This window comes from Stegostoma tigrinum, chromosome 45 (genome assembly GCF_030684315.1).
Source record: "Stegostoma tigrinum isolate sSteTig4 chromosome 45, sSteTig4.hap1, whole genome shotgun sequence".
Classification (NCBI taxonomy): Eukaryota; Metazoa; Chordata; class Chondrichthyes; order Orectolobiformes; family Stegostomatidae; genus Stegostoma; species Stegostoma tigrinum.
In genome coordinates this window covers 7,813,826-8,061,977 of record NC_081398.1, presented here as the reverse complement: position 1 = coordinate 8,061,977, position 248,152 = coordinate 7,813,826, and the positions used below count along the sequence as shown (strand labels likewise).

Below are 248,152 nucleotides of genomic sequence, written 5' to 3'. Positions count from 1 at the left end.
TCTTGCCAATCGTCAAACTATTCCACGCTCGGGAAGATTTGGGAATCAGTAGATTGGTTTTACAGGTGAGGTTTAGCTAAGTTTGGAACAGATTGGCTTTTAAACTCGCTCCAGGACTGTCGGGGGAAATTGATGCTCCCCAGGCCCCGACTGTGGGTTGCCTTCTTATAGGCCTCAGGATGGCATCAGGGTTACCGACTGTCCAGCCCTGCCATGGAGGCTATGATTCAAAGCCAAAACTAACGAAAAAAGGGGACACCGAGCAGGTATTTATTTCGAAAAACAAAAAAAAAGGGTCTCAAAGACGCTGGCACATCCTGGTCAGAGAAGAGGGAGAAGCAGACAACCATGAGGGGGGGGGGGGGGGGGGGGGGGGGGGGTGGTCTGTCAGATGGGCACCTCCGAAAGGATACAGTAGGCACCCCCTCCCTTCACCGCACCGTTGGTGGAAATGGCACACACGGACAATACCGTCAGACTGATGATGACATAGGCCACCATGAGCATCAGCAGGGACTGAAGGAAGCCAGACTGCCCCACAACAAAACCTAAAAGAGGGTCAGGAGGGTTGGGTTGGGGGTGGGGGGGGGGCAGAGAGAAGGGGGGGCAGGGTGCAGTCAGGGAAGGGGAAAGTCAAAGACAAAAAAAAAGCACTTTAGTAACCTGGGGAATGACAACTGTTCTCAGCACGTGGTCTGGATTGTTCCAGCTCCCCCAACAAAAGCGAAAGCATTCCACATTAGCTTTCTGGCTAGTAAACAGCTTTATCTAGCCCCAGTGCCAGCCCTGTGCCCACCAGGGCTCTCCCCCAGTTTTATTCCAATACCCTCGTTAATTGATCTTGACCAACTGGGTCAATGGGCTGGAGAGGGGCAGACGGACCTCAAATTTGGAGAAATGACAGGTTTATATTTTGGGGGAAAAAACAAACAGGGCAAGACATTTACAACTAGAAAGTAGGGCCTTGGGCAGTTCTCTTTATTCGGTCATTTACAGGATGAGATGGGTCTCTGGCCAGGCCAGCATTTAGTGCCCAGACAACAGTTTAAGAGTCTACCACATTGCTGTGGGTCTGGAGTCACATGTAGGCCAGATGAGGTAAGGATGGCCGTTTCCTTCCCTTAAGGGTATTAGTGAACAGAGGTATTTAGGGGTCAGGTCCGTGGTTCTTGGACGTTTTCACCACAGGTAAACAGGGGTGTTAAGATGGTTTTTAGCACACTTGCCTTCATTGCTCAGATCTTAGAGTACAGGAGTTGGGACGTCATGTTGATGTTACACAAAACGTTGTTGAGGCCTCTTCTGGAGCCCTGTGTCCAGCTCTGGTTTCCCTGCTATCAGGAGATTATTATTAAACTGGAGAGGCGCAGGAGAGATTTGCTGGGAATGGAGGGTTATGTAGGAAAAGCTGGACTTTTTTCGTCAGCGTATAGGAGGTTGAGGGGTGACCTTAGAGTTATAAAATCACGAACAGCATAGATAAAGCTGAATGGCAGTCTTTCCCCTCGGCTGGGGGATTTCAATACTGGGGGGGGCATATTTTTAAAGTGTGGAGAAAGATTTAAAAAGAAAAAGATGACACGAGGCAACTTTTCACCCCCCCCCCCTCAAGAGTGGCTCGTGTGTGGAATGAGCTTCCAGAGAAAGTGGGAGATGTGGGTACAGTTATGTTTAAAAAGACATTTGGATAAGTTCACAAATAGGAATGATTTGTAGGCACATAGGCCAGGAGCAGGTAGGTGGGGCTAGTTTAACTCGGGATGATGGTTGGGCCGAAGGGTCTGTTTCTGTGCTGTGTGATGGTGACTCTGCCCCCACCAGGCTGCTGTAGGTAACAGCGCTGTGTGGCGTGTGGTCAGGGCACATTTAGAAAGCAGGACTGTCTGAGATGGCTGGGCTGGGCGAGGCAACAGCAAGCCATTGGGAAGGGCAGCGAACGTAACAGTGTAAGGAGTACGTTTACAGGAGAGGCTGGCTGGCTGAAGAGTCTCAGACACAGTCGAGCAAGGTTAACACTGCAATCAAAGTGGTCGCAGAAGTTTGTAGTCTTTCAGAAACAGCGACTGGATTTGGGGTCTATTGTTAATTTTAAACCTGAAGAGGGAAGAGATGTGGAACATGTCGGGTACACAGGATCGTTGGCTGGTCACTATTCAAGGAGGGAGTCTTAAACTCCTGGGACAGGTCTCCGCACAAGTCAAGAGGCCAATTCTACACACACACACCTTTTGGGGAACAGCCAGGAAGGAGGTTGGCACCCAGAACAGGATTTGCTTCTTTTCCACTGAAAGCATTTCAAAAGGCATCTATTACTGGCTGCATAAAACCAGTAGTGTCTCTGATCTGCCAGGAGTCTCAATGGGATAGCACAATGGGGGTGGAGGGCCTGAATGGCCTGCTCTCATGCCCACTCTAACCAAAAGGGGGTTGAAAACAGCCAGAAACTTGCCCTGTCAGCAGGAGCAGTGCCAACCCCAAAGTGATTTCAGCTGCAAAATTTAGTCCTTCCCCAGTCTGAAAAGGCAATTAAAAATGAGTGACTTCCTGCTGTTTAAAACAGACAAAAAAGGATCAAAAAAATGTTAGAGTGAAAGAAAGCTATTTACAGAAACAATCACAAAAGGACCACTCGCTATCATTCAGGTGCCAAAAGAGATTGTCTCAAAAGCCTTGCAAGATCTGCAGAACCTTCAAATGTTTAGCTAAATTATTAAAACAGGTTCTAAAATGGAGCACCATCAGCTCAGAGATTGAGGAGTTTTAAAAAAATGCGAGAGAGAGAGAGAGACACACACACACATCACAGCCCGAATCCCTGACCCTGATGTTGGGAGGCCATTGGTTCAAATCCCAAAGAAATTAAGTTTAAAGATAGAGAAAATTAAATTAGTTGTCAAGGACATTAAGTGATGATCAGTCGCACTGAAATCAGATCAGTCACCCCTCCACTTTTAAGATTGTTTTATTTAGCCTATTTCTCTAAATGTGCCATAATTCGGGAACGAGTGAGATTCGAACCAGTGCCTGCTGTTACACTTACTGCAGACAGAAAAAGGAGAGGGAGGGGAATTGCAGCTTCACAGAGGATGAGGAGTGGGCTGGTGTCCCTGTGGAAAGCTGGTGAGGGGTGTGGAAATTCTGTATTGTATCTGGGAGGCCACAGACTCTGAAACACACTCCCCCACAGCTTGTTACAACACAAGCTGCTTTCAGCACGGCCAGCCAACTTTCGCCTCTAATAGCGAAGGTTTTTCTTTTAAAAACACACCTCTCCTCCTTCCCAACCCCTGCCCCAATTAGGGGAGACCGAAACTACAGGTTTGAGAAGAGAAGTGAAAGACAGGCCTAAAGAGTCGACCTTTTCGCAGAGGGTGGTGCGTTTATAGGACGAGCTGGCACAACATTTAAAAAGGCATCTGGATGGGCACATGAACAGGATGGGTTAGCTGGGCAGCTGCAGCATGATGGTAGGAGCAGGGGTCCAACTCCCGTCGCCAGCTGGGTTACCATCAAGGACTTTCCTTCAGTTCCTCCCCTTGCTGGTGGCATGGTGACCCCCCCCAGGATAAACCCTCACCGGTCATCTCTCATGTTCTCTCTCTGCCCTATGGTCTGGCAAGACAATGGACAACTTTGCAATTGCTGATCAGACGGACTCTAAAGGTCCTGCGGTATAATGGTAAGGGCTCCAGTTTTGGGTGGAGGGCAGCCTGGCTCAAAATCCCAAACTAGTCAATTGAAAAACAGCTGGACAGTTGTGGTTGATATGTTACAGTCCCATCTAACAAAATAGAGGGGTGAGCTGTTGTTTGACGAATAAATAAAGGGTCAGTCACTTCCTGAATACAAAACTTTGCAGCCCCAGATTAGTCATTGAGACTTGACTCAGGTTTTACAGGGCTGTAAAAGGCCACTCCTGTTTAGCTTTGGATCAAACAGCTCAAAGAACACAGACCTAGGAGTAATTGTTTGAAGTTTGCATAGGCAGCGTTTCCCACAATTGCCTTCATTGCTCAGGCTTCTCATTGTCGGAGTTGGGGACGTCATGCAGAGGTGTTATAGGACGTCACTGAGGCCTCTTCTGGGAGTACCGGGTGCAGTCCTGGTCACCCTGTTATGGAAAGGTGTTATTAAGCTGGAGAGAGGGCTCAGAAGAGATTTACCAGAAATGGAGGGTTTGAGTTATGAAGAGGGGCTGAGACTTTTCTCACTGGAGTGTAGGAGGTTGAGGGGTATAGAGGTTTATAAAACCATGAAGGAGCACAGATAAAGTGAATGACAAAAGGTGTTTCACCCCCACAGTGTTCAAAATTAGGGGGCTTTTTTTTAAAAGGTGCAAGATGACCAAAGACATGAGGGAAATTCTTTTAAAAAAGAATGCAGAGTGGTTTGTGCGTGGAATGAAATGCCAGAGGAAGTGGTGTGGGCAGGTACAGATATAGGAAAGATTTGGAGGGATAGGTGCCAGGAGCAGGCAGGACTAATTTAGTTGGGGATTATGGTCAGCATGAACTGCTTGGACTGAAGGGTCTGTTTCCATGCTGTATGACTAGGAGTGATTAAGGCCTGGTGATCTTGCTACTTCCAGGAAGTGAGGATTTAATTGTTCTAACATTTAATACCTTCCTCAGCCTACCAGCTTCTGTACTTTATAGAACCCTCTTTCTGCACGCTCCCCCCCCAACCCCCAAACAAAAATCCACCACTACTGACTGAAACAGTCAGCAACTTCAGGTGTTACCTACAATAAACTTGAAGACATAGGAGCGGATGTAGGGCATTTGGCCCATCGGGTCCGTCCCTGCCCGTCAGGAGCTGTTTTAAAAGGGAACCTAAAAACTGCTGGAAGAGAGAGCGAGCGCGAAAAAAGAGAGAGAGAGAGAGAGAGAGAGAGAGAAAATCAGGCCAGAAACAGTCAGGGTTTCAGGTCCAGTGATTCCAATTGATGTGCTTTCCACCTCAGAGGGCAACTAGGGGTGGGCAAGAAATACTGGGCCGAGCCAGCAACACCCACATACCGCAAGTGATTAGAAATGAAAGCTTCCTGATTGAACACTGAACAGTACAGCACAGGAACAGGCCCTTCGGCCCACCATATCGGCACCAACCCGTTCTGAACTAACCCCGTTTGTCTGCATCCTTCAGTGCCCCAACAACTTGCATTGATACAGTATTACCTCGTTCTCAGTCCCCCATAGCCCAAGGTGAGCTGGTAATTCACCATTTCCTGGTCACACCGTTACTGTCTCAATACAGGGGAAGCTAACCTGCATTTAACTAGCACCCAACCACAAGAGCTGTACGACTGATTCAGTACTCGTAAACGAAAGTACTCTACTGTTGTCATAGAGGAAACTTTGCAGAGAGCTCTCTACACAAGCTCCCACTAAACAGCCATGTACAGTTGTTGCCAAAACTGTTCTCTTTGCAAGATCAGGCAGGGGTGGGGGAAAAGGGGTTTACAATACTGGGCCAGGACACCCGACTCAAGTGCTGTCTGTAGGATCTTTTCCACCTCAGTTTAAAAATTTCACCTCACTATCAGGTTCTGGGAGCATCAAAACAGGATTCAAGCCTCCAGGACAGAGGCTTGAAATGACAGCTTTCTGACCCCAAGGGCAAGCACATAAGTTGCTAATCAGAGTCAGGTCAGCAAGAGACAGGACAGACACCTCTCTCTCTCTCTCTCTCAAAAAAAGTGGCCTGCAGCTGACAGCTGCGTTGGGAACAAGTGAGGAATGTGTCATTGTACAATGTCAAATATTTGCTCTCATTTGTCATATTGGATTCTCAAGTAACAGCCTCTGGTACTTGAGGGCGGTTCATTGCTGTCAATTCTCCTCCCGTACTTTTTAAAACGCAGGTTGACCAACACCAGAAGAGGCTACAGGCTTAACGACAGAGGAAACATCGCTTCCACAAGTGGGGTTTGCTTTATTGAAGCTAGAGTTTAATTATGCAAGATTGCAAATGATGTTAATTGTGCCCAAAGTTAGTCATCAGAAACTGGTGATGTCACATCCGTCTCTAATGCGGCTTCAGGCAAGATTGACTCCTTCACCACCCAGACTGGTCCGCATCAGGCTGCTGATCTATTGTCAACATTAACACTGTCACAGGAATTACACTGCGCAACACCTGTGCCAGTGGTCCCAGTGGGGAATGTGACAGTACCGCAGCTTTTAGGAGGAGTGTTTTGTGCCGAGTTTGTTGAAGAGAGGTTTTAAAGACAGAGGTCTGAGCTATCTATTTGAATGCACTAAAGTAAGCAACTTGAGGCACCTTGGAGTCTCTCTCTCCCCCCCCCCCCCCCCCCCAACCCCCAAATAAAATGTGAGAACAATAGCAGCTGCCTGATTGGGTGCAGACAAGTTCCAGCAGGATTTTGAGTTTTAAATGTTTCAGTAGCAGTTCCTGGGGTCTTAAAGCGGAGTTTGGAGGCTGCAGTACATCCCTCCCTGCACGTGTCACTCCCTCCTCCTGGGCTGGAGAACTGCCTGAGAGACTAGTTTACCAAATTTGCCTTTGCAAAAGGTATATTCATGGGACTCTATTGGAAAAAGGTCACTGTTTGGAAGTTAAATAAATTTAAGTTTTTCCAATAGAGTTAAGAAAGAAGTTGAAGTAACTTTTGAATTTTAACTATAGGGTACGAATAAAGTGCGCTTCACTTCAAGCCTGGTAGTTAGACCAAATCCAATTGCATCGCCTTTAAAATTAAAGTTCGGGCCTAGGCTCTGTTCTGAATTTGTTTTTGGGGGTTGAGAGCACCATTGGCCAGACCATAGTAGGAAGGAAGATAGATTAGCCAAATGAAGGAGTTTCACAAACACACTAACTACACGAAAACCACATCCACCTCGACTGATAACAGCTCAAACCGTTTGACCGTGACCACGGCTCGTGGCTCAAGGAGGGTATCACCGGCTCCTCGGGGGACAGAGGCCTGGACACTGGCCATATCTGCTGATGCCCTACTGTAATACCAAAGGCACTGCTGCTAAACTGATGCCCCAGTTGCCTGTCTAGGGGGATGCAAACGATTTAAGGACAAAGACCCGTGAGGGGCTGTGGTACAGGTTCAGCTAGCATCTCGTTAAAATTTCAACATTTAAACAAAAAAAAAGAAAACACATTAACTTGCTTTTTAATCATGGTGGGAGCTTACTGTAGACAAGCTGGTCACAGTTTCCTGGCAGACAGTGACTACACTTTTTTTTGAATTTTTTTTCTAAATAAAGGGGCTGTAAAAACACGAGATATTACATTGAGAAGCATTTTGGAAAAGAATGTCTGGATCTTTAGGTCCAGGGAAAGATGGACTCAGTGCATGAGCAGGCCACTTGGCTTATCAAACCCACACTGACCCTCTTAAAGAGCACCCCCACTTTTCCACCACCTACCCCCCCCCTCCCCCCCTCTCCCTCCCCCCCTCCCCACCACCCCCGCCCTCCCCAATGGCTAACCCAGCAAGCCTGCACATTCCTGGGCACTATGGGGCAATTTAGCACAGCCAATCCACCCTGAGCTGTGCATCTTTGGGAGGAAACGGGAGCACCTGGAAGAAACCCACACAGACACGGGAGAACGTGCAAACTCCACAAAGAGTCACCCCAGAGGATAGAATCAAACCCAAGTCCGTGGCACTGTGAGGCAGCAGTGCTAGCCACTGAGCCGCCCCTATTGAGGGGAGTCATTCTGTGCTCCTTAGTTACACACCCACTGATCAGAAAGAAGCATATCCCTCTGTTGCGGAGTGTTTTGGGAGAGGATGATGATCAGTTTTGACCTTTTCAGTTGACCCCCAGCTCCTGCTATCGCACACCTCCCAGAATTCCAAGCCAGGAGCACACAGCACAAAGTGTAAATATCACTGGCAGAAGGTCAATTTGGAAAAAAACTTGAATGCAGAAAGAGTTGATGTAATTTAGACAGATCTGAGCAAGCAATCTCTTTCTCAACAAGCTCAGAAATCCCAATGCCCTTCACTGAAGGCAGAGAGACAGAGAGCCATCAACTCAACCCCAGCATTCCAGAGCTCTGGAAACATTCCAGAAACAGCACCAAATCCCAGAATTAGACAAGGGGTGAGGGGCTGAGTGGCTACTAACTCTCATCTTGCACCCCTACTTTCCCCAAGCTTGGGTTAGGGTCAAAGTGCCCTTGCCTTCTGAAGGGTGTGCCATTAGATAAATCTCAGTAATGCCCATGGCCACCACCTTCTGGGGCAATTAGAGATGGACAATAAGTGTCTAAATCTCTGAACGAACAGTTTGATTGGGGGGGGGGGGGGGGAGACACGGAGAGAACCATACCTAATCCACAGACACTGCACACCTTTCAAAAGCTCTCAGGATGAGGTGGCGTTGCTGGTTGGGTCAACATTTATTGAGTATCCCTAATTGCCCTCTGAGAATCTGTCCAGCCCCCTTAGGATCAGGGTAACATTGCTGGAAAGGGAACTGCAGTGACAGCGAAGGAACAACAACATTTTTTCCAAGTCACGATGGGGAGGGAGCTCAGGGGAGAACTTGCAGGAGGCGGTGTTCCCATGTATCTGCTGCCCTCGTCCTCCAGGATGGAGGTGGGCATGGGTTCAGAAGGTGCCGTTTAAGGATCTTTGGTGAATTCCTGCCGTCTATCTTGTAGGTAGTACACACTGCTGCTACTGAATGGACTTGGGAGAAACCTTGTAAAATGAATTAGAAAAATAGCACATGGGGCAGCAGGGAATCAAGGCAGCTAATGGAATGTTGGTCCTTGTTTCAAGGGAGTTGGTGAGAAAGAGTAAGGAAGTCTTACTGTGACTGTACAAGGTGCTGGCGAGACCACATCTAGAGTACTGAGAGCAGTTTTGGTCCCCTTATTTATGGAAAGATATTGTTTCAAAAGGAGGCTGCTCAGAGAAGGCTCAATAGGATGATCCCCGGGATGGAGGGATTGTCTTCGATAAAGGCTAGACAGGTTGGTGCTCTACTCACTGGAGTTAGAAGAACGAGAGGGGATCTCATTGGATTCCTAAGGGGCTGGACCAGGTCAATACCTCCCCTCATGGGAGAGTCAGGCATCAGAGGGCACAGTCTCAGAATAAAGGGGTGCCAATTTTAGACGGGGGGGGGGGGAAGAGGAGGAGGAGGAATTTCTTGAGGATTGAGTGTCTTTGGATCTCCTTTCCACAAAGGGCTGTGGGGGCAGCATGCTTTCGCAAGGCAGAGAGATACTTGTTAAGCTAAGGAATTAAGGGTTACAAGGAAAGGGTAGGAGAGTGGATGCGAGGACTGACAGATCAGCCACGACCCTATAAAATGGTGGGGCAGGCTCAAGGGACCACGAGATAAAGTGTGGAGCTGGACAAACACAGCAGGCCAAGCAGCATCTGTGTTCATCCAGCCCCACACTGTTACCTTGGAATCTCCAGCATCTGCAGTTCCCATTATCTCTCAAGGGGCCACGTGGCCTGCTCCTGTTTCTCATCTTAACTTCACCCATCTTGTTGGAGCGGTGCTCATCCAGGCAAGTGGGGAGTATTCTGCGTGTGCCAGAGTCAGGCCACCAGACAGACAGAAAACCCTTCCCTCAGCAGCTTCTCCACTCTCGTCTTTTGCTCGAGGTGGGGGTCATGCTGTTGGGACGTGTCAAGGTTTAAGTTCGAATCCTAGTCCAGAAAACCGAGCCCAAAAATTGAGGTGAGCACTCCCAGCAGCCCTTGAATTGAGCAGCTAAGAATCCATACCAACGCTGTAGGCCTGGAAGTATAAGAACATAGCAGCGCAGGAACAGGCCCTTCGGCCCTCCGAGCCAGTGCTGCCACATTTATGCTCTTCCATACTGTCTTCTATTCCCTTCCTACTCAGGTACTCATCCAGGTGCCTCAAATACAGACCATTCTATAGGTCAGACAGTCCTCACATCCACTTTCCTACCCTATAACCTTTAATTCCACAACTTATCAAATTCATCCACTTCCACCGCCTCCACTTGCAGTGTATTCCAGGCACAACTGCCTCTTTTGTGTCAGGTGGGGGAAGAGAAAACAACTTACCACACATCTGAAAACTTCCCCAGCCCCTACCTTGCACCCATGTCCCCTAGCAACTGACCCCTCCCCACCGGGGGAAAGCCTCATTACTTCCTGCTCTATTCTGTGCCGCTCAGAAATCGATTTCTATCAGATTGCCCCCTTAACCGTGTGCATTGAGAAAACAAGCCCTGTCTATCCAACTTTTCTTCATAGCTAAATGCACCCCCACCTCACCCCCCCCAGCCCAGACCAAACAACATCCTGGTAAACCTGGGTTTACCAGCCCTGTGACATGATCACATGGCCACCATATCCTACACGGTCTCCTGTAGACCTGTATTAAGTAGAAACCTTGGCTACAGTTACACAGGTCTCTTATCTCGTTGAGAAAGAGATTGGCATTCACACTGATCCTGACAGCTCTCCCCTCAATCTATTTATTATCCTCACATTCTGGCCCTTTAAAATGGCAAGGTTGACCGACATGGAATTAAAAGCCCAATTGAGCCAATTCATACCAGGTCACGAGGCAAAGTACGAGGAAGGGTCACTCTACCCAAACATGAACTGATTTCTTGACTCAGTCTTCATCCACCATCCCTTTCCACATCCACTCCCCACCAGGAGGGAGTTAGGGATCTCCGCTTCTTCCTTGAGCAAAGGCCTGAACCATCCCCACCACCACCTTCCTCCACTTGGCTCAGCTTGTCCTCACCCTCAACAACTTCTCTTTCAACTCCTCTCATTTTAAGGTAGGAGGGGTTGCCATGGATACCCACATAGGCCCTAGTTACACTGGTCTCTTCAGAGGGTATGGGAACATTACTTATTCTAGTCCTATTCTGGCCCCCACCCACAACTTTCTCCAACACAATGATATCATCGGCGCTGCTTCCCTCTCTCATCTAGAATTGAGAAACTTGAATTTTGGCTCCAATTTCCACCTGGTCTATCTCTGACTCCTCTCCAAGATTTCTGGGGATAGACTGGCCACTCATATCCATTACAAAACACACCTACTCCCACAGCTACCTAGACTATACATCCTCACACCCCACTTCTTGTAAAAAGACTCCATCCCATTCTCTCAGTTCCTCCGTCTCTGTCGCATATGTTCAGATGAGGCCAACTTCAAGGGAGCCTCCGAAATGTCCACTTTCTTCAAGTGAAGATTCCCCAAATCCGTTGTGAACAGGGCCCTCAACGAGGTCGGATCCATCTCCTGCACTTCGCCCTCACACTAGCGTCCCCTTTATCCACACAGACGATCCCACCAGCATCCACATCCAGAGATCATCAGTTGCCATTTCCACCACCAGACATATTCCCCTCCCCTCCCTTGTCCGCCTTCTGCAGGGACCGTTCCCTCTGGGATACCCTGGTCCACACTTCCTTCAACCCCAATACCTCCCCACAGCCCTGCGGCACCTTCCCCTGTAACCAGCGAATATGTAACACCTGCCCATTTACCTCCTCCCTCCCCAGTATCCAAGGGCCCAAACATACCTTCCACGTGAAGCAACACTTCACCTGCACTTCCCAGAATCCAGTTTACTGCATTTGCTGCTCACAATGTGGCCTCCTCTACAATGGGGAAACGAAGCATAGACTTGGCGACTGCTTTGCAGAACATCTACGTTCTGTTCACAAAAAGACCCTGAGCTACCTGTTGCCTGCCACTTTAATGCACCACCCTGCTCCCTGGCCAATATCTCTGTCTCTGGCTTGCTACAGTGTTCCTGTGAAGCGCAACACAAGCTGGAGGAACAACACCTCATTTTCTGCTCGGGGACCCTACAGCCCTCCAGACTCAATATTGAGTTCAATAATTTTACAGCCTAAACTCTCCCATGTCCCAGCCCCCCCACCCCACACACCAGGCCTTGTTACCACAGCCTGCCATTACACAGCCCCTGTTGTTAGTCACTAACAGTCCCCATTAGCAACTATTCACTCTTCCAGCCTGATCGTTAGCAACTCCTTTGTCAGTCCAACTGTCTTTCTCTCGCTTTGGGCTCTATCCTATATTTACTCCCTACCCCACCCACATCCTTATTTTATGCATATAAACTGACGTTTTCCCAGCCACCATCAGTTCTGAGGAAGGGTCACTGGACCCGAAATGTTAACTCTGTTTTCTCCTTCACAGATGCTGCCAGACCTGCTGAGCTTTTCCAGCAACTTTGGTTTAGTTTCCAATTTCTGGGGTCCACATTTCTTCCAGTTTTCATAACAGGCCATGACTGCCCAAAACAAAAATAAAAAAAGACTTTTCCAGACACTGATGGGTCTGTTTTCATTAGTTATTCTAAAGCCACTTTCTCTGGCTAATAAGCCTCAGATAGAGGAAACAAAGTCAAACTATCAAAAATCAAAATCATTTCAAGCTCCTTGATTAAATCTCCTCGCAGCATTCACTGCCCCAAGAGTTGAAGCTGTACAGCATAGAAACAGACCCTTTGGCCCAACTCACCCATGCCAACCAGATGTTCCAAGTTAATCCAGTCCCATTTGCCAATATTTGGCCCACATCCATCTAAACCCATCCTACTCATGGTCCCACCCAGATACCTTTTAAATGCTGTAACTGTACCAGCCCCCACCACTTCCTCTGGCAGCTCATTTCATACACGCACCACCGTCTGAAAAAGAAGTTGCCCCTCAGGTCCCTTTTAAATCTTTCCCCTCCCACCTTAATCTGTCTAGTTTGGACTCAACCTACCCTGGGGCGAAGAGACTGTGGCCATTCATTCTATCCATGCCCCAAATAATTTTAAAAGCCTCTATAAAAGGTCCCCCCCTCAGCCTCTGACACTAGCAAAGATAGCCCCAGTCTACTCAGCCTCTCGCTGTAGCTCAAAGCCTCCAACCCTGGCAACATCTTTGTAAATCTTTTGTGAAGCTTGAAGTTTCACATCATCTTTCCCATCGCAGGGAGGCCAAAACTGAATGCAGTACTCCAAACAAGAAATGGCCTCAGCCTCCTGTACAACAGCAATGTGTCATCCCAACTCCTACACCCAATGCACTGGCCAGTGACCGCAAGTGTGCCAAACGCCTTCCGAGAACAGACCCTAGCTTTACCGAACATCACTGGGACCATTGCAGTGTCTCGTGCTCTGCATTCAGATGGGGACTGCCAGGCAGCAAACACAATGCAGCTTTGTGCCAGGGAGACAGACAGAGAGAGAGGGAGCGTTAAGGAAAGTGGTTTCTTCAATCCCACACACACCATCCTCTGGCTACTGACTCTTTGCAGCAGGCAGTATTTGGAACACAGTTAAAACATCCAACTTTGTCCCTTAACCATTGCAAAAAAAATTATTAAAAAAGCCAAATGAGCAGCACCAAGTGTTGCCAGGGATAAAGGATGGAAAAAGGACCGAGTCAGTGTAACAGTTACCAGAGAGCACCCCAATGGCCCACGACCCAAGCAGGTTACTCAGTTGTTACAGAGGGCAGTTATTATTTGCTGTGGGTCTGGAGTCAGATGGGCCAGACCAGGTAAGAATGACCAATTTCCCCTCCTCTCCCAGAAGGACCCAGGTGGGTTTCCACTCCCCCTCCCTGCCGCAACTCTACATGGCCTTGTCCCAAGTAAGATTTTAACATGTCCCCAGTGCCATTGCCATTCCCCACCGACCCAACCTCTTTAGATAAATGCTAGAAATGCGACTGGGCCTCTTGGCCTGTTGAGATTGTACCAGCCCCCACAACTTCCTCTGGCAGCTCATTCCATACATGCACCACCCTCTGAAAAAAAGTTGCCCCTCAGGTCCCTTTTAAATCTTTCTTAATCTGTCTCCTTTGGACTCCCCCTATATCCTGGGGCAAAGAGACCATGGCCATTCATTCTATTCATGCCCCAAGTGATTTTATAAGCCTCTATAAGGTCACCCCCTATAAGGTCACACTATTGTACCTGACCCTCAGGTTTCAGCAAGTTATCCTGGACATTGGTGGAGCATCCGCAGATTTCTCAGGGTGGGAATTCAAAGTTTTACCCAACCTCCAAGGGAAGACTTTTCTCATCTCAATGACCAGCCCCTCATCTTAACACTTGTCCCTTTCTGCCCATTCTCCCTGGCAGAGTCTACAGATTGGACATGTTGGCTATTGATCTAGCGAGCAGGCATGTCACCCAGGACCTGGGGGTTGGGGCGAGGGGTGGGGGGGGGGGGGGGGGGGGGGGGGGGCGGTAAGTGGGACATTTGGACAGAAGTTTAGGAACCATGCTGGGGAGGGGCTTCCTAACAAAGTAACCAGGCACTGTCAGTTCAAGTGGTCAGCTTTCAGATCAAAACCGCACCACATACCAGGTCTCAAAAACAAAAAGAAAATGGACAGAGTAACAGCTTTCAGAGCTTTTTGTTAATCAAGTATGGATATTATTAAATTAAAGGGATTCAGGAAAGATTGAGGATGTTGTTGGAGATGGAGGTTTTAAAGTTTTAAAACAAGCTGGGACCGTTTTCACTGGAGCACAGGAGATTGAGGGCTGATCTTTTAGACATTTATGAGGTCATGTTAGGCATAAGTGAGTGGCAGGTGTCTTTACCCTGGTGTGGGGTATTTCAAGACCAGGGGGCATATTTTTAAAGGTGAGAGGAAAAAGATTAAGGGCATAAGGAGCAACTTTTTTTGAAAGACAACAGTGGACTGAACTTCCAGAGGAAACAGTGGACGCAGGTTCAGTTACAACATTCAAAAAGGCATCTGGGTAGGCGCACAAATAGGAAATGTTGAGAGAGATATGGGCCAAGCACAGGCTATGGGACTAGTTTAGTTTGAGATAACAGACTGGTCGGGCTGAGCGGTCTGTTTCCAGCTGAATGACTAGCTCAGTGAGATTAGCAGCAAATAATAGTGTGCCTTTATATTTAGCACAGTTTAAAAAAGACATCTAAAAACAAAAGATTAGAAGTGAAACAGAGCTGGAAATACTCAGGTCAGGCAGCGTCAGAAGAGAGAACACACTAACATCATAGCCATTTCCAGCAGCTTGCACAGTAGGAAGGATTTTTAAAAACACAGAACTGAAGTCAGTGGTGAAAGAGACACATGGAAAGCAAGAGGAACACAGAGAATCTAATGGAAATGAGAGGTTACAGAAACAGGTAACTAGAAAAACTGCAGTTTAACTTCAGAAAGGTCACTGGATTCAAAACATTAACTGTTTCTCTCCCATCTGACACCAGAGAAGTGTCTCCAGCAATTTCATGGTTTCAAAACTGCAGAGGTCTTTCCTGGAAAAACAGAAGCTTAACATCGCACAGACCACTCCCCTCCCAACCTTTTCCAACAAAGTGTGGGGAGGAGGGGGAAGGAGGAGAAAAATAGAACAGTGCAGTGGTTTGCATAAGACTACAAACAGAAAGCGTAAGTTACCATGAGGTGGGTTATTGGCAGAGGGCAGCTCTAACCCTATAATCCCCTAGAACTCCAGGAATATACCCAATGCAGCAAAAGAGGTGAGAGAAAGGTCACTAGAATAAACAGAGACCACACTGCAGCAGCTTCCATTACAAAGTACAGACCTTGCATTCTTTAACAAAAAGAAAATGCTATGCTTAAAAAAACAACAGGTTTTGAAATATAATTTTTTTTAAAAAGTCAACGTTTAAAAAAAAGACAAAACATTGCAGGGAGGGTAGAGACGAGGAGTCAGACAAAGGTGAAGGGAGGTCAGGGTGAATGTGAAAAGGCAGTATTTACCCACTCGCATGAAGATCACGATGCTGAACATGGAGAGGACGGTGGGGACCACCACCCCGAAGAAAGTAGACAGCTTCCTGGGGTCATCGGGCTGGGAACCGGTGCTGGAGACGGCCACTTCGTCTTCCTGCGGGCCCCCACCCCCGCAGCTCTCGGCAAAGCCACCGGCCACATTATAGAGCCGGTAGTTGAGAAGGGGAGAGGTCTCACTGGACATGTTGTGTGTGTGTGATAGAGAGATAGAGACAGGAGAGGGATTCCTCACTCGCTCCAGAAATTGCAACAACGTAACGAAGCAGTTTCACCGCGTGTCCATTTCAAAGGAGCCGCAAACGGATACAATACAATCAGCTGATCCCAGTATCACTACCAGGGCCACATCTCCGTCTCTCTCCCTGCATCTAAACCTGCAATTTAGGATGACAACCCATGTGACTCCCCTCTCGCTGTGATTGGTCCCTTTTTTTCTGGTTAACTCCCCATCGCAAAAGCTCATTTGCTCATCCCCATTGGGACCACGCCCTGCCCCACCTCTTCCCATCCTCATTCACACCGGGTGGGTTTGGCCCTTATTCCACTGTCTCTTTCCCATTTCCCTCACACCCCCACTTTCTTCTGACCTCTGCCCTCTGCCCGTGTGCCTCTATCGGGCACTCCTGGCCTCTTTGTACCCGACACGGTGCTGTAAGGGGCAACTTGTAAACTTTTCACTAAAAAGCTAATTGTAATTTTGATGTTTGGGGTGAGAGCGCAGGACGAGGACTTTCGGCCCATCGTGTCTTCAGCTGCCGCCACCCCAGCATTTCATCTGATGAAGGGGCAGCGCTAGGAAAGCTTGTGATTTCAAATAAACCTGTTGGGTTGTAACCTGGTGCTATGTGATTTCTTACTTTGTCCGCCCCAGTCCAACACCAGGACCCCCTCCCCCCAAACAGCAATTCCCCTACTTACCCACTCTTACACCCCCACCCCAGTACTTCTTCTTCCTTCTCACATGATGATCCAATCCCCTCTTCACCCTGCCTCTAGAGGTTTATAAAATCATGAGGGGCATGGAGAGGGTGAATAGCCAAGGTCTATCCCCCCAGGGTAGGGGAGTCCAATACTAGAGGGGCATAGCTTTAGGAGAAATATTTCATAGGGATTTAAGGAGCAACTATTTCACACAGTGGGTGGTGCGTGCGTGGAATGAGCTGCCAGAGGAGGTGGTGGGGGCTGGTACAGTTACAGCATTAAAAAGGTATTCGGATAAGTATATGAATAAGAAATGTTTGGAAGGATATGGGTCAAATGTAGGCAAATGGGACTAAATTAGTTTGGGGAACTTGGTCAGTGCGGACAAGTTGGGCTGAAGGATCTGCTTCCACGATGTATGACTCTGTGACTCACTGAATGGTGGAGTGGACCGAACTGGCCAAATGGACTAATTCTGATCTCATGTCTTGTTGTCATTGTTCCGTACACATCGAACCTCGGTCTGAGTACAAACATTTCTCCTCACATCACCACTGCTGCTTTCCAAAATGATCTTCAATCAGTCCCCTCTGACTCTTGATCTTTCCTCTCATGGGAACAGTTTTTCCACATTTCTTTTGTCCCGACCCTTCAGGGTTTGTAACACTTGGGCCAAATCCCCTCCCGAACGTCCCCAAGGAGAACTGTCCCGAATTCTCCATGTCTCTGGAGTTGAGTTGGAGACTCTTATGATATTCAAGCCCTCACTGGCATTGCAGTACCTCTTATGGAAGATGGGGGGTTAGTGTAGTCAGGTGTTTGTTGACTAGCACGGAGATTCTGGGCTTGAACTGCTGTGAAGTCCCTCATCCCCACAGCCATTCTGCTGAACCTTTTCTGCCCTGTCTCCACGACTTCCCTAAAGTATATTGTCCAGAGCTGAAGACACTAACCCAGTCCAGGCCTCGATATAAGGACCCCTCCAGAGAGACTGGGATGAAATAAACAACACACAATGCTATCCCCCTTGTGCGATCATGCAGTGGTGGAGATTTAGTAGTGCTGGCTTGCTGAGACAAGAAATTTGTTTGTATCTCACCTGTCACACTCGCAGGATATCCCTTTTGTAGCCACTGAAGGGTTTTCAAAGTGTTACTATCTTCTAAAAGAGGCAACCTGCACCCAATTTGTACAGAGTATGCTCCCATTAAAGGGAAAGTGAGAATGACCCGAGAATGTTTTGTTTTTATCGATCTTAATTGACCACTGAAGAACAGCGAGATATCCCCTACACCACCACCATTTCCAAAGCTCTACCCTGGATTTGATATTTTAAAAAAATTTAATCTTGTCACATCTACCATGATACAGTGAAAGGTTTTGCTTTACATGTGCGATGATGACGAAGTTATTTTGTCCTGGTTTAGTTTAGAGACAGATTGGGTGTCAGGCAATGAGCAGTCTACGAGAAGATAAACAGCTTGTGAAGTCTTTGGAGTTTTTTTAAAGTTGGAAGTAGCCTGATTAGGTGGGGTCAAGCTCTCACAGATCCAGTATTTTTAATTTTAGTTTTTTCAGCAGCAGCTGCTTTCGGAGTCTGGAAGAAGTGGAAGTTATTTCTCCGGCTCTCGATTACAGCTGAAAGCTGGGGGCTGTCTTCCTAGGCTGCTGGACTGCATGTGAGACAAGATCTGTTTTCTGAGTTTGCCAAAGGATGTGTTCATGGGCTGTTAATATATTGAAACCGCTAATTAGTAATAGTTACTGCATCTATTATTCTGTTACATTTTCCAATAGTTCCTCTTTCTTTTGTTGTATTTTAACTGTAGTGTTTGAATAAATTGTGTTTTGCTCAATGTCGAGTAGTTTAATGAATTGCATTGCATCTGAAACATGTCACTTTACATTTACCTTCAAAATAAGATAAAGAGATGGTCTACCTTCTTAATATATTTTGACAGGGTCTGGTCTTGTCCATAACACGTTCTGTCCAGACAAACCATAAGTACATCAGGGTAACAGAACAGAAGACAGAATATCGTGTTACAGCTACACAGAGAAAGACCAACTCTAATGTATGACAGGGTCTGTTCGTAAGTCTGAAAATAGCAGGGAAGAAGCTGTTCTTCCTGAGACAAGAAATTTGTGTGTTAGTATGTGTTTTTAAACTTATGTATCTCTGCCCAATGGAAGAAGGTGAGCGAGTATAACAGGGTTGGGGAGAGATGGGGCCTTTGATTACGTTGGCTGCTTTCCTGAGGCAGTGGGAAGTGTAGATTGGAGCCAATGGAAGGAAGGCTGGTTTGCGTGATGGGACGGGGCTGTGTTCACAATTCTCTGTAAATTTTTGTGGTCCTGGACAGAGCAGTTGTTGTACCAAGCTGTGATGCATCCAGACAGAATACTTTTTGTGGTGCATCTGTGAAAATTGGTAAGAGTTCTTGTCGAATGTGTTGAATTTCCTTAGCATTTTGAGCTCTTGGAAGCATTAGCTGTTAGTTTATTTTCCTTGGGTCACTGGGCATCTCATCTGAAGGACAGTACCTCCAACTTGGTTGCATTCCCCTGCTTTAAACTTCTGTCGATATGGAATCCGAAACTAAAACTGGTTGAAATCAAAAACACTCTCTGATGGAGGCAGTCTGAGATCTCAGAGGGTTACAAAGAGTTACAAATTACAAAGTGATCTTGATCAATTGGGTTAATGGGCTGAGAAGTGGCCAATGGAGATTAATTTGGATAAGTGCGAGGTGTTGCATTTTGGTAAACCAAACAGGGGCAGGACTTATACAGTTAACGCCAGGTACCGGGTTGATGTTGTCGGACAGAGACAGACCTGGGGGTTCAGGTACACAATTCTTTGAAATTTGCACCACAGTGGGGTTAAGAAGATGTTAAACACGCCTGCCTTTGTTGCTCAGACCTTTGAGTATAGGAGTTCCGACGTCATGTTGAGGATGTACAGGATTTGGTGAGGCCTCTTCTGGAGCACTGTGTCCATTTCTGATCTCCCTGCTACAGGAAGGTTATTATTAAATTGGAGAGGGTTCAGAAATTATTTACCAGGATGTTGCCAGGAATGGAGCATTTTATTTAAACAAAACGGGCTGAACAGGCTGACATTTCTTTTGGTAGAGCATAGGAGGTTGAGGGGTCACCTTATTGAAGTTTATAAAATCGTGAACAGCATAGATGAGGTGAAGGTGAATGACATGGGCCTTTTCTCTAGGGTGGGAGAATTCAAAGCTAGGAGGCATAGTTTTAAGGTGCGAGGAGAAAGATCTAAAAAAATGTGAGGAGCAACATTTTTCCACAGAGTGGTTTGTGTGTGGTGAACTATCAGGAGAAGTGGTGGCTGAAATTAAAGGACATTTGGAGGGATATGGGCCAAGCACAGGCAGGTGTGAATAGTTTAGTCTGAAATTACGGACAGGTTGGACTGAAGGGTCTGTATCTGTGCTGTGTGACTCTGTGGCTCAATGGCACACCCTTCGAAACACCCTGTTTGGTGTCAAAGTCTAACAATGTATCGCAAACACACCCTGGGAACTATTCGGAGTTTAACTGCTGTATGGTGAGGACAGCTTAGAGATTGGCGAGGCTTTAGAATATTTTTATGTTAACAGTTTCTGTGGGGATTACTGAGCTTCAGAAATGCATTGCTGTTTGTGCTGACTTCCCCACCTTAAAGACGTGTCAACAGGATCTAGTTCAGTTGGCTGGACAGCTAGTTTACAATTTAGAAGGGATGGGTTTAATCCTCGTTCTACCTGAAGTCATTATGAACGTGGCTCAGTGGTTAGCACGGCTGCCTCACAGCACCAGGGACCCAGGTTCAATTCCAGCCTTGGGCGACTGTCTGTGTGGAGTTTGCACATTCTCCCCCTGTTTGCATGGGTTTCTTCTGGGTGCTCCGGTTTCCTCCCACAGCCCAGGATAGGGTGGCTTGGCCATGTTAAGTCATCCTGTAATATTCAGGAATGTGCAGTTTACAAGCTTCTGGCAGCTCATTGCATGCACACACCACCCTCAGAGTGAAACACTTAACCCTGGGTCCTTTTCAAATCTCTCCCCTCTCACTGTAAACCTATGCCCTCAAGCTTTGGATTTCCCCACCCTGGGGAAAAGACCTTCCCTATCCATGCCCCTCATGATTTTATAAACCTCCATAAAATCATCCCTCAGCCTCTGACACTTGAGGGAAAAATGTCCCAGCCTATCCCCAGAACACTCACTCTCCAGTCCCAGTAACATCCTGGTAAATCTTTACTGCATCCTTTCAAGTGTAATACCCTTCCTACAAGAGGGTGACCAGTGGTCTCACCGATATAAGTGCAACATGATGTCCCACCCCCTATACCAACGCACCGACCAACAAACATCACAGAAACAAGATTTCTGTCTCCTCGCAGTTTTGTCTTCTGGATCACGGCCCTGATCGGAGTCAGGAAGTCTGTTCAGGTAGATGCCACACATCATGGAGCATTCTCATGTGGGATTCCCAGCTCTGCGCCTCCATCAAATTCTTCTAAATGGGTGTAAACAAAATTATTAGCTCAGCCACTCCGCATCACTCAATTCCTCACCACTTTCTGCTGCTCCCCACCATACTCTGGACTTGCAATGATTTTCGAGTATGGGTGTGGGGCATGTCTTTGGGAAATACCATCACAGATCGACAGCCACAGAGTCATACCACACAGAAACAGACCCTTCGGTCCAACCAGTCCACGCTGACCGCGTACCCAAACTAAACAAGAACCACCTGCCTGCAGTTGGCCCATATCCCTCCAAACGTTACTTATTCATGTACTTATCCAAATGTCTTTTGAATGTTACAACTGTATTTGCATTCATCACTTCCTCTGGAAGGTTCATTCCACACACAAACAGCTCTCTGTGTAAAATAGTTGCCCCTTTCGAGGGAGAAGACACCTGCCATTCACCTTATCTATACCCCTCATGATTTTATAAACCTCGAGAAGGTCACCTCATGTAGTTTTCCTCATAGAATCCCGACACTGTGGAAATTCTTTGGCCCAACTGACCCATCCCCATAGCCCACCAAATCAACACATCCCTGAACACTGCGGCCAATTTAGCACGGCCAAACCACCCTAACCTGCGCGTCTTTGAACTGTGGGAGAAAACTGGGGTGCCCGGAGGAAACCCACACAGACACGGGGAGAAAGTGCAAACTCCACCCAGGCAGTTACCTGAGGTAGAATTGAACCTGGGTCCCTGGTGCTGTGAGGCAGCAGTGCTAACCATGGAGCCAATGTGCCACCTCCCAACCTCTGCATTCCAGGAAAAAGTCCCAGCATTTCCTTATAACTTAAAACCCCCATTCCCGACAACATCCTGGTAAACCTTTCTTGAACCTTCTCCAGTTTAATATCCTTCCACTTACTGGGCAACTAGTTAGACACAGTACTCCAGAAGAGGCCTCACTAATGTACTTTATACCCTGAATGGCCAACATTTCATTAGACTGCTGGACTATTTTGGTTGGACAATATTTGGCTAGATTTCCTTATTTGGGGGGAAGGTGATTGCAAAATGACAGGAAGTGGTATTTTCTTCTTTACTCATTCGCAGGATGAGGGCGTTGCTGACCAAGCAGCATTTATTGCCCATCCCTAATTGCCCAGACGGCAGTTAAGAGTCAACCACACTGCTGTGGGTCTGGAGTCACATGTAGGCCAGACCAGGTAAGGATGGCAGTTTCCCTCCCTAAAAGACAGTAGTGAACCAGATGGGTTTTTCCTGACAATCGACAACGGATTCACAGATTCAACGGATTCTTAATTCCAGATATTTATTGAATTCAGATTCCAGCATCTGCCACGGTGGGATTCAAACCCGGGTCCCCAGAACATTATCTGGGTCTCCGGATTAACAGTCCAGCGATAATACTACTAGGCCATTGCCTCCCCTGACGTGGATGTCATAAGGTGTATCGCAGACTCAGTAAGTCGAGTGGTCTTCAAAATTTTGGGATGTTCACGCTTATTTCGGTGTGCAATCGTAGTGGTCGTATCTCACTTACATAGGACACAGGATTTCATCAGTACCTTGTACAATTGCGGCAAATATTCCAATCACATTACCGACATTTCCTGCAGGAATGTCGGAAAAACAGACCCCTAGGTCAGTTAGAGTCAATTACGATGCAGTAGGTTCAATTTCCACTGAAGTTCCCATTCTCTTTCTCCATATCTCCCCTTGTGCGATGACCCTCAGCTTAAACCTCCTCCAGTTCGCCCTCTCTCTATTTTTAATGAGAGAATAGCCCTGTGGTCCACTCAGACTACGGAGACTTTAGTCACTAATTATGGCTAATGATGACTAATGCTTTAAAACCTTCTTGAGGGCATAAAAAAAAACAGGGGACACTGCTTGGCCTGCTGTGTTCATCCAGCTGTACACCTTGTTGTCTCAATGAACTGTTTACGTCCCTTTCTCTTTTAGATTGACCACTGGTGATTTGTTGGGTGTTACACCTGCCATGTGACACAGTATTTATTAAATGTTACAGAAACAGCTAGATCGGGGAAGAGTGAAGAACATTTTGTGCAGCCCGGTAAATCTATTTACCTTTTAATAAAAAAAATTCATTTCTGAGAAGTGATAATGGGAACTGCAGATGCTGGAGAATCCAGGATAACAAAGTGTGGAGCTGGACGAACACATTTCTGAGAAGTGTCGCTGGCAAGGCCCGCTGTGACTCCATTCTACTTGAAGCCACCAAGCAATCTACGTCCTCTGGGCCATCAGGGAACACACAATTGGAAGGCCTTGTCACAGGAACCTTTTCTACATAGCGCACATTACCGCTGTGTCGGTGGTGGGGGGAGTGAACTCTTATGGTGCCAGTCAAGTTGGCTCTTTTCTCCTGGAAGTCTCCAGCTTCCTAAGCATCATTGGAGCTGCATTCATTCAGGCAAGTGGGGAGTATTCCATCACATTGCAGACTCGTGCCTTATAGGTGGTGGGCCTGAGTCACTTGTTGCTGGATTCTGTGTCTGAACTGTCCTTGATAGTCACAGTATTTAGGTAGATAGAGTCACTGGGCATGGAAACAGACCCTTCGGTCCATTTTGTCTATGCTGACCAGGTTTCCAAAACTAGTCTCATATCCCTCTTAACCTTTTCAATCCATACACCTGTCCAAATGTCTTCAACATTGTAACAGCACCTGCACCCACCACTTCATCTGGCAGTTCATGTACACACCACTCTGTGTGAGCAAGTTGCCTGTCAGGTCCTTTAAATTTTTCCCCTCTCACCTTAAACATATGTGATGTAGTTCTGAACTCCCCTACCATAGGAAAAAGACCCTTGCTATTTACCTGATCCCTGGCACTCATGATTTTATAGACCACAATTAGCTCACCTTTCAGCCTCCTATGTTCCACTGACTAAAGTTCCAGCCTATCTAGTCTCTCCTTATAACTCAAGTCCTCCAGTTCTCAATACAGTTCAGTTTTTGGTTACTATTGACCTCAGTACGGTGATGGTGGAGGATTTAGTGAATGTTGCTTTCACTCAATGAGCTATAATTCTCGATAGTAATAGCTGCTGATGCTAAAGTCTGAGATAACAGTCTGGAGCTGGAGGAACACAGCAGGCCAGGCAGCATCAGAGGAGCAGGAACGCTGACATTTTGGGTCAGGACCCAAGGGTAGCTTTCCTGCTCCTCTGACGCTGCCTGGCCTGCTGTGATCATTCAGCTCCACACTGTGTTATCTGAGGTCTAATTCTACTTGAATCGTAAAGCAGTTAAATCCTGGCAGCGGGGAACAGACAAAGTCCACCAGCTCCAACCATCTCACTGTGGTGCGAGAATATCCTAGTGCAATTTCACTATTTAGCCCTGTCCAATTTCTTGAATAAATATAAAACTAAATAATGGATCAGGTGTTGAATCTTATTGAATGGGGGAGGGGGAAGCATACACAAGAGGCCAAGCTTCCTACTCAAGGTGACATCAAGGGTTAAGGGAACCGTGTGGGCAAATGGTGTTGAGGTAGATGATTGGCTGTGGTTTAGAATGGCAGAGTAGACTCAAGAAGCTGAAAGGCCCCCATCTATCCAAGATGGTCCCATTGTGAGCTTCACCACCGCACCCCCCCCCCACCCCGCAAAGGGACTCAGGGAGACTTTGGACCAGGAAAATATGCAACACTCGACACTACCACCTTTAAGGCCAATTGTAGAGAACACCATCGATGAATTCACATGGTAAACCAGAGGGAGAAAGGAAGAAGAGGGTAGGTTGATAGTGAGAGACGGAGAAAGGGTAGGATGAGATTCACGTGTGATGTAAACACTGACAGTAATATGTTACACAAGATGAAACAGGGACAGGAGTAGGACACTCTACCCTTGTGCCTTCTTCACTACCCACTCAGGTAGTGGCTGATCTTCTACAATCCGACTCCATACTCTTCCGTTTGTAATGCCATCTATAATACGGAAACAGACCCTTCGCTCCAGCTCGTCCATGCCTTGCAAATTTCCCAAAACTAATCTAGTCCTATTTGCCTGCATTTGGCCCATATCCCTCTAAACCTTTCCTGTTCATCTATCTGTCCAAATGTCTTTTAAATGTGGTAACTGTATCTGCATCTACCTCATGGAATACGGACCTCACTGCGCAAGGCCAGCATTGGTTGCCTGTCCTTAATTGCCCCTTGAACTGAGTGGCTTGCTCGGCCATTTCAGCAGGCAGCGTATATTGGCTGTGGGTCTGGAGTCACGTGTAGGTCAGACCAGGTAAAGACAGCGGATTTCCTTCCCGTAAAAGGATGTTGGTGAACCAGATGATGTTTTTACAGCAATCAATAACGTTCTTTGTGATCAACATCACTGAGCCCAGCTTTCAGCTCCAGATGTATTGATAAATTGGAATCAAATCCTACTAGCTGCTTTGGGCGAGATTCAAACCCATGCACCAATCCCCCCACCCTCCTGAGTAACTAATCTAGTGATGTTACCATCATGTTGCCATCTCCACTTATTCTCTTAGTTGGTCCGACTGGCCTGTTTCTGGCCTCCTGTAATTGAGTACATGTCAACAAAACCCAACTCTTCATTCTTTTTAATCAAACAGTTGGCCAAGGCACTCTTTGGTCTGCAAGGTTGAAGCAGGAATGGTGGTTTCTCAGCAAGGCTCATCAAAGCAGGTAAACAGAAACACATTCAAACTTTTCCTGACGAGAAAAGCTCTTAGAACTAGATTTATTGAACCTAGGCAAACATTGAGGTTGTAGACATGTTCGCCAACCAGTGGGCCTGGTTGCCAGCGTTTCATTCCCCCCACTAGGTAACATGGTCAGTGCACCTACAGTGAAGCGTCAGTGTTCAGTCCTGCTTGTTATTTACTGATGTTATTATTTACATGCCTCGGTTTGCTGGGCTATTAATTGCGGTTCTGTTTCTCAGTGGTTTGTACACAGGGTCTAATTCAATGTGTTTGTTGATGGAGTTCCGGTTGGAACGCCGGGCCTCCGGGAATTCCCTGGCATGTCTCTGATGGATTGTACGATTATGGATGTGTTGTCCCAGTCGAATTTGTGTTGCTCGTCGTCCACGTGTAGCGAGAGGAGTGAGAAATGTTTGTGTCTCTTGGTGGCTAGTTGGCGTTCATGTATGTGTGTGGTCAGTTTTCTTCCAGTTGGGCCTTTGTAATGTTTCTCACAGTCCTTGTGTGGTATTTTGTACATTACACCGGTTTTGCTATTTTGAGTACGGGATCCTTAATGCTCATAACAAGCAGGACAGAACACTGATGCTTCACCGGAGCGCACAGATGATGCTATCCAGCAGGGTGACAAACATGTCTAAAACCTCACCCAAAGCCAGCAAAACCTGTGCAATATATAAAATACCACACAAGGACTACATAAGCCAAACCGGAAGAAAACTGAGCATACAGATACACAAATGCCTAGCCATCAAGAGACACGCCCAATTCTCACTTGTCTCACTACACATGGACAATGAGGGACACAAATTCGACTGGGACAACACACCCATAATCACACAATCAAAACAGAGACACGCCAGGGAATTCCTGGAGGCCTGGTATTCCAACAAACACACTGAATTACACGCCATGTACAAACCACTGCGAAACCGAACCGCAGGCAATACCCCGGCAAACTGAGGTATATAAATAACAAGCCGAACAGAACGCCAGCGTTTCACTGGAGGGGCACTGACCGTGTCACCTAACAGGAGAACAAAACATTCGCAATCACCAGCCACTGGCTCGGTGAGCAAGTCTACAATCTCAGCCACAGCCCAAGCTACAAATCTTCTCGAAAACTCTAATTCCGAGTTCTTTCCATGCTAAAACATTGTGGTTGAGAAGAAAATGAAAATTAAAACATGTCTGAGTCTAATGGCTAATTAGGTGCATAAATTGAAAGCACACCCACTGGAAGGTAATAGATTTTTGACGGTTATGTTCACTTCAAATAAAAACAAGAGTCGCAAAATACAATAAATTACTGTGCAAACATCCGCCTCAACTTATACTTTCAAACCATGAATAAGACTGAAGCCAAATACAGCAAGCACTGGAAATTCAAAAGAAAAACAGAAGCAATTGCTCAGCACAGCAGGCACTGTCTGCTGATAAAGCGTGTTAACATTTTAAGCCAGTGACCTTTCACAGATGCTGCCAGACCCGCTGAGCATTCCGAGAATCCTGTTTTTCTCTTCAATTTGGAGGATGCATTGTCACTCAATCGGCCTTCTGAACAGACAGCACTGACTCCCTTTACTGTGTATGGGTCCCTCGGGTTTGTAGGTTATGGTCCACTTTTGAGCCCAGATCATATGACAGTCAACTTTAATCTTGCCTGTATTGGGATTGTAGGGAAGAGCGATGAAAAACATTAACGTCCAACAAGCCCCCTTCTCAGGGCAGCACAATCAGGAATAGTAGAGCCCCCTTCCTCACTGGTGCGGGGGGGGGGGGGGGGGGGGGGGGGGGGGGGTCCCTGGTTCAGGGTGTGGCAGAATAGGTTCGCCAGTCAGTTAACGTGGACTCGGTACATGCAACTGATGAGGACAGAACAGAAGTTCCATAGCATCTCACATTCTCTCCAGCCCACGGGAAATCCAACAGATTATCAACAGCCAAATTACAGCCAGCGATGATAACCATTTTTGAAACTTGAATTCAGTATATAGAAGAAAACTAATAGCGTCCAGGTAACTACTGTTCATGATTTTTTTTCATTCATACGTACGATGAGGGCGTTGCTGGCCAGGCCAGTATTTACTGCCCTTCCCTAATTCCCCAGAGGGCAGTTAGGGGTCAACCACATTGCTGTGCATCTGGAGTCACATGTAGGCCAGAACAGATAAGGATGGCAGTTTCCCTCCCTAAAGGGCATTAGTGAACCGGATGGGATTTTCCAACAATCAGCAATGGTTTTGTGGCCATTGTTAGATTCTTAATTCAAGAGTTTTTTTTAAAATTGAATTCAAATACCACCATCTATTGTGGCAGAATTTGAAGCCAGGCCCCCCAGAACCTTACCTGGGTCTCTGTATTAACAGTCCCCTGATAATACCAACAGGCCATTGCCTCCCCAAAAAGGAAAAAAAAAGCCACAATCTATTTCATTTCAGGGGAATGAAATCTGCAATCTTATCCAGTCTAGCTGACATGCAACTCCAGGCCCACAGTCTGCCTTGTGGCCAAGAAATCCCAGGCTAAACAGTGGCATCTGCATCCCCTGAATGTAGAATCCAAACAAAAAGTTAAAATCACCACTGGTCCTTTTTATTTAGTTACTGACAGAGATTAAAACTGAAATCGACAGGGACCGAGTAAAAGCACACTGTCTGGCTAGATCCGAAAGAAACTAAGTAAAAGTTGAAAGAACTGCGGATGCTGGAAATCAGAAACTAAAACAGGAATTTCCAGAAAAGCTCAGCGATCTGGGCAGTGAAATCAGAATTTCGGGTCCAGTGACCCTTCCTCAGAATTTCTGAGGCTCAGGCCGGCTGAGCTTTTCCAGCAATTTCTGCCTTCATCGTTCCTTACAACACTAGCCAAACCCTGGTTCGACGCTGTCATCTGCTGCTCCCTAATGGTCAGTGTAAGACATAGCAATATAGTAAAGCTTAAGGGCTGACTGGGACAACACTGGAATTGAGTAGGGCAAATTCGGGACACAGGGAAATCTTAACAGGAAAATAAAAATAACTGGGAACAAACTAAACTACTAGCAGGTACAGATGAACAATCTCAGGTTACATCTTGATATAAAATACAAGCAGTCTTGGGGAAGAGAAAAAATTCAGGCTGTCAAAACAGTTGGATGCAAAAGCCAAAAATCTCGGGCCAAATCAATAGAATGCAACATTGGGCTTTGGAGACAGATAGCAGAACATTTTGTTTGCTTGCTGGCTTTTCCTGTAGGTCCGGGATCCTGTGGGATCTGGGTTCACCTGTAATATAGAGAAGGGACAGAGCAGAAGTGTGAGTTATGGTATTTAAAATCATGTTCAATACAGACGGACTGGCTGGTTCAGAGATAATGGGAACTGCAGATGCTGGAGAATTCCAAGATAATAAAATGTGAGGCTGGATGAACACAGCAGGCCAAGCAGCATCTCAGGAGCACCCTTCTGATGAAGGGTCTAGGCCCGAAACGTCAGCTTTTGTGCTCCTGAGATGCTGCTTGGCCTGCTGTGTTCATCCAGCTTCACATTTTATTATCTTGGACTGGCTGGTTCGCCAGGTTCTCTCAAAAGGCCACAATGCTGGTCCAGCCCTTTGTAATCTACTTTGACCCAGTTTTGAATGCTTCGGATGTGCTGTAAACTCTCAGCGAGAATGGAGAGAGAGTGGCAGGATGTTGGTCAGGCTAGCGGGTGTGGGCAGGGGGACGTGGGACAGTATAGCACAGGAACAGGTTCCTTGGCCCACCGTGAGAGAAACCCCTGCGACAGCGGGAGCTGTTATAAGTCAGTCGGGGCAGTGGCAGCTTGGAGTCTGTGGCCCTGGAGTCCCCCACTTTGTGTGGGAGACTCGTGTCAGCACACATCTCGCTGTGGAGCCTACCTCCACCCCTTCCTTGCCTCAATCACTTCCTGGGTGACCAGTTCCACATTCTCACCACTTCCTGGCGGAGGACCTTATTTCTGCCTTCCTTCTGGGTAACGATTAAGAGTTTATGTTTCCTAGTTCCAACGCGCCCATGCCCAACCCAGGGCTGTCCATTTTAATTCAGAGCAGAACAGGCTGCGCCTCGTGCACGCTCCTGCCTGGAGCTCATCAGCTCCATCTGCTTGCACTTTTCTTTTCTACCTTCACTGCTACTTTTAATCGATTTACCTGCTGTGGAGAGTGGGTTTGTGCAGCATGGACGAGGTCGAGCCCATGTGGGAACCATGAGGCCAGTACGGCCAAGCACTTAGAGAAGGACTGCAATGTTGAACAAGATTTTGTACTTAGGTACTCTTCTCCTGTACTGGAGTACACGAGACCAAAGAAAAAACTAATTCTAATTTGCATTTACACAATTCTTCTCATCTTTTCTTTTGATTTATTCTTTCAATGGGCATGTGGGCATCATGCGTTTCCCATCCCTGGTTATACTGGAGGAGAGCTCAGTGTTGGCACTGATTGTTTAGTAGTTTATGTCAAACAAGTGAAAGAAGTCATGGTGATTTGGTGGTGGGAAAGACGCTCAGTCACGCGTAAAAGCGACTGGGCGTTAAAAACAATGAGAGCAGCTCAGAGACAACTTGCTTTCTGCGGGTCTGGAGTCCCATGTCGGCCAGACCTGGTAAGGAGGGGCTGGTTTCCGTTAATAAAGGACTTTAGTGAGTGAACTATATGGGCACAATCAACAATGGTTCCAGGGCCAGTTTTGACTCTCTGGATTGGGTTTGATTGGAAAATTGAACGTAAATTCTACTAGATGCCCTGGTGGGATCTGAACCCAGCTCACTGACCTAGGCCTCTGGATTACACGCCCCAGCAACATTACCGCTACGCCACCATATCTCTGGTGCATACCATCGGTGACCGGGTCACGCGTGGCCTCTTCCCCTCACTGTGTGGAGTTGGTGAAGTATAGCTTTATTTGCCTGCCGTCTATCTCCACGTCCTGAAACTCTGCTCTTGCTCTCCGAGCTGCCTCTGCCGTCTTAAAGTCCACAAACGCAAACCTACAGAACAAAAAGGCCGGGAGGTCGGGGGGGCAGTGGTTAACACTTTGGAAACACATCCCGACGCCTTCTCACCTATTAAAAATAAAACTTGCTTTCCAAGTAAGTCACCCACAGTATTGCACCCACCCCTGCTCCCACTCGCTTGCGAGACAAGGCTGTATCTAACAGACAAGGTTATGGTAACAGTCAGGAAATACAGTGATCACTTGCGTTCTTTTCTGCTCTGATCCTGCTTGGCAAGCATACCAGCAATCCCACCCCCCCAAAAACAAGCAGGCCGACACCGTTCACCTGTGAGCAGAGGAGGAAGCCCGTCAGCAAACTGTTCAACCTCAAAATGCGTCAAGCCAAGTCACAACGTGATTGGTCAGCCATCAGGGATCAGAAACCTGGTTAATTCCTCCAGTCAACAGCACAGCTGTGGTAGGGAACATTTCCAACACAGCAAGGAAACAGCTACAAGAAATAAGCTCCTCGATAACATGGCATTTACCCTGCTTTTGAATGTTTAATATTCATTACTTTACAGGAAGGTATACAGCACCTTTCACAACTTTGTTTTTTTAAATTTGCTCGTGGGATTTGGCCAGGAGGGCATTTCTTGCCCATCCCTAATTGCCCAGAGGGTGGCTCAAGAGTCAATCATGTTGCTGTGGGCCTGGAGTCACATGTAGGCCAGACCAGGTAAGGATGGCAGTTTCCTTCCCTAAAGGATGTTAGTGAACCTGACAGGGTTTTCCAACAATCAACAATGGATTCACGGTCATCATTAAGACTCTCAATTCCAGACTTCTTTTCTTTAAAATCTGAATGCAACTTCTACTATCTGCCGTGGTGGGATTTGGACCTGGGTCCCCAAGGTCCTGAAGAAGGGTCTAAGCCCGAAACGTCAGCCTTCCTGCTCCTCTGATGCAGCTTGGCCTGCTGTGTTCATCCAGCTCCACACCATGTTATCCCCAAGACATTACCTGGGTCTCCGGGTTAACAGCCTAATGATAATATCTCCGAGCTGTCACACTCCCCATCACCTTCAGATCACGCCAAAGCAATTCATAATCGAAGGCTCGCATTTTGAAATGTAGTTACTATGTGCTGTAAGAAAGCTGGCTGCCACTTTGTACACAGTCACCTCCTACAAATGGTGATAACAACCAGATAATGTGTTTTGCTTTTGATAATGGCAGTTGCTCAGGCTGGGGTAAATAAATCTTTGACAAGACGCAGGGAGAGCTCCCCAAATTCCCTATGGAATGGTGATCACGGGGATTGGTCTGTATTCTCTCTAAGTCAACCAACGCTCACCTCTTTCCCGTTTTCCGTGGTATCCTGGCATCCACGGCCTCCTTGAAGGTTGATTTCAGCGTTTCGACTGTTGTTTGGTTTGACAGACCCCAGATAAACAGGGATCTGGTGGAATCTGAAAGGAGAGAAAGCAGGTCAGCGCAGTCCTTAAAAAAACTCTCGATCTTCAGTTCGGTCAGAACTTGGGCCGAAGAGGCAACCTTGTCACCAGGAAGACCAGGAGAGGAGGCATCGGCGTATTGCTGTTAAAAAGAAACATGGTTTTGATGATTTCCATCTTGCACTCTAGATGCAAGAACACCAAATTAAAAAAAATTGCCCTTTCTCTCCATTTTCAGAAAAGACACTGTTAAGAAAAAATTATTACTGATTAGCTGGGGCAACGTGAAACCCTGTGAGCTGCAGCAGCAAGGGAATAACATTGAAGGGGAGCATTGCCACCTTACAGAGTTCTGGATTTTACATGGTGATCCTACCCATGGAGTTTCCTGGGATTCCCATTAGGCCCAATGATGGGGTGTCCATCTCCATCAAGATCGAGATTGAGATCCTGCTTCCCAAGAGCTGCCAACCACTCAAGAGACCTGGCAGCTTTTCTGGCCCAACAGCGCCACTGAGCGTAGTTATAGAATTATAGAACATTACAGCACAGTACAGGCCCTTTGGCCCTCGATGTTGTGCCGACCTGTCATACCGATCTGAAGCCCATCTAACCTACACTATTTCATGTACATCCATATGCTTGTCCAATGATGACTTAAATGTACTTAAAGTTGGCGAATCTTCTACCGTTGCAGGCAAAGCATTCCATTCCCTTACTACTCTCTGAGAAAAGAAACTACCTCTGACATCTGTCCTATATCTTTCACCCCTCAATTTAAAGCTATGCCCCCTCGTGCTTGCCGTCACCATCCTAGGAAAAAGGCTCTCCCTATCCACCCTATCTAACCCTCTGATTATTTTATATGTCTCAATTAAGTCACCTCTCAACCTTCTTCTCTCTAATGAAAACAGCCTCAAGTCCCTCAGCCTTTCCTCGTAAGACCTTCCCTCCATACCAGGCAACATCCTAGTAAATTCTCCTCTGCACTCTTTCCAAAGCTTCCACTTCCTTCTTATAATGCGGTGACCAGAACTGTACACAATACTCCAAGTGCGGCTGTACCAGAGTTTTGTACAGCTGCAGCTTAACCTCTTGGTTCCGGAACTCGATCCCTCTATTAATAAAAGCTAAAACACTGTATGCCTTCTTAACAGCCCTGTCAACCTGGGTGGCAACTTTCAGGGATCTGTGTACATGGACACCGAGATCTCTCTGCTCATCTACACTACTAAGAATCTTACCATTAGCCCTGTACTTTGCCTTCTGGTTACTCCTACCAAAGTGCATCACCTCACACTTGTCCGCATTAAACACCATTTGCCACCTCTCAGCCCAGTTCTGCAGCTTAACTATGTCTCTCTGCAACCTACAGCATCCTTCGTCACTCTCCACAACTCCACCGACCTTAGTGTCGTCTGCAAATTTACTAACCCATCCTTCTACGCCCTCATCCAGGTCATTTATAAAAAATGACAAACAGCAGTGGACCCAACACCGACCCTTGCGGTACACCACTAGTAACTGGTCTCCAGGATGAACATTTCCTATCAACTACCACCCTCTGTCTTCTTTCAGCAAGCCAATTTCCGATCCAAACTGCTATATCTCCCACAATCCCATTCCTCCGCATTTTGTACAATAGCCTATTGTGGGGAACCTTATTGAACGCCTTGCTGAAATCCATATACGCCACATCAACCGGTTTACTCTCATCTACCTGTTTGGTCACCTTCTCAAAGAACTCAATAAGGTTTCTGAGGCACGACCTTCCCTTCACAAAACCGTGCTGACTATCCCTAATCAATTTATTCTTTTCTAGATGATTATAAATCCTATCTCTTATAACCTTTTCCAACACTTTACCAACAACTGAGGTAAGGCTCACTGGTCTATAATTACCAAGGTTGTCTCTACTCCCCTTCGTGAACAGGGGAACCACATTTGCTATCCTCCAGTTGTCTGGCACTATTCCTGTAGACAATGACGAGTTAAAGATCAATGCCAAAGGCTCGGCAATCTCATCCCTGGCTTCCCAGAGGATCCGAGGATAAATCCCATCCGGCCCAGGGGACTTATCTATCTTCACCCTCTGTAGGATTTCTAATACCTCTTCCTTGTGAACCTCAATCCCAGCTAGTCTAGTATCCTGTATCTCAGTATTCTCCTCGACAACATTATCATTTTCTAGAGTGAATACTTTTGAAAAATATTCATTTAGTGCTTCCCCTATCTCCTCTGACTCCACACACAACTTCCCACTACTATCCTTGACTGGGCCTAATCTTACTTTTGTCATTGTTTTATTCCTTAAATACCTATAGAAAGCCTTAGGGTTTACCCTGATCCTATCCGCCAACAACTTCTCATGTCTCCTCCTGGCTCCTCTGAGCTCTCTCTTTAGGTCTTTCCTGGCTACCTCGTGGCCCTCAAGCGCCCTAACTGAGCCTTCACCTCTCATCCTAACATGAGCCTTCTTCTTCCTCTTGACCAGAGATTCCACTTCCTTCGTAAACCACAGCTCCCGTGCTCTACAGCTTCCTCCCTGTCTGACAGGTACATACTTATCTAGGACACACAGGAGCTTTTCCTTGAATAGGCTCCACATTTCTAATGTGCCCATCCCCTGCAGTTTCCTTCCCCATCCTATGCTCCCTAAATCTTGCCTAATCTCATTGTAATTGCCTTTCCCCCAGCTATAACTCTTGCCCAGTGGTATACACCTATCCCTTTCCATCACTAAAGTAAACATAACAGAATTGTGATTGCTAACACCAAAGTGCTCACCTACTTCCAAATCTAACACCTGGCCAGGCTCATTACCCAGTACCAAATCTAACGTGGCTTTGCCCCTTGTTGGTCTATCTACATACTGTGTCAGGAAGCCCTCCTGCACACACTGGACGAAAACTGACCCATCTGTAGTACTCGAACTATAGTGTTCCCACTCAATATTCGGAAAGTTGAAGTCCCCTATGACAACTACCCTGTCGCTCTCACTCCTATCGAGAATCACCTTTGCTATCCTTTCCTCTACATCTCTGGAACTATTCGGAGGCCTATAGAAAACTCCCAACAGGGTGACCTCTCCTTTCCTGTTTCTAACCTCAGCCCATACTACCTCAGTTGACGAGTCCCCAAACATCCTTTCTGCAACTGTAATACTGTTCTTGACCAACAATACCACACCTCCACCCCGTTTACCATCTTCTCTGTTCTTACTGAAACATCTAAATCCCGGAACCTGCAACAACCATTCCTGTCCCTGCTCTATCCATGTCCACTACTATCACCGCAACCACTCAGAGGGCAGCTCTGATGCCAATCGTGTCCCATGAGTCCTTTGGCCGGGGAGCGTCAGGAAGACCCAGGATGGGGGTCGGTTCGGTAGAGGACGGCCCTCCGTGCACTGCACAGTGACTGAATCAGGAATCTCCCCCCTGACCCCGTGTCTGAGGTTAAGCAGACCATTTCCACATGTGGCAAGAGACAATTCACTGCCCGCTTGAGAGCTTCAACTGGTCCATGGGCTGGAGTGCTTCTGTGTGTAATGCCAGTGGGAAGCCTGATGACATGCTCATCCCTCCCTGACTAACCACTGATTTACTTTTTACACCTGGTCACATCTGCACTCGAGATCATACGAATCCTGATCAATTAATACTTTCGATGGGATGTGAGGGTGTAGCTGGGCACAGCCAGCATTTGTAGCCCATCCCTAACACCCACCATGAGCTAAACGGCTTGTTTGCCTGGTTCAGAGAGCAGTTATAGAATCATAGAGATGTACAGCATGGAAACAGACTCTTCGGCCCAAAGTGTCCACGCCAACTGGGTATCCTAAACTGAACTAGTCCCATTTGCCTGTGTCTGGCCCATATCCCTCTGATCCTCTCCTATTCATGTGCTTGTCCAAAAGTCTTTTCAATGTTGTAATTGTACCCACCTCTATCACTTCCCCTGGCAGCTCATTCCATACATGCACCACCCTCTGTGTGAAAAAGTTGCCCCTTTTAAATTTTACCCCTCTCACCTTAAACCTATGCCCTCTAGTTTTAGTCTCCCCCTACCCTTGGGAAAAAGACCTCAGCTATTCACCCATGATCTTATAACCTTCTGAGGTCACCCCTCAGCCTCCTTCAGAGAGAAATGTAACAGCCTATCCAGCGTCTCATCACTCAAATCCACCAGTCTCCGTAACATCAGGAACGACACAGTGAGTCTGGGGTGACACCCGTGTTACATCATCTCCAGAGTCTAAGGCCACAATTCAGCTGGTAGGAAGAGAAAATGCCGGCAGCGGTGGTAGCTCCCATGTCAGAAAGCAGTGCATGGCGAGATGGTTCAAACTGCACTAATTTCCAGCAGGGATAACATGAACTGCAGATGCTGGAGAATTCAAGATAACAAAGTGTGGAGCTGGATGAACACAGCAGGCCAAGCAGCATCTCAGGAGCACAAAAGCTGACGTTTCAGGCCTCTGATGAAGGGTCTAGGCCCGAAACGTCAGCTTTTGTGCTCCTGAGATGCTGCTTGGCCTGCTGTGTTCATCCAGCTTCACACTTTGTTATCTAATCTCCAGCAGGTTTGCATTTGGGAAATGGACCGCATGCACTGGTACGTACCAGAACCGTCCGACTGGCATCCTGGGCTCTCTTGCCCTTCCTCTATCAAAGAGACTCGAACTGCCTGGCCTGGAACACCTCTGCTTCGGAAGTCCTTCAGTGCTGTTTTGGCTTGTTTCGCCGTCTTGTACTCCACGTAGGCAGTTCTGCAACGTCAGTGACAAGTTTTAAAACACAGCAAACCGCCCTTTCCCTGTTTCACACGTGAACTTTCCAGATCTCTCACAACATCCTGCGTGTGAGCAGTTTGGCCTACCGGGCCGGTGCTGGCCCCCTTCATAGAAAGCGAGTTTATCAATCTCTTTCCTCATTGCTCTGTACGTTTCTTCCCTCCAAGTGACTCTCTGGTTCATTCTTTCACGGGAAGCGGGTATTGCTGTGGCAAGGCCGGCGTTTGTTGCCCATCCCTAACTGCCCTTTGAACCGATTGGCTTGCTAGGCCGTTTCAGAGGGCAGCCGCGGGTCAGTCCTGTCGCAGTGGGTCGGCAATCACTTTTAGGCCAGAACGGGTAAAGACGGCACATTCCCTTCCCTGAAGAGCATCGATGAAAGTAGCCGTGGTCAGCATTAGGGGGAAGTGATGGTCTAGTGGTATGATCACTGGACAGTTAATCCAAAGACCCAGGTAAGTTTGAGTGTAGGAGTCAGGGCGTTACGTGGAGGTTGTACAGGATGTGGGTGAGGCCTCTTCTGGAGTGTTCAGTTCTGGAAACCCCGTTGTAACAAGGATATTATTAAACTGGAGGAGTTCTCAGAAAAGATTTACCAGGATGTTGCCAGGTATGGAGGGTTTGAGTTATAAGGAGAGGCTGGATAAACTGGGAATTTTTTCAATGGAGCATTGGAGGTGGAGAGGTGACTTTACAGAGGTTTATAAAATAATGAGGGGTATGGATAAGGTAAATAACAAGGGCTTTTTCCCTCGGGTGGGGCATTTCAAGACCGGGGCGCATGTGTATAAGGTGAGAGCAGAAACATGCAAAAGAAGGGGCGATTTTTTTTATTACAGAGAGTGGTTCACGTGTGGAATGAACTTCCTGAGGAAGTGGTAGATGCAGGTACAATTACAATGTTTAAAAGGCATTTAGATTAAGTACATGAATAAGAAAGGTTTGGAGAGATATGGACCAAGCACAGGCAGATGGGACTAGTTTAGTTTGGGAATATGGTCGACATGGATTGGTTGGACCGAAGAGTCTGTTTCCATGGTGTATTACTTACACGTTCTGGGAACCTGAGTTCGAATCCCATCAGAGCAGATGGTGGAATGTGAATTCAAAAAATATCAGGAATTAAGAGTCTACTGATGACCATGAATCCATTGTCAATTGTTGGAAAAACACATCTGTTTCACTAATATCCTTTAGGGAAGGAAATTGCCATCCTTACCTGGTCTAGCCTACATGTGACTCCAGGCAAAGCAATGAAATTGACTCTTAATTGCCCTCTGGGCAAACAGGGGCAGGCAAATGGAGGCCCAGCCAGTGACACCCTCATCCCATGAATGAATAAAAAGTAATTACTGAGACTAGCTTCATTTTCCAAATTTTAGTCATCAAATTGAACTCACCCCGCAATTACCATGGTAGGAACTGAACCTCTATCCTCAGAGAATTCATCTGGTCTTCTGGATTAGAAGCTCAGTGACACTACTACGCAACTCCTCCCTTAGTTTTTCCAATTCATCATTCGGAGCTCTGTTGAGAACCCTACCATCTACTTCCTTTAAAATTAATAGGATTTCAGGTCATTTACTTGAGACAGCCAGCTATCTGTTGCCCACATCAACACACACACCACGTCCATGCTAATCCGTCAGCTGCCACAGCTTCCAGTCTGTCACAAACCCTCGATGTCAACTTCTCAAACAGAAGCAAAAATACTGCGAATGCTGAAAATCTGAAACAAACACAGAGGAGCTCAGCAAGGTCTGTGGAGGGAGAGAGACAGAAAGAGTTCATGTTTTGAGTCCAGTGTGCCACATCTTCAGAACTGTTCTGAAGAGTCATACAGGACATGAAATGTTAACTCAGTTTCTCTCTCTCCACAGATACTGCTAGACCTTGCTGAGTTTCTCCAACGTCCTATGTGTCTGTCCCGCTTTTAACTTTTTCATCTTCTGTTTTCAAAACACGCTGGGATTTTGCTTTCACTTAAACTCTGTTGCCTCCTATCAGTTCTTCCCAATAAGTGGGGATCTCAGTGTCCCACCAGTCACTGCCCTTCCCAAACACTGATCTCCTTCACCACCAGTGACTGTCTCTTCAGCTGCCTAGGCACTAAGCTCTAGAACTCTACCCCTAAATACATCCCCTTTTGAAAATGACAATGTCAACCAAGCTTTTGACACCCCCCCTCCATTATTTCACAAAGCTCAGTGTCAAATCTCGCTTAATAGCATACCTCTGAAATGCCTCGAGATAGGTTACTAGGGAAAGGTGCTATATGAATGCAATTTATTGCTCATGGGCCAAGTTTTACTCACCCTTGTGACTGGCTGCCTTTCGACATGTGGACATCCTCGGCATCATTAAATATAGATTTTAGATACTTTTTACTGATTGGGTAAGGCAGATTTTTCACCATGAGAATTTTCCTTTTCTCTGCAGAAATAACAGTTGGCATTTCAGTGCATTGTAAGCTGCATTTCACAGTCCTGGCTAAGGACACTCAAATAAATATATACCCAACGTGACTGCCTTGTCTCACTGACATCACTACCAGGACAGGGACAGCACGGGATTAGATACAGAGTAAACTCCCTCAACACTATTCTGATCAGACAGTCCCGACACTGGGATAGGACAGGGTTAAATACAGAGTAAAGCTGCCTTTAGTCCTTTAAACTGGAATTAAATGCTTCCTCCACACTGTCCCATTAACCATTCACAGGACTGCATACAGTTCTGGCCGCCACACTACAGGAAGGATGTGGACGTTTTGGAGAGGGATTAACTATGAGGAGAGATTGGACAAACTTGATCTGTTTTTCACTTGAAGATCGAAGGATGTGGGGTGATCTTTTAGAAGTTTACAAAATTTTGAAAGGCATGGATGGAATGGATAATCGGAGTATTTTTCCCAGGGTGGAACTGTCAATTACTGGGGGCACAAGATTAAGCTAAGGGGGCGAGGATCTTTAAAGGAGATGCGAGAGACAAGTTTTCCTTAAACAGAGGATGGTAAGTGCTTGCAATGTAAGGAGGTGGCAGAAGCAGATAAAACAGCAATGTTTAAGAGGCATCTTGACAGATACAAGAATAGGCAGGGAACAGAATGACACAGGCTGCTGAAGAGGCAAAAGGTTTTCAGTTTAGAAAAGCGTCACGTGTTAGCACCAGCTTGGCGGGCAGAAAGGTGTGTTCCTGCGCTGTACTGTTATTTGTTCTTTGACAGGGGCAGCAGAAGGTTAGATACAGAGTAAAGCTCCCCTGACTCTTTTAAAGTGAAAGTAAAGCTCCCTCCACACTGTCTCCATCAAGTACACCCAGGAGAGGAGTAGAAACAGAGTAAATCCCTCTGCTAGGCTGGGCAATAAGCACAGGTCATGCCAGCCATGTCATATCCCACAAATGAAGTGATGTGCTGAATCTGACAATGACAGCTCTGTCCAGTTCTCTGAGCACAAGGCAGGCAATTCAGGCACTGGACACAATGCACAGAAAAGCCACATTGGCTGACTGCCGGGTCGTCAAATTCTTGGTTCTGAGGGTTGAGTGGAGAAACCCAAGCGTGCATTCTGTGTACGTTGAGTTAAACTGGTGGAAGGTAATACAGGTCTTAATTAACAAACAACTAATGGGGGTTGAAACCAGGGACAGATTCACATGGAGTATCAAACACATGGCATGGGGTCAGTGATGAAGGAAACTGCTGTGGGCACCTTTAGTGGAAATGATCTGGTGGGTTGATTGTTGAGAGGATGTTACTAAACTAGAAAGAGTGCAGAAAAGATTTACCAGGGTGCCACCTGGACTGCAAGGCTTGAGTTATAAGCAGAGGTTACATAGGCTGGGACTCTTTTCACTAGAAAGTAGCAGTCTGATCAGGTCAATAAAATCATGAGAGGCATTGATAAGGTAGATGATAGCCAACAGCTTGTCCCTATAGTAGGAGAGTCTAAAACCTTAGGATTTAAGGTGAGAGAGGGGATAGATACAAAAGAGTCCAGAAGGGCTATTTGTTTCACACAGAGGGTGCCAGAGGTATTGGGGCAAGTGAATGCAATTTTGTCACTTAAGAGACATTTAGACAGGGAGATGGGTGGGATGGGTATGGGGGGGGGATATTGACCAAACACAGGCAAATGGGATTAGTTTAATTGTGAAAACTGAGCAGCATGAACAAGTTGGGCCGAAGGGCCTGTTTCCACGCCATAGACTTCTTTGACTATATGACTGGACCACACGTTTATTAAAGGACTTACTTTGTTTCGTCAGACATGCACGCTGTAGTCGGAGTAGGTTTCCTCTGCATTCTATTTCACCGCTACTTAGCGCATTCGCTGAGTCTTCTTCTGTCTCAAACACGACAAATGCAAACCTGGCCAAAAACAACAAGACAATGATGGACTCAGTTACATTTTAACACATTATATTGGTGGATCTTCTGTGCCATTGCTCACAGTTTTAAAAATAATCTGAAGCTTTCCTGCTCCTTTGATGCTGCTTGGCCTGCTATGTTCATCCAGGTCTACACGTTGTTATCTCAGATTCTCCAGCACCTGCAGTTCCTGCTATCTCCTTCCAATGAAGATGTTTTTGCGGAGGGGTTCTGCATAGCTGAGATATGAATTACACAATGGCTATTCGGCCCACCTTACTCATACTCTCTCCAGAGGAATCCCATTAACCCGCTCTCTTTATTTGTTTCTGTATGATTCTTTCAATCGATATCTTTTCAAAAATCTATCCAATTCTTTTCAAAAAGGAATTACCACTCATTTGCCACTCGTTCAGACCATGTGTTTCAAATCCAACCACGAGCTGATTCGGTACCTTTTATCAACGTTCTGACATATCCACACACCAGCGACTCTCTCAAATAAACGTTTAAGGTCTTTTGCGCAGACTTCACTTGGAAGGGTTTTCACATGGAGTGTCCTAGTATCAATTCCTACAAAGCAAACACACATGATGAAATCCATCTGGTTCACTAATCAGATTCAGCGAAGGAAATCTGTCATCTTTACCCAGTCTGGCCTCTGTGAGACTCCAGACCCACAAAAAGCCACTTTAATTTGCGTGAATATCTGTCCTTTTCAGCCTGCTCCCGTTCTTCTTCCATATTTGTCTTCTTCGTCAACATCTCCCCAGCTTTCCTTTCAGCTATGCATATTTGAAGAGCACCTTTCATGTAGTCAAACTTCCCAAAATGCCTCACAAGGCAGTGTTTGGCGTGTTTACCTTCATTGGTCAGAGCAGTGAGTACAGGAGTTGGGAATGTCATGTTCTGGCTGCACAGGATATTGGTGAGGCCGAATATGGTGAGGTCGAATATGGTGTGCAATTCTGGTTGCCCTGCTATAGGAAGGATGTTATTAAACTGGAAAGGGCGCAAAAAAGATTCACAAGGACGCTACCAAGATTGGAGGGTTTGAGTTATAAAGAAAGGCCGAGACATTTTCCCCTGGAGCATAGGAAGCTGAGGGGTGACCTCTGGGAGGTTTATACAATAGGGAGGGGTATAGATAGGGTGAATAGTCAAGGTCTTTCCTCCAGGTTAGCGGCGTCCAAAACCCGAGGGGATAGGTTTAAGGTGAGAGTGAAAAGATTTAAGAGGGAGCTAGGGAGCAACTTTTTCCACACAGAGGCTGTCGTGTGCATGGTACGAGCTGCTGAAGGAAGTGTTAGAGGCTGGAACAACTACAGCATTTAAAAGGGATCTGATGGGTACATGAAAAGGAAGGGTTTAGAGGGATATGGGTCAAATGCTGGCAAATGAGGCTTGTTCAGTTTAGGAAACCTGGCCAGTATGGATGAGTTGGCCTAAAAGGGTCTGTTCCCACGCTGCATTTTTTTTTGAGAAGAAAAAAAAACTGATATGAAACCACATTGAGACAGCAGAGTCACAAAACGGTTCCAGCATGGTTCGAGGCCATTTGGCTGACCATGTCTGCACTGGCTTTCCAAAAGAGATACAAGTAACATCCTCCCCGTAATCCTGCATATTTCCACGAAGTTCCTGGTTCCGAGTCACCCTCCTGTTCACCAATAGTTTCATTTCACTGTAAATGATAGGAATAGATTTACAACAGTGGAGATTTACCCGCCCTCTGGTAGTGCAGGACGTGATCCCACTTGATTGACACCCATCCAGCACCTAAAACATTCGCTCCTTCCCCTTCTGACACTCCGTGACAGCAGTGTGTACAATCTAAGAGATGCTCTGTAGCAACCTTATGCAGGTTTATAAAATCATGAGGGGCACAGATAAGGTGAGTAGCCAAGGTCTTTTCCCCAAAACTTGCAGTGACAAAATTGCAAGCTCCCTTCCAAGCTACGCATCATCCTGACTTGGAAATATATCGCTGTTCCTTCACAGTCGCTGCTTCAGAATCCTGGAATTCCTTCCCCTTACAGCAACAGGATTCCAAAGGATATTCCCCAATTGCATCCTCCAGGAGTCTCACGCTCACTTTAGCTACTCAAACAGGGCAAAAAATTGCAACCTTAACGTTACTGTTTTTTTCACATTCACTCTTGGGAGGATTGACAAAGACAGTACTTGTTGCCCTGTGGAAGTACATTCTTGAAGCACTGCAGTCTGCGTGATGTGGTTACACCCACACTGCTTTTCTACCTGACGTGGTCTGATACAATTCAGTGGCTCATTAGACCATTCCTGAGGCAGTTCAGGGTCAACCATATTGCAACAGGTCTGGAGTCACCCACAGGCAAGACCAGGTAAGGAAGACAGGTATCCCTCGCAAAGGACACAAACAAGGAGAGGTGATGGCCTAGTGCTATTATTGCTAGACTATTAACCCGGAGACCTGGTTTCCAAAATGCCATGGTAGACGGTGGAATTTGAATTCAATAAAAATCTGGAATTAAGAGTCCAGTGATGACCATGAATCCATGATGGATTGTTAGAAAAATCCATCTGACTCACTAATGTCCTTTACGGAATGAAACTGCTCCCCTTACCTGGTCTAGCCTACATGTGACTACGGACCCACAGCAATGTGGTTGACTCTTAACTGCCCTCTGGGCAATTAGGGATGGGCAATAAATGCTGGCCTGGCCAGTGATGCCCACTATTATGTGAATCTTCTCACAAACATTTCTGCGACAATCCTGAAGTTTCACGATCAGTCCTTGATAACCAAGAGGTTGGATGCCTTGGTGTCATGGTGGGATGTGAACTTATGACCACAGCGCTAGTTGAGGTCTCCGATTTACTATTCCAACAAAATTACCGCAACGGAACTGCCCCTTGTGATCAGATAAAGTCCATTGAGTCATACAGCACGGAAACAGACCCTTTGGTCCAACTTGTTCATGCTGACCAGATATCCTAAAGTAAGCTAGTCCCATTGCCAGCATTTGGTCCATATCCCCGTGAATGCTTGTTATTCATCTGTCCATCCAGATGCGTTTTAAATGTTGTCATTGTATCAGCCTCCACCATTTCCTCTAAGCAGTTCTGCATGAAAATGTTGACCCACTCTCTGCGTTAAATAGTTTCCCCTTAGGCCCCTTTAAATCTTTCCATTCTCACCTTAAACCTGTGTCCTCTAGTTTTGGACTCCCCCACCCTAGGAAAAAGACCTTGGCTATTCACCCTATCCATGCCCCTCATGACTTCACCAACCTCCATAAGGCCAGCCCTCAGCCTCCAATATTCCAGTGAAAATAGCTCCAGCCTATTAAGCTTCTCCCTATTGCTCAAACCTGGTGACATCCTTGACGCAGAAAAGATTTACAAGTTTAACAACATCTTTCTTAAAGCAGGGAGACCAGAACTGAACACAGTGTTCTAAAAATGGAAGTACAAGTGTCCTGCACAGCCACATCACAACATTCCAACTCCTATACTCAATGCACTGATCCATAAAGACAAGTGTATCAAATGCCTTCTTTCACAGTTCCCTAGAAATGAGGCAAACTCTCTGGCTGGAAAACCTTTACATGTTGATAAAGGAAGGGATCTGGAGCTCTATTGTAGGATCCCTGTTACTCAGCATTGCAACATTGTTCAGGCTCAGCATGGAGCCTGGTTCCTTTGTTGATATCTGAATGCCCACTCCCCTCTGAAATTCCTACACCAGGATGAATTGATGCCTTTCAGAGTATCGAGAGCCGAAGGAACTGCAAAAAAAGAGACAGACTCACTGCCGTCCAGAGCTCCCAGTTTCTCCACCTTGCTTAACTTTGCCGTTTGTCCGAGAATTTTGCAAGTGTCGAGCCGCACAGCTTCATTCAGGTCCCCCTCACGGTTCAGTTCAACACGAGCGGAGCAGCTAGAAGTGGGCCAGGCAACGAATCGGTCAAATTTCGTCAATAAATCTGACTTTTAAACAAGTACACAGTTCTCTCAAAATAGTGGCACAGGTTACGGTGGGTCTAAGAAAGCAAAGCATTGGGCTTCATTTCTAAAGGAATCGAAAAACAGAGAAACCATGTTAAACTGCACAGATGCTTTAACTATGAACATTCTGGTGTGCATAATTTACAAATCAATGTAGAGGTGCTGGAGAAGATGCAAAAATATTTAGTGCATTAAGAAAGACCTGAGCGGTGGTACCTATCAAGGAAGAATTCTGGGTGGCAAAATTGTCTCCTTTCCTATTGTGGGCTTCGATACATGAATCTACACTTATGGCACTGTCATGACAGTCCCATCTGAAGGGCCCTTCCAAGGGATGTGTGTTATCGGCAGTCTTGCTCCTGGTGAGGATATTGTGTGCTCCAACCCCACACAACAATCCAGACCGAGTACTGAAGGAGCTCTGCAGCACTGAAGATAGCAATCTGTCGGGTGAGACATTTAAACCCAGGTCCTGAGTGCCATTTCCACTGGGTCAGGTGGATGCTGAAGACTCCTTTTCTCCTGCCAATGTTTCTCTATCATGTGTAACATCATCCCCTCCCCTCCACTCGAATGTTTATGGGATCTTTCAGTGCACACAATGACCACTGCAGTTCCAGACATCGTAACATCTGCTCTTCATAAGGTAATTCACCACAATCTTACAACAAGATTCAGAGAAGCTACTGCGGGCTTACTGTTGGATTGTGGCAAGACGTTAGGGAAATTAACTGCATCGCTTTCCACAACGGACCTGATTTGAGATGATTTGATACTGCAGTGAAAAGCAGCTTCACTTTGTACATTGCCCTTGGGGTGTTTGATGGAGACAGTGTGGAGAGAGCTTTACTCTGTACCCAACCACGTGCTCTATTTATCCTGGGGATATTTAATGGGGATGTGTAACCCTGCGCTGTCCTTGTCCTGGGAGTGTTTAATGGGGACAGTGCAGAAGAAGCTTTACTCTATACCTAACCGAGTGCTGTCCCTGTCCTGGATGTGTTTGATGGCAACAATTTTCGAAAGGGAGCTTTACTCTGCATCTAACCTGCAGTCTATGTAGTCTTGGAGTTTTGCTGCTGACACTGAGTGTCTAGAGTTGGGCAAGAAAAAGCACATCATTCCCCAGAATTGACACAATGTCCTGGCTGGACATAAAGGTTACTGTCAAAGGAGAAACTCAAGCCCATACCTGTCAGGATCCAGTTGAATCTCTTTAAAGGGGACCGACCTCTCGCTTAGAAAATCACCAATGGCCGTCTTCAGCTCATATGGTGTATTCTGGGACCTCAACTTCTGGATGTAGAGACACCAGGAAGCTGTGAGAACAGAGATTAGTGAAGGACCTCACGTTTTCGATTCCCGATTGCTCAAAGAAAGTTGGTTTCTTTCTAACCCAATAGAGCTCTTTATCATTCTAAACACAGTTAAACCCTGGGGCTTTGCAAACACCAGAGGAATTTTTTTGGGAGCCGGCGGGGTGGGGAGGAGTGGAGTCCTGAAGATTGAGTGACTTCTGGGTTCGGTATTGCTGGATAGTACACCATCTCACACACACACAGACTCTGCCAGTTATTTCACTTGGGGTGGAAGGTGCTCCAAACAGGTCAGATCATTACAAATTTGAGATAGCACAAGTCAAGCTGTCCCCCCGTACCCATTATTCCTGCTGAAGTCAATATTGGCACTAGGGAGTTGCAGGGATCTACAACTTGTTATGGAAGGCCAGGCTGGACAACATGAGAGATGAAAACACAAGCCCAAATTCCCTGATATGGCCCTTGGGAGTATAGAACAAGACAGTATTCCATCTAGGGCATTTTTTGTTTATACGGGTGGTTTTGCAAACAAAACCAGAAGCAACATGAGAAACGGTTTTATCCTTTTTAATGTTGTGGGTTTTTGTGATCTGAAAAGTGCTTGTTTTCAGTTACTCAACATGCTTTCAGGGGAAAGCATTTAAGGAGCTATGGGGAAAGAACAAGGGGAAAGGGAAGTGGGAGCTGTTTGAGAACTCCTTCGAAGTGGTCACCCAAGAATGAGGGGCTGAATGACCTTCCATGCTGGAGCATGGAGTCGTTTATAGACGAGGCAGTGATATTTCGGCCCATTCAGTCCATGCCAGCTCCCTGTGGAGCAATCTGGTCAGTCCCATTCTCCTGATCAATACCTGTAACCCTGAAAGTTTATTTCCTTTGAGTGCCCATCTAATTTCCCTTTGGAATCACTGATGCTCTCTGCTTCTAACATCCTCATGGGTAACACGTCCTAAGTTCTTACCACTTACTGCTTAAAACATCTTTATCTTGGCATTCCTAAATCTCTAGTCTGAAACGTTAAATCTGTTCCCCTTATCCTGATATCATCAGTTACAGAGTCTTGTAGCATGAAAACAGACCCTTCGTCCAACCAGTCGGTGCTGACCATGTTCCCAAACTAAACTGGTCCCACCTGCCTGCTCCTGGCCTGTATCCCGCCAAACCTTTCCCATTCATGAACTTATTCAAATATCTTTTAAATGTTGTAGCTGCTAATACATCCACCACTTCATCTGGAAATTTATTCCACACTTCCACTCGTGAAAAAGTTGCCCCTCGTACCTTTTTTAAAAACCTTTTCCTCTCACCTTAGATATAAATGCCCCCTAGTTTTGAATTCCCCCAAACTGGGGAAAAGACCATTGCTAATCACCTTATCTACGGCCCTCATTATTTTATAAACTTCTGTAAAGTGACCTCTCAACCTCCTACGCTCTGGTGCAGAAAGTCCCAGACTGTGTTTACGACTCAGGCCCTTACTGGGGAGACTTGCCCCTTCCAAGTCTGTTATCATGGCATCACACAAGCCAATCTTCCATCCATTGACTCCAGCTATACTTCCCGTTGCCTTGGGAAAGCAACCAAGATCAAAGACCCTCGGTTATAATCTCTTCACACCTCTTCCATCAGGCAGATATAAAAGTTTGTATCCACTTACAAATAGATTCAAGAACAGCCTTTCCCCTGAAGTTATTGCATTTCTGAATGGACCTCTCAAATTTTAAATTTAATGCTGACCTCACTCTTTGTGCGCCTTCTGTGCACTGTATTCCTGGTTCTGTTCTATTACCCTAATGCAATTGGTAATATATGGTCTGCCTGTACTGCACACAAAACAAAAATTTTCACTGTACCTAGGTACATATGACAATAATAAATCAAATATAACCTTGTACACCACCTTTGCTCCAAGGTGAGCAACGCACTGTATGACTAAGTGTTTCCGTGTACAGCAGCCAAAAGAGGTAGAAAAACAATTTCGAAATGCAATAAACAGAAATCGCCGGAGAGATTCAGCAGTTCTGGCTGTGGCTGTGGCGAGCATGTTCTGAAGAAGCGTCACTGGACTCAAAAGGTTAACTCTGCGCTCTCTTCACAGATGCTGCCAGATTAGCTGAGTTGCTCCTGCAATTTGTTTTTGTTTCAGATCTTCAGCATCTGCATTTCTTTGTCTTGTGTTAACTTTAATAATGTCTTATTTTACGTACTTTTCTCTTGGGTCTTTTTACGTTTCGTCTTCTCTGCACAGGCAGCGTGCTCCTCCACCATCGGTTTCTCACTTAAAGCCACTTTGAGAAAGAAAAGAAGAATGTAATAACGTAGAAACATAATATTAGGCAACCAGGCTGAACAATGTAGCATGGCAGAGAAGTACAGTGGTAGAGTCTAGGAACCCTGTACTTGATGGTCTCCTTGCCAATGGGACAGGTCACGGCATCAGACAGAACGAGGACAAACGTTGTTAGAAAATGTTTAATCCACTTACGTTTTTCATTACTTTTCTTCTTTTTCTTTTGCAGCACAGAGGCAACCTTCTCCTCCTCCTCCTTTTCCCCCTCTGCTTGCTTGTCACTTAAGAAAACTTCTGAAGGAGACCAAACAAATGTTTTGTGGCAACAGACCGACAAGCCTTTCTTTATAAACATACTAGTGCATTGCTCATGGTATTTTAGGGGTGGCTGCGACACCATAGTGACATTATGGTGGTGAGCGGCTCAGAGGGAAACTTGCAGGGGATGGTATCTGCTGCCATGTATCTTCTAGATGGAAGTGGTCATGGGTTTGGGAGGTTCTATCTCAGGATCTTTGGTGAATTTCTGCAGCACATCCTGTAAATGGCACACACTGCTGCTACTGAGCGTTGGTGGTCGAGGGAGTGGATGCCTGTGGATGTAGAGCCAATTAAGTAGGCTGTTTTGGCCTGGACAGCATTGGAGCTGCACCCATCCAAGCAAGTGGGGAGCATTCCATCACAATTTCGGCTTGTGCCTTGTAGATAGGCTTCGGGGAGGCAGGAGGTGCGTTCCTTTCTGCAGTATTCCTAGCCTCTAACCTACTCTTGTAGCCAGTGTAGATATGCGGAGAGTTGAGTTGAGCTTCTTATTAATGGTGACCCCCAGGATGTTGATAGTGGGGGGATTCAGTGAAGGTAACACCATTGAATGTCAAGGAGCAGTGGTTAGATTGTCTCTTATTGGTGATGGTCACTACGTGGCATTCGTGTGGCATTTGTCAACTGAAACCTGGATACTTTATTGTTAAATGTCTTTTTACATATCCTGTTGCACTTAAAGGTGGACAAGTTCAGTGTCTGAGAATCTGCAAATGGTTCTGGACATTACGTAATCATAGAAGAAGGTCCCCACTTCTGTATCGCAACTCAATTAACCCACTATTTTTCAATATCCAAAACCTTTCTTTCCATAGCCTTTTTCTTAAATCTTGCTCAGGTAGTGTGGTTAACAGGAAAAGATAGCTTTTCTTCCCCCCCAGTGTTCTCCATGGTAAAGCAGGGAGCATGGGGCATGTAGGTCAAACTGAGTTGCACTGGGAAATGCTTCAGTGAAAGAGATGAGTTTCCAAAAATAATTTGACAAATTGATGTTAGCTTGCTGCGATCAGGTCACGTGTGCTGCTAATCCAACAGCTGGATCAGACTCAAGACATTGACTCTGTTTCTGTGGATACTGCTGGGACTGGTCGGTTTCTCCTGCAATTTCTGTTTTTGTTCGTTACAAGTTTCCTTTCATCTGCAAACTTTGAAATTGTCCCCTGTACTTTAATATCTGCAAGTTTTTCATTCATTTTGCCTTTGTTTCTTTTATTTGTTTTTTTTAAATTCCAGTTTTGTAACCAAGTGTGTGTGTGTGCACGTGTGACAACTGATTACCAGTGATTCACATGCACTTCATAGAGCCCCTACAGGGTGGAAGCAGGCCATTCAGCCCATCGAGTTCACATTCATTCTCAAACAGCATCCTACCCAGGCCCATCTGCGACTCCATCCCTGTAACTCTACATTTCCCATGGCTAATCCACCAAGCCTGCACATCCCTGGACACTGGATAATTTTGGAATCATAGAATCCCTACAGTGTAGAAACAGGCCCTTCAGCCCAACAAGTCCACACCAAATCTCAGAATATCCCACCCAGACCCATCCCCTTGTAACCCACCTAATCTACACATCCCAGAACATGATGGGGCAATTTAGCATGGTCATTTCACCCAGCCCGCACATCTTTGGACTGTGGGAAGAAACCCACACAGACATGGGGAGAACATGTAAACTCTACAGAGAAAGTCACCCGCAGGTGGAATTGAACCCAGGTCCCTGGTGCTGTGAGGCAGCAGTGCTAACCACCGAGCCACTTAACTTGATTATTTAAAAGGAAAGGGTTATCTTTATATGGTCCCTTTCAGTGATGTCCCAAAGTGGTTTGCAGTTGTAATGTAATTTTTAAGGGTGGTCACTATTGCGGTATTTGAGCTATAAATACCAAAGTGTTATTAACCAAAAGGTCTGCTTCTGGCTGTTGGATCCAGGGATAGCCATTGGACCAGGATGCTAGCAAGCAATCATCTGCTCTTCTTTGAAATAGTACCAAAGGATCTTTACATCCACATGTTGGGGACAGATGAAGCCCTTGGTTCAGTCTCACCCAATACGCAGCAGCTCTGACAGTGCAGCTCTCCCTCAGTAATGTCTTGATTCCCCATCTAGATCCTTCATCATAGAATCCTCACAGTGTGGGAGGTGGCCATTCAGCTCATTGCGTCACCATCCCACCTCCCCATCCTATCCCTGTAACCCTGAAATTCCCACAGCTAATCCACCTAAACTACACATCCCTGGCACACTACTGGGAAATTGAGCATGGCCAACCCACCCTAACCTGCATGTCTTTGGACTGCAGGGTGAAACTGGAGCACCGGGAGGAAATTCCATGCAGAAATGGGGAGAATGTACAAACTCCACACAGGTAGTTGCCAGAGGGTGGAACTGAACCTGGGTCTCTGGTGCTGTGAGGCAGCAGTGCTAATCATTGTGCCACTGAGCTGCCTCCCTAATAATACTGTAGGTGTATCTATATCACATGGACCTGGGGACAATAGAAGTCAATGAAAAGGCGGAAGCAGACCCGATTTCAAGTTTTGAAAAGCACTTTCTCACCTTGCTGCTGACTTTTCTTCTTTTTCTTCTTCTGAGGCAGAGAAGCAGCATTCCCTTCTGTTCCTTCACAAAAAGCAGCTTTTCAGGAAAAAAGAAAAGGGTTTGATAGTAGTGTAACTGAGCAGTCAGGCAGTGAGCAATGTCAGAGGCCCCCACATTCTGACAATTGGGATCCAGTCAAATCCCTCTCCTATAATTCTCCCTTTTTCTCAGTCAGATACTGCAAGTTGATGAGGCCATTAAAAAAAAGCACTTGTGATCCCAGCTTTTACAAAAGTAATGGAGTACAAAGCCTGCTGGCTAATCCACAGAGAGTACGTTGTCTCAATTCTGAGCCCAGTACCTTAGAAAGGATATCAAAAGGGGGAAAGGACATATTGATATTGATTTGGTATTTGGTATTATCTGGGTTTGTTCCTGATGACCGGGGAGTCAAGAACCAGGAGTGGAATTCTCTTCCACAGAAAGTGGCCGAGGCCAAAACACTGAATGTTTTCAAAGTTGTTAGGATGGAAAGATATGGGGTGAAAGTCAGAACAGGGGACTGAACTGGATGAGCAGCTACTGTCATGGCAAATGGCCTGCTCCTGCTCTTATTTACTTTTTTTGTAGGAAGCTTGGTAATGTTTTCTCTCTCCCCATGCAGCAAATGGTATTAAGCTGGAACTCAACATCCAGGGGGCTGGGTGGAGGCAGACACAATGTCTTCAAAAGGAAATTGGACGGGCACTTGAAAATAATGAACTTGCAGGACTGTGCAGACAGCAACAACGGAATGGGTCTGACAGGGCCACTCTCCAAGCTACCATCATGCTGACTACATCAGCTCTTCCTCCACTGTTGCTGGGTCAAACAGGGATGGTTTACTGGTATTATCGCTAGTTATTATTCCAGAAACTCAGTAAATGTTCTGGGACCCGGGCTGGAATCCCGTCACGGCAGATGGTGGAATCTGAATTCAATAAAAAAATCTGCTGAACGCCACGAGACCATTGTCGATTGTTGGAAAATCCCATCCGGTTCACTAACGCCCTTCAGGGAAGGAAACTGCCATCCTCACCTGGTCTGGAAACACATGACTCCAGGCCCACAGCAAATGTGATTTGACTTGCAATTGCCCTCTGAAATGTTGAGGGTTTGAGTGAAGATTTGTAGCTCGGGTGCTGGTTGTAGATGTCGGTGTGTTCATGGAGCTGGGAGGTTTGACAGCTGACGTTTCGTCCTCTTACTAGGTGACATCCTCAGTGGTGTGGAGCCTCCTGTGACAGGTTATCGCCCTGTGCCAGTTCAAATTTATATGGTCTGGTTTCCAGTAGGTGCCAGCTCCAGCTGTGTGTTATAGTGGTAGCAACTAAACAACACAACCAAATGTCCTTGGTTTCAATACACACAGACCAGAAAAACCATATTTTCACCTCGGACAACCTACTATCATAGGACAAGCCAAACAGAGGACAGCCAGGGAATTCTTGGAAGCTTGGCATTCGTCTGCGGACTTCATACACAAACACATTGAATTAGACCCGTTACACCGACCATTATAATGTACGACCAGAACTGGCACCTACTGGAAGCAGCAAAACCTGTCCATATGAATTCAAACTGGCACAAGACAACAGCGCTTCACAGGAGGCACCACAGCAATGAGGCTATCACCTAGTAAGGAGACAAAACGTCTGCTATCAAACCTCCCAGCTTGGCAAACACACTAACATCGACCCTCTGAAATGGTCCAGCGAGCCATTCAGTTGTACCAATTGCTACAAAGTCTCTTCAAGGGCATCAAGGGATGGGCAATAAATGCTGGCCAGCCAGTGACGTCCACATCCCGCAAACGAATAGAAAAAAATCCTAGAGCTGCCTCCCTAATAATACTGTAGGTGTATCTATATCACATGGACTTTGGCAGTCGAAGCCATCATCTGAAAGGCATGTAACGATGAGCTATAAATGCTGGCCTAGCTAATGTCACACTTCCTCCTGGTGTTTCTTGGGATTCGTCCCGAGCATGTGGGTATCGCTCGTCTTGCCCATCTCATGATTAGCCTTAAAAATCTTCTGGTGCGTTGTCGTAATGAGGTGTTGAAATTTGTATGGATCCCAAAATGCTGTTGGAGGGAGTTCCAGGCTTTTGACCCAGTGACACAGTAAGGGCATGGCCAGCATTATTTCAAGTCATGGTGATAAAGAGACTGAGCAGGAATAAACTATTTACTTACCTTTCGCGGTACTTTTCTTCTTTTCCTTCGTCAACAGCTTGTCCTCCAGCTTGTCACCTTTGCTTTCCGCACTTAAAGCTGCTTTTTGAGAACGAAGCAATGGGTTTTGTGACAATAGCTGCGCTCAGTAAGGTGCACTCTAGCCCACAGTACTGGTGCCTCTTCCTGCACTTCCACCCAACTTTTGTCACTAGTCCTGGCTTCTCACTGCCTCATTCTGCATCTGGTAAAAATCTCCCACCTGGCCCCTTCAGTTCTGTTTGTGCCTTTTTCAAATCTTTTAAGGGTTCATCCTATAACTTTCACAGTATCCCTACAATGCTGAAGCAGGTCATTCAGTCCATCAGGTCCACACCGACCTGAAGAGCATCCTATCCAGACCCCTCCCCGCCTTATCCTATGCCTGTAACCCTGCATTTCCCATGGCTAATCCACATCCCTGAACACCGTGGGGCAATTTAGCACGGCCAATCTACCTTAACCTGCACATCTTTGGACTGTGGGAGGAAACCGGAGCACCCGGAGGAAACGCACGCAGACGCGCGGAGAATATGCAAACTCCACACAGACCGGTGCCCAACGCTGGAAGCGAACCCGGGGCCCTGACACTGTGAGGCAGCAGCACTAATCACTGAGCCAGTCTGTTACCCAGTTTCCTTCACGCCAGTTTAAGAAAATAAAACTGCCAGGAATCTGGCGTAATTAAAAGCAATGAAGTGGCTCACCCGCACAGACACGATGGGCTGAATGGCCTCCTTTGGTGCCGAACTATCCTGGTCAAGGCTGTGTGCACAAGGTGCACACCACTATTGCTAAGGCAACTTTAAGCGGATTTGGAAACTGCCAGAAACGATGAGAGGCAAAACTTTGTAGTGGAGGCTTTGGAGAGGGTGCAGAGGAGATTCAGGAGACCGTCACCAGGGATGAGCAATTATACATAGTCGTAGAGTTGTACGGCATGGAAATAGATCCTTTGGTCCAACATATCCATGATATCCTAATTTCATCCAGTGCTACTGGCCAGCCTTTGGCCCATATCCCTCTAAATCAGTCCTATTCGTGTATCCATCCAGATGCCTTTTAAATGTTGTTGTTGTACCAGCCCGTACCACTTCCCTCTGGCAACTCATTCCATACACGCACCACCCTCTGGATGAAAATGTTGTCCTTTGCCTCCCTTTTAAATCTTCTCTTTCTCACCTTAAATCTATGCTCCCTAATTTTGGATTCCCCTACCTTGGGAAAGACCTTGGCTATTCACCCCATCCGTGATTTTAAACACCAGCATAACATCACCCCGCAGCCTCCGACGCTCCAGGGAAAATAGCCCCAGCCTATTCAGCCTCTCCATGTAGCTCAAACCCTCCAACCCTGGTAGCATCCTTGTAAATCTTTCCTGAACCCTGTCAAGTTCAACAACATCGTTCCTATAGCAGGGAGACCAGAATGAACACACTGTTCCAAAAGTGGCCTAACCAATGTCCTGTACTCAATGCGCTGAAAAATAAAGACGCAACACATTAAAGTAGATAGCAGGAACTGCAGATGCTGAAGTCAGAGTCAATATAGTGTGGAACTGGAGGAACACAGCAGGTCAGGCAGCTTCAGAGGAGCAGGAATGTCAATATTTCAGGTCAGGACCCTTCAACAACAGTCCTGATGAAGGGTCCCCACCTGAAATGGCCTGCTCCTCGGATACTGCCTGATCTGCCATGTTCCTCCAGCTCCACACTGTGTTAACACACTAAAGCTGGGGTTCGGAGGGTATCTTGCTTAGATTGGGGAGAAGGCGAAGAGTATATGTTAACGGATAAAAATTAGAAGAAACTTTGCACTGACTGAAGGGCGATAACCAGAGTACCAAGTGTAAGTGGATCTGAAAAGAGATAGAAGTGATGGGAGGCAAAACTTTGTAATGCACTGAGCAGATGAGATTTGGAATGATCCAGCTGGTAGAGCTGTGAAGAGAGATTCAATAGCAACGTTCAAAGGGAATTGGATAACTATTTTAAAGAAGATATGTTACAGGGACATGGGAAAAGGGGAGTGCTATAATCTGGGTTGGAGTTCGATAGAGTCAAGGCTGAATCAATGGACTGAACAGCCATCTTCTATCCTGTACTAATCTATGATTATGTTTTCTCTAACGTGACACTGGTGAGGGCACTTTTGAAATTCTGCATATAATTCTGGTCTCCCTGCTGTAGGAAAGATGTTGCAAAACTTGGTAGGGTTCAGGAAAGAGTTACAGGGATGTTGCCAAGGTTGGACAATCTGAGCTGCAGGGAGAGGCTGATTAGGCTGGGGCTATTTTCCCTGGAGTGTCAGAGGCTGAGGGGTGATGTTAAACCGGTGTTCAAATTCTTGAGGGGCATAGACGGGTGAATAGCCAAGAGTTTTTTGTCCCCAGCGTAAGGGAGTCCAAAACTAGAGGGCATAGGTGAGAGGGTAAAGATATTAAAGGGACCTATGGGACAATGTTTTCACACAGAGGGTGGTGCCTCTATGGAACGAGCTGCCAGAGGAAGTGGTAGATGTGGTACAATTACAACATTTCAAAGGCATCAGGATAGGTCCACGAATAGGTAGGTTTACAGGGATATGGACCAAAAGCTGACAAATGGGACTAGATCCATTTAGGGTATCTGGTCGGCATGACAAGTTGGGCCGAAGCGTCTGTTTCTGTGCTATACATGTCGATGATTCTGTGACACGTCTCCCTAAGGGCAACGAATTGACTGACTGAGCTTGGAGACCTGCCTAGCAAGATAGCCAGCGCTCTGTCTGAAGAGGCTCAGCCAGAGGCAGTATCGAATCACAAGAAGGTTTATCGACTTACCGGTGGATATTCTGCGTTTCCGTTTCTTCAGCTGGCGAAGCGAGGCTTCAGTGGTGCCTTCCACAACTTCTCCACTTGGCTCAGTCGAAGCAGCTTCCGAGGAAGAAACTAAACAAATTCCAATGATAGTGTCAGTGCCGTTTTCCGGCCTTTTCTCCGCAATCCAGAACAGTCTTCCTGTTCAAATAACCATCTGACAAGTCATCATGCTCATTTGAACGGCTCTGGTCCCACACAAATATTCAGGCTGACAGTGCTGGTGGCAGTATTGAGGGAGTGTTGCGGTTTTGAAAATGCTGGCTTTTAGCTAAATTGTTACACCAAGGTCCCACTTAGGTAGATATTAAAGACCCTTCAGTTACTAATTTGAAGAGGGCAAAGGTGTTCTACAGGACAATTTTTTAAAAATTAATTTGTGGGATGTGGGTGTCGCAGGTTGGCCAGCATTAAATGCCCGTCCCTAGTTACCCTGTGGAAGGTGGTGGTGAGCTGCTTCCTTGAACCGTTGCAGCCCACAATGCCCTTAGGGAGAGAATTCCCTTTTTTGACCCAGCAACAGTGAGGGAGGCTCGAAGGGGAACTTGAAGGTGGTGGTGCTCCTATGCATCTGCTGCCCCTGTCCTTTGAGATGGAAGTGGTCTTGAGTTTGGAACGCGCTGTCAGAGGATCTTTGGCAAATTTCGGAAGTGCATCTTGCAGATGGTTCACACTGCTGCTCCTGAGCATCAGTGGTTGGGCGGGGGGCGGGGGGGGGGGGGGGAGACGGGTTGGTGGTGTGCTGTGCGGATATTCATGAATGTGGTGCCAATAAAGCGGGGGCTGTTTTGTTCTGGATGGTGTCAAGCTTCACGAATGTTGTTGGCTCTGCCCCCATCCAGGCAAGTGGGGAGTCAGGAGGTGAGTTACTTGCTGCAGGATTCCTAGCCTCTGATCTGTTCTTGTAGCCACTGCATTTATGTGGTGAGTCCTGTTGAGTTTCTGATCAATGATAACCCTCAGGACATTGATACTTTGTGGGGGGTGGGGGGGGGAGGGGGAGGATTCACTACGGTAAAACCATTGAATATCAAGGGACGGTAGTTAGATTGTCTGTTACTGTTGATGGCCAGTGCCTGGCATTTGTGTGGCATGAATATTTACATATTGAAACCTGGTGACATGATGACATGAACAATGCGCATTAGTCCTACTCAAGATGTCGTGAACTGTATACACAATATAGATGAGCTATATACACAAATAATGACAGTATGAGAATTGTTTCATTGTAGAACTAGGCCATTCAGTCCATCATGCCTGCACTGACTCCTGAATAGAGCATCTCACCTGGGCCATTGTTCCTTTTCAGATAAATATCTCACTCCTGTTTTAGAGCCTCGATGGACAGTGCCCACACCATACTCTCAGATAGCGTATTTCAGGCCCTAATCCCTCACCGCGAGAAAGATTCTTCTCATATCATTCTTGCTTCTTTCACCAACTCCTTCAAATGTGTGGCCCTCTTGTTGTTGATCGTTTTTGTGAGTGGAAATTTTTTTTTCCCTTTTTACACCGTCCAGCTATGTTGCAATTTTGAATACTTTTGTCAAATCTCTTCTCAGACTTCGCTTCTCTGAGGATGACAGTCCCAAAGTCCTCACCCGGGAATCATTCTCATACATCTCCTCTCTAGTCCCTTCACTGCTGACACATCCTTCCTGGAGTCCCCAGGCTCCCAGAATTGGGTATAACCCTCCAAATGAGGCCAAACTGGTGTCCTACGAAGAACCAACATTACTTTCTTGCCCTTTGACCCTATCAATGCAGTTGGGATGGGAGGGCCGAGAAACTGGCTCTAGAGAGTCACCTGCTAGCTAGAGTCTTCAACTACACCATGGCAGCTTACAAGAGTAAAACCGAGTGGGAAATATGACTGGAAATGTACATGTGAAGCTGCGGCAAACGCGCGCTCTCACTCTGTTTCCAGTCTGATGAAATCAGCTTTCGCTTTGCATATCTGAAGTTGGCAGCGTGGAGAGTTATTGACCTGAGAATTGTAACATGCATGCAGCTTGTTCCAATGGTGTCTACATTCAGTACAGTGAATGTACCATAGCCAAGTTAGCAGGTGACAGAAAAATATGGGCAGCCCTCTGGTTGTAAATGGGTTCCGTTCTTGAGCCCGTTCCCAAGTCAACTCGTACACAAGTCGAAACACAATGCAGTACAGTATAAAGTGGCCCCTTGTAACTGCGCAGATTTCAAATCTTTAACGTTACTCGCTGCTCTTAAGTACAAGCATTCGGATTTCAGAATTTTGTGAATAGGGTGGCTGGGAAGGCAAGTGATGACAATGACACTCAGTCTCCCGAGGGGTACAAACAGGTTAAGCTAGTAGACGAAAGTTTGGCAAATGGAGTACGATGTGGAAAATGTCAGGTTATGCCCTTGGACAGGATGAATATAATAGCTGAATATTATTTAAATGGAGAAAGTCTGCAGAAAGCTACAGCACAGAGGTATTTTGCATGAATCAAGCTAGTATGAATAAAGCTACTATACTTAAGTTCAGCAGGTGAGAGGCAAGGCAAATGGAATGTAGGCTTCTGTTCAAAGGGAACAGAATATAAAAACAGGAATATCTTGCTAAAACTATACAACACACTAATTAGATCACATCTGGAATGCAGTGAACTGTTTTGGGCTCCTTATGTAAGGAGAGATAGACTGTCCTTGGAGACAGTTCAGAGAAGTTTCACTTCGCTGATACCAGGTCTGGATGGACTGTCTTGTTGAGGAAAGGTTGAGTAGATTGGCCTGTACTCATTGGAGTTTAGAAGAATGAGAGGCAAAGCTGTTAAAATATACAAGGTATTTAGGGGACTTGGCTGGGTAGATGCTGAGAGGTTACAACTCCTTGTGGGAGAGTCTAGGACCGGGGGGGCATCATCTCAGAGTAGGGTCTCCCAGTTGGGACAGAAATGAGGACAAATTTCTTCTCAGAGGATAGTCAGTCTGGGAAATATGTCATCACAAACGGCTCTCACAGTTCGGTCATTAAGTATATTCAAACTAAAACAGACAAATTATCAGTAAGGATACCAAGGGTTATGGAGGAGAAGTCAGTGAAGTGAAGTTGAAGATTATGAGATCAACCATGATCTCACTGGTGACAAAGCAGATCCAATAGGCAGATAGCTAACTTTTGCTCCTATGACTTATATAATCATAAATCCTTACAGTTTGGAAACAGGCCATTTAGCCCATCGATCGTCCAAGGAGCATCTCAACCAGACATATCCCCTTAGCCTATCCCTGTAACTCTGCATTTCCTATGGCTAATCCACCTGGCTCGAATATACCTGGACACAATGGACAATTCAGCATGGCCAATCCATCTAACCTGCACATCCTTAGATTGTGGGAGGAAACCCATGCAGACACAGGGAGAACTTGCAAACTCCACAGATCCCAAGGGAACTGAATCCTGGTCCCTGATGCTGTGAGGCAGCAATGCTAACCACTGAGAGACCGTATCAGCAAAACATCTGCAAGTGTCAATTTACACACTTATCTCCTGATGTCTTTTCTTCATCTTCTGACATGCAGATGTTTCCACCTCCTCTGTTTTTTCAGCTTTTTGATGAATAAATGTGCAATTAGTGGCAATAATAAATCCCCTGGTCCTACACGAGAGCCCGCCTTTGTCTACCCCTCCCATCCATACCCACAGGTCATGCTAGCAAGAGGAATACCACTGGTCAGTCCTCAAGAGTTCAAAGCCAAGCTAAAATGCTAGCCTTGGGACACAGAGGCCAATTGTACTGTACGTTCACTCTTACCTCCAACCTGTAAACTTGATCCAATTTGGGATTTGAATCTGGTGCAGGGTTATTTTTGGAACAATGAATTGTCAACTTTTCATTCTTGGGTTGCTGGCAAGCCCTGCCGAGGTGAACCAGCAGCTAATTTAGACTTCTAACCCTAACCTGAGAATTTCAGGTGGAGTGGGAGAGGTCTGCCTTACCTTAATCCTGGCAGGGAGCATGAAGGATGAAGAATGACTATGGCCTTCCCACAGGAATTCAGACAAGTTATGGTATACCTCCAGGGCAGCTAGGGCTTGAACCTGGGCCGTCTGGTCCAGAAGAAGGGGAACTACCATTACTCCACAATACCCTAAAAGAACTGGTGCCCCAATCTTTTCCCAGCTCGCATCTGCTGCTCCTAAATCACAACCAGAGCATGCAGATATACACTCTCAATTGACACAGCTGTACCACGAGTTGGCATGATGGGCTGAATGGCTTCCTTCCAAGTATTGATGGCTCAGCCAGTTTGACAGTGTTTTCACTGTCTTCTTGGTGTGCATGGGCCTGTAGCACAAGATACACTGACAAGTGTTGGCCATTTTCTGAGCCAGAACCAGAGTGCATTCTGGGTGTTTGCTGGGGAGTGATGAGTTCAGTAGAAAGAGGGCAAGAAAAGTACAGATTGGCTTCAGGAATAAATGACGTGTACGTACTTTGTTTTCGCTTTTTCTTCCTTCTTTTTATCAGAGACACTGGCTCCTGCTTGTTTTTCTTAGTCAATGCGGCTTTTGGAGAACAAAAAGTGAAGAGCTGAGTAACAGTGGAACACACTCCAGTATAGAGCAAAAAGACTTGCCGAATCACAGCACGGTTATGGCACAGCAGGAGGCCACTCAGCTCCTCCCGTCTGTAGCAGCTTTCTACAACGGCAACTCAGCCAGTCCCACCCTCTGCCACTTCTCTGTAGCTCTGGCGGCCTTCATACAAATTTACACAGCGGCTGTAAAATTCTCAGCTACAAAGCAGTTTTTAGTTGGTGTCATGCTTTTGAAACAAAAACAGAAATTGCTGGAAAAGTTCAGCAGGCCAGGCAACACCGGAGAATTCAGAGTTAATAGGTAGGGATAGAGCCCAAAGAGAGAGAAGAACAGCTGGACAGACAAAGGAGTGGATAATGATCTGGCTAGGAGAGTGGATGGCTGCTAATGAGGGCCGTTAGTGGCTAACAACGGATTGCGTGTAATAGCAAACCCTGTGAGAACAAGGCTTGGTGTGTATGGGTTGGGGGTAAAAACACAGGAGAGTGCAAGCCCCAAAAGTTGTTGAACTCAGTGTCGAGTCCAGAAGGCTGCAGAGTTCCCAAGCAGAATGAGGTGTTGTTTTTCCAACTTTGGCTGAGCTTCGCTGGGAAATGGCAGCAGGCCTGAGAAAGAGATGTTGGCCAGTGGTGTGCTGAAGTGGCAGGCAACTGGAAGCTCAGGGTCGTCTTTGAGATCAGAACTCGGGTGTTTTGCGAAGCGGTCACCCAGTCTACAATTCAGTTCCCCAAAGTACAGGAAACCACATTGTGAGCAGCGAATGCAGCAGACTAGACTGAGTGAACTTCTGGAGTATTCGAATCAAAACCCAGCAGCCAACTCACATACTGCAAGCTGCTTTCAGATACTGGTTCAGACACAAATGTGGTCACATTGTGTCATGGGATCTCACACGTCTGCCTGAACTGGCAATGTCTTGACTGAAAGACAGCACCTCCAGCAGCACAGCACTCCTTTCTGTATTACACTGTAACTGTCCCCCCAAGTTCTGTGCTCAGGTCCACCAGGTGGGATCCAAACCCACAACACTGAGGCTCGGAGACTAGTCAGTTACTAGTCAGCTTCAAGGGACCCCAAGATCTAAGAGAACTAGCTGCTCTGTCCCTCTCGTCACCAAATTCGTTGGCACATTCAACCGTGGGTCTCGAATGCTGCTGTAAAGACGCCACATACGTACTTGTTTTCTGAATGTTGCTCTTCTTTGCCGGGCACAGAATCGAGGCCTCCCCATCAGCGTCCTTAAGCTTTCGTTTTCTACCCTTGACAACTTTTAAAAGAAAACATTCCACATGTCAAACAATCGAACAAGCTCGATTGCGGGAAGAGTGCAAGGATTGAACATTGACTAAAACTTTTGAACTTACTTGCTACCGGCTTTGGAATCTGCGGGGGTCTGCGTATCCGCAGGGCATGGCCCAGCAAATCTTCCCCATTGTATTTCAGTGCTCGGCTGGTGTCCTTTCCAGACTGGAAGGTTACAAAGCCACGTTTTCTGAGGTGCAGGGAAGAGAGGAAAGACACAAGAGTTTGGGATAGGGAGACAGAGAAGAATTCATTATGGTACGGCAGAAGATGAGAATCAACAAAAACATTATAATACCATTTTTCAAATATCAGAATTTTGGCTGTTTCTCGACCTTATTCTCATCTGATGGAAAAATCAGTCCTGTCCCAGGCATCACATGGACCACGGACTATTTGTCACAGAACGCATCAAATGCGGCTTTGGTGGCAGCAGCATCATGCCTCAGAATTCGGAGGTCAGGGCTTCAGATCCACTCTGGAGACTTGAGCTGATAATCCAGGCCAGTGCAGCGATGGAGGAAGTTTCTTGGCTGAGGCCTTGAACTGCAGCCCTCTCTGCTTCCTCAGGTGGATGTCAGAGATAAAACCCGACCTACTGTAGAATCATAGGACCCCTACACTGTAGAAGCAAGCCATTTGGCCCACTGAGTCCATACTGACCCTCGGGAGACCATCACACCCAACTACACCCACCCCCCACCATCCTCTACTCTTGTTATCCTACATTTTCCGTGGCCTATCCAACTAACCTGCACGTGTTTGCACCTGCACCCATTCAGACACTGGGAGAACGTGCAAACTTCATACAAACAGTCCCCGAAGGTGAAATCGAACCCGAGTCCCCAGCACTGTGAGGGGTCCCCAGCAGTGCTAACTACTGAGCTACCACGTTGCCCTATCGGAAGAAAGAGTTTTGCACATGCCTTGGTCAAGAGTGGCCATTGTAGCCTACACCTAAAGTTGAGAATCTGGTTATTTGCAGGAAACATTTTGTACACAAGCAATCACATTTCATACATTACAATCATGTCTACACTTCATAAGCACTTAGCTGGTTGTAAAAATGCTCTGCAATCACCTGTGGTCTTGAAAAGCAATTATTGTAAAAGTAAGTCATTTTCTTTCTCTTCCCTGGTGCTGCTGATGCTAAGTGCAACATACCAAAACCACATCTTAGCTACGATCAACCTTGTTCTAATATATAAGCTGATCTCACTCCTTTTGATGTAAGATCTCTTTTGATTGTGCATCAATTTCCTCCATCAATTGTAATTCCAGTTATCAAGAGCAAGGAGATTAGGATGGAGCTATAGATATCATTAGTTAGGTCACATCCAGAGTACTGTGCACAGTTCTGGTCGCCACACTGTAGGAAGGATGTGACTGCACTGGAGAAAGTGCAGAAGAGATCCAGCAGGATGTTGCCTTGGCTGGTGTGGTTCTCTGACTGAGGTGCACAAAGTTATGAGGGGCACAGACAGTGTGGACTGGGAATGGATCATGTGTAAGGTTTAGGAAGCTAAAATCGGACAGGACCCATGAGGAATTAAAGAAAGCAGAAAGGAACTCAAGCAGGAAATTAGAACAACAAGAAGGGTCCATGAAATGGTCTTGGCAAGTCGGGTTAAAAAGAATTCCAAGGCATTCTGTATATACATTAAAGAGGATAACTTAAGGAGAAGGTAGGGCCACTTAAGGATAAAGGAGGGAACTTATGCTTGGGATAAGAGAATGCAGGTGAGATCCTAAATGAGTACTTTGCGTCAGTATTCACCCAGGAGAAGGAAATGGAGAATAGCGAGATTTGTGTGGATCATGCTAATATGTCACAGCGTTATGAGATCAAGAAAGAAGTGGTGTTGGATCTCTTGAAGAGCGTTAAGGTGGATAAATCCCCAGAGCCTGATGTAATCTACCTCAGGTTACTAAGAGAGGCAAGAGAGGAGATTGCTTGAACAAGATCTTTGCATCCTTGTTAGGCACTGGAGAGTAGCTAATGTTGTTCCTCTGTTCAAGGACGGAAATAGGGATAATCCAGGAAACTACAGACCAGTGAGTCTCACATTGGTGGTTAGGAAGCTATTGGAGAGAATTCTTAGAGATAGGATTTACGCCCATTTGGAAAAATATGGCCTAATGAGGGACAGTCATCACGGCTTTGTGCTGGGCAGGTCATGTCTTACCAGCTTGACTGAAGTTTTCGTGAAGGTGACAAAGATGATCAATGAGGGTAGAGCATGGCATGTTGTCTCCATAGATTTTAGTAAGGCTTTTGACAAAGTCCCTCAGAGTGGGCTCATTCAAAAGATTAAGATGCATGAGACCTGTGGTGGCTTAGCTGCATGAATTCAGAATTGGCTTGCTCATAGAAGGCAGAGGGTGGAAGGCTCTTCTTCAGGTTGGAGGTCTGTCACTTGTGGTGTTCCGCAGGCATCCACACTGGGGGCTCTGCTGTTTGTGATATATATAAATGACTTAGATAAAAATGTAGATGATGGGTGGGTTAATAAGTTTGCAGATGATATATAGATGGGTGGAGTTGTGCATAGTGTAGAAGGTTGTCAAAGGATATAGATCAGTTGCAGGTATGGATGGGGAAATGACAGATGAGTTTAATATGTGAGTGTGAGATGCTGTACTTTGGGAGATCAAATGTTAAGGAAAGATATACAGTTAATGGCAGGACAGGATTGATTGATCTTGGGGTTCAAGTCCATAGTTCCCTGAAAGTGGCCACTCAAGTAGAGAGGGTGGTAAAGAAGGCATGCTTGCCTTTATTGGTCGGGGAATTGAGTACAAGAGTCGGGATGTCATGTTGCAGCTTTCAAAGACTTTGGTTAGGCCACACTTAGAGTGTTGCACTCTATTCTGGTCGCCACATTACAGGCAAGATGTGGCAGCTTTGGAGAGAGTGCAGAAGAGATTTACCAGGATGCTGCCTGCAGGAGAGGGTGTGAACAATAAGGAGAGGCTAGAAAAACTCAGGTTGTTTCCTCTAGAGCAGCGGAGGCTGAGGGCAGAATTGAAGTCTATAAAATAATGACATGCAAAGATAGGGTTGATAGTCAGAATCTTTCCCAGAGTTGAAATGTCTAAAACTAGGGGTATGCACTTAAGAGGGGGCAAGTACAAATGAGACATGAGGGGCAAGTTTTATTTTAACACAAAGTGTGGTAGGTGTCTGGAATGTGCTGCCAGGCATGATGATGGAAGGAGGTACGATTGGGGCATTTAAGAGACTTTTAGATAAGCACATGAATATGCAAGGAATGGAGAGATATGGACCGAGGGCAGGCAGAAGGGATTAGTTTAATTTGGCATCATGTTCAGCACAACATCGTGGGCTGAAGGGCCCCTTCCTGTGCTGTACCGTTCCAAGCTTTTCCCAGGGTGGTGGGGGGGGGGTTAATAGCCAGGAGGCACAGTGTGAAGGTAAGGAACAGGAGATTTGAGGAAGGAGTTTTCCACTCAGGGGATGGTGGGTATTTGGACCTCACTGCCTGAAAGGGTGGTAATGGGCAGGTACCTTCAAGACATTTTAAAAAACTTACTAGATTAGCTTTGAACTGCCAGAGCGTATGAAGCTACAGGCCATATGCTGAAAAATGGGATTAGAATCAACCACTGTCCAATGACTGACATGGATACAATGGGCCAAAGGGCTGTACAGGTGTGATTGAAATGGAAACTCATGGCACTGTGATAATGCCCCTACCTCTAGGCCAGGAGATCAAGGTTCAAGCCTGAACAGATTGATTAAAACATAATTAAAGGGGGAAGCAGAAGACACTAAGCTCACTGTTTCCTAAACTTCTTTCTTCAGTGTGACCCCAGATCTGCTGGGGACTGGCTGGATGTAAATTTGGAGAATGAGAACGGGTCACTGACAGTGCAGGAGGAGGGACGGTGATAGTAGGCCAGTGGCTTGGGACAGGGTGGAGTTGAGAGCTGCCCTGGTAGCAGTGGGAGGGGGCATAATGCTTAACATGAGGGGCAAGGGGTCAAAACTTGACCTGACAGACAGAAAAGACTCACCATCTGACGAAGTGCGGCGGCAGCAGCCTCAGGGCCCCAGGCAACCAAGAACTGAGCCGCGCCCACTGACGGAAAACAAAACCACAAACGTTTGGAGGCACGGTGTCTCAGTGGTTAGCACTGCTGCATCACAGCACCAGGGACCTGGGTTCGATTCTAGCCTCAGGCAACTGTCTGTGTAGAGTCTGCACGGGTTTCCTCCCACAGTCCAAAGATGTGCAGGTTAGGTGGATTGGCCGTGCTAAATTGCCCTGTAGGGATATGTAGGTCAGGTGGATTATAGGGGGATAGATCTGGGTGGGATGCTCTGAGGTTTGGTGTGGATTTGTTGTGCCGAAGGGCCTATTTCCACACCGTAGGGATTCTATGATTCTATCATTTCAAGCGGTGTCGTAGCTGGTAACACTCTGCCCAAGCTTGATGGCTGCCACTTCGGCCTCAAAATCTCACTCCATAATTTCACTGGGTATTGAAACCCAGTGCAGCAGCAGGCACTGTCCTAATGACAAACTGATTTCACTCCTCCTTACCTCGACTTCTTCACACCAATGGATGTGATCAACAGCTTTCTCTCCTTGAAGAACGTGATAATAGCAATCTGCAGGTCAGCAAAATTCTTTGACGAATCCAGGTTGCTCACAATCAGCTGTAACGCTGTTTGAGGGACAGAGGAAAAGACAGCACCATGTTTAGTTCAGACATCTAGAGTCACAGTCACACAGCACAGAAGCAGACCTTTCAGTCCAACCAGTCCCACCTGCCTGCTCCTGGGTCCATATCCCTCCAAACATTTCCTATTTGTATACCTATCCAAATATCTTTTAAACGTTGTAATTATGCCGACATTCACCACTTCCTCAGGGTTAATTCCACATGCAGACCACCCTGTGTAAAAAAATTTGCCCCTCATCTCTTCTTTAAAATCTCTCTCCTCTCCCCTTAAAAATAGAGCCCCCAGTCTTGAAATCCTCCATCCAACGGAAAAGAAAACTGCTATTAAATCTATCTATTCCCCTCCTAATTTATAAACTTGTATAAAGTTGCCTCTCAACCTCCCATGCGCCAGTGAAAAAGGTCCCAGCCTATCCAGCCTCTCCTTATAACTCAAACCTTCCATACTTGGCAACATCCTGGTAAATCTCTTCTAAACCCTCTCCAGCTTAATAATGCCCTTCCTATAACTGGGCAACCACACGTATGTGCAAAAAACCAGCTGAAGCACTTGCAACACTTTGCAGCTACTAAAATAAGTGGATGATCCACCTTTATCCCCTCCTGTGGTCCACTGCACCATAGATGTCAATCTTCAACCACTCAATGTGATGCAAAGAAATGCCTGAAGGCACTGGATACTTCACTTCGTATGGACCCAACTATGCCCTACATACAAAAAGCAGGGCACAAGCAACCTGGCCAAGTGCCACCACATGGTCATTAGCAAGAGACAGAAAGGGATGTCAACAGGGCTACTGAGTCACAGAATTAAACAGAAATAACCAGCTCACTGCTGTTCAACTTAGGTTCCAGCAGAGCCACTTAACATCTGACCACTTTACTGTCTTGTTCCAAATGTGGACAAGAGACCCTGAGCTCTAGAGGTGAGGTACTGACAAATGGTCTTGACTTTAAGGTTTAACTGAGTATGGCATCAAGGAGCCTCAGCAAAATTAAAGTCAATGGGAGTTGGGGCAAAACACGCCACTGGTTGGAGTAATTCCTAGCACAATGGAAGATGGTCGTGATCTTTGGGTCTGTCCAAGGACATCAGTGCAGGGATTGCTCTGGGGAAATGTCCTAGACGCGACCATCTTCAGCTGTTTCATCAATAACCTTCCCTTCACAGGATCAGATGTGAGGATTTTCACTGATCCTTACACAATGTTCAGCACCATTTACATCTCTTCAGATGCACAATTCACTTCCTTATGTGGCAAGACCTGGATAACATTCAAGCTTGGCCTGATAAAGTGGCAAGTTAACATTTGTGTCACACAATGACAACATGAGGGTATCGAACCACCCTCATGGCATTCAACAGCATTGCCAAGCCCCAAATTCCCACTGTCAACATTCTGGCAGTTACCAATGACCAGAAATTGAACTCAGTCAGTCATTTAAATGCTGTTGCTCCAAGCACAGGTCAAGTGCTGCGAATTCTGCAGTGAGTAACACACCTCTTAACTCTCCAAAGCCTGTCAACTATCTGAAACCTGGATAAGTGCAGCTCCAGTGATACTTAAGAAGGTCAACACTATCTGGCAGCTCGTTCCATAAATACCCCACCCTCGGTGTGATAAAGTTGCCCCTCAGGTCCCTTTTAAATCTTTGCCCTCTCACCTTAAACCTATGCCCTCTAGGTTTGGACTCCCCCCAGCCTGTCCACTTCCCTATATAATTTAATAAACCCCTGTAAGGTCTTCCCCTCAGCCTCTGAAGCTCCAGGGAAAATAGCCCCTGCCTATTCAGCCTCTCCCTTTACCTCAAACCTTCCAGCCATCCTTGTAAATCTTTTCTCCAACCTATCAAGTTTAACAACATCCTTCCTGTACAAGGGTAACCAGAATTGTACACAGAACTCCAAAAGGGGCCTCACCAATGTCCGACGCAGTTGCAACATGACCACAGTTACCTGATTTGGGGGTTTCCTTGTTTTTCTCCACATACTGAGCCTCGGCATCCTGGTGGAGATTTGCAGCAACCGCCTCAGCCTGGCCATTTGCTCCTCTAACTTTCTCACTGGCTTCTGATATCTTCGCCTTGAAGTCAAGATCAGTGTGAAAATCAAGGCCATCTCCAGAACTCAGCCAGCAAAGGACAAATCACTTGAAAATTGTCTAATCACTGTTACTTGTTACACACTAGGTATAAAGCTGCCCACACATAACTCAGAGGGGATAAGAGTGGTGGGAAATGCGGGATGGACAAAGGGCAGCTGAGGGACAAGTAGGGAGCGGAGATGGTGAGGGGAGGGAAGGGGGCGGGAGTAGAGAGGAAGGGGCTGAAGGCGACAGGAGCGGAGATAGCGAAGGGGCAGAGAGAAGCAGAGGATAATGTCATGTGGGGGATGGCACAATTTGGTTGGGGTTGATTGGACAAAGGGGTAGGGCTCACAGGTGACTAGGGCAGATAGTGGGGTGTTTGGGGGGTGGGGGTTGGTGAGGGAGTATTTGGGTGCTGATAGGACATGGGGAACTCCTTCCCTAATAGCACTGCAACTGCCCCTACACCACACAGAGCTTCAAGGCAGCAGCTTACCCCCGGCTTATGAAGGGGCGCCCGGGGTTGGTAGATGATGGCCTAGAGGTATTATTGCTGGACTGTTAATCCAGAGACTCAAATAACATTCTAGGGTCCTGGGTTCAAATCCTGCCATGACAGATGGTGGAATTTGAATTCAATAAATATCTGGAATTAAGAACCTAATGATGACTGTGAATCCATTGTCAATTGTTGGAAAAACCCAACTGGTTCATCAACGTCCCTTTAGGGAAGGAAACTGCCATCCTTACCTGGTCTGGCCTACATGTGACTCCAGACCCACAGCAATGTGGTTGACTCTCAACTGTCCTCTGGGCAATTAGGGATGGACAATAAATGCTGCCTCACCAGCGACACCTTCATCCCATGAATGAATAAAGACAAAAAGTCGAATGCACCAGTGATGCCCACATCACATCCTCTGAATAAGTAGCGAGGATTTGCAATGCAGTCCCGAGTGTGGCAGAAGCAGATTCGATTGAGGCTTCTGGAAGGGAATCAAATGGCTATCACCAAAGGGGTAGGTCATGGTGGGTAGGGATGGGGGTTGTTGGTGGCAGCGCAACCACAAGGGGCTGAACAGTCTCCTTCTGGCCTGTAACAATTCCGGTGATTCAGAATGAGGAGAGGTGGGACGGACCATGTGGGAATAGAATGTTCTTCGCTAAGGCCTAGGAATGTTTATGCATTTCACCTCATCACTTTCTGGTTTCCTCCTCGTCACTTCCCATCTGGTTCTTTCACCCATTATCTGACCTTCTGCACTGGTCTCTTCCTCTATCTTCAGAGCTCCTAGATATGAAAGTAATGTAAAACTTAAATTAACTCATTGAACAACAGCACAGCATGCAAACCTTAGAACTATCCCTGAGCAATGTGCAGTCCCCACCACCATGAGCATAATATTCAGACCATAATTGACAGTGACAAATAAAGATGGCAAAAGTTAACATTGGAAATATTTTGTAAGATTTTTATTGAAGTGGTTCTATCCAACTGGTAGGATTTTCTGGAATGACTGAATTAGAATGTGATTCTGTATAACTGCAGTGAGTGTAGAACGGGAAGAAGAGGAGCACATTGTAGTTTTCTGCTTGATGAGCTGCAAAACAATTGTGTCAATCAACATTCTGTCCAATGAGAGTCAATGAGGAGAGGGCAGCCCAGTGGCTCAGTGGTTAGCTTTGCTGCCTCATAGCACCAGGAACCTGAGTTTGATTCCACCCTCGGTCCACTGTGGAGTTCGTATATCCTCCTCGTTTCTGTGTGGGTTTCCTCCGGGCACTCTGGTTTCCTCCCACGGTCCAAAGATGTGCCAGTTAGGTGGATTGGCTATGGTAAATTGCCTACTGTGTCCAGGGATGTGCCGCCTAGGTGGATTAGCCTGGGGAAAATGCAGGGTGATAGGGAAAAGGGTGGGCAGGGGGAATGGCATTCATCTAGTTGTGATAATCTTTGGAGGGTTGGTGTGAACTCGAGAGGCCAAATGGCCTGCTTCCACACGGCAGCGACCCTATGATTGCGGCTTTGGAATGGGAGTTGGCTCATTGGTCTGAGCTGTGTAATTCCAGAGCCAAGTCATGAGAAAAAAGATATTTTCTTTGTCTTCACAGGTAATGTCTGTAGACTGCTGCCATCTTCATGAGTGCTGGAACGTTCCTTTTTTGCAACCACGTTAGCCAACATTATACTAAAAAAAAAACAACTACCTTGCGCATGTCCACCATATTCATTTTTGATCTGAGGGGTTACTAGTAATTTATCACCAAGTGTCTTAGCTTATGGAAGAGTTTGAACAGTTATGGAACCAAGGTGGATGGACAAAGACAAGGTGCATGCCAGTCATCTTGCAGAACTGGCTAAGACGGGCTGAATGGCCTATTACCGAGCCTATGAGTTTTCTAATCAAACCATATTTGAGAAGGGTTGACTGTCTGACATATAAGTGCACACCTTCTCTGTGTAGGGGCAAACTTCAATTAGCCTGACTGAGGCAAGGGCCCTCAACATATAGCATGAACAAAGTTCAGTGTCAGAAATGCTGGGGAAGTGTTAGAAATTCCACACCAGGCACTGAAGATTTACAAGTTGTTGCAAATAGGTAATGACGAATTATCACCTCCCACCCCAAATGGATGTCAGGATCTGGCCTTTCACAACAATTGATCCAGTGGTTTTAAAATCGGGCAGCCCGGGATAGTTTCCTGATCAGCTGAACAATATAGGATAACACTCATTTAAGTTGACTCTGTATCGAGTGAAATGCTTCATTAGCTGGATCTTTGGGATTCGGACTGTTGTGTCTTCTTCATTTCACAGTCCAATCATTGGCAACTGTTCCAATGTGGTCTAGCTGTCAAAGACAAGCTCATTACAAAGATGATGACTGGATTCTTTGTAAAAAGTTAACTTCAGTGAGATTATCTGGCTAACCAGGCAGTTAAATTGCTCATTCCAATACACTGCGACTGAGAAGCTGCTGAGAGTTAGTGGCAGGGTTAAAGGCAGTGCTCCTTGAAAATCCATTGTTCAGCACTTTCCTTTCAGTGGTTCCACATGTCCCCTGTATGGATCAATTTGTTTTCTTTCTTGTACTGAGGTAGTGTAATTCCTATTAGAGTCAGAGAGGTGAACAATGTGGAAACGGAACCTACGGCCCTACTTGTCCATGCTGACCAGTTTTCACAATTAATCTAGTCCTATTTGCCTGCATTTGGTCCATAGCCCGCCATACCTATCCCATCCATGTACCTGTCCAATCATTTCTTAAATGACAATATTGTACATACCTCCACCACTACCGCTGGCAACCTGTTCCAGACACTCACCAACTCCTGTGCGGAAAAACAATTGCCCACCTGGATCCATTTGTATTTCTGCCCTTTCACCTTAAACCTCTGCCCTCTAGTTTTACACTCCCCTATCCTGGGGAAAAGCTGTTGGCTATTTACTTTATCAATGCCTCTTACATTGGAGATCTTTACAAGGTCAGCCCTCATTCTCCTTCGCTCCAGAGGAAAAAAAGTCCCAAACAATCCAGACTCTCCTTATAACTCAAACCTTCCAGTCCAGGTAGCACCCAAATAATCTTTTCTGAACTCCTTGTAGTTTAATAACATCCCTTCTACAGTAGGGTGATCAGACTGCACACTGTACTCCAATTGTGGTCCTCTCAACATCTTGTACAACTGCAACAAGACATCCCAACCCCTTTACTCAATGCTCTGACCGATGAAAGCGAGCATGCTGAAAGCCTTCCTCACTGCCTCGTCTACCTGTGACTCCACTTTCAAGGAGCTACGAACAAAGCAGCATTTGGATCAACTGAGTAATGCTACAGAAATTACTAGTGATCTGTGGTTCACGTGTGGAATGAACTTCCTGAGGAAGTGGTGCATGTGGGTACAATTACAACGTTTAAAAGACATTTGAGCAGGTACATTAATAAAAAAGGTTTGACATGATACAGGCTAGGAGCAGGCAATTGAGACAAGTTGGATTATGATCGTCATAGACTGGTTGGACTGAAGGGTCTGTTTCCATGCTGCATGACTACGTGCAGGTGATTTAGGCATGGGAAATGCAGAGTTACAGGGATAGGGTACAGGGCATGAATCTGGGTGGGATGCTCTTCGGAGAGTAGGTGTGGACTCGATGGGTCAAATGGCCTGCTTCCATATTGTAGGCCGCTCTACAAGAGATTGAGTATAATGTAACTGCATTCTCTGGAATTCAAAAGAATTGAGATGTGATTAGATTCAGGGCAGAGGATGACAAAGAGTTCAGGTCACTCCACTAATAATCCTGAAACCTAGGTTAATGCTCTGAGGACATGATGGTGGATAAGTAGTTTATGGGTGGTATGCTCGGTGACGATGGCCATGAAACTGCCACCGATTGTTGTAAAACCTCACTGGTTCCCTAATGCCCTTTAGGAATGGAAATTTGCTGTCCTTACCCAGTCTGGTCTACATGTGACTCCAGACTCTCAGCAATGCAGTTAACTCTCAACTGCCCTTTGAAATGGCCAGGCAAGCTACTCAGTTAAAGGGGGTAATTAGGATGGGAATCAAATGCTGGCCTAGTCAGTGAGGTCCACATCCAATGAAAGAATAAAGAGAAAAATAAGTTTAATTAAACCTAGAGCGCTTGACAGAGCAGATCTTAGGAGAGATGTTTCCCCTGCTGGAGAGTCTAACTGGACATACTGGATTGGCTGTTTAGCATTGAGAGAAGGAAAGATATCCATCCACTCACAAGGTGGAAAATCTTTGGAATTCTCTGTCTCAGGACTGTTGGTGTCAGATATTGATTGATGTGTGAATGCTAGGAGGGGACTGGATAATGTTGGGACATTATTTTAAAAAAGTGCTGTCAGGAAAAGCCAGAAAACATTAGACCATTGAGCCTAACATCGATAGTGGGTAGGTTTTTGGAAGGAACTTTGAGGGTCGGGATTTACGTGTATTTGGAAATGCAATATCAGATTAGGGATAATCAGCATGGCTTTGCGCATAGGATGAGGGCAGAGTGATCGACATTGTCTATATGGACTTCAGCAAAGTCTTTGCCAAGGTTCAGCATAGTAGATTGCGTGGGATCCACAGGGATCTAGCCAATTGGACACAAAACTGGTTGAAAGTAGCAGACAGAGAATGGTGGAGGGTTGTTTTTTAGACTGGAGGCCTGTGACCAGTGGAGTGCCACAAGGATCAGTGCTGTGTCCACGGCTCTTCATCAGTTATATAAATGATTTGGGTGTGAATACAGGAGGTATGGTTAGTTAGTTTGCAGATGGCACTAAAATTGGTGTTGTAGTGGACAGTGAAGAAGATTATCTCAGAGGACAATGGGGACTTGATCAGAGGTACCAATGGGCTGAGGAGGGGCAGATGGAGTTTCATTTGGATAAATGTGAGATATTGCATTTGGTGCAACAACCCAGAGCAGGGCTTACACCTAATGTTCGGCCACTGCTGAACAAGAAACCAAGGGATGCAGGTGCATAGTTCCCTGAAAGTGGAGTCTCCAGTAGACAGGCTAGTGAAGAAGGTGTTTCCTGGTTAGCACATTGAGTATAGGAGGTGGGATGTCATGGTGTGGGCAGAACAGACATTGCTGAGGCAACTTTTGGAATACTGCATACAATTCCGGTCTCCCTGCTACAGCAAAGATGTTGTTAAACTTCAGAAAAAAGATTTACAAGGAAGTTGCTGAGGTTGGAGGGTTTGAGCTATAGGCAGAGGCTGAATAGACTGGGGCTATTTTCCCTGGAGTGTCGGAGGCTGAGGGATGAACTTACAGAAGTTTATAAAATCATGAGGGGCACAGATAGGGTGAATAGCTAAGGTCTTTTTCCTCAATCTATAACTAGAGGGCATATATTTAAGGTGGGAGGAGAAGAATTTAGAAAGCATCTAAGGGGAACATTTTCACATAGAGATTGGTGTGTTTATGGAGTGAGTTGCCAGAGAAAGTGGTGGAAATGGTACAACATTTAAAAAGGCATCTGGATGGATGTATGAACAGGGAGGGTTTAAAGGGATATGGGCCAAATGGGACTAGATCAGATTAGGATGTCTGGTCGCATGGACAGGTTGGACTGAAGGGTCTGCCTCCATGCTCTATGACGTTATGAGTTGAGCTAGAGGGGAATCAGGCAGGATCATATCGAAAAGCACAGCAGGCTCGAATGCTGGCAAGGCTCCAGCTCCTGATTCCTAGATGGTTATATGGCAAAATCAAAACGTCTGAAGTTTAGCATGGGTGTCAACTGATTAGGTGCATATGTTTAAAAAATAGCCTTACTTCCAGTTTGATTGCAGTCCACCATTATCTTTACAGTCTCCGGTTTGGTGTAATCTATTCTATTGCTGCATGAACCTTCTCCACACAATTCCTTTACTCCACCAACAGCCGAAGGCTGCTGTGCATCAGTGGGAGGTACTGGGACTGCTATCTCCTCAGCCTGCTGACCCTTGTCCAATACTGCAATATTGGCCAAGACGTCAGAACTCCTCACTCCATTGCCTGCCTGCACTGAGGAGTCGGTTTTCTGTCCCCTTTTTCTCCTCCTCCTTCTTCTCCTCCTCCGTCTCGAGCGTTTCCAGGTCACCAGGTCCCCCAGCCCATCTCGGCTTGCTGAGCACATCGAGCTGGCCAACTCGCCACCAGCTTGGATCACCTGCTCCTCCGGCAGAACGGCTCCCTCCAACGGCAACACGGCATTTTCATCCAGGTTTTCTGCTTGAACCAGGGGCGCAGAGTCCGTCGGAGGTTCCCCGGCTGCCACACCGTCAGAAACGGCGGGTCCGCTGTTGGCTAGCCGAAGGAGGTCTGCTGGTTGAAGGACCAATGAGCTCTTGGAGGTTTTCAGAGTTTCACTTATTTCTTTCCTGATGGTGTGCTTCTCCACTGGTTTAAAATCAGCCTTTGAATCACGGCCGTGCAACATGCCCAAAGGTAAAGGCAGTGATTCAGCCTGATCTTCTAAATGGTGCTCAATGGTAGTCGGTGACGCTGCCACGTTTTGACTTTCGGGTTCCTGTAGGAATGTGCACCGATCCTCTGTGTCAGCCATTCCCTGCTCGTACGGCAGCTGTTGTTTCAAAGACGGAGCAAATTCTGATTTCGAGACTGGCCTACCACTTCTCTCCGAGGCGGATGACCCAGGAAGGTTTGTTCCTCCATTAGTGTTCATGATGGATGACCCAAGAAGCTTCGCCCATTCAGTACTCTCCAAGACAGATGACCCAGCACAATTCGTCCCTCCCATGCTCTCTGAGATGGACGACCCAGGAAGATTTATCCCTCCATTACCCTCCCAGACGGATGAGCCAAGAATATCTGTCTGCAAGGCTTCAGTCTCTGACATGAATGATCCAGATAAAGTTGCTCCTCCAGCATCAGGGTCTGAGACAGTTGACTCTGGGAGGTTTGTTTGCTCAGGCCCAGGCTCTGAGATGAATGACCCGGGAAGGTCTCCCCCTCCGGGATCGGGTTCTGCAACAGATGGCCCAACGAGTTCCGCACCTTTGGCCACAGTCTCCGAGATGGTGGACCCAGGAAGGTTCAGCCTCGCAACCTCGATTCCAGAGGCCTGGGACCCAGAAGGGTTTGTCAGCACAGCCTGCACACTTTCACTTGTCAGTTTGTTAGAGAAAGCAAGGAACTCTTCCTTTCCTGCGGGTGTGCAGCTGTTTGGCTTGTTCCCGGGTTCCACGTCAGGGAAGGCTGTCTTGAGTTCTCCAGCACATTCCACTGCGCACTTTGGATGTTCTGCTGTTTCGTTAAGGGTTTCCCCAAATGGTTCAGAGATTCCCCTCCTGTGAGCAGCAACTTTGGGAGGCAGGACCGGCTCCACCTCCCCGCCTATCCCCATCAACTCACCGGAGACCTGGCCACCTTCAGGACTCAAGGGCAGGCTCTCAGAACATGTCTTGCTGCCCTCGTGGCTTTCGGGCCCCGGGAGTGCCTCAGAGCGTTCCGCGTCCCTTCTGCCTGCCTGCTCTTCCTGTCTCCCAGGCATCGCTTTGCCTGCAAACGACACGGATTTCCGAGTCTTATTCCGTTTGCCAAAGGCAGAAGCTGTCTGAAAATCTCAGTGCCCTGCTTCCATCCTGTCAGCCCTCGGAATGACGAGACTTTTTGCAAGAACTCCCAACGTCAGAAACCCGGCCGTCAAAAAGAAACCACCTTCCAGTGCCCCCCCCCAAACCCCCCCGCCACCTGCAAACAGCTTGCTCACTCTCCTCCAACCAGCCCGTCCAAATGTGGTCAGATTGCCCTCGAGGCATGGCAACTGATTACACGCTCCAAGGAACAGACCGCACCCTGTTCCCCATGCCAATCAGCGATGCAGAGGACCTGGCCTCGTTCAGGCTCAGTTGATCCGACGTTACATGCAACGCTGCCTCCTGTCACTTCGCATCAAGCCCTCGAGAAACCCAGTGTCTACCCAAACAGAAAGAATTTGAAAAAACAATCGTTAGCTTGATCCTAAAGAGAGAAAGTTCAGCTTCTGACTCAAATCTTTGAAACTGCGCTGACCGAGGTGAGCACTTTCCTGCACATCTTCTCAAATTAAAAATTTACATCTTTCACTTCCCTCATGATTCCATTTCAATCAGAAGAGACAGAATGTAAATGGGAAACCCCTTCCCATTTCTACTGTCCCCACCTCAATCACCATGGCACTGAAAAATATTTCAATGCAGAATGGAACCCACTTGAAATGTTCACTCTTCGTGTTTGAGCCACGGCAGGAACTGCTCGAGCTCGGTCCTGCTGTGATGCAGGAAACACAGTGGCGATTTTCACACAGCCAGCTCCCACAAAACAGCAATGAACATATGGTAATATCTTCCTCAGTCATGATGTTAGCTGGTGGTTGGGGCTATACCTCAGTGCACAATAGTGACAGGGAAGTGCAACTCTTCTTCTGAGAGTGACCAGCAGATCTTTTATGTCCACTGGGGCGGGCAGATGGACTCAACCTCATGCCCAGAAGGTGGGACCTCTGAATCAGAGTTGGTACAGGATTCTGCCCATCATATCTGCATGTGCTCTCCGAACAATTTGGTGCCATCATTCCACACTTTGCCCGCAACTGTGAACATTATTTTTCTTTAAATAACACCTTCTTCAATGCTTCAATTGAGCCAGACTCCATCACAATTACAGACCTGAACCACTCACTGCGTGAAAAAGTTTCTCCTCGTGTCACACATGCCTCTTTCCAAGATGACTTTTAATCAGTGCCCTTTTTTTCCCTGATCCTTTTACAAGTGGAAAACAGATTCTCCCCTCTCCACTCTGGCCTGACCCCTCGCAACTTTGAAAACTTCAATCAGCTCCCTTTGAGACTTTCCCTTGGAGAGGAGAATGTGACAATTTCAACACTCGGTCTGCGTTCTCCCCCATGTGCAAACATCCTTGCTAAATGTGGTCCCCAGGATTCTGCTGACCGAGGTCAAACTTGAAAGAGTTTCAGAAAAGATTTACAAGGATGTTGGGGGGTTTGAGTTATAGGGAAAGGCTGGGACTATTTTTCTTGCAGATTTTGAGGCTGAGGGGTGACCTTATAGAGGGTTATAAAATCATGAGGGGCATGGATAAGGTGAACAGCCAAGGTCTTTTTTCCCCCCAGGGTAGGGGAGTCCAAAACTAGAGGGCACAGGTTTAAAGTGAGAGGGAAAAGGTTTAAGAGGGACCTAAGGGGCAGCTTTTTCATGCAGAGGGTGGCATGTGTATGGAATGAGCTGCCACAGGCAGTGGTGGTGGAGGCAGGTACAACATTTAAAAGGCATCTGGATGGGTACACGAATAGGAAGCGTTTAGAGGGATATGGGCCAAATGCTGCCCATTGCTAATTGCCCCTGAACTGAATGGCTTGATTGGCTGTTTGAAAGGAGAATTAGGAATCGCGAATCTATCGTCACATGCGGGCCAGGCTGGCGTCAGATTTCCTTCCCTAATGAACCAGATAGAGTTTTACAACAACTTATTGATTCATTTATTGATGGATTCAAGATTTATTAATTGAGTTTCAACGAATTGCCCTAGTGGGATTCGAACCGGTGTTCCTACAGGATTAGGACTAGACCTCTGGTTTACTACTCCAGCCACATTACCGCCTCCTCTTGGTTAAGACAAACAGGTACTTTTGACGGAAAGCTGGATTGGTGACTGAGGGGAAAGGAAATAGAAGGATATGTTAAAAAGTTTAGGAAAAGCAATTAGGCCAGAGGCAGGTAGGCAGATTCTCCGTTCACAGCACTTTCCAGAAAAAGGACAGCACATCAGGAGGCTGAAGCAAACAGAATGCAGAAAAGTGCAAGTTGCGCACTAGTTTGTGAACAGGTATTAGTTACGAGTTAATTTCTAGAACAGGAGGCAGCTTTGGTCCTGCTCACTAAGCACTGACATAAACCACGTTCTTTACCGAATTCCATTCCGTTTCTGAGATTCTGGAGGGCTTGTTTAAACGGAGGGCTTTCTTTAACAACATCACTCTGCGATTCCTCTGGGGAGGGATCTTCCACGAACTAGAGAGGAATACAGATGTACAAAAGTGTTAGCAATTATTTTAGAATATAGCGCAGTCTGTAGTAAGTGTCATTCCCAATAGGATGGTGTCAACTTGCAGTAACAGGGGAGAAAGGAGGGAAAAATAAACAAAAGGTGCGCGGTGTGTATGAATAACCTAGATCACCAATCTTGACAGAGACAGCTTTTTCCAGCGACTGTTTTCATCTTGCCCGCAGGGTGGCAGTGGCCCAGGGGTTAGTACTGCTGCCTCACCGTGCCAGGGATCTGGGTTCGATTCCACATGTATAGGGTGGTGTTCCCACATATCTGCTGCCCTTGTCCATCTAGACAACTGGGGAGGGGTGGTAGGTTTGGAAGTTGCCGTTGGAGGTGCCTTGCTGAGTTGCTGCAGTGCATTTTGAAGATGGTACACACTACTGCTATTATGCGTCAAGAGGAGCGCAGAGAGTGAAAGCTGAAGCTGATAGGGGACTGGTCACAAGGTTCGCTTTTTCCTGGATGGTGCCAAGCTTCATGAGAGCTGTTGGAGCTGCACCCATGCAGATGGGTGGAAAGTATTCCATCACACTCCTGACTTGTGCCTTGTAGGCGGTGGACAGGAGGAGACAGGAAGTAGGGCATTTGCTGCAGTCTCTCACCTGCTCTTGGAGCCACCGCATTTATATGGCTGGTCCAGTTCCATTTCTAGTCAAGTTTAATCCCCAGGATATAGATAATATCTCCCCTGACGGAGATGGTCATGTGTGCCACATCGTGCAGGAAATAGCACTTGCTACATGACAGCCTACGTATAAGTTCAAAAACAATAAATTGTATCCAACCCCTTCCTTTGGTTAATTAATCAGCTTGTTCTTTTTTTTTAAAGAGAAGGTTTGATGACAGCGGTAACATTACCATCTCTGCCTGCATTTTTAGGTCTTCAGTCTTTAACTCTTCTGCAGCCAGTATAAAAGGTTCTGGTGTCACTGTCTGCACTTCTTTATCGACCAAGTCTGCTCTAGGTGTCATAATCCCAAAGTCCTGTTTCTGTACTAAAAAGGATGAAAATATTAGATATTATCATGTATACACCAACACAAAGTGACATTTAAACGCATGCTCCGGTGACATCTTGAAACAGGACGTAATGCAAGTGAGCTCATTGCTCTGTTTTCTTCAAAGTGCGCTCCCCTTCTTTGTGGTACAAGCTGTGGTGTCTCTGGAATGAGCTTCGGGTCTGGATTATGAGCTCCACCTCCACCGGTGATCCCATGACCCCCGTGTACAAACCGGAGCCATGGGCCTAGCTCCAGGCTCTTCCATTCACGATGCTACAGCCTGTGCGACCTCCACATCAGAGCCAGAGCCAGCCACGGGCCTGGGGATAACTTCTGCACCTGCACTGTGGTCCATCAGTACAAAGCAGTCAGTAAACCTGGCCAGAGCCGAGTCCTGCTGCTCATTAGCCAGAACTGCTTTGGGTGGGTGGGTGCATTGAGGAGGGTGGTGGTGGTGTGTGATGTACACAGTGAGGTTGGTGTCTATGTATGTGTGCGTGAGTGCATGTGTGTTTGTGTATACGTGTCTGTGATGTGCAGGGAGGTACCATGCTTGTTCAGAACAAAGGGTCACAAACAGAATGAAGTTCAGATGAAAAACTTATTTGCCCCGAGAATAGCTGGGCTATGAAATGTGCTGCCACAGGGAGTCACTGAGGCAGAAGTGCACCAGTGCATTAATCGGCTCATTTGATGAGCATGAGGGAGAAAGGAAAGATTATTTTCATACGTCCATGGGATGCAGGTGTTCGCCGGCAACATCAGCATTTACTGCCCATTTCTAGGGCAGATGACTCTCAACGACACCACTGTGAGCCTGAAGTCACAGATAGGTCGGAGGACGTTTTATAACCACTGACTGTGGTTACACAGTCGCCATTAAGCCAACTTTGAATATGCAGATAGGGTTTGATCAGGATGTGGGAGGAGACCCCTGTGGAGCATAAATACTGGCAACGGGCCTGCTCACTTGTTATAATTTTTATGCCAATAAATCTCAAGCCAGAGAGTCCAGATCCTGTTGAAAGCTCTTTCCCTGATCAATACAAAAGCAAAATGCTGGATTGCTGATTACACTAGTTTAGTCAGTGAATTCCATGCAAAATATTGATAAGGCTAGTGTTTATTTTCCATACACGTCTCCTTCCACCCTTCCAGCACATCCTCCTGCTCCGTTCTCCCTCGTGTGCTTATCCAGCTTGGCTGTAAGCATATCTATACTATCTGCCTTAACCCCCTCCTTGTGGTAGAGCATTCCACAATCTCATCACGAAAAGGGTCTTGCTGAAGAGAGTAACAAATTCCTGAAGCTTTTCATCATCAGGAAAAATGCAAGAATGCCAAATTTCAAATGATCACAACAATTTATACCTTAGGAGAAGATGATGCTGCTGGATTGGCAAGTTGACAGTTTGGTTAAGGCATTACACTTTGGAGAAAGCAAGAGGACAACTATCCGCTCCCCAGGTTTGTGGGAAAGGTTGAACATAGACCCCTGCAATTAGAGAAGTTTCTCTTGAATTTCCTACTGTACTTAAGACTCCTTATTTCAGTCTCTCCCGGCAACTCGGTTAAGGTAATCTGTCCTCATTTTTCATTGAGATTCATGTGAATCTCCTCTTCACCCACAACCTGTCATTGCAATATTCTCGCATTTATCAAGAAAAGACAACACTTATTTTGTTCATCACGGCACATTATTAGTGATAATTCTTACCTGAGTCACTGTTACTTTGTGCTAAACTTCCACACGTATCCTTTACTGACAAACAGGCTGGCTCAGACAAAGAGCTAGTGTCACAAGGCAGTCGCTCCAAAATTTCACTCTGTAGGAAACAGCGCACGAATGAATATAGGTCAATCAAACTAAACCTACACTGGTGTATTAGACATAACATAAGCCAAAACAATTCTTTTATGGGATGTAGGTGTTGCAGGCAAGGCCAGCTACGGGTAGGATATTATTAAGCTGGAGAAGGCTCAGGAAAGATTTACTAGGATGTTGCTGGGTATGGAAGGTTTTAGATAAGAAGAAAGGCTGGGACTTTTTCACTGGAGCACAGGGGATGAGAAGTGACCTTATAGAAGTCTATTAAATAAAGAGAGGTTATAGAAACAGTCAATGGTAGGTGTCTTTTCTGCAGGACGGGGGATTTCAAGACTAGGGGGTTCATTTTTAAGGTGAGAGGAGAGAGACACGAGAGGCAATTTTGTTTTTAAACACAGAGGGTGGGTCGTGTGTGGAATGAACTTCCTGATGAAGTGGTTGCATGGGTACAGTTGCAACATTTAAAAGACTTTTGGATAGGGTCATGAATAGGAAATGTTAGGAGGATATGGGCCAGGAGCAGGCAGGTGGGACTAGTTTATTATGGTTGGCATGGACTGGTTGCACTGAAGGGTCTGTTTTCATTTGTATGTCTCTATGACAGCAACAGTAATTCATCCCAAATTGCCCTCAAATTGAGTGTCGTGCTAAGTTCATTTCAAAGGGCAGTTAAGAGACAGGCACATTGCTGTGGGTCTGGAGTCACATGTAGGCCAGATCAGGCAAAGACAGCAGACATTTTTTCCCCCCTCAAGTGGACTAGTGAACCAGATTTCATGATGATAATTCTCACGGTCACCATTACAAGACAAGCGTAATACTCCAGACTTAATAAGCGAATTTGCATTCTACCATCTGCTATGGTGGGATTAGGACATTAGCCTGGGCCTCTGGATTACTAGCCCAGTGAATTACCACTACATCACTGTCTGCCCCATTATAGATCACCTACAAATTGTCAGAATGGTGCAGACAGCTGACTACTGGGTCAGAAATCGATAGGATACATCTTGAGATAGAACCTTGTGCAGTAAACCCTCAAAGGTGCTACACTGGGGTATAAAGCAGTATGCTTTTTAATGGGAAGAGAGGGAATTAAATCCAATTCACACTGCAGATCTATCAAGAGGCTGGCCACTCAGATGCTTTTTAAGAGGAGGCACATGATGATAACATGAAGCAAACGTTCTTAGCAATGCCGAGTAATCAATGTCCACAGCGGTAGTTGCATCATATTACCTCCTCATTGGCCTCTTTCATAATTGCTTGTACAACCTTCGTGGTTTCAAGCCCCTCTTCAACACTGCTACGATGGTCTGGCACCTGTTGCGTCTCACTTGAGTCAGCTACATCAGGCTCGCAACCCGTGTTCATGCTTTCTTCTTTCAAGATAAAACAAGGTCTCCATCAGACAAAGAAAGCCAAATCAAAACAAAACAGTTTCATTTCAACTGATCTGGAAAGCATTTAAATTTCACAAAAACTGTCATGCTGTAGCCTGCCTCAGGACCTTTCATGTCCTAACAGTGCCTCAACAATGCAGCTAGATATTCTGACCTCCTTGTGAAGAAGGGGCACTAGACTCAAAATGCTAACTCTGCTCTCTCCACGGATGCTGCCAGTCCTGCCGAGTTTCTCCAGAAATTTCCGTTTTTGTTTCAGATTTACGGCGTCTGGTTATTCTGACTTCTGCGTCAAAGATATTCTGGCTCTGTGTTAGATATTCTGGCAACTACTACTGTCCAAGAGGACAAGGGCAGCAGATGCATGGGAACATCACCAGCCCTGCAAGTCCCCCCCAGCCACTCACCGCCCTGACTCGGCAATGTATTGTCGTGGTGTTAAAATTCTGGGACTGTGGGTGCCCTACACCACACAGTCTGAAGTGGTTCAAGGAAACTCATCGCCACCTTCTCAAAGGCAATCAGGCATGGGAAATACATGCTGACCTTGCCAGTGATGCCCATGTCCATGAATTAATTAAAAGAAACAATCCATTAGGCAGCTCCCATATCTTGAACCACTTTAAGTCTCATTCAAGTGTCAACCTGTGCTTGCTGACCTACACCATTCAGTCACTCCAATTTCAATATTTCAACTTTTTCCCCTAAACTCTTCCAGCGCCTCCCCACCAATCTCTGTCACTCCTCCAGCCTCACAATCTGAGCACTGCACTAATTTTGGCATTCCTGAAATGAAATCATCCCACTATCAGCCGGTATCTTATTATTTGCCAGGGCCCTAACTTCTAGAATTTAGACCCCTCTGCCTTCTGAGACACTTACTACCTACCCACAGTGACTTGGTGGCACAGAACGTCGATACTTTTTCTTTATTCATTCACGGTGAGAGTGTGTCGCGGGCCAGGCAGCATTTACTGTCCATCCCTAATTGCCCAGAGGGCAGTAAAGTGTCAACCACATTGTTGTGGGTCTGGGGAGTTAGCTTGGCAGTTTCCCTCCATTAAGGGACACTAAAGATATCTCTGGAAGGACATGCACATTGCCAGAGGTTTACACTCATGTTTACATCCAATGCTCTCATCAGGAAAATCAAAAACTGTCAGATGGCCCTTTGAAATTTGGCATTCTTGCATTTGTCCTGATGTATACAAAACTAAAAACTTCAGCAACATGTAATAGCTACCTCTTTGATCAAGTTTTGCCTCTAATATTGCCTACTCTGCTCAATGTCAAACTCCTGTAAAGTACCTTGGATTGGTTTGAAGATACTGTATAAATGAAAGTCGTCATTCTTTTGTTAAAGGCAATCCACAAATTCAAGCCCGATACTGAAACAGTGTGTCAATGAAAAGATGCGCATTTTTTTAAAAGTAGCAGGATTTGGACATATTACTTAAGGCAATGTTCTGCTGCTGAGTTGAACCCAGAATCTTTTCACAATCAATAATGTGAATTTAAAGTCATTAATGTTAGCAAATTGCTCAAATCTACTTGCAACCAAAAAACAAAGAACAAACTCATTCAGAGCTCTACTTATGCCGTTGCTCAGAAGCAAGTGCGTCTGGACTGCAAGTTTTGCTAATACCTTCTTTCTTAACACATTGATAGCAACAACGGAAATGGGGAGAAAAGACAGGATGGCGGGGGAGAATAACTGATGGAGAATGGGCAACTATGAATTTGCTTGACAAAGGAACTGCCTATAAAGCAGTAAAATGCACCAAAAAGCTCAGCAAAGCTTTGACACCAAGCCACCAAAAACTTGGCTGAAGAGGTAGAATTTAAACAGAACTATAAAGGCAAAGAGAGAAGTACAGAGTTATAGGAAGGGAATCCCAGAGATTGGGTCCAGGCACCTAAAAGGTGTGACTGGGTCAGAAATTGGGAGATTATTCGAAGATAGAATTGGATGTCAGAAGAGAATTCAAGAGGGTTGAATTCATTCCCAGGGCAGAAATTACTATTAAGAGGGGGCATAATTTTAAGATGACTGGAGGAATGTATAGGGGAGATGTCAGAGATAGTTTCTTTACACAGATTGTGGTGAGCATGTGGAAAGCGCTGCCGGCAGAGGTAGTGGAGTGAGATACTTTAGAGGCTTTTAAGCGACTCTTGAATGGGAACATGGATGACAGTATAATGTAGGGTATGCAGGATAGTTTGATCTCAGTAGGATAACAGGTTGGCACAACACAGTGGGCCAAAAGGCCTGTACTGTGCAGGAAAAGAAGACAGAGACAGTAAGGATTACAGGATCTGGAGGAGGTTAGAGACACGAGGGCGCACGAGTGCAGTGGAGTGGCTAAGAACATTTAAACAGAGGTGTCTAATCAAGATACATATTGTATCATTTGGGAAAGTGGCTTTTTAAAATGGAGGTGGATGGATTTTGGTTTCAATTTTGCATCTGGAACATAGTCTCTCAGAATCGTACCTTACAGACAATGTCAGGCTGTTGCTTAACTAGTCTGTGAGACACCTCTCCCAATTTTGGCACTAACTTCCAGATGTAGGTGAAGAGGACTGGCACGGTTGACAGGGCTGTTTCTGCCATTGACTTTTCTGGTACGTAGATTGATGCCAGGTGATCCGCCCAGTTTCATTTCTTTGAGACTTTGTATCAATTTGTACAACTGAGTGGCTTCCTAGGCCATTTCAGAGGGCAGGTGAGAGTCAACCATATTGCTGTGGGTCTGGAGTCACATGTAGGCCAGATCAGGTGACGGTGGCAAATTTCCTTCCCTGAAGGACATTAATGAACCAGATGTTTTTCTGACAATTGGCAATGATCTTACAGCGATCAGTCGATTCTCAATTGCAGACTTTTTAAAAATTATCATTGATTTCAAATTCCACCATCTGCCATGATGGGATTTGAACCTCAGTCCCCAGAACAATAGCTGGATTTCTGGATTAATAGTCTAGTGATAATAACACTAGGTCATTGCCTATTCCTATAGGGGCTAAACACCATGGTAACCAAATACGAAAAATTAAACCCATGATGTGTTATACTAGGATTGACTGTGGGGTCTGATTTGTCAAGTATTAACATCAGCCAGGATCATAACACATGCTGTGAAGCTGCACGAACACAGCAGGCCAAGCAGCATCAGAGGAGCAGAAAAGCTTGATGTTTCGGGTCGGGACCCTTCTTTCTGAAGTTTTCCTGCTCCTCTGATGCTGCTTGGCCTGCTGTGTACGTGCAGCTTCACACCGTGTTACCTCAGATTCTTCAGCATCAGCAGTTCCTACCATCTCTCACGTAACACATTATTGTGTATAATGTAGGTAGCAAGCACAGGGGTGGCTGGTGAATGGGACTCTAGTTTTACTCTATTCTTTCACGCGATATGGAGGTGGGAGAGGTTCACTGACAAGGACACTGAACCATAAACCTGAGCCATTGTAATCCACATCTGCAATTTCACTGATACTGTTTTAGGGGATGTTCCAGAATTTCAGTGTGGTCACAGTGGCCAATGGGAATCTTGTTCAAGTCAGGATGCTGTGCGACTGGAAGAGAACTTGCAGGTAGACGGTGGTTAAGATACAGGAAGCAAAGTTTGAGTTGAGCTTAAGAAGGAACAACGTTGCATACCACAGCAGGGGTGTAGCTGAGTCTCAACATAACAAAGCCTTAGATAAGAGCTTTTGCAGAGGGAGGTAGTTGGGTGCATGATAGTATGAACAGGAAAGGAGGTGAAGAATTGTCTTTTTGAATCCCACGGCTCTGCTACTGATCCACCGAGCATTCATTTCTGTCAGATTCCTTTACCTGTATTAATGTCATTGCATTCAAGATGACATTGTTCAATATGGTCAAGTGAGCATGCCTTCTCTTTACTGGAATACAGATTGGCAAGGCGCAATGATCTCCTTTGAATGCAGTTTTGTTGTTCCTGAGGAAGACAAACAAGCAGGAGTTATATCAAGCAGAGAAGTACAGGAATCAAAGGGCCTGCTAAGTGCAGTTAAAGAGATAGAGATAATAAATTATCAACACTGGAAAGAAAGACCGGATAGCTTTGGTAACATATGAAGGACTTCATCAATGACATGCTCTCCATCATAGGAGAGGAAATTTCTGAAGGAAGGACTAGGCCCGAAACGTCAGCCTTCCTGCTCCTCTGATGCTGCTTGGCCTGCTGTGTTCACCCAGCTCCACACTTTGTTATCTCAGATTCTCCAGCATCTGCAGCTCCTACGATCTCAGGATGCCAGGAATGTTTTCTTTGCTCGCTGCTGTTAGCAATGTGCGTTTACACCATTTTGGTGTATTCAAATTCAACTCTATGGAGAAGCAAAACCCAGACGCGGCTGTGCAGGCTAGTGTCCCGTATCTGGAAGGGACATGACCTTAGCTGTGTGGTCAGTTGGTCTGAGAGAGCAGGTGGAGCTGAGAGATGCCACAGATAAAAATGCTTTCCTTCAAACAACGAAGGATCCATGAACGAAAATTTCCGGCACTACCACATACATCTAGGAATGTGCGTTGTGCACCACTGAAGCTGGTTGTGACAGCAATTAAAGCATTTGCCTTTGATTTCCGAATAGCAAACTGCTCGTAACCTGCCCAGTTCTGAGTACTGCGTACACACACGACACGAGAGCAAGAGGCAATTTCTACTCCCTTCCCTCTTCATACAATCAAAACAAAAAGAAGCATATCACACGTGAGGGCAAAAACTACTTTGAAATAATTACCTTCACCTTTTTTAATTCGGTACCTGGTTCTTCAGTTTGCTTTACTGATGAGCGTTCTTTATTTGCTTTGCACTTCACGTTGCCATCCTGCTCGCCTTTGGGATTTCTATCCCTCTGATCTTCAGGGTATTAAACGGAAATCAGTAAATTTAAAAATCGGGCAATCTTTCACCAAGTACACACATGACAGTAAACTGCATTAGAATAATAAAACCAGACTATTACTTCAAGTGGTAAAAAAAATTGATGGAGCCACCAGAATCATAGAATCCCTACAGGGTGGAAGCAGGCCATTCGGCCCAAAGTGTTCACACCACCTCAAAAAGTGCATCCCACCCAGACCCGCCCCATCCTTGAAACCCTACATTTCCCAAGGCTAAACCACCTACCCTGCACATCCCTGGACACTATGGGCAATTTAGCATCTTTGCATTGTGGCAGGAAACTGGGAGAACTTACGAGGGAACCACGCAGACACAGGTAGAACGTGCAAACTGCACACACCTACAGTGGCCTGAGGGTGGATTCGAACCTGAATCTCCGGCACTATGAGACAGCAGTGTCAGCTACTGAGCCACCCTAAGGGTAGGAAAGGGAATTTGCACAAATTTTATATTCATTGAGATCTGTTAGCAACAGAGCAAATATCCTTCAGGTTACATATCACACGCAATCATCATCACTCCCAAGAATGGGTTTATGATGCAGAGTTACATTGCTGCGTCAAAATCCTGCAACTCCCTTCCTAACAGCACTATAGCTGTCGCTACATCTCACAGACGCCAAGAAAAAAGCTCACCATCTGGGCCACAACGATTATTGATAGGCAAAAAATGCCACCCAAGCTAACAATGCCCACATCCCATAGACAATTTCTTTTTTAAAACTGCTATTACAACATTGTAAAGCCTGCTCTTTCCTGGGCCACTGAGATCCTTCCCCCTTGTAAAAGAGAACTGGATAACTGATTGACAGGGGAAAGGAGATGTGGAATAAATTGGATAGGCTGGAAAACAGGACTTGGGACCAGGATCAGGCCATTTGGCTCTTTGGGACTGTTCTGGAATTCATTAAGGTTTGAATATGGTTTCTTTCTGCCCAGCGTGACGGACGGAATGGCCCGTCTGTCTGCGCTATATTTTTCCCTTGTTCCGCCTGCCCCCTTGTGGCCACTGTGGGCATTTCAGATCTGTGGAGGGTAAATGAGGAAATGGATCAAGGTTTCCAAAATACAAATCACTCAGGGGAATCAAACTCCATGCCACTCTCTGTTGACCACACTCTCCAAGTTATGAAACTCCATGTGCCCCAACACAGTCCCTGCAGAGCTCCCACCTTTCCCAGGCGGCCCTTTGCCAGACAAAACCTTCGGAAGCCAGCGACCAAATCTGTCTCTTGACTGTGGCGTTTTCGGTGATTTCCTGTCAGGCTGGGACTTCCTCAGAGTCCTCTTCTCTGTGACCTTAAGTATGTAATTAAAAAGAACCAGTGTTTCCTCCAATTAACACAAATAAAAACAATACAAACTATCACTTCATGTTCCAATAGACGTATTTTAATAGAACCCCACTGTTCATCCTGTTGTTGAAAGTCAAGAGGCCGGAGCAATGTGGTTGATTCTTAGCCACTCTCTGAAGTGGCTACTTCAAAGAATTGAAGTTAGGACCTGGCTAGAGACCAGCATCAGGCATAGTGAATCCAGAATCTAAAAAAATGCTTTCAAATTCCACTGTTTGAATATACAACAATAACCTTTACATTCAAACACAATTCTTTGAAGTTTACATTACATATATAAGGGGTCACTAAGAGGGCGTTTAGCACACTTGCTTTCATTGCTCAGACTTCTGCGTACAGGACTAAATAAAAACCAAATGAACTGCTGATGCTGTAAGCGAGGAACAAAGGAAGTTGCAGGAAAAGCTCAGCAGGTCTGGCAGCATTTGTGAAGAAAAAAAATCAGAGTTAAAGTTTCGGGTCTGGTGACCCTTCCTCAGAACTTGGACCCAAAACATTAGCTGATTTTTTTCTTTACAGATGGTACCAGACCTGCTGAGCTTTTCCAGCAACTTCTGTTTTTGTTCTTGCTTTGCGTATAGCAGTTGGGACGTCATGTTGAGGTTGTACAGGACGTTGGTGAGGCCTCTTCTGGAGCACTGTGTCCAGCTCTAGACGCCCTGTTATAGAAAGGACATTATTGATCTGGAGAGGCTTCAGATGGGATTTACCAGGTGTGGAACGTTTGGGTTATAAAGAAAGGCTGGATAGGCTGGGACATCTTTTACTGGAGTGTAGAAGGTTGAGAGGCAACTTTATCGAAGTTTATAAAATAATTAGGGTATAGATAGGGTTAATGGTGGCTGTCTTTTCCCTTAGAAGGGGGATTTTCAGACAGTGGGGGGGGGTCTTTTTAACGCAAGAGGAGAGAGATTTAAAAACGACACAATGTTTTATGCAGAAGATGGTTCGGGTGTGGATGAACTTCCTGATGAAGTGGTGAATGTGGGCACAACTGCAACTTTTAAAAGACGGATGGATATATCAATAGGAAAGGTTTGGAGGGATACAGGCCTGGAGCAGGCAGGTGGGACTAGTTTAGTTTAGACTCGTTTGGCAAAGACTGGCGGGACCGAAGAGTCTGTATCCATGGTGTATGACTAAAACAGTAATACAGTCTACGTGCACAATGCACATTCTAACAAGCTAAATAAACACCTGGTAAATATGGATCGTAGACTGTGCAGAACACCCCAATGCACATTAAATAGTATGTGCCTTCAAGGGTGTGCCAGTGCACAGAAATCTGGGAATTATGTACATTAATCACTGTCAGTGACAGAGCAGGCTGAGAAAGCAGTTAATTAGGGTACTTGGAGACCAGGCTATGTGAAACTTCAGAAAGTACTGGTCTGATCTCAACCAGAGGACTCAGTGTCCAAGTCTGGGTACCAAACTTTAAAAAGGATGTGAAAGCATGCGTGAGATCCGCAAAAAGATGAACAAGAAAATTTCCAGAGGAATTTTAATGATGTAGTTGGAGTAGAGGACTCTGGACTGTTTTCCTTGGAGAAGGCTGAGTGGACATTTGATTGAGCTGTTGCTCCCAATGGCGGATGGATTAGGAACCAGAGGCACAGATTTAAGATGAATGGTGAAAGAAGCAATGGTGACGTGAGGGAGGCCCATTTCAGGCAGGGGAATCGTCAGGATCTGGAATGCCCCTTAAGTCAAATCTATTCCCATTAACGGAAGAGTCAGTATCTGGGGGCAAAGTTTATTCCTATCTTTGCCCCTCAATTCTGTTCATCTCAAAAAGGCACCCACTTCAGCCTTCTCTGTTCCAAGGAACACAACACCAAGCCTATTTCATCTCTTGGATTTAGGGGGCTGAAAGGCCTCCTTTAATTTTCTTCGGAAAATATATTTGCTCTGAGAAGCCTTGCATCTAAACCAGGCCAAAGAGTTAAAAAAAACATGCATATTGAGGAAAAGTTAATTTTGCAGTCTTATCCGTCGTACATCAGCAATGAAGAAGACAAAAGAAACAAAGAAACCTACAGCACAGGAACAGGCCCTTCGGCCCTCCAAGCCTGCGCCGATCAAGATCCTCTGTCTAACCTGTCATCTATTTTCTAACGGTCTGTGTCCATTTGCTCCCTGCCCACCCATGTACCTGTCCAAATATATCTTAAAAGACACTAACGTGTCTGCATCTACCACCTCCGCTGGCAACGCGTTCCAGGCACCCACCACCCTCTGTGTAAAGAACTTGCTTTACATACATTACCTTCATCTCCTCAGATTCTGTAATCACAGTTTCACCAGGCTGAACCTTGGAGAGTTGTTCAAGCTCCTTTGGCTTGGAGTTTCCACCGTAATTCCCTTCTTTGGGGAGAGAGAACAGATCAACTTGAATGAAGTGAAGGAGAGAGTAGAAAAACAGCAGTCAGCTACACAGCCCTTTGAGCCTGTCCTGTCATTCAATTAATCATGGCTACCTTATCTTGGGTTACCCACCTTTATCCTATTACCCTTACATAACACATGGTAGCTCTGCGGTTAGCGTTGCTGCCTCACAGTGCAAGGGACCTGGTTTCGACTCCAGCCTCGGGTGACTGTCTGCGTGAAGGTGCTTGAGTTTCTTCCCACAGTCCAAAGATGTACAGGTTAGGTGGGTTGGCTGTGCTAAATTGCCCGTTTGAAGCTTGCTAACCATACGTCCTATATTCACATCCAAATCAGTTACATGAATGAAAACAGTAAAGCAAGCCTGAGATGGAAGTTGGCCAGGCAACACTGCGGTATGTTGAACAGGAAGCTTGGTCAATTAGGCATTGGGATGCAGGCTAGGTGGAATAGCCATGGGAAATGCTTGACTGCTGGAAGAGGGTTGGGGGTGAATCTGGGTGGGATGCCCTTCAGAGGGTTGTTTTGGACTCGATGGGCCCAATGGCATGCTTCCACACTGTATGGATTCTATAAAGAAAGCAATCTCAATCAAGAAATGATCAGTTGATTCCCAAACCCAAGAGTGTTTCTGGAGTTTGGCATGAGGGTTTCTATATTTTTCCACTCCCCTATGACTGAAGAATGCTTCCTATCCCCCAAATAGTCTGGATTGAATTTTAAGATTATGCCTCATGTTCTGGTCTCCCTGAACAAAGGAAGTGGTTCTCCTTATTGACCCTATTGTTTCTCTTGACCTTTTTAAATGTCTTCGTCAAAGTTTTGTTTATTTTTTCCCCCAAAAGAATCTAATCAAGTTAACTCACGAGTGGCAACGGTCATGGTATTAAATGTATACATTGGGTATGCGGTGAATCCAGAGCTCACGGCTGCTACTGAAAGGTTTGCATTTTGAGAGTCATGAAACCGTACAGCATGGAAACAGGGCCTTCAGTTCAACTCATCCATGCCTACCAAATACCCTAAATTAACCCAGTCCAATTTGCCGGCATTTCAGCCATATCCATCTAAACCCTTCCCATTCATGTATCCATCTAGGTGTCTTTTAAATGTTGTCACTGTACCAGCCTCCTCCACTTCCTCTGGCAACTCATTCCTTACATGCACCACCTGCTGCATGAAAATGCTGTCCCTGAGGACTTTTTCAAATCTTCATCCCTCCTCTCCCATCTTAAACCTATGCCCTTAGTTTTGGATTCCCCTACCCTGGGGAAAAGACCTTAACTATTCACCCTATCCATGCCCCTCATGATTTTACAATCCTCTATAAGGTGACGCCTCAGTCTCCGATGCTCAAGGGAAAAGAAAACCTCACCCTATTCAGCCTCTGCTAATAACTCAAAGCTTCTAATTCCTTATAATCCTTGTAATTCCTTTCGGCACCCTCTCAAGTTTAATAAGATTCCAAATGTGGCCTCACCAATTGTCTCGTACAACCTTCACATGATGTCCCAACTCCTACACTCAATGCGCTGACCAATGAGAGTAAGCATGCCCAATACCTTCTTCACTACCCTGTCTACCTGTGACTCCACTTGCAAGGAACCATGCAGCTGCACCCCGGAGATCTCTGTTCGGCCACACTGCCCAGGATCCTTCCAATTGTATAAGTCCTGCCCTGGTTTGTGTTAACAAAACGCTATGTCTCTCATTTATCTAAATCAAGCTCCATCTGCCACTTCTAGGCCCACGGTTCAACTGATCAAGATCCCGTTGTACTCTGAGATAATCTTCTTCACTGACCCCTACATCACTTATTTTGGTGTCGCCTGAAAACTTACTAACCATGCCTCCTATATTCACATCCAAATCACTTATATAAATGAAAAACAGCAGTGGACCCAGCTAGTCACTGGCCGGTAGTCTGTCTCCTACCTTCAGGCCAATTTTGTATCTAATTGGCTAGTTCTCTCCTTGATGGCATTTATGTCTTTGAACCAAGTGGTTTGTGCAGCCATTCCTGCAATAGCTAAGGTTCAACTGCTTCAGCATGGTTCAGGAGCCAAGTGTGAGCCAAACCAAATAAGGACGGCAAATTTTCGTTCCCTGAAGGAAATCAGTGAACCAGATGAGATCTTCTTTCTCCCCAATCAATTGATCAATTGATCATCTCACAACATCCCACGAAGAGAAAGTAATCCTAAGGGTCTAAGAAAGAAGGGTCCAAGAAGGGCACCGACCTGAAAAATCAACTTTCCTACTCCTCTGGCGCAGCCTGGTCTGCTGCACTCCTCCAGCTCCACACTGTGTTATCTCTGGCTCCAGCATCGGTAGTTCTTACTTTCTCTAAGGAAGGATATAGTTGCCTTAACAGCGACAAAACAGGTCACAGAGCTAATGGCTGGGTCAAGGCAATTGTCCCATAAAAGCAGATTGAGTCGAATATGGTTCCTAATGGAATCAGGAAGTGAGAGATGGTCTTAAGGAAACAGGTCAATTTCTTAAGGGGGGGCTTGATGGGTCAATGCTGGGAGAATATTCCTCTACTTCTTGGGAAGGCACAGTCTCAGTACAAGGGGAAGATTCCCCTTATAGGGGGAGGCGATGGCCTGGTGGTATTATCGCTGGACTGTTAATCCAGGGACCCAGATAACGTTCTGGTGGATTCGAACTCAGGTCCCCCTAATAAATGGAGGAATTTGAACTCAATAAATATCTGGAATTAAGAAGCTAAATGACAATGCACGGTGGCTCAGTGGTTAGCACTGCAGCCTCACAGCGCCAGGGACCCAGGTTCGATTCCAGCCTCGGGCAACTGTCTGTGTGGAGTTTGCACATTCTCCCCGTACCTGGGTGGGTTTGCTCCGGTTTCCTCCCACAGTCCAAAGATGTGCAGGCTAGGTGGATTGGCCATGCTAAATTGCCCGTAGTGTTCAGGGGTGTGTGGGCTATAGGGCGATGGGTCTGGGGGGATGCTTCAAGGGGCGGTGTGGACTTGCTGGGCCGAAGGGCCTGTTCCCACACTGTAGGGAATCTAGTCCAATCAAACCATTAATCCATTGCCGGTTGTCGGGAAAACCCATCTGGTTCACTGATGTCCTTCCGGGAACGATACTGCCATCCTACCTGGTCTGGTCTACATGTGACTCCAGGCCCACAGACATGTCGCTGATTCTTAACTGCCCTCTAGGCAATTAGGGATGGGTAATAAATGCTGCCTAGCCAGCGATGCCCTCATTCCATGAACGAATAAAAAAAAACATTCAGGACCCAGAGGAGGAGAAATGTCTTCACTCACAGATGTTTAAAGGTTGGAAGTCTTGACCCCAGAAAACACCTAATATTCAGACAGTCGGTGCACCCAAGATTGGGATCAACATTTTTTAGGATCCCAGAGTATCCTGGTATGTAAGGAGTTGGGGGTGGGAGAAAAATGACATTGAGGTTAAAGTTCAGCCACGATTATATCAAATGCTCTATCCTGCTCCTAGTTCTTAAGTTCAGATGACTTCTACCGTGAATTCAAATACTCACACTGGGTGTAGAACCTGTGGCCCATTTCACCGCTGGTCAGCATCCCCTCCACCCAGCTCTTCAGCAAAACATTCAGGTCAGAAAAGAAATGCACGCTCTGATGCAACTTTCAAGCGTTCTCCTCAAGTGGATGCCACCTCGATGCTCCCAGTCACGCCCTACCATAATACTGCAGAAGCCCTTACCTCCCTGAAAGAGCCTTTTGCGAGTGAAATCCTTCCAGTCAATGGCTGGCGAGTCCTGTGTAACACTGACAGGTGAACCTCTTGGAGATTTCTCTGACGAGACCTAAAAAGTCAATGAGTTTAAAAATAAAAGTGATCTGTCTCCTGCCTGGGTAAAAATACAAATTGAACCACAAAGTTCTTAACCTTCCAGTTAATGCAACTGACGCGATTTCTTTTCGACCCTCAGGTTTACAGAAATGGGGTTCACGACCAGCCCAGTGGAGTCACACCAACAGATTTTGATGTGGTGGGTTCAGAGCTAGCCATGACTGCCATGGAGAGTGAACTGAGTGCAGAGAGTTTTCAGGCCTCCTTCAAATCCTCGTGGATTTTTTTTTCAATGGGCATATCTCTACGGTGTGACTGCTCTTGTGAAAGAGAAACATGAAAAGGTGGGTCCTTTTTACTGCAACATGTGCAGTTTACAGGCTTTCCACCATGTTCAACCTCCCCCTGCTGCAATGCTCAGCAACTGAAGGCCGCCTGCTATCTCCCAAACTTGCCTCGATACACCTTCCACCCAAAGCTGCCATCTGGGCATCTGGAAGATGGAAACGTAGTAGCTAGTGTAGACTATTCAGTCCCTTGAGCCTGCTCTGCCATTCCAAATCGCAGCTGATCAAACACCTCCATGCTATTTTCCATTTCAATGCCATCCCCATATTCTGTGATCTCAATGGAATCTGAAGAAGGTTCACTTGACCCAAACGTTAACTCTGATTTCTCTGCATAGATGCTGCCAGACCTGCTGAGTATTTCCAGCGATTTACGTTTTTGCTTCTGATGTGCAGCATCTACAGGTCTTTCAATTTATACCTAAAATATGTTGGTCTCTGTCTGAAACAGGTTTCATGACTGAAATCCCAGATCACAAAGAAAGGCGAACATACACAACTCTCATCTGCCCTTATAGAGTCATGTACAGCATGGAAATAGACCCTTTGGTCCAATTTGCCCTCACTAACCAGATATCCTAAATTAATTTAGTTCCATCTACCAACATTTGGTCCATATTCCTCTAAACCCTTCCTATTCATATACTCATCCAGACATCTTTTAAATGTTGGAGTTATACCAACCTCGTCTACTCCCTTTGGCAGCTCCTTTTATACACGCATCACCCTGTGTGAAAAGGTTACCCCACAGGTCCCTTTGAAATCTCTCCCCTCTCACCTTAAACCTGTGCCCTGTAGTTTTGGACTCCCCTACCCTGGGGAAATAACCTTAGCTATTCACCCCATCCATGCTCCTCATGATTTTATAAACTTCTACAACCCTCAACCTTCAGGGAAAATAGCCCCAGCCTATTCATCCTTCCCCTATAGGTACAACCCCAGCATCATCCTTGTAAATCTTTTCTGAATCCTTTCACGTTTCACAACATCCTTCCTATAGCAGGGAGACCAGAACTGAATGCAGTATTCCAAAAGTGGCCTAACCAATGTCCTGTACACTGCAACATGACCTGCCAACTCCTGTACTCCATATACTGACCATCTCTCCATATTCTTTAAAGGGAAGTGGACATCAGTGGCCAGGCCAGAATTTATTTACCATGCCTGGGATTCTTACAGTTTCAAAGTCACCATGAGGGAGGGATATTTTCAATTCTAAATCTTTTTCAAAACTGAACTTAAATCCCAATAGCTGCTTGAACCCATTTCACCAGATTATTAGAGATAGTTAAGAACTGCTGATGCTGGAGTCTGAGATAACACAGAGTGGAGCTGGGGGAACACAGCAGGCCAGGCAACATCAGAAAAGCAGGAAAACTGACCTTTTGGGTCTGAAGAAGGGTCCTGACTCGAAACATCAGCTTTCCTGCTCCTCTGATGCTGCCTGGCCTGCTGTGTTCCTCCAGCTCCACACTGTATTATCAGCAGATTATTAGTCTGGTCCTGTGGATTACTAGTTCAGGCAACATTACAAGTACATACAAACAGGACCTTAGAAAATAGGAGCAGAAATAGGCTATTCAAGCCTGCTCCACCATTCAATATGATCATGGCTGATCATCCAATGCAGTACCCTGTTCTTGCTTTCTCCCAAGCTCTTTGATGCCTTTAACTCCAAGAACTATATGTAAACCCTTCTTGAAAACATTCAACGTTTTGGCCTCAATCGCTTTCTGTGGCAGAGAATTCCACGGGCTCACCACTCTGTGGGTGAAGACAATTTTCCTCATCTCAGTCCTACCACGTATCCTTAAACGTATCCTGTGACACCTCGGGTTCTGCGCTCCCCGCTCCCCCGTCATCAGGAACATCTTTCTTGCACTTACCCTGTTTAGTCCTGTTAGATTATTGTGGCGTCTACCATCTTATGTTGGCAATGTAGAACCTTTCCCCAAAATCTGGACTAGAACAGCTCCATGAGCACTGACCACTCAACTGTGCTTGGAGAGATCAGCTGCTAATGACTGTGGGTTCCCCCAGCAGCCACAGGTGGCAGGTCATTCAACCGCAGAATGCATCACCGCCTCACTCCACATAAGCACTTTCCAGAAGGGGTAACCACAGAAATTCAGAATGTCACGAGGCTGACACATCTTTTGCAAGGCCTGGGGGCGTGGAAACTCTCAGTAGTGATCCCCCAATGTTCTGACAAATTCAGAACAGAGCATGAGCGACCCAGGATCTCTGCATCTCTTCCCAAAACCAGTGTGGCCACTGAAACAGCCACCCGACTGAGCTCCAGGTGCGCCACAGCAGTGTAACTGATTTCCTCAACTCTATCGTACCTCTTGGATTTTCAAAGCTGACAGCGGTGTTGGAACTCGATTACTGTGCCTTGCTGGCTGTCTGGGAGTCTGAAGCCACTGAAGAAACTATTCAATGAGATTAAACATCTGTCAATCAACAAGCAAGATCACAATATTTCATAACATTCTCTCTCTTTCCATCACCAGCGGAAAGTGGATGCAGCGTCAATGAGATGCACTTGGACAGAACCTCCAAAACGCGCAACCTCTTAACAGTTAGCGGGAGGCCCAGTAGTATTGCCACTGGACTAATAATCCAGAGTTCTAGGTTCGAATCCCATCAATCACAGCAAATGGTGGATACTGAACTGAATAAAAATCTGGGATTAAAAGTCTAACGATGAAACGATAAGCAAATGTTGCAATGTCCTTTCAGAAAGGAAACTGCTGTCCTTGCCCCGGCTGGCTTACACACAACTCCAGACCTTGACTCTTAACCAGCCTGTAAAATCAAAGGCTAAAAATAAAAAGAAAAGGAACGAAACCGATAGGCTACCTGGCAACAACTGAGGCACCGCAAATGACAACAGCAAACTCAGCCCCATACATGTTAAAAGTTCCTCCTTAATAATGTCTCGGCCTTAGCGCTGAAATTGGAACAGCTGCCTTGCAGACTAGTCAAGCAAGAGTCTGATAAGAGTCATACTTCATAGAATCATATCTTAAGAACAAAGAATAGTACAGTGTAGTACTTTCTAGGCCAAAAATCTTTTGCCTCTACGTAGTCCATATCCCTCTATTCCCTGCCTATTCAGGCGCTTCTTAAACGGTGCTGTTCTTTCTGTTTCTGCCACCACTTCTGGCAGCGCACTCCAGACACTTACCATGCTCTGAATAAAAGATCTGCCTCTCACATCTCCTTTAAACTTTCCCCCTTTCACCTTGAAGCTAGGTCACCTAGTTATTGGCATTTCTAACCTGGGAAAAAGGCTCCTACAATCCATTCCTCTTATAACTTTGTAAACCTCTATCAGGTTGCTTCTCAGCCTCCAACGTTCAATCTGAAACAAACAAAATTTGTCCGATCTCTCCTCAAAGCTAATACCCTCCAAACCAAGCAACATCCTGATACCTTTTCTGCTCTCTCTCCAAAGCCTCCACATCCTTCCTATAATGTGGCAAAACTGTATACAATGTCCCAAATGTGGCCAAACTGAAGTCCTATACAGCTGTGACATGACTTGCCTATCGTCATACTCGATATCCCAACCAATTAGATTAGATTAGATTCCCTACAGTGCGGGAACAGGCCCTTCGGCCCAACAAGTCCACACCATCCCATGCAGCATCCCACCCAGACCCATCCCCCTGTGACCCACACACCCCCCCCTGAACACAGCAGGCAATTTAGCATGGCCAATCCACCTAGCCTGCACATCTTTGGACTCTGGGAGGAAACCGGAGCACCCGGAGGAAACCCACGCAGGCATGGGGAGAACGTGCAAACTCCGCAGAGACAGTCGCCCGAGGCCGGAATCGAACCTGGGTCCCCGGCACTGTGAGGCTGCAGTGTTAACCACTGAGCCACAGTGCCGCCGATGAAGGGGAACATGCCATATGCCTTCTTGGCTACCTTATCCACTTGTGTTGCCACTTTCAGGGAACTGTGGACCCGTGCACATTGATCCTTCTGTATGTTAATGCTTTTAAGGGTTCTGCCATTTACTGCATTCTTCCCTGTTGCTCTACACACCCTCCAAAATGCATCGCCTTGCATTTGTCCAGATTGTACTCCATCTTCCACTTCTTCATCCAAGTCTCCAGCTTATCTATATCCTCCCGATTCATCTAGGCAATCCTCCTCACTATCCGCTGCTCCCCCAATCTTTGTGTCATCCACAAACCTACTAATCAGGCACCGACATTTTTATCTAAATCATTTATATAGATTACAGACAATGGGGATCCCAGCACTGATCCTTGCAAACACCACTGGTCACAGACCTCCAGTCAGAAAAACATCCTTCCACTGCTACTCTCTGTCTTCTATGACTAAGCCAGTTCTGTATCCGTCTTACCAGCTCACTACAGATCCCATGTGACTTCACCTTCTATATTAGCCTGCAACGGGGCTTCTTGTCAAAGGGCTTGCTAAAGTCCATGCAGATAACATCCACTGTTCTGATGGTGTTTTCAGACAACACAATCATCATCATTCCATCAACAGGACAGATCCAGAGGTGGCAGCACAGTGGTATACAGTTGGGAGGGAACTACCCTGGGAGTCCTCAAAATTGACTGCAGACACCATGAAATCTCATGGCATCAGGTCAAACATGGAGCGAGGAAACAGTCTGCCGAAAACCAGGTACCATCCTCCCTTGGCTAACGAGCCAGTACACCACCACGCTTGAGGGAGAACTGAGGATTCCCTAGGCACACAATATTCTCGGACAGGGGGGCTTCAATTTTCACTGCCAAGACTGGCTTAGCTGGACCACTACTGACCCCGACGGTTGAGTTCCAAAGGATAGGGCCATTGGATGAGTCTGTGATAGATAGTGAGGGGACCAAGAAGAAGGAAAAACATAGTTGAACTCATAATCGCCAATCTACCTGCCACAGAAGCATCGGTCCATGATGGTATCGGTATGAGTGACTATCACCAGTCCTTATGGAGATGAAGACCTGCCTTTACATTAATACTACCTTCTGTCTTTCGTCTGACACTAATCACCCTGACAAATAGAATAGACTTTGAACAAATCTAGCACCTCAAGACCAGGCTTTCATGAAGCACTGTAGGCCATCAGCTGCAGCCAAATTGTACTTCAATGCAATTTGCAACCTCATGATCCTGCTTTCCCCCCATTCTACCATTAAGCCGGGGATCAACCCTGGTTTAAAGAAGAGTGCAAGAGGGCATGACAGGCATACTTAAAAATCAGATGTCACTCTGATGAGACGATAAAACCAGACTCCTTGCATGTCAAGCTGTGTGCGCAGCAAGTGATAGACAGAGATAAGTGATTCCACCAGCTGCAGATCAGATCGAGGCTCCATGGTCCTACCACATTTAATCCTGAATAGTGGTAGACAAGTATACAATTCACTGGAGGTGGCCCCACAGACATCCCCATCCTTAATGAGGGGGGAACCCAGCAAATCAATGCAAAAAGGTAAGGCCTCAGCACTTGCCACAATCTTTAACCAAAGATGCTGAATGAATGGTCCATCTTGGCTTGTTCCAGAGATCCCCAGCATCAGACATGCCAATCTTCAGTCAATTCAATTCACTCTATGTGACTTCAAGAAATTGTTTGGATTATTGGACGTTGCAAAGTCAATGGGTCCTGACAATGAGATAGCAGGAACTGCAGATGCTGGAGAATCTGAGATGACAAGGTGTGAAGCTGGATGAACACAGCAGGGCCAAGCAGCATCAGAGGTGCAGGAAAGCTTGATGTTTCAGGTTGGGACCCTTCTTCAGACAATATCCTGGCAATTGTGCTAAAGACCTGGGCTCCAGAAATTACTGCAGCCCTAACCAAACTGTTCCAGCATAACACTGGCATTTACCCGACAATGTGGAAAATTGTCCAGATATGTCCTACACACAAAGCAGAACAAATCCAACCCGGTCAATCACTTTGCCATCAGTCTACTCTTGATCATCAATAAACTGCTGGAAGGTGTCATCAGCTTATCGACAACCTGCTCACTGACAGTCAGTTTGGGTTCTAACAGGGTCACTGAGCTCAAGGCTTATTACAGCCTTATTCCAAACATGGATAAAGGAGCGGAGTTCCAGAGGTGAGGTGCGAGTGACTGTTCTTGACATCAAAGCTGCATTTGGCTGAGTTTGATATCAAGTGTGATAACAAAACTGTAGTCAAAGGAAATTGAGGAAAACTTTCTGCGTTATTATAATTGGCACAAAGAAAAATGGCTGTGGTTGCTGAAGATTTTGTCACGTCAGCTTCAGGACATCTCTGCAGGAGTTCCTCAGGGCATATGTTTCAGATCAACCTATTCAGAGATATTGTTACACACCTCTGGAGCAGATGGGTCTCCTCGCCCAGAGGTGAAGTCACTATTATTGCTCCACAAGTAAACTAGTCCCTCAGGATAGTGTCCTTAGCTCAACTACGTGAAGCCGCTTCATCAATGGCCTTCCCTCCGTCATAAGGTTTGAAGTGGGGATGTTTGCGAACAAGTGCACAATGTTCAGCACCATTTGCAACTCCTCAGATACTGGCACAGGCCACATCCAAATGCAGCAAGGCCTGGATAATATCCAGATTTGGGTTGGCACATGGCAAGTAACATTTGCACCAGACCAATGCCAGGCAATTATGAACTCCAAGAAGAGACGAGCCAACCACTGCCTCTTGACATTCAAAGGTGTTACCGTCACTGAATCCCCCAGTATCAACGTCCTGGGGGCTACCAATGACCAGAAGCTGAACTGAAGTGTTTTGAAGAAGGGTCACTGGACTTGAAACATTAACACTGTTTTCACTTCATGGATGCCGCTAGTCTTGCTAAGTTCATCCCGCAATTTCTATTTTCGCCAGCTAAGTACTGTGGCTACAAGAGTGAGTCAGAGGCTAGGAACTGCCAAGAAGCTTGATGCCATCCAAAACAAAGCAGCCAATTTAGCTGGTACCAAATCCAAAAACATTCACTCCTTACACCGCTGATGCTCTGAAGCAGCTGTACATACCATCTACATGTTGCACTGCAGGAATTTAGACAGTACTTTTCTAACCCATAACCCTCCCACTACCATCTAGAAGGACAAGGGCTGTAGCTATATGGGAACACCACCACCTTCTGGAAGGTCCCCTCAAAGCTGCACACAATCCTGACTTGGAAATATATTGCTATTCCTTCAATGACACTGGGTCAAAATCCTGTTCCCCTTCTTAATGATATTGTGATTCTACCTAAATCAAATGGACTGCAGTGGTTGCAAGAAAGCAGGTCGTTATCACCTTCTCAAGGGCAACTAAGGGGCGGCAATAAATGCTGAACCTGCAAGTGATGCCCACGTCCCATGAATGGCTGCATAAAGCTATGGGGACAGACTGCAGACACAGTACAGCAGCACCACCTACAAGTTCTCCTCTGGGCTGCACAGTCTTAACTTGGATCAATATCACCGACAATTCAATACTGCCAGATCATTGGGAAACTTCCTTCCCTAACAGCACCATCAAAAATCCATTGCCACTTTTCACCAAGGACAATGAATTCTGGAAGAAGCAAGAATCATGGCTGATTCTCCAGTGTAGCCCTGGTGGTGCTCTGCACTGTTGTAGATGTCACCTTTTGCAAAAATTATTGGATTCCGTCTACCTGCTCAGGTGGATGTGCAAGATCCCATGGAACTGTTTGAAGGATAGCAGGGGAATTCTCCCAGGCATCCTGGGCAATATTTTTCCCTCAATCAACATGATAAAATTAGATAACCTGGTCATTATCACCTTGCTGAGAGAGTTTTCTGTGTGCAAATTGGCTGCCATGTTTCCTATGTTCCCATGGCTCCTGCAATGAACATAAGTCATTAAGTATTTAACTAACTGTAAAGCACTTTAAGATTGTAGTTCTGAAGAACAGTCTTATTGGACAAAAATGTTAGCTGTTTCTCTCTTCACTCATGCTGCTGGACCTGCTGAGTATTCCCAGCATTCTCTGTTTTTATCTCTAATTTTCAACATCTGCAGTATTTTACTTTTCTAAGCACTTTGTGGCATCTAGCAGTTACATAAAGCACTATATAAATGTAAGGCTTTCTTTTTTATTGTTCCATTTGCTCCTCCCAACTTTCCCACTAGCTGCACAATTTAGATTTCACGCATCTGGCGGAGATTAAATTTGCAATAAATTACATTTACACTTGACAACACTCTTGCTCTTTCCCAACACTGTCACCTATATTTACTTTTGAAGTGCTGTGACCACAGGTACAGTGCTCACAACAGGCCTGACCAATCTACTGCAAACCCTTGGTAACTTTATTCGTCCGGTTCAGTGACTACTTCGAGATGCAGGTTGACAAGACCACAACTCTAGATTCTCTATGCTGAGCCTGCGACCTTTCATGAATGTCTTACATTCATTTCCCCCTCCTGGACAAACACATTGCAACTGTCAGTTCCCCAATTGCCATACAGCGTGGAAACAGACTCTTCTGTCCAACTCATCCATGCTGACCAAATATCCCCAATTAATCTAGTCCCATTTGCCACATTTCCCTCTAAACCCTTCCTATTCATGTACCCATCGAGATGCCTTTTAAACGTTGTAATTGTACCAGCCTCCACCACTTCCTCTGGCAAATCATTTCTCTGCGTGAAAAAGTTGCCCCTTAGTTCTCTTTTTCTCTTTCCCCTGGGAAAAATACCTTCAACATTGGCCCTATTCATGCCCGACATGATTTTGTGAACCTCTATAACACCACCACTCAGCCTCTGACGCTCCAGAGAAAACAGCCCCAGCCTACTCAACCTGTGCCTATAGCTCTAACTTCAAAAATTAAGTGTGCCAATGCTCTGTGCTTGTTAAACACCAGTGTCTGCTGGTGATCAGCTTAGACCATAACACCATAAGAGATAGGAGCGAAAGGAAGGCCATTCAGCCTATCAAGTCCACTCCGCCATTTAAATCTTGGCTGATGGGCATTTCAACACCACTTCCCTGCACTCTCCCCGTAGCCCTTGATTCCTTTTGAGATCAAGAATTTGTCGATCTCTGCCTTGAAGGCATCCAACGTCCCGAGCTCCACTGCACTCTGCGGCAATGAATTCCACAAGCCCACCACTCTCTGGCTGAAGAAATGTCGTCTCATTTCAGTTTTAAATTTACCCCCTCTAATTTTAAGGCTGTGCCCATGGGTCCTAGTCTCCCTGCCTAACGGAAACAACTTCCTAGCGTCCACCCCTTCTAAACCAGACATTATCTTGTAAGTTTCTATTAGATCTCCCCTCAACCTTCTAAACTCTACAATCCCAGGATCCTTAGCCATTCATCATACGTTAAACCTACTATTCCAGGGATCATCCGTGTGAATCTCCGCTGGACACGTTCCAGGGCTAGTATGTCCTTCCTGAGGTGTAGGGCCCAAAATTGGACACAGTATTCTAAATGAGGCCTAACTAGAGCCTTATAAAGCCTCAGAAGCACATCGCTGCTTTTATATTCTAACCCTCTTGAGATAGAACATTTTGTTAGGAACAACTTAGGGGCCACAAACCTAATCGGAAAGCACTTATCTAAGTCCAGTAGAGATGCAAAGGGATCTGCAGCTAATATATTGGAAAACATTAAGTGTAAAAGATTAATCAGCCTACAACAAAACAAAACAAAACAGGGGTTTATAAATGCAGGGGCGGAATTGGAAAGTTGAAACGTTCCATTAAACTTGCACAAAGTCTTGGTGATTTAGACCATACTTAGAGAGAAACAAGATTATACTGGACTCTCACAGGACACTAGCTCAGGCTCAGCCGGAGCTATATCCAGTTCTGGATGTCGCACTATAGGATGGATGACAGGTTACTGGAGAGGGTGCAGAAAAGGTTCATGCACGGATATGGAACTTCAGTTATGACGGTAAGTTGCAGATTTTAGGACTGTTTTCATTGAAGAAGGTGGAGAGACTTCAAAGGTGCCTTCACAAGCCTGAAGAATCTGGGCTGAGTGGATAGGGAGAAACTCTTCCCACTCACAAAGGGATCAGGAACAACTGCTGAAAGAAACAACATGGAACTGTGGAAACATGTTTTCGTGAAGCGGGTAGCAACGGTCCGGATTGCACTGCCAGAGTGTGAGGTATACTCATTTGAAGCATTTTAAAGGGAATTAGATTGTTAGCAAAAAAGCATGAATGTGTAGGGTTACAGGGAGGAGACAAGAGAAAAGGCACTAAGTAAATTGTTTGGTGCAAACTGAATGGGCCAAACTTTGGGGCTGTGATATTGCAAAAAAGATGCAGAAAATGCAAAAACAGAAGATTTATTCAAATAATGTGAGAGATGAAAGGTTAAAACTATCAAGAAATGCTAAACAGTTTGAGTCTCTTTCACTAGAGGAAGGCAAACCTGAAAAGAGTTTCTAAGATTGCATTGAGGTAATGTTTCCATGCATGGGAGTGGTGGCAGAACTACAAGTCCCAGGCTATCACCAATAATAGACAGTAAAAAACCATAAGAATTGAGGAAATGGAAAGAACTGAAAGTTCTTCAGTCTGACGGGTCACCAAACTGTTAACTTTCATTTTTCTTCACAGATGCTTCAGACCTGCTGAGCTTTTCTGACAACTGCTGTTTTTGTAATAACTGACAGTATTTTGTTTTCATTGTGGTCTGAGTAACTATTTCCCTTTAATGACAGGAGGGACCTCAGAGGAACAAAGGGTTCTTAGGGACTTTGCCCAGCGATCCCTAAAGGTGGCAGGACAGGGTAATAGAAGGCATAGGGGGACACTTGCCTTCATTGTGGTGGCACAGATCATAACAACAGGGAGGTTATGCTGTAAATTAGAAACAAAAACAGGAGTTGCTGGAAAATCTCAGCAGGTATGGCAGCATCTGAGAAGAGAACAAGAACAAAGAACATTACAGTACAGGAACAGGCCCTTTGGCCCTCCAAGACTGAACCGACATGCTGCCAGTTACGACTAAAGCCCCCTACCCTTCCGGGGGCCATATTCCTCTATTCCCATCCTGTTCATCTATTTGTCAAGACACCCTTTAAAAGTCACTATTGCATCTGCTTCCACTACCTCCCACGGCAGCGAGTTCCAGGCACCCCCCAGTCTCCATGTAAAAGAAAAACTGAGAAATCAGAATTAATGTTTCAGGTCCGATTACCCTCCCTCACTACTCAGGGGACCTGACCGAGATGTATAAGATTATGAGCAGTGCACACAGGGCGGATAGGAAGCAGCTAATCCTCTTAGTTGAAGGGTCACTAACGTGGACTGGAATTTAAAGGTGAAATGCACAAGATTTAGGGAGGATTTGAGAAAATATTCTTCACTTAGAGAGTTGGGGGTCTGGAATGCACTGCTGAGGAGGGTATTTGGGGTGGGAAGCCTCTCAACCTTTAAAAAGTACTCAGGTGGCACTTGAAATGCCATAACATTCAAAAGGTATGGGCTGAAAAATGTGGATTCAGAGTCATTTTTTGTTGGTGTTGGCTTAATGGGCTGAGGGGCCTTTTCAGCAACATTTAAATCCGTGATGAATCTAGAATGGGAGCTCGGACGGAACATCTTTACCCAGAGGGTGCTGAGAATGTGGAAATGACTGTCACGGCAACTGTGTTGAAGTGAACAATATAAATGAGATGACTGGGAAGCTGTTTCAGAGAAAGTAGGAACTGCAGATGCTGGAGAATCTGAGATAACAAGGTGTGGAGCTGGATGAACACACTAGGCCAAGCAGCGTCAGAGGAGCAGGAAGGCTGACGTCTCGGGCCTAGACCCCCGAAACGTCAGCCTTTCTGCTCCTCTGATGCTGACTGGGAAGCGGGATGAGTACATGAGGCACAGAGGAACAGGTTATAACGATGGAGCAAGAGGAAATATTGCGAGAAGCAAGTGATTTGCAGCATAAACATGGACCAGAAGGGCTGAATGGCCTGTTTCTGAAAGGAATCACGAGTTTGATGGGTAACTGACCTCTTCCACTTTCTTGGACATACTCCGCCTGAGTGGGAAACTTTGCAAGGCATCAATACGAGGCTGAAAACAAACCAGGCTTTGGGTAAATAACAAAACACACAGTATGTTTCTTCCAAGCAACATGTTCTCCGTTCTCCCAAAAGTATCATTTTGTCAATTGTTTCCCGGATGTATAAGCAGTCCCTGATGCTGGTGACAACTCCTTCCCCCTCAACTACTGCCTTGCCCACGGGGTCCATTATTATTCGTTCACAAGCCCTCGCACTGCAGGGCAGCTGTTTGTCCACAGTGGGCATCACAGGCAAGTGTGGATTTAGTGTGCCCCAATGCCGCTGCGTCCAAGCACACCTTACGGATGGGATCGGTGGAACGACAATGCAGGTTAAACTTATTCCAGCCTCAGCCAGCAGCAACAACACCAAACATCACATCCATAGGACAGCTAAGGTTCGGCACAGAGCCTGGCACGGTTTGAGCTGTACGTGGCATCACTTTCAGCAGTACAAGAAGTGTCACAGCCAAACCAAATATTTCAAACTCACCCCTCTTTGGGGGGAGCAAGGCATTAGTAATGATGCTACTCGACTAATAACTAGGGGAGGCAATGGCCTAATGATATTAATACTGGACTATTAATCCAGAGACCCAGATAACGTTCCAGGGTCCTGGGTTCGAATTCAATAAAAATCAGGAATTAAGTGTATAATCATAGCAATGTTGACTTTTGGGACAAACCCATCTGGTTCACTAATGTCCTTTAGGGAAGGAAACTGCCATCCTTACCTGGTTTGGCCTACAAGTGACTCCAGACACAGAGCAATCTGGTTGGCTCTCCACTGCCCTCTGGGCAATTAGGCACAGGCAATAAACGCTGGCCAGGCAATAAATGGCCAGTGACACGTTCATCCCATGAATGAATTTAAAAAAATCTGCGAGGCTCTTAGAGTAGAGCTGGATGAACACAGCAGGCCAAGCAGCATCTTAGGAGCACAAAAGCTGACGTTTCAGGCCTAGGCCCTTCATTAGAAAAGGGGGAGGGGGAGAGGGTTCTGAAATAAATAGGGAGAGAGGGAGGTGGATCGAAGATGAATAGAGGAGAAGATAGGTGGAGAGCAGACAGACAAGTTAAAGAGGCAGGGATGGAGCCAGTAGAGTTGAGTGTAGATGGGGAGGTAGGGAGACGATAGGTCAGCCGCGGGAGGACAGACAGGTCAAGGGGGCGGCATGAGGTTAGTAGGTAGGAAATGGGGGTGGGGCTTGATGTGGGAGGAGGGGATAGGTGAGAGGAAGAACAGGTTAGGGAGGCGAGGACGAGCTGGGCTGGTTTTCAGATGCAGTAGGGGGGAGGGGAGATTTTGAAGCTTGTGAAATCCGCATTAATACCATGGGCTGCAGGGTTCCTAAGCGGAATATGAGTTGCTGTTCCTGCAACCTTCGAGTGGCATCGTTGTGGCACTGCAGGAGGCCCATGATGGACATGCCGTCTAAGGAATGGGAGGGGGAGTTGAAATGGTTCGCCACTGGGAGGTACAGTTGTTTACTGCGAACCGAGCGGAGGTGTTCTGCAAAGTGGTCCCCAAGCCTCTGCTTGGTTTCCCCAATGTAGAGGAGGCCACAACGGGTACAGTGGATGGAGTACACTAGATTGGCAGATGTGCAGGTGAACATAAACTTGATGTGGAAAGTCTTCTTGGGGCCTGGGATGGGGGTGAGGGAGGAGGTGTAGGGAGCAGGTACAGCACTTCCTGCAGTTGCAGGGGGACATGCTGGGTGTGGTGGGGTTGGAGGGGAGTGTGGAGCAGGCAAGGGAGTCACGGAGAGAGTGGTCCCTCTGGAAGGCAGACGAGGGTGGGGATGGAAAAATGTCTTTGGTGGTGGGGTCAGATTGCAGATGACGGAAGTGTCGGAGGATGATGCGTTGTATGCGGAGGTTGGCGGGGTGGTACGTGAGGACAAGGGGGATCCCTCTTTTAGTGGTCATTGTGGGGACGGGGTGTGAGGGATGAGTTGCAGGAAATGCGGGAGACACGGTCGAAGGCATTCTTGACCACTGCGGGGAGCGGGGGGGGGTGGTGGGAGTTGCAGTCCTTGAAAAATGAAGACATCCAAGATGTACTGGAGTGGAATGCCTTAATCTGGGAGCAGATGTGGTGGAGGCAAAGGAATTGGGAATAGGGGATGGCATTTTTGCAGGAAGCTGGATGGGAGGAGGTGTATTCTAGGTAGCTGTGGGAGGCTGTGGGCTTGAAATGGATATCGGTTTCTACGTGGTTGCCTGAGATGGAGACAGAGAGGTTCAGGAAGGTGAGGGAGGTGTTCGAGATAGTCCAGGTGAACTTGAGGTTGGGGTGGAAGGTGTTGGTGAAGTGGATGAACTGTTCGAGCTCCTCATGGGAGCACGAGGTGGCACCGATACAGTCATCAATGTAACGGAGGAAGAGGTGGGGTTTGGGGCCAATGCAGGCAGATCATACCATACAAAGTGCATGAGGGTATTAGAACAGAGTGAGGAATACAATGTCACAGCTGTGGTGAAGTCGCACAAAGAGCGAGGTCAACATTAAATTTAAAATTTGAGACGTCCGTTCAGAAGTCTAATAATAGCAGGGAAGAAGCTGTTCTTGAATCTGATAGTATGGGTTTTTAAGCTTTTGTATCTTCTGCCCACCAAAAGACTGGAAAAGAATATAATCAGGGGTCATTGATTATGTTGGCTGCTTTCTTGAGGGAGCAAGAAGTATAGATGAGATCAATGGATGTAAGGTTGGCTTGTGTGACAGATTAGGCTATGTTCACAGCTCTATGTAGTTTCTTACAGTCCTGGGCAGAGCAGTTGCTGTACCAAGCCGAGAGACAATTGGACAGAATGCTTTCTATGGTAGATCTATAAAAATTGATAAGTGTCTTATATTTAGATGATAATGTGCAAGATTACAGGAAAGAACAAGTCATGATGCTCATCGAAAGCGGTTTCAGCCATGTTGGTAGAATGATCTTCTCCGGTCCCATATTAATTCTGTTACTGAGTGACCTATAATCTCTTGTCACTGATCCTTCATGTGATGGAAGCAGTTTCTCTTTCCTTACTATGTCAAAACCCTTTCTGATTTTAAAGATCTCTAACAAATCTGTTCTTAGTCTTCTCTGCTTTAAAGGAAATAATAACAGCTTCTCTGGTCCCGGATTCCTCAGCAAACCACAGTTGTAAATCTCATTCCAGAATTCCTCACTGACCATACAGCAGGTCACTTGCAGCCTGTCCGCAACAGGCAGGCTGAGCATGCAGTCTAAAAGACCACGATTCAGTCTAAAAATCAACATTTTCAGATACACCAGGCAGCTAAATGATCAGGAAACAGTACAAAACAGGGTCATGCCATGTAGCGCAGCACAAGGTGTAATCTGAGCAAGCCTCATTTACCTGCAGTGACTTTGGCTGCGTTTTTGGCTTTTTCTCCAGCTGTGCCTCCCGTTCCAATGAGTTCAGAGAGGCTCTGCTCCTCAGAGATTGTCTTCTGCTGTTTTCCTGCACGGAAATTCACCGAAATTAGTTTCAAATCAAGCAATGGACCTGAAGATGTGAAACTCAAAAAGTGGCTCAGAATCCAACCTCTCTCCTGGCTAAAGGAGGTGACGCAGTCGTCGAGATTGGCTTCCATAACAACAACCCATGTTTGTAGAGCATTTTTTAGAGAACACATTAGAACATAGAACAGTACAGCACAGAACAGGCCCTTCAGCCCACAATGTTGTGCCGACCATTGATCCTCATGTATGCACCCTCAAATTTCTGTGACCATATGCATGTCCAGCAGTCTCTTAAATGTCCCCAATGACCTTGCTTCCACAACTGCTGCTGGCAATGCATTCCATGCCCTCACAACTCTAAGTGAACAAAGATTTTGTTGATGGGGTAGGTTTTAGGGTAAGTCTTAAAGGACGAAGTGAGGTAGAGGGGTGTAGAAACAGTTTGATTTTATTTGTACATTGGGTGTGAGCACTGAAGGCTGGGCCAGTATTTATCACCCATCCCTGAATGCCCTGCAGAGGGTGCTGAGCTGCTTCTCCAACAGTGGCAGTCTTTGGGGTGTGCAGATATTCACAATGATGTTATAGAGTCATAAAGGTGTGCAACACAGAGTCAGACCCTTCAGTCCAGTCGTCCATGCCAACCAGACATTCTATACTAACCTAGTCCCGTTTGCCAGCATTTGGCCAGAATCTTCTTAAACCCTTCCTATTCATATATCCATCCAGATGCCTTTCAAATGTCTTAATTTTGTGCCTCTACCACTTCCTCTAGCAGTTCATGACATACATGACAAAGTTGCCCCTTAGGTCCCATATAAATCTTTCCCCGCTCACCTTAAACCTATGCCCTCTAGTTTGAGACTCCCCCACCCTGGGAAAAAGACCTTGGCTGTTCATCCTGTCCATGCCTCTCACGATTTTATAAACCTTTACAAGTCACTCCTCAGCCTCCAAATCTCCAGGGAAAATAGCCCCTGCTTTTCCAGCCTCACCCTATAGCTTCAACCCTGGCAACATCCTCGTAAATCATTCCCGAACCATTTCAAGTTTCACAACATTTTTCCCGATAGCAGTATGGAACGGAGCACCAGCATTTTGACCCAGCACAAAAACAGAAGTGTGTGACTGAGACAGTAACTTTCAGATGATGATGTTCCCATGAATCTGCTGCTGTTGTCTTTCTACTTGAACAGGCACAACGAACAAGACCCCACAGTTCTCTGGGAATAGAAGCTTCCAGAGGTTCACTATTCTCTGAGAGAAGAGATTCTTATTCGTCACTGTCTTAAATGGTTGTCCTCTCTTTCTCAGGCTGTGCCAACTGGATCAGCACCCTCCCCTCCCTCCCCACCCAGCCACTGGAAACATTCTTTTTGCGTCCACCCTATTCAGACCTGTCAGAAATTTGTTTGCTTTGATAAGATCACCTCTCATTCTCCTAAACCTTATTGAAATGTTTTCAAGACCATAAGACCGTAAGACATAGGAGTGGAAGTAAGGCCATTTGGCCCAACCAGTCCACTCTGCCATTTAATCATGGCTGATGGGCATTTCTACTCCACTCACCCGCACTCTCCCCGTAGCCCTTATTTCCTTGTGAGATCAAGAAATTATCAATCTCTGCCTTGAAGACATTTAATGTCCTGGCCTCCACTGCACTCTGCGGCAATGAATTCCACAGGCCCACCACCCTCTGGCTGAAGAAATGTCTCCTAATTTCCGTTTTAAATTGACCCCCTCTAATTCTAAGGCTGTGCCCACGGGTCCTAGTCTCCCCGCCTAACGGAAAAAACTTCCCAGCGTCCACCCTTTCTAAGCCATACATTATCTTGTAAGTTTCTATTAGGTCTCCCTTCAACTTTCTAAACTCTAATGAGTACAATCCCAGGATCCTTAGCCGTTCATCATATGCTAAACCTACCATTCCAGGGATCATCTGTGTGAATCTCCGCTGGACATGCTCCAGTGCCAGTATGTCCTTCCTGAGGTGTGGGGCCCAAAATTGGACACAGTATTCTAAATGGGGCCTAATTAGAGCTTTATAAAGTCTCAGAAGCACATCGCTGCTTTTACATTCCAACCCTGAGATAAGTGACAACATTACATTCGCTTTCTTAATCATGGACTCAACCTGCAAGTTAACCTTCAGAGAATCCTGGACTAGCACTCCCAGATCCCTTCGTACTTCGGCTTTATGAATTTTCTCACCGTTTAGAAAATAGTCCATGCCTGTATTCTTTTTTCCAAAGTGCAAGACCTCGCATTTTCTCACATTGAATTTCATCAGCCATTTCCTTGACCACTCTCCTAAACTGTCTAAATCTTTCTGCAGCCTCCCCACCTCCTCAGTACTACCTCCTGTCCACCTATCTTCATATCATCGGCAAACTTCGCCAGAATGCCCCCAGTCCCTTCATCCACATCATTAATATATAAAGCGAACAGCTGCGGCCCCCACACTGAACCCTGTGGGACACCACTTGTCACCGGTTGCCATTCTGAAAAAGAGCCTTTTATCCCAGCTCTCTGCTTTCTGTCAGACAGCCAATCCTCAATCCAAGCCAGTAGCTCACCTCGAACACCATGGGCCCTCACCTTACTCAGCAGCCTCCCATGATGCACCTTATCAAAGGTCTTTTGGAAGTCTAGATAGATAACATCCACTGGGTTTCCCTGGTCTAACCTATTTGTTACCTGTTCAAAGAATTCCAACAGGTTTGTCAGGCACGGCCTCCCCTGGATGTGAGAGTTTGCTCGCTGAGCTGGAAGGTTAGTTTTTTTTTCACATCCAGAACCTCAACCTGAGTTACAAATCTTCTCAAAACTCACTACGACCTTCCCTTACTAAATCGATGCTGACTTGTTCTAATCCGATCTTGCACTTGCAAGAATTTAGAAATCTCATCCTTAACTATGGATTCTAGAATTTTACCAACAACCGAGGTTAGGCTAATCGGCCTGTAATTTTCCATCTTTTGTCTTGATCCTTTCTTAAGCAAGGGGGTTACAACAGCGATTTTCCAATCATCTGGGACTTTCCCTGATTCCAGTGACTTTTGAAAGTTTGCTTCAATTTGGTCAGCTATTTAGGATTGCTCCTTTCTGCCTTATTTCTTCATATGATTGAGCAGTTCAATTTGCAACCCACATGTGGGGCATTTGCGCTCGTGGAGGCAGATCATCCCACCAAGTGGTGGGACCCAGGATGCAGAAATTGCCTCCTTTTTGTTCTGTTTCTACCACAGCTCTGCCTCACCATTAAACGTATTCAGACTCATAGCGTGATGGACGTTCAGTGGGAAAAATACCTGCAATATTTGGAAATAAATGTTCTAGTTGTACTTCAGATCTATTCCGAGATCTATGAGAGAGCTGGAGCAGAATGGATCATCCACAAGGTTTACTGGTTTATCCAGTGGTATACTGGAAACTAGATATTTTTGGTAAAATCAGATAGTACTTTATTGCTTGTCAGAGTTGTACAGCATCAAAACAGACCCTTTGGTCCAACCAATCCATGCCAAGCATAATCCCAAACTAAACTGGTCCCACCTGTCTGCTCCTAGTCCATATCCCTCCAAACTTTGTTACAGAGATAGTAGGAACTGCAGATGCTACAGAATCTGAGATAACAAGGTGTGGAACTGGATGAACACAGCAAGCCAAGCAGCATCATAAGAGCAGGAAAGCTAACATTTCGGGCCTAGACCATTTCTGAAGAAGGGTCTCGATCCGAAACGTCAGCTTTCCTGCTCCTTCCCAATGCTACTTGGCTTGCTGTGTTCATCCAGCTCGACACCTTGTTATGTCTCCAAACCTTTCCTTTTCAAGAACTTATTCAAACGTCTTTTAAACATTTTAACTGTATTCACATCCACCACTTCCTCTGGCAGTTTGTTCCACACGTGAGCCACTTTCTGTGTAAAAGGGTTGCCCTTTGTGTCATTCTTAAATCTTTCTCTTCTCACCTTAAAAATGCCCCCTAGTTTTGAACTCCCCCAGCCTAGGGAAAGAGATACTTGCCATTCACCTTAACTATACTCCTCATGATTTTATAATCCTCAATTAGGTCACCCCTGTAACTCCTACACACCAGCCTTCCCAGTCTACTTTTATATCTCAAATTCCTTACAACATCCTGGTAAACGTTTCTGAACCCTCTCCACTTTAATAACATCCTCCCTATAGCAGGACGATCAGAACAGTGCAGAGATATGGACGGTGCTATATCAATGCAAACTCCTTCCTCTTTCAACGTCCCGTTTGTAAGTACATCAGGAGCTCAGCCGCATCACTAATTGGCGCATGGCGCATGGCGCACGACTGCATCTTGTGTTAGGCTTTTGCAGAAAAGAAAAGGTTTTAAAGGGAAAATACCAAGACAGAACTTAAACCCTTCCCAACCTCAGCATACCACCCCCCAAGTCACTCACCATCTTCCGATGCCTAGGCTCCGCTTCTCCCGCCGACACCAAGCAACCCCAGGTCAAGAGTCAGAGGTAAGCCGGGACACCCCAATGTGATGCCCTTCGCCCCGCGCTTTGCGGGGCGGTGCCATCTTTATTAGGGGCACGTAGACTCCTTCGTCTGTGCCTGCGGGTGTCGCGCGTGTTGAGGAGCTCCATCTTTGTTAGGGGCGACGAGCGGAAACGGTTTTGTCGGCCATTTTCCATTCCGACCGTTGCGCGCCCCGCAACGCCATCTTTATCGGGGGTTGTGTGATGGACTGGGAAGGCTCACCGCTCCCTTGTGTTTGCTTTGTGGGCCTCGAAGACCCGAGGAGGTAGGCCCCTTTCCAGCTGCTATGATTTCCCTCGGTGATGCTGTTGAAGATCTTATAAGTGGGTTGTTTTGGGCTCCAACCGAGGATAAAATTGCGCCCTCTGGGGTGGGAGGCCTAAAACGTCCATTTCCCCCATGTTCCCACAACTTTTTTTAAATGTGTGAGGGGAAACAGTATTAAATAATAACAAAATTAAATATTAGCAAAATAACCATCCCCTGCTAGTGAGCTGTGACACCATCCAGGGAGGGGTGCCAATGGACACATACTGCCAGCATCTGTTGACCCAAGTTTTTAGGACCCTGGCATACTCAGTGCAAACGAAATGATTAAAGCACAAAAGGTTCATTGGGGAAAAAACCCCAGCAAAACCTGGGAATAAATGTAGCAGGAAGATGCCTGTTGGTTCTTGAGCTTGTCCTGACTTCCTATCTCTGGGATTAGGTAGATTTAGAATTAGGTTTTATTGTCATGTGTGCAATGTCGCCATTCAGGGCACCATCTCGCGTACAAAGGTACTGAGGTATGAAAATAGGAAAGAATAAAGAAATAAGTTAAAAGCATTATCACCAAATTTCTTCTCAGTATGAAGTAGAAAAGTAAGGAAATAAAGTTAACTGTTAATCATTACAGAGATAATGGGAACTGCAGATTCTGGAGAATCCGAGATAACAAAGTGTGGATCTGGATGAACACAACAGGCCAAGCAGCATCTCAGGAGCACAAAAGCTGACGTTTCGGGCCTAGACCCTTCATCAGAGAGGGGGGATGGGGAGAGGGTTCTGAAATAAATAGAGAGAAGAGGGGGAGGTGGACCGAAGATGGATAGAGAAGATAGGTGGAGACCTATCCATCTTTGATCCACCTCCCCCTTTCTCCATATTTATTTCAGAACACTCTCCCCACCCCCCTTTTCTGTTAATCATTGCAGTCCATTCTTAAGCCATTGGCCTGCAGTCGCTTCATGCTGGGCATTCCTCCAAAAGGGCTCACTTTCCCCTGCACTTTAACCGACACTGGGCACGATTTCACCTAGGCTGGGCACGTTTTCACCCACGCTGGGCACACTCCCATTGACGCTGGGCTAAGTCTCGCCCGGGCTCACCAGTTGCTTTGCTGCTGAATACTGCACCACCAATGGCTGTCATCTGGGCCCAAGCCTTTGGCACACTGTTGTTGCTGTTTCCTCCATGACTGGCTTCTCTCCAGAAGATAAGTAACAAAAATTTTAAAAGATTAAAAAGAGAAAAAAGAAGCTAGGAAAGAAGAAAGTAAAAAGCAAAGAAGACGGAATGGATGAGACCTGGTCTTAGATGCCTCTACTCTGCCACTGCCATCTTAATGTAAGTAGGACAAGGGGACAGCAGTGCTGGGGTAGTGGTAGTGGATAGACAGGAAGGCGATAGCCTAGTGGTATCATCTCGAGACTATTAATCCAGAAATTCAGCTGATGTCCCAGGGACCCAGGATCCCACCACAGCAGATGGTTAATTTAAATTGAATTTTTAAAAATCTGGAATTAAGAATTTACTGATGACCATGAAATCATTGGCGATTGTTGGAAAAAAAACCACATCTGGCTCACTGATAGTAAGAACTGCAGATACTGGAGAATCTGAGATAACAAGGTGTAGAGCTGAATGAATACAGCAGGCCAAGCAGCATCAGAGGAGCAGGAAATTTCTGAAGAAGGGTCTCGACCTGAAACGTCAGTTTCCTGCTGTGATGCTGCTTGGCCTGCTGCGATCATGCAGCTCTACACCTTGCCATCTGGCTCACTAATGTCCTTCAGGAAAGAAAATATGTCATCCTCACCTGGTTTGGCCTACATGTGACTCCAGACCCATAGCATTGCGGTTGACTCTCAACTGCCCTCTGAAATAGTCTAGCAAGCCACGTCAATCGCTGCAAAGTCTCAACAAAGCAATGAAACCATACTAACTGTCTGGCATTGACCTAGGCATTGAAAACACAATGGCAGAATCAACCTCCGGACCTCTTTTAACTCTGTTTTTTCCTTCACAGACGCTGCCAGACCTGCTGAGCTTTTCCAGCAACTTTGTTTTTGTTCCTGATTTACAGCATCTGCAGTTCTTTCGATTTTCACTTGGCAGAATCAACCCTACTGACACTGCAAAGTCCACCTAACTAACGTCTGGGGATGTGGGGACTTGTGGCAAAATTGGGAAAGCTGTCTCACATACTAGCCAAGCAACAGTCTGACATAATCATACTTACGAAATTGTACGTTACAGAAAATGTTCCAGATACCATTATCACCATACTTGTAAAATCTTGTCCCGCGGGAGGCCAGACCCAGCAGAGGTGCGGCGCAGTGGTAAACAGCTGAGAGTCTTCAACATTGACTGAGGACCCCATGAAGTCTCATGGTTTCAGGTTAAACTTGGGCAGGGAAACCTGCTAATTACCACTTACCATCGTCCTTTCGCTGATGAATCAGAACTCCCTCAAGGAACTATACTAGAAGGAAGCACTGAGGGTGGTAAGGGCATAAAATGTACTTTGAATGGGGGACTTCAATCTCCCATCCAATGAGTGGCTTGGCAGCAGCACTATTGATCAAGCTGGTTGGCCTCTAAGGGACATAGTTGCTAGATGGGTTCTGCAATAGGTGATGAGGGAACTGACAAGAGGGAGAAATATACTTGACCTCATCCTTACCAATCTGCTGGCTGCAGATGCATCTGTCCAGGACAGTATCTCTAAGAGTGACTACTGCACAATCCTTGTGAAGACAAAGTTTCACCTTCACATTGAGAATACCCTCCATCGTACTGTGTGGCACTATCACCATGCTAAATGGGACAGACTTCAAACAGCTCAAGGCTGGGCATCCATGAGGTATGTGAGCTTTAAACAACAGCAGAATTATACTCCATCCTCATGGTCTGGCATATCCACCACTCAACCATTATCCTCTAGACAGGGGGTCAGTCCTGTTTCAATGGAGAGTGCAGGTGGGCATACCAGGAGCTGCATTAGGAATATCGTGTCAACTTGGTGAAGTTACTAAACAGGACTGCTTGCATGCCAAACAGCATTGGCAGCAAGTGATAGACAGCTAAGACATCCCATAGCTGTCAGCTCAGATTTAAGCTCTGCAGTCCTGCTACATCCAGTCATGAATGGTGGTGGACAATTAAACACTCACTGGAGGAGGAGACTCCACAAATATCCCCATCCTCAATGGTGGAAGAGCCCAGCACATCAGTGCAAAAGATAAGGCTGAAGCATTCCCAGCGATCTTCAGCCATAAGTACCAAGTGGATGTTCAATCTTTGCTTCCTCCAGTGATCCCCAGCATCATGAATACCAGCCTTCAGCCAATTCATTTCACTCCACATGATATAAAGAAATGGTTGGACACAAAGTCTGTGGGCCCTGACAATATTCTGGCAATAATACTGAAGACTTGTGCTTCAGAACTTACCACTCTCTTTGACAAGAGATAGTAAGAACTGCTGCTGCTGGAGCCAGAGATAACACAGTGTGGAGCTGGAGGAACCCAGCAGGCCAGACAGCATTGGAGGAGCAGGAAAGTTGACATTTTGAGTGTCCCGACGTGAAACGTTAACTTTCCTACTCCTCTGATGCTGCCTGGCCTGATGTGTTCCTCCAGCTCCACTCTCTTAGGCAAGCTGTTCCAGTACAGTTACAACACTGGCTCTACATGGCAATATGGAAAGTTGCCTAGATACGTCCTTTGTATAAAAAGCAGGACAAATACAACCTGAACAATTACGACCCCTTCAGTCTACTCTCAATTATAAGTAAAGCGATGGAAAGTGTCATCAACAATGCTATCAAGCAGCACCTCCTCCGAATAACCTGCTCAGTGATGCCCAGTTTGGGTTGCACCAGGGCCATTTAGCTTCTAAGCTTGTTGCAGCCTTGGTTTGAATGTGTACAAATGTGCTGAATTCCAGAGGTGAGGTGAGAGTGACAGCCCTTGACATGAAGGCCATATTCAACCAACTGGGCATCAAGGAGTCCCAGCAAAACTGTGAGTATCATTGAGTATCAGAGGACAAATATTCCACAGGTGGAGTCATACCTAACATATAGGAAAGTGGTTGTGGTTGTTGGAGGTCAGTTATCTCAGCTCCAGGACATCGCTGCAGAAGTTCCTTGGGGTAGTGTTCTAGGCCCAACCATCTTCAGGTGCCTCATCAGTTTTTACTTTCATCCAGCATAAGGTCAGAAGTGGGGACGTTCACCAATGATTGCACAATGTTCAGCACCGTTCATGATTCCTCAGATACTGAAACAAGACCTGGACAATATTGTGGCTCGCATTCACAAGGAGCAAGTAACATTCGTGCCACGCAAATGCCAGGCAATGACCATCTCTAATAAGAGACAATCGAACCTCCACTCATTGATTACCGTCATTGAATGCCCTATCAACATCCTTATGGTTACCATTGACCAGAAACTCAATTGGACTCGCTGCATAACAGTGGCTACAAGAGCAGGTCAGAGGCTATGAATACTGTGGCAAATTATTCACCACCTGACTCCCCAAAGTCTGTCCATTGTCTCCAAAGTAGTAGTCATGAGTGGGATAGAATACTCCACACTTACGTGGATGGTTGCAGCTCCAACAACACTCAAGAAGCTTGTCTCCATCCAGGACAAAGCAGCCCGCTTGATTGGCACCACATCCACAAATATCCACTCCCTCTACCACCGATGCTTAGTAGCAGCAGTGTGTACTATCTACAAGATGCACTGCCAAAATTCACCAAGGATCCTCAGACAACCCCACCTTCCAAATCCACAACCACTTCCATCCAAGGGACAAGGATAGAAGATACATGGGAACTCCGCACACTGCAAATTCCCCTCCAAGACACTCAGCGTTCTGACTTGGAAATATATCGCCTTTCTTTCACTGTTGCTGGGTCGATTCCTACAGTTCTTTCCTGAAGGGCATTGTGGGTCAAGCCACAGCACATAGACTTTAGCAGGTCAAGAAGGCAGTTTATCACATTTTCTCAAGGGTAACTAGGAACGAGCAATAAATGTTGTCCAGCCAGCAATGCTCCCACAAATAAATAAAAAACACAGCCACTGGATAAGTATAGTCCAGAGCCCCAGTTTAGTTATCTAAATGCATCAGTTCCTAATCACATTGTGATAGCAGGCCAAATTTAAACATGATTAATAAAAACTGAAATATAATGTTAGGTCATAATGATCGCAAATCTGTTCCTGATTGGTATAAAAACCCATCTGATTCACTTTAGCAACTTTAACCACTCTGACTTACATGCGACTCCAGATCCATAGCAATGTGGTTGACTGCTAATTGTCCTCTGCAAAAGGCAATTAGGGATCTGTTGACTTTGCCAGTGGTACCTACATCCCATTAAAGAATATTACAAAAGAATACATAGCATAGAAACATGCCTTTTGACCCAACAAATCTCATGTTTTCTCCCAAACTCTAAATTTCACAAACCCTAAATCTACCATTGTAACCACTATTCCCTTCTCCCCAAAATTGTGGCCTTTCCCCTTAAATGCATCAACACTATTTTCCTTGACCACTCCTTATAGTAGTGAGTTTTGCATTCCCATCACTTCTTGAGTGAAGACTTTTTTCTGAATTCCCTCTTGCTTGGTGATGATCTTGTATTCATGGTCTCAATCTGCTCTTTTCCTTAAATAAAATGGCTGTGCCTCCTATTTTGATATCCGATTCCCAAATATCTTAATTCCCTTAAAATTTCATCAATAATAGTTCTGAATATATTTGGTGACCGAACATCCATGCTGTTTTGGGCAGAGAATTCCAACAACTGTCAATCTCATGAGCGAATTAATTTACCTTATTTAAATTATTAATGGCTTACTCATGATGATGCTCTGAGCTGTAGACTCTTGAAGCAAGAGAAACAATCTCTCAGTGTCTATTCTATAAAGCTATCACAGGATCTTATATTATTTCGAAGAAATCAATGCTGACATTCCAGTGCAGTACTGAGAAAGTACTACGCTGTTGGAGAAGCTGTTTATCTAATAAGACATAAAATTGAAGCTTGATTTGCCTGCGAATGTTAAAGATCCCATGACATTACTGCAAAGGGAGTTCACCCTGATGTTCTGGCCAATATTTCTCCCTTATTCAGCCTCATAAAGGTTGATTATCTGGTTATTAAGTAGGTCTTAATAGCAGGCAGGTCTTTTGACCCTGTGAACCTGCTGGACTGTTTAATAAGATTGTAGCCGATCTTACTGTGGTCTCAACTCTACATTCCTCCCTGCCCCTATAACCCACAACTCGCTTTTCTATCAAAACTCTATCCAGAATTCAGGCTTGAATAAATTCAATGACCTGCAATGACCTCCACTGCTTTCTGAAGAGAATTGCACAGATCAATGGTCCTTTTGGAGAAAGAACAATTCTCTTCATCTCTGCTTTGAAAAGGAGCTCTCATATTTTTAAACAGTATCTTTTTGTTCTTAAGTTGCCAAAGTTCCTCAATATACACAGTGTATCCGGTCCTTTCAGGATCATAACTGCTTCAAATCAAGTGCCTCTCATTCCTCTAAACTCCAGAGGGAAAAGACCAAACCTGTTCAACCTTTCTTCATTAGGGATGAGTGCTTATCCCATTACTGTTTATGGGACCTCAATGTGCTCAGTTTGACTGCATCCGTTACAACCATGGCTGTAATCCAAACACACTTCATTGACTGTGAAGTACTGTGAGAGGTAAAGTGGGTGAAAAAAACGCTTTAAAAAGTTTGTAAATTCTTGCTTTGACCGCACACGAATAAAATTGACATTTTGTTTGTGCTTTCTGTGATTTCAAAGTCTGTCAGGTTCTCCTGATGGGGGTGCTGTCATCAGTTTTATAAATCTTGCCACAGAGAATTCTCTTACGGAATTAGAGTAATAGAATCATAGAGATATCCAGCACAGAAACAGACACTTCAGTCCAACCTGTTCATGCCAACCTAATATCCGAAATAAATCTAGCCCCATTTGCCAGTGTATGGTCAATAACTGTCTAAATCCTTCCTATTCATGTACCCATCCAGATGCCTTTTAAATGTTGTCATTGTACCAGCCCCCACCATTTCTTCTGGCAGCTCATTCCATAAACGCAGCAGCCTCTGTGTGCAAAAGTTGCCCCTTAGGTCCCTTTTAAATCTTTTCCCTCTCACCTTAAACCTGTGCCCTCTAGTTTTGCATTCCCTCACCCTGGGGAAAAGACCTTGTCTCTTTACCTTATTTTATAAACCTCTGTAAGGTCACCCCACAGCACCTGACATTCCAAGGAAAATTGCCCCAGTCTATTCAGCCTCTCCTTACAGCACAAACCCTCCAATCCTGGCAACATCCTTGTAAATCTTTCTGAACACTTTCAAGTTTCAAAACATCTTTCCTGTAGCAGGGAGACCAGAATCACCAACAGTATTCCAATAGTGGCCTAACCAAGTCCTGCACAGCCGCAACATGACCTCGCAACTCATCCTCAATGCACTGACCAGTAAAGGCAAGCATACCAAATACTTTTTTAACTATCCTAAGTACCTGTGACTCCTCTTTCAAGGAACTATGAACCTGTACTCTCAGGTCTCTTTGTTCAGCCACAGTCCCAGGACCTTACCATTAAATGTACAAGCCTTGAATTGATTTGCCTTTCCAAAATACAGCATATCACATTTATCTAAATTAAACTCCATCTGCCGCTCCTCAGCCCATTGGCCCATCTGATCAAGATTCTGATGTACTCTGAGGTAACCTTCTTCACTGTCCACTACACCGCTAATTTTGTTGTCATCTGCAAACTTACATACCTCCTGTGTTGACATCCAAATCATTTTATAAATTACAGAAAAGCAGTCGACCCAGAACTGTTCCTTGTAGCACACCGCTGGTCACAGGCTTCCAGGCTGAAAAGCAATCCTCCACCACCACTCTCTATCTTTGACTTTCAAGCAGTTCTGTATCCAAACAGCTAGTTCTTCTTGTATTCTATGTGATCTAACCTTGCTAACCAGTCTACCTTGAGAACCTTGTCAAACGCCTTACTGAAGTCCATATAGATCACATCCACCACTCTGCCCTCATCATTCCTCTCTGATACTTCTTCAAAAAAACTCAATCAAGTTAGTGAGACACAATTTCCCATGCACAAAGCCATGTTGACTATCCCTAATCAGTCCTTGCCTTTCCAAATACATGTAAATCCCTCACAATTCCTTCCAACAACTTGCCCACTGCAATGTCTGGCTCACTGGACTATAGTTTCCTGGCTTTTCCTTACCACTTTTCTTAAGTAGTGGCACCACGTTAGGCAAACTGCAGGCTCCCGGCACCTCGCATGTGTCAGATGTTAGACAGATATCTAAGCAAGGGGTCCTTATTCTGTACATCAAAATTGATCTCATTCATGAACATTAATGCAATTAAATATAGTCTATAAAATTAATAGTTAGACTTGAAGATTTACCAGAAATACCACACAGAGCGAGCACAGTATAGTATACCTTTCGAAATGAACAATGAAATAATTTACCATTCACCAGTCCATATCTGTGAAACTGCTGGTCCTAGTGTTAGAGCTGGAGATAATGCTCCCATTAAACCTGAACTACAATGTATTGAACAGAGTCCCTTTTTAATAGAAACAGAAATTCTCCAGTGGTATGATTCAGTCGCGTGTACACTGACATTAATTACTGACACTAAACAAATAGGTTCATAACCCTTTTCAATCAGACACTTTTATTGTCAGAATGTACATTTGACCAGATTTGGATTGTGAATGATATATGTCCCTTGAAAGACACAGCATGTGTTCAGGTTAAACACTCCCCAAATCCAACTAAACTGGCTTGGCAGCCTCTGTTGCATTTGGCCATTGATGAAGGAAGTGGGTTGAAAAGGAATAGGATTAAAAACAACTCACATCACAGAAGAGGAAGCTCAGGAGGTCTTAGAGAATACGAAGTTGGATAAAACTCCGGGATCTGAACTAATGTTCAGATGTTATGGGAAGTAAGGGAGAAAATTAGGAGACCACTTGCAGAAATATTTGCATCATCTAAAACTGTGGGTGAGGTACCTGATGACAGGAGATTGGCTAATGTTGTACCTTTGTTTAAGCAAGGTTGTAAGGAGAAACTGGGGAACTACGGACCTGTGAGCCTGACTTCAGTTGTGGGTAAATTGTTGGAGGTGATTATAAAATTTAGGATCTATGGACATCTAGAGAGGCAGAAATTTATTAGTGATAGTTAGCATGGTTTTGTGCAAGGAAAACCATGTCTCACAAACTTGACTGAGTTTTTTGAGGAAGTTAACTAAAAGGTTGATGATGGCAGAATGGTAGACATTGTTTATTTGGATGTTAATAAAGCTTTTGACAGGGTTCTGTATGGTAGACTAATTAGTAAAGTCACATGGGATTCAGGTGAGTCTGCCAATTGAATACACAATTTGGCTTAATGGTTGGAGATAGAGCATCATGGTGGAGGGTTGCCTTTCAGTCTGGAAGCCTGTGACCAGCGGTGTTCCACAGAAATCGGTTCTGGGTCCTCTTTTGTTTGTCATTTATATAAATGATTTGTATGAGAATATAAAAGGCATGGTTAGTTAGTTTGCAGATGATACCAAAATTGGTGGCATTGTAGACAGTGAAGAAGGGTTTCTAAGATTATAAAGGGATCTTGATCAAATGGATCAATGGACTGAAAAATGGCTGATGGAGTTCAATCTGGATAGATGCAATGTTTTGCATTTTGGTACAACAAGCCAGGGTAGGGCTTATACAGTTAATGGTAGGGCCTTGGGTAGTGCTGTGGAACAGAGGGACCTAGAGGAACAGGTACATTATTCTTTAAAGTTTGCGTCACTTATTGACAGATGGTTAAAAAGGCATTGGGAACTCTTGCCTTCATTGCTCAGTTCTTTGAGTATTGGAGTTGAAACGTTATGTTGGGGTTGTACAGGACATTGGTGAGCCCTCTTTTGGAATACTGTGGCCAGTTCTGGGTGCCCAGTTGTAGGACGGATATTATCAAGCTGGAAAGGATTCAGAAGAGATTTACCAGGAAGTTGCCAGGTATGGAATGTTTGACTTACTTACAAAGAGAGGCTGGATAGGCTGGGACTTTTTTCACTGGACCATACAAAGATGAGAGGTGACCTGATTGAAGTTTATAAAATAATGACAGGTATGGGGAAAGTTGATGATAGTTGTCTTTTCCCTGAGATGGGGAATTTCAAGATTAGGGGAAACATTTTTAAGGTGCGAGGATAGAGATTTTAAAAAAGACATAAGAGGCAAACCTTTTACACAGTGGGTGGTTCACATGTGGAATGAACTTACTGATGAAGTGGTGGATGCAAATATAATTATAACATTTAAAAGACATTTGGATGAATATATGAATAGGAAATGTTTGCAGGGATATGGGCCAGGAGCAGGCAGGTGGGACTAGTTTAGTTTGGGATTACGTTAGGCATGGACTGATTGGACCAAAGGGTCTGTTTCTCTGCTGTACGACTCTATGTGAAATGCCAATGTTGCATTATGTCTACTGAGTAACATTAAAGTATTGGATCTTGATCTTATCTTCCTTAAAAATTCCAAACTGTGCCAGCCTCAAAGATAGCTGCCCATTTGCTTGTTTAATTTGGTGTCAGTTAACTTTTTGCCAGCTTTCTACTGCTTTAGCAATCTGTAAGTCATGGCTTAATGCAGTGGGTGTAACTGTGTGGCATCTGGGTTACCAGGCTATGAACCGAAGACAGCTCCAGAGAAGCCAGCACACAGGGCATGATTGTCCCTTCTGTGGAGATGATACGAGAGATGATGAGAGGGGAAATAGTTGGGTAAGATGATAAAATGTGAGGCTGGATGAACACAGCAGGCCAAGCAGCATCTCAGGAGCACAAAAGCTGACATTTCGGGCCTAGACCCTTCATCAGAGAGTTAATCAGAGAGAATTAATCAGAGAGCTAATAATCAGAGAGTTCATCAAATAGTTGGGTAAGTTGGCTTTCGGTAGAAAATCACCTTCTGATCACCTCCACAGTTAACTGCTGTTCAAGGTCAGTGGAGACTTTCCTGACTTGCCAACAATTAAAGTTGTTAAGCAGTTCGAAGCTGACTCCCTTATCCCCGTGACCCTCACCCTGAAGACTTACCTTCCCATTATTGGATCCCCAAGGAATAGGCTGTGTATGGTGACCATTTGGACCCAGTAGTTGCTGTCTTCTGATTGGCTGGCAGCTTCCAACCTTTTTGAGCTTAATGAGCTGATTGGTGAGTTATCTCACCGGCGGAGGCAGCATGTAAGTTGTCATCTGACACTCTTGTTACCTATGTTTAGAAAATATATGGAAAACTCTGTCCATGATCCCAGCTGATACTGACGGTACTGGCAGTGTGCAGCTGGAGGCAATATTGTAGAATCATAGAATCCCTACAGTGTAGCTAGAGATCATTCAGGGCATCAAGTCAGAAGAACTCTTTGAAGAGCAACCCAGACCCACCCTATCCCTATAACCCCACATTTACCATATGTAATTCCCACATCTTTGGACAATCTGGCATGGCCAGTCCACTGAACCTGCACACCTTTGGAGTGTGGGAGCAAACCATAGCACCTGGCAGAGACCCATGTAGACATATCTGCACTGACAGTCACCCACGGCAGTAATTGAACCCAGGTCCCTGGCACTGTGAGGCAGCAGTGCTAACCACTGTGCTGCTTTGTACTTCAGATCAGATTTTTGCAAATGACCCTATCCTGTCCATGCTGCTATTTTTACTGGTCTCTGGGTCAATGTTTAAGCCTTAGCTGGCAACTGACGCAGATGGTCTGGCCAGTTACTTCGTTGTTTGTTTTGAGGAGTTGAAAGGCACTATGTGAATGCACATTGTTCATCTGAAGCCACTCCAGGAGTTAGTCAAGAGAAATGTCTGAATAACTCATTCTCTGATTTATGAATGCATAGGGTGCATTATGGTTGTTGCAACGTGTCAAAATGTACAGCCCACAAATCTTAAATAGTCAATCATAAAATCACTGACTGTCTTTCTTTGTGTTTGTTGCTTCAGAGGGAAGTTGACAGGGATCTCACTGTTCATTTTCAGTCTTCTACTAGGCCTTGGTTGGATGATTGATCTAGAGAACAGCCCCCTCCAGTGTTGCGTCACCCACTCAGGGCCGTACTAAATTGTTGCTGGTTCAAGCCTTGGCTGAAAACTTAAAGCAGGGGAGACTCAACTTTTCCTATTGTCATTACCTATTCCAGCCTGAAACTCTAATATATCTGTGTTCCTACAAGTCAGAATTCTGCAGAACATTCCCAATTTAAATCACCACTATTGGTAGCCGTAACTTCAGTTGTCTAGTCCCTAAGCTTTGGAAGTGCTACTCCCACTTTCTACTTCTTTTCCTGTCTTTAAGACACTTCTTAAATCTAGATGTTCTGAAGAGGGGTCACGAGACTCAAAACGTTATGTTTATTTTTTCTCCACAGATGCTGCCAGATCTGAATTTCTCCAGCAATTTCTGTTTTGTTTCAGAATTTCAACATTCACATTTCTTTGTTTTACCTTGTCTTACTTACCTTGTCTTCTTTGACTAAACCTCTAATCATCTGGCTTAATATTATTGTTAACTATCCCATGATATCTTTTCAGGGTCATGAGTTTCTGTCCTGGGTCTTTATCTAACTAAACAGGCCAATTTTTGACATGTGAGTGTTCGGGCTTATAGGGCAGGTTGTCCCACAGGGTAGTGGGATCTGGAGAGCAGGATTTCTTGCCCTTTCTTCTCTGCCTCATCATTAAGTCTTTGTGGATCAAAGCATGATGCTGCTCAATGAACAAGTTGTTGCCATTTTGAATGGTTCGACCATTTGGCAGGCAATCAGTGCTAAGCTGTCACACTTCCAGGAAAGCTTCAGAGTATCTTGAATTATTACTTTCACCGTCCCAATGAATACTGGGCATTGGAGTGTTGGGTAAACAGGACCTGGTCAGTCGTCCTGATGTGATATTCAGTCCATTGATGTTGACCTGAATACACGTTATGTACCTTTGTGTATATTTTACTGTATAAGGAGTCTGAGAAGTGTTTTGAATGTTTAATTATATTTAGACTCTATATGAATACACGTTATTGTTGTTTCCCTTGATACCTATCTTTTTCAAGATGTTTATACTATCAGATCTTAGGGTCATCGTCTCAGGATTTGTCTACCAATAAGGCAGTAACACTTGAAGGATACCTTACCAAAGCTCCAGCCCTCTGCCCCCAAAGCACAAGCCAAGGATGTGATGAAATATTCTTCACTTGCCCAGATAAATGCAGATTCAAAACACTCAAGTAATTGCACTGTGGGACAGTATGCCTTTAATTGTTTCATCCTAAATAATTTTAAACTTGAGGGTAACATGCAGTTTAAATACAGCAACAACCTCTGAGAACAAACCACATAATCAACTTCAAAATCTTCTTAAGATATTACTTATTACATTGCTGTTCAGATCTCCATAGCATCACTATCCAGGGGGTTTCCACCAACCAGAAACTGAACCGATCAACAATGTTAAGTATCATATCTACAAGAGCAGGTCGGAGGTTAAGAACTCTGAGGTGAAAAACTTGGTTTCTGACTCCCCAAAGTATCTCCAATGTCTACAAAGTATAAGTAAAGATCAGAATGTGAGGGAATACTATCTGCTTGTCTGGACCATTGGAGTTCTAACAATATTCAAGAAGCTGGACATCATCAGTATCAAAGTAGCCTATTTGATTGGTACCAATGCAATACCTTAACCATTCACTCTCTTCACCTGTGAGGCACATTGCCAACAATGCGTACCATCTAAAATATAAAGTTGTTATAGTCTTACCAGACCATAGGGCTGCTGTCTTTAGGGAGTGACTGAAGGGTTACCTTGCTTCAGGCAAGGCGTGAAGGTAGAGAAGTGGAATCCTTTATGGTAACCTCAGCCAGGAACTGAACCCATGCAGTCAGTGTCATTCTACATCACAAAAAAAGTTATTTGTCAATGTACTATCTACCAGATGCACTACAGCAACTCACAAGGCTCTTTCAAAAACACCTTTCAAACCCACAACCATTACCATCTAGAAGGATAAGAGCAGCAGATACATGGGAACACCATCCTGACTCTGAACTATAAGACTGTTTCTCATCCTTGCTGGGTCAAAATTTTGTAACTACCTCCCTGACAGCACTGTTGGACATACCTAAACCGCACAGTCTGTAGTTATTAAAGAAAATACCATCACCTTCACAAGGAGTAATTAGGAATGAGTGGTAAATATTGGCCTTGCCAGTGACACCCATCTCTCACAAATGAACAAAAAAGCCACATGAATTACAAACAGTGAAATCACCAGTTAAGCAACATAAGTATAAATAGATTTGAGAGCTATGAGATCAGCAGGTCATAGTTTGAACATCCTCAATTTAAGTGCTTGAGTCCAAATTATGAGAATATATCTGTTGATTGGCTCGAGCTTTTGTCTGTTGGCCCGTTACCAATCCAACTACTTCATTATTATTTGACATCCACAGAAACAGTAAACTGGGGTCTCATTTCCAGTAATGTTCAATGACTGGTTAATCTTTTATTTACAGTGAGGGGCTTCCTAGCTTTCCCAACATAGCCCACACATGCGAACTTTGCAACAATGTCCTCTAGCACTGATTTGCTAACTAAGGTCACCTAACTCAAGGGCACAAAATGTTCTGGTTGGACTTAGAAGGACATGTGAATTCCACATCTGAGATATAGAGATTAGCAACAGGGGAATAGCCAAAATGGGATTGTCCTGCTGGAACTGAAAATTGTTTGTACACTGTGCTGTAAGAGAGAGGCGTTGGTGATGTAGTGGCAACATTGCTGGACTGGTAATCCAGAGACCCCGACTAATGGCCTGAGGACGAAGCTTTGGCAGCTGATGGAACTTAAGTCTGGAATTGAAAGCTAGTTTGGTAATAGTGACTATTCATTGTCATAAAAACCCACCTGCTTCACAAATAACTAATCGGAAAGGCAATCTGACATCCTTATCCAGTCTGACCATTATGTGAGTCCAGGCCCACTTAAATGTAGTCAATTCTTAGCCGCCTGTTGAAATGGCCTAAAAGCAACTTGGGTAATTTAAGGATTAGCAACAAATGCTATTCTTACTAGTGATGCTCATGGACCAAGAAAGAATTTTTAAAACGGGCAAGTTGCTCATTATTCGTCCTCACTGGCCATTTGCAGCACTCAACAATGGCCAAGATTAGGTGATGCAGGGCAGGTCTGGCAAATAAACTGACTGTACTGAGCTGCTAGCTCCAGGCGATACCATGTGACAAACCCACCCATTGAGTGATAGGGGAAAAGGGGTTAATGGTAATGGGGATTCTATGGAATGTAAAAATAGGTGCATTAGATTACTGGGCCCATTGAGACTGCTCTACTGCTTAATTAGATCACAGCTGATCTGATGTGGCCTTAACTCCACTTTTCAGCCTGTACCCCATAACGTGTAATACCCTTGTAAGCCAAATTGTCTAACTCAGCGTTGAATTGAAATTCAAATGACACTGACATACTGAGCAAACATTTCTAGGTCTGCAGCGACCTGCAGTGCAAAGGTCACAAATTGCCCAACCACTGGATAAAAAGACACAGAATCAACAATAATTCTAACAGTTTGTACAGACTTATTTATTTACATTTGAAAGTATTTAAAAATGATGTTGGATTGGCGTCCTACTACTAGCCTGTGCCAGTTTGCCAAGCTGTGGATCTTTCTAGTACTAGTGCAATGGATGCAGATTAAAATTCAGGTAATTTCCTGCAGGAAAGGCAAATATCCAGGAATAAAATATACTGAAGTGAGGCAACAAGATTAGGGATATTGTGGTAACTTTGATTTATAACAAGTATAAAATGAATGTCATTGGTAGCACCATTTCTGTCACAGTACACAGTTCCATGGGTAGTTGTTGGTTTGAGATAGCTTTCCAAAACAGATGGCTTTCACACAACAAATCAACTCTGGCTGAAATCCTAACAATGCTTGAATCGAGAACTGTATGTGTAGGGAAACACTGTACCAGTCAAACCCTGAAAGCCTAGCCTGTTCTCTGGAGGCGCTGCCCATTCTGATCAGCTCACTATGTTCATTACTGCCAATACTGTTCAGCTCATAAAAACCAAAAGAACTGCGGATGCTGTAAATCAGGAACAAAAACAAAGTTGCTGGAAAAGCTCAGCAGGTCTGGCAGCATCTGTGAAGGAGAAAGCAGAATTAACGTTTCGGGTCCAGTGACCCTTCCTCAGACCTTCCTCTGAGGAAGGGTCACTGGACCCGAAATGTTAATTCTGCTTTCTCCTTTGCAGATGCTGCCAGACCTGCTGAGCTTTTCCAGCAACTTTGTTTTTGTTCCTGTTCAGCTCGATCTCACTGTGAGCAAACCTAACCTGTGTACTTAAAAGAGAAAACACTTGCCTAGAGTCAAGAGGATAGACAACACATTATGTCACTGAATGATTAGATGGTTTTTGATGAGTCATTTTGCTTAAAAATATTGATTAGCACAAATAGAGGCCTTTTGGCTTGTTAAGCACATACTGGCTCTCTGAAAGAGCAACTCACTTAGAGACACTCCCTTGCCTTCTTCCGGTAGCCTTGCAATATTCTTTTTTGGGACAATAATTCAAGTCCTATTAAAAGCCTTGATTAAATTGTCTTGTGCCACACTTCCAGGCAGCGCATTCCAGATCTAATGATTCACTACATGAGAAGTGTTAACCTCAGTTGCTTTTATGTCTTTTCACATTTACCTGAAATATGTTCCCTCTAATTCTAGGATTATTCCCCATTGAGAAGGGTTTCTTCCTGTCTGCTCTGTCTAGAACCCTCATGTTTTTTCATCTCTCTAACTCCTCTCTGTTACTAGTGCTCATATCCTTCCTATAACCAGATGCAGTACTCCAGTTGAGGCTGAAGCAGTTTATTGTACAGGTTCTTCACAGCTTTTGTTCTCTTATTGATTCTACATGGCTCACAAGACAATAATGTATAGGAGCAGAAATAGGCCATTTGACCCATCGAGTCTGCTCCTCCATTCAATGGCATCATGGCTGATCTGATAATCCTTAACTCCACTTTCTTGCCTTTTCCCCTTCCCCATAATTCTCGATTCCCTTACTAATCAAAAATCTGACTATTTTAGCCTTGAATACACTCAACGGTTGAGCTTGTATAGCCCTCAGTGTAAAGACTTCCACAGATTGTCAACCTTCTGACAGGACAGAAATGAGGAGAAATTTCTTCTAAATGGTAACCCCTTATTCTGAGATTATGCCTCTGGTCCTAGACTCTCCCACGAGGAGAAATATCCTTTCAGCAATTACCCTGTCAAGAATCTCATATGTTTCAAAAAGATTGCCTCCCATTCTTATCAACTCCATTGAATGCATGCCTACCTTCCTCAACTTCTCCTCATTGGATAGTTCGTTCAATCTGGGACCTAGTGAACCTTCTCTGGACTGCCTCCAATGACAGTATATCTTTTCTTAGACATATTGATAGTATTCCAAGTGTGGTCTAACTAGTGCCTTGTATAGTTTCAGGAAGAATTTCCCTATTTTTATACTCGATTCCCTTTGAAATAAAGGCCAACATTCCACTTCCCTTCCTGTTATCTTCTGAACTTGTATGCTAGCTTTTTAAATTTATGCATAAGGATTCTCAAGTGCTTCCATGCTGTAGCTTTCTGCAGTCTTTCTCCATTCAAATAATATTTGGCTCCTCTCTTTGTGCTGCCAAAGTTCGTAAGCTCACATTTTCCCATGTTATTTTGTTTGCCAAGATTTTTTTCACTTGCCTAACCTGTCTATATCCCTCTGCAGACTCTTTGTATTATCATCAGTACTTGCCTTTCCACCTGTTTTTGCATCATCTGAAAACCCGGCTACCCGCACATTCACTTCCCTCATCCAAATCATTAATATAAATTGTAAATAATTGTGGCCCCAGGACTAACCTCTGTGGCATCCTACTAGTTACAGGTTGCTATCCTGTAAACACACCCCTTACCCCAATTCTGTTTCCTATTAGTGTGTGAAACTTCTGTCAATGTTACCTGCACTATCAACCTGTCCTGTCATTTTCAACAATCGCCTGCCTCCAAACCCACAGCAATTAGGTTAACTCTTAATTACCCTCTGAAATGACCAGTAAGCCATGCAGTTAAAGTGTAATTAGGATTGTTCTTTGTATTGTGCCAGGGCATCTCTTTGTGTCCATCTGTCAAAGCCGTAGAAGCCTCAGTTTAGCATTGGCAATCTAGTGATAGATGGCACTGAATGTCAGCCTGGTTTAGGTGCTCCAGGCTTGGAATGGGGCTATGAAATCACAATCCTCAGAGTCAATGAATCAGGTACCACTTAGAGAAAAATGAACAGTACTGCAACTGTTGGAAATATGAACTGAAAACAGATAAAGCTTTGATGCTGCCTGAACTGCTTTGTGCTTGCAACCTTTCCTGTTTGAACTACCCGTTAGCCTTGACCACACAGCAGGATATGCTGATTTCGTCCATACAATGAAAGCTGGGGCAATGGTCTTAAAGGAGTAGCTGAACACCACAATCACATTTCAGATTTTGAAAGAGTTTGATTGTGGAAACCAGCACACCAATGACCAGTGATAGGTGCAGAAGAATGGGAGGAAAAATGCATGCTCACAATAAAAAAGTCCGAAGTTATACAGTTAGAACTCAGGCTGACAGGCTGTACATGACAAATAAATATGTTTAAATAGATATAATATTTTAATCAACATGAAGCTGATCTACAGTGATTCAGCAATAGTATTAAACTTTTCTGTCACCTTCTTCCCACACAATTCAATGAAACATTCAATCAAGTTCTCATCATTTATACAATACTTCTAACAGGTTACCAGTGAACTTTAGTTCACAAGTTAAGCAATAACAAAGATCTGAGGTGTGATAGAGCTTAAAAGGTACAAAAGACATGAAACCCATGTGTCCAGTCTGCACAGTACTTTTGTGAAACAATGCCCTCAACAGTGAGCAACACCATTGATAAACAGACACTTTCTTCTGTAGATCTGTCAAATTCAGAATGCCTCCATGGGTGTGGTATTTTCTCTTTGTCTCTCTCGAGTTCAAAAATTTGAGAGTGCTTATATTCCGGTTACCACAGTCTCTGTGGCTGGACAGTATACTGTTGGACATTCAGCTCCTCTTTCGAACATTATATTCCAAATGAACCAGGCCATCTTCTTCTTTATCCTTTTATCGATGTTCCTTCTTTCTACGCTCCTTTTTGGTGCTATACAGTGTTATGCTTAGAATGCAAAGGTTACAGCTTATAATCTGCTTCGGAAGCTCCTTCAGAGTCTGCTGGTGTTCAGCTGGGACTGTCAGCTTGTTGCCAGATTGCAAGCTTCTGTGTCAAGGAAAAACAGTCTGACTTTACCTTGTAGGAAATTTAAATATGCATGAAAAATGGTTCTCAGTGTTCTCGTGTTAAAAGTGGTCTGCAGCTCCCGTTCTTGATTTAGGATATCCTGCACAAAAGCAAAAGACAATTTGTTTTAGATATAACAAAACCAACCAGCAGGAGGAGAAAGCACTGTGTAGGTATGCATTGGGGAGCTTTAATCTCAATGAGCTAGGTTAAAAGCTGACTCATACTGAGACCTAGGGAAGACCCCTAGGGCCTATCACTCTATCTGTGGGATAAATATATATTTCCCCTGCCTATCAGCTAGATGTCCGCAGCAATTACATTTTGAGTAGTCTCAATCTAGTTCCTATACACATCCATAGCATGAACCTGACTTTCAAAGGATAGGAGGGCTAATGAAATGTCAGCCTTTATTGAAGGAGGAAATGAGTACATCTTACTTCTTTTTTATTGGTCAAACTGCATCTTGGAGCGCTGTTAGCAGTTTTGGTCTCCTTGTCTCAGGAAAAATACTTTTGCCACAGAGGGAATGCGATGAAGACATGTTCCCAGATTGACAGGGAGTGCTCTACAAAGAGTGATTGAACAAACTGGGCCTGTTTTCACAAAAGTTGCAAAGAATGAAACGTGATAGATAGAGTAGATGCAGGTATGATGGTTTCCCAAGGGGACACAACTTAAAAATAAGGGAATTGCATTTAGGTCTTAGATGAAGAGGTTTTTATACATAGAAGGTTGTGAAGCTTTGGAATTCTCTAGCACAGAGGAAGCCCAGTCTTTGAGTATGCTAAAAGTAGAGATTGGTAAATTTCGACTTCAGATTGGCATACAGGGTTGTGGGGATGAGGGCAGTAAAAGGCATTTTGCAGTGTTCAGTCAACCATATTTAATGTTGGGGCTTGATGAGCTGTATGATCTACATCTGTGTTCCTATGTTCTTAATGATCATAGAGTGGCAGTGTTACATAGGAATTTATGGACATAACACTAGGAGTGATGTGTTTGGTCCCTCTAACCCACTCTGCCTTTCAACAAAATCCTTTACCTCAAAGCCATTTTTGTGCATTATTCCCATAATTCATGACATCTTTGAAGATCCAGCAATCTACTGATCTCTTGTCTTGAACATAATCAATAACCATGCCTCCACAGCCCTTTGGGGTAGAGAATTTCAAAGGTTCGCCATCATCTGAGTGAAGAAATTCCTCACTGTGAAATGGCCCAACCCTTAATCTTTGAATGTGTCCGCCTGTCCTGGGCTCTTCAGTCATGTGAAATATCCTTTTTGCATCTACTCTGTTGAGCCTTGTAAGGATGATAATCCAGTGGCATGGAATAATGATCCTGAGACATGTGTTCAAATCCTAACTTGACAGCTGGAATAAAAGCTAGTATCAGTTAGTGACTGAGACTCTCGGGCTGCTGTAAAAAACCTGCTGCTCTTCCTGGGAATGGCCTTTATGTGATTCCAAACCTACAGCAACATGAGTAATGTGAGGCAGTGGTGCTAACCATCTTGGATAAGTTCCTCCTTGCATCCAGGCTTCATGAACTCTGCATTCTCGTAAATGTCAGCACATCTCTTCGGAACATCCCATGATATGTTGTTTAGAAGTCTCATAATAACAACTTGAAATCATGGCAGAAGGTGGTGCTGCAGGGCCTGAGATGGGAACGCACATCAGAATCTAATAACAGGGTTCTGGGCTCTACGGCACCTGCAGTGCTCAGGTCAGGGCCCTGGTGCCATAGAGGCAATGTTACTGGATTCGTAATCCGGACGCCTGGCCAGTGCCCTAGGCATAAAGGTTCAAATTCCACCATAGCATCTGTTGGAATTTAAATCCAATGAATATATTTTGGAATTGAAAGCTTATTGCAATGGGAACCATGAATAAGACTCTGGCTTGTTGTAAATATCCATCTAGTTCATTAATCCTCCAATCCCACAAAGTTGGCTTTGAAGTTTCATTCATTCAAGAAGTATTTTGAACTCTGGGAGTGGCTCTGGAAGAAGGAGACACCATTTCAAATCGTCTAAGGAATGGGGATAGTTGGGTAATTTGATCCAACCTAAATCTACCTTTCCATTTTCTCAATCCTCAGAATCATTACACCAGTGTTGGAGAGAGAATGTGGTGGCCCTGTAGGGGCAGGTTGAGTTTGGGTAGGCAGACAAAGGCTGACTGGTAGAGAGATTCACCACCCAAGTTTGGATAACTGCAACAGATGTTGTATCACAGTGCTTTTCAAATATTTCTATGACTGTGGCTCCCATTTCAAAAGTTGAAGATTGTCATGACCCCACAACACGAACTAAGAGAGTAGAAGCCAGAGACTATTTCCCAGGGCAGAAATGGCTAGCACGAGGGGTCATAGTTTTAAGCTGGTTGGTGGAAAGTATAGAGGGGATGTCAGAGGCGGGTTCTTTACGCAGAGAGTTGTGAGAGCATGGAATGCGTTGCCAGCAGCAGTTGTGGAAGCAAGGTCATTGGGGTCATTTAAGAGACTGCTGGACATGCATATGGTCACAGAAATTTGAGGGTGCATACATGAGGATCAATGGTCGGCACAACATTGTGGGCTGAAGGGCCTGTTCTATGTTCTAAGTAGGAGAAGGACCTGCAATAGTCAGAGGTGGAGTATGAGTAAGAGTAGGGGGAGGGGGCTTGGTGAAGAAAATGTGATAGTGTGGAGCTGTTGGAGGCATGGCTGTTGGGTGGGGTGGCATCACTGCCTCAGAGCTGGCAAAATTTGTAGTTCTAGGATGATTGCTGTACTGTTTGCATAGACACAGCATCTGTGCAGGGGAAAAGAGAGTTAATGTTTCGAGTCTAGTATGACTGTCCCTCAGAACTGAAAGTAGTCAGAAATTGGAGGGCAAAGGGAACAGATGGTATGGATTAGAGACAAAAAAAAACTGCAGATGCTAGAATTCGAGGTGGACAAACAGGAGGCTGGAAGAAGACAGCAAGCGAGGCAGCAGCTAGAGGAAAGGAGAAGTCAATGTATCAGGTATTATCCTTCATGGATGCCCAGTGCATAAGGCAAAGGAGTTGCTAATGGTTGTGGAAGAGCAAAAGAGATGTAAATTAAAGCGTTAAAGGGAGAAAATGGCTCTCTTTTAAAGAGAGACAAGTAAACAAGACAAGACTGGAAGTGGGATTTAAGAAAAATACAGAACAGTCAAGCTTTAATTAAGCCTTAGAGGCTGTAAAGTGCTTAAGTGGAAAATGAGGAGTTGTTCCTCAACTTTTGTTAGAACACTGCAAAAAGGGCCACGACAGAAAAGTTTTGTCTCTTTTACCATCCTTAACAAACCCCTTTGCCTTTTGCACTAGGCCTCTACACCATCTGCTCCCCAGGCCCCTCTTTTGCCTCTGCAAAAAGTGTGAAAAAATTTCCAACTCCTTTCAGTTCTGAAGAGGAGTCATATTGGACTTGAACACTAATTGTTTCTGTCTCCACAGATGTTGCCAGGCTTGCTGAGACTCTCCAGCAGTTTCTTCTTTTGTTTTAGATCCCAGCATCTGCAGTATTTTGTTTAACGTACATAAATAAAACTGATAGAACTGCAGACGCTGTAAATCAGGAACAAAAACAAAGTTGCTGGAAAAGCCCAACAGGTCTGGCAGCACCTGTGAAGAAAAAAACAAAGTTAACGTTTCGAGTCTGGTGACCCTTCCTCAGAACTGTTCCTCAGTAAATAAACACTATGAATCCACAAACATTGATTTCAAGGGGAGTGTACTACTGAAGGAGCCAAGCTGAGATAAAAAGAGACCACGACTGAAAAGAGATATATATTTATATATATTATACAGAGGTATACTTTATCCTTTTACCAATTAATACAATAAAAAGTTTGAAACTGATGATGTAACTGTGCTTGAGCTTTCCTACCTATACCCAGTCCTCCAGAAATCCTATTCCAGGAAGGCTAATCCTATACATGGAAAGCTGCTAGCCATCCAGTAAATTGTTGATTGTATCCCAAGGTTAATATCCTGTGGCTCCAAGCATGGGGATGAGGAAGTGACAGGAAGGATTACGTGACAGAAAGCAGGAGTGTAGCTCATTATTTTTATTTATTCCGCTATCTTTTCTCCAGTGTCAATATTTGAAGGTTGCTGCTGGGTTCAACTGTAGGCGTCAATAGGAAAAAAAACAAGCCCTTTATTGGAAAATGATAAAACAGGGTCATTGAAATAAACTGAAGAATGAAGTAAGACTTGGACTGGACGGGAATGGGGGTTGAGGTAGGAAGACAACCCTGTTGGAAGAATTTAAAACACCACCACTTGGCAGTCACTAGTCATTCCTGTAATGTTCAAGTCAGCACTCTTCAGCAACCAAACTATTCAAAATCATTGTCAATTTGTTCAGTTTAGACATTGTAAATGTTTTTGTTTAAACAGTGAGTTTTGAAAACATGGAGCAGTGACTGAGTCTAGCAACAGAAAGAGTTAAATTATCATTGGCATAAATGCAGTCACTAACTTCTCAGCTAACCTGCATGCCATATTAACGAAGAGATAGTAGGAACTGCCGATGCTGGAAAATGTGAGCTAACAAAGCAGCTTTCCGAGGAAGGGTCTAGACCCAAAACATCAGCTTTCCTGCTCTTCTGATGCTGCTTGGCCTGATGTGTTTATCCAGCTGTACACCTTGTTGCCATTATTAACTATTCAGCTTAATCAGCTGTCTTGCTTGTGAGACACGCTAACTGCTCACACTCTAGTCATTTGCTATACCACTCTTGGTATTGAACTGGCTGTGTTGCATTAGCTACTTAGCAACTTCCTACAAATAGCATTGTATTTTTGCAAAGTGTCTCTCCTTCTCCTCCTCTGAAGGTGTGACTCTGACTATGATCTTGTCACATGTGACTGTTTACTGTCCTTACCTCATTGATGGGCCACCTTTTCATGCATTGCTGGGAGATGGGCATTACTGGTGAGGCCAGACTTTATTGTCCATCCCCAGTTATTCATGAGAAGATGGTGGTGAGCCATCCACTTGAACCACTGTAGTTCATGTTGTGCAGGGACACCCTACAGCATTGTTATGAAGGGAGGTCCAGGATTTTAACCCATCAACAGAGAAGGAATAGTAAGACAGATGTACATCAGGATGGTGTGCATTTGCTGCCCTTGTTTTTAGATGCAGTGTGTGCAACAGTCTCTTGGCTACTCCCTATTACTGCAGGAACCTGTGCATGGAGATTTTTAATGTGGCAGGCTGCATTACTACATGTTTCTGGCTTACAAGAAAACTCTCCTGCTTTTAGTACCTGTCATCAGAAAAATTTGCATATTGATAAATCAACCTGTTCAGCCAAATTGCAATGCATCATCTGTGATCATCAAATCCTGTGGTGACACCTGAAGCAATACTTCTGGCCCAGAGTTGGGAGCACTACCCACCATATCGCAAGATCCGTCTTGGGTTTGGAAAGCCCTGTGGAAGGAGCCTTCCTGTAGTTCCAGGATGAATGAGGCCATTACAGCGGAGCCTGTTCCTTTTCATGTTCACTTCCCAGAAGTGAACACTCTCTAGGAACAGAAACTTAGTCAAGCTTTGGTCCTACAAAGGGATAGCATAGACATAGAGGTCCAATGGTACCCTTGTGTATTGTATCATGCTGCAGCTTTCCAGCCCAGAAGCCATGTGTTACTGTATTACCAGAATTGAGCTGAGATCCACCAGTTCTACAAAGATCTTTCAAACCAGTAGACAATTCATGACACTGGTCAATGTGTTGCCAAGGGAATCATCCCTCACCAATCAGGGTCATTGAGACATACAACATGGAAACAGACCCTTCAATCCAACATGTCTGCACCAACCAGACATCCCAATCTGACCTAGTCCCATTTACCAACATTCGGCCCATATCCCTCTAAACCCTTTCTATTCATACACCCATCCAGGTGCCTTTTAGATGTTGTAACTATACCTGTCTCCACCATTTCCTCTGGCAGCTTGTTCCATACACTGTTGTAAATTTCTGCCATTGTTCAACTGTTCATCCTCCTTTTCCCATTCCACTTGGCAACTCAGCCCTTATCTGTGTGTAATTACCTTTACTTAAGTTTCACATTTTTATTACCAATCCATGTTTCTTACTCTCAAACTGAATTCTATCATGTCATGGTCACTGTTCCCTAAGGAATTTCTTACTGTGACAACTAGCATTGTTTGAATTTAATCAGTTAACTATAAAAGAGTTAGCAGATCCTGCTTCATCTCCATGCCAATCATGGTCCAACTAATCAGCAATCTCTTTTCAAGCTCCTTTCCTACCATTAGCTATTCACCAGGAATAAACCACATAAAACTTTGACTTTTATGTTCTGTATCACCAAGCATTACTGATGTTAAAATATTTTCAGCAAAACTATTCAGCCCAAAGTGTATTTACGCTGTAAACAAACCTCCTTCTATCTAACTCCATCTACATGTTTTCTATTCCTTTTAACACCATGTGTTTTTCCAGCTTTTCTGATATTGAGACCAGTAGCTTCCACCCAATCAAGGGCCTGGTGTATTATCTGCATCTCAACTCATGTCAGTGCAGCTCCCTCTCATGGTCAGGTCCAGTATCTCCTCCTAATCAGTGTACTGTACTTGTCACTGTGTTACTCTTTATGTTAATTCAGCCCCCTTATATTGTTGGGGTCATCAATGATTTTCTCTTTTTTTAAAAAACAAGTGTAAGTGTAAGGGCAAGTGCATTGCTCTTTGTGCACCTTCTCCTCAGCCATCAAATTGTATTCTTCACTCTTGTACTATTACCCTAATGCTCTTTGTATGGTATGAACTATCTGTACTGCACACAAAACAAAACCTTTCACAGTACCAAAAATGTGACAAAAACAAATCAAATCAAATCAAATACTCCTCAACTCCATTTTCCTGCCCTTTTCCCAATAACCCTTGATTCTCTTACTGATTAAAACTTTGTCTATCTGAGTCTTGAAAATACTTAATGACCCAGCACTGATAGCCATCTGCAGTAAAGAATTGCATAGGTTTTCTGATGAAGGGTCTAGGCCCAAAACATCAGCTTTTGTGCTCCTAAGATGCTGCTTGGCCTGCTGTGTTCATCCAGGTCCATCTCCAGCATCTGCAGTTCCCATTATCTCTGACCATAGTTTCACTACCCTTTGACAAAAGAAATTCCTTCTAACTTAGTCTGAAATCGATGACCCTTTGCTCTGAAATGATGCCTTCTGGTACTCAACTCTCCACAAAGGGAAACAACTTCTCATAATCTACTTTGTCAAGCCCTCTAAGAATCTTATAACAAAGTTGCCTCTCCTCATAAGAAAATCCCTCTATACTCTATCAACCTAGTGGACCTTCTTTGGGCGCCAGTATATCTGTGCATCATTAACAGGACCATTAGTATTCATAGTATTCTAGATGGAGTCTGATGAGTGTCTTGTATAGTTTTAGCAAGATTTCCCAATTTTTGTACTCCATTGCCTTTGAAATAAAGGCTAACAGGCTGTCCTATTATCTACTGAATTTGTAGACTAGCTTTTTGTGATTCATGCACGAAGACCCCAAAATCCCGTTGTGCAGCAGCTTTCGGCAGTCTTTTCCCATTTAAATAATATTCAGCTTTTCTAATCGTCAAACATACTGTATGACCACACATTTTCCCATTTATTATTCCACCTGCCAGTCTCTCACCCACACACTCAATCTATATATATCCCTTTGCAGACTCTTTGTGTCGTCCTTACTACTTGCCTTCCCACGTATTTTTAGGCCATCTGAAAACTTGGCAGTAGCACACTCTCTTTTGTCATCTGAGTCATGAATATGTATTGCAAATAATTGTGGCTGCAGCAGTGATCAGTGTGGCACTCCATTAGTTATTGTGAAAATCCTTCCTTATCCCAACTTCCTTTTATTGGTCAGCCAATCATCTATCCATGCTAAAATATAACCCCGAAACACACGGATGTGTGTTTCACTTAGTAGCCTTATATGTGGTACCTTATAAAACGCCCTTTCGAAATCCAAATGTACTACATCTGCTGGTTACCTTTCATCTGTGCCACTTGTTACTTCCTCAAAAACAAATTTCTCAGACACCATTTCCCCTTCATGAAGGCACATTGATTCATTTGATAATATGTTCTGTATTTTCAAATGTCCTGTTACATCCTACATTATTGACTCTCTCATTTTCTCAACAACAACTGTTAATCTAATTGGCTGGCCACACTTTTTGAATAAGTGTGTTATATTGCCAGTTTTTCAGACTTCTAGGAGTTTTCCAGAAATGTAAGGATTCCTGGAAGACGCATTTACTATCTCGGTCACTCCTTCCTTTAAAATCCAAGGACACAACCTATCACGTCCAAATTATTGGCCCTGTGTAGTATTTATTGCCCATGTTTAGTTGCCCTTGAGAAGGTGATAGTGAGCTGCCGTCTTGAACCACTGCAGTAGGTGTATCCACAATGTAGTTGGGTAGGGAGTCCCATGCTTTTGACTCAGTACAATGATAGAACTGCAATATATTTTCAAGTCAGGATAGGAAGGGGAATTTGCAATTCCAATCAAGTAGGCTGTTTTGTCTGGATGTACTCATTCTAAGCTCTTACCAACTATTTTTATACTACTTGCTAGTTTTCTTTCAGTTTATTTTTTCCTCCTGTTTATTCATTTCTTATTCATCTTTTGTTAGCTGTAATACTTTTCTAATACTCTGTTCCACTAATCTTTGCAACATTGTATATTTTTTCTTTCAGTTTGAACTTTCTTGGTTAACCATGATTGGTTTATCCCTTGATATAGACTTCCTAGAATCTTTCTTTGTCACTGGGATATATCTTTGTTTTGATTCATAAGCTATTTTCTTAAATGCCTGTCATTGTTATGCAGCTGTCTTTTCTGCTAAATTTATTTTATCAGTTGTCCAGCCCATTCTGTCCTCATTCCTATGTCATTTCCTTTATTTAAGTTTAGCACTTGTTTCCAACCCAAGTTGCTCACTCTCAAACTAAATTCTCCCATGTTATGGCCACTGATCCCTTAGGGATGTTTTACTTGGTGATCGTGTATTAAACCTGTCTCATTACACATTACCATACCCAAAAAAAGGACTGATCCCTTACAGACAGACATTACAGTTAGTCTCGATATCCTCAGGCCAGGAGAATTTCCATTATCAATCAATATGTGAAGCATTCACAGCTTGCTCTGTATCAGTGGACACAACATTAAGGCAACATTGCCTCATAGGTGATGGCTTCCATTGCTAAACATTCCACTGGCACATGGCCAGTTAAGGAAAAGCACAGAAGGCATATCCACTGTCTCGTGGACTGCAGCAGACAGGAGCTAATTGTCTTGAATACAGGTTGGGGGGAGGATGAAAACTGTGAAGAGGGAAAATGGATGCTAGCAAAGACTAACATCAACCCCAACCCCCAGTGTACCCTACCTGACCACTTCACAATAAAAAGAGTGCCAAAATATCACCTTCAATTCTCTGACTTATCCTGTACCTCATTAATTAATTTGGACCACTTACCGGGGTTCTCAAACTCCTCACCATCTGCGTGATGCTTCGGATATTACTGTAGCTCCTTTCTATTAGATACAGCATGTTGCTATTGACAGTCATGTTCTGGGCCTTCTGGACTGCAACTGCAAGCAACTTGAGACCCGTCTGAACTTCCTCGGCTTTTGCTCCTGACTGTGGAGACATAAGGGTTAATGCAGTATACCATCATCACCAAATGTTAGCTGTCATTGTTGTAAGGAACAGCACTAGGTGGGGGCTATTTTCCATTGGAAAATGCAGGTCCATGGAAAAAGTCCCATTAAGCTCACAGATTGAGGACCCCACAAATGTTTTGATCCTGACTCTCTTTGAGTCCCCTCCTTGCCTAGAGCACCGAATGAGTCTTTTTGCAAGTTTGATATACCAGGAATACTTATAAAATAGCCCATAATATGCTACAAAGCAAATACCATTTGCCATAATAATTAAACCTTTGCATGTAACCAATGGGACTTTGCCAGCAACCATAAAACTGCTGTGTACTTCAGAATAAATACATTGCATTTATGTAGCAAAACTCTAGACATCTCAAAGCACTTTACAGTAGTTTAGTACTTTTGAAGTTCTATGTTTTCATATTATCATGCAGTAAAAAAAGCAGCAACCAAATTATGCAGAGTGAGATCCAATAAACTGCAACTTAACCATGACTAGGTCAGCTATTGTTTTAAAATAATTGTGTTTGGAGGATAAATATTGGCCAGGATTCAACCGCACTCCCATATCTTCTTTGAAATAGTGTTGTGGGTGTTTTACATCCAGCTGAGAGGGCCAACAGCACCTTGGGCGACGTCTTATCCACAAAACAGCTTTCTGGCAATGTGGCATTCCGACAGTACTGCATGAGGCTTTCAACTTAGATAGTGCATCCAATTCTTCAAGTAGGGCTTTAGCTTTCTTACTAAGAGGTCAGAGATTAAACTGATCAATCATGACAGGAGTATTGTACCATTCTCATGGACAATATAACATTCTGCTGTTAAGGCAGAGCTGCGGCCTGTCCCTTTAAAGGGACATTAAAGTTCAGTTGCTGTAGATAAGCAATTCTGTTGGTCACATCCTGAAGCTAATTTGATCTTCTCTCTGAATTATTATTACTGTATTTTAAGCTGTTACTTATGCCTTGGCACACTGCCCCGACTGCACAGTCGTGATTTCCCACTGTTTCAAGTGTGTATATTGGGTGAGTCAGCAGGAGATAATGGTGACGTGGCTGAACAAATAATCCAACACCCTGGGACAGGGGTTTAAATCCCACCATGGCTATTGTGGATCTTAAATTCAATTAACAGAACAAAAATCTGGTTTTGAAAGCTAGCCTCACTAATTGTGACTACAAAACTGGAATAAGCCTTCACAGCCAGCATCAATCACCAGTCACCCTTTATTTATAAGTGCATAGTCTTTGACAACAGCACTGCCTCTAGTGACCATGGTATTCTGGGGCCCAATATCCCTGATATTCACTCTTTTATGGACAGCCAGGTCTCCTTGACTGGACTAGATTAAATAGCCCCAGTCAGGGTACTCATGAGGTCAATTTGGCTAATCTTGTTAAAATCACCACAAAAACTATTAGCAATTGTAAAAACCTGTCTGCTACATAATGTCCTTTATGGAAGGAAACCAGTCAACCTGGTCTGGCCTACACCTGACTCCAGACTGACAGCAACTAACTGCCGTCAGAAATGGCCAAGCAATTTACTCAGTTCAAGGGCAGTAAGGGATGGATAACAAATTCTGGCGTTGTGTGACACCCACAAATAATTAAACAGTGTTTATCAAACAGTTATAGCAGGTACAAGAGTGACATATGGCACATATTTGTTGAAATCATAAAGTTATGTTGCTATAGTCTTACCAAAACATAGGATTGCGCTCCCATTAGAGACCTGAGGGTGACCACACCACACTACTGGCATCACTATTGCAAACTAGCCATCTAGTTAAGTGAGCTACTCAACCCTTTGATGAAAAATTATATACCAAACAGAAAGATATTCAGTTTCTGAAAAAAGTTCACTTTGAAACACGTCAGTCACTTCTGCGGCACTCAAAAAATACATAAGCAAACCAGCTGTTTGTTAACTTTGAATTAGGAATCATATTGTTCTTGAAGAAAAGTGCTCAACCTCTAATTGATCTGGCAATTGTCCAAGATAATTATGGTCAAACTGACCCAAGACAGCACAATAATTATATTATGAGGCTTCAACAGGAACACAAGATGCCCACAGTTGGACCTCAGTAGCAGAATATACCACCACACATTAAATTACATTGAACAATCATCTTACCCTTGTTAATCAACTTATCAATTACTCACATTGAATGGTTATACAGATGACGCATTTAAACCACTCATCCTGTTCCTACGATATTCCTTTGCACTGCTTTAATGAATTTTGAGGCATGGTGGTAATGTCACCGTATTAGTAATCCTGGAATAGTAGGAACTGCAGATGCTGGAGAATCTGAGATAACAAGTTGTAGAGCTGGATGAACACAGCAGGCCAAGCTGCATCAGAGGAAGAGGAAAGCTGACATTTTGGATGTAGACCCTTCTTCAGAAATGGGAGAGGGGAAAGGGGTTCTGAAATAAATAGGGAGAGAAAGGGAGGCGGATAGAAGATGGACGGAGGAGAAGTTAGTTGGAGAGGAGACAGACAGGTCAAAGAGTCGCGGATGGTGCCACTAAAGGTGAGTGTAGGTGGGGAGGCGATAGGTCAGTCCAGGATGGATGGCCAGGTCAAGGGGGTGGGATGAGGTTAGTAGGTAGGAGATGGGAGGAGAGGATAGGTAAGAGGAAGGACAGGTTAGGGAGGTGGGGACAAGCTGGTCTGTTTTTGGGATGCAGTGGGCGGAGGGGAGATTTTGAAGCTTGTGAAATCCACATTGATACCATTGGACTGCAGGGTTCCCAAGCTGAATATGAGTTGCTGTTCCTGCAACCTTCGGGTAGCATTGTTGTGGGACTGCAGGAGGCCCAGAATGGACATGTCATCTGCGGAATGGAAGGGGGAGTTGAAATGGTTCGTGACTGGGAGGTGCAGTTGTTTAGTGTGAACCGAGCATAGGTGTTCTGCAAAGTGGTCCCCAAGCCTCCACTTGGTTTCCCCAATGTAGAGGAAGCTGCAACAGGAACTGCGGATGCAGTATACCACATTAGCAGATGTGCAGGTGAACATCTGCTTGATGTGGAAAGTCTTCTTGGGGCCTGGGATGGAGGTGAGGGGGGAGATTTAGGGGCAGGTGTAGCACTTCCTGTGGTTGCAGGGAAAAGTGCCGGTTGTGGTGGGGCTGGAGGGGAGTGTGAAGCGGACGAGGGAGTCATGGAGAGAGTGGTCCCTCCGGAATGCAGATAAGGGTGGGAGGGAAAAATGTCTTTGGTGGTGGGGCTGAATTGCAGATGTGGGAAGTGTCGGAGGAGGATGTGTTGGATCCAGATATTGGTGGGGTGGTATGTGAGGATGAGGGGGTGGCCATGGGTACCCGCATGGGCCCAAGTTATGCCTGCCTCTTTGTAGGGTACATGGAACAATCTCTCTTCTGTACCTACACTGGCCCAAAACCCCACCTCTTCCCCCATTACACTGATGACTGTATCAGCACCGCCTCGTACTCCCACGAGGAGCTCGAACAGTTCAGCCACTTCACCAACACCTTTCACCCCAACATTAAGTTCATCTGAACCATCTCTAATACCTCTCTCTCCTTCCTGGATCTCGCTGTCTCCATCTCCAGCAACCACCTAGAAACCAATATCCATTTCAAGCCCGCTGACTCCCAAAACTACCTAGAATACACCTCCTCCTACCCACCTTCCTGCAAAAAATGCCGTCCCCTATTCCCAATTCCTTCACCTTTGCCGCATCTGCTCCCAGGATGAAGCATACCACTCCCGTACATCTCAAATGTCCTCGTTTTTCAAGGAGCACAACTTCCCCTGCCTCAGTGGTCGAGAACCCTCGACCATGTCTCCTGCATTTCCTGCAACTCATCCCTCACACCACCTCCTCACAATAACAACCAAAACAGAATCCCCCTCATCCTTACATACCAGCCCACCAACCTCCGGATCCTACGCATCATCCTCCGACCCTTCCGCCATCTGCAATCCAACCCCCCCGCCAAAGACATTTTTCCCTCCCCATCCTTACCTGCATTCCGGAGGGACCACTCTCTCCATGACTCCCTTGTCTGCTCCACACTCCTCTCCAGCCTCACCACACCTGGCACTTTTCCCTGCAACTGCGTAAGTGCTATACCTGCCCCTACACTTCCCCCCTCACCCCCATCCCAGGCCCCAAGAAGACTTTCCACGTCAAGCGATGATGTTCACCTGCACATATGCTAATGTAGTCTACTGCATCGGCTGTTCCCGTTGTGGCCTCCTCTACATTGGGGAAACCAAGCGGAGGCTTGGGGACCGCTTTGGAGAACACCTCAGCTCGGTTCACACTAAACAACTGCACCTCCCAGTCGCGAACCATTTCAACTCCCCCTACCATTCCGCAAATGACATGTCCATTCTGGGCCTCCTGCAGTCCCACAACAACGCTACCCGAAGGTTGCAGGAACAGCAACTCATATTCAGCTTGGGAACCCTGCAGTCCAATGGTATCGATGAGGACTTCATAAGCTTCAGAATATCCCGTCCCCCTACTCCGCATCCCAAAACCAGCCCAGCTCGTCCCCACCTCCCTAACCTGTCCTTCCTCCCACCTATCCTCTCCTCCCACCTCAAGCCCCACCCCCATCTCCGACCTACTAACCTCATCCTGCCCCCTTGACCTGCCTGTCTGCCCTGGACTGACCTATCTCCTCCCTACCTCCCCGCCTACACTCACCTTTCCTAGCTCCATCCCTGCCTCTTTGACCGGTCTGTCTCCTGTCCACCTGTCTTCTCCTCTGTCTATCTTCTATCCGCCTCCCCCTCTCTCCCTATTTATTTAAGAACCTCCTTCCCCTCTTCATTTCTGAAGAAGTGTCTAGGCCTGAAACGTCAGCTTTCCTGCTCTTCTGATGCTGCTTGGCCTGCTGTGTTCATTCAGCTCTACACCTTGTTATCTCAGTAATCCTGGAATTCCAGATTAAACCTATCGAATACAGTTGGTGGAATTTATATTCAAATGGAACTGAAACTAGTCTCTGATGGTGACATGAAACCATCAATGATCGCCATTAAAACAAACCTGGCTGGTTTACTAATGTCCCTTAGAACATAGAACATAGAACATAGAACAGTACAGCACAGAACAGGCCCTTCAGCCCACAATGTTGTGCTGACCATTGATCCTCATGTATGCACCCTCAAATTTCTGTGACCATATACATGTCCAGCAGTCTCTTAAATGACCCCAATGACATTGCTTCCACAACTGCTGCTGGCAACGCATTCCATGCTCTCACAACTCTCTGCGTAAAGAACCTGCCTCTGACATCCCCTCGATACTTTCCACCAACCAGTTTAAAACTATGACCCCTCGTGCTAGCCATTTCTGCCCTGGGAAATAGTCTCTGGCTATCAACTCTATCTATGCCTCTCATTATCTTGTATACCTCAATTAGGTCCCCTCTCCTCCTCCTTTTCTCCAATGAAAAGAGACCGAGCTCAGTCAACCTCTCTTCATAAGATAAGCCCTCCAGTCCAGGCAGCATCCTGGTAAACCTCCTCTGAACCCTCTCCAAAGCATCCACATCTTTCCTATAATAGGGCGCCCAGAACTGGACGCAGTATTCCAAGTGCGGTCTAACCAAAGTTTTATAGAGCTGCAACAAGATCTCACGACTCTTAAACTCAATCCCCCTGTTAATGAAAGCCAAAACACCATATGCTTTCTTAACAACCCTGTCCACTTGGGTGGCCATTTTAAGGGATCTATGTATCTGCACACCAAGATCCCTCTGTTCCTCCACACTGCCAAGAATCCTATCCTTAATCCTGTACTCAGCTTTCAAATTTGACCTTCCAAAATGCATCACCTCGCAATTATCCAGGTTGAACTCCATCTGCCACCTCTCAGCCCATCTCTGCATCCTGTCAATGTCCCGCTGCAGCCTACAACAGCCCTCTACACTGTCAACGACACCTCCGACCTTTGTGTCGTCTGCAAACTTGCTGACCCATCCTTCAATTCCCTCGTCCAAGTCATTAATAAAAATTACAAACAGTAGAGGCCCAAGGACAGAGCCCTGTGGAACTCCACTCACCACTGACTTCCAGGCAGAATATTTTCCTTCTACTACCACTCGCTGTCTTCTGTCGGCCAGCCAATTCTGTATCCAAGCAGCTAAGTTCCCCTGTATCCCATTCCTCCTGACCTTCTGAATGAGCCTACCATGGGGAACCTTATCAAATGCCTTACTGAAGTCAATATACACCACATCCACAGCTCGACCCTCATCAACCTTTCTAGTCACATCCTCAAAAAACTCGATAAGGTTTGTAAGGCATGACCTACACCTCACAAAGCCGTGTTGACTGTATTTGATCAAGCCATGCTCTTCCAGATGGTCATAAATCTTATCCCTCAGAATCCTTTCTAACACCTTGCAGACGACAGACGTGAGACTTACCGGTCTATAATTGCCGGGGATTTCCCTATTTCCTTTCTTGAAGAGAGGAATTACATTTGCCTCTCTCCAGTCCTCAGGTACGACTCCAGTGGAGAGCGAGGATGCAAAGATCTTCGCAAGTGGCGAAGCAATTGCATTTCTCGCTTCCCAAAGCAGCCGAGGACAAATCTGATCCGGGCCTGGCGACTTGTCAATCTTAATGTTTGACAAAATTTTCAGCACATCAGCTTCGTCTATCTCTATCCATTCCAGCATGCACACCTGCTCTTCAAAGGTTTCATTCACTACAAAGTTCGTTTCTTTCGTAATGACAGAAGCAAAAAACTCATTTAGGGCTTCCCCTCCCTCCTCAGGTTCCACACACAAGTTCCCTATGCTATCCCTGATCGGCCCTACTCTTTCTTTGACCATTCTCTTATTCCTCACCTAAGTGTAAAATGCCTTTGTGTTTTCCCGGATTCCTTCTGCCAAGCCTTTCTCGTGCCCCCTCCTGGCTCTCCTCAGACCATTTTTGAGCTCCTTCCTTGCCTGCATGTAATCCTCTCTAGCTGAACTTGACTCTAGCTTCCTCCACCTTATGTAAGCTACCTTCTTCCTTTTCACTAGAAGCTCCACCGCTCTCGTCATCCAAGGTTCCTTAATCTTACCCCTTCTTGCCTGTATCAGAGGGACATATTTACTCATCACTCCCAACAACTGTTCCTTAAACCGTCTCCAAATGTCTATAGTTCCCTTACCATGGAACAACTGCTCCCAGTCCATGCTTCCTAACTCATGTCTAATCGCATCATAGTTTCCTCTTCCCCAATTAAATATCCTCCCATTCTGCCTAATCCTCTCCTTCTCCATAGCTATGTAGAATGTGAGGCAGTTATGGTCACTATCACCAAAATGCTCTCCCACCACAAGATCTGATACCTACCCCGGCTCGTTTCCGAGCACCAAGTCTAGAATGGCCTCTCCCCTCGTCGGCCTGTCAACGTACTGCGTTAGGAAACCCTCCTGAACACACCTTACAAAAACAGTTCCATTCAAATCTTCTGCTCAAAGGAGGTTCCAATCAATATTAGGAAAGTTAAAGTCACCCATTACAACAACCCTACTGCGTGCACACTTTTCCAAAATCTGTCGACCTATGCTTTCTTCAATCTCCCTGCTGCTATTGGGGGGCCTGTAGTAAACCCCTAACGAGGTGACTACTCCCTTGGTGTTCCTAATTTCCACCCATACTGACTCAGTAGGCAGATCTTCCTCGACAAAGGAAGCTTCTGTAGCTGTGATACCCTTTCTGATTAGTAGTGCTACACCCCCTCCTCTTTTTCCCCCCTCCCTTTTCTTTTTAAATGTTCTAAACCCTGGAACATCCAGCAACCATTCCTGCCCATGAGAAACCCATGTCTCTGTTATGGCCACAACATCATAGCACCAGGTACTGATCCATGCTCTAAGTTCATCACTTTTATTCCTGATACTCCTTGCATTAAAGCAAACACACTTTAACCGATCCCTTGGTTCCTTCCCAGGAAAATCCTTCCCACTAGCTGGTCTACCTCTTGCTACTGCCTCACCTGCATCAACACTCACCTCTGGTACACAGCTCAGGTTCCCACCCCCCTGCCATACTAGTTTAAACCCTCTCGAACTACTCGAGCAAACCTTCCACCCAGGACATTGGTCCCCTTCCAGTTCAGATGCAACCCGTCCTGCTTGTACAGGTCCCACCTTCCCCAGAAGGCATCCCAATTATCAACATATCTGAAGCCCTCCCTCCTACACCAGCTGCGTAGCCACGTGTTCAGCTGCGCCCGCTCCCTGTTCCTCACCTCGCTATCTCGTGGCACCGGTAGTAAACCAGAGAACACTACTCTGTTCGTCCTGCTCTGCAGCTTCCATCCTAACTCCCTGAAATCACTTTTTATATCCTCAAACCTATTTCTGGCTATATCATTAGTGCCAATATGTAACACGATTTCTGGCTGTTCACCCTCCCCTTTTAGAACCTTATACACCCGATGGGAGACGTCCCGGACCCTGGCACCAGGGAGGCAACATACCTTCCGGGAATCCCGATCTTGCCCACAAAATCTCCTGTCGATTCCCCTAACTATCGAGTCCCCTACCATGAGTACTTTTCTATTCTGCCCCCTTCCCTTCTTTGCCAGTGTCAGGCTCAGTGCCAGAGAACTGACTACTATGGCTTTCCTCTGGTAGGTCATCCCCCCCAGCAGTATCCAAAACGGTATACTTATTGCTGAGGGGAATGCCCACAGGGGATCTCTGCACTGTCTGTCTGTCTGTCCCCTTTCCTCCCCCTAACTGTAACCCATCTATCCTCGTCCTGAGCCTTAGGAGTGACCAACTCCCGATAACTCCTCTCAATTACCCCCTCTGCCTCCAGAATGAAAAAGGGAAGGAAATCTGCTAACCTCCCCCAGTCTGTTCAAAATGTGACTTTAGACCCATTGTGACGTGGTTGAATGTGGTCTCAAATGGACTAGTAAGTTTTTCAGTTGAAGGTCAATTAGAGATGGTCAACAATTATTTCCATTGCACAAAGATATCCACATCCCATTCAAAAAATATCTTAATACCCTCTTCCCTCAAGTTCCTGAAGTTGTCTTGATCCTAGTTCCTCATTCAATACTTCATGATAACGCTCTTCCTTTTGGCCAAAAACCTCCCCTAATGCTCCCTCCTAGCTCCCAATTTGTCTTTGGTATTTGAACCCTCTCTTAATCTTAAAAAATGTAATCAAGTCATTTTAAATTGTTGATTGGCAAGCCTAGTTCAGATGTGACCCTGGAAAATGCACCAGGGAGCTTTAATTTAATGCTTTTGCTTTTGCTTAATTTTCAAAAGTAGCAATGCCGAACACGTGCCTTTATCTTGCATAAGAAATGTTGCTTCTAACAAGTGTGAATGAGCTGCATTGTGAGCCTGACTGATAATTTTAAATTGGTAGTTGAAGTAATTTGTAGATTTGGGATTGTTTGGCAAATGCTGTCCAATTGGAAATCTTATCAACCAAGTGACTATTTTGCTCACGTCAGTCTGCCATTGACACTTATGGGCTCTGCGCCTAAACCCTTGTGAATTAGGATTGTCCTACAGCCTGTTTGTCTTTAAACATTAATAGGTCTATATAATCTCACTCTACAAACTGGGATCCTGTACCCATGAACAGAAGAACAATAAAAGAACAGCACGATGCTATTCAGTCCCTCAAACTTGTTCAGCCATTCAGTTAAATGATCACCATATTCTGAACTTAACCTGCAATCCCTGTCCCTAACAAAACCCTATTGATCCGCTCCTTGAAAATTTAAAAATTGGTCCCCCTGCTTCTCCTAAATCATCACAACATTCACAATCATTTGAGGAAACAGCGTTCCACATTTTCACTATCTTTTATATGAAAACATGATTTTGCTATTAAATTGTCTTGTTCTGATTTAACGATAATCTTGCTTGTTGTAGATTTCAAAGGCACCAGTTTCCTTCATCAAACTTACCAAATGTGTTTGTCATTTTTAAGGCTTCTAGTTAATTGGAAGTACAAGCCAAGCTTATGCAATCCTTTTTAACCCCTTTAAGTTTTGGTACAATCATGGTGAATTTCATCCATAGCCAAGTCCAGTTTGGCTCACATGTCCATTTTCTACAAGTCTGATATTATTCAGCTAAAACAGACATTGAAATACCTTTGGTGAATTCACTATGGTTTAAAATGGCAATACTGAAATGACTCAATGTGATGGTGTTACATTGTGGAACAGCATCAAATCTAATATCAAGGTAGATATCTGGTGTCAGATACTGATACTAGGTACAGATTAGGACAATTTTTCCAAAACTTTTCCCGTAATGACCCCATTTTGATGACCTAGACATAAATAAAAATCATGAAGTTGGTGAAAGAACCTTGAAGGTGATATTTATTTGAATCCTCCAACATCAGCCATCTTGTATTAAAACTTTCTCTCACATTCCATGTAAACTACCTTACTGATTTTGTGACTGGTCTGACTCCGAACTGCTGATCAGTCAGGCAAAAATTAGCAAGTTATCAACCCGATGCAATTTCAAACACAGGACAGTTGAACAGACCTTGAAGGTGCTGGTCACCTTCCAAGTCTGTTCTCCTGTTTCAAGGAACTCCATGCTTGAGTTCCTCTAATTAAGTTTTCACTCTTGGTACAGTGCCAAGCGGCTTGTGACAAAGTTAAACTGTCCTTCCCCTTTTCCTTCTCAATCTGTCGGCAGACTTTGATACCATTGTACAATCCACCTCGATTGTCTCTATTACTGTTCAGCTGAGTGGGACTGCCCTTGTCCAGTTCCATTCTTATCTATTTAATCGTGCCCAGAGAAGCACTTGCAGTGATTTCTAATCCTCCTCTTACACCTCCCCTTCTGGTATTTCCCCAAGGATTCCTCATTGGTCCCCATCTATTTCTCACCTACATGTAGATCCTCAGTGACTTCATCTGAAAGCACTGATTTAGTTTTCCAATGTATGCTGATGGCACCCAGTTTTACCTCACCACTACCTCTCTTGACTCCCAATTGTTGCTCAACTATCAATCTACTTATCCAATATCCAGTACTGTACAACTAGAAATTTCCTCCTAGTAGATATGGGAAGACCAAAACCATCTTTAATCAGAGAACATCGAACATAGAACATTACAGCATAGTACAGGCCCTTTGGCCCTCGATGTTGTGCCAACCTGTCAAACCGATCTCAAGCCCATCTAACCTACACTATTCCATGTATGTCCATATGCTTATCCAATGACAACTTAAATGTACCTAAAGTTGGCGAATCTACTATCGTTGCAGGCAAAGCGTTCCATTCCCTTACTACTGAGTAAAGAAACTACTCTGACATCTATCCTATATCTTTCACCCCTCAATTTTAAGCAAAGCCCCCTTGTGCTCGCCGTCACCACCTCAGGAAAAAGGCTCTCCCTATCCACCCTATCTAACCTTCTGATTATTTTATATGTTTCAATTAAGTCACCTCTCAACCTTCTTCTCTGTAATGAAAACAGCCTCAAGTCCCTCAGCCTTTCCTCGTAAGACCTTCCCTCCATACCAGGCAACATCCTAGTAAATCTCCTCTGCACCCTTTCCAAAGCTTCCACATCCTTATAGTGACGAAGGATGCTGTAGGTTGCAGAGAGACATAGATAAGCTGCAGAGCTGGGCTGAGAGGTGGCAAATGGAGTTTAATGCAGACAAGTGTGAGGTGATGCACTTTGGTAGGAATAACTGGAAGGCAAAGTACTGGGCTAATGGTAAGATTCTTAGTAGTGTAGATGAGCAGAGAGATCTCGGTGTCCACGTACACAGATCCTTGAAAGTTGCCACCCAGGTTGACAGGGCTGTTAAGAAGGCATACAGTGTTTTAGCTTTTATTAATAGAGGGATCGAGTTCCGGAATCAAGAGGTTATGGTAAAGCTGTACAAAACTCTGGTGCGGCTGCAATTGGAGTATTGTGTACAGTTCTGGTCACCGCATTATAAGAAGGATGTGGAAGCTCTGGAAAGGGTGCAGAGGAGATTTACTAGGATGTTGCCTGGTATGGAGGGAAGGTCTTACGAGGAAAGGCTGAGGGACTTGAGGCTGTTTTCATTAGAGAGAAGAAGGTTGAGAGGTGACTTAATTGAAACATATAAAATAAGCAGAGGGTTAGATAGGGTGGACAGGGAGAGCCTTTTTCCTAGGATGGTGACGGCGAGCACGAGGGGGCATAGCTTTAAATTGAGGGGTGAAAGATAGAGGACAGATGTCAGAGGTAGTTTCTTTACTCAGAGAGTAGTAAGGGAATGGAATGCTTTGCCTGCAACGGTAGTAGATTCGCCAACTTTAGGTACATTTAAGTCGTCATTGGATAAGCATATGGATATACATGGAATAGTGTAGGTTAGATGGGCTTGAGATCGGTATGACAGGTCGGCACAACATCGAGGGCCGAAGGGCCTGTACTGTGCTGTAATGTTCTATCCTTCTTATAATGCGGTGACCAGAACTGTACACAATACTCCAAGTGCGGCTGCACCAGAGTTTTGTACAGCTTCACCATAACCTCTTGGTTCTGGAACTCGATCCCTCTATTAATAAAAGCTAAAACACTGTATGCCTTCTTAACAGCCCTGTCAACCTGGGTGGCAACTTTCAAAGGATCTGTGTACATGGACACCGAGATCTCTCTGCTCATCTACACTACTAAGAATCTTACCATTAGCCCAGTACTTTGCCTTCCGGTTATTCCTACAAAAGTGCATCACCTCACACTTGTCTGCATTAAACTCCATTTGCCACCTCTCAGCCCAGCTCTGCAGCTTATCTATGTCTCTCTGCAACCTACAGCATCCTTCGTCACTATCCACAACTCCACCGACCTTAGTGTCATCTGCAAATTTACTAACCCATCCTTCTACGCCCTCATCCAGGTCATTTATAAAAATGACAAACAGCAGTGGACCCAACACCGACCCTTGCGGTACACCACTAGTAACTGGTCTCCAGGATGAACATTTCCCATCAACTACCACCCTCTGTCTTCTTTCAGCAAGCCAATTTCCGATCCAAACTGCTATATCTCCCATAATTCCATTCCTCCGCATTTTGTACAATAGCCTATTGTGGGGAACCTTATCGAACGCCTTGCTGAAATCCATATACGCCACATCAACCGGTTTACTCTCGTCTACCTGTTTGGTCACCTTCTCAAAGAACTCAACAAGGTTTGTGAGGCACAACCTTCCCTTCACAAAACCATGCTGACTATCCCTAATCAACTTATTATTTTCCAGATGATTATAAATCCTATCCCTTATAACCTTTTCCAACACCTTACCAACAACTGAGGTAAGGCTCACTGGTCTATAATTACCAGGGTTTTCTCTCCTCCCCTTCTTGAATAGGGGAACCACATTTGTTATCCTCCAGTCGTCTGGCACTATTCCTGTAGACAATGACGAGTTAAAGATCAATGTCAAAGGCTCGGCAATCTCTTCCCTGGCTTCCCAGAGGATTCTAGGATAAATCCCATCCGGCCCAGGGTTGTTATCTATCTTCACCCTCTGTAGGATTTCTAATAACTCTTCCTTGTGAACCTCAATCTCACCTAGTCTAGTAGCCTGTATCTCAGTATTCTCCTCGACAACATTGTCGTTTTCTAGAGTGAATACTGTTGAAAAATATTCATTTAGCGCTTCCCCTATCTCATCTGACTCCACACACAACTTACCACTACTATCCTTGATTGGGCCTAATCTTACTTTCGTCATTCTTTTATTCCTTAAATACCTATAGAAAGCCTTAGGGTTTACCCTGATCCTATCCGCCAACAACTTCTGATGTCTCCTCCTGGCTCTTCTCAGCTCTCTCTTTAGATCTTTCCTGGCTACCTCGTAGCCCTCAAGCACCCTAACTGAGCCTTCACATCTCATCCTAACATAAGCCTTCTTCTTCCTCTTGACCAGAGATTCCACCTCCTTTGTAAACCACGGCTCCCGCACTCTACAGCTTCCTCCCTGCCTGACAGGTACGTACTTATCTAGGACACACAGGAGCTTTTCCTTGAATAAGCTCCACATTTCTAATGTGCCCATCCCCTGCAGTTTCCTTCCCCATCCTATGCTCCCTAAATCTTGCCTAATCTCATCGTAATTGCCTTTCCCCCAGCTATAACTCTTGCCCAGTGGTATACACCTATCCCTTTCCATTACTAAAGTAAACATAACAGAATTGTGATCGCTATCACCAAAGTGCTCACCTACTTCCAAATCTACCACCTGGCCAGGCTCATTACCCAGTATCAAATCTAATGTGGCTTCGCCCCTTGTTGGCCTATCTACATACTGTGTCAGGAAGCCCTCCTGCACACACTGGAACAAAAACTGACCCATCTGTAGTACTCGAACTATAGTGTTCCCAGTCAATATTTGGAAAGTTGAAGTCCCCCATGACAACTACCCTGTCTCTCTCACACCTATCAAGAATCATCTTTGCTATCCTTTCCTCTACATCTCTGGAACTATTCGGAGGCCTACAGAAAACTCCTAACAGGGTGACCTCTCCTTTCCTGTTTCTAACCTCAGCCCATACTACCTCAGTTGACAAGTCCCCAAACATCCTTTCTGCAACTGTAATACTGTCCTTGACCAACAATGCCACACCTCCCCCTCTTTTACCATCTTCTCTGTTCTTACTGAAACATCTAAATCCCGGAACCTGCAACAACCATTCCTGTCCCTGCTCTACCCATATCCCCGAAATGGCCACAACATCGAAGTCCCAGGTACTAACCCACGCTGCAGCTTCACCCACCTTATTCTGGACGCTCCTGGCGTTGAAGTAGACACACTTCAAACCAACTTCTTGCTTGCCGGTGCCATCTTGCGTCCCTGAAACTTTATTTCGGACCACCCTACTCTCAACCTTTTCTATACTTGAACTACAATTTTGGTTCCCATCCCCCTGTTGAATTAGTTTAAACCCACCCGAATAGCCTTAGCAAATTTCCCCCCCAGGATGTCGGTACCCCTCTGGTTCGGGTGAAGACCATCTTGTTTGTAGAGGTCCCACCTACCCCAGAAAGAGCCCCAATTATCCAAGAATCCAAAACCCTCCCTCCTGCACCATCCCTGTAGCCACGTGTTCAACTCCTCTCTCTCCCTATTCCTCGCCTCACTCGCACGTGGCACGGGCACCAAACCAGAGCGAACAACTCTGTTCGTCCTAGCTCTCAGCTTCCATCCTAGCTCCCCGAATTTCTGCCTTAAATCCCCATCTCTCTTCCTACCTCTGTCATTGGTGCCAATGTGGACCACGACTTGGGGCTGCTCCCCCTCCCCCTTAAGGATCCCAAAAACACGATCAGAGACATCACGCACCCTGGCACCTGGGAGGCAACACACCAACCGTGAGTCTCTCTCGTCCCCACAGAACCTCCTATCTGTCCCCCTAACTATGGAGTCCCCAATGACTAATGCTCTGCTCCTCTTCCCCCTTCCCTTCTGAGCAGCAGGGACAGACTCTGTGCCAGAGACCTGTGCCCCACTGCTTTTCCCTGGTAAGTCGTCCCCCCCCAACACTATCCAAAACGGTATACTTATTGTTGAGGGGAATGGCCACAGGGGATCCCTGCACTGCCTGCCGGTTCCCTTTCCGTCCCCTGACCGTAACCCATCTGCCTTTTTCCTGTACCTGAGGAGTGACTACCTCCCTGTAACTCCTCTCAATAACCCCCTCTGCCTCCCGAATGATCCGAAGTTCATCCAGCTCCAGCTCCAGTTCCCTAACGCGGTTTTCAAGGAGCTGGAGTTGGGTGCACTTCCCGCAGATGTAGTCAGCAGGAACACTAGTGGTGACCCTTACGTCCCACATTCTGCAGGAGGAACATTCAACTGCCCTGACCTCCATTCCCCTTATTCTGAATTCCCAAGACTTAAAAAATAAAGAATAAAAAATAAACTTGTTACCTTACATACAGAACCTTTTTTTTTGGTTAGAGGAAGAGGATGGGTGGGAGACACTACCCGAGTAGTGTTTCGGGTAACGCAACCACACAAATATATTACCTCACTCACTCACCAGTCCTGTGTCGGCTCCTGCTCAGCGTACCTCCGCCTATTCACGAGGTAAGCTTTTTAAAGATTCAAAAACAGTGACTCACCAGCTTCCCGACAGGCCCCTGCTCCAAGCTCCCGCTCGCGCTGCTGCTCAACCAGAAATCCTTGCTATGAACTATGTTACCTGGAGACTGAATCCATCATTCACAACAGGCTGGGTCACATGTGACCCTGAGGTGAGCTTCCAACCACATTATTCAGGCCATCACTCAGACCACTCACTTCCATTTCTGTAATAACATTTAACTCTACTGCTGCTGAAACCATCAGCCGTGCCTTCGTCACCTGGAGTTGAATATTCCAAATCACGCCTGGACAACCTTCCAGAGTCTTCATGAACCTGACAGTGTCCAACGCTCCATTACCTGTATCCTTACTCCTGTTCACCTCTCACTCCCTGTGCTTTCTGCACTGGGCTCCCACTCAAAACAGTGCCTCAGTCTTAAAACTCTTATTAATGTTTTCAAATGCCTGCATAACATCACCCCTCTCAATCTCTGTAATCTCCTCCAGCCCTCCTGGATCTCTGTGCTCCCCTGATTCTGGCCCTTTGAGCATTCCCTAATTTTAGTCACTCTCTCTCTCTCTCCTACTTTAAGAATCTCACTAAAACCTACCCCTTTGGCTAAGCTTTTGCTCATTTGCTCTAATATGGTGGTAAGAACATATGCAATTAGAGTAGCAGAAGACCATTCGGTCCTCGTCCACCTTGCTCTGCCATTCAAGACAATCATGCTGATGCCACATTTTCTTGATTCACTGGGAAACCAAAAATCTGTCAATTAAATATGTTCAACGATAAAGCATTTACAATCCTCTGGGGCACAGTATCTGAAGGTTAACAACTCTCTGCATGACAAAATTCCTCCTCATCTCAGTCTTTAACAATTGTTCCCCTTTTCCTGAGAGACCATGCTTCTGCATTCTAAATTCCCTGAACGGTGGAAACAACCTGTCAGTGAATTTTCTGTTTCTCGGAGATCACTTCTCATTTTTTCAAATTCCACACTGTAAAAGCCCAATTTACTTCTCATCACAGGACATCCCAGAACCAATCTGAATGAACTTTTGGGGCATTAGCTCCAATGTAGATATATCTTTCCTTAAACGTGGGTGCCAACATAGCACAAATCAATCAAGGTGTTGTATAACCAAAACTCTGAAGCAAGGTTTCCTTGATCCAGCACTCCAAGCTCCTTGCAATAAGGACTGATGTGCATTTTGACTTGCAAATTGCATGCTGTACATGTATGAATTTTGTAGTCCTTATACAAGCTCTTCTAAGAAGTGGAAGAGCCCAGCACATCAGTGCAAAAGATAAGGCTGAAGCATCCGCAGCAATCTTTAGCCAGAAGTGCTGAGTGGATGATCCATCTCAACCTGCTCCAGTGGCCCCCAGCATTACAGGTACCAGTCCTTAGCCAATTCGATTCTCTCCACGTGATATCAAGAAATAGTTGGAGACACTGGATACTGCAAGGGCTTTGGGCACTGACAACATTCCGACAATAGTACTAAAGACTTGTGCTCCAGAACCTGTACTCCCCTAACCAAGCCGTTCCAGTACAATTACAACAGTGGTATTACCCGACAATGTGAAAAATTACCCAAGTATGTCCAGTACACAAAAGGCAGGACGAGTCCAACCCGGCCAACTACCATCCCTTCAGTCCACTCTGGATAAAAGTAAAGTGATGGAAGGTGTCATCAACAGTGCTATCAAGCAGCACCTGCTGAGAAATAACCTGCTCAGTGACCCCCAGTTTGGGTTCCGCCAGGGCCACTCAGCTCTTGATCTCATTACAGCTTTGGTTCAAACATGGACAAAAAGAGGTGAATTCCAGAGGTGACATGAGAGTGACAGCCCTTGATATCAAATCTGCATTTGACCAAGTGTGGCATCAAGGAGACCTAACAAAACTGGAATCAATGGGTATCAGGGGCAAACTCTCCGATAGTTGGAGTCATACCTGACACAGAGGAAGATGGTCGTAGTTGTTGGAGCTCAATCATCTTAGCTCCAGGATATCTTTGCAGGAGTTCCTCAGGGTAGTGTCCTAGGCCCAACCATCTTCAGCTACTTCATCAATGACCTTCCCTCCATTGTTAAGGTCAGAAGTGGGGATGTTCGCTGATGATTGCACAATGTTCAGCACTGTTCATGACTCCTTAGATACTGAAGCAGTCCATGTTCAAATGCAACAAGATCAGGACAATATCCAGGCTTGGGCTGACAGGTGGCAAGTGATATTCTCACCATTCAAGTGCCAGGCTATGACCATCACCAATAAAAGACAGTCTAACCACCGTTCCTTGACATTTAATGGTATTACCATCACTGAATCCCTGACTATCAACATCCTGGATGTTATCATTGACCAGAAACTCAGCTGGACTCACCACATTAACACAGTGGCTACAAGAGCAGGCCAGAAGCTAGGAATGCTGTGGTGAGTAATTCACTCCTGAAAGCCTGTCCCACCATCTACAAGGCACAAGTCAGGAGTGTGATGGAATATTCCCCATTTGCAGCCCCAACAACACTCAAGAAGCTTGACACTTATGCAAGCCCACTTGATTGGCACTACATCCTCAAGCATCCACTCCCTCCACCACCGACTCTTAGTAGTAGCCTTGTGTACTATCTACAAGATGCTCTGCAGAAATTCACCAAAGATCCTCAGACAGCATCTTCGAAACCCTTGACCACTTCCATCTAGAAGAACAAAGGCAGCAGATATATGGGAACACCATCACCTCCAGGTTCCACTCCAGGCCACTCACCATCTTGACTTGGAAATATATTGCTGTTCCTTCACTGTCGCTAGGTCAAGATCCTGGAATTCCCTCCCTAATAGCATTGTGGGTCAACCCACAGCAGGAGTACTGCTGCAGTTCAGGAAGGCAGCTCACCACCACCTTCTCAAGGGTGACTAGTGATGGGTAAGAAATGCTGGCCAGCCTGGGTGCCCACATCCCACAAATGAATAGAAAAAAAAATGACTAGACATGTTCCCAGGAATACCCTTCTTAAGTACAGCCATAAGTTATCCATAACCAAAGTTGCCACTCCCCCTCCTCACTTGACTCCCCTTCTATCCTTCTCATAGCTTCTATATTGTGGAACATTAAGCTACCAGCCCTGTCCATCCTTAAGCCACATATCTGTAACAACTATGGAATCCCAGTCCTATGTTCACAAAAATGCCCTGAGTTAATCTGCCTTACCTGTCAGGCCTAATGTAGTTTAATTTGGCTGTCTTACCTCATTCTCTGCCAAGCTCTCATTTGCCTTGACTATTTGACTTGTTTCCCTTATCTACTGTACACAGCTCAGCCTTTTCTCTTTATCACCATCACTTTGGTTCCCACCAACCCCCTTGCTGGTTTAAAGCTTCCCAAGCAGCACAATATCTCCCCACAAGGATATTAGTCCCAATCCAATTTAGATTGAACACATGCCTCTTATACAGATCATTTATAACCCTGAAGATATCCCAATGGTCCAAAAATGTGAATGATTGCCTCCTGCACCAACTCCTCACCCATGCATTCATCTGCTCTATCCTTCCATTCCTATTGTCATTAGCATATGGCACTGTTAGTAGTCCAGATATTACTACCCTTGAGGGGCTTTTTTTTAAACCTCCTGCCTGGTTTCCGATATTCTCTCTGCAGAACCTCATCCCTTTCAAAAGCTACGTGGTTGGTACCAATTTGGATAATGACCTCCTACTGGTCACTCTCCCCTTTCAGAATATTCTATACCCTTGCTGAGACATCCTTGACCCAGGCACTAAAGAGGCAATACACCATCCTGATGTCTCACTGATAGCTGCAGAAACGTACTGTAGAAAGCTGTTACATAAGTGCAAGTTGCTATGTTGCTGAAAATAACTGGTCTCATCAAGAAGACCCTCATTACAGTAACATTAATGGAAACTATTACATTTTAAACATATTTTCTGATCCTTGCAATTGCAAATGCTTTCAATACCATTTAAGCCTCTCTAAGTCTATATAAGGGAGATTCTCCTATTGGTTTAAAATCTATAATGTTCAACTGTTATTCAGCTAGATTTAAAACAGCTGGACTCAACTGTACTCAGAATAGAGACAGCTTTGTATCCATAACTATTGTGAACTAAGATGAGACAGGCAAAGCTCATTTTGCATCAGATCTTTAATTTAATCACTTCGGCTTGACTGAAAACCAACAATGAAACACTATATGTCCAATTCTTAAATGTCCTTTCTGTTTACCGCAGTGGGTGTAGCGAAAACCAGATGCATAGGTACAATGTTAAATGGGTTGAAGAGAACTCTTGATCGAGCAACTTCCAGTATCCAGTATGACTGATATGGGAAATGCAATACTCCCTATAGGTGTACATCATGCTGTCAACAAATGTTAATTGCCAAGACATTCATCCTAACCACAGTAGATGCCAACATTCCTCTTTCATTTCCAACCTAGAATTAGGGTCAGTTTTAGGGGTGACGCATAGCTGTCCTGTTCTAACAACTTAATTTGATTATTTCTAGTATTAATCCATTTCAAATTCTTTTTCCTGCTCCAGTAGGTCAGAATACCAGGCCAGTCAGAATTTTTGGACTACAGTTGATGACCTCAGTTCGGTGATTAGCCAGATACTATTTCATTTATATGCTTATCGGTATAACTATGAACAGAAAACCAACTTACGTCCTTTGTTTCCCATTCTCTGTAGTTGACATTGGTTTTTGGAAGAGTAAAGATTCCTGGGAGAGTGCAGGCTTCCTCACACTGTTTCTAAATGGAAGGACATCACAGTCAGGCAAAGAACCAGAGTTCCTCCCCACCTATTGACACTCAGTTTCAATTCCCCACCTTGAGAGCAAAACTTTAGGAACAGGTGGCAGGACATTGATGAAAGGTTTCCAAAGAGTAGATCTTGCAATCTAAATTAAAGCTTGGTTGTTTTAGAGTGCTGATGTGGAGCATTTTTTTTTGTTCCCAGTCTGTGAGCATCACTGGCTGGGCAGCATTTAATGTCCATCCTAATTAGCCCTTGAGGAAATGGTGGTGAACCGTCTGCTTCAACTACTGTAGTCTATGTGATGTAGACACTCACAGTGCTGTCAAGAAGGACATTCCAGGATTTTGACCTGGCAACAGTGAAGGGGTGATAATATATTTTCAAATCAGGCTGGTATGTTGCTTGAAAGGGAACTTGCAGGTGGTCCTGTTTCTATTGGTCTGCTGCCCTTGTCTTTCTAAGAGAAGGCCTTGGGTCAGGAAGGTTGAAGGAGTCTTAGTACATTCCTGCAGTGTATCTTGTAGGTGGTACACCCTGCTGAAACTGTGGTCAGCAGAGAAAGGACATGAGGGGCAAATTTTTTTTCATGGAGAGTGGTCCGTGTGTGGAATGAACTGCCAGAGAAAGTGGTGGATGCAGGTACAATTATAATGTTTAAAAGACATTTGGATAAGTTCACAAATAGGAAAATTTTGGGCCAAACACAGGCAAGTGGAACTAGTTTAGTTTGGGAACATGGTCGGCATGGACTGGTTGGACTGAAAGGTCTGTTTCCATGCTGTATGTCTCTATACAAAAGCAAAATACTGTGGATGCTGGAAATCTGAAGCAGATACCCAGAATGCCAGAAAAACTCAGCAGGTTCGGCAGTAGGTGGATAGAGATACAAATACTGCTATCAGTTTTAAGTCGAGTATGACACTTCTTTCATACAGGAAAATGACTTTGGGTTAGGTGGTCAACCAAAGAACTTAAAATGTGAACTCTGTTTCCTTCTCTGTGGATTCTGCCAGTCTTGTTGAGTTTCTCTACGTTTGAATGTTCAAGTGGTTGGATGTGGTAGCAATCAAGTGGGGGCTGCTTTGTCCTGGATAGCATCAAGCTAGCTGAGTGTTGTTGGAGCTGCATCCATCCAGGCAAGTGGGAAGTATTCAATCACGCTCCTGACTTGTGCCTTCTGGATGGTCAACACGCCTTGGGGAATCCGGGGGGTGGGGCTGGGGGAGGGGGAGGAGTTACTTGCTGCAGAATTCCTAGCTTCTGACCTACTCCTGCAGATACTACATTTACACAGCTGGTCCATGGGTGTTTTGCATCTTGGAAAGATACGACAGCATGATTGTGATCTGCTTCTCGCACACAGCATAGTTGAAATTTGAGTCTTGGTCTGCGACAGCAATAGTGAATTGGCTGCCCATTTACAAGGGCTTCAGTGGATTGACCACTGCCCCGTTCCATACTCAGAGCGGTCTTCATTTTTGTGACATGCTGATTTCAGCTGAGTCACAGGATATGCAAGAGAGGCATGGGAGGGGTGGTCAGCATTTGTCAGGAAGAGGTGAAAAGGCACCAGGAGAGTGCTGGCACATTGTACTCAGGGTCTGGTTTTGAGTTGCAGAATGTAGAGGGGCTTGGCCTCTTGTTGGACTTTGTAGTACACTCCCAAATTTAAATGTCATATTAATTTGCAAAGGGATAATTCATACATGCTCACTTGTGAGCACTCTATTTTGGCAACAATTTATCTTTCACAAAGCTTAATTTGTAAAGAAAGCCATCTCACAGTATCTTAGAGTTTTGAAATTGAGTGGATAGTGAGGGCCCTGGGGGAGAGAAGGAAAGGTCATGGTGTGGAAAGGAAGTATTCAGAGAAACAGCACAGGAATGCAGGAACATGAGTAAGCCTTTCAGTTCCTGAAGTCTGTTCTGCCACTCGGTGAGATTGTGGCTGATCTGTCATTCAGTTCTTGCCTTTATTCCATATCCCTCAATTCCCTTGCCTAATAAAATCTGTCAAACATCATGTGGAAAATTGTGATGGATCCCAAACCACAATAAGCTTTTGGGAGTGAGAGGATCAGATTTCCCAGATTTGAAGGAGCAGTCTTCAGTGGCCGAGTTCTTATTTAAAAATTGTGATAACCCCATTGTGGTTTTCACTTTTTGTGATAATTGTTTTTTTCCTACTCTACAGGAAGCTTTCATTGGAAAAGATACTTTTAATAGTCAGGCATATTAGGACACATCTCTGGGCTGTTAGATCTTGAACCATGTTAACAGTTTTGTCAGATAACCCATCATCCTTCAAAACTAAAGGGAATATGAACTATATCTTTGCAAGCAGTACTTGTTATTTCACTCTTTAAGGTCTGGCATCATATTGTTGAAAATGTGTGGCATGCCCACCCAGGCCAATATATTGTTTTCTTTATTCTTTCCTGGGGTATGGATACTGCTGGGAAGGTCAGCATGCCCAACTTTAATTGGCCTTGAACTGAATGACTTGCTTGTCAATTTCATGGAGCAGCTAAGAGTTAGCCATATTGTCTAGGTCCGGAGTCACATGTAGGCCAGACCAAGTCAAGATGACAGATTTCCTTCTGTAAATTGCATTAAATGAACCAGACAGTTTGTTACAAAAACAAATCAATGAATATTGTCATGGTCACCAGGACTGAGGCTAGCTTCAATGTCAGATTTGTTAACTGAATTTAAATTGCATTAGTTGCTTGTCAGATTTGAGCACATATACCCAGAGATTTCAAAGTGAGCCTTTTGGGCTCTTAGTTCGGTGACATTATCACTACAACACTTTCTCCCCACTGTTGTTTGTCCTGTTGAGCATGTTAAACTGAATGCAGCATTCCAAATGGCATTTTCCAAGGCTCCATACAACTAAAGCTTTGGGATGAGCCTGACTTTTTTTTGGCTGAGAACAAATCATGCCAGACTTTTTGGAGGGTTTTTTCACCTCAAGACCTAGCAAGCCATCTGGTTGTATCTTACCAAGCTCACCTCATTCATTAACTACCCCCTACAATCTCACTGACTGGCAAAACAGACTGTCCCAGAACTGTCCCATTCTAGCCCCATTTTACTAAGCACTGTTCCCAGAACAACTCACCACTTCCCGATACACAACGAAATACCAGCATCCTTGACACCATGTTTAAAAGGCCAATGTGGACACATAAGGGCATTCACATTCCAAAGGTGCCCTGTTCAGTGACAGTGTAAGACTTCACAGAGCAGGAAGATAGATCTCCAGGGACCTGGAGATACTGGCAGAGGATGGTTGTTCTCTTCTTGGAGGACAAGCAGAGATAGCCATAACAGCAGACCCTGGCAGCCTGATCCGAGGTCACTGACTGAATCAGTGCAGTCCACAGTGCAGAGGAACGGCCAGCAGTGTCACAAGAGGCTCAATGATTTCTCCACTCCTATCGCTATCATCTCTCTGCTACCTCCCACTCACTATCTCTGGCACTATACCCCACCTCCCACCAAGGCTCTTTCCCAACCACTCCCACTACTACTTGTGACATGTTCCTCAGTTCTGCTCACAGCGCCTCTTGCTAGCAGCTCAAATATTGACACCTCAGCGGAAATGTCAGTGCAAGAAAGTACAGGAGCAGTTCACAGAGACAACTCCGCAGCTGGCTGATGAAGCAATGGCCCATGCCACTACCACTCAGAGGACTGTCGGAGACTTGGACAGAGAGGACCCTGTAGTACGTGCAGTCGGGGTTTTTGTCCACATACAAAGTGTGAAACAGTTGTAGTAGATAGCAATGTGGGATGAAAAGGGCCTGCCTTGTGGAGACCGCAGGAGTGTAGCCACACTATAGGGCCCAGCTACCCCGACCATGCAACTATTTGGCTGTCTTTGGAAAGCTTGGTCCTGCACCCTCAAGGACTGCTGGAGAGGTGCATTCACCTGCACTACATGACCCAGTCACTGCTCCTAGGACGTGTAATCATGGCTTCAAGGGCATTGTGAACCTAATGAGTACTGGGTGGGGGCGCATTCTTTCATCACCAGGAGCCAGAGCGATGCCAGGACTCACCAGGCTGGAGGAGGAACTGCACACAGGCCCCTCAGAAATCTCTCACGACACTCCAGAGGTGGCTGGGTCCTACATCTCCACCCTGCCTGCACCAGGTCCAATCTAGGAGCTGGGTGCCTATCCCCGAGTGCAGATTATCCAAATCGCAGCTTTTCAATTGGTGGTTGCCGGTGCACCCCGCAAAGCAAGGCTGTGCTTCCTGAGCGACCTGCAAGTGAAGCCGAGAGATGCCAATGGGATAGTGAGGCATTGATAAATATCAACTGTCAATAAAAGGGGTGCAGACAGCTGATGCCCATGATTCATGCCTTGAGATACTATTTCGTGCTGAGCAACTAGAGGCTCCTTGCAGCTGAAGTCACCATGTACCTGTTCTGACTTCCATGTCAATAATTCACAATGTCTAGCTTGTCCAGCATTTTAGCTGCTGCCTAGCAAGACACTCATTCAACTACTCGGCAAATGCAAAAATGATGCAGCGAGCTGCTCCTGAAGTTGAGATAGGCCTTGTCAGACTTCTTGTGCGATTTTGCTACAAATCCTACTATAGTCCATGACATTCAGGTCCCTGGAAGATTCCACAAGAATGTAATATTTAATGTATTATTTGTATCCCAGCACTGAAATGATAAATACTGCATTCCATTCACCTTTGACTTCTTTGTGCACTTAGGTTTAATGATTTGTTTACGCAAACATTCAAATCCTTTTGTTGATCCATAGTTCTTAGTCTTTCCTTACTAGTATATCTTTCTTTGGATTCAAAGTCTACATCAGAAAGGGAGAGGACAAGGTGAAAATTCAGTGTGAGTTCAGAGCAAATGGCGCTGAGTCGATGTGAACTAAGCTGCAGGAGTGGAATCTGTACGCCAGTATTTGGATGAAGAAGGATTGCTGTAATTGGGTGGAAATGGGAGAGGGGGGAGAAAAGTCAAGGCTTATAATGAATATCCTAGAGAGGATTGAATGCTTCAAACAGGAATTCTCTGGGTCACAAGGGCTCGACAGGGTCGATGCAGGAAGGAAATGTTCCCTTTGGCTGGGGGTCTAGGACCAGGGGCACAGTCTCAGAGCAAGGAATAAGCCATTCAGGATTGAAATTAGGAGGAATTTCTTCACTCAGACGGTAGTTAATCTTCGGAATTCTCCACCCCAGATGGCTATGGAGGCTGTATTGTTGAATATGTTGAAGACAAAGAGCAGTAGATTTCTAGATATTTAAAGATATCAACAGATAGTAATGGGAAATTGGCATTGAGGTATATCAGCCACGATCCAGTTGAATGCTGGAGGAGGTTTGAAGAACCAAATGACTCCTATTCTCCTTAATACCATGCTCCATTAGAACTTGACAGGGAGAATCTAAAGACAATGTGGGCCTCAATGAGGTCAACAACAAAGTTGTAGAATTCTAATTGGCCTGTAGCTAGTGAAATCTAACTTAAGGAAAAGCCATCAAAGGAGACATTGTCTAGCCACATGCTGGGGAACGTTGCATCTGTACCAATCAACAGGTCTCCGTGAACCTTGTTGGGTTCGGTGCCGTCATAAGCCACGCAACTAAGGAAATGGGCTGGATGTTAAATTAAATAGTGGAGAAAAATGATCAAATTTGGGAAGATATGGTAAATCAAAGACACAAGAGAACAAAATTAATACTGGGAATGATAGACAGTAACAGAAAGGGGTAGAGAGTAAACCAACAGATGAAACTGAAATTTACAAGAATAAAACTGAAGCTCTACGTCTGAATACAGATTACATTTGAAATAAAACAGATGAACTGAGAGCAAAAATTTAAATAAATACTATAGATACATGGCCAAAGGATGACATGGATTTAAACCTGAATATTGATGGGTGCAGGATATTTAGGAAGGACAAAATGTCAGAAAAAGATGGGCGGTGGCTCTGTTGGTGAATGACGGTAATAGTCCAGCACAAAGGGATGACTTGAGTTCAGGAAACCAGGGCGTGGAAATGATTTATGTACAAATGAGAAATGATAAAGGCACAAATTTACTCGAGGGACTGATGTACAGGCTTCCTAACATAAGTTACCACACATGGTAGCAGACATTGGAGGTGGGGGACGGATAATGGAAGAAATAATGGGCATTTGACAGAAATGTGCAGTCATAATCTTGGGCAGTTTTAATCAACATATAGACTGGAAAAGTCAGATGGGTAAAAATATCCTAGATGAGGAGCTCATAGAATGTTTTCACTATAGTTTATTAGTCCGGTCCTTTCTGATGCCAACCACACAGTAGGCTATACTAGATCTGGGAGTGTGCGATGAGATAGGATTAACTAATTATTCTCATAGCAAAAGTGCCTTTAGGTAACATTGAGCATAGGGGAGTCAATAGAGATGTTGTGGTAGACATTTAAGGGGAAATTACAGAATAGATACATTCCAAAAAGGAAGACAAATTCTAAGGGATGGATACCACCTCCATGCTTAACGAGAAAACATTAAGGAAAAAAAACCATATATTTCTGCAAAACAGATGGCAGGTCAGAAGTTTGGACAGAATTTTTAAAAATGACTAAAATGATTGTTAAGGAGTGGAATTCAGACTATGAGAGAAATCCTGCCAGAAATGTAAACAGTTTCTATTAATATTTAAAAATTAAGAAGTAACAAAGGGAGCATTGGTCCTAGAGAAAGTGAGTAAGCAGAATTAATAAAGGAAAATGAGATGGCAGATGAATTGAACAGGTACTTTGCATCAATCTTCGCTATGTAGGATACAAGTAACAACCAGAAGTAGTGATAAATCAGGAAATGGAATGAAGGAAGGAACTTGGAACAACTGTAATCACTGCAGAAATGGTACTCAATAAATTGTTGGAGCTCTGGGCTGACAAGTGATAGGGTCCTGATGGACTTCATCCTGGGTTCTTAAAGGAAGTGGCTAATGAGCTGGTTGGTACATTGGTTTTAATTTTTCTAAATTCCCCAGATTTGGGGACTGTCCCATTAGGTTGAAAGATAACAAAAAGAGAGGGAGATTGAAAGGAGGAAACTGCAGGCCAATTCACTTAACATCTGTTAAAAGCAAAATATTAGAAGCTGTTGGTAATCAGGTAGAGTCAACATGGTTTTGTAAAAAGGAGATCATGTTTAACCAATCTACTGCAGTTTTTTTGAGGAAGTAACATGTGTTGTGGATAAAGGGGAACTGGTGATGTACCATACTTCAGTTTCCAACAGGCATTTGATAAAGTGCTACATCAAAGGCTACTGTGGAGAATAAAGTTCATGCTGTCGGGATAGCAATTGAGGCATAGTGGAAGATTGGCTGGCTAACAGGAAGCAGACAATAAGCATAAATCAATGTTTTTCAGGTCGTCAGGATGTAACAAGTGGTATGCCACGAGGATCGGTGCTGGGACCTCAAACCATTTACAATCTATACAAATGACCTGGATGCAGGGACCATAGGTATGATTTTAAAAAATGCTGATGATTCAATTATAAGTCTGCAAGTAAGTTGTGAAGAGGATATAAGAGGGTTAGAAATAAATGAAAAAAAAGTGAGTAGGCAAAGAACTGGACGATTGCAAGATAATGTGCAAAATGCGAACTTGTTCATTTTGGCATGAAGAGTACATAAGCATATTATATAAATGGTGAAAGATTGCAGAGCTCTTGCAGATGGATTGGGATGCCCTTGTGCATTAATTAAAGAAGGTTAATATGCAGGAAATTAATAGAATGCTGTTGTTATCATTTATTGCCAGATATTAAATATAAAAGTAGTGAACTTGTGCTTCACACATGCACGGGTGAGACTATATTTGGAGTACTGTGTAGAGTATCAGTTACCTTATTTAAGGAAGGATGTAAATGCGTTGGAAGCAGTTCAGAGAAGGTTTACCCGACTAACACCTGGCTTGGCTTTTGAGGACAGGTTTGACAAGATCTGGTGGGTTCTGGATAGAGCGGTTGTGGGGATGATGTTTCCTCTTATGGCAGAATCTCGAACTGGGGTTCACTATTTAAAAGTAAGTGCTTGCCCATTTCAAATAGAGATATGGATTTTTAAAAAATTCTCTGAGGGCTTTTGAGTCTTTTAAACTCTCTATTCCTGAAAAGGTACAGTGGAAGAAAAGTCTTTAAGGCAGAGCTGATGAATAGATTCTTGTTCAGCAAGGCAGTGAAAGATTTTCAGGGGTTTGCTGGAGTGAGGACCTCGGGTTACAATCAGGTCAGTGGTGATCCTGTTGAATGGCACAACAGGGTCCAACAGCCAAATGGCATACTCCTGTTCCTTGTTCGCGTATTCACTTATAGCCATACGGTAACAGAATATTGGGGAAAGATGGAGGATCATGGAAGAAAATGTTGTGGAGGGGTGACAGATTAGCTGTGGGGAAAATGGATGGCACTGAAACTCTGCCTCAGCTTTGCAATCTGCATCAGTGCCAAGAGAACCTATTACTTTAAGTGCTGACAGGGGCAGATATAATCAATACACTGACATAACAAATTCTAAGTTCACAAACATGTTAAACTACCTGAAAGCCTTAGTCAGCTCCATGGGTCATCACAGACATATATCATGTTAATAATTCTCTGGCTGCTACAATGCACATTAGAACTGGAACCCTTGACTCCACACCTTTTCCCTGACTTCCTGTCTCCACAAATACCACTCCCCTACATTCCCAGGAACTGATAAAAACCCCAAAACCATTTGTGCTACTATTCACTTACCAACTCCATAGTGACCTATTCAACCCACCTTCGGCCTGCCTTCCTTCTCTGCCCCATATGAAATAAAAATTGGATGAACATCTCACAGCAGATTATATGCTTTGAATCATTGAAGCGAACTTACCAGCAAGTTCCACCAGCCATCTGTGAAATGACAGGCTTTGAAATACCACTGTGACAGTAGTCCACACTAAACAGGTTCCGGATAAACCAGGACCCCCATGTAACAAACCTCTACCAACAGTGCCCGAGTACAAACCCCTAGTGCTCTTATGGAAAAACACGTTCCTGAGGAGTGTGCCTCCCACAGATAAATTGATAGATTAAAAACTCCAAAGACAGCAAATAAGGAGCTATTACTCTGCTTTGGGGATTTACATAAATAAATAAAAGCAGCTGTTTCAGTAAAATCCAGAAGCCGACAGATGACTATAAGGAATGTTACCACGCAAACACTTGACATACTGGTGTGAGATTCCTCACTCAGTTATTTTGACAGAGCCAGTAACTGCTTTCACAACAATCAGGTTCAGCTTTAAAATAGTGGAAAGTGGAATCTGATTTAGCTCCCGAGTGATGGAACAGTAACATGAGTCATCGTCACTTCAGCATTGTCACTCAAAGAATGGCACTCCATCCTGGCAATGGTAAACTTCTATCTTGTTTTCCTTCTGCCCATACCCTTTATACCACCACTATAGTCCAGAGGAGCAGAGGTCAGGGGAGTGTGATTCTGAAGTGCCACAAGTTGCCTGGTTAGAGAGATACAAATAGACTGGCCACTTTAGATCTCAGCTACTCATTTCTATCAGTAATGTTTATATTCCTTAAATTGACTGCCATTGGTATGGGAACGTTGGGCCTAATTTGGGCCACTTCCCAAGGTTTGTACACTTGATAGAACAACTGGAATTTCAAGGGAAAATCAGCCAGTACTGCTGCCAAATGTGGCAGCGATCACCATGAGCGGATGGTTAGAGAGCTCAAAGGTCTTCCACTGGGACACCTCAGGGGGAGGTGGCGGGCATCAAAAGCAGGTTCTGCCCCAAATTCGCCTGCTCATGACTGCTGTAAAGTCGTAAGTTCTGAGTTGCTGGGGTTAGACGGTTTGAGCTACAGGGAGAGGCCGAATAGGCAGGAGCTATTTTCCCGAGAGCATCAGAGGCTGAGGAGTGACCTTTATAGAGGTTTATAAAACCTTGAAGGGCATGGATAGAGTGATTTGTCAAGGTCTTTTTCTCCCCTAAGTAGGGGAGTCCAAAGCTAGATATGGGCCAAATTCAGGCAAATGGGACTAGATTATTTTAGGATATCTGGTTGGCATGGACGAGTTGGACCGGAAGGTCTGTTTCCATGCTGTACAATGCTATCACTCTATAAGCGACATATCGGATTCAAAACATTAACTCTGTTTCTCTCCAGTAGAGACGCTGCCAAACCGGCCGAATTTCTCCAACACTTTTTATTTCAGATTGTGCAAATTCTGTGCTCACCATGCATTTGCGAGGTCCTTGCAAGGTGTTGATCATCTGATAGCTATACATGGCACTTCGCTGTTAGTCTAAAAGGTCATCAGGAGTAGGAAACCGACTGGTTTTCTGCCGAGGTCAACTTATATAAGCCTACTGCAGATCAAAGACTGAGCTTTGGAACCTTCTCAGATCAATGTCCATCAGTGACTCGCTGCTAAAATGCATCAGACTATTGAGTGGGGAGTGGAGGAAGAAGTAGATTTTGTATGTGCATCTTCGAATGCAAGATACCGTCTGAGAAACATACAAAATTCTTACAGGGCTTGTCAAGGTAGATGCAGGATGAATGTGTCTTCAGGCTTGAGGCAGTCTAAAACCAGGAGGCACAGTCTAAGAGTAAGGGTCAGGCCACCTGGGATTGAAACAGGGATGATTTTCTTTGCTCAGAGGGGTGACCTTTTGGAGTTGTTTACCCCAGAGGGCTATGAAAGCCCAGTCATGCAGTCAATTCAAGACTGAGGTCAATAGATTTTGGAGCATTAATGACACCAAGGATATAGGATATTGTAGAAAATTGGTAAAGAGGTAGGTGATCAGTTATGATCTGTTTGAATGCTAGAGCAGGCTCAATGGGCTGAATGGCCTCTACCCATTCCTATCTATGTTTCTACCCAGCAGAGGTGACCATTATTTAATCCCTTTGGAGCTGACAGAAATTACTGCAAAGAAACCACAAAGTCGTGTGGACATTATTGAATTATCTGGTAACATTTTCCCCCTCATGGGTCAGATAGTTGGATCTTAATCTGGGACGGCTGTTTGAATTTTAGAAATACCTTATATTAGAAATTATCTCTACCCCCACAAAATCTCCAGTAATAATGTAAATGATTTTCAGAGGAGGCATGAATTTCTAAGAGGACTCTTCCTATCCCCTCGCATAACTTTGGTAAATCATTTATGAAACCCTTGAGCTCCAGGGAAAACTGTATTCTCCAGGATTTCCAAGGTGCTTCCAGATTATATTACAGATTTCCAGACTGCGCAAATAACTTCTCTCTATCCAGCATATGCATTTCCATTAATGTCTTGAAATGTTTGATCATCTCACCCCTTAACCTTCCAGAGTGATTCAAGGAATGCAATCCTAGATTATTGCCACTTAACGTGGTATTGGTTTAAACTAACAAGCATATAATGTATCATGGCTACAGAGCAGATTCAAAGTTGAAGCTTGATATTGCTAGTTAATGTTATATCACAGAGCCTCATAATTTTAGGAGATGGGTAGACTTTGGGTTAATTTTCATTTTTCTTGCCCCTTATCCTGAAAGCAATCGTTTTCCCTAGCATACAGGGTAATGTCAGTGGCCAGTAATTCATGTGGCCAGGCTAATGCGACATCGGTTTGAATCCCACCACGTCAGCTACTGGATTTTAAATTCAAATCAATTAATCTGGAATTGAAAGCCAGTCTCAGTAGCAGTGAGCATGACAACAATCATCACTTATTGTAAAAACCCATCTGGTTCACTAGTGCCTTTTAGGGAGAGAAAGCTGCTGTTGTTACTCTGGCTTACATATCACTCCAGACCCACAGCAACGTGCTTGATGCCCACTGAAACAGGGATAAGCAACAGGTTCTAGCCTTGCTCAGTGACACCCACATCCCAGGAGCAAATAAAACGAAATACATTAACAAGGGTAAAATTGTATCAGAGATAATGGGAACTGCAGATGCTGGAGAATCCAAGATAATGAAATGTGAGGCAGGATGAACACAGCAGGCCCAGCAGCATCTCAGGAGCACAAAAGCTGACGTTTCGGGCCTAGACCCTTCGTCAGAGAGGGGAATGGGGTGAGGGTTCTGGAATAAATAGGGAGAGAGGGGGAGGCGGACCGAAGATGGAGAGAAAAGAAGATAGGTGGAGAGGAGAGTATAGTTGGGGAGGTAGAGAGGGGATAGGTCAGTCCAGGGAAGACGGACAGGTCAAGGAGGTGGGATGAGGTTAGTAGGTAGGAGATGGAGGTGCGGCTTGGGGTGGGAGGAAGGGATGGGTGAGAGGAAGAACAGGTTAGGGAGGCAGAGACAGGTTGGACTGGTTTTGGGATGCAGTGGGTGGAGGGGAAGAGCTGGGCTGGTTGTGTGGTGCAGTGGGGGGAGGGGACGAACTGGGCTGGTTTTGGGATGCGTTGGGGGAAGGGGAGATTTTGAAGTTGGTGAAGTCCACATTGATACCATTGGGCTGCAGGGTTCCCAAGCGGAACAGTCCCTCTTCCGCACCTACACAGGCCCCAAACCCCACCTCTTCCTCCGTTACATTGATGACAGTATCGGCGGCGCCTCTTGCTCCCCAGAGGAGCTCGAACAGTTCATCCATTTCACCAACACCTTTCACCCCAACCTTCAGTTCACCTGGGCCATCTCCAGCACATCCCTCGCCTTCCTGGACCTCTCAGTCTCCATCTCAGGCAACCAGCTTGTAACTGATGTCCATTTCAAGCCCACCGACTCCCACAGCTACCTAGAATACACCTCCTCCCATCCACCCTCCGGCAAAAATTCCATCCCCTATTCCCAATTCCTCCGCCTCCGCCGCATCTGCTCCCACGATGAGGCATTCCACTCCCGCACATCCCAGATGTCCAAGTTCTTCCAGGACCGCAACTTTCCCCCCCACAGTGTTCGAGAATGCCCTTGACCGCGTCTCCCGCATTTCCCGCAACACATCCCTCACACCCCGCCCCTGCCACAACTGCCCAAAGAGGATCCCCCTCGTTCTCGCACACCACCCCACTAACCTCCGGATACAACGCATCATCCTCCGACACTTGCGCCATCTACAATCCAACCCCACCACCCAAGACATTTTTCCATCCCCACCCCTGTCTGCTTTCCAGGGAGACCACTCTCTCCGTGACTCCCTTGTTCGCTCCACACTGCCCTCCAACCCCACCACACCCGGCACCTTCCCCTGCAACCACAGGAAATGCTACACTTGCCCCGACACCTCCTCCCTCACCCCTATCCCAGGCCCCAAGATGACTTTCCACATTAAGCAGAGGTTCACCTGCACATCTGCCAATGTGGTATACTGCATCCACTGTACCCGGTGTGGCTTCCTCTAAATTGGGGAAACCAAGCGGAGGCTTGGGGACCGCTTTGCAGAACACCTCCGCTCGGTTCGCAATAAACAACTGCACCTCTCAGTCGCAAACCATTTCCACTCCCCCTCCCATTCTTTAGATGACATGTCCATCATGGGCCTCCTGCAGTGCCACAATGATGCCACCCAAAGGTTGCAGGAACAGCAACTCATATTCCACTTGGGAACCCTGCAGCCCAATGGTATCAATTTGGACTTCACCAGCTTCAAAGTCTCCCGTTCCCCCACCGCATCCCAAAACCAGCCCAGTTCGTCCCCTCCCCCCACTGCACCACACAACCAGCCCAGCTCTTCCCCTCCACCTACTGCATCCCAAAACCAGTCCAACCTGTCTCTGCCTCCCTAACCTGTTCTTCCTCTCACCCATCCCTTCCTCCCACCCCAAGCCGCACCTCCATCTCCTACCTACTAACCTCATCCCACCTCCTTGACCTGTCCGTCTTCCCTGGACTGACCTATCCCCTCCCTACCTATACTCTCCTCTCCACCTATCTTCTTTTCTCTCCATCTTTGGTCCGCCTCCCCCTCTCTCCCTATTTATTCCAGAACCCTCACCCCATTTCCCTCTCTGACGAAGGGTCTAGGCCCGAAACGTCAGCTTTTGTGCTCCTGAGATGCTGCTGGGCCTGCTGTGTTCATCCAGCCTCACATTTCATTATCTTACATTAACAAGGGCACAGCTGCCCTGTGAAAGTTTTGCTTCAGAGCTCCCAAATTTTTACTTTGTGGCTGCATGAAACCGGAGGCTATAAAAACAGGAAACTATTAATCCCATACTCAATATACATATAATGAATCAAAAGAATGATCTTGTTTTGTGCTGCAGTCACTTGAGCTATGGATCTGCAACGGTTCTTCTCAATCTGCTCCAGTTCCACAACCCTCGAACATCTCTGTACTCCTCCAATTCTAGCCTCTTTGGCACCCCCCAGCTTTAGCAGGCATGTCCTTAGTTGCGTCAGGCCTAAACAAATCTGCCTCTCCATCCTCCTTTAAAACCTATTTCTTTGGTTAAACTTTTGGTCAACCACCTTAAATTGGTTTGATGGTTGCGTTGTAAGATTTTCTTGGATTCTAATGCATTGAGTAGCAGACCACAAATTTTGTTGACAAGCCAATAATTCATAGCATTATAGAATTCCTACAGTCTAGCAGCAGGCCATTTGGCCCATCGAGTTCATACAATCCTCCGAGGAACATCCCACCCTGACCCACTCCCTCACCTTATCCCTGTAACCCTGCATTTCCTGTGGCCAATCCACCTAACCTGCACATCTTTGGACTGTGCGTGGAAACCGGAGCACCTAGAGGAAACCCATGCAGACACAGGGACAATGTGCAAACTCCACACTGTGTGTTGCTCAAGGGCAAAATCAAACCAAGGACCTTAGTGCTGTGAGGCAGCAGTGCTAAACACTGAGCCACCGTGCCACCTGAATTCTTGATTTATCCCAGAAGTTACCCTTCAATTAAGCTGTTATCTCGACCCTGAATTCTTTCTCAAATGTCCCAAATTGGAAAAACAGCAAATCCGATCACAAGTTACATAGGAAGTCATTCGACTTTAGCAGATTCTATGCAATGCAGTGAAAGGTGACTGCAGCATTGAGTTTCCAACCCTCTGCTGAAGCTCTGGATTAACATTCACATCAGGTACCAGACCTAAAGCCCAATTAGAAATCATTGCATTACACTATAAACAGGCCACACACATGCACACAATGGCGTACCGTTGAATCTGCAGCATCCTTTGCTTCTCTAATGTACTTGTCCAGTACTCTGATGTCACAGATGGGGTGGAGTGGAGTCGACTTTGCTGGCTTTATATAACCGAGAAACATCACCAGGAGTGCAAAAAGTCCTTGGATTGGAGGAGAATGAGAAAAATAAGAATAAAAAACAGCAGTTAACATGAAATACAAATTCGTGACAAACCAAGGTGTAAGTATACAGGAACAGAAACAGAAGTTACTGGAAAAGCTCAGCAGATCTGGCAGTATCTGTGAAGAAAAAGTCAGAGTTAATGTTTTGGGTCCCATTGCCCTTCCTCACAACTTGGACCTGAAACATTAACTCTGATATTTTTCTTCACAGATGCTGCCAGACCTGCTGAGCTTTCCCAGCAACGTCCGTTTTTTGTTCCTGATTTACAGCATTCATAGTTCTTTTGGTTTTCATAAGTATACAGAAATCTCTGAATGAGTAAAGGGGTTAGGCTTGCTGGTACCTCATTGCACACCTTGCAAGGAGACCTCAAAGAGAGGCCAAGTGTTCTGTTACTGGAAGACATGTAAAATCAGAGAAGGAGTCATCTTACCCTGGAACCTTAGTTGAAGGCCATTTGGAAGATGTGGGCATTGCTGTCAAGTCCAGTATTATAGGAAGGTATAGGCAAGATGGTCAGATGGCCAGATCAGTGGCCTGAGAAGTGTGAAGTGATCCAATTTTTGGAGGAAGGAACAAGACATGGGAGTCCTCAATGAATGACGGAACACTAGGAAGTTCGGAGGAACTGAGGAATGTTGGAGTACTTGTCCACAGTTCCCTGATGGTAGCAGGACAAGTTAATCGGGTAGTATGGAAGGAATATGAACATTTGTCTTTTTCAATTGTTGCACATATTTTAAGATTAGGGTGGTCATGTTGGAGCTTACAGAACTTTGGTTAGGCCACAGCTGGACTATAGGAAGAATGTGATCACACTGGAGGGAATGCAAAAGAGATTCATCAGGACGTTGACTGGAATGGAGCAATTCCCTGGATATGCTCAGGTTGTTTTCATTCGAGCAGAGAAGGTTGAAAGGGTACCTGACAGAGGTGTATAACATTATGAGAGGCATGGACAGGGTCAATAGAAGGTCACTGTTCTCTTAGTTGAAAGGTTGATAACGAGGGGGACAAAATTTTAAAGTGAAAGGCAAAAGGGGATTGGAGGAAAAAACCTTTTCACCCGAGTGTGGTGGGGAGGTCTGGAATGCACAGGGTAGTTTAAACCGGAAACCTCACAACCTTTAAAAAAGTTACTTGGACAAGTACTTGAAGTGTCAGAATATTCAAGGCTATTGACCTTGTACTGAAAAGTGCAACTGATGTAGGCAGTAGTATATTTTTGGTATCACAGACTTGATTAGCTGATGGTCCTCTTCCAGACTCTATGATTCCATGATGCTTTTAATGACTGAAATGTTGTTCTGTAAATCCACTCCGAACTGGCAATCAAACATAGACCAGGATGGTTGAATCTATAATACATCATGTAAGATTGTGGAAGATTTCAAATCAACAGGACTAGGATTGTGGGAAGCCTGACTCAGTGGATTAGAATACATACCTTTTACCTCCAGAAATCTATACTGGGTCCATCATTTTTTCTGAAGAGGGGTCTAGGCCCGAAACATCAGCCTTCCTGCTCGTCTGATGCTGCTTGGCCTGCTAGGTTCATCCAGCTCTACACCTTGTTATCTCCATCATCTTTCTGTTGGCTTCCATGAATTTAACATTTAGACACATATCTGAATTAAGCCCATCAAGCCTGCTTTGTTATTCCTGATCTAATTGTGACTTCAACTTCAATTTCCCCCCTCCACTCCCAAATGATGTTAGATTCTTGATGAACAATGGAGTTGAAGAGATGTACAGCATGCAAATAGACACTTCAGTCCATCTCATCCATGCTGATCAGACAACGTAAATTATTTTAGTCCCATTTTCCAGTATTTGGACCATATCCCTTTAAACCCTACCTATTCATGAACCCATCCAGATGCCTTTTAAATGTTGGAATTATACCTGCCTCTACCTCTTCCTCTGGCAGCTCACTCTATATACACACCACCGTCTGCATGAAAAGAGTTGCTCTGCTTTTTAAATCTTTCTCCTCTCACCTTAAACCTATGCCCCCTAGTCTTGAACTCCCTCACTTGGGGAAAAGATCTTGACCAGATTCATCATGTCCACACTGCTCAGGATTTTATGAGTTTCTATAAGGTCACACATCAGCCTCCGACATTACTGGAAAAATAGCTCCAGCCTATTCAGCTTCTCTCTATATCTCAAACTATCCTCTTAAAGTATTCAAAGATCTGGCTTCCATTGCATCTGGGATAGAATTGCACAGACTCACGATCTTCTGAGTGAAAGAAATTTTCCTCATCTTTGTCGTAAATATTTTCAGTCACCCAGTTCCAGTCTGTCCCACAAACATCCTTTCAAAATCCAGCCTGAGAAAATCCTGCAGGGACTTACATGTCTCAATAATATCACCTCTCATTCTTGTCATCTTCAATGGATACCAGCCCAACCTGTCCAACTTTTACTCATAAGATAAACTGCCCTAACAGAAATGAAAGATGCTGTCTATAATTAAACACCAGGCACTCCTCTATAAAAAGGGTGAGACTCTGAAGCATATCTTTCTATGGTCATTTCTATCATTTGCCAAATTTCTCTGCCGTTTAAGTTCACAGTGATCTTGAAAGTGTTGCTTAACTCTCAGTTTTCCACATTCCCTCAGCATGCCATGATACACAACATCTCATCTCTTGTCGCCCAATAACCCTTCAATGAAAAGCTGCCCACATGGACTCATTTCTTCCTCTATTGTCTCTTTCATTCAGTCTGTCCTGTGGATTGAATTAGCTCATGGCGTCTGCTGGATCAGTCAAGCACTAAGAATTCCATTTTGTGGCTTGCATGTAAAACAGTTTAGGGAGGTAGCAAGGCAAAGGGTGGAAAAAGCAACAGTAACTACATCTGCAGATCAAGCCAAGGATGACAGACTACAGTTGAGAAATGGAAATATGTTGAGCAGGCCAAACTCCACATCCAAATCATCAATGTACACCTCCAGTTGGCAATTTCCACATTACATTTTGATCCATCTCATTACATCTTCTGCCCACCTGTAACTAGGAGCCATGAGACTGGAAAATTCAGGAATTCAGTCAATGATGATGAAGATTCCTGTGTGGTGTTATTTTAATGCCTGACTGCACAATTCCTATTGGGCAGATCGGGCTAACATCATATCCATTCTGTCTTTTATGTACTATGCTTTTGAAACCTTTGCCATGATCGTGTGATATACATATAAGCAGCCATTTATGCTGTTACATTTAATGGCATCATAACAGTACATCTTCTTAGCTTCCAAGCACCTATCTTCTTTTCTCTCCTGAAACTGCTACTTCAAAACACAATAAAGTGATTTCTACATTTTACATCAGAGGCTGATGGATAGGTGGAATTTGCTGACTTTAAAATAGTTTTGGGAAGCAGTATCTGTGAGGGAATTTGTGTTGCTGCTTCTGATTTTTGGTCAGAACTGTGAATATTGCGCACATTCCAAATTAATACAAAAGTATAAATTGTCTAATTATTTTCTCCTGACGCATATCTTGCTTCCATTTGGATGCAACTGTGCTATTCCTCTCAGTGACTTTGGAAAACAGAAAAACTAGCTTTTCAACAGGACACGGGATGGAAGTGTTGGCAAAAGCTGTCACTTGCAATTCCAAACCTTTGTTGCTCGAACTCTTAGCAAAACAGGGAAGCATGGTGAATTCAGTAAAAGACTTATTTTATGTGTCTACCATCTGAATCTCCTCACTTCAGACTGTAGGCTGACTTAGCAGTGGCCCCAATTGGCGAATATGTCCGCAATAATCTAGACCCTGAAGCTCTGCAATTCTAATCTAAATCTTTCTTAACTCACTTCTTATCTCTTTCATTTAAGACCCTAGCTAGCTATGATTGAACCTCCTTCTTTGTCCAGGGTGCAGCTCCAACAACACTCAGTGAGTTTGACACCATCCAGAGGTCATGATATTCCCCACATCCACCGTCTTCAACATTCACTCCCTACGTCACCAATACACAGTGGCAGCAATGTGTCCCATCTACAAGGTTCACTGCACCAACTCACCAGATTTCTTTGGCAGCATCATCCCAGCCTGCACCTTCTGCAACCTACGAGGTAAAGTCAGTATAGTCCCAGAGGACCATAAGGTGCTCTGTGATTGGAGAGAGAGATGACTGGTGATGAGTTTAACCTGACAGTCACCAAACCTCAGATGACAGGTGAAGCCAAGAAGGGGAGATCCTCATGGTGACTTTAGCCAGTACAGGAATCAACCGCAGGTTGGTGACATCACTCTGCCATCCAGACCAACCAACCATCCAGCCAACTAAGCTATCCACCCCCAAGCTACCTAGAAGAACAAGGGCACCAGACACAGGAGAACACCACCATCTGAAAGTTCCCCTCCATGTCACACGCCACCCGAATTTGGAAATATTTCACCATTTCTTTGCTGTTATGGGGTCAAAATCTCTAAAAGCACCGTGAGTTAGCGATACTACATGGACAGCAGTATTTTAAACGCACCTCAAATGGGCTGTATAAGGGGAAATTAGGGATGGACAATAAATACTGACCTAGCCAGTGATGACCAAATCCCAAAAAAGAATGGAAACTTGAAGGTGCAACAAGGACAACTGAAATTTCAAGCTTCAGGCCCTTCAAGTTAGACAGAAAGAATGCAAATTAGCTAGAGTTTTCAATCTAATTGCCACTTAGTCCTAGCTTCATTCTGGATTCAGAGATTCTAGTTTCAGATTCCACTCCATACATTTGCATCAAGGCTGACACTCCCACTCAGGGGCAAGGAGAGAATTCACATTTGTGGTGTTGCTGTTTGGCCAGGACCCTACACAGCCAGCACAGTGCCCTGCCCCCACCCCCCGGCAACCCTCCAACCAACCATGAGTGCTCTGGGCTCCAATTATTTGCCAAGGCCCTGCCTCTAGCAGCACCACTGAGGGACTGCTGTATTATTAGAGGTGCAGTCTTTTGGAAGTGACTTCAACCTAGGATGGCATAGTGGCTTAGTAGTTAGCACTGCTGCTTCACGCCACCAGGGACCTGGGTTTGATTCCACCCACAGGTTACTGTCAGTGTGGAATTTATACTTCTCCCCTTGTCTGTATGCATGTGTTCCAGTTTCCTCCCACAGTTCAAAGATGTGCAGGTTAGGTGGCACGGCCATGCTAACTTGCCTGATAGTGTCTAGGGATGTGCAGGTTAGATGGATTGGCCCTGGGAAAAGCAGGGTTATAGATGGGGCTGGGTGGCATGCTGCTCTTTGGAGGGTTAGTGTGGACTCGATGGACAAAATAGCTTGCTTTCACATTGTAGGGATTCTATGAAACTGAAGCTCTGTCTGCTCTCCAAAAAGGATGTTAAAGAAACATGTTACAGAGTTAGTAGGAACTGCCGATGCTGGAAAATCTTTTCTGAAGAAGGGTCTTGACCCGAAACGTTAGCTTTCCTGCTCCTCTGATGCTGCTTGGCCTGAATGTGTTCATCCAGCTCTACATCTTGTTATCTCTGTTAAAGAAACATCCCATTTTGAACAAGAACAAGTGGGAGACTAGGAGAGTTCCTCCTGGCATTCCGGTCAATAATCATCCCTTAAATCACCGTTGCTATAATAAATAAGCTGCTCGTGATTACATTGCTGTAAATGGGAACTTACTGTCCACAAATCGTTGCCACTTTTTTCTGACATGGCACCAGCTTCCAAAAAGCAAAACAAAGAACTACAGATGCTGGCGAACTGAAAAAAAAAACAAAATTTCTGGAGAAACTCCAAAAAAAGGGTCACTGGACTCAAAACATTACCTCTGTTTTCTCTCCACAGACACCGACAGACCTGTGAATTTGGAAAAGTCTTGCTTTGGCTCAATGCAAGGTCGTACAGGATTTGACTAAGGTCATGAAACGTGCTTAAGGTGGCTGGCAGCAGGATAAAGTCTAATTGGTCTGTGAAACTCACTTGCTCTTGCTGGCTGGTGGACAGTCACTGGTTAACCCACTGTTGTGGTGTAACACCCGAACCCAATCCCCACTATGCCTCATGTCCACACACAGACACTTTCAAATGAGGGTCCCTCGTTAGCAGGTAACAACAGAGAACTTGGCCGATTTCCACATACACTCCTGACTAAACCAGTGAACTGAAGCCAGCCATCTTTACCCAGTTTTTACCCGAGCTAGCACCATGGGCGAAGCCGTGAAATGTTTGGTCGGAGCATCTTAGTTGCACACCAGGTCGCACACTGAATCAATGAGCGATTACAGCGAGAATCGCATTTTGTAAATTGACCGATATTGAAGTCTTTCCTTCTGTGTCTGATCTGTCACAGGAGCAAGAAATTGAAAAGCAGACACAGTAGAGAGAGAGCTGTTAATTAAGCTCCGCAGTGACTGCAGGTTCAAATCCTTGTCCAGCCCACAGCTCCAAAGACACAGAATTGTTACAGTGCAGAGAGTCCCATCATGTCTGTACCAGTTCTTCAAACAGGTTCACTCAGTGACATTCTCCCATCCTCTCCTCATAACCCTGTGCTTTCTTCCTTTTCCACATTATACTCCAAGTCCCTCTTGAAAGCAGTTATTGGGTCTACTTCCACCACAGACACAAGTAACACTGTCCAGACCCTCAATACTTCCTTTGAAAATAAAAACCTATTTTTACCCCCGCATCGCTTTTGCTTCTTTTACCGAATGCTTTAAATCTGTGCCCTCTCATTCTCAAACCTTTCATGTGTAGAAACAATTACTCACATAGGAACTTCCTATGCACGTACAAATTAGGAGCAGAAGTAAACCACTGGGCCTCTTGAGCCTGCTGCACCATTGAATTAGATCGTGGTTGATCTGACTGTGATCTCAACCCCACATTCCACCAGCAAATAACCATCAACTCCCTTGTTAGTCAAGTATCTATCTTCTCTGCCTTAAAAATATTCTATGACTTCGCCTCCTGTGTGCTTTTGGGCGAGAGTTCCACGGGCTCATGACCCACAGAGGAAAAATGCGACCTCATCTCCAACTGAAATGTAAGACCTCATTTTTAACCTGTGTACCCCCACCTAGTCTCTCCCACAAGGAGAAAACATCCTTTAAGCACCTGCCATGTCACATCTCCTGTGTGCAAATTGGCTGCCATGTCATCTAAAAACAAACTCAAAATGCTCCAAAGAATAATTAATGAGTTCCTTGGCTCAACAGTATTATGGGATGCCCTGAAGATGTGAAAATATATTATAAATTCATGTTCATTTTCCTGAACAAATTGATTGTATCTACTGCTTGTGCACCTAAGCAACAGCTCATCTCTCCATGAACCTTTCCTTTCTGCCACTAATTCTACAAACACTTAAACCTCACTAAGAGCATATGTCCTGAATGGCTGGAGGTTTTTTTAAGCTACCACACACACTTCAAAAAGGTTTTTGTCCAGGTTTGCAAGTTCTTCCAACCTTTGCACGATCCTCAACCAAGGCTGGGTGAGGCATTCTCACCTCTGAATCAGGAAGCTATGGCATCCAGAGGGCTGGGGGGGAACAACGGAAATCCAGGCTGGCACTGCCAGTGCAATGCAGAGGTAGTGCATCAGCTATGCCATCTTTCAGGTGAGATGTTCTTCGTGGCCCCAAGAACCCTGTCAAGTGGCTGCAAGAGATCTCAGTTTGAAGATGAGCCAAACAGATCCTTGTGTACTGACCAGTATTTGTCCCTCACTTGACGTTACTAAGCTAGAGTACCTGCAAGTTAATAAATTCACAGTCTTGTTGCTCACACTATGACAGCAACAACATTTTAAAAATGTATTCAATTGGCTGTATTGCACTGAGAGAGATATCCTGAGGTTGTGAAAAGCGCGATGCAAATTCAAGGCTTTCTTTCTTAGCTCAACAGTCTTGTCTGTCGGCCCTCAGCTATCATCATTGCTCCACTTTAGTTTCCACACTGCCCTCCTAGCAACTGTGCTTTTGCTCTGAATCTCACCTACCTTGAACTGCCCTGCTCCAGCAGCCGATCATCCTACCCAAGCGACGGCTCGTGGAAGACTCTGCGTTTTGCCGGATGAAAATGTGATATAAAACAGAAGGTGTCGCCACATCAGGAAATGAAGCTCTGCCCCTTCAACATTCCGATAAGGAATTGGGTTCATGAAATACTTACGCAGAGCAAGCGTCAGCTGCTTCAGGGATGGTGTGGAGAGATGGATGGTGCTGCTTTAATTGAGGGTGCTAAGTCGCAATAATGTTTTTTAATGCAGAGTGAGACAGACTGCAAAATCCATTTGGACATGTGGAATTGTGTTCAGTCTTTGAGGCAACAAAATACCAGACATTTTACACTGCAGTGAATGAAACCCCTTCTTAATATAACAATCCAAAATGAAAATCCGTAGGGGTTTCATCCTTGTCACCTCTTGGCTCCTGTCTTTTGGACGCAAATGTCTTCACCTCTACAATCTCCCAGCAAAATATGTTCTTCTGCATGGTCCAGCGCTTTTGTCCCCATTGTATTAGCCTACATATAGAACATAGAACATTACAGCACAGTACAGGCCCTTCGGCCCTCGATGTTGTGCTGACCTGTCATACCGATCTCAAGCCCATCTAACCTACACTATTCCATGTACGTCCATATGCTTATCCAATGACAACTTAAATGTACCTAAAGTTGGCGAATCTACTACCGTTGCAGGCAAAGCATTCCATTCCCTTACTACTCTCTGAGTAAAGAAACCACCTCTGACATCTGTCCTATATCTTTCATCCCTCAATTTAAAGCTATGCCCCCTCGTGCTCGCCGTCGCCATCCTGGGAAAAAGGCTCTCCCTGTCCACCCTATCTAACCCTCTGATTATTTTATATGTCTCAATTAAGTCACCTCTCAACCTTCTTCTCTCTAATGAAAACAGCCTCAAGTCCCTCAGCCTTTCCTCATAAGACCTTCCCTCCATACCAGGAAACATCCTAGTAAATCTCCTCTGCACCCTTTCCAAAGCTTCCACATCCTTCTTACAATGCGGTGACCAGAACTGTACACAATACTCCAAGTGCGGCCGCACCAGAGTTTTGTACAGCTTCACCATAACCTCTTGGTTCCGGAACTCGATCCCTCTATTAATAAAAGCTAAAACACTGTATGCCTTCTTAACAGCCCTGTCAACCTGGGTGGCAACTTTCAAGGATCTGTGTACATGGACACCGAGATCTCTCTGCTCATCTACACTACTAAGAACCTTACCATTAGCCCTGTACTTTGCCTTCTGGTTATTCCTACCAAAGTGCATCACCTCACACTTGTCTGCATTAAACTCCACTTGCCACCTCTCAGCCCAGCTCTGCAGCTTATCTATGTCTCTCTGCAACCTACAGTATCCTTCGTCACTCTCCACAACTCCACCGACCTTAGTGTCGTCTGCAAATTTACTAACCCATCCTTCTACGCCCTCATCCAGGTCATTTATAAAAATGACAAACAGCAGTGGACCCAACACCGACCCTTGTGGTACACCACTAGTAACTGGTCTCCAGGATGAACATTTCCTATCAACTACCACCCTCTGTCTTCTTTCAGCAAGCCAATTTCCGATCCAAACTGCTATATCTCCCACAATTCCATTCCCCCGCATTTTGTACAATAGCCTATTGTGGGGAACCTTATCGAACGCCTTGCTGAAATCCATATACACCACATCAACCGGTTTACTCTCATCCACCTGTTTGGTCACCTTCTCAAAGAATATCTCCCCTCCAGCTTCACACCATCACAAGTAACTTATCTTCCAGCTGCTGACCTCTGTCAATTTATTCTTTTGTTCTTGAGCAATGAGGAGTGGAGTACGGGACAGGAATGATCCCTTTGGCCCTCCAAGCCTGTGCTAATCATCGTGCCCTTACTAAACAAAAAAAAAACCTTCTGCCCTTGTTTGGTCTGTATCCATCTATTCCCTCTCAATTCATGTAACCATCCAGATGCCTCTTATATGTCAGCAACATGCATGCTTCTACCACTTCCTCTGGGAGTGCATTCCAGGCTCCTAACACTTCTGCGTGAAAAATTTTCTTCGTATATATCTCTTAAACTTTTGCCCTCTCACCTTAAACATGCTCCCCCTTGTAATTGAAACTTCAACCCTGGGAAAAAGCTTAACTATCCACCTTATCTTTGCCTCTCATAATTTTGTAGACCTCTATCAGGTATCTTCTCAGCCACTGTCTTTCCAGTGAAAACAATCCTAGTCTTTTTAATCTTTCCTCATAGCCAATGCCCTCGAGACCGGGCAACATCCTGGTGAACCTTCTCTACATTGTCTCCAAAGTTTCCACATCCTTCTGCTAACGTGGTGACCAAAACTGCACACAATAGTCTAAATGTGACCAAACAAGGGTTTTATATAGCTTCTCCCTGAACCATTGTCTCTTACTATTTCACAGAATCTTACAGCCTAGCAGAAAGCTGTTTGGCCCATCATGTTTGTACCAACTCTTTAAAAGGGCTCTCTAATCAATCCCAATTCCCTCACTCTTTTGTCAAAACAGTCATTTTTCTCTCCTTCGGGTATTTATCCACTTCCCCTTTAGAAAGTTCCTAATGAACTTGCTTCCACTGCCCTTTCAAGCACACTTTTCAGATCTCAATAAATTGCTGCATTAAAAAATCCCTTATGACCTTTCTAGGTCTTTTGCCAATTGTTTTAAATCTGTATCTGCCTGACTACAAAATCTCCTATCAAAAGCAAAAATTTCTTCTCATTTAGCCAATCAAAACCCATTTTGATTTCAAAAGCTTCTATCACTTCTCTCTTCTGAGGAGAACAATTTCAGCTTCTCCACGCAATGATTTCCCAGGCAATAATCCTCCTTCCCATCCACCCCTTTCCCAAAAAGCTTCCTCGGGATTTGATGTGTTGTCGGTCATATTCCCCCATTTTGTTATTCCAAGGTGATCCATCTGCTTTCCCAGGTGGAACTGAATGGTCAGAAAGGGGAGTGTTCGGGGGGGGGGGGGAATGTTGCCTAGCCAACATCGCCTGCCAGAATGAAACGTCAACAAGCGACATTAGCAGATCATGTCTTCGATTGCCTTCGCAAACTGTGACTCCAGATTTGAGTCCCACTCCAGGGCTCAATGGCCAAAAAAAAGGTGCGATTATAACATGACCAAACAAGTTGTTTGCCAGCCTTCAAATTCTCTTGCAGGTGCCAAAACTGGAAGAGTCTCCTAAACAACCCTACTTGATGTGGAGTGGCATTTCTCATTATTATAGTCTCTGGTTTTAGGCTAGCAAGCTGTTCGAACAAAAAGCCAGCTTTGTAAACATACAGCTTCATCTACCTTACATATAGCTTCATCTACCTTCACAACTCTCCCAAAAACAAGCTTTTGCAGTCCTTTGGAATTGCATTAATGGTTGAATAAATCAGAACACAAGAATGAGGAGTATGAGAATTCCAAAAAAGAGATTGAACATGTTAAATCTGTTTGGCTTCCTACAGTTGCTGCTGAATTTCTGCAGCACTCTATTTTTATTTGCAGGGCTATAGAGTAGCCATTCAGCCCTTGAGGGGCTTCACCGTTCAGTACAATCATGGCTGATCTGATTATGGCCTCAGATCCACTTTCCTGTCTGCCCTCAATAATCCTTGGTTCCCTCATAGAGCAAAGATTTATCCAACTCAGCTGCCACTGTTCTCCAGCGAAGAGGGCTTCAAAGACTAATAATCCTGTGTGAGAAAAAAACTTCGACTCATCTTCACCCAATTTTTAAGCTGCGTCCCCTGGAGACTCCCCCATGAAGAGGAAATATCCTCTTTGCATCCACCCTCCAAGTTTCCCTCAGGATTTTGTGTTTCAATAATGAGTTTTTCTTTTGTTTTTCTCTCGCCCACTGTTTGTCACCTCCACACTTTGGCACTCAGTACTCATTTAATCCCATGAAATGGGTCGTCTAAATATAAATTGTTGTCACACGAAAGCAAGACTTGGCAGATCTAGACTCAGCCCACCTGTCCAAAGTTCAGCGCTGGGTTTTCATAAACTTCCCAAAAACTGTCTCTTAAAACAGCCTTGATACACCCTGAAGCCACAAAAAGGCCAGACGGTCTCTCTTTTTCGTCTTTTATGAAGCCGTAAAGATTAAGCTTGCACAGGTGATTGGCCGTAGCCTTAACAGTCGAAACCACAGACTGACGGAGCTTACAATAAATATGGGCAAGAGAAGGGAGTGTGTGTCTGAGAGATAGTGGGTGGGTGTGTGTGTGAAAATTGAGTGAAAGAGATTGAGTGAGAGTATGTGAGTGACTATAAATGATTGGGAGTGTGCGTGTGAATGAGAGAGTGAGTTTAAGAAAGACTAACTCTCCAAGAAACACTTCACTCCGAACCGCTTACCTGATATCCCCATATCCAAAACTTCATAGTCCTCTGCGATTACATTTCTTGAGCTGCCATGCGCGAATCTGTTTCCCATTGGAGGATCAGAAATTACTGCAAACCGTTTATCTCACAGTTTTAACTCAAAATTGTGCTTTCTTGAGAAGATGCTGGGGGGTTAGTTTGTCTGGAACTCTCCCGCCTTCTAGTCCAGAGATACACATAGACGGTCTCCGGAGATGCAGGTTAAAGAAACGATGGGACAGTTTCAAGGACTCCCGGAGGGTTGTTTCTGTTCTGATTGCTGTCTCTGCCTGTCCAGAGCAAACTGCACGAGGAGCAGGACCTATGCGCAGCCTCTTCTGTCTCTCTTTTTCTGGAGTTCCTGAGAGTCGCGGGGTGTGGGTGAATTTAAAGCGGAGACATGGAAGCCAGGATTTTCCTCGGATATCCGAGCACTGCTCTTTGAGACGCCGAACTCCCGTCCCACGCACCTCGGAGCACGATTCCAGCCAGGCCCCCGGCGCTTACTCAAAACACGTGTCTGAGGGCAGCTTAATATACAAGCTTCTGAAAGTCTTTCACTTGGGAGTGTGTGCAACAAGAGGTATTCAGAAGTATTCAACCTATACTCCCAGCCCCACACACAACATAACTTACAAAATTGTGCGTTCAATTCTCCATCTATAATTACAGATTTATTTGACATGATACTGATTTTTAAAAAAGAAACTTTCACGCGAGAGATCAGAGATAATGGGAACTGCAGATGCTGGAGAATCCGTGATAATAAAGTGTGGAGCTGGATGAACACAGCAGGCCAAGCAGCATCTCAGGAGCACAAAAGCTGACATTTCGGGCCTAGACCCTTCTTCAGAAATCGCAGGCAAGGCCATTATTCCCCCATTCCTAACAACTCTGCAGAAGGTTGGTGCTGAGCTGCCTTCTCTAATTGCCTCTCAAGGTGGTGGTGGTGAGCTGCCTTTTTGAAATGCTGGAGTCCCTAGGGATATAACAAGGTGTTAGAGCTGGGTGAACATTACAGGCCAAGCAGCATCAGAGGAGCAGGAAGGCTGACGTTTTGGGCTTATACCCTTGACCCAGAGTGGCATTAGGAAGGAAAGTTCAACTATTGAAGCCATCAACCCTGAAGGAATGGCAGCATAATTCATAAGAAAAAGAAGCAGGAGTTGGCCATGTGGCTGCTTGAGCCTTCTCTGCCATTCAATAAGATCATGGCTGATCTTTTCATGGACTTAGCTCCACTTACCCTCCTGCTCACTTTAATTCTTAATCTCTTTTCTGTCCAAAAATCTATCTCTGCCTTAAAAAACATTCACAAGGTAGCCTCAAATGCTTTACTGGAATCCCACAGATTCACAACCCTTTGGGTGAAGAAGTTCTTCCTCAACTCAGTCCTAAATCTGCTCCCCACATATTCTCGGAGGCTGTGCCCCCCCCCACCCCCCCCAGTTCTAGTTTCACTTGCCAGTGGAAGCAATCTCCCTGCTTGTATCTTATCTATTCCATTCATAATTTTATATGTTTCTATAAGATCACCCCTTAGTCTTCTAAATTCCAACAAGTATAGTCCCAGTCTACTCAAATCTCTTCTCATAAGCTAACCCTCTCAATCCCAGAATCAACCTAAACCTCCTTTGTACCCCCTTCAGAGACAGTCCATCCTTTCTGAAGTAAGGAGACCAGAATTGTACACAGTACTCCAGGTTTAGCCTTGCCAACACCCTGTACAGCCGCAGCATAACCTCCCTGTTTTTAAAACACTGGCCCTCTAGCAATGAAGGACAATATTCCATTTGCCTTTTTAATTACCTTCTGCAGCTGTAGCTTTGTGATTCATGCACAAGGACAGCCAGGTCCCTCTGCACAGTAGCGTGCTGCAAGTTTTCACCATTTATATAATCATCCATTTTGCTGTTATTCCTACCAAAATGGATATCCTCAAATTTGCCAACATTGAACTCCATCGGCCAGACCCTTGCCCATTCACTTACTAGGATGAAGTGTGCCATGGAGGGGAACGCGCAGATTGTGGTGGTCCCATGCAACAGCTACCTTTGTTCTTCTAGGTGGTAGAGATTGTTGGTTTGGAACGTTGTACATTCTCATTGTTCTACACTATTTGCAACTTATGTGGTGGAGAAAAGTACATTTTAACATGTAATATGGCTCACATGATGTTTCCTTGTTACACCTAACTAGACTGTTATGGTCTGGATAACTTGAGACTTTTCAGAGTCTTGGTTACAAGGGCTTTCCAGTTTCTACCCATTTTAATTCCCCCTCCCACTTCCCTGACGACATAGAACATAGAACAGTACAGCACAGAACAGGCCCTTCAGCCCACAATGTTGTGCCGACCATTGATCTTCATGTATGCACCCTCAAATTTCTGTGACCATATACATGTCCAGCAGTCTCTTAAATGACCCCAATGACCTTGCTTCCACAACTGCTGCTGGCAACGCATTCCATGCTCTCACAACTCTCTGCGTAAAGAACCTGCCTCTGACATCCCCTCTATACTTTCCACCAACCAGCTTAAAACTATGACCCCTCGTGCTAGACATGTCCATCCTTGGCCTCCTCCACCATCAGAGTGAGGCCAAACGTAAACTGGAGGAACAACACCTGATATTTTGTCTTGGAAGCTTACAGCCCAAAGGCTTTAACATTGACTTCAGCTTCAAAATCCCTCTCCCCTGAGCCCTATTCGATCTCCATCCCTACCACTCCTGACTTGACCAAACTTATCCATCTTCCTACTCACCTATCCCCTCCACCTTTCCCACAAACCAATCATGATAACCCTCTACCTGCATCCATCTATCACCAACTCTCCTACCTTTCTCTCATCCACACCCTCTATTTATTTCTGGGCTGCCCTCCCCCTCCCCAGTCCTGACAAAGGGTTTCAGCCCAAAATGTTGACTTACCTGCACGTCAGATGCTGCCTGACTTGCTGTGCTTGTTCCAGCCTCACATTTATAGATGCTGGCTTCCAGTATCTGCAGTCCTTATTGTCTGACAATCTTACTGACTGGCAGGGGAACGGGTTTGGGGACTAAATATGCTTTTGTGTGAATCATCTTCTCTTGAAAATATACCATCATCCCTTCATTATCACTGGGTCAAATTCTTGGGACTGACTCCCTAACAGCAACAGCACCAAGCCACAAACTGCAGTGGTTCAGACCGTTAGCTCACCACCACTCTTTAGGGATGGCAATACGGGTTGGCGATATTCACTGATTCCTGTGTCCTGTGAAAGGATAAAAAAACTGATTAGTTCCTTTTCCTTTTAAAATTCCGTGACAAATAAACAAGCAAGGACTCAAAATAAGGCTTGTAATGAAAATAAAAGATATATTTCACAGGAACATAATCAATCCTAGCAATAACATTGTTGATTATAATTTTTGTCAGCTTTGTTTGAGCTGAGGGAAGTTGGAAGTATAATGATAATGTCGCTTGCTCAGGAACCCAAGCCTAATTCTCTGGGGATACGGGTTCAAATCCTGCTGTGACAGCTATTGCAATTTCAATTCAATTAACAAATGTGGAATTGAAAGCTAGTTTGTAAAATTAAGCACTTTAAGGAAGGAAGTCGTACAGTGCAGAAGGGACTTTTAGCCTATTGATTCTGCACTGACATATCAACATTAATCCACATTTCCGCATTTGACCCATTGCCTTGAATGTTGTGACATTTCATGTGCATTTTTTAAAGGTTGTGAGCAACGTTCCCTCGAATTTTCTTGTCAGCTCCATGTGCTCATGCTGATTGCTGTCATGGAACTTTGGAATGGCTGCACTCTTACACAGCATAGAGGGAATGATAGCTGTGGGTTTTCCCACCACAAATCCCCTCGCAGGCAGTGCATTCCAGATTCCCACCACCCTCGGCCAGAAAACAAATCCTCAAATCGCCTCTAAACCTCCTGCCCTTCACCTTAAAATGATGTGTCCTGATTATTGACCCTTCAACTAAGTGGAGCAGCTGCTTCCTATCCACTCTGTCCATGCCCCATTCTTATCTCATACACCTCAAATCAATTGAGGATGCTCCTAAACTCTAAAGAAAACAACCCAAGCTTACATAGCCTCTCTTCACAGCTAAACTGCTCTAACCCAGGCTACATCCTGATGAATCTGTTCTGCATCCTCTCTAGAGCAATCACACTCATTCCCATTGTGTGATGACCAGAACTGTCACAGTTCTCCATCTGCGGCTGAAGCAAACTAAAATCCAATAAAATAAAATCCAATCCAATCCTTGCTCTTATAATACGTACCACCAGCGACCCGAATGCCTTTCTAACTGCTGCATTACTGTGTCCTGTGACCAAACTCCTGAAGATCCCTCTCTTCCTCTGAGTTTCCTAGTGTCCCATCATTTGTTATGCACTCCCTCGTCTTGTTACTTCTTCCAAAGGGCATTACCTCAAACTTTTCAGGGTTAAATTCCATCTCCCCATCTGACCAACCTATGTACATCTTCCAATAACCTCAGACCTTCTTGCTCACTATTAACCACCCAGCCAATCTTCGTGTCATTTGTAAACTTATCATCTCGCACCACATTGTCATCTGTATCATTTATATACATCACAAACAATAATAGATGCATCATTGATCCCTGTTCCCAGTTTCCAGTTACACAAGCAGCCTTCTGACCACCACTCTTTGTCTCCTATGACTAAGCTAATTTTGGATCTATCTTGCCACTTTATCCCAGTTCTCACGTACCTTTACATTCTCTATCAGTCTCCCATATGGGACTTTGTCAAAAGCTTTGCTGAAATCCATGTAAACTACCTTGACTCACCACCCTCATCAACACCCTGATTACCTTCTTGAAAAATTCAAGCAAATGTTTTAGGCATGACCTCCTTCTGACAAAGCCATACCGACTATCATTGATAAAACCTCACCTCTCCAAGTGGAGATAAATTGTCTCCATCAGAATTTTCTGCAGTTGTTTCCAACTGCTGATGTGAAACTCATTGGTTGGTAATTCCCTGGTTTATCTCAACCACCCTCCTTGAAAAGTGGAATCATATTTGCTCCTGTTCTCTGACACCTGTGGACAGAGGAATTAAACATTTGGTTCCGAGCCCTGTAATTTAATCTGTTGCCTCCCACAGCAGCCTGGAATACAAATCATCCAGACCTGGGGCGTGCTTGTCCACTTTTAAGCCTTCAATAGCTCCTTACTCCCTATGTCCATTTTTTCAAGAGCATCACAAATCTCTCCCCAGGTTTTGCATCTACATCCCTTCCCTGAGTGAAGACAATTATGAAGCACTCATTTAAAACCCTCCCAATGTCCCCTGGTTCCAAACTCAGATTGTCCCTAATTAGGACCCTGCCTTTTCACTGGTTATCCTGTTTCACATGATGTAGATCATAGAATCCCTACAGTGTGGAAGCAGGCCATTCAGCCCATCGAGTCCACTTCAACCCTCCAAAGATCATCCCACCCAGACCCACTCTAGCCTTCTAAATCTGCAATTCCCATGGTTGATCAAACTTGCCTGCACATCCCCTGGACATTATGGGGCAATTTAGCATGGCCAATCCACCTGACCTGCCTAACCGTCTTTGGCCTGGGGTGCGAAGACAGAGTATGCAGAGGAAACCTACCGGGAGAATGTGCAAACTCTGCATGGACAGTTGCTAAAGGATGGAATTGAACATAGGTCACTGGTGGGCTGAGAGGCAGCAGTGCTAATTACTGGGCCACTGTGCTGTCTGGTGTATATTCTATACTTGTAGCATATTCTGGGAGGCTCCCTAATTTTACCCACCAGTGTTTTTTCATGCCTCCTCTTTGGTATCCTAGTTGCTTTCCTAAGTTCCCCCTACAATTTCTATACACCATGAGGACCTCCAGTGATTTGCTCCCTTTGCACCTGCTCAAAGCCTCTCTTTTCCTTCTTATTAAGTCCTGAATATTCTTAGATGTCTGCCATCTTTATCTGATCTGGCCAATGTGTGATTCCAGATGCACAGCAATTCAGTTGACTCTTAAGAAACTACCCTCTGAAATTGCCCAGCAAGCCAGTTAGTTCAAGGGCACTTAGGGATGGACAACAAATGCTGTCAAGTCTGGTCAGCCATGCCGACATCCCATGCAAGAGTAAAGATGATAAATATATATTTCCAACGCCCCCACACACCCACACCTTCGGAAGCTTCAGCCTCTGATAGCCTAGGCTTGTCATTGAAATCTTCGTCCAAGCTATCACAATGTTGGCTGAGGGAGGTAGAGACTTGATTCCCCAACCATGTGTACTCAAAGCAACATCTATTGACTCTGTGTTGCGATTGACAAACTACATCACTGGGCACTGGCTGGAAAGAGGCTGTGGTGGGACAAATTTGGTCAGTGCACCGCTGGTGTGTTCGATCTGATTTGTGACAGGCAGAAAAATGCAAGCGTGTATGACGCAGATCTCAGCTTTCTAAGTATAGGGGTGTTATCACCAGAGTGTGACAAGGGAAGAGAGATGAGAAAGTGTTGCAGGAAGTGAGGACAGCATGTCGCAGGAGTGTGAAGGCAGTGTCAAGCACCCTCATGAAATAGTGGCCACAAAATAATTGGGCTCAAACTACCAGTTAAAGAATAGTGTGCATTCATATTGTGCCTTGTTTGACTGTATAATGCTGCAAAGCGGTTTTTATCTCATGAAGTACGTTTGATGTTTAGTACACTGTTGCAACGTTTGACTCATTGCCAGCTGTACTGTTACCTCTGAGTTAAGTGGGTCAGATCCCACACCAGGGACTCAAGTTCTATGCTAAAACTCCAGAGTAGTACACAGAAAGTGCCATCCTTCCAGTGGGCTGTTAAATGAAAGCCCCTGTCTGCTTTCTCATTCAGATGTAAAAGATGTTATTCTGGTGCTGTCTGGTGGGCAATATGTATCCCGTAATCAATAACACCAGAACAGATTATGAACCTTCATCACTTTGTTGAGGTTGTTTCTGCTTGTGGGAGAGTTTAGGACCAACAGGTATAATCTCATAGTGAGGGATCACCCATTTCAGACAGAGATGAAGAGGAACTCCTTCTTTCAGAGGTGGTGAATCTATGGAAATCATTACAGTAGAGGACTGAGATAGACTTTCAATCAGCTAGAAAAGCAAGGTTATAGGGAAGCATTCAGGGTAGTGGTGTTGAGCATTATCAGATCAACCATGAGCTCATTGAATACTAGAACAGAGTCATTTGACTTCCCTGCTCATTTAAAATAAAGTGACATCTTCTTCAACATTTTCCACAAAGAAATCAGTAACCTGGAGTTACTGCTACAGAGAAGAAGGCTGATTGATCCATTGTGATTGTGTTATTCTTCTTCAAGTAGTCCCTTAAAGTGAGTAGAAAGTTTGCCATGGAGAACTTACCCCACTCCATTTCCCTTCAGCATCAGTCTGTTTGCAAAGGCTTTAATTTCCTTTAGCATGAGAAAATCACTGTGCTGCAACTACCTCATGGTTTTGGCTGACCAGGTCTCTCTAACTTTTAATTCCTGCACTGGATATATCAGGAGGACTTCCAGGTGACATCACGAACACATCTTCCTTGTCTATCAAGTACTAGAGAGGGACATGAACCCACAGCATCTGCCACAGAAGGAGACAAGGCCTGTGATGGGACTCTAGGAGCGGTGTTCGTGTTTGAGGCAGTGCTACTGCGCACAAGTCAGGAGGTGGGCTGTAGACTTAGCCCAGGAGCATCACGGTAATTTCCCACAATATGTGGAGCCTGGTTCACTGACCACTACACCACCAGACCTCCCAACAGAGCACTCCAATTAGTCCCATTGCCTAGCTCCTTGGCCTGAAAGTATGGAAAACATTTTTCTTAAGGACTTATCCAGCTACCCTTTTGAAAATTCCAACTGAGTCTGCTTCCACTGGCCTTTCAGGCAGCACTCACTGAATTAAAGAAAGTTTCATTTCTGTTTGGGATTTTTGTTGATTATATTAAACATGTGTCTTATGATTGTCCAGTCAGTGGGAACAGTTTCTCTCTATATAAAGGTTCTTGATAGCCCTCTTTCCTTTGTTTCCTGTCAAACAGCAACCACGGGTGTTGTTAATCACACAACAATGATATGGTAGCAGGCTAGAATCAAAATAAATGGTTGTTACCATATTAATTGAATCACAGGGATGATAATTCTTCATCAGATTGTCTTATCTGAACCAGTTGCTTCAACATTATTTTCATTGTTGCAGAATGTTCTCCTGACTGATCAACAATAACAGCACTTTGCAGCTGTACAGCAGCTTTGATGTTGTTAAAAAAAATCTCTAAGGCTCTTCATTGAGTGGTGTAAAGCAAAATCTGCTGCTGATGCGAGGGACAGGTGACAGAAGCTTGATCAAAGAGTTTGGCTTGTTGGAATGAAGTGGAGGAGTGAAAGAGAGGTTTAGAGAATTAATTCCAGAATTTAGGACCTAGGCTACTGAAGGCACGGCTTGTAGATAAAAACTGCCATCCCTAGTCGATGCTGACCAGCTTACACTTCACCAGCTCCCAACTAAGCAATGCCTCATTTTAAAAATTCTGTTTGGTGTTTACAAGTCCCATCCTTCCCTGCTGGAATAGCTGGACTCTGGCTTCTGGTTCTGATTGCCTTCTAAAGTTGCAATGCTTAAGTTATCTCCCTTAACCTAACAGGGAGGGAAGGCAATGACTTGCAGTATTCTCACTAAACTATTAATCTAGACAATCAGGTAATGTCTGGGAACCTGGTTTCAAGCCAAGGCAAATGCTGAGATTTGAATTCAATGAAAACTTGGAATTAAGAGTGTAATGATGTCCAGAAAGCTGTTGCCAGATTATCAGGGAGAAAACCCATCTGATTCACTAATGCCCCTTAGGGAATGAAACTGCTGTTGTTACCTGGTCTGACTTACATTTGACTCTAGATCCACAGCATCTGGTTGATTCTTGACTGCCCACTGGACATTTAGGGATGGGCAATAAATGCTGGCCTAGCCAACTGTACCAATATCCCATGGATAAATTAAAAGAAGTGAGTATGGATATTGTGATATTGAAGAGTATGGCCGAAGGGTCTGTTTCTGTGAATAATGACTATATGACTATGACAACTAACTGTTATGTATGGACATTACATTTCTGAGGCACATATGTGTCTGATATTAAACAATGAGATTAGCCTGTCATGCTTCAAGTGACCAGAGATAAGATGGAGTTTGATACCTTCAGGTCATGACTAGCCCTTTGCGCATTCCCAATTTTAATTGACCCAGGATTTGTGGCTGTGACCTTTTTATGGCTCAGTGTCAAATGTTGATTTTTTTTGCCAGTTCTGTATTGTGTTTTGGGATGTTTCAAATTCAGCTGGTTGCCATAGATACATATCATAATGTGATTTCTTACATCAGATGATGTGTCGGTTCCAATTCTTTACTGTTGTGCCTGAAATATCAGTTTTCCTGTCATGATGACAAGTTCCTTACATCTCCCCTCAACTTCAGCTGAACAGTTAGAAATATAAACCTATTTAATGATACTTTGAAAGTCAAGGTGACTGGCTGTGGTCTCTTAAAAGTTCATTCTGCTTGTGTTGGGGCTGAGTGGAGGGCTGGGTGAGTATGGAGGGGGAAGAACAGAGACAAGAGTGAGTGGGTGTCTGTGGAAGGGAACATTGCCAGGAGTCCCCACAGCAGCCACAAATACTCAGCATTCCACAGTCGCCTTAATGTCAGGCGTCTGTCAACAAAACACGGCGCCTGTGATTGTCAAATCTAGATAGCTCAGCTCACCCAGAGGTTAAAGGTTAATCCCATTAGAGTTTTGTTTGCTTAGTGATACTGAAAGCAGATGAGCGTGTGCTGTGGTAAGTCTGTGCACCCACTGGTCACTATACTACTGATAAGCCTCCCAAAATCTGTTTGCAGGTGGTTAACTTCCTGAACACTAAAGTTTTATAAGGATTGACGATTTCATTTAGTTGTGTCATTGTCCTTAAAACCCCAAACCATCACTGGTGTCTTTTCTATTTTCTGTCTCCTCTACTGAAGATACTGATTTATCTGCAGTTCAACTCCAAAGGCATCTCAATATAGCATCAAGATCTTCAGGCGTAATCTGAGAAAACAAGTGTTGACAGATTTATAAATGGAGAGTTATTGTAAGTTTTATGCTACTTACAAAAAAACTTAGTTTGGAAATCAAAAAGACTCAATCCTTGTGGGAATATTAACTCTAAATGTAAACCACCATAAGCCGAACCATCATTCTAACCTTAAACTCAATTCTAACTCTAAACTTAAACCATCTTCAATCTAACTGTGAGTCTAAACTGTTCTACGTTTGAACCAACCTTTGAATTTAAATACCAAGTTCTAAATCTGAATTGAACCCTAATCACAGCAAAGAAGGTGGGGATTAAATTGAACCAGTCAGAGAAAAAGCAAAAAGTTTAACGTCATGCCTGAAATACATTGAGGTGGGGATACAGGGGGATAAAACTAAGCGCTTTGCTGAGTACAGAACACTCAGCATCAGAGAGTGGAAGGTCAGAAGGAATTGTGAATGCTCGACAGAAGATGGGGTTAGAAGCGGGGATGGAGTCAGAGGAAAAGGGAGGAGAGGAAGGTTCCAGAGGGGCATCAGTATCTCTGAGTGGTTGTATCTTGTGTTCCTTAATGCCTGAAAAGAAAAGAAAATGTTTCTCGTTGGAAGGTCAAATGAGGATGAAGTAGAGCTGGAGGTGTGCAGGGCAGTTCTGAGCCAGCATAAGGCGGCACTAATGGAGAGAGTGGTCGAGAGCTGATGCACAGACTTTTCTCAGATTGTGGACTCTTCACTGCTCTCCGAAATGGCCCACCAAGCACTTAATTTCGAGCGACTGGGGATGAGCAACAAATTCCTGCTTTATCAGCAATGCCCATGAAGGAACGAAGGAGACCTGCTGAGCATTTTCTGTTTGGAATTCAGATTTCCAGCATCAGTCAAGCATTCTGCTTTTCAACAGTCTGGCTGGATGTAGACAACACACTGTCCTTTCGTTTTGACACAACCTATATACTGTAGCCCAGAACACTGAGGAACAGAATTCTGGAGTTTAACCTGCCAAACTGAGTGCAATCCCATCTGCGGCACAGGAGGTGGTGAACCTCCCAGTGGCACACCCATTTGAATGAACCCTTATTACCCTTACCGTTGATTTGGAAAAGTTGCCCAGTTGTACAGAACTATTCAAGAACAAGGCAAATATCAGGGATGGGCAATAAACAAGAACCTTGCCAGTGATATTCACATCTCAAGAATGAATAAACAATAAAGAAATGCCTGCATTTGCCAAAAGATATTTTTAGTAGCATTCAGATTTTTTTCCAGCATAGCTCAGTAAACAACGTTATTTTGGAAACTCCCAATCAACAACTTGAATTTACATAGCTTCTTCAGTTAGTTCAATGTCTTAGGTGATTCTCAAGAATCTACTCAGCCTTAAACTTGGCATCATGTTTGCGGATGCGAGAACAGGTGATGAAAAACATTGTCAAAGAAGTCAGTTTGAGAGAAATTTTTAAGGAGCAGAGAGAGAGAGAGAGAGAAGTTTCAAGAGGGAATTCCAGAGATTGGGACACTGGCAGCAGAAGGCACAGCTGCCAATGGAAATCAGAGATTCTCATGATGCTGGAATTGATGGAAATTCCGATGTCTCTGGTTATGATTGTTGTGTGTGTAACAGAATGTTATGCTGACAATTGCCTGGAAACCTGCATGTTTTCCACATGGTGTTGGCTGGCCTCTGTGCAGAAAAATGCGCCCGTGGTTACGGAGATATTACAAGCATCTGTTTGGCACTGTGTGGTTTCCACTAATAACTTGTTGCTTACCATTATAAGGTTCCTTGATTCTGCTGCTTGGAAGTTTTGTCTCTGTCATCTTTCAGATAATACATTAAGCTGGTGTTCCAATGATTTACATAGGTGAATGTAAAAGATGCAAAGGCTCCATGTTGAAGAGGGGAGTTCTCCTCAGTGGCTTGAAGCCAATAGAGTCATAGAGTCATACAGCATAGAAATAGATCCTTCAGTCCGACTAGTCCATGCCAAACATAGTCGCAAACTATGCTAGTCCCACCTGCCTGCTCCTGGCCCATATTTATCCAAACCTTTCCTATTTGTGTACTTACCTAAATGTTGTTTAAATATTGTAATTGTACCCACATCTACCACTTCCTCAGGAAGTTCCTTCCACATGCGAACCATCCTCTGTGTAAAAAATTTTCCCCTCTCTCCTCTTACCTTAACCAGGTGCCCCTTAGTCTTGAAAATAGCCCATCCTAGGGAACATTAACCCAACCTGTGTCCCTCATTATTTTTATAAACTCCTAATAGGTTGCCTGTCAAACTCTTACACTCCAGTGAAAATAGTCCCAGCCTATCCAGCCTTTCTTTATAACCCCAATCTTCCATACCTGGCAACATCCAAAATCTCTTATGAACCCTCTCCAGCTTAATATTATCCTTCTTATAACTGGGCATTATAGTAACACAGTACTTCAGAAGAGACCTCACCAATGTCCTGTACAACCTCAACATGACTTCCCAGCTCCTATAATCAAAAGAATGAGCAATGAAGGCAAATGTGCTAAATTCCTTTCTCGCTGCCCATCATATGTGATGCAAGCTTCAGAGAATTATGCACCTACCTGTCCCATAATCAACATCGCAAAAATAGAGATGACCGGACGGATTATCATATTGCCACATGAAGGGGGTGGCTGTGCAAGATTTGGCTTTTGCATTTCCAGTATGACAGTAATAAAATCAAAATAAATAGGAGAGGGTATCAGCAATTTAGCTCTTTGAGCCTGTGAGATCATGGCTGATCCTTTGTTTCAGCACCATTTCCCATCCTATCGCCATATCTCTTGATGTCTTTATCGATCTTTCTCTGGAACATACTCAACGACAGTTTCACAGGCCTCTGGAGAATAGAATTCCAAACATTCACCACTCTCTGAGTGAAGAAATTCCTCCCTACCTCACTCTGAAATGACCTGCCCCATTTTTGAAACTTTACGTGTCGGCTAGAGCCCTCAACCCCTACAGTCAGAGGAAACATTCTTCTGGCATCTAGCCTGCTAATCCCTGCAAGAATTTTGTTTGTTCGAATTAGATCACCTCTCAATCTTCTAGACTCCAGAAAATACAGGTGCAGTCTCCTCAATCTCCCTACAAGCCCACAACCAAGGGGACTTAGTTTGGTGAACCTTTGTTATACTTATTAATTCAAAAATGTTCATAAATTGTCTATAAGCTAAAAAAAATACAACAGAGGTCCATACAGGCTTTGCAGAAAATTGTGAAATTTTGACATACCTCGTTATAGCTTCAATCCAGTTGCAACAGTAGAGCATTTTCTAATCATTTAAGGAAACTACACCCTCATTAAGGCGATCTTGAAACTTAACAGACCCCTGTTATATTTTGGCAGAAAAACCCCAGACAGTGGTCTTTCCCCACTGTGCCTTTGCAGCAGCTGCCCCAAGCTTTAGTCTGACGCTTAGTACATAGCCCTGGACCTTCAAATGTGCCTGTCTGCAAGACCTGGTCAAGGTCATAACATTGCAGTGGAAGACCAGTAGATTTCGGGCAGACCAAAGAGTGTATTTGATGGTGTTCCAGGTGCAGTTGATACTTGTCTTGTTGTATGTCCTGGGGAATAGCCCCTAATGGCAAGTATAGCTTTCTGTAGTTAAGGATACCAAAACTGCACCCAGTGATCCTAATGTAGACTCACGAGGGCCCTATACAATTGTAGTTGACTACACTTCAAAAGTATTCCCTGAGCTGCAAAGTACTAGAAGTAGTGAATCTCCCTCTGAACAGACTACACTTTTTTCTCCTAGATTCAACCCTGATTTTGTAGCCAAGCTAGCTGACACGAGTGGTGAACGCAGTATTCGAAAAGTGGCCTAACCAATGTCCTGTACAGTCACAACATGACCTCACACCTTCTATGCTCAATGTACTGACCAATAAAGGCAAGTATACCAAATGCCTTCTTCACCATCCTGTCTACCTGGCAGTCCATTTTCAAAGAACTACGAACGTGCCATCCAAGGTCTGTTTGTTCAGCAACATTCCCCATGACCTTACCATTAAGTGTATATGTCTTGTCCAAATTTGTCTTTCCAATTGCAGCACCTCACATTTATTTAAATTAAGCTCCATCTGCCTTTCCTTAGTCCATAGCCTATTTGATCAAGATCCCGCTTTATACAAGGTAACCTTCTTCGCTGTCCCTTACACCTCTAGTTTTGGTGTCATCTGCAAACTTACTAACCACACCTCTTATATTCACATCCAAATCGTTTATAGAAATGACAAAAAGCAGTGTTCCCTGGCCAACATCTCCGTCTCAGGCTTGCTGCAGTGTTCCGTGAGAACTCAGTGTAAGCTGGAAGAACAGGACCTTATTTTCTGCCTGGGGCCCCTGCAGCCTCTAGGACTCTTTATTGAATTCAATAATTTTATGGCTTGAGCAACTTCTCCCATGTCCTTACCCCACACCCCATACACCAGACCTTGTCATTCACATGGGCTACTATTACAACTATCCTATTGTCAGCTACTCATGGTCCCCATTAGCAACTATTGGTTCCCCCAGGCTGGCCTTTACCCATTCTCTTGTATGCTCAAATGTTTTTTTGTCTCTCTGGGCTCCGTATCCAACTATCGTTTATTCCTCCCCGCACCCCATCTTCAGCATATATACCAACGTTTTTCTAGCTACAGTCAGTTTCGAAGAAGGGTCACTGGATCCAAAACGTTCACTCTGCTTTCTCTCCACAGATGTTATCAGACTTGCTGAGCTTTTCCAGCAATTTCTGTTTTTGCTTATGTATTTCACTTGACACCCTGCTCCAGAGTAATGTTTGGAACTCGACTCCAGTGATTTGTTGCATGTTTGAACTATGTAGAGATTAAAAGAATAACAGTCAAATGCAAAGATGTTATGTTTACGACCTCTGCCGATAGCGAAACCTGACGCCACACTGCTTTGTCTATAAATAATAATGAATAGAATGTTGAATGAGAGTCCTGGGGTCATGAGGTAGTATTAGGTCAAATTCAGTATAGCTGGTGCCGGTCTCACTGCTACAACCACCCAGTGAGACGCCAGATCACTGATGTAAACTTTCCAGACAGTCCTTTGTCTCAAAATCATCAAAGATTCAACAAGGCAATCTGCCAGTTCAACCCAGGGTCATCAAGTGTAATCATTCCTGGAGGAGGACACACTTCTGGCAGAGCTAGTAGGCTCAGGGGGAACATCTCAATCCTGAGGCACACACTTTCGAGGGCTCCTGCCTTTGTTATTTATATGCAGTGTTCCAAGAAAGGAAACCTAGGTGGACTCTTTGTGAAAATGTGGGCTTCCAGCCAAAGGCAGCCTCCTACGTGCTGCAGAACATGTTGAACTGCCAGAGTCACCACATGCACAGTAATCAGTCAACCCATGTGTACTCGTTTGCAGGACCTGTCCAATCAGATAAGGCTTGAAATTGTCAGAGATGCGACAAAGGAATCATATAGAGAGCCTCAGTAAATAGCAGGCGCTGTATCCATGTCACTGACACTGAATCCAAAGCTGGCAAGTCTGCAGTAAACATTTTCATGGATACTATGGGTAAATGAGGACAGCTCGGACAAGATTTGTTCTGTTTTAAAGTTGTATCTCATCCACTTTAAGTCAGATGGAGGCCATTTGAACAATCGAGACCCTGCAAGCATTTCAGAAGGGCATGACACCACTCTCCCTCGCCCCAAATCCTGCCCCATTCTAGCCTACCCAAACCTTGATGTGAATTTCTTCATTTGTGATTGGTCAGAAACAAAGACAGACTGGTGCTGCACAGAAGGGCAGTACTCGTGAACAAGCATAGATAATCCTGCAATCTGTGGATAAATAAATGATCAGGAAACATATAGGGGTCTAGTTTCAAACTTCACTACCTGGCTTGGGATACCGTATCACGGTTCTATATTACAGCAGCGATGATGCTTCATAAAGGGTTATATTGCCTTTAAGGTGCTTTAAGGTGGCTGTGAGAAACAGCTTCACAAGTGCAATTTTTTACTTTTCTTGTTATTAACCCTTCAACCGCCAGTGATTCACAGAGGTGCTAGTGTCCCAGGATTGGACTGGTCTCAGCTCAAATCCTCTGTGGCTAAAATAAATATAGATAATAATGAATATTTAATTAGCAAGAAATAGTTAAATTAATGTTTAGTTCCAAAGATCTGGGATGCCTATTATTTTACAATTTTACCCTTTAGTGTCAATGTAAACACCAGAAAACAGAAGCACAGAGAGGCCCAGAATAATTCTCTGGAGACGTGTTAAAATTCCACTGTGGCAGATGCTAGAATTTAAACTCAATTGAATAAATCTGAATACTGGCAAACTGCCACTGATTTACTAATGTCCATTAGGGAGGGTAATCTGGTCAAGATGACATGTGACTCCTGACCCAACAATCCCAGCTGATTTATGACTGGACATGTCAGATTCTAGATTAAAATCTGGCTTGATTTTGTTTCTTTCTTTGGTTTTAATGAGGTAGTCTCTCACTGAATTACAGGCATGTAGTTTTGCAGGTTTGGATTTTAACAATAAAACAGACTTATTTTTCAAAAGAAATGGAAATAAGATAGAATAAAGCAAGCTATTTACATCTAAAGATTTTGAAGCACAAAGTAAGAAATATAATCCTATTAATCTCAAAAATATTCCATTACATTATTCACATTAGAAAATTTCCCTTCTGTATCTTCTCTATACACTAAATTCAACTGTGACGTTGCTTTACCCAAACACCTCTGGCCTGGATCTACTACTAAACTCCTTACTCTGAGGTAATATATTCTGTAATGAATCTAAACAAATTTTTCCTTTTTCAGGAGCAACTGCTTTACAGATGCGTCTTCAGATAAAAATCATACGGAAGTGTCATAAAATGAAACTAAAACTAAAAAGTTTCTCTCTAAACTATGAGCCTTTCCCCTTAAACTAACAAAAACAAATCCTGAATCATCCATCAGAAAGATTCATGTCCTACACTGTGTATTTTGCTCGTTTGTAAATTGTAAACAAGAACCCATCAGTACTTGGCTCTGTACTCAAACTGTTTTAAAATAAATACTTGCAAGTTATTCAACAGTCAACATTTCAACATTTAAAATCCAACAGTCACACAAAACACCCATGTCTTATGAGTTCAAAATTCGAAACTCAAAACACAAAAACAAATGATATTGGACTGTATATTAATCACACACCCTACATTCTACCTCAGCTATGTGGTTGACTTTTAGCTGCCCCAAAGTAGTCAGGAAAACTGTTCAGTTCAAGGGCAGTTAAGGATGGAGTGGCTAAATAATAATGAATTGAAATGATGGCCAAACCAGCAATGGCCACATCCTATGAAAAATGATAATATTCCAGGGTTTTGCAACAGCGATAATAAAGGAATGGTAATAAATTTTCCTGTCATAATGATGTTTGACTTTGAGGAGACCATTCAGACTGTGGTACTCCCATATGCTTTCTACTTTTCTTCCTCTGGTGAGTCACTGCAGTGCATCTTGTAGACAATATTCACTGTAGGCAATACTCACATTGTGCACTGATGTTGGAGGGAATGAATATTGAAGTTCAGATGGGGTGTCAATCAAGTGGGGGTGTTTTGTCCCAAACAGTTGCGAAAAAAGTGTTTTTTGAGCTGCATTCATACAGCCAGGTGGAAAGAATTCTATCACACTGCTGATTTGTGCCTTGTAGACGGTGGATATTCTTTGGGGAGATAGAAATGAATTGCTTGCTATGGATTTCCTAGTTTCTGACATGGGCTGACAGCCACAATATTTACATAGCTGGTCTGTGTTCAATTTCTGGCCAACAGTAATGCTCAGGATAATGATATTTGGGTATTCAGTGGTAAATCCATTGAATGTCAAGGATAATGGTGAGATTCTCTCTTCTTGGAGATGATAATTACCCCTGGCACTTGTGTGGCATGAATGCTGTTTGTCACTTATCAACCCAAGCTGGGTTGTCAAGGAATTGCTGAATATCAGCATGGCTATTTCAGTATTTGAGGTGTGGCATTGCGTGTTCATCAGCAAACATCTCTACTTCTGATCTGATGATGGAGGGTATGTCATTGATGTAGCAGCTGAAGACGACTGGACCAGATATTACCTGGAGGAACTCCTGCAGAGATATCCTGGAGCTGAGGTATCTGACCTCCAACAACCACAACCCATCTTCCTTTATACTAGGTTGGTCTCCAACCAGAGGACAGATGGTCCCACCACCCCAAGTTGCATTTATTGTAGTTTTTGCTTGGCTTCTTCATCCCACATTTGGTCAAGTGCAGCATTCATGTATTGATCACTCGTACCTCCCTACTGGAGTTCAGCTGTTTTGTCCATGTTTAAACCAAGGCTGTAATGACTGAGGACTTGGGTTGCCCTGAGTGTTAATGAGCAGGTCATTCCTGAGCAAGTAACATAGGGACTGGAATGTGTCACATAGACAATCACAGAGATAGGGATATGTCTCACAGAGTGACTATCAGCAGAGGCTGGAGCATGTTGCTGTTTTGACTGCCAAATTTATGTTATGATCTGGCTAGAGTAAAGTATTTTTTTAAAAACTCGACAAAGTAAGAGATCCAGAGGACTTAATGACAGAATAAGGCCGCGTGATTCCTTTGTTTTGAACAACAACAATCACAGTAAATTTTGCTGTACGGTCTTTGAAGAGTCGTACAATGATACATGTATCACTTATATCTAACTCCCAAAATTAACACGTGGTAAGTATGGATAATAGATTGTGGCTGAACACCCAACAGGGCACATCCAATAGCAAATGCAATCAATGCAAATCATACAGAATTCTCAATAACTCTGTCTAGATGTTAATGACACCGTCTGTGATCAAATCTCATCAAACTCCATAGGGATCTCAATTCTTCACTTTTTAAAATCTGGCCTTGAAACTCCCTCTCAAAAGTTGTCCCATCATGGGCTGTTTTAACAACTTCTCATTATCTGTTAATCACCCTTCTTTCCTGGGCCATTGTACCCCATGATGCAGAACTCCAGCTTTTCCCTGACTGCTAGCTTCACTAAGTTAGAACTGCCTCAATTTGTTTTCCCCAAACATTAATCTGGCTCTGTTGCAACAAACTTGCAAACTTTTCAACACCTTTTTGATTGATCTATTCATTTTACATGCCCTATTCTGAGCCCCCATAGGTTCCAGCACGTCTCCAGAAACTTGACTCCAATATTTAGCTGCCTGCTAATTCCCAGAGTTTTGTTTTATATTCTAACACCACAAAGCCATCCGACTATTGACTTCACACCAAGTCCACATCCTGTGTAGTTCAATTGCCTTCCCAGCAATATAGCCAACAGCAACCCAGTCTAACATGGAGTCTGTGTCTCTGTCTGTTTCTTTCTCCAAGCAGCTGTAATCTTTGAACGCTCTTCAATGACCCACAACTGTCCTGAGTGACCTATTAAAAACATTAGGCCCTAATTAGGCCCTTCCCTATTTCAGTGCAGAATTGAATCTTGCCACGAAGCAAGTCTCGAAGCTGTCTGCTCCATAAATATTACCAATCACAGATTGCTGGTTTGCTCGGTAGAAAAATAGATACAAATACAGGAGTGTATATCAACTCACCTATCACCTTGGAAGAAAGAAAGCTTCACCACAGTAAAGATTTCTATCCAATTACTTTGAAAATGTGATTTACATTCATTAATTTCTAACAAATAAAGAAGATTTCATAAAAACTTGACCATAACAGAACTAATGGGAATTAAAAAAGAACAGAAAGTGCTAGAGAAACTCAGCAGCTCGGGCAGCTTCTGTGGAGAAACAGGGTTAATATTTAAGCCCTATATGGGAGGCATGGTGGTTCAGTAGTTAGCACTGCTATCTCACAGCATCAGGGATCTTCCTTCAACTCTAAGATAATAGTGTAGAGCTGGAGGAACACAGCATGCCAGGCAGCATCAGAGGAGCAGGAAAGTTGACGTTTCGGTTCGGACCCTTTTTCAGAAAAGTAGGGCCCCGACCCGAAATGTCAGCTTTCCTGCTCTTCTGATGCTGCCTAGTCTGCTGTGTTCCTCTAGCTCCACACTGTGTTATCTCAGACTCCAGCATCGGCAGTTCTTACGATCTCCTTCAATTCTGGCTTTGGGTGATTGTGTGGAGTTTGCACATTCTCTTGTGTCTGCATGGGTTTTGTCTGGATGTACCAGTTTCCTCCCACAGTCCAAAGATGTACAGGTTAGGTTGGCTATGCTAAACTGCTCATAGTGTCCAGGAATGTGTAGGTTGTATGGATGAGCCATGCGAAATACAAGGTTACAAGGATAGGGTGGATCTGGGTGAGATACTCTTCGGATGGTTGGTGTGGACTCGATGAACTGAATGTCCTGCTGCCACACTGTAGGAATTCTATGATTTTTCTTTGGAAAAGCAATGAAGTTTATCTTTTATTTATTCATGGGATTTACATGTCACTGGCTGGACTAGCATCTGTTGCTAAACCTTTGAGAAGTTGGTGGTGAGCAGCCTTTTTGAATCACTGCAATTCCTTTGCTGGTAGGTAAACACACAATGCAGTTAGGGAGGGAGACCCAGGAAATTGACCCAGCAACTGTCGAGGAACAGCAATATGTTTACAAGTCAGGAGATGTGTAGCTTAGAAGGGAACTTGGAGGTTGTGGTGTTACTGTGGGTCTGCTGTCTGTGTCCTTCTAGTTGGTGGTGGTCATAGGTTTGGAAGGTACTGTTTAAGGATCTTTGAATAATTTCTGCAATGCATCTTGTAGTTGGTGCACACTGCTGTTATAAGCATTGGTGGTGGAGGGATTGAACACTTATGGTTGTGATGCCAATCAAGTGGGCTGCTTTGGCCCTGGATGTTCTTGAGCATCTTGAGTATTGTTGAACCTGCACTCTTCCAGGCAACTGGGGAGTATTCCATAACACTCTCAACTTGTAAACATGGGCAAGCTTTGGGGAGCTGAGTTACTTGTTGCAGGTTTTCTAGCCTTTGTCCTGCTTATGGAGTCATAGGGTTGTACAGCACAGAAACAGAAACCTTCAGTCCTGTTCAACCACGCTGACCAGATATCCTAAATTAATCTAGTCCCATTTGCCAGAATTTGGCCCATATCCCTCTAAACCTTTCTGATTCATATCCCCATCCAGATGCCTTTTAAATGTTGTAATTGTACCAGCCTCCACCACTTCTTCTGGCAGCTCATTCCACACACTCACCACCCTCTTTGTGAAAAACCTGCCCCTTAGGTTGGAACAGAGTGTGTCACACAGAGAGTGGAGTGTGTCACAAAGTGTAACTCAAGACCGGATTCTGCTGCAAAGCATTTGGTGAGACGTGTAACCATTCTAAGCAAATTCTTACACAGAAGCTTTGAGCTGCAGCCCTGTGGCATCATGGTTCAAATGTCCAGAGTGCAGTGGCTTCACTCAATATGGGACTGGCCTGATCATTGTCACCCAAACTGAGGATTGCACTGAGCTACAGTCTCTCTTGGCTGCTAATTAGACAGCCGCAAGAGTTTGTTGTCAGTTAAAGAGCAAGAGAATAGTTCGATAAAATAATTTCCCTCTCCACAACTGGCATGTGTTCAGCTTGATTTGTTTTGCTATTCTTTAAAGGTCATTTCAACACCACCCCGATTCAAAGCCAGACTCTTGCAGTGCAGACTGCGCCAGGAGTTACACACTGACCATTCAGTGCAGTTAGAAGAAGCATAGCCTCAGCATCTTTATGCAATGGACAGAGAATTCTCCAAATACATTCAGAGTTGAAATCTTTCTATGAGCAGTATGTTCCATGGGCAGATCCAGTTCAGGTACTCGGAGATGTTTACACTCTGGCTGCTGCGGCAGTGCAGTGAGTTTGAGGGAGGAATGTCTGCTGCTCATTTCTTCCCCAACATCTCCTCCAAAAATGCAACCCTGTGTCAATGTCATCTCCAACGGCCCTGTGCATCTCTGGCACCTTGACCATCCGTACTTTGCTAGATGCAAGAACAGCCCAGGATGTAGCCAGCTAGGTGACCAAAGAGTGCACCATCCTTCCTCACCCCACCCGGAGGTTTGTAGAGGTCACAGGTTTGGCAAGGTTACCCTCATTTTACTATGTGGCTGGCTGCAGCACGTAGCACGAAGCCATGGTGGGCAAATAGTTTAGCTCAGTCAGCTGATTGACTTCCGGGTAGCTGTTCAGAGCTGACAACTGGCCTTAGTGCCACTGTGTGAAAAAAGAAACAAAACTATCAACTCTGAGTCCCTCTGCTGATGATTCAAATTGGACGTGTAGTGGACAGCGAAGAAGATTACCGCAGAGTACAAAGGGACCTTGATCAGATGGGCCAATGGACCAAGGAGTGGCAGATGGAGTTTAATTTAGATAAATGTGAGGTGCTGTGTTTTGGAAAGGCAAATCAGGGCAGGACTTATGCACTTACTGGTAAGGTCCTGGGGAGTGTTGCTGAGCAAATAGACCTTGGAGTGCAGGTTCATAGTTCCTTGAAAGTGACGGTGTAGGTGGACAGGGTAGTAAAGAAGGCGTTTGGTCTACTTGCCTTTATTGGCCACTGCATTGAGTATAGGAGTTGGCAGGTCATGTCGCGGCTGTGCGGGACATTAGTTTGGCCACTTTTTGAGTATTGCATGCAATTCTGGTCGCCCTCCTAGTGGAAGGATGTTGTGAAACTAGAAATAGTCCAGAAAAGATTTACAAGGATGTTGCTGGGTTGGAGGGCTAGAGCTGGAGGGAGAGGCTGAATAGGCTGGGGCTATTTTCCCGGAGCATCGGAGACTAGTGGTGACCCTATAGAGGTTTATAAAATCATGAGGGGCATGGATAGAGTAAATAGGCAAGGTCTTTTGCTGGGGTGGGCAAGTCCAAAACTAGCGGGCAGAAGTTAAGTTGAGAGAGTAAAGATATTAAAGGGAACTAAGGGGCAACTTTTTCACACAGAGGGTGGTGTGTGTATGGAATGAGCTGCCAGAGGAAGTGGTGGTCGCTGGTACAACATTTAAAAGGGATCTGGATGGGGACATGAATAGGAAGGGTTTAGAGGGATATGAGCCAAATGCTGGCAAATGGGACTAGATTTATATGGGAGATCTGGTCAGCATGGGTAATTTGGACTGAAGGGTCTGTTTCCGTGCTATACATCTCTATGACTCTCTTACTGTATTGTCATGTGAATTCTTACTGGAAGATATCTGAAGATGAATGTCTGTTGGAAAATACCTTTCAGCCCATCAGGTGCCATGCTGTCTTTCTGTAGAGCAAACCAGTCAGTCTCATTTCTGCCTGTTCTATCCCATAGCCCTGTAAGTTTATTTCCCATCCAGTCACTGTTCCTTCAGGATACTGGATCAAAATCCTGGAACTCCGTCCTCATCAGCATTTTGGATGCACCTACAACACATGGACTGCAGCAGTTCAAGAAGGCAGCTCAATGCCATCTTCTCCAGGGCAATTAGGGATGGGCACTAACCTTCAGTGATGCCTATTCCCCATGATTGAATTGTAATGAATTTCCCTTGGAGAAGGTGAGATAGTCTTGAAGACACGGAGTTTCTTGCTACAAAACAATGCTGATGCTGGAGATCTGAAATAAGAACAAGGAGAAAAGCAGAGTTAATATTTCAGGTATATAAGTGGTTTGCCAAGCCATTTCAGTTAAGAATTAAACGTATTGCTGTGGGTCTGGAGCCGCATGTAAGCCAGACTGGGTAAGGATGGAAGATGTCCTTCCCTCAAGGACACTAGTGAGCCAGATGGGATTTTATAACAAACAACATGATCATCATCTGTGATACTAGTTTCTTATTCCATATTTATTTAAACAGTTGAGTACGATGCCCCAGCAAGATGTGAATACATGTTATCAAGCTCATTTGGCTTTAGGATTAATAGTCCAGTGGCATACCCACTATGTTACACCAGGGCTGTCTTTGACACTGAATTTAAGTAAATAGAAAGGAATCCAACAAGTCTGACACATTAGAGGAACCTTTAAATTTCGTTAAAGCCCCAATTTGTTCACAGAAGTATAATGGGAAAGTATATCCAAAATTTTATATGTTCTGGAACAGCCTGAACAGATTAGAAGGTGAAAAATGTGGAATCATAGAATCCCTACAGTGTGGAAGCAGCCATTTGGCCCATCGAATCCACATTAACCCTCTGAAGAGCATCCCACCCAGATCCACCCCTTTACACTATTTCTGCATTTCCCACTGCCAATCCACTTAGCCTGTACATCCTTAGACACTGTGGGCAATTTAGCCTGGCCAGTCCACCTAATCTGCACATTTTTGGACTGTAGGAGGAAACCAGAGGAAACCCACGCAGACGTGGGGAAAAAAGTGCAAACTCCACACAGACAGTTGCCCGAAAGTGCAATTGAACTCATGTTGCTGGCGCTGGGAGGCACCAGTGCTAACCACCAAGCCACCATGCCACCCTAACTCCACAGGGAGTAAGTCTACTGTTTAAAGATGCACGCTAGGAGAAAACAGGGAACTAAGATCGCTGCCAGATGCTGGCTGACCTCTACCAGAGTCACCCAGGGTTTTCCAAGATGGAGATGCTGGCAAGAAGCTATGTCTGGTGGCCAGGGCTGGATGATGACATAGCTACATTGGTGGAGCAGTGTCCAGAGTGCCAACAAGGACAAAAATTGCCACCAGCAGCACACCATATGCATAGGAATGGCTGGCTAAACCCTGGACTCGGTTGTATATCAACTATTTCGGTCCTTTCTTCGGCTCAATGTTCCTGGTCATTGTGGGCACCCATCCAAAGTGGTTGGACATGCATAAAGTTCATTCAGCAAACTTGGGGATGATAATTGAGAAACTGCGAGCATCATTTGCGATACATGGAGTCCCAGAAGTATTGGTCACGGACAACGGGGTGTCACTCACTGGCAGGAAATCTGAACATATCCTGAAGTTCAGTGGCATTCGGCACACATGGACAGCTCCATAGCATCCATTGCCTAATGGCCTAGAGGAAAGAGCGGTCCAAACATTGAAGGCAGGCTTAAACAAGCAGCCTACAACGTCAGCTGATACCACACTGTCCCGGTTCCTATACAACTATAGGACAACCCCACATGCAACAGCAGGGATAGCTCCAGCAGAGTTGCTGATGTGGAGAAGACTCCCCACCAGGCTTGAACCTGATATTTCCAGACATAGGGGGCAGGGTGAAATGGCAGCAGGAACGTCAATGCTGGCCACATGCTGCCTCTAAGTGAGAGAGACAACTTCATTTACGGAATGAGGTTTGGTGTCAGAACCATGGAAATGGCCCTGTATGGGTACAAGGCGAGGTTGATGTGAGGTCAGGTCAAGTTTGTGTAGGCGTTATAGTCTTGAACAAACACGTGGATCACCTGAAAGCTGTTATCTTTTAAACAGGGCAGGAGCAAAACATACCTGGCTCCTCTGAACAGCCATAAGGCCTGGCAGAAACTGCAGGTTCTCCCCCTTTGTCTAGCGTTGAGGAAACCCCAGAGTTCGAAATAGAAGCAGCCTCAATACTTGCCACCAGAAGAAGAGATAGAGACTGTTCCGAGATGTCCCGGATTGAAGAGACGGGCCCTGGTCCGGTACATGCTGCCTGGGTCCAAGTCCAAGTCAGAGGAACCAGAGGAACATTGCAAGAGAAGCTGCAAGTGGCAGACCAGTCCTACATTCCTGGACTTGAGTTTTGTGTATGTGTGTGTGTGTGTGTGTGTGTGTGTGTGTGTGTGTGTGTGTGTGTGTGTGTGTGGGGCGGGGGGATGGGGTGCGGGGATGGTGGGGGAGGTGGGAGTGGTTGGGACCAAGTGGACCTCATTGACCAAGAGATCATTGATTGGCGTTGTTAACCTATAAAGCCTTGGCTGATTAAAATAACCAGGAGATTAGAATCTCCTCAGTTGAGGATTGACTGTGAATTAGTAAACAAGGGGTGACTTAGTGACAGGACCCAGTCTCTGAGCAGTTATTTCAGATTGGGAAGTATTGATTGATAAAGGGACTTAGGTGCCCTTGTATACCAGTCATTGAAGGCAAACATACAGGTGCCACAAGCACTTAGGAAGGCAAATGGTATGTTGACCTTCATTCACAATGGGCAGCACCATGGCTTCGTGGTTAGCACTGTTGCCTCACAGTACAGGAGACTAGGGTTCAATTCCACCCTCAGGCAACTGTCTGTGTAGAGTTTGTACCTTCTATCTGTGTCTGTTTGGGTTACTTCCAGGTGCTCTGGTTTCCTCCCACAGTCCAAAGATGTGCAGGTTAAGTGGATTGGCTGTGTTAAATTGCGCACAGTGTCCAGAGATGTGCAGGCTAGGTGAATTAGTCAATGGCAAACATGGAGTTACAGGGATTTGGTAGGGCATGTGGGTCTGAATGGGATGCTCTTTGGCAGGTTGGCATGGACTCAATAAGCTGAATGGCCGGCCTCCATATTGTAGGGATTCTATGATACAACAGATTGGAATCCAAAAGCAAGAATGTCTCACTGCAGCTGTACAGTGCTTGGGTGAGACCGTGCCTGGATTATTGTATGCAATTTTGGTCTCCTTACCTAATAAAGAATGTACTTACCATACAGGGAGTACAACAACGGTTCAACAGACTTGTTTTTTGAGAAGAGATTGGGATATTGTATTCTCTGGAGTTCAGAAGAACAAGAGACGATCTCATTAACACATATAAAATTCTGACAGGGCTGGATAGAATGGATACAGAGATGATGTTCCCCCTGACTAGGGGCTCCAGAACAAGGGGTCACAGACTCAGGATTCCAACTAGGCTATTTAAGATTGAAATGAGGAGAAATTTCTTCATTTAGAGGATGATGAACCTGTGGAATTCTGTGCCAAAAATTCTCTGAGCTAATTAGCCTACTCTTCCTCCTAGTTTCTGTGTTCCATGTGCTAATGTATTGTACGATGTAATACTGACATCAGTAGTCATGTGCTGTGGAGACTCTGAGAAAAGAGAAAGGGAGGAACCGCACTACAGAGCAGTATTTTCTACAACAGTATCCAGATAAAAATGCTTATTGGAACTCCAGAGAATTGGGCAATAGTCAGTCATAGATGAAGTAGAGACTGAAATGTAGCAAACTCAGAGTAGGGACAGTTTTGTCTCAGAGCAGTCTGTCCAAGCCGCACACCTGAAATTATCTCACAATTCCTTCACAGATGCTGGATAGACCCCTGAGATTCCCTCCCTAACAGCACTGTGGGAGTACCTACACCACATAGACTGTAGTCGCTCAAGAAAGCATCTCATCACCACCTTCTCCAGGGCAAATAGGGATGGGCCTCAAGTGCTGGTGTAGCTAGTAATGTCCTTATCTCATAAATGAATAGGATAAAAGTCTCAGGCACAATCAAATTTACAAAAAGTAGACTTATTTCACTGGTTTATGGGACAGGATTTTGAGAAGAGTTGCTTTCCTGTGGAAACTTTCAGAAACACCGGGCAAGTGCCTTACAGGTGCTCTCCAAGTACAGTCACTGTTGTAAAGTAAACACGGCAGCCAATGAATGCACAGCATGATCCCTAAAAAAGGAATCTAATAAAGGCTAGACAATACATTCTTCATGCTACTGACAGACATTGGTCAGCACACCAGGTATCACTCCTCTGCTGCTGTTCGAAATCATAGAATTCCCACAGTGTGAAGCAAGCCATTTGGTCTACCAAGTCCACACTGACCCTCCAAAAAGCATCCCACTCAGACTCACCTCCGTACCCTATCCCTGTATTTCCCATGGCTAATCCACCTAACCTGCACATCCCTGGACACCATGGGCAATTTAGTATGGCCAACCAACCTAACCTATACATCTTTGGACTGTGAGATGAAACCAGAACACCCAGAGGAAACCTGTGCAGACATGAGGATAACATGCAAACTTCACACAGACAGTCACCCAAAAATGGAGCCAAACCTGGGTCCCTGGCAGTGGGAGGCAGAAGAGCTAACCACTGAGCTACTATGCGGTCCACCATGCCCATGGGATCTTACACCTTATAGCATCTCAAAGTATGACCCCGACACCACCTAAATTGAAAGCAGGATGATTGTATTCAACATTTTAATAATTAATGTTTGCATTAAAGATAAACATGTATGAAAGCTTATGTTTTTAAACTATTGTATAAAATGTCAATTTTGGTACCTACTCGGCCTCGCTACTCAGTTCCACATAAGAGGAACACGTTACTAATGAGGAGTTCTGAACAGGGACCTCTTCTGAGCACTAACCCTTCCACTCCAACTCCCTAATTGCAACATGACCTCTCTTCCCCATTCACTGACTTTCCGATTGCAGTTCTCCTAGATTGATGTGACCTCATGATATGTGGTATCATGGTCACATCAAGGTACCCTCCCCTCCCAGTGAACTGGGACCGCAATGTGAGATGGGGTCCCCCAGGTTAGAACCAGCCTTGATCCCGGTTGTTTGTCTGGTGGGGCTGCGACACCCCACATGATGCCCATCTAAGACAGCAGCTGGGGCCTGAGTTTTCAATGTCTCAATCAAAAGAAATCACCACTAACATTGCAGCACTCCCTTGGAATCATACTGGGATGTCAGCCTTGATTTTTCATGGAATGTTGGGACCTTCAAGCTCCCGCTGAGACAAAGTGAAAAGTTTGAAAGCATGGAGAGTGTGACTGACTGGAACAATCTACATTGCCCGAATGTCCTCCATCTATATCGCCATGCTTGTGCAACCTATGGGGCCGATAAATGCAATCAGAATGAAGACAGAGTTGATGGATCGAATGGCTTGTTTTGCCCTTGTCACTGTTGCAAAATGAATTACGTCAGTTCTGTGAAGCCGAATCACCTCCAGAGAGCCGATTCCATCTGTGACTGGCAGGGATTCTTTCTTACACACTGCACAAGGCACTGCTTGGACTTAGATTTCAAGGCACAATCTCAAATCCTGGAGACCTTGTGGGTCTGTATTGAATCTGCAGCACACCCTAATGGCCCCCAGTGGTAGTGGATGCAAGTGAATGTGCACAACAAACATATTTCCAGCGCAGAAACGCCTCCGTTGTTTTAAAATAGAGACAGTAGGAACTGCCGATGCTGGAGAATCTGACATAACACGGTGTGAAGCTGGATTAACGCAGCAGGCCAAGCAGTATCAGAGGAGCAGGAAAGTTTGACGTTTCGGGTCGAGACCCTTCTTCAGAAATGTTTTAAAATACACATTCTTTCACAGGCATCACTGTTGTTGCTGCATACTTGTTGTCCTTGAACTGGGTGCCTTGCTACGCCATTTCAGTTGGTGCATGGGTCTGGAGTCACATGTAGGCCGGCAGAGGTAAAAATGGCAGATTTTCTTCCCTTAAGGATGTTGTGAACTAGTGGATTTTTTGACAACTGACGATAGCTGTCACAGTCATCATCAGTAAGGGTATCTTTATATCATAGAACATAGAACATAGAACAGTACAGCACAGAACAGGCCCTTCAGCCCACAATGTTGTGCCGACCATTGATCCTCATGTATGCACCCTCAAATTTCTGTGACCATATGCATGTCCAGCAGTCTCTTAAATGACCCCAATGACCTTGCTTCCACAACTGCTGCTGGCAACGCATTCCAAGCTCTCACAACTCTCTGTGTAAAGAACCAGCCTCTGACATCCGCTCTATACTTTCCACCACCCAGCTTAAAACTATGACCCCTCGTGTTAGCCGTTTCTTCCCTGGGAAATAGTCTCTCTGGCTATCAACTCTATCTATGCCTCTCATTATCTTGTATACCTCAATTAGGTCCCCTCTCCTCCTCCTTTTCTCCAATGAAAAGAGACCGAGCTCAGTCAACGTCTCTTCATAAGATAAGCCCTCCAGCCCAGGCAGCATCCTGGTAAACCTCCTCTGAACCCTCTCCAAAGCATCAACATCTTTCCTATAATAGGGCGACCAGAACTGGATGCAGTATTCCAAGTGCAGTCTAACCAAAGTTTTATAGAGCTGCAACAAGATCTCACGACTCTTAAACTCAGTCCCCCTGTTAATGAAAGCCAAAACACCATGCGCTTTCTAACAACCCTGTCTACTTGGGTGGCCATTTTAAGGGATCTATGTATCTGCACACCAAGATCCCTCTGTTCCTCCACACTGCCAAGAATCCTATCCTTAATCCTGTACTCAGCTTTCAAATTCGACCTTCCAAAATGCATCACCTCGCATTTATCCAGGTTGAACTCCATCTGCCACCTCTCAGCCCATCTCTGCATTCTGTCAATGTCCCGCTGCAGCCTACAACAGCCCTCTATACTGTCAATGACACCTCCAACATTCGTGTCATCTGCAAACTTGCTGACCCATCCTTCAATCCCCTCATCCAAGTCATTAATAAAAATTACAAACAGTAGAGGCCCAAAGACAGAGCCCTGTGGAACCCCACTCACCACTGACTTCCAGGCAGAATACTTTCCTTCTACTACCACTCGCTGTCTTCTGTTGGCCAGCCAATTCTGCATCCAAGCAGCTAAGTTCCCCTGTATCCCATTCCTCCTGACCTTCTGAATGAGCCTACCATGGGGAACCTTATCAAATGCCTTACTGAAGTCCATATACACCACATCCACAGCTCAACCCTCATCAACGTTTCTAGTCACATCCTCAAAGAACTCGATAAGGTTTGTGAAGCATGACCTACCCCTCACAAAGCCGTGTTGACTGTATTTGATCAAGCCATGCTCTTCCAGATGGTCATAAATCTTATCCCTCAGAATCCTTTCTAACACCTTGCAGACGACAGACGTGAGACTTACTCGTCTGTAATTGCTGGGGATTTCCCTATTTCCTTTCTTGAAGAGAGGAATTACATTTGCCTCTCTCCAGTCCTCAGGTACGACTCCAGTGGAGAGCAAGGATGCAAAGATCTTCGCAAGTGGCGAAGCAATTGCATTTCTCGCTTTCCAAAGCAGCCGAGGACAAATCTGGTCCGGGCCTGGCGACTTGTCAATCTTAATGTTTGACAAAATTTTCAGCACATCAGCTTCCTCTATCTCTATCCATTCCAGCATGCACACCTGCTCTTCAAAGGTTTCATTCACTACAAAGTTCGTTTCTTTCGTAAAGACAGAAGCAAAAAACTCATTTAGGGCTTCCCCTACCTCCTCAGACTCCACACACAAGTTCCCTATGCTATCCCTGATCGGCCCTACTCTTTCTTTGACCATTCTCTTATTCCTCACATAAGTGTAAAATGCCGTTGTGTTTTCCCGGATTCCTTCTGCCAAGCCTTTCTCGTGCCCCCTCCTGGCTCTCCTCAGACCATTTTTGAGCTCCTTCCTTGCCTGCGTGTAATCCTCTCTAGCTGAGCTTGACCCTAGCTTCCTCCACCTTATGCAAGCTACCTTCTTCCTTTTCACTAGAAGCTCCACCGGTCTCGTCATCCAAGGTTCCTTTATCTTACCCCTTCTTGCCTGTCTCAGAGGGACATATTTACTCATCACTCGCAACAACTGTTCCTTAAACAGTCTCCACATGTCTATAGTGCCCTTACCATGGAACAATTGCTCCCAGTCCATCCTTCCTAACTCATGTCTAATCTTTAACTTATCTTAGTTCCTCTTTCTGTGTCTCCTTCCAGCCCTGTGGTCATCCAGGGCACTGTCTTGCTCCTGCCCAGCACCGGCCTCTTCCCATTCTTCCCACAATGCCACTGGGACCCTTCCAGGGAAAATTCCAGGGAGGAGCTGGCCTTATCCTGCAATAATGAATTGAATTAAAATTCTTGCTATGTGGGATTTGAACTTTATCCATCAAAACATTAAACTTAAAGCTCTCCAGTAATGTTACCACTAGTCCATTACTCCTCACTCAGTCTACATCAGACCTCTGTCCCACATGAGTCTGCTCCCATAGATTCTCAACACACTCTATCAATGTACCTACATCTATACTTCTCCCTCATACCTAGGTTCCCCATAGCATCAACACTATTTGCTTCAGCTATGGGAGTGAATTCCATCTTCTCCCCACTGCCTGCATCAAGAGGTTTCTGTGGAATTCTTCCCCGGATTTAATAGTAACTGTCTTATATTGATGGCTTACCTACAAGCAGTAACACCTTCCTCACATCCACCCTGTCCACCCTCCCTTATCATTTTAAAGTCCCCAGTCGCTTTGCTAAAGATATGAAGGTGCCAGTGCTGGACTGGGATGGACACAGTCAGAAGTCATGCAACACCAGTTTATAGGCCAACAGGTTTATTTGAAATCACAAGCTTTTGGAGCACTGCTCCTTCGGCAGGTGACAGTGGAGCAGAGCTCCGAAAGCCTGTGATTTCAAATAAACCTGTTGGACTATAACCTAATGAGTGATAATGGGAACTGCAGATGCTGGAGAATCCAAGATAATGAAATGTGAGGCTGGATGAACACAGCAGGCCAAGCAGCATCTCAGGAGCACAAAAGCCGACGTTTCGGGCCTAGACCCTTCATCAGAGAGCTTTACGTTTCGGGCCTAGACCCTTCATCAGAGAGGGGGATAGGGTGAGGGTTCTGGAATAAATAGGGAGAGAGGGGGAGGCGGACCGAAGATGGAGAGAAAAGAAGATAGGTGGAGAGGAGAGTATAGGTGGGGAGGTAGGGAGGGGATTGGTCAGGCCAGGGAAGACGGACAGGTCAAGGAGGTGGGATGAGGTTAGTAGGTAGGAGATGGAGGTGCGGCTTGGGGTGGGAGGAAGGGATGGGTGAGAGGAAGAACAGGTTAGGGAAGCAGAGACAGGTTGGACTGGTTTTGAGATGCAGTGGGTGGAGGGGAAGAGCTGGGCTGGTTGTGTGGTGCAGTGGGGGGAGGGGACGAACTGGGCTGGTTTTGTGCTCCTGAGATGCTGCTGGGCCTGCTGTGTTCATCCAGCCTCACATTTCATTATCTTGGACTATAACCTAACATTGTCTGGCTTCTGGCTTTCCTAAAGAAAAGAGGCCCTAGTTTTCCTGTACTCTATGGTAGCTGTAACCTCTCCTTTTGGACATCATCTTTGCAAATCTGTCCATAGAGTCATACAGCACGGAAACAGACCCTTTGATCCAACCAGTACATGTTGACTATGATACGAAACTAAACTACCCCACCTGCCTGCTCTTGGCCCGTATCCCTCCAAACATTTCTCATTCATGTACTTACCTGAATATACTTCAAATGTTATAACTGTACCCACATCCACCACTCCCTCAGGAAGTTCATTCCTCACCATTCATGATAAAGAAACCCTCTTGACTGCATCACCACTTTGACATCCACTCCCTCCAACACAAACACATAGTAGCAGCCTGGTGTACTATCTACAAATTGCACTGCTGAAAATCACCAAAGTTCCTTTGACAGCGCCTTCCAAATCCACCACCTCTTCCATCTAGAAAGACAAGGACTACAGATATACGGGAATATGGCAACCTGTAAGTTCCCCTCAAAGCCGCTCACCATCCAGATTTGGAAATATATTGATTGCTCCTTTACTGTTGCTGAATCGAAATTCTGAAATGCCCTACTGGACGGCGCTGAGGTGTGTGCCTACACCCCAAACATTTCAGCAGTTCAAGAAGGCAGCTCATCACCACCTTCTGAAGGAGGATGGGCAATAAATTCTGGCCTCACCAGTGATTGCCACGTCCCATGACTGAATAAAAATAAAATTGAGCAAGTGAGACAGGAGGTGTCCTGGTCTGGACCCATGTTTACGGATGCCATGGAGCCATGTGGGGGGAATGATAAGAATGTGACCAAGATTCTGAAAGACAAGGGCATGGAAGATCAAAAGACAGCAGATCCAATATATGGTCTGTCAGTCAGTGCCTAAGGAAGAGGAAGATTATGAGTGAAGGCTCAGAGAAGATGAGTAGTTTCAAAGGATGAGTGGTGGCAGAATATGCAAAAATCGCAAAGGTAATTTAGCAATGAATGAGCTATGGTCAGAATAATTGGAGGGCAGTCAATAGAATGTTATGTGATAGAAATGGTTCATTGAAACTGAAAGGAAGGAACTGCATAACAGGTGTGAAACTGGCGTTGCTATGACTTGGGCCACATGCAAAGAAAGGAACAGCAAATAGACACGAATGATAACCGGATTCTGAGATAGAATTGGTCGGGTTGGGGGGGGGGTGGTGTGGGGTGAGTAACAAGAAAAGACAAGATGAGGAGCCAATGCATAGGGTCTTCACTGAAGGCTCTGGGAACACTGAAAAATGTGGCAGAGAATAGACTGAAAAGGAGTGGTGAAGAGAGGGAAGAAATACGAACAAAGAGACTGATGGAGATGAAAGAGGGGGAAGAGGAAAATGGACACCTGATTTAAGATGCAGCAATGAGATAAGAGTCTTTACAGCAGAATTGGAAGAGTGAGTGTGACAGAGGAGGTGGATCAACCAGCATCGTGATGATCACAACTAAAACAGGGCGAAGACAAATAACATCCTCACACCCCACTTCCTTTAAAGACTCCATCTCATTCTCTCTGGTCTTCCATCTCTGTCACATATGTTCAGATGAGGCCAACTTCAACAAGGGAGCCTTTGAAATATCCACCTTCCTCCTCTGCTGAGGATTCCCCACCTCTATTGTCAACAGGACCCTCAACCGGGTCCGACCCATCTCCCGTACTTCCCCCCCTCACCCCTTCTCTTCCCTCTTGCAACAGCGATAAGGTTACCCTTCTCCTTACCTACCATCCCACCACCATCCAGATCCAGAAGATCATCAGATGCCATTTCCACCTCCTCCAGAGAGATGCCACCTCCAGACACATATTCCCCTCCCCTCCCTTGTCTGCCATCCGCAGGGACCATTCCCTCCAGGACACCCTGGTCCACACTTGCTTCACCCCCAACACCTCCCCACAGCCCTGTGGCACCTTCCCCTGTAACCAGCGAATATGTAACACCTGAGGTAATGGGGACTGCAGATGCTGGAGATTCCAAGATAATAAAATGTGAGGCTGGATGAACACAGCACACAGTGTGGTCTCCTTTACATTGGGGAAATGAAGCGTAGACTTGGTGAATGCTTCGCAGAACATCTACTTTTTGTTCAGAAAAAGACCCTGCCTGCCACTTTAATGCACCACCCTGCTCCCTGGCAACATCTCTGTCTCTGGCTTGCTGCAGTGTTCCAGTGAAGCCCAACGCAAGCTGGAAGAACAACACCTCATTTTCTGCTTGGAGACCCTACAGCCTTCCGGACTCAATATTGAGTTCAATAATTTTTGGGCCTAAACTCTCCCATGTCCAGCCCCCTGCCTCCCACACCAGGCCTTGTTACCACGGCCTGCCGTTACACAGCCGCTGATAATAAAATGTGAGGCTGGATGAACAGAGCACGCCAAGCAGCATCTCAGGAGCACAAAAGCTGATGTTTCGGGCCTAGACCCTTCATCAGAGATGATCTCTGATGAAGGGTCTAGGCCCGAAACGTCAGCTTTTGTGCTCCTGAGATGCTGCTTGGCCTGCTGTGTTCATCCAGCCTCACATTTTATTAATATGTAACACCTGCCTACTTACCTCCTCCCTCCCCAATATCCAAGGGCCCAAACACTTCACCTGCACTTCCCAGAATCTAGCCTACTGCATTCGCTGCTCACAGTGTGGTCTCCTTTACATTGGGGAAATGAAGCGTAGACTTGGTGAATGCTTCGCAGAACATCTACTTTTTGTTCAGAAAAAGACCCTGCCTGCCACTTTAATGCACCACCCTGCTCCCTGGCAACATCTCTGTCTCTGGCTTGCTGCAGTGTTCCAGTGAAGCCCAACGCAAGCTGGAAGAACAACACCTCATTTTCTGCTTGGAGACCCTACAGCCCTCTGGACTCAATATTGAGTTCAATAATTTTTGGGCCTAAACTCTCCCATGTCCAGCCCCCTGCCTCCCACACCAGGCCTTGTTACCACGGCCTGCCGTTACACAGCCGCTGATAATAAAATGTGAGGCTGGATGAACAGAGCAGGCTAAGCAGCATCTCAGGAGCACAAAAGCTGATGTTTCGGGCCTAGACCCTTCATCAGAGATGAAGGGTCTAGGCCCGAAACGTCAGCTTTTGTGCTCCTGAGATGCTGCTGGGCCTGCTGTGTTCATCCGGCCTCACATTTCATTATCTTGGAATTCTCCAGCATCTGCAGTTCCCATTATCTCCATTACACAGCCGCTGTTGTTAGTCACTAACAGTCCCCATTAGCAACTATTCACTCTTCCAGCCTGATCGTTAGCAACTCCTTTGTCAGTCCAACTGTCTTTCTCTCTCTTTGGGCTCTATCCTATCATTTACTCCCTACCCCACCCACGTCCTTATTTTATGCATATAAACTGACGTTTTCCCAGCCACCATCAGTTCTGAGGAAGGGTCACCGGACCCGAAACGTTAACTCTGTTTTTTCCTTCACAGATGCTGCCAGACCAGCAAATTTGTTTTTGAAGCCAAACAAATACGTTTGAGGATAACTATTGACCAGAATATGCGAGGTAACTCGAATAGAGTCAGAAAATTCTGGAAATGCTCAGCAACTGTGGGGAGAAAGAAAATGAGTTACTGCTTCAGGTCCAACAGTATTACGTCAGATTTCCAGAATTCGCTGTATTTTACCTTCACAGTGAGGGCAACTCCCATATGCTACTTCCAAATATTCCATGAGAATTTTACATCCGCCTGAACAGGCAAAAGGGACCTTAGACAAATGTCATATGTGAAAGCCAGCACCTCAGACAACACAGCACTGCAACAGCAGTATAAGATTTATTGTGATCAACCTCTGGGATGCACCTTTAAAGATGCAACAAATTAAATAAAAAACAAATCGGATTTTGACATGGTAAATCAGTTCACTAGAATCACACTGTACGGATGACCACTCTTCCCATTGAGCTTGTGCTGGCATTTTGTAAAAGATATCCAATTAATCCCAATTAAAAACCAAAAGAACTGCAAATGCTGTTAATCAGAGACAAAAATAGGAATTGCTGGTAAAGCTCATTAGGTCTGGCAGCATCTGTGGAGAGAAATCAGCCCAAAACGTTAACTCTGGTTAACTCTCCACAGGTGCTGCAAGACCTGCTGAGCTTTTCCAGCAATTTCTATTTTAATCCCAGGAATATATTTGTTGCCAGCATGATACATGTGCAAGTGCATTGTAGCTGCTTTGCGATGTGTGAGAGTTTGCACACATACAGAATGGCATCTTTGGGTACATGCCAGATGGGTGGCCAGGTTGGCGTTGTCAAGTCACTCCTTTCTTCAGTTCATATTGTTCACTGGGTCAAATCCTATTACAGTTCTGAGGAAGGGTCACTGGACCCAAAACGTTAACTCTGTTTTCTTCTCCACTGATGCTGCCAGACCTGCTGAGCTTTTCCAGCAACTTTGTTTTTTTTCCTATTATTCCTTCACTAGCAGCACTGTGGGTGTCCCTACATCACCTGGACTGCAGTGGTTGAAGAAAACAGCTCAACAGCACCTTCTCAAGGGAATTAGCAATGCTCACTAAGTGCTAGTGATGCCAACATCCTAAGAATTAAACTTGAGGAAAAGTATGCTGACAAGGGAAGTGAATGGAGATTAGTAAAGATGGCTACAGTCATTTGGAGGAGTGAGGGTTTTGGTGCAATGGAACATCAGGGTAAGCGACAGAGTTTTTGAATGGCGTTTGGTTGACAGGAAGTGTATGAAGAATTTGGAGCTGGGGTACAAAAGTTTTACAGAGCAGTGAGAGGAATGTGTGACAATGCAATGGAGGTGAAAGCAGGCACCAAATGACCAAAGACCTAGACTTAGTCGAGGAGATAGTAGGAACTGCCGATGCTGGAGAATCTGAGATAACAGGGTGTGGAGCTGGATGAACACATCAGGCCAAGCAGCATCAGAGGAGCAGGAAAGCTGACGTTTCGGGTCTAGACCCTTCTTCAGAAATAGTCAGCTTTCCTGCTCCTCTGATGCTGCTTAGCCTGCTGTGTTCATCCAGCTCTACACCTTGTTATCTTAGTCAAGAGGAGGTCTGTTGAAAGATTTGAATAGCCGGTTTGGGGAAGACTCCGATACAATGAGACATCAGCCACCCTGTGCCCACTTATTTGGTCTCTGGCCATTTGAATAATGGGCGCTGGGGAAATACAAGTTGTCGTTGTAAAGCTCTGTAGGGGGTGTTGTTGCGGGAGGTCGAGTTCAGTGGGAAGCGTGGTACACTCTTGCGGCATGTATGACATTCGTTGACGCAGGGTGTTGGAGGGCGGGCCTGGCTGCCATGTTGTTGAGGTCTTCCAGGCGCATGTCCGTTTGTGAGCAGCAGGCTGGAGGTTTTGTGGGGTACGGGGTTTAGAGCTCTAGCTTCCGGTCTGTGTTTCGCCGGGGGGTGCCTAGGCCCAGAGAACTTCCCCACCTCCTCGGGCCTGACTGTCAGTCCGTGCTGAACGTCAGCTGTTTGACTCAAGGAGGCGTCACTGTTCCGACGTGGTGAGTGCGGCTATTTAACTCTGGGAGGCATCGCTGTACCCAAGGTGCTGAGGGCTGACTGTTTGGCTGTAGGAGGCATCACTATTCCTGGGTGTTGAGAGCTGGCTGTTTGGCCCTAGGAGGCATCATCATTCTGAGATGCTGATTGGCAGCTATTTGACCCCAGGTGGTATCGCTGTTCTTGAGTGGGGAGCACTGGCTGTTTGACTCCAGAGGTCCTCACCATTCTCGGATGGTGAATCTCAGCTTTTCATAAGTGGAGAGTACTCACAGTCCAGGATGATGAGTGCCAGCTGTTTGGCCTGAGAATGTGTCATGATCTGGTCTGGCAGATCAGGTTAATTGACCGTTGGAGGCATATTCCAGGGTGTTGAGTTCCAGCTGTTTGGTCCTAGATGGTATCACCATTCTAGGTGCGCCTTGCAAGGCTGGACAAACAGGAGAATTCCTTGTTTGCCTTCTGCCTCCTATCTAGAGGGGCTGAGGGCTTTAGCTCTCCCACTAACCCACACAGCTATCTCAGTTCGTGAGAAAGCCAAATATTAGACTTTGGTGTTTTCACTCAATAACACATCAGCACCTTCACCATTAAATTATTCTTTGGTCTGGCATACTCCAGGATATTCTTAAATACTTTTGTCAGGTTTACTTTTCTTGATCCTTTCAAAAATATAAGCATTGCTGGCAAAGCCCACCATTTATTGCCCTTGAACTGGCTTGCTTGGCTGTTTCAGAGAATAATTAAGAGTCAGCCACATTGCATAGGTCCAGAGTAAGTCAACTGGGTAACAATTTCAGATATCCTTCACTAAAGGTAATTAATATCAGTGAATCAGATGGAATGTTATTGAGTTTTATACAACATGGAAACGGATCCTTTGATCCAATCAGTTCATGTTGACCATAATCCTGAACTAAATAGTTCCACCTGCCTGTGCTTGGCCCATATCCCTCCAAATGTTTCTGATTCATGTATTTATCTAAATGTCTTTTAAATGTAGTAACTGTACCCACATGCTTCACTTCCCTGGAAGTGCAGTCCACACACGAACTACTGTGTTTAAAAAAAATTGCCGCTCATTATCTTTCTTAAGTTCTATTCTGACAATTGATGAGTGTTCATGATTGCCATCACTGGGCATAGTTATAGATTCCAGATTTATTAGCTTGAATTTAAATTGGATTAGATGCTAATGGTGTGATTTGTCACCTGTGCCTGGGGCATTAGCTTGGCCTCTAGGATTGCTAGTCCAGCAACATTACCGCCAAACCACCATCTCCTCATTGTACAGTATCATTCAATCTCTCTCCTCTTCTTACCTTTGCACCCCTCCAGTGAGCATGGCTGAAAACCAACCCATGGCACCAGTATCAGAGGGGGGGATGGACATGGATCAGGTGGAATATACGCTGCGTAAGAGGCTGCCACGCAAACTCCCGAAACGCAAGAACGACATCTACGTCAACATGAAGACGGACTTCAAGGCGCAGCTGGCCCGCTGTCAGAAGATGCTGGACAGTGGCTGCTTCAGTGAGATCTGCATCCACGGCCTGGGGCTCGCCATCAACCGTGCCATCAACATCGCCCTGCAGCTTCAAGGGGGCAGCTTTGGGAGTCTGCAGATTGCGGCCAACACCTCGACCGTCGAGCTGGTGGATGACCTGGAGCCGGAACTGGATGAGGGCGAGCCCCTCACCCGCACCAGAAACAACTCTGCCATTCACATCAAGGTCTTCCACACGCTCCCTAAGTAGCAGGCAGTGGCTCTGTGTGTTTACAATAGGTGGGGGATTGTGACAAATATCTCTGGAGAAACTCGCTAGTGTATTCAAAACCATCAAAATATATCCTGGATGCTAAGCAAAGGACTGTTCTTCTTATTTGCAATGTTTTTGGATAAAATAATTTGGAGTGAAATTAATTCAAGTTATGAATTCAGTACATGTGCAGTGATTTTGTTTGAATTGTGTGTAGAAGGTATTATGACCACAATCTCACCATGGAAACAGGAGGAACTGTTATGCTGAAGGGCATTTACCAAGCTTGTAATCACTCCCAAGTATTTATTTTAAACTCTTATTTATTGGACTAGTGGAAAATTGCTCCTATGTCTCCCATTTATTCATGTGTTACTTCTCGACTCTCAGGTAGAGCCTTTGCATTTCCTGTACCTGCCAATGTATTTCCATTGGCTCTTCAGTCCCCATGTCTGAATGTTTGTCCTAGCTTTGCTCCAGAGCGAAACTGACACCCCACTGCGGTACTGTGGGCGACCCACATTGCTATAGGTCCTGCAGCTTTCACAAGGTGTGAAACAGAGGTCCCCTTCGAGCTGATGTTTAAAAATCCCAGGGATATTATTTGAACAGGAGTGCTGTGTAGCAGGGAGGTGGGGGAAGAGTAGTCCTGGGCCTCTCTGAATCAACAATTACCACTCAATGCCACTGAAGCGGATAATGCTGTCATCATGTTGCTGTCTGTGGGAGCTTTCTGTGCACTACTTATGTGTCATAAATTACAAACAAGACTAACTGGCTGTAAAGCACTTTTAGGATATTCTATGCTTGTGATGTTGTATATCTCCTTAGTGCTCTGGATATAAAGCAAGTTTGGACATTTGTGGCTCTCATTGTTCTGTGTTTCTAATAAGTGCAGTTGAGGCAATTCATGTAAGTACTCAAGCCTGCCCTCACTCGAACCACCCCTTTGCAAAGGTGTTGCAAGCTCATGATGACAATGCACAACAGTCTTGGGTAATGATTATATTGTTTTCAGTTTGCACAGAATTGTAGAGTGACCAACCAGGAATATTTAAGGCCTATAGAAATGAGAACAAGATTAGGCCATCTGGTCCCTTCAGCCTGCTCTATCATTCAGTAGGATCATGGCTGATCTGACATTCCTCGTGTTCACTTTCCTGGCTTTTCCCTACTGATCAAGAATGTCTCCCTCTTTCAACTTTAAATATACACAAGGACTATGCACCCACTGCTGTCTGTGGTAAGGAGCTCCAAATACTCTCAACACTTTGAGAGAAGAAATTCCTCCTCATTTCAAGTCTTAAATTGGTGCCCCTTTATTTTAAGATTGTGTCTTGTGGTGCTAGACTCTCCCAAGAGGGGAAACATCCTCTCAGTATTTAACCTATCAAACCCCTTAAGAATCCTACATATTTCACTGAGATTCCCTCTCATTCTTCTAAACTCCAGTGAGTAAACAAAAGTGGGAAGCAAGTGACTGCTTCTTTTGTCTGAGGTACGGTTTCCTGATTGCGTGGCCATTGAATACTGCCCAGACTACATACAGAGTAAAGCTCTCTCTGCATCATATCTGTCTCACTCCTGGAACTGCTGCAGCTCAGAATTCGATACACAGTAAAGCTTCTCTAACATTATCCCCACGGGGTAGATACACAATAAACCTCCATCTATCTTTTAAACTGAAAGTAAAGCTGCCTCAACCTTGGAGAATTGTTTCACTTTGAATTTACAGCCACCATTTCCGGAAATACTTCAACGCAGTCATAAATACAAAGTCTTGGCTACACTCAGCCTGTGTGACAGTATCCATGGAGAGTGGAACAGAGTCGACCTCTAACTTATTCAGAATTTCACTCTTCATGGTATTGTGCCCTTCAGTTCCATTGTCAGGGTGCTGAGGTGAGTTAAGCTTGTCCTGTTTAATAAATGTACACGAGGTGGCAATGTGTAATGTGTACAGTGATTGTGACAGCAGTCAATGGACACTGCTTGGCTTTGGAACTCTGATTCACATAACATGGTAACAGACCCTTTGGTCTAACTGATTCATACCAACCACGTTCCCAAGCTAGTCTTGCTTGCCTGCATTTAATCATGTCTCTCCAAACCTTTCCTATTTGTGAACCCAACCAAACATCTTTTAAATGTTGGAACTGTTCCTGCATTCACCACTTCCTTCAATTTGTTTTGTTGTTGTCACGTATCTAAGTACAGAGAAAAGCTTATGTTTTGCAAGCAGTACAGGCAGGCTATAGGATGCCTAGAGTGCGACATACAAGGTTACACTGCACACAATGAGCACAAAGCAAGATCAACATTAGATTTGAAATTAAGAGGTCCATTCAGCAGTCTGAAAACAGCAGGGAAGAAGCTGTTCTTGAACCTGTGTTAAGGCTTCTATCTTCTGCCTGATAGAAGAGGTTGGAAGAGAGTATTAAACCGGGCTGGCAGAGGTCTTTGATGTTGGATGCCTTTCTGTGGCAACAAGAAGTGTAAATGTGGTCCATGGATGGGAGGTTGTCTTCTATGACGGTCTGGGCCATGCACACAACTTTCTGCAATTTCTTATGGTCCTGGATGGAGCAGTTGCTGCGCTACACCATTATGCAGCCAGATAGAATGCTTTCTATGGTGCATCTGTAAAAGCCAGTGAGAATCCTTACGTAAATGTCACTCCACACACGAATTACTCTAATAAAGTTGCCTCTCACATCCTTTTTAACCTTTCTCTTCATTTTAAAACTATGCCCTTGAGTTTTGGACTCCTCCACCCTGCAGAAAAGATCCTTGCTATTCACCTTACCTTGATTTTATGAACCTCTTGCACTCCAGTGAAAAATATCCTACCCTATTTTTTAATAACTCGGACTCTCCAATCCTGGCAACGTCCAGGTAAGTCTTTTTCAAACTCCCTCCAATTTAATAATATCTTTCCTGTAACAGGGCCACCAGAACTGCCTCACCAACATCCTGTACAACTTCAACATGCCCCAACTCCTACCCTGCAAAGGTCTGAGCAATGAAGGGAAGTGTGCTAAATGCCTTAACAGCCCCGTCTGCCTGTCATGCAAATTTTAAAGAATTATATACCTGAACCCTATAGTGGCTAAGTGCGGGTCAGGGGATAAGAAATTATGCAGTGAATGACTCACCTCCTGACTCCAAGTCTGTCCACCATCTACAAGGCACAAACAAGGAGTGTGGTGGAATACTTCCCATTTGCCTGGGTGAATGCAGCTCCAACAATACTCAAGAAGCTCGACACCACATAGAATAAGTAGTCTGCTTGATTGACAGCCCATCACCACCTTAAACATTCACACATTGACTCCTTCCACCACCACGCGGCAGCAATGCGTACTATCTACAGGATGAACTGTAACCTCTAACCTCTAGAAGGGCAGCTACTTGGGAGCACCACTGTGCAAGATCCCCCATGCGTGCAGAATATCAGCTGAGGATCAGTCAATCCTGGTTCAATACCAGCACTAACTGCTTGATTCTGCCTTGATTCAGAACGTTGTTTATTCTGTAATTGCAATGTCGCTTAGGATTTGAGAATTGAATATGTAGTTGTTAATTCTGGTTGATGACATTCCTGGAAATGACCTTCCTGCCTCTGACAGAGTCATAACATATCGCTCGGGGCCAAGATTATGAATGATCTGCAGAGACATTCATTAGGTCTGCTGAGCAGATAAGGCAATAAGACATTGGAGCAGAAGTAAGCCATTCAGCCTATCAAGTCTGCTGTGCTGTGCCACAAGATGTAGCTAATCTGATCATCCTCAACTCCACTTTTCCCTGTAACTCTTAATTTCCTTCCTAATTAAAAATCTATCACAGCCTTAAGATACTTAATGACCCAGACTCGACAGAAAGAATTCCACTGGTTGACTACCTTCAGAGAAGAAACTCCTCTTTATTTCTGAATAAACCTCATTCTGAGATCATATGTGGTCCTAGACACTTCCACAAGAGGAAACAACCTCTCCACATCTACCCTGTCAAGTCTCCTAAGAATCTTAAATGTTGCAATAAGGTTGCCTCTCATTCTCCTAAACTCTAATGAGTCCAAATTTCTCAACTTCTCCTCAAAAGAAAATCCTTCCATACCTGACATCAACCTAGTGAACCTTCTCTGGACAGCCTGCAATGCCAGTATACCTTACCTTAGGGGACGAAACTGTTTAGTCACAGTATTCTAGCTGTGGTCTGACTGGTGCCTTATATAGTTTTGGTAAGACTGGCCTATTTTCATTTTCCATTCCTCCTGAAAATAAATGCCAGCAGTCAATTTGCCCTCCCTGTTACCCACTGAACTCAGATCATGTAATCCCTACATTGTGGAAGCAGGCCACATTCAGCTCATTGAGTCCTCACCAACACTCGCTAGAGCATCCTACCTATTTCTGTAACCCTGCATTTCCCATAGCTAATCCACTCAATCTACGTACCTCTACTGTTATGAACTGAGGTTGCCCCTACCCCGATAACTAAAACCAAAACTCCCAGAGAAGTTCACCAAACCTCATAAGCTGCTAAAGCAAGTACAAAAAGTAGTATAACCTGCCTCATCTCTCAAACTGTTATAAAGGAAGGTTAAATGTAATGAAATCTTTTCACTCACTCTATAGTCAACAAGTAACAATTTATTTATCTAACTCTAACCGTGAACAAATTAACAGAACTACTAACAAAACAAACAATTCCCCCTTAACTACTAACTAATCCCAAATAAAACAAAATTCCAATGGTATGCAGTTCCATTAGATACAATTCCCACTTATATAATCCAAATTAATAAAAATAATTATAACTTAATCTCTCAAATTACAGTTAGGATAAGTCTTCTGGAGTGTTCTTTGCCTTCCCCACTGTCCTCCAGTCAGGAACACCTTCCATCAAATTCTGAGTCAGGAATATTGGCTTAGAGTCCCACTGAGCCTTTGGTTTAGATTATGGTTGTCTGAGACCTTCGAGAACTGACAGCCGGTGATTCCTTTTATATATAGCTGAGAGCTGCTGTCTTGGCAGATGACTCTCCCCAGTTTTCAAATACCCTCTTCTGTTATACCCTTGATGACCTGTTAATTTTTTAAAACAGGATCGGTCCTGGTTTGTCAAAATGTATTTGGTTTTCACTCTGTAAGTGCCTGGTTTAAATTACTTGACTGATAATCAAACTGGTTGCCTTCATCACAAAATAAGAGTACTGCCTGGTTGCCAACTACACAGACTTTTGTTGCAAATGTTTCAATTTTGAGAACTCTGTGCATCTGCTGTTGCATGCATACATTTTTAAAAAAATATCCAAGCCTAGAAAAATATATCATTTTTTAAAGGGACTATGCACTCTTCCTGCCCCCCCCCCCCATCATTTTATAAACATCAAACACTCTAGACAACTTTGCAACAATGGCCAACTCACTTAACTTGCACATCTTTGGACTGTGGAAGGAAACTCATGCAAACACGGGAGTGTCTGCATGGGTTTCCTCCACAGTCCAAAGATCTGCAGGTTAGGTGGATTGGCCATGGTAATGTGGGTTTCCAGGATTACAGGTCTGGGTGGGATGTCCTTTCGAGGGTTGTTGGCAGAATGGTCTCTTTCTGCACTGCAGGGATTCTATAATGTTTCCCACAGCAGGAAGTGGAAAGGAGGTGAATGAAAGTCTCACAAATTATTTTGACTGAGACTAGAGGTATTAACTGTTGCCCTCGTCCCATACTCCATGGGTCACAACACAGAAATGGATGACTAATTAAATCCCTTGTCTGTATCAGGTTTCAAACAACAAGACCTGTCATCTAAGTTATTTAACAAATATATAGGTTTATTATTAAAATAAACTGTGTTGATTGATTTATTGTCATGGGTACTTAAGTACAGGCAGATCATAATAAGCAAAGACATACACATCATAGGCTGAAACAAAGAACTAGAACAGAGGCATACAAGTTATATTGCGTGGGGTGTTTGCTAGTCAAGATCAGCATTGTTTGAAGTTAGACAGTCCATTCATCAGTCTAATAATGGCAGGGAAGAAGCTGTTCTTGAACCTGCTGGTGCGTGTGTTCAGGCTTGTGTATCTACTGCCTGAAGTTGTACGAGAGCATTGCCGGGATGCGATGGTCTTTGCTGATATTGGTAACAATGGGCCATTTAGATGGAGTCCATGGATGGAAGGTTGGCTTCCGTGATGGTCTGGGCTGTGCACACCACCTTCTGTAATTTCTTACGGTCCTGGGCAGAGCAATTGCCGTACCAGGCCGTTATGCACCCGGACAGTATGCTTTCAGTTGTGCACCTGCAAAAGTTGGTGAGGGACCTTGTGGACATGCCAAATTTCCTGAGCTGCCTAAGGAAGAAGAGGCATTTGTGTGCCTTCTTGACTGTCACATCTATGTGGGAAGTCCAGGACAGGTTGTTGGTTATTCAATGAAAATGCAATAGTTAGTTAATATATGCTCCTTAATATGAAAGAGTTTAAAAAATAATTCTCTACCAAGATTAGCTTTCTGAAAAAAGAACACTTTAACCAATAGGTTTGAGGCAAAAGGATAAAGCATGGATTTTTATGGAATCTGCTGACCTGGCACATGGAGTCAAATCAATAATCACCCTTGTTGTCTCACATCTTGCTCAGAAAGTACAAGTTCGTTCAATTGCTCTTTTAGAAGATCAAAGAGATTTCATCCTGAACTGATGTAGAGGATGTAGAAGTGAGAGAGATCAGCTGGGCAGTTCTTTCTCACCAGCTTCCTGTCCCCCAAACAAAGTCCAGATACTAAAGCGCTTTCCATCCATTTCAAAGTGCAAAGACCAGCCCAAGCAGGGGTCCACTGCAAAGCAAGCATTTACCACCACTAGTCGTGTGACTATTAGGAAGTCTCATTTAAAAAAAAACACTCCAAGGCCCTCAGTGACCTTCCAATTACACCTTTTAAAGAAACCAGGTATTTCCTTAAAAGAACATAAGAAATAGGAGCAGGAGTAGGCCATCTGACCCTCGAGCCTGCTCGGCCATTCAATAAGATCATGGCTGATCATTTTTGTGGACTCAGCTCCACTTACCTATCCACTTACAATAACCCTTAATCCCTTTACTGTTCAAAAGTCTATCTATCTCTGCCTTAAAAACATTGAATGAGATAGCCCCAACTGCATCACTGGGCAGGGAATTCCACAGATTCACAACCTTTTGGGTAAAGAAGTTCCTCCACAACTCAGTCCTAAAACTGCTCCCCTTATTTTGAAGCTATGCCCCCGGGTCTAGTTTACCTGCCAGTGGAAACAGCCTCCCTGCTTCTATCTTATCCATTCCCTTCATAATTTTATATGTTTCTATAGGATTCCCCAGTCATTCTTCTAAATTGTAATTAATACAGTCCTAGTCTACTCAATCTCTCCTCATAAGCCAACCGTCTCAACTCTGGATTGATCCTGGTGAACCTCCTCTGCACTCCCTGCAGTGCTAGTCCATCCTTTCTCAAGTAAGGAGACTAAAACTGTACACAGTACTCCAGGCATGGCCTCACCAACATCCTGTACAGACACAGCTTAACCTCCCTGCTTTTAAACTCTATCCCTCTAACAATAAAGGACAATATTCCATTGGCCTTTTTTAAATTACCTGCTGCACCTGCAAACCAACCTTTTGTGATTCATGCACGAGGAAACCCAGGTCCCTCTGCACATAAGCATGCTGCAATTTTTCACCATTTAAATAATCGTCCAATTGCTGTTATTCCTACGTGAATCAATTTTTCCACAGCCCATCAAGAAATATACACAAACCTCCTTCATATCACCGTTAAGCTGTGGATGTCATTTTATTAATGTTTCTAGGTAAGAAAAGGCGAAGTCACTGTAGTCCCACTGTCTCATTAGAGGGAGGCAACTGGTGGTGACTGTGCCTCAGATGAAGGGAAGACATTGTGAAGGTGAGACCTTTCCAGTAACCTCAGGCAGTGCTGAAATTGAACATATGCAGTTAGTATCACGCTATGTTGTGATTCAGCTGTCCAGCCAGCAGAGCTAACCAGCACCCGGTGTTCCAGTCTTGAGCATGTTGGAGGCAGCAGTGCTTCACCTCGTGACATCAGTCATAATGTTATGCTGACGGTGTTGGAGAAGATATCCATGGTGGAACGGTTAGCCCTTTGAGCCCAATGATCTGAGCTCAAATCTTGACAGAAACCAAACGTTGTGTTCTCCCAGCAGTTGTTAAATTTGGGACGGATGAGACAAAGACTCCTGTGGGTAAATACTAACCTGAACACCTCTTGAATTTTGAAAGAGGCGCCTGTAGGGATAATTGGTAAAAATCTTTCATGGTAGTGTTGTAGAACAGAGAGACCTAGGGCTCCAGATACCTAATTCTTTTGAAGTTTGCGCCACAGGTGGACAGGGTGGTTAAGGAGGCATTTAGCACGCTTGCCTTCATTGCTCAGTCTTTTTGAGTGTAGGGGTTGGGATGTTGTGTTGACGTTGTACAGCATGTTGATGAGGCCTCTTCTGGAGCACTGTGTCCAGTTCCGGTTGCTCTGTTATTAGGAAGGATACTATTAAGCTGGAGGAGGTCTGGAAGAGATTTACCAGGATGTTGCTGGCAGTGGAGGGTTTGAGTTATAAGGAGAGGTTGAATAGGCTGGGATATTTTTCACTGGAGCGTAGGAGATTGGCAGGCGACCCTACAGAGTTTTATAAAATCTTGAAAGATATAAATAAGGTGAATGGCAGGTGTTTTTTTCCCGAGGGTCGGGGATTTCAAGACTAGGGGGCATAATTTTAAAGTGAGAGGAGAAACATTTATAAAAGACATGAGGGGTATTTTTTTACACAGACAGTGCTTGGTGTGTGAAATGAACTTCCAGAGGAAGTGGTGGATGGGGGTACAGTTACAACATTTAAAAGGCGTTTAGCAAGTACATTAAAAAGAAATGTTTGGAGGGATATGGGCCAAGTGCAGGCAGGTGGGACAAATTTAGTTTGGGAATATCGTCAGTATAGACTGGTTGGACTGAAGGGCCTGTTTCTGTGCTAAATGAATATATGAATGTGATAGATTCTGGAGTAGATCATAGATCATTCATAGAATCCGTACAGTGTGGAAACATGCCCTTTGGCCCAACAGGTCCACACTGACCCTTGGAGCATCTTACCAGACCCATCCCCCTATAACCCACCTAAGCTACACATCCCTGAACACTATGGGCAATTTTCCACGGCCAGTCCATCTAGCCGGCACATTTTTGGGTTGTGGGGGGAAAGCAGAGCACCCAGAGGAAACACACACAGACACGGGGAGAATGTGCAAACTTCACACAGACTGTCGCCTGAGGCTGGAATCAAACCTGGGTCCCTGGCACTGTGAGGCAGCAGTACTAACCACTGAGCTGGACTGAGTTGTGGGATTAGAGACTCAGAAATATCACCTTGCTCTTTAAGAAATGAACAGGGTGTGGGGACAACACAGGAAAGTACGGACCTGTCAGCCATACAATAGTAGTGGGAAAACACTAGAATCTATCCGGAAGTGATGTGGACACTTGGATAAAAGTGTGTTCAGAGATAATGGGAACTGCAGATGCTGGAGAATCCAAGATAACAAAGTGTGAAGCTGGATGAGATGCTACTTGGCCTGCTGTGTTCATCCAGCTTCACTCTTTGTTAACTTGGATAAAAATGAACTGTTTGGACATATTCAGCATGGATTTGTGAATGAGAAATTGTTCCTAGCAAACTTCATGAAGTCTTTTGAAGATGTTACTAACAAAACCAATAAAGGCGAGTCAATGGGTTTTGCATATGTGGATAGTCAGAATGCCTTTGATAAGGTTCCCCACAGAGCTTGGTTAGGAGAATTTTTTGAAAAATATGAGTGCAGGGGTAGGAGTGAAAGCAGTTGATGACACTACTCCATAGTCAGATAGCCAGTCTATCACCTAAGCAACCTGGAGCTTAAGCAAGCTATGGAAAAGACACCAGGGCAACAGGACAGAAATAAAGCAGAGAAAATGCGATACAAAGAAGTTAAAGAGACTTTTTAAAAATTTGCTTCCATTTGTGTTTATTGAATGAATGCGCTGCAATACTTCAGGAGCCTGGTATTCCCTCCCCGTGCTCTCCCGACTGGCTTTAATAATAGCTCCTCTGGCTTTCATTAACTGGTGGAAAACTTTCTTTTTAACTCGTTCAACACTCCGTGTTATTCCTGGTATTTAGTTGGGGCAGACAAGCAGGGGGACAGCTAGTTGCAGCGTAGGCCAAGAACCAAGGGAATTGTAATTCCCGATACAGTGGCCTTTCCTGTTGCTGTGGCAACTAAGAGCTGCGAATGCCCAGGGATTGAGTCCTGCTCTACTTGTCTCACCATGTGGCCTGACGAAGACAGGCTGCACATATTTAATCTGCATTCCTCATGGAATTTAGAAGGTTATGGGCCACAGTGCGTTTGACAGGAAATAGATACACAGGGGAAATGTTTTCTCTAAAGGGATGAAGGGGACCGTAATTTCAAAATTGGCCGTGTCTATTGACACCACATACCGGTGCGCTAATTCATGAAGGTACATTTACATGGAAACAGAGGGGTTATGACTGTGAACACACAGATGCATGACATTAGATTTTACTCCATGATGTAACATTGCTGGAATCATGTACGTGCACATTTCTGGGCTAGTGCTCATGCAAAGATGTAAATGAACGCATGACAGCATACTTGGCCTTTAAGATTAGATCCTTCAAGAGGGAAATTGCACAAAGCCTTGTGGAAATCTGCAATTCCCTCCAGTAAAAGCCTCTGGAACTTCTAAGACTGATCATCACACTGTCAGTAAGACCACCTATTTCTCACTGCATTACATGGCCCCAGTGTGATCATTTCATTCACGTCTTGGCTCACCCACTGGTCTTCCACATTCTACCTTCTGCCATCTGGAACTTGGCTGCCCCTGCCTTCATTCGTGGCAAGACCCATTCCTTTATCACCTCCACCCGTCCTGTGCTTGCTAACCCTCAATCAAGCACGTCTTGTTTGTCAAATTCTCCTCATTTTCAACTGCCTCCCCCTACATCACCGTAATGTCCTTCAGCATCCCCCCGACCTTCAAACCTTTGGAGTTTCCCAAGCTGCTCCAACTCTGGTGTCTGAGTTTTCCCAGTTTTAGTCACTCCACCATTAGTCAGCCTGCCTTGAGCTGCCTGCTGCCCAAGCCCTGGAATTCCCTCTCCATTTCTCTGCCTTGCTTTCCTCTTTTAAAACACTCCCTAGACCTCCCCTATCTTTGAGTAAGCTGCTGGTCTTATATCTCCTTAAGCAGCTCATTGCAACATTTGATTAATAACACTCCTGTGGAGTCCTCCTTGGGACATTCCGTTGTGGTTCTACATAAATTAGGGCAGCACCACGGCTCAGTGGTTAGCACTGCTGCCTCACGCCGCCAGGGACTCGGGTTAGATTCCACCCTCAGGCAACTGTCTGTGTGGAGTTTGCGCATTCTCCCTGTGTTTGCCTGGGTTAACTCTGGGTGCTCTGCTTTCCTCCCACAATCCAGAAATGTGCAGGCTAGGTTGTATGGCCATGCTAAATTGCCCACAGTGTTCAGGAATGTGTAGCTTAGGTGGGTTATAGGGGAATGGGTCTGGGTGGGATGCTCCAAGGGTCAGTGTGGACTAGTTGGGCTGAAAGGCCTGTTTCCACACTGTAGGGATTCTATGAAATAGAAAAGTGTGATGGACTATATGAGCTCATTGTAATCTAACTAGGGCCTTCTACTGTCTATGAAGGGAGAAACCAATTTTTAAAAATCCATAAGTTGTTGTTCTTGATGATGAATTTCTGTTGTTGAACAAATTTGGGATATAGAGCTCAAGTAGGGAAATTAGGGAAGGTAGTGGTGGACATGGACCCAGGATGCCAGGCTAATGTTCTTAGGATTTGGAGTTCAAATCCCACCAAGGCAGGTAACAAAATTTGAATCCAGTAAAATCTGGACTAAATTGCAAGCCGTGACCATGTAGCCTTTATTGAGTATTGTTTAAAATGATCACAAATGCCTTTCATGGGATGAAATCTGCCATCCTCACCTAGTCTGACTAACAATTAACTCCAGTCCCACAGCAGTACAGTTGATTCTTAAGTGCCCTCTTGTTAGTAAAGGTTGGGCAGTAAGTACAGACTTGCTAGTGATTTTCTCATCTAATGAAAGAATTTTAAGAGAAGGTGGTGCCTACCTGTGTG

At 44.9% G+C, this 248,152-nt stretch overlaps 4 protein-coding genes and 1 long non-coding RNA gene across 16 annotated transcripts in view; 2 read left to right on the top strand and 3 right to left on the bottom strand.

The window, feature by feature from the left end:
• The window catches only part of LOC125448615 (solute carrier family 12 member 9), a 33,778-nt gene extending 17,627 nt beyond the window's left edge, over nt 1-16,151 (bottom strand). The window contains 2 exon segments of the mRNA XM_048524021.2: nt 414-548; nt 15,737-16,151. Of these exon segments, the coding sequence (XP_048379978.2) occupies nt 414-548; nt 15,737-15,953 (352 nt within the window). The 5' untranslated portion in view covers nt 15,954-16,151.
• An 11,622-nt stretch (nt 16,152-27,773) lies between these two features.
• LOC125448823 (uncharacterized) lies at nt 27,774-117,431 on the bottom strand. Of its 9 annotated transcripts, none has more exons than XM_048524378.2 (33): nt 117,319-117,431; nt 112,776-112,880; nt 109,352-109,414; nt 99,703-99,789; nt 96,921-97,023; nt 93,083-93,180; nt 90,631-90,757; nt 89,296-89,414; nt 88,367-88,490; nt 84,365-84,507; nt 83,015-83,123; nt 81,155-81,291; nt 80,154-80,256; nt 70,905-71,002; nt 69,582-69,708; nt 67,483-67,606; nt 62,977-63,104; nt 62,790-62,879; nt 61,508-61,579; nt 57,004-57,111; nt 54,165-54,245; nt 51,946-52,023; nt 49,259-49,357; nt 48,981-49,061; nt 46,647-46,773; nt 45,259-45,386; nt 41,920-42,037; nt 41,349-41,464; nt 39,408-39,525; nt 36,923-37,068; nt 32,198-32,312; nt 30,741-30,892; nt 27,774-29,164 (listed from the first exon to the last, which is right to left on the bottom strand). In XM_048524378.2, the coding sequence occupies exons 1-32, from the start codon at nt 117,319-117,321 to the stop codon at nt 30,775-30,777; spliced, it is 3,393 nt and encodes a 1,130-aa protein (XP_048380335.2). In that variant the 5' UTR covers nt 117,322-117,431; the 3' UTR covers nt 27,774-29,164; nt 30,741-30,774. The 9 variants fall into 9 exon arrangements, with proteins under 9 accessions (XP_048380335.2, XP_048380336.2, XP_048380338.2 ...); XM_048524379.2 differs by having other exon boundaries at nt 54,165-54,242; XM_048524381.2 differs by having other exon boundaries at nt 84,365-84,504.
• Nucleotides 117,432-117,571: 140 nt separating this feature from the next.
• LOC125448612 (uncharacterized) lies at nt 117,572-189,780 on the top strand. Its single transcript, XR_007246754.2, has 3 exons — nt 117,572-117,668; nt 175,234-175,330; nt 188,945-189,780. It is a non-coding gene; the product is annotated as an uncharacterized LOC125448612 (long non-coding RNA).
• epoa (erythropoietin a) lies at nt 134,145-195,966 on the bottom strand. 3 transcript variants are annotated; one of them, XM_048524013.2, is made up of 5 exons: nt 195,502-195,966; nt 182,975-183,105; nt 167,719-167,805; nt 146,757-146,921; nt 134,145-137,300 (listed from the first exon to the last, which is right to left on the bottom strand). In XM_048524013.2, the coding sequence occupies exons 1-5, from the start codon at nt 195,578-195,580 to the stop codon at nt 137,154-137,156; spliced, it is 609 nt and encodes a 202-aa protein (XP_048379970.1). In that variant the 5' UTR covers nt 195,581-195,966; the 3' UTR covers nt 134,145-137,153. The 3 variants fall into 3 exon arrangements, with proteins under 3 accessions (XP_048379970.1, XP_048379971.1, XP_048379972.1); XM_048524014.2 differs by lacking the exon at nt 195,502-195,966 and adding an exon at nt 191,102-191,170; XM_048524015.2 differs by lacking the exon at nt 167,719-167,805.
• Nucleotides 195,967-224,769: 28,803 nt separating this feature from the next.
• Nucleotides 224,770-236,769, top strand: pop7 (POP7 homolog, ribonuclease P/MRP subunit). Of its 2 annotated transcripts, none has more exons than XM_048524226.2 (2): nt 224,770-225,004; nt 235,477-236,769. In XM_048524226.2, exon 2 carries the CDS (start codon nt 235,482-235,484, stop codon nt 235,893-235,895), a length of 414 nt encoding a protein of 137 aa, XP_048380183.2. In that variant the 5' UTR covers nt 224,770-225,004; nt 235,477-235,481; the 3' UTR covers nt 235,896-236,769. The 2 variants fall into 2 exon arrangements, with proteins under 2 accessions (XP_048380183.2, XP_048380185.1); XM_048524228.2 differs by lacking the exon at nt 224,770-225,004 and adding an exon at nt 233,925-234,140 and having other exon boundaries at nt 235,477-236,768.
• The last annotated feature ends 11,383 nt before the right edge of the window (nt 236,770-248,152 follow it).

Bases quoted from the DNA above. Each gene is read 5' to 3' on its own strand.
- pop7 (XM_048524226.2), top strand. From the start codon at position 235,482: ATGGCTGAAAACCAACCCATGGCACCAGTATCAGAGGGGGGGATGGAC.
- LOC125448823 (XM_048524378.2), bottom strand. The intron at 90,758-93,082 runs GTAATGTATGTA...TACATACTTAAG, and splicing joins CAGAATCTGAGGAGATGAAG to GTCACAGAGAAGAGGACTCT. The intron at 49,358-51,945 runs GTGAGAAAGTGC...GGTCTCCTTCAG, and splicing joins GAAGAAAAGTCAGCAGCAAG to AAGTTTTCTTAAGTGACAAG.
- epoa (XM_048524013.2), bottom strand. From the start codon at position 195,580: ATGGGAAACAGATTCGCGCATGGCAGCTCAAGAAATGTAATCGCAGAG. The intron at 146,922-167,718 runs GTAAGTTGGTTT...ATGTCTCCACAG, and splicing joins GAGAATGGGAAACAAAGGAC to TCAGGAGCAAAAGCCGAGGA. The intron at 137,301-146,756 runs GTAAGTGGTCCA...GCTTTTGTGCAG, and splicing joins TGAGGAGTTTGAGAACCCCG to GATATCCTAAATCAAGAACG.